Source organism: Schistocerca americana, chromosome 6, assembly GCF_021461395.2.
Source record: "Schistocerca americana isolate TAMUIC-IGC-003095 chromosome 6, iqSchAmer2.1, whole genome shotgun sequence".
Taxonomy (NCBI): domain Eukaryota; kingdom Metazoa; phylum Arthropoda; class Insecta; order Orthoptera; family Acrididae; genus Schistocerca; species Schistocerca americana.
The window spans coordinates 297,920,524-298,208,881 of NC_060124.1; the positions used below are offsets into that span (position 1 = coordinate 297,920,524).

Sequence of the window (288,358 nt, forward strand, 5' to 3'; positions counted from 1 at the left end):
CACATCGCAAGTTAACCAATTCTTGCCGAGGTCACTACTGTTATAGCAATGGATTTCGTTTTCCTCTATCTTCTCAGTCATTATTTTGTTGTTTGCTTTGGTTTCGTGACACACTGCAAAGAGTTCATAATGGTATGCTATTCCTCTAACTAGTGTTATACCGTAAGAGTGACGAAATATCTGGAAACAAAAACGTATTTACGTTTTAGAATACCCGGAGAAAGAAAATGCCTACACTAATTGAAAATAAGAGCGTAAATACGTGAAGTTTTATTGACAAAAATTATCTGAACAGCGAAAAAGTCACATGTGTTTAAGCAAAAAAGGAATTTCGTGTTGTATTTACCAAACAAGTTTGGCGTCGAATATGAAGATAACAGAAAGCGATCCCAATGCCACAGACAGTATCTGTTGTATTGAGATGAAATTCTTGCACACTGTAACGATCTGACCATAGAGCAGTGCTAAACTAAGACAAAAATAATGTTGGCAACACAATGAATATCAACTAATAATCACTTATTACAAGAATGTACATAATTCTAAACTTTAGTTCGATGAGCAGGAGTGGCACTAATGTAAAAGTTCTCGGACAGTTTCTATGTTCAGGCTGTTAGTACATATTCACACTCTGACACTTCGCAATGCTGTCCGACGATAATTCGTTGGTAACTGTTGGGCAATAACTGTGACAGCCGGTAACCACCGAGTAAAGCTGTGCAGCGGCTTAAATAAAATTGTAGGATTTGAGGTCCGCCAGTTACGCAAAACACCGTTTTTTTCAGTACCCAAACATGTTTCAGCACCACTGTGCTATCATCAGTGGGTTTCCTTTTTATTTATTCTGTAAAGTGAACATTTTTATTAAATGATTACAAAATCATGTGGATGTTTAGCTCAAACAATAGTCCGTTTCCTTTTTGATAATACCTTTACACTTGCTGTGCATGAATTTTCCGGACCACTTGTGTATTATGCTTCAGTCTGGAACCACACGCTGCTACGGTCGCAGGTTCGAATCCTGCCTCGGGTATGGATGTGTGTGATGTCCTTAGGTTGGTTAGGTTTAAGTAGTTCCAAGTCTAGGGGACTGATGACCTCAGATGTTAGGTCCCATAGTGCTTAGAGCCATTTGAATTTGAACTTGTGTATTATTTACTACAGGTAGCTTGTCATCTGCAACCAAACGATGTTGATGAGAAAATTTTGCTGGAAGCTAATCTATCATATAGAATGTAATTTGGTTTCTCACGATGTTTTCACGACTATATTCGTTTTTACTTACGCTTTCATGTGGCAAGCCCTTAAATAAATCTGCGGTCGGTAGATGAAATTTGTTTGCAAACCGTTCGCAGAATGAAAGAAGTTCACCAAGGCATCAGTGCCCTCTATGGGGTCAAATCTAACTATTGGCGCATGCATTGGACTGTTTGTAAATCGCGTGGTAGAAGCATAATGTGGTGACTAATCGTAACTACCTGACGCCATGCTGGAGACTACCCACGTGTTTGGCGCCCTCTGTGGGTATAGCTCTATACTGTATCTGTCTGCGGACACAGCATTTTCGATGTTATTTGGCACTTACAAGGAGACCACCTGACAATTGTATTTTATTACTTTTTTATATTTGTGATACGTGAAGCTCAGAACTCTAATATCAATCAACCGAAACAGTCCAATGCAACTCTCAAAAATTCTCGAGAAAATCGACTCTGAAGATTTCCGAGGAACTTGTATTCACTATGTTATGGCAACTTTTCAGGCTGGGAAAAGTACCTCGTTAGGTAGTGTATTACTTTTTCGGTTGTGTTCGTATAAATATATAATTTAAAAATAAAATTCAAACAAATTTAATGCTAATTAGCCCTTATACGATATTCATAATATTTGATGAAAAATGCACATCTTCTTGTTTCTAATTATGTATCGTATGAACTGCTAATATTTTATAAAACATTGTGAATACACATTGTTTCAATTTACAACACGTCATTACAGATTTATTAACAATCTTCTAAAAACTGTCGATATTCAAGAATTTATATTTTCATTGAAAACCGGCATTTTGTGTGTGATGTGTAATTAGATATAATATGACGCGAATTTTTCAAAAAAGTGGTGATTGGATATGCGTTAATTAGGATATATTTGATAAATGTTATATTTAAATGATGTAGGTATTTGAACTGAATGAGAAAATAAAACGAAAAAAAGACTACAGCAAGATTCGAACCAGAAAAACATTGATTACCAGATTACCTTTCTGCAACACTGTCTAGTGAGTAATGAGGTCAGTTTCGAAAAAATGTAGTGAGTTACCGTTCCTTTGTCTGCCCCCGGTAGCTGAGTGGTCGCCGCGCGGGATTAGCCGAGCGGTCTCGGCGCTGCAGTCATGGACAGTGCGGCTGATCACGGCGTAGGTTCGAGTCCTCCCTCGGGCATGGAGGTGTGTCTGTTTTAGGACAATTTAGGTTAAGTAGTGTGTAAGCTTAAGGACTGATGACCTTAGCAGGTAAGTCCAATAAGATTTCAAACACATTTGAACATTTTTGCCGGCACGGTAGCTCAGTGTGTTCGGTCAGAGGGTTAGCTGCCCTCTGTAATAAAAAAAACTGAGTTAATGGATCAACGATGAACTTAACGGGTGTCTTACGACGTCCACTCCGAGCAGATGCAACGAACGAAAACGAACAAAATGACATTAAAAAAAAAGAAGGTGGACAGCGCGACAGAATGTCAATCCTAAGGGCCCGGGTTCGATTCCCGGCTGGGTCGGAGATTTTCTCCGCTCAGGATTGGGTGTTATGTTGTCCTAATCATCATCGTTTCATCCCCATCGACGCGCAAGTCGCCGAAGTGGCTTCAAATCGAAACACTTGCACCCGGCGAACGGTCTACCCGACGGGAGGCCCTAGTCACACGACATTTACATTTATTTACCGTTCCTTGGAAAAATTCAAAGCCAATTTCCTCGAGAATTTTTTAAAGTTGTATGGAACTGTCTTGGTGTATGATATTTCAACTTCCCATACCATAAATATACAAACACACAAAAAAAATCCGTATGCTCTCCTTGTTAGAAATAATACGTGATACAGAGGGTAAAGTAAAACGGCACTGTTTACTGCCTTCTACATTTCTGAGAAAATAGGGTAAGATATAGAGAAAGACGGGTAATATACAGTATGTACAAGAGCCAAGAATAAGGTTAGCAGCAGTCTGCGAATGTTTGCTGACAACGCTGTAGTGTACGAGAAAATGTCGTCATTGAGCGACTGTAGGAGAATACAGCATGACTTTGTCATAATATTTCTCTTTGCTCTGAGAATGACAGTCTGCTTGAAATGTGGAAAAGTGTACTCGTAAGTTAATGCAGATGAGTATGAAATACAATTCTGCAATAAGTTTGAAAAACAATTCTACAATATTCGAATACAGCATTAGTTGTGTGTTGCCTGACACAGTCACATCGATTTAATATCCTGGCATAAATCTGTAAAGCGACAAGAGATAAAATAAACACGTATGGTGGGTGAAGGGAACACAAATGGTTTTACTTCGGTTTATTGAGAGAATTCAAGGACAGAGTATCCTACCTATAACCACTTTGTAATCCATTCTTGAGTATTACTCGAGTGTTTGGGATCACCAACGGGTTGGATTAAATAAAGACATCGGAGCAAACCAGGGCGTGCTGCTTAATTTGCTACCGGTAGGTTTGATCAGCACGCTAGTATTATGTAAATTCTCTGTGAACTCGTGTGGGAATTCTGGGAGGAAAATATGTTCTTTCCGAGAAACAATAGCGTGAAAATTTAGAGACCCGGTATTTGTGGCAGATTACAGGGTGATATTGCTGCCACCGACGTACATCTTACGTGAAGGCCAGGAAGATAAGATAAGGGAAATTAGGACTCTTGCAGATCCGTGTATACAGTCGATTTTCCCTCTGTTTGTGAGTGGAACATGAAACCGAATGACTAACTGTGGTACAAGATATCCTCTGCAGTGAACCGTATGGTAACTTAGGGAGTACATATTGTAACCACTCTACTAGCGCTAGAACTGTAAGAATTATAATTATAAATTCAGTGACAGTAGAAAGTTACGAAATTGTAGAATTTTACCTAGCTTGAATATCTGTTAGCACGTCGAGAGTGTGTGTACAAATATGTTTGCTGCACCTTCCATCGTCGTGGGTGTAAATCAGGAGGACATAAATTCAGGACTTTAAGAAGAGTAACATACTCAATACTCCCAATTTTGATTATAGTTTAATGAGATCCAAATATTTTCTTTACAAAACTGTTCACTGTCTCATGAATAACTGACTTTTGACCTACAGCCTGAACAATCACAATCTAGCTAACGTGACGGATGTAGCTGCCGTAGTATGTATACACTATGGATCAAAATTATCCGGACACCTGGCTGAAATTGACGTACAAGTCAGTGGCGCCCTCCATCGGTAATGCTGGAATTTAATATGGTGTTGGCCCACCCTTAGACTTGATGACAGCTTCCAGTCTCGCATGCATACGTTCAATCTGGCGCTGGAAGGTTTCTTGGGGAATGACAGCCCATTCTTTACGGAGTGCTGCACTGAGAACAGGTATCGATGTCGGTCGGTGAGGCCTGGCACGAAGTCGGCGTTCCAAAACATCCCAAAGGTGTTCTACAGGATTCAGGTCAGGACTCTGTGCAGGACAGTCCATTACAGGGATGTTATTGTCGTGTAACCACTCCGCCAGAGGCCGTGCATTATGAACAGGTGCTGCTCGATTGTGTTGAAAGATGCAATCGCCATCGGGGAATTGCTCTTCAACAGTGTGAATCAATAAGGTGCATGAAACATCAATGTAGATCTGTGCTGTGATAGTGCCACGCAAAACAACAAGGGGTGCAAGCCCCCTCCTTGAAAAACACGACCACACCATAATACCACCGCCTCCGAAGTTTACTGTTGGCACTACACGCGCTGGCAGACGACATTCAGCAGGCATTCACCATACACACACTGCCATCGAATCGCCACATTGTGTACCGTGATTCGTCACTCCACACAACGTTTTTCCAGTGTTCAATCGTCGAATGTTTACGCTCCTTACACCAAGGGAGGTGTCGTTTGGCATTTACCAGCGTGATGTGTGGTTTATGAGCAGCCGCTCGACCATGAAATCCAAGTTTTTTTCACCTCCCTCGTAACTGTCATACTACTTGCAGTGGATCCTGAAGCATTTTGGAATTCCTGTGTGATGGGGTGGATAGATGTGTGCCTATTACACATTACGACCCTCTTCAACTGTCGGCGGTCTCTGTCAGTCAACAGACGAGGTCAGCCTGTACGCTTTTGTGTTGCATACATCCATTCACGTTTCCACTTCACTATCACATCGGAAACAGTGGACCTATGGATGTTTAGGACTGTGAAAATCTCGCGTACAAACGTATGACACAAGCGACACCCAATCACCTGACCACGAAGTCCGTGAGTTCCGCGGAACGCCCCATTCTGCTCTCTCACGATGACTGCTGAGGTCGCTGATATGGCAGTATGTGGCAGCACAATGCACCTAATATGAAAAACGTATGTTTTGGGGGTGTCCGGATCCTTTTGATTACATAAGGTACAAATGTAAAATTTACCAAGCAATATTAAATTGATTTAATAAAAGACTTGTAATTAAAGTTTAGAGACTCTTAATAGATTTGATACGTCGCCATAAATTCCAGACATTACTGATATGTTTTATATATTTACAGTTTTCACAGGAATCTACTTTTATTACAAAAATTAGCAAAATAAATTTTATAGACGTTTACATTTAAATAAATATGAATTAAAATTTAATTATCTATTTTTCTTAATTACTAACATTTATAGCGCTATTTAACATTAGCTAGATTTATTTAGTATTCCGATTTTGGTTTTAAATGACGTAAGTATTGACAGTGTGACTGAAATTACACAGCAAACAAAAAGATCTTTTGCATAACCGAATAATAATAATAGTAATAATAATAAGATCTCTTGTATTTAAGGATAACATAATGATCAGCAGTTAACATTCGTGAATAAATAGACATGACGCTGAATATTTACGAACTCTTTTTTTTTTTTTTTTTTTTTAAACCTGCGGAACCCACCGGCTTGACAACTAAGGTGGGTTGCTAGCTTACTGAATTCAGTATTTATGCAGCAAGTCATGGTCTCTTAGCCGTTGCAGCCACTCGCAAATGGTTTGTTTGCGAGTAACTGCACCGTTTCCGTCCCTGGCCACGAGGAGGCGGACCAGATCTGTGCTATCACATGCTGCATGCGTGGTTTGGTGTTACATTTCAAAAGTATTACAATGTTAATAAACTTTAGCAAATGTATGAAAAAAGAACACAAAAGAAAAAATAAGAACATAGTGAATTAAAATCGATATCACTTTACAAAAATAAAGAATATAAATTTTGTAAGAGAAAGAAGGTATATAACGATAGATGGATAGGAGATTCTGCAAAGAAGAGTGAAGACAAAATTAATTTAGATATGAAGGGAGGATTGAAATTAACGGTGTAGAAATCTATTTGTAGTGGTTATGGGAAAGAGGTAGATAGAGATTTAGAATTATGTAGAGGAGTATAGAAAGTAACAGGTTCCCTTCCCCAAAAATGGTACGATAGCTCCGAAGGTGTGAGCGTATCGTACTCATGTGTTCATGCGACGTGCAGAAAGGTTTACATTGTACTCTGTGTGCCTTGCAAATCTGCTGCACTCTATTTTATATTATGTTTTTAGCATACTGACATACACATTTACTAAAGGGTTTACATTGGTGATATCTGCTGATGGGCACATATACTACACTTTTCCTATAATTGCATCTGTTCTTTACTACTAGGCTCTGTGTTGTACACCACAGCAAAGTTCTACTTTCTATTTACGAACTATTAAAACACCACCGAGCGGGATGGCGCAGTGGCTAGCACACTTGACTCGCATTCGGGAGGATGGCGGTTCAAACCCGCGTCCGGCCGTCCTGGTTTAGGTTTTCCGTGATTTCCCTAAATCGCTCCAGGCAAATGCCGGGATGGTTCATTTGAAAGGGCACGGCCGACTTCCTTCCCCGTCCTTCTCTAATCCGATGAGACGATGACCTCGCTGTCTGGTCTCCTCCCCAAAACAACCCAACCCACTAATAAAACATTGTCGATTACCACACTAAAACTCTGGGATCGAGTGCTGCAGTTGTCTGTCACATTATAGTATGTAGACGTGTTAGACATCTGAATACGCGTTTCGTGGTTCGCTCATCTTCTTTATTGACTACCAGACATGTGGACTAAGTCTTGAGCACGCCATCTTAGAAGGTGGTGGTCGCTGCTGAGAGCACCCTTTGCCCGACAGGAGTGCCTGGCGCTAGCGGACCGCGCGGAGGAGTGGGTGCGCCTGCAGCAGCGGCTGTCCGCACCACCGAGTGGCGAAGCGGGCCCCGTAGCGGAGAGGCGCAGGGTCGTGTACGAGGCACTGCCTGACGACGCCGAGGACGCAGAGGAGGCAGAGGCGAGGTACGGCGTGCCACGGGACACTTCATTCCGTCACTTCCAACGTTTTTTCGAGTGAAAGAAATTAACGGATGGTTATTTTAATCAGTGCCTTAGTCCGAAATAAAAATATGGGGAAAAATTGCCCCCATTACATTTTCCAATGCAGGGGGTGCTGAGACGTGGTGGGTTATTCCTAAGTATCACTCGGCTTTCAGAAGATCAGTGTTCAAAAACTGCGAGACATACACAAAACAGACACAGATCAGTGAGTAGAGTGTCTTCACAAATTTAAATCACATTACATGTGCTGACTATGGGCACTGCTTTTGGCACGACAAACGGAAATAAGTGACGTGATTGTCCTGTGAGCGAGGCAGCAGCCTGCTTTGCAACCCTGTTCGTTGAGTTGCCTACCTGCAGGTACCAACTAATTCAATGCAACTATACGACGCGGAGCGGGGCGAAAGGTTAACGCTGAAACTAGAAGGCAGCCTACCTACAGGTGCAAACTGTAATTGAAAAAAATTCTTCAAATCAGTAGCAGTCTTCTCTTTAGCAGTGGATCATTAATACATAGCAGTAAGATGCAGCAAATTCCCGCTGGTTCTATATTATCTATCGCAAGGGAGGTAAGTCCTAACGGTATCGAAAGCGTTAAGACGCACGTTTCACTGCTCAGTCCGTTGGATGTCCGTTCGGTTTTTATTTCTGATTTATATTTCGGAGCGAAAGTTATATCGTTAGGGTATCCTAGACTTTGAACTTTCCGTCATGGCCTGGTGAAGCAGTCGTACCTGAGAGATAATACATTGTTATATAAATGTTAGAGCACACGAAAGCTATTAAAAAATATACTACAGTCTGCCAAGCACCTGCATATTGTAAGAATCTACACTATCCAGTCACATTACTGTGACCACTTATCAAGAGCCTGAAATTTTTCTATGCGGACCGCAGCTAGACGTGCAGGAAGAATGTCAGTGGAGTTCTGGAAGGTACCGGCAGGGATGCTGAGCCATGACAACTCCACTGTCGCGGCCACATGCGCTAAATTTCACGGTTAAAAATGGTTCAAATGGCTCTGAGCACTATGCGACTTAACTTCTGAGGTCATCAGTCGCCTAGAGCTTAGAACTAATTAAACCTAACTAACCTAAGGACATCACACACATCCATGCCCGAGGCAGGATTCGAACCTGCGACCGCAGCGGTCGCTCGGTTCCAGACTGAAGCGCCTAGAACCACACGGCCACTCCGGCCGGTTCTCGGTTAAAGATCCATGGCGTGTACAGCCCGTTCATCGTGATGCCACACATTCTCGATTGATTTTAAATCCGGGGAGTTTGGCGGCCACGGGAATATCGCGAACTTATTTTGTTGCTCTTTGAACCACTCACACTGCGAACTGTGTGACACAGTGCATAATGCTGTTGGTAGATACCATCGTGCTGAGGAAAAAGAAGCTGCATGTAGAGGTGGACATGGTCCCCAAGCATAGATGCATACATGTGTTCATCTATTGTGCCATCCAAGATGACGAAATCACCCAGGGAATGCTAAGAAAACATTCCCCAGACCATAGCGGTCCCTCCTCTGGCCACGACCTATCCCACGACTGTTACAGGCTGCTTGCTTTCAGACGCTCTACGTTTGGTCATCTGTCCAATGGAGCACGAAAATTGATTCGTCTGAAAAGGCAACCTGTCGCCACTCAGGGAACGTCCAGTTGCGATACTGCCGTGCAAATTCTCGTCTTCGTCGCCGACGAACAATAGTAAGCAAGGGTGCATGAACCAGGCTCCAGCTGGCGTTGTTGAGGAGACACTATTGGTAGCCCCCTGATCTATCTGGGTGGTCAGCTCCTCAAGCGTTGCACAGCAGTCATTCGCCCCTGTCATCTGTGACCCGTGGTGCACCACAATTGCCCCAATTCCGGTTTGGGTTAGTTTCGTCATTCACCGTATACTTTAAACACGGCGGCACGCGAAGAGTTTCAAACTTAGTCGTTTTGGAAATGCTTCCACCTTTAACTCGAAAGCCAATGATCATGCTCTTTTGGACACAGATAAATCGCTCAGTTTCCGCATTATTACAACAACCGCACTGTTTTCCGCGTCTCCTGACAAGCTTTTTTTTAACCCCTACCTCTAATGCTGCCACCCGTCGTCTGTGATTGGTTATTGCACACTGATGTCGAACATAGATGGTGTTCACTTTAATGCGACTGAACCGCGTATAGCCGGCCGCGGTGGTCTAGCGGTTCTAGGCGCTCAGTCCGGAACCGCGCGGCAGCTACGGTCGCGGGTTCGAATCCTGCCTCGGGCATGGATGTTTGTGATGTCCTTAGGTTAGTTAGGTTTAAGTAGTTCTAAGTTCTAGGGGACTGATGACCACAGATGTTAAGTCCCATAGTGCTCAGAGCCATTTGAACCATTTTTGAACCGCGTATACAAGGCGAGTCGTCAATAAGGAAAAATATTTCTTAGAAAGCGTCACGTATTGGGCTACAAATTCATTTTCTTCACGTCCCTATGTCACTACATGGCAATGCTGTTCAATTTTATAAGATCGAGAAACGTGAAAAGACATTTTGGGTGTTCCTGTGCACCGACAGTGCACAAGGGCAAAGATCAGCAACACCGCACAACATGCAAGTGATGTAGGTAGTGGGTGCCGACGATTACATCTACATCTACATCCATACTCCGCAAGCCACCTGACGGTGTGTGGCGGAGGGTATCTTGAGTACCTCTATCGGTGCTTCCTTTTATTCCAGTCTCGTATTGTTCGTGGAAAGAAGGATTGTCGGTATCCTTCTGTGTGGGCTCTAATCTCTCTGATTTTATCCTCATGGTGTCTTCGCGAGATTTACGTAGGAGGGAGCAATATACTGCTTGACTCTTCGGTGAAGGTATGTTCTCGAAACTTTAACAAAAGCCCGTACCAAGCTACTGGGCGTCTCTCCTGGAGAGTCTTCCACTGGAGTTTATCTATCACCTCCGTAACGCTTTCGCGATTACTAAATGATCCTTTAACGAAGCGCGTTGCTCTCCGTTGGATCTTCTCTATCTCTTCCATCAACCCTATCTGGTACGCATCCCACACTGCTGAGCAGTATTCAAGCAGTGGGCGAACAAACGTACTGTAAGCTACTTCCTTTGTTTTCGGATTGCATTTCCTTAGGATTCTTCCAATGAATCTCAGTCTGGCATCTGCTTTATCGACGATCAACTTTATATGATCATTCCATTTTAAATCACTCCTAATGCGTACTCCCAGATAATTTATGGAATTAACTGCTTCCAGTTGCTGACCTGCTATATTGTAGCTAAATGATAAGAGATGTATCTTTCTATGTATTCGCAGCACATTACACTTGTCTACATCGAGATTCAATTGCCATTCCCTGCGCCATGCATCAATTCGTTGCAGATCCTCCTGCATTTCAGCACTATTTTCCAATGTTACAACCTCTCGATATACCACAGCATCATCCGCAAAAAGCCTCAGTGAACTTCCGATGTCGTCCACAAGGTCATTTATGTATATTGTAAATAGCAACGGTCCTATGAGACTCCCCTGCGGTACACCTGAAATCACTCTTACTTCGGAAGACTTCACTCCATTGAGAATGACATGCTGCGTTCTGTTATCTAGGAACTGTTCCATCCAATCACACAATTTGTCTGATAGTCCATATGCTCTTACTTTTTTCATCAAACGACTGTGGGGAACTGTATCGAACGCCTTGAGGAAATCAAGAAACATGACATCTACCTGTGAACCCGTGTCTATGTCCCTCTGAGTCTCGTGGACGAATAGCGCGAGCTGGGTTTCACACGACCGTCTTTTTCGAAACCCATGCTGATTTCTACAGAGTAGGTTTCTAGTCTCCAGAAAAGTCATTAAACTCGAACATAATACGTGTTCCAAAATTCTACAACTGATCGACGTTAGAGATATAGGTCTATAGTTTTTCACATCTGTTCGACGTCCCTTCTTGAAAACGGGGATGACCTGTGCCCTTTTCCAGTCCTTTGGAACGCTACGCTCTTCTAGAGACTTACGGTACACCGCTACAAGAAGGGGGGGCAAGTTCCTTCGCGTACTCTGTGTAAAATCGAACAGGTATCCCATCAGATCCAGCGGCCTTCCCTCTTTTGAGCGATTTTAATTGTTTCTCTATACCTCTGTCATCTATTTCGATATCTACCATTTTGTCATCTGTGCGACAATCTATAGAAGGAACTACAGTGCAGTCTTCCTCTGTGACACAGAAGACGAGGCATGCGAAGTCAAGTGACGGTCTTCGTAACAGTACTAGCAATGACAGCGTCCACATCTATCTCGTTGCGTTTTCGCCGGCCGGTATTATGTATCGTGACTCGTCGGAGTAGGGAAAAGTAAGTGAGGAGGAACTGCGTTGCTCTGTAAGCACGTGTTATTGTTTGGTTGTCGAGACCTGGATTTACTCCTATGGAACCAGTACGCAGTATCCGAATACAAAATATGGCCACTCAGTTCTGTCTCACTTAATCCAAACGAATACAATACAACTTTACAAGTCCAAACTAACATAGAAACACATGACTAGAAACTGCAGTGGTATTCCATAAGTACTGTTTGAAATGAGGGCCACGATGCGTGTGGTGAAATTCGACTCTTCGCAGAAAGGATTGCTGAATGCGATCCATGACGTCTGTATCTTTTCGCGTAATATCACAGGCACGTTCTATTCTGTGTCGGAAGTTGTTGACATCGATAGTTCTTCCTTCATAAAACACACATTTAAAATGGCCCCATAAAAAGAAATCCAGTGATCTAAGGTCTGGCGATCCAGCTGGCCGTGTGACAGGGCCTTCACGACCAATCTATTTGGAAGGGAAGGAATTGTCCAGGTGACCTCGCACAGCGCTGCTGAAGCGGGCGGGGGTTCCATCATGCATGTACTACAAGTTCATACGGGAGACCAAACTAACGTCTTCCAACAATTTCCGTAACGTAGCATCCGGGAAATGCAGATATCGCTCTCGTGTCAGCCTTAGTGCTGGCATATGTGCCCTTGTGGGGTGCCGGTCGGTAATACTGCACCAGATATTAACACCGCACCGCTATTGGTACTCTCGTACAACTGTGCTGTGAGTTTCCTTCTGCCCACTCGTGCGAATTGACTATTCCCTCCTTCGTGAAATAGGCTTTTTCGTGAAAAATGCTGGTTGTGCCTTTGACGCTGTAGAATGACTCTGCAGAAATCCGGCCTCCTGGCGACAATGCTTGTACCTTCTGCATGCGAAAGGGGTAGTAATGGTTTCTGTGCAATACTCGCATAACAGTACGTTATCAATACCGATACTCCGCAACAGTTTGTAACAAATTGTCATCCGCACTGTACGTCCACTAAATCCTGAAGGTTATAACATGCACCATATTCCCTCGATCCAAAGAGTAAAATGTTTTCGCGGATGGAAGGCGCTGATTAGGAAACCTCTCGTGATACAGTTGTCTTGCAGAGTCAGCTCTTCCATCGGTAAGTCCACAGGTGAGGTGGATGTCGGCGTACTCTTCGTTTGTGAAACTTGCCGTGGTAGTAACAGTGAACGCGTCCGTAAGCAGCTGTCAGCGCGGCTAGGGTGGACTACAGCGAACAGTGCAGTGCTGTTGTAAACAAGTTATGCACTTAGCAGTCTTAGCAGTCTTCCTTTCGGTTTATTATGTCCGCAGCTCGAGGTCTAGACGCTAGCGTTGCTGCCTTTGGATCACGGGGTCTCGGGTTCGATTCCCCGCCGGGTTGGAGAGTTTCTCTGCCCGGAGGCTGGGTGTTTGTATTGTCATCATCATCATCATTCGTGACAGCGTCTAAATTGGACTGTGTAAAAACTGGGACTTTGTACGGGCGCTGATGACCGAGCAGTTGAGCGCCCCACAAACCAAACATCATCCTTTCCGTTTATAATGGGAGGTTCCTACCCCATTCTGTGGCATCTAGTAGTCAGGCCTACTAGATAAGTGGCTTGTCAAGCGAGTGCTTTTAGTATTCGTACATCAGAAATATTTTCATGTTTATCATACTCACTGCAAGTATGCTTGAAATATGAGCCCTAGTGCCTATCAGTTAAGCTATAATTTATTCTCGTCCTAACTTTTTAATGCAACGGAATGGATAACGCATCTGACCAATAGCTAGTGCACATTTCTGATGGACCCCTCACCCTGGCAAGGCCACATTTCCTTCCTCTCGTAAATATTTTATCCAAAGCTTGGACAACCCAGCAAGGAAATGGAGGTTATTTTAAATACCTCAACAAAATGGCTACCCACAACTAAATAATCAAGATTACTATTTGTCTCACATATCTCCTCTTTTATTACAATAAATTCTTTCACGCTAATGATGCAAAATTTCTTGCATTACACTTAAACACAATAGTTAAACAAGGGATTCTCCATCCAATGGGCATGACATAACATAAGCATTCTACTATTCTGTGGTCTCGTAATGTTTCTGTCTATTGCTACTATGCACTTTCTGGATTGGTAAGGAATCTTTCGCGACTTCATTCTCTCCCACACTCTCTTAACCTCATTCATTAGCAACATGACGAATTTACTCACTTCCGTGCTCTACTGGGAAAAATCATGCTTGACCCACCGTATTTGAAACTAATTTGCTACTGTCTCATGCAAATCACACCGGCTGTATAAAACACATCTCAAAATGTTTGGTTATCTACTCGTTCTGCTTTCCCACGTCAAACAATAGTCATCCCAGATTCACACGTCACTGGCCCACGTAACAATTTTCCTACCACAAACTCTAGAGGATTTATGCACATCTCCCTGTGCAATGCAACCCTCATGGAGTTGCCGGTTAGATGACTGACTCACCTTAATTCGCTCTCAGAGTATCTGAATATCAAGCTGGCGTCACATGAATGTATCTCATAATGTAAGTTTTGGTATTTTATTTATCTCACACATGGATCCTCAACTGAATGCTAGGACAAGCACTTCTAATTCTTTTTATTGTCTCATAGGTTGAGACTCACACTGTACTCACCACGTGGAACTGCTTACCTCTAATTCAAGTTCTGCACGCGGAAATCTTAATTATTTTCAACTTAGATTTACAGACGTAAGTATTTCATCTTAATACTACCACACGTTAGTATTTTGTCTTATAATTACAACACGTGGTTTCTTTGTCACTTCCGAAGAATCCTATGTTCCCCATGAATTTTTTACCTGCCTATCTTTTTCCGAGTAATTTACATAAGCCTCCCACCAAAATGTTTCTGAAAAGAGAAATTATTAGTGCATCGACTCTTAAGTAATCCACATGTATACCATTTTAATTTAAATTCGTTTTTCTGGAGCACACATATTGCACGTCTTCACACCTCTGGAACCAGCGACAGAGTGCTGAAACATGGCCGTTCATCCGGTCATCCTGCGCTTCCGCAGAAGTGGGGGAGGACCTCGCCACCTTATTGGTTAACCACATTCCAGGCCCTCTGGTGCTCTGGTATACTTCCTCTCTTTAGTTCAGCCAAAGGTGACCAGAGAACTGTCTCAAAGATGATTATACAATCTGCCTTCACTACCTGTGGTCAGCAGACGACCAGCCATTCATTCAGTTCACAAACATTACCAAACTGGATTCAGGGATCTGTTTTTAAGGGAGTGCACATCTGAATAATTAAACATACAAATTGCCCTTCTTTCCTACATTGGTATCCGGCTTCGGTGTATTACATAAAATGGTGTTATTATACAAAAAACGCTGTTCTGACAAGAACGAAGAAGTATGTTGTACATCTTTTCTATGTCGGGCAGTGCTGTACCCTTTAAATATGGCAAAAACATGAGAGACTGTACACTCTGGCACCGCAGGCAACGTGTGGTTCGTAAATTCTGATACAATTCCACATGTACTACGATGCTATTTGTTCTTTCTCGTATCTTTCAACCGCTGGCAGATACAAGTCAGCTCATTAGTGTGTCATGTGATGCATCTGTGGGTGAATAATACGTCATGATCGTGGGTTTTGTGGGTTTCTCCTTAAATGGCTAACTGTTTCTTTTGTTTTATGTAAACAATACATAGAGAAGAAGAAAGTTAACAAACGTCCGTCACTTGTTGCGCGTAGGAGCACGTGGTCTTCGGAAGATTTTTCCTCATTTACGGTTCACCCTGCATGAAGTGTGCCTCAGAAGTGTTGCGACAAACTTCGATGGACTGTCCGTCACGTTTGCTGCGATAGGCGTGGCCTACTGGCAGGCGCCGGCGCCGGCGCTTTAACTTGGACGCTCTGTAGTATCGCTGTATGACCTTTCTGGACATGGGTTCCTGTCCTCAATTTGTTTCTCAAGATACCCTCTACAGCCCCTCGAAGACCGCCGCAACATTTCTGGGACACACCGTATATTGTCACTGTCATCATTATCACAACAGTAAACACAGCATATGAGTTTTCTATGCTGGATTTCTTATTTTATCAGTAGTCGGACACTTCCCATCCGCCTAGGGCTGCGTGGTGCATCGGCAGATAATTCGTATTGTAACACTCCGGTTTATTATTACTTTACTTATCCCGCTCGATCGGGATCTGATAGCAGCCCAAATAGATATTAATTAATGTGACCGTGTACCTAATGGGGCTGGCAATCGGATTGGACTGCTACGGAGTTGTTACATTCCATTTTGTCCTCCTCGAATGCTGTAATAATGAAATGTCTGGTGCCAAGAAGAACGACAACACAGCTTCATTAATCAACAACCTATATTCATCACAAAAACACAGGTCAAAGGAGACAGCCACTGCCTTCGTCGTACAGAATTAATAACGGCTAATATCAGCACAGGCCCTTTCGTTATTCATTATCGTCACACGCAATTTCAATCACTGTAATCCAACACTTCAATCCAACACTGCAATCCAACACTGCAATCCAAATAATGCCTGCGCGGTAGACGCGTAATTACAAATATCGGCACAGAAAATCACTGAATCACACTAGTAACTATACTTTTTCACTTTCCCGTATATTTCTAACACAAAGGGGTTAAACCACGGCGATGGCCACTCCCTTTGTCGGTACGGTCTTGCATTCCAGCAACAGACCTCCACCCGGCTCGGCCCACAGCCTGCGTACCACACTACTACTATCTCAACACTCGCTCTCGCTCTCGCAACCCGACACACACTATCGATTGTCTGTCCTGTCGACCTGTGCTGTCGCAAAACTTATAGTAAGGGCCTACGGACCCCTTACAGTATGTATCCCAGAAAAGTTGATTTTTTTTGTAGTTGGCAGATGGATATATGATCAATACCAATGGTTACCAAGATCTTTCGGCACTGCTCCCAGTGCGCTGAGAACCACTAGGACCACATTCACTGGTTTACGCCAATGTCACTGTAGTTCGATTACCATGTCGTCATATGTCAAAAATTTCTCAAGTTCTTTCTCGTCGTTTCTGCTTTCAACTGGGGTGGCAATAACAATGATCCACACTTCCCTTTTTCTGTACAATTGTGATGTCTGGAGTGTTGTATAACAACATTAGATGGTGGAAGTCTCACAGCAATATGACACGTTTGTTTTCGGCAGTTTTTTATGGTTCGTGGTCTCAGCAGTTCTTTGCCAACGGCAGATAGTAATTTTGGCCTAAGGTTCAGTAGATCATTTGGGCCATGTCATTGTGCGCCTACTTATAATCACTCTGAAAGATCTTTTTGCAAGAGCTCACTACTTCACTCAGCTTCTTTGTGAGTCTTCAGCTCTGGTCTTCTGCTGAATTCTCAACTACGGCTATGATAGCGTTAGTTCTGATGACTTGTTCTTGGGCAGAAAAATAATCTTTCACTCTCCTTCTTTTGGGTTGCGTTGTTCAGGCAACACCATGTCCTACCTTTACCTATAAGTGACGATAAAAAAGTTTCCATTTGAGGGGAGAGCTGCAGCGTTTATGCATCGTAGCGCGACTTTGTTGCAGGTATATAAGCACCGACATGTGAGAGAGGGGAGTGATGTGGCATTCGTGTCTTTATGACGTGCTTGCGGTAAATGCAGAAACGTGGACTGTGGCGACATTATTATCAAACAGTCCAAACAGTATCAACATGCTGTTATCCTTTTCTTGGCTGACAGCAGACATCCATCGGACAATGAAGGACGCATGTGGGGCAGCACATCTGTAGAAAACCACCGTTGTGAAATTGTGCACCAAGTTCCCTGCTGGTCGCGATTCAACACAAGACACAGGTCGATCGTAGCGCAGAAGTTACGCCATTTCGAATGGGAGACACTCGAGCACCTTCCCTCTAGATGTGATATCTCCACATGCGATTATCACACCTTTGGTCCCTTAAAGAAGGCCTTGAAGGGTAGACTATTCCTGTCAGACAAGCATGTGCAAGCAGACATTCACGGACTTCTCCTTGCAGCAGGACACGGTGTTGAATCTCACAGGTATCTTCAGTCTAGTACGTCGGTACCACAATGTTCACGGCGGTTTTGCCTGATGGGCATACCAGTTCGAGACTGTACGGCCTTCGAGCGGAAAATTTTTGATCGTCCTTTACATTTTATCTTCAGTCTTCTCCAAAAGCTTCCCACACAAGGCTTTGTTGCGCAGGCTGTCTATATGGCACTGGAGTACGTATTTACGGTATTGATCATGGTCTACTGTACTTCGAGTGACTTTCTGTTGTTAACTAGAATTAGGGCTGAATGTTGGACATCCTTTATACAGTCTGCCAATGCATCCTTCTCTTCTTCACTGGTTGTCCCACTTGCAGGAGCCCTCTTTCACCTGCTTTACTGGGCAAATACAGCCTGTCGACGTCACTGCGAAGGTGGAGTGCGTGGTGAAATGCCGTGAACTTTCTTGTTTTCCTGTCCAGATTACCCAGCTCTGCTTGTCCATTCCACAATGCCTGTGGCCTGTGCTTGTGTCCATTTCACAATGCATGCTGTGTATGTGATGACGAGTATGACCCAGGTATTGATTGCCTTGATGGTATAGCCATCATTCATTTCGCTTTTCAAAATTTTGTGACCATTTGGACGTACTTTTTGCTGGCCACAGTTTGTACATTCAGCACTAGTTGCGAAATGCCTACGTATCTGTAGGCTTCTGACTGATGACATTTGATGACTTGCCCATCTGGCATTTTGATTCTTTCTTTTCCTGTGATTTTGTCTTTTTAGGAATGCCAATGTGGCGTATTTGTTTATGCTGAGTTCCATACCTATTTCAGACTTTCTGTAGAGCTTCGTGACATGCATATATATCAGGTGGGATAGTTTCTGAGAACTTCTCGCTGTTTGATAGCCCAGGTTTTTTTTTTCTGTAATATAGTTGACAGTGGGATCAAGACGGCTATGAACATCGTGTTGATGTTGAATAGTCTGTAACTTTCCAACAGGTAGTTCTAGTCTTCAATGTTCCGTCGCATTTTCTGCGAATTGTCTCATGTTTTGCTGATCCCGATTGTATTCAGCCACTTTATGATTATACTGTGTGGCAGTGAGTCAAAAGCTTTTTGTAGTCAGTCCAGGTCATTTGTTGTCCGGCTTTGGCAGTTCTCCACAAATATTTTGACAGTTAGGAGCTGATCTACTGTGACCTGCTTCTTCGCTAGTTAATTTTTGTTCTGCTAGTATGACGTCGTATTCTTGCAGAAAGTCCCGAATTCTATCGGCTATGATGTGTGTCAGTATTGTGGACAGAAATGTTATTAGTCTGTAATTTTGAGATATCATTCTATATTATATATTAAATGCGTTTTCCGATTGTTAGCCATTCACTGATATTACCTGTCTGCAGCATTGTGTTAAACGGTTCTGCCATTTTCACATGCAGACTGGTCAGGCATTTGAGCCAGAAGCCCTGCACGACCGTTGCAAGGGGATGTCCAGTTCTTGACTACATTCATTCCTTGCTTAACGGTTTGAGGTGTTATCTCCATCTGTTGCATTCTATTATTAGAAAATTTATTTTCATCCACTCAGCAATTTAGTTCGAGCCTTTTCAGTTCCACAGGCATATTTATAGAACTAGGTCGTTGCCTCTGCCTCTGGTTTTTCAACTTTTATGTTGCCGATTCAGAGTCTGGTAGAACTGCCTCTGATTGAACTGGAAAGTTTGACTTTGCTGTTACTGGATGATCCTGGTCTTGCATGTTTCAATTTTCCAGGCTGATGCAGTTATTTGTTGCCTCAGACTTTCAAAAATTTTTCCATTTTCCTCATATTGAGTCAGTACATTTTATCAGGTACTCTTTGGTATTCTGCTTACTCAGTTTATGCTATTTCATGTTCTTCAAGTCACCTGCATCATATTTCAAGCATTTGATTTTCAGTTCAAGCTGAACTTTGCGCTTTGGTTTCCCAGTCGTTCTAACAGGCTTTGACTGCACTAACCCTTGCTCATCTGTTGCTGTTACTGCGGTACTGTAGGAGATATGGTTCATTTCTTCTATTGTTGTTATTTGGACAACGTCCTTCATCAGTGGAGCCAATTGTTTTCTGCGGACATAGAAGGGGATTGTGGCGAAAAGTAAGAGGACGACATCTGCAAAAGTCACTGCAGAACTGCATGTCGCATTCGCGCACCCTGTCAGCACCAAAACAGTATGACGGAAAGTCTACAAGTTGGGAATTACAGGAGAGGTGTAGTAAAAAAGACTGCTCATCACTGATACAGATGGCCGTAACAAGAAAACGTGGTGCCGAGGTGGCTGAGTTTACGTACAAAGAATGAAACGTGGCAGGGGTCCGGTGACGATTTGGGCAGCCATAACGTTGTATAGCATGGGATCCATGGATAATCTGCAAGGCTACATCACTGCCAAAGAATTATATTACATTTTGACTGTTAAAGTCCATCTCATGGTACCTGTTTGTTCCCCAGTAGTGACGCTGTGTTCCAAGACGGCAGGGCCACTGTTCACACAACTCACGTCGTCCAGGACTGGTTTGTGAGCACCAGGATGAACTGTCGTATCTCACCTGGCCACCACAGTTACTGGTTCAAATGGCTCTGAGCACTATGGGACTTAACATCTGCGGTTATCAGTCCCATAGACTTAGAACTACTTAAACCTAACTAACCTAAGGAGATCACACACATCCATGCCCGAGGCAGGATTCGAACCTGCGACCGTAGCGGTCGCGCGGTCTCAGACTAAAGAGCCTAGAACCGCTCGGCCACACTGGCCGGCACAGTCATTGGATATCCATACTATTGGGGCATCGTGGTCTACTTTGAAGAGTGCTCGTGACCGCTATCCACCTGCATCACCATTAGCCGGCCGTGCCAACGGTTCTCCTACACCGTGTTGGACATGGTAATGTGTTGCATTTTTAGTGTTTCCCTATTTTTGTCCGCCCCCTGTAGATATGAGAATGAGTATTTTGCTGGTGTTATAACATGAATAACCAGTTGCCTGTTTGTACACTACTCGTACTGTGTCAGTGTAGAAAGTTAAGTTTTCAACAATCATCTGATGTGAAATCGTTTTTGCGATTCTTTACGTTTTAGCTTTTCTAAATGTCAGTGCAGAAACACGTCTTCTGGGTTTCTCCTGTCTAACAGAAAGTTATCACTTCCACTATGACTCGGTGAAAATATATTACGTGGGGACGAAAAAAATTCGAATCTTAGAGGCTGCTAACCTCAGAGATGAATATGCCATCAGTAAAAATATACATGGGTTCAGAACATCTGAAATAAAACTAATGAAACTTCATGTGGTCGATTCCCATTATTTTGAGGACTTCGTGAAAACTGTTATAAGTAGCAATTATTTCACTATTCTTGACGTTTGTCTGATGGATACATTGCTCCACGGCAGATTGTTCAGTATACCCCATGTTAAATGTATTGCCATACAGGAATGGCACGTACCAACTAACAGAGCAGAAGCGCTGCTTTTGCCGATCGATGTCATGTTACAGCCGAGGGGCGACGGTATTGCACATAGCTATATATTGGCTGTGTAATGCAGTGTTGACCATGTTGACCAGCCTCTGTAGCCGAGGTCGATATCCCATGCTTGTACTGTGGCGCTCGAATCGGAAGTAATCAGGTTCGAATCCTGGTCGTGAATGATATTTTCAATGCTAGTATTTGTCTAGGAAGGTGAGCAGAGTTGGTGGCGTAAATTCCTTGGTCACCAGACTTTGCTTCAGGGTCCTAGATTGAATTCCGAACCTCTCCAAAGTCTTTCATGCATTGAGGGCATTGACACTGTTGATGGTGATCCGGCCAACGATGTTAAGCTCGGCGCCCTCCTTGGCGATATACGAGAGGAATAGGTTATGTGCCGGCATAGACTTTCACCCTCTCCCTTCCCTTCATCCATAACAACACAAACGCAACACTACACTGTACAAGCACTCGTCACAGTCATACACGCGACACAGATACGCGCTTGACCCTTCATAACAGGGAGGGGTCTACGGCAAACCACCTTCACTAGCACCTAGCCAAGAGGGGCGATCCACGATTCCAGCATCTGCTCCCCTCTACTCATTCCGTGAGCATAGCACCACTGTGAGTGCCATTGTGAGGAGTCGGTTGAGCACTTAGCACACCCCTGAGAAGCTACGAGATCTGAACCAGGTGACATATACAGTGAGCAGGTCGCTTCCCATGAGAGGTTGTGAAATGAAAAACCAAAATCACTCAGCTGATAACTAATTAAGTATCTGAATTAAACAAAGGTGTTTCATTTAAACATGAAATATGGGTACTACAACTCGTGTAGATATATTGGTAAAGATTTCCGTCAAGCTACTACATGAAACTGAAGATAACTGTAACAATCAAATTTATTGCTACATGCATAAATGTGATTCTTGACACTGGGTAAACTCTACAGATAATTACATAAGGGTACAAGGGTTCAAAAACAAGTACGAAAAACCTTGGCTTTGATGGGTGGATTTTAGATAGAACTGACGCAAACACGGCGCCCATGAAAATCGCCAATGATCTGCTGAATAAGTTGGTAGCCTAAAGGAATGATCCAGGAAAGCACGTACAGTACCGATTCTCTCGTCTAAGCGTTTATTGAGTGCAGCTAGCTAGCTGTAGGATTACTGCAGAAAACGAAACTTTGGCGTGAAACAGTATCTTCGTGTTCCCTTCGTCAGGACGTGAGCAGATGCGGCCTATGTTTACCACTCTGCCAATACTCAGATGTCGGGGATGGCTGCAGTAGTGGCTACCAATTTTTAAGTTCACGGCGGATTCTGTGATCAGCTTTACAGCAAAGACATCTCCTTCTCCAAATACTAACGTGTAGTCGTCTCTCTCTGAAGATTTGGGACGAGGTAGCTTACTGTATCACGCCCTGAAGCGAAATGTCCTTTCCTCTCCTCCACAAAATTTAGCTGGTTCTGCCAGCGCCAGAATATCAGCAGCCAGCAACAGTATACTTTCCGAGTGTCAACCAATGAAAAGTTTATAACAACTGCAATAATTTCCCTTCCCTTAACAAAACTGCCATGGTCAACCAGCATCGCTCAGTTATCTTTTAGAGTGGGGCACTAGAATGGAATTCTCTCCTATTGTATACAGAGTGTCCCAGTTACGTTAGGACTGCTTGCGTCAAATTCCAATCTGCAATACCATCTCATGGCGATTTGCGTCGTTACGATTCCTGAAGTTTCAATAACAGCTGTATAGATAATCTAAGTGCTAGCATTGCTCCAGCAGGCATCCTGACTGCTAATGTAACAGTACGTGTCTGATACTTGTAGGAGGATCGCAATGGGGTAGTGAGGCAGCATCGCGTTTTTTGAGTCCTCCAGCGTTTGTGGGCGAGAATTCGTCGAATTCGACCCGAATACCGAGAGGCATGTTCCTGGGTGCTCCTTCATGACGACACCTTAGCCCTCAAAGCGTAGACTGTGCACGAATTTTTGGCCAGCAGATTGATCACAGTCCTGGATCACCCACAGTATTCGCCGGATTTCGCCCTAACCGACCTCCGGTTGTTCCTCAAATTGAAGGTGGGAATGAAAGGACACCATTCTGACGCAGTTAAGAACGTTTAAGAAAATTGCACTGCAGTACTAAATGCAACTCCAATAAAGGATTACAGTGAATGTTTCAAAACACTTTTAAACGATTTCAGGTGTGTTTTGATTCAGGGGGAGACAATGCTGAATAAATACAGTGATTTTTTGAACATAATCCATGTGTTTTATTTTTCATAGACACAGTCCTAACGGACTGAGAGACACTGTGTATGTGTGTTTTCACGTTTTGTCCAATGGCTATGGCTGCATATGTGCAATCAAGAATCTCCAACACAGCCACAAAATTAACTGTCATGTACCAACCATGGGCCTCCTTACAAAATTTAAGCATCCACACTTTTGGCTGCTCTAGCTCACAACAGCAATGTTCCTTGATGAGTTGTCGGGTTTTTCTCTTCCCTTCACAGATCTTATCTTTTCTAAAAGGCATTCTTGAGTTCCTCGCAAACTGAAAGTGTACAATGTGGCCTGCAGGGGTGGCAGAGCGGCTCTAGACGCTACAGTCTGGAACCGCGCGATCGCTACGGTCGCAGGTTCGAATCCTGCCTCGGGCATGGATATGTGTGATGTCATTAGGTTAGTTAGATTTAAGAAGTTCTAAGTTCTAGGGGACTGATGACCTCAAAAGTTAAGTCCCATAGTGCTCAGAGCTGTTTGAACCATTTTTTTGTATAATGTGCTGGGCGCTTTTGATGTGCCATTCTTACAGCAACTGCTTGGTCTCGTTGCATCTGTCAAGGAATAGCACTCAGTTCCCAGCACTTACCTGACAGTATTCTGGCTTTCAGCACAAACATTTTTATGGTCTGCGCGCTGTGCTCCCCCTTGGAGCTCTTGCGTCTTCTCACAGACGGCTAGTCACTCCAAGTTGCAGTAAAGCAATACAATTTCTGATCACTGTACGAAATTTAAGGAAACAACACTATTTAGATTTTCAATCATTGGTGTCGTATTTAATTGTGTGGTTATTTTCACACAGTATTAAAAATTTACATGGATTGGGTTCCTCATCTGAAATATGGTTAATTTATAATGAGGTGACGAAAGTCATGGGACAATGATACGCAGATATACAGATGCTTGTAGTATCACATACACAAGGTACAAAAGAGCAGTGAAGGTGGAGCTGTCATTTGCACTCAGGTGACTGATTGAAAAGTTGTCTGATGTGATTATGTCCTCACGACAGAGATTAAAATACTTTGAACGTGGAATGATGGTTGGAGCTAGGCAAATGTTTATTCCATTCCGGAAATTGTTAGGGCATTCAATATTTCGAGGTCAAATTTGTCAAGAGTGTGCCGAGAATACCAAATTTCAGGCATTACCTCTCATCACGGACAATGCAGTGGCCGACGACCTTCAGTTAACTGTCGAGAGCAGTGGCGTTTACTATCGGTGCTAATAGACAAGAAACACTCTACGAAATAACCGCTGAAATAAACGTGGGACTCACAACGAACGTATCCCTTAGGATAGTGCGGCGAAATTTGGCGTAAATGGGCTATGACAGCAGACGATCGATCCAAGTGCCTTTGCTAACAGTGCGACGTCTCTCCTGGGCTCATGACCATAATGATTGGACACTAGACGACAGGAAAGCCGTGGCCTGGTCAGGGTCCTGATTTCAGTTGGTAAGAGCTGACTGTAAGTTTCGAATGTGGCGCAGACCCCACGAAGCCATGGACCCAAGTTGTCAAGAAGACACTGTCCAAGCTGGTGGTGGTCCCATGATCGTGTGGGTTGTGTTTATATGGATCATTGACAGGAAAGTGTTATGTTCGGCTACTTGGAGACCATTTGCAGTCATTCGTGGACTTCATGTTATTAAAAAATGATGTCACGTCACCGTTACACAATTGTTCGCGACTGGTTGGAAGAACATTCTGGACAATTCGAGGCCGGCCGGAGTGGCCGAGCGGTTCGAGGGACTACAATCTGGAACCGCGCGACCGCTACGGTCGCAGGTTCGAATCCTGCCTCGGGCATCGATGTGTGTGATGTCCTTAGGTTAGTTAGGTTTGGGTAGTTCTAAGTTCTAGGGGACTGATGACCTCAGAAGTTAAGTCCCATAGTGCTCAGAGGCATTTTGGACAATTCGAGAGAACGATTTGGTCACCCAGATCGCCCGACATGAATCCCATCGAACATTTATGAGACATAGTCAAGAGGACAGTTCGTGCACAAAATCCTGCACGGACAACACTTTCGCAATTATCGATGGCTATAGACGCAGACTTCAAGAAGAATATAATAATTCCAATCCCAAAGAAAGCAGGTGTTGACAGATGTGAAAATTACCGAACTATCAGTTTAATAAGTCACAGCTGCAAAATACTAACACGAATTCTTTACAGACAAATGGAAAAACTGGTAGAAGCCGACCGCGGGGAAGATCAGTTTGAATTCCGTAGAAATGTTGGAACACGTGAGGCAATACTGACCCTACGACTTATCTTAGAAGAAAGATTAAGGAAAGGCAAACGTACGTTTCTAGCATTCGTAGACTTAGAGAAAGATTTTGACAATGTTGACTGGAATACTCTCTTTCAAATTCTGAAGGTGGCAGGGGTAAAATGCAGGGAGAGAAAGGCTATTTACAATTTGTACTGAAAGCATATGGCAGTGATAAGAGTCGAGGGACATGAAAGGGAAGCAGTGGTTGGGAAGGGAGTGAGACAGGGTTGTAGCCTCTCCCCGATGCTATTCAATCTGTATATTGAAAAAGCAGTAAAGGGAACAAAAGAAAAGTTCGGAGTAGGTATTAAAATCCACGGAGAAGAAATAAATACTTTGAGGTTCGCCGATGACATTGTAGTATTGTCAGAGACAGCAAAGGACTTGGAAGAGCAGTTGAACGGAATGGACAGTGTCTTGAAAGGAGGGTATAGGATGAACATCAACAAAAGCAAAACGAGGATAATGGAGTGTAGTCGAATTAAGTCGGGTGATGCTGAGGGAATTAGATTAGGAAATGAGACACTTAAAGTAGTAAAGGAGTTTTGCTATTTGGGGAGCAAAATAACTGATGATGGTAGTAGAGAGGAAGTAAAATGTAGACAGCCAATAGCAAGGAAAGCGTTTCTGAAGAAGAGAAATTTGTTAACATCGAGTACAGATTTAAGTGTCAGGAAGTCGTTTCGGAAAGTATTTGTTGGAGTGTGGCCATGTATGGAAGTGAAACATGGACGATAAATAGTTTGGACAAGAAGAGAATAGAAGCTCTCGAAATGTGGTGTTACAGGAGAATGCTGAAGATTAGATGGGTAGATCACGTAACTAATGAGGAGGTATTGAATAGAATTGGGGAGAAGAGGAGTTTGTGGCACAACTTGACTAGAAGAAGGGATCGGTTGGTAGGACATGTTCTGAGGCATCAACGGATCACCCATTTAGTATTGGAGGGCAACGTGGAGAGTAAAAATCGTAGAGGGAGACCAAGAGATGAATACACTAAGCAGATTCAGAAGGATGTAGGTTGCAGTAGGTACTGGGAGATGAAGAAGCTTGCACAGGATAGAGGAGCATGGAGAGCTGCATCAAAGGAGTCTCAGGACTGAAGACCACAACAACAACAACAACAACAACATAGATGCAACGTGGCCCAGTATTTCTGCAGGGAACTTCCAACAACTTGTCGAGTCCATGCCATCGAGTTGCTGCACTATATTGGGCAGGGCGAGGTCCGACACAATATTAGGAGGTATTCCATAACCATTGGCACCTCCGTGTATGAGGTTACGCAGCTGTTTTGAAAAAAAATCTGTCCCATAACACCGTGTCATTTTGCACGTGCCTTGTGCTTACAGGGGATCACTGCAAGAAGGCGGCAGCGGGGAGCCGTCTGCCTCTGACGGCCAGGCCACTCCGGCATCGGCGACGGTCTCTGAGGTAGGCACGGAGTCGGCTGGCTCTTCCTCCTCCTCCGAGGTTTCAGAGGACGCCCTGGAGCCGGAGTGGCTGTGGAGGCGGCGCGCCCTGGAGCGCTTCCAGTGGGCGGCGCGCCGCGTCGTGCTGCGGGGGCGCCTGCTGCGCCGGCTCTCGGTGCTGTCTGCGCTGCTGGCCGCCGTCAAGGACCGCCGCCGCATCCTGGCCGTGGGGCCCAAGGAGGAGGTGGCGGAGGCTGCTCGTCCTTCATACAGCTCTCCCTCGATCCGGACCCGGGACACTGTGCTGAGTGGTTCACAAACAAACTAGTATACACCGCAGCTGCACTAGCAGGGATGTGGTTCGTAGTAACAGGCCGTTTCCATCTCCCCAGTATGCCACACAATTAAATGGTACTGTCATCCGATAAGTGTTCCCCCGCTAACCCCTACTCTCAGGTCATGATACATCACCGATAAAAATTCAGTCACTAACCCTTTCCATCACTTCCTGACAAGTTACCAGTCAAAGTTTACATCGAATAGCCTGACACCGTGGAAACTGGATAAACAGTAACGCTCAGCTGTCCTCTAACCTTCCATCCACACCCAAGCAAATGCCAGCAATTTCTCGGATGCCTCAAAACAATTAATTAATATATACCAGCAGGTACAGTATCAGCACCCTGCTGCTAGATGTGCTTTAAGCCAATATTTCTTAATATTTTCGAGAGGAACCTTTTTGAACGTCCAAATTTGTCGTAGAATCCGTGGTTTGTTTCCATAGGGTGTTTGTAATACAAAATTCTGTAACTGGATTGTTTTCAACAAAAATGGCAAATTATTACCAATATTATTATTTTCCTTCAGAAAGTAATTTCAAAATCAATCCATATGTTTTTAAAGTAATTACATTTAAAACACATAGTGAACCAGGATTTTTAAATTTAATTTTTATAGTGGCAAGTGGTTCTTAGCTTCTATGAATGAAAGCTGAATTTTCATGACAGGTTCGCCACCAAGCTGCTTGCAACGTTTATTTTTTGTCGACGCGTAAGCTGAGAACATTGTTTTGCAGATATATGTAGTTGCAAATGTTAGAAATTCTAACGTGGCCTTTTGCGCCGAAACGATAAACACAGGCTTATTCGCTGTCAGTGTCATATTCAAATGGACTTTTACTTTGAAATTTATACGCAGAATCGAAGAATAGTTGTTATTTCGTTCTTTTAAATTTCGGAGAGGCATTAATTATTTTCAGTTACTTTTTTGCGTGTTACGAAAAAAGGCATGTAACTATCGCGGAATCCTTGAGTGCTCATGGAACACAGAGTTCCTGCAAAACAGAGGTTAAGAAACTCTGGTTTAAGCTAACACGCACTTTGCTTCTCTGCACAGCTTAGGACAATTAAATGATACTGTGTTTTTCAAGGGTCTCTCACTAACTGCTAAGCTTATTTCGGGATAAGTCACACCAGTAACTTATAACGAGCCATTACGAGTGCTCTAAAATTGGAAAATTTACCACACTACTTCATTTAAATGCTGTAAACAGAGGTAGCTGTTCCCACAAACACCAATTCTAGTATCGTTAACTGCAGTGAATCACACTAGATCAGTTCTAAGAAGCCTCTGAACTTTATTTTCCACCCACACTTTGAATAAGTAACATTCTTTCCCTTCTTCCGTAATGTCCTCTGTAGGTCACGGTAACTCATTTATGGATTGCATATCCTACTTTTCCTCCCGGAAACTCTTCATACATTCTATTCTCTTGTCCCTCTCTGCTTCCGAGATTTTCATTATGTGTCTGCTTCACTGGTTACTCTTCATCCTTCTTCTGTCGTTGATCTCTGGCTTATTAGCGTGGTGCATTTAATTCTCCAGTTTTGCTTCGCTTTCCCAGTTTCAACAACTGGCTTGGTTACTGCCTTTCCTCTTATCGTTCCCGTTGTTTCCCAATTTCTTCTCGTTATTCTGTTGATATTCATCTTGAATCCATGTCCCGTGAATATTACCATTTGAGTCTAATCTCCCCTGATATGGTCCTCATGTTCCTGTACAGTTATTCCATAAGAAGGTTATAAACAACATTACGATAATGCATTAAAGGCCTCACTCAAATAAACTGCTGCTAAAGAACGGCTTCTTGTCCTATAAATTTCATTTTAAATTCTGGTAGTAGTACCTTTGGACTCTGTACTTACGATGGGCAACACTTGTATAAACTGGCATTGAAAATCAACTTGCGTTGTCAAATATACCCGAGACAAACGTCTAAACAGCTTTTGGTGACGATAAGTAAGACTTTACAGTGTACTACATGTAACTATAACCCAGTTGTAACTGTGTGAGCTACAGTTTCTCGTCAGCTATTCATTAGCGTCCACATTTGATAATTTAATAATGAAATATTGCAAATCGTGTGCTTGATATTCGTTATTTTGTGACAATTATATAAATTTTTGCTGCTTCACTTCTTTTCAATTTACTGTTTCAATGTTACATAAGTGGATAAACATATTGAAAAAAATTTTAGAAACTTTACACATGGTAATTTTGGTAATTTTATGTAGTGGTTTACAAACAGCCTGTTACTGTGAGATACATGTACAGCATTTTTTTCAGATTTTCTGCTGTACCTAAAATGCGCGTTAGTATTATATTTTGCTGAGAGAATAAAGTCACTACCGACATTATATTCTTAGTGTTGTTAACAATCGATTCTTGTTAGTGTCCATGCCTGAGAGAGCGTTCGTTGCGCGTGGTTGTTTTTGTGTGTGTGTGTTCAAAATGTTCAAATGTGTGCGAATTCCTGAGGGACCAAACAGCTAAGGTCATCGGTTCCTGGACTTACGCACTCCTTAAACTAACTTATGCTAATAACAACACACACACCTATGCCTGAAGGAGCGATCGAACTGTGTGTGTGTGTGTGTGTGTGTGTGTGTGTGTGTGAGAGAGAGAGAGAGAGAGAGAGAGAGAGAGAGAGAGACAGAGAGAGAGAGAGAGAGATAAGTGTGTACCAATCGAGTTTCTGTTTTAGGTAATCGTTCCTTGTCAACACTAACAGTAAGGGAATATAATATTGTATAGGATGCTATTACATTGTCTCTGTCTCTTAAACGTAAACACATATACGATATTTGACATAATGTAAAATCTTCATACCGTCAGAATTATAATGGCGTCCGGCAATATCGTCTTTGGTCTGATACTCTTGACTTAAAAGTGTTTCTCCGTCAGTAACCGAAAAATTAGCGTTAGGAAGTATTTTCTGAAAATATTCATGTGGAGTGTAATGCTGTGTGGGAGCTAAACGTTGATGATAAATAGCAGGGACTAGAATGGAGTAGAAGTTTGTGGAATGTGGCATTACAGGCGCTAATAAACAGGCCAAAGAAAAGCTTTATGGCACACTTGGCTAAAATACATAGTAGGTATCCTGAGGCATTAAGGAATAGTCAATATTGTAATGGGAGGGAAGAATCAGGTATAAAAACTGTAGAGTGTTTTCTACAATAAGCGGGTTGAAATGGATGTGGGCTGCATTAGTTTCAGAGAAAAGATATTTGGCACAAGATAGAAAAGTGTGAAGAGCAGTCCAGTCTTCGAAATTAGGACGAATACAAACAATAATTTTTCATAGTAGCCATAGAGGCTGTTCTTCGTAAAACCGAGATAGTGAAACGAATGGAAAACTTCAAAACAGCAAACAATGTGCATCTCGAAGCACAGCTTCAACATCGAGGCCCCAGACTATTATCAAAGGACCGTCCCTCTGACGTCAAAACGTCTAAAATGAATATAGGCAAATTTTGATGATTTCTGTTGTATATGTCGCCACACTGAAGCAATGTCCACATGTTTTCTACACTGTTATATGAATATAAACAATTTTCAAAGATGACGCCTACAAGAAACTTCGAAATGTACGCTGTCTGGCAAAATAAAATGAACCACACTGAAAGGGAGGAGGAAACCGAATGAAACTTAATAGGTTGAAAAGGTGTGTTATTCCAGTGATTAAAAAATCGAGTCAAATTTACAAACTACTTGACAGCATGAATCAACTTATCAGTATGATGTTGCACCCCACTTGGCCTGCGCACATGCACAGATTGGGCTGAAAGGGTGTCATAAAAACGTTCTATTCTCTCCTTTTGGAAATGGTCCTTGATATCTTGGTTACTGTCACTGGAATGGAATTAACATCTACATTTACATTTACACATATACTCCCCAAGCCAACGTACGGTGGGTGGCGGAGGGTACCCTGTACCACTACTATCATTTCCTTTCCTGTTGCACTCGCAAATAGGGCGAGGGAAAAAGGATTGTCTATATGCCTCCGTATGAGCGCTAATTACTCGTATCTTATCTTCGCGGTCCTTACGCTCAATGTATATTGGCGGCAGTAGAAATGTTCGGCAGTCAGTTTCAAATGTCGGTTCTCTAAAGTTTCTCGATAGTGTTTCTCGAAAATAACGTCGCCCTCCCTCCAGAGATTCCCATTTGCGTTCCCGAAGCATCTCCGTAGCTCTTACGTATTGTTCTAACTACGGGTAACAAATCTAACAGCCCGCCTCTGAACTGCTTCGATGTCTTCCTTCAATCCGACCTGGTACGGATCCCAAACACTCGACCAGTGCTCAAGAATAGGTCGCACCAGCGTCCTATACGCGGTTTTTTTACAGGTGAACCACTCTTTCCTAAAATTCTCCCAATGAACCGAAGTCGACCACTTGTTTTCCCTACCACAGTTCTCAAATGCTTGTTCCATCTCATATCGCTTTGCAACGTTACGTCTATATATTTAACCGACATGACTGTGTCAAGCAGGACACTAGCAATACTGATCCAAATGTTACAGGTTTGATCTTCCTACTCATCCGCATCAGCTTACATTTTTCCACATTTAGGGCTAGGTGCCATTCATAGCACCTACTGGAAAATTTGTCTAAGTCGTCTCGCATCTTCCTACACTCACTCAGCTTCGACACCTTACCGTACTCCACGGCATCATCAGCGAATAACCGCAGATTGCTGGCCAGCGTGCCCACCAAATTATTTATGTATGTAGAGAACAACAGCCGTCCTATCACACTTCCCTGGGGCACCCCTGACGGTACCCTTATCTCTGATGAACACTCGCCGTCGCGTTCTATTATTTCAGAAGTCTTCGAGCCACTCACGTATCTGTGAACTGATTCCATATTCTCGACGTTCGTTAACGGCCTGCAATGGGGCACCGTGTCAAATGCTTTCCGGAAGTCTAGAAATATGGAATCTGCCTGTTACCCTTCTTCGATAATTCGCAGTATATCATATGAGAAAAGGGCAAGCTGAGTTTCGCACGAGCGATGCTTTCTAAAACCATGCTAATTCGTGGACGTAAGCTTCTCAGTCTCAAGAAAGTTTATTATATTTGAGCTGAGAGTATGTTCAAGGAACATCCTGTCTGCTCCCGCACGTTTTCTAATGGGGACACGAGAGTACCTCAGCATCACGCAGACGGTTCGTAGAGGGAGGTGCCATTTCCGGATGAGCATTGTTATGTCAAAAAATGGCATCACGACACTCGCCTGAGAGGTAGCACGTGAGGACACAGGACAGCCGTGACGCACTATTATGTTGTTCCCTCTGTCACTATAGCCATGACTTGAAGTCGTGCCCGGTTACTCCCCACGCGACTGTGCCAGGATTAACACTGACTCTCCAAAACACTGGAAGGATAAAGGTCGGGACACACATGTCAGGACCGTGTCCGTGCCGAGACACGTCCGAGTATCGGCCGTCACCCGGACTACGAAATACAACATTAAAACAAATGCAGCGGGCCCCACTTGACCGGGCCGTGCACGAGGAACGTCAACGGGCCGGGGCCGGGCCGGGCGGTATTCGCCGTGTTTCAATTTTCACGTGACGGACACGGCCTGACGGTGGGGTTGTCTTGTGAGCTGTGCAACTGCGCAAAACTGTTCTGTGTACAAAACATGGATGTGGAACAACTAATAGAGGAAGTTCGTAAGTTTCCTGTTCTTTGCGATCAGGGAAGTGAAAATTACAGGAATATCGAGTACAAAGACAGAGTTTGGAAGACAATTGCAACAGATCTACAAGCCAAAGGTAAGATAAAAACTATACAAGTTTTAATACCCGAAAGATATTTATTTACTTTTTATTTTACAAACAGATGTTTGGTTTATGTCATCGTTATATCGCCAAGGCGACATGTTCTTGCCATTCCACAGTCCCTTGTGGAGAGTTCAGGAATTTTTTGAGTTGTTCTCGTACAGCAAATGCAGCATCTGTTGATCTCCCACGAATTCGAGGTAGGTTTCGAAGATATGATGAACTTCCGGATCCCTCAGCAGTTTCCGTTTGATCCATCCTCTGTTCGGGCACCCTATAACCTTCCATTTTTCGAATAAAGTTGTACAGTACACACGCAGCCGTCACAATCATTGTAAGGTTATTAGGATCTCCCTGAAGGATTCCTCTAAATATTCGAAATTTCTGTTGCAATATACAGAATGCATTTTCGGATATTCTTCTTGCCCGACTCAAACGATAATTAAATATAGCCTTGTCATTTGTTAAGTTCCTGCCAGGATATGGTCGCATCAAGTATGTTTTGAGAGGGAAAGCTTCATCGCCTACAATTACCATTGGAAGTTCAACATCAGTTCCGGGTAAAGTTTTACTCTTTGGGACGCTAAGCGTATTGTTTTCCAATGACTTTCCAAGATTTGAATTTACTAGAATGCCTCCATCAGAGTTTTTTCCGTACGCTCCCACGTCTATTGCAATAAAATTATAACATGGGTCAACCAGAGCAAGAAGCACAATGGAATATGTTTTTTTGTAATTCCAATAGAGACTTCCTGAGTTGTTTGGAGCCTGTATTGTTACGTGCTTTCCATCTAAAGATCCAATGCAGTTTGGAAACTGCCATTTTGTCCAAAACTCCTCAGCTATAGCATTCCATTTTTCTTCATTCGGCACAGGCATCACCTCTTCTAACAATAAATCGATAACTGTTCTAGAGGTGTCATGGACGATAGCTGCAACTGTGGATTTTCCCAACCTGTAGCTGAAGGAAATAGTTTTAAAGGAAAAAAATGGGCATCTGTTCGTGACCAACTAAGGAAGACCTTGCAGAAAAGGAAAACTGTTTCAGGACAAGCTGCTGTTCATCAACATAAATACAAGTATGAAGATCTCTTAACGTTCCTGCTACTTTACATGGTAGAACGAGAAACAGTTTCCAATGTTCCTTACACGCAAGACAATAATGAGCATAAACAAGAATCAAATACAGATTCCCAAGAGGAGCAGTCGATTGTTGAAAACGAAAAAGTGTCTACACAAGAAGACATTGCAGATGAAGAATGGATCATTAAAACCCAGGATAGTGAAACAGAGAATTTGATAGAGCGCACTCGGCATTCCCAGACGCCCTCAGCTCATTCGTCCGTCACTTCAAAGAAGAACACGTTTATGAAACCACCACTGAAACGAAAATTTCAGCGTGAGGTTAAACCACAAGAATCTGCATCAAGCCAGCTCATGGCTTACATTTTGGCAGAAAAAAAAGCTGAAAAACAGAGAGATATACAAAACCCAGTTGATGCTTTTTTGGCTGGTATAGCACCAGCCCTAAAATCATTGCATCCACTACTGTTTCATCAAGCTAAAAGTAGGATTTTTTCAATTGTACAAGACTTTGAACTGAAGCAACTCATGAATGACGTATCAGTCCATCAATTCACTCCATCATCCTCCAATTCCTCAGCAAAATCTGTTTCAACACCATATCCTTCACCTGTGGGAAACGAGTCAACAGAACCTACACAGCAGCTTTTGGACCTGCAAAGGGATTCCCACAATTCGTATATAAATAACCAAAGCCATCATCCTCCAAGTTCCCCTGCATCCTCATCAGCTTCAGAAACTAATTCACTGAATAGTCCTCATTTGTTTTTCTTAGGGCAGTAGAAATTTAACTGTATTATTTACTAACTTATGTATTTATCTTTCAATTACTAAAGTAATAAAATAAAAATGTTGTCCTTAAAACTTCTTATTTATTTGTGTTCTGTGTACTTTTCTTTAACCTACCGTAAAAAAACAGCCAGTCGTTCTTTGGGTGAAACCGATACTCTCCAGAACGTGTCATTTTTTCTCAGCCTTGGTTCTAGTTTCTTTAAAAGTTCACAGAAGGTGTACTGCGTCATCCTAAAATATTCATAAAACTTAGTCTCATCATCTACGAGGTGAGAAAATAGTGTTCGAAACTCTCCCTGTACTGGTCTTGTTTTCCAGGCACTGTGGATCCATAATTTTCTTCTTCTTGTTTGCCTTCGTTCGTTTTCCTCTTCGTCTAAAGCAAGTGCTATAAGTCCTAATTCACTATTACGAAAATTAGTGAACATGTTTTACAGCTTTCACAAACAGAAACACAGCTCACCGCGTCCGAGTCACTACAAGGAACAACAGAGACACGGACGCGCCCCGGTCATGTGTGGCACCTGCAGGAACGGACCGGAGTACGCCCGTCACTCGTCCGACGCTCGGCCCTGACACGGCCCGGACGTGTGTGTCCCGACCTTAAGACTCCTGCCCCGGTCGCCACCATTGTCGGCGACGATCGTCAGCCGGGGCAGCGCAGAACCGCGATTCGTCGCTGAACTGAATGCGACGCAGTTCATTAGCAGTCGACGCTTACCAGTGAAGGCACCATTTTAAAAGCAACCGTTTCTGTTGTCGTGTTAATGGTGCCATACGCATGGGGCAGTAATTACTAAGTCTGGCTTCACCAACCAGTCGTGCAGGATCACACAGTATACTGCAGGGAGTCCATTACTTGTTCTCGGATAGCGGACGCAGACGTGATGGGGTTACGGTGTGCGTCCCGCACAATGTGCCTATCCGCCCTTGTGATAGTCACACATATCCGGTTGGAACCTCGACGATGAGTATCCTTGCCCTCACGCTGCCATGCAGTCCAGCATCGGGCCACTGTCACATCCAAATGCCCCACTAATCTGAATATTGCACGATTAGAGCAGCCTCCAAATCGAGAGGCAGAATGAGCCCCCTTTCAGTCTCTGTCAGATGCTGATAACACTGTCTCGCACAAGTACGCGGCATCTCCTTGTTCTTCACACTGAACGTTAAATTTATGACGCTGTTCACAACCCTCACATGCCGCACTAGGCCTGGTACCAACACCAAACGCGAACGACACTGATGCACTCCGATGGCCGTTCTGTCACAGATAATTACAAACCTAATCACTTTTACATATCGCCGATGGTGTGTACCATTGATATCCAAGCGTGTCTTTTGAGTGCTTCACTTTTTTTGTCAGGCAGCGTACATCACCAATGTAAATATCCCGTTGTAAAGACAATAGAGGGAGGCGTTTTAAAATTAAGTTTCGCAGCAACACCAATACTTTGGTGCTCAAAAAGAATCGCTTCGAACCTACACCTTCAAAAGAAATTCATTAGTATAATTCACGATTTGTTGGGCACTTCGCTAGCTTATTTCATCAAGGTTAACCGTGTACTATCGGACTTCGGGAAGCGAACAAAGTACTTCTCAACATAACAAAGGTAATAAAAAAACAATGTGGTCACCTGGATACCGAGTACCAACAGAATTGTACCTGAAATCAACGTGCTGTCTCTATTAATGGAATTAAACCCGAAGAAATAGTAATGATATTAATACATGAAGAGGATAATGAAATGAGACACTCAAGTATAGAAACAAAATCGGGTGCCCACTTTTTGAGAGGAAGGTTCCACATGAACATTTGAGCAGAAGAACATTTTCTCTCCATAAAACTTCACAATATTCAGATTTCAGGAAAGCGTGTGGCTGCTCTGTTTTCACAGAAAACACACAATAAGCAAACTCCTTCCAGTAAATGACAATTTTTAAAAGAGTCTCGTAATTTGGAAATACGTAGTTGTAACTACTTTCTTGTAATGTCGTGTGACACACAATGAAATCTATGTATTTGCTTCGGTAGTCTCAGCCACAAACGGATTTTTTCCTCTAGCGAATGTCCTCGTAACGTCAGTTCGTTTCTAATACATTCTACATGAAAACACCATTTGAAATTCCATCAATACAGCTAACAAAATTATACACATTATGCCAAAAATTACTTTGTTAATTAGCAAAAAGTATCAAATCCCATTCAGGAGTACGAAAAAACGGCAAACCGCGTGAAATAATGTTACACAGCTTTTTTTACAGGAATGTAATTAAAATTATTCAAAACTTTATATCAATTTATTGACAATTTGTCCAAACATTTTCCATTGTATTACTTATAATATAGTCTTGGCGAAGATGTTAGATCGTTCTACATTGTAGCAATGATTTCACTAAATATTTTTTCTCTAATATAATTTCTGAATCTTTACATTAATTCTCTGTTTCCTAATAGTTCATTACACATAAAAACAATTTCTACAGAAGACACTTTACCCTTTCCATGTCCGAACAGAGAGGGGAGAGGCCAATTTGCTATCTGCAGCCCCAGATAACACAAACATCACATTACTGTAGTTATAAGATATTAATCGTTTCTCAAATGCTACATTACTTTTAGTTTTTTGACATTTATCTTCGTAAATTACCCCTATAGACATCAAAATTTTGTAAATACTACATAACTGACAGGAACACAATGTGGTGAATAATAAATGATTGTTATTATTGGACACCGCACCATTTAGTATAAGGTGAAACAAATGATTTCTGGTCAAAAGGTTGATGGATCACAGTACTGATCTACGCAGTAATTTGTTCTTGTATTATGAACTGATACAAATAAAAATATATTGAGAAGTCATTAGCCTTCAACATGACTTTTACATTCATGGGTAATGCTGTGTGTGTTGTCATCACCCCTTGTTGTAGTTCCTCTGTCTTTTGACACCTTCGTGAGCGATGAAGAAAAAGCTGATCAAATATCTTTATCCAAGTCCTACTCATAGGCACGCACAGTACTGTACTTGTAGCGGCTGCAGAGAAAAGATTAGTATTGCATATGCAAATATGTTGCATGTAGTCACAGTCAAAGTTAATGACGAAAATGTTAATTAAACTGGTTGAAATTTGCTTTCAAAAAGTCACATAGCGATGTACATACAATGTAACTAGCAATCACTATCCTCATCAAGGAATTCAGTTTCTTTAATGACAATGAATGCATGTGCGAGGAAAAAAGTTCTTCTCAGTGTTACCTTTAGTATCCTCTTTCGCAGCAATTCGTACATAGACAGCCACAAAGATTTTACTAAAGAATAACCTGACTTCAACACAGAAAATATGTTAATCACGATTGCATTTGTTATTGGATCCAGCTGCTCAATGAAGTAACACGAAACATAAATTTTACCTTGCTTTTTTAATTATTTCTTACCTCAGTCTGCTCTTTACAATATCTTTTTACTTAAACATTAAATTAAACAAGCGTGTAATTGCAATATAATGAGAGTCACACAGAGCAGTCGATAGCTGCGTGTCGTTCGCTTGCATGCTCACGCGGAAAAGAGTGAAGAAAGAGTTCAAGAAATCTGCACATCAAGTTAAAGCGGTAGAGGATCGAAATTCATTAAAGCAGCGATAAGTTAAACAGTCTCTCTTGCCTCTGAACTTCAGATAGCTTTCACAGAGTTAAAATTATATTAACATTTAGTAGAAGTAGTAGTAGCTTGCGTTGCAATTTAACAGATGTCTCAAGATTCTTTGTCTAATTTAATGGCTCTTTTGCTGCAAGAAATGCTAACGCTTTGGACTGCCACGCACTATTCTTCTTCTTCTGTAATATTTTCAGCTCCACGGTAAGTACTGGTGTTACCGTCTTCCGCTGAATGCAGTTCCACCAGAAGCTACAAACTCAGATCAGTTCTCTACTAAATTTCGTCGATATTATTATGCTTCAAAAAATTCTGTTCTAAGATACTTCGATTCGGATCGTACAAATCGTAAAGACATTGACACCCCACGAGCCTTCGTCTGTAAGATCGAACTCATTACACGAGCTTTGTAGAATTCCGTAATTAGGCTGATTAATCATTTTCATTCAGTAAGACACCAGTGAAACCCACGTTGCGCTTGCGAGAGTTTAACCATTTGTCGCTCATTCCGGTCAGGCAGCGTTATCACAAGCTTACCCATGTCTGAAAAAACGCACGTTAATTAGCTTCAAATTCGCTTTATAATTTCTGTTGAGTATTTTAGATAATGTTACAAGACAACGATTAGATTTCGGTTTGTATTTTGATGCTATGGGGATGCGCTAGGTGTTATTTTATCGCACTCTTAGTCTGTTCTGTACACGCTGCTTCCTTCACTGCGACGTCAACTCACTCATAACCTGGTATTCCACTATACGCTTTGACCCAAGATAAGACAGTGATTTTGTTTTGAACTTTTGTACTAGGTCGAGGATGTAATGCACGATAAGGTGTTGATCATTGTTCAAGCTGTTCGAAAATTAAACTCGCAGTTAATGTATAACTCTGGTAGGCGCATGCATATTCCGTTTCAGCCATACAGGCCAGGCTCAGTATTGATGCATTTCAGTGAAAAATAAAAACGAAGACGCACATTATTTCTCCTTCTTTAACTTCTACTTGGCCTAACGAGTAAAGTATTAATTTGTTCGTTGCAATTTCTTGTGTGTTTAGAAAATATCTGCATATACTAAATTAAAACATATGGTGCTTTCAATATTATTTCCTAGATTTTCCTCGAAAAGACCAGAGAAAAGTTTTGTCTTACAACGTGCATTCATAAAAATGAGATAGGACCTTTTTAAACAAAAATTTTGTAGTTCTATGACTAAATAATAATTTACCCTAAGTTTCTATCTTGACTTATGTAGACGATGTACTCTTGTGAAATGGGGTGAATCTTTCCGGAACAACCTGTATTTCTTCCAATGCATGGAGTATCGTGAGACAAAGGGAAGACAATAATAGTTAGTAACAGGTTATAACATCATTAAAAGATAGAATGAAATGTAATTCCAAAGAGGTAATAAAGAATGAAATGTAGTTCCAAAGAGATAATAAAAGTATAGAATTCCGAATGTATATTCCTTCTCTGAGAGTATTTGAGTGAATAAACCAGTAGACAAATGAATTGGAGGGATGTAATGGATGGAGATATCGTCATTTTTTCGTTTTCCGTCGTTCCTTAGTTGCTTCCGTCTATGCAACTAAATGAAAGGTAGTTTGTTCCTTGCCATAGGCGTTTCGCTTCTTTTATTTGTGAAACATCTTCAGTGACCTGGAATGCATGTTTCTTTTTATATGTATAATAAATGTATTATGTAGTTGTTACGATACGTTACTTTGTTACGTCTTGCCATGTTTTCCGCTTGTTTTTCAGGTTAGGAACAACTTCTGTAGTACAAATATCGTGATGTAAATTATCGTTTGGTGTTACTTACAATTTCCAGTATTGTTAGTCCAGATGTGTGTTCCAGGAGACGTGTTCATTTGGTCCCCAAGCTCCAGATGGCTGACTTCCGGCGTTTCTTCACCCACATTTGTTATAACACATTACTTGCTCTTTTCGTTTTGTGTTCAATATGAGTGTGTTTCCAGAGTGTAGTGTTGCCCACTGTTGTTGTGTTCTTATCTTTCGTCTTTTGTTTGTGTTGTCTCTGTGTAGTGTGATAGTTTTCATTTGTTTTGTGTGTGTGTGTGTGTGTGAGAGAGAGAGAGAGAGAGAGAGAGAGAGAGAGAGAGAGAGAGTGAAGGACTGGGAGAGAGGAGGGAACTAGATGGAAGGATTGGGAGAGGAAGATTCATCAGTTATATACTCCGGTTATGTTTCAGATTTTTGTTTGTTATTGTGTTTGTAGCTAATGTGATGAGAGAGTTATAGCTTGTATAGGTTTGGTCATAGTTACTTACTTTTTCGTTGCAAGGGGTCTTTGCATATGAAAGTTTTCTTGTTGGCAAGAATTTTTTGTTATGACTGTTCACGCTAATAATTTTCATGAAGATTGTTAAAAAAAAAAAGAAACCTCCTGCCACTATAATAAAACTTTCACATACAAAGAGCTGTTGCAATGAAAAATATGGTAATTAGTGACCAAATTAACATAAACAATAACTCGCTGATAATGTTAGCCACAAAAACAATAAGAAACAGAAATCTGAAACATAACTGCAGTACATAACTGATGAATTTTCCTCTCCCACTGCTTCCTTCTCATTCTCTCTCTCTCTCTCTTTATCCCTATTCCTCCCCCCCCCCCTTCTCTCTCTCTCACACACACACGCACAAACAAACAAAACAAATGAAAATTATCAATTAAACAGACACAACACAATCAGAAGACGAAAGATAAACACACAGCGACAGTTCGCAACACTACACTCCGTAAACACACACATATTGAACACAAAATGAAAAGTGCAAGTGACATGTTATAACAAATGTGGGCGAATAAACGGGAAATTGGCCAGCGGAACATGGGGACAAATGAACACATCTTCAGGATCACACATATGGACTAACAACATTGGAAATCGTGAGTTATACCGAACTATAATTTGGCATCACGATATTTGTGCTACAAAGCTTGTTTCTAGTCTGAATACCAAGAGAACAAATGGCAAGATGTATTATACAGGGTTATTACAAATGATTGAAGCGATTTCACAGCTCTACAATAATTTTATTATTTGAGATATTTTCACAATGCTTTGCACATACATACAAAAATTCAAAAAGTTTTTTTTAGGCATTCACAAATGTTCGATATGTGCCCCTTTAGTGATTCGGCAGACATCAAGCCGATAATCAAGTTCCTCCCACACTCGGCGCAGCATGTCCCCATCAATGAGTTCGAAAGCATCATTGATGCGAGCTCGCAGTTCTGGCACGTTTCTTGGTAGAGAAGGTTTAAACACTGAATCTTTCACATAACCCCACAGAAAGAAATCGCATGGGGTTAAGTCGGGAGAGCGTGGAGGCCATGACATGAATTGCTGATCATGATCTCCACCACGACCGATCCATCGGTTTTCCAATCTCCTGTTTAAGAAATGCCGAACATCATGATGGAAGTGCGGTGGAGCACCATCCTGTTGAAAGATGAAGTCGGCGCTGTCGGTCTCCAGTTCTGGCACGAGCCAATTTTCCGCGGGCTACGCGTGAAACTTGCCCGCAAGCGTTCAACTGTTTCTTCGCTCACTGCAGGCCGACCCGTTGATTTCCCCTTACAGAGGCATCCAGAAGCTTTAAACTGCGCATACCATCGCCGAATGGAGTTAGCAGTTGGTGGATCTTTCTTGAACTTCGTCCTGAAGTGTCGTTGCACTGTTATGACTGACTGATGTGAGTGCATTTCAAGCATGACATACGCTTTCTCGGCTCCTGTCGCCATTTTGTCTCACTGCGCTCTCGAGCGCTCTGGCGGCAGAAACCTGAAGTGCGGCTTCAGCCGAACAAAACTTTATGAGTTTTTCTACGTATCTGTAGTGTGTCGTGACCATATGTCAATGAATGGAGCTACAGTGAATTTATGAAATCGCTTCAGCCATTTGTAATAGCCCTGTATGTATAAAAAGAAACATGTATTACAGGCCACTGAAGATGCTTCAAAAATGAAAGAAGCGAAACGCGTACTGTAAAAAAACAAACGGCCTTTCATTTAATTTCATGGACGGAATACACGTCGATGAATAAACTACATGTTTAATACTGAAGTAATACCAAAAACGTGGTCGTAAAATGAACGTTCTTGGCGTCCATGCTTTCGCTACACGTCATTCACGACGTACTTTGACCCATTCGACAGGATTAGGGTCTATACACTCTCGCACTATTGAAAGTGAGCACCATTCTACATAATCGTTGAACAGTGTCGATGTCCTCCGTCAGTCCTATCTGTTAATAATCCCATACATTTCAAAAATACTTCAGAAGAGGACGGACAAGCTTAGTGAAGGCAGTTTCTGTAGTAGCTTTGTTGCGTCTTCTAAGTGATCTTCCAAAGACTCACAGTCATTTTTTGTCTTCTCAACATCATTTCCTATGTGATACTTTCAATTTAAGTCGTTTGTAATTGTAGTTCCTAGCCATTTCGTTGGATCTACCTTTGAATTTGTGTTATGTATCATCTAACCGAAATTTACGCTTGCATCCGTTTCTTCATAATATTTAGCATCGAACAAGAAATAAGTTAATATCAGATCATGCACACAACGTTCTCTGAAGCAATCGTCGAACGTTTCTGGGATGTGTTCCAAGAAACTAGGAAATGCAACTCTCGTGAAGAGGGAGACTACGTCGAAATTGACGATAAGAACCATATCCTGGAACCACAGTTGACTGACGCGATGTGCAAAGTAGCGAAAGTGATGTTCGCACTTCCTCACATATTCTCTGAGAATGCATTTCAGGTATTTTGCTGGCTGGAGTGTAGGTGCGCCAATACTAACTATGGGCTTGAAAGGAATTACTTCCTTGTGTACTTTACGAAGATCGTATAGTCATTATGGTACTGCTGCTCGTGTTTTAAGACCGTTAAATACTTTATGTGTCAAGCCTGACTCATTGAGGAGAGCCATCATCTTCCTCTCGATTTTATTTGTAGGATCGACATTTGTCTGGCTGTATGCAACTTCACTGAGAAGATAGAATATCTTCTTATTGGTAGCCCACACGTGGCATTATTACCGTAGCGTTGCCGTTATCAACTGGCAAAACTACAGTTTCCTTGTCCTCCCGCAGATTTTTCAGTACTACTCGTTCTTCCTTGGAGATGGATTTAGCATTAGCACCGGTGGGAAAGAAGCCACAATATGCTCCATGGAGTTCATGGAATCTGCTGTTGGTAGCATTTTTGAAATGGGCGCGAAATTTAACAATGATCTGGTTGGAGGTCAGGCAGCGACTACACTTAATAGCAAAATCACAGCAGCCGAAGAGGACAACTGGGTCGGGGACGTCGAAATATTGTGCAGAAAATGGAAACAATAACCCGGAAGAACACTCGTAAGCCCATTATTAAAGAGCTAATTCCGTTTCACAACAACGACATTTTGTGAATCCCTGCTCGTAAGGTGTCAATAGAACATTTTCCTTGAGGTATTTCATGTTGATGGAACACAGTATACATTATTTTATCAAAAGAGGTCAAAATGGAAGAACATAGTACCAGTAGAGTCACACGTTTCAGTGTTGGGTCATTACTTTTCTCGTTATATGTTCATGATGTGTCGACTTTTGTCTCTCATTATAAATATCATTTATACCCTGATGACTTTCAGTTATACCCAAGAGCAAGCCCAAAAAATCTGCATACAGCCTTCAAGAAATGTCAGTCGCTCACAAAAGACTTATCAGTCTGTAAAAAGGTATCACCATCACTTCATTCACTAGGTACATAAAATAAGAAACTGGTAGAACCACTTATACTCCCCAACCCTGATTATGATGATTCTATTCTCCAAGGTCTTTCGTATGAGAGCAGGAACTGGCGATCAATGCTTGTGTGCGGTACACTTTTCATGCTCGCTATTTCTACCATATCACTCTTGCTATGGGAAATTGTAATGGTTACGTCCACATAAGTGTACAGATTATCATACCCTGTGTTTGCTCTATCGTCTTTTCAATCGTTGCACTCCTTATTTATCTTCAACCATTACCCTACTATCTGAACAACATAGCGGAAATACTCGTTCTCAACAAAGTAAAATCCTCTTTGCACCACTACACTAAACTGCCATGATGTCTAAATAATATTCTGCACCAGCAAACCGTGTTGAAACAAACTTGCTCAAAATATTAGAGAAATTAAAATCGTTTCAAAGCACAAAAGACAGCTAAATGCCACCTTCTAGCACAGTAAAAATCTCTTCTCGTCAGCCCTCTCTTCCCCACCACTTTTCTCTTCCCTCGTCTGCAGAATTCCCTATTGAAATTCTCTTCTTTCCTAGCAGCCGTTGTCACTTTCTCAATTATCTCCTCTTTCATTATTCCTTCCACTTCTTGTGATACCAAACAAAGCTTAGAAGGTGCTAAACTAATCAATATAATTCTTAATTCCTACAATATATCATCATCGTTATTGGTGTTATCATTATTTTTGTTATTATTTCTTTATTAATAATGCAAATTATTATTATGTGATTATTATGTATTTTTTTTGTATGTGTTGTTCCTGGTCAGATGTAAGAAAGGGCTTTCAAGCCCTAACTGGTCAGATTAAATAAACGACAATGAAATAAGTATATACTAAGTATCCAGATACCTTTTCACTGACTTTAATATGGATGTGTCCACCCATCACATTCATAACGCCTTGAAGTGTCCCGGGAACACTTTCAGTGAGGTGTCTTAAGATCTTTGGACGAATGCCAGCCCATTCTTCGTAAAGAGCCGAGACCAAAGAAGGAAGTGATTTTAGACGTGTAGTGTGGAGCGACGTAGAGGTCCTGAGTCATCTCACAGGTGTTTCATTGGGTTCATGTCGAGAGTCAGAGCACTCCAGTCCGTTTCAGAAATGCTATTGAGGACAAAACATCAGCCCACAGACGCTGTTTTACGACAGGATACGTTGGTTGTCATGCTGATACAAGGAACTCGAAATGTTTCTCTGCTGTACGTACGTTACTGTCCTTTAAAATTGCTACACCAAGAAGAAATGCAGATGATAAACGGGTATTCATCGGACAAATATATTATACTAGAACTGACATGTGATTACATTTTCACGCAGTTTGCGTGCATAGACCCTGAGAAATCAGTACCCAGAACAACCACCTCTGGCCGTAATAACGGCCTCGATATGCCTGGGCATTGAGTCAAACAGAACTTGGATGACGTGTACAGGTACAGATGCCCATGCAGCTTCAACACGGTACCACAGTTCATCAAGAGTAGTGACTGGCGTATTGAGACGAGCCACTTGCTCGGCCACCATTGACCAGACATTTTCAGTTGGTGAAAGATTTGGAAAATGTGCTGGCCAGGGCAGCAGTCGAGCGTTTTCTGTATCCAGAAAGGCCCGTACAGGACCTGCAACATGCGGTCGTGCATTATCCTGCTGAAATGTAGGGTTTCACAGAATCGAATGAAGGGTAGAGCCACGGTTCGTAACACATCTGAAACGTATCGTCCACTGTTCAAAGTGCCGTCAATGCGAACACGAGGTGACCGAGACGTGTAACCAATGGCACCCCATACCATCACGCCGGCTGATACGCCAGTACGGCGATGACGAATACACGCTTCGAATGTGCGTTCAATGCGATGTCGCCAAACACGGATGCGACCATTATGATGCTGTAAACAGAACCTGGATTCATGCGAAAAAATGACGTTTTGCCATTCGTGCACCCAGGTTCGTCGTTGAGTACACCACCCCAGGCGCTCCTGTGTGTGTTGCAGCGTCAAGGGTAACCGCAGCCATGGTCTCCGAGCTGATAGTCCATGCTGCGGCAAACGTCGTAGAACTGCTCGTGCAGATGGTTGTTGTCTTTCAAACGTCCTCATCTGTTGACTCAGGGATCGAGACGTGGCTGCACGATCCGTTACAGCCATTCGGATAAGATGCCTGTCATCTCGACTGCTAGTTATACGAGGCCGTTGGGATCCAGCACGGCGTTCCGCATTACCCTCCTGAACCCACCGATTCCATATGCTGCTAACAGTCATTGGATCTCGGCCAACGGGAGCAGCAATGTCGCGATACGATAAACCGCAATCGCGATAGGCTACAATCCGACCTTTACCAAAGTCGGAAACGTGATGGTACGTATTTCTCCTCCTTACACGAGGCATCACAACAACGTTTCACCAGGCAACGCCGGTCAACTGCTGTTTGTGTATGAGAAATCGGTTGGAAACTTTCCTCATGTCAGCACGTTGTAGGTGTCGCCACCGGCGCCAACGTCGTATGAATGCTCTGAAAAGGTAATCATTTGCATATCACAGCATTTTCTTCCTGTCGGTTAAGTTTCGCGTCTGTAGCACGTCATCTTCGTGGTGTAGGAATTTTAATGGCCAGTAGTATAGTACACAACGCCGTAACCCTTCAGGCGTCGCTTAACACTGACTATAGAAATTTGTTGCTAATGATGAGCTTCTCGACTGCTATATCGCATTGTTTTTAACTTCCTACGTAGTCATTGTGCTAGGGGCACTTTTAACTCACGAGTGATTTCTTCCACTGGTTTCATATGACTTTCTACAACTCTACAGCTCTCCGCCCTCCTCCTTTTCTACAGGCGAGTCTGCCTCTCTTGATATCTAGTAGCAGTGAACTCGGCAGTGCATAGGAGTGTCCGAAAACTTTTGCTCAGTTAGTGTCTGCTCCAAAGTATTATTATAAACGGATATCAATGACGTTGGTCTGCAATTCAGTGAATTTGTCCTACTTCCTTTCTTGTGTATTGTTGTGACGTGGCTAGCTTTCCAGCCTTTCGGTTTGATCCTTTTTGCACTCAGCACTCCGGGCGCTGAAATGGGTAGTATACTCAGCTTCACTCAGTCATACACTGATTCCATTTAACGGCCTTGGACCTCTGGAGAGAAACGTCTCAATGTAATAGTAAAAACAGGAGCGTCATAAGGCACGCAATAGCAACCACCTATTTTCTATAGAAACAACATACACTGCTGTGCAAAATTTAAGGACGAAACTGATATTCGAATGATTTGTCACTGCTAAGTAACATAACATAATGGAAGTTGGACCATAAGTAGAAGAACTGCAGTAGTAGGGTACGAATAGTAACTGACAGAAAATACACTTTCATTCAAAGACAATCATTATATTGAGGTCATCGCGGTATGCGATGGTCCCTTGGACATAAAAGCAGGACTGGTTCTTAATAGTGTGTGTGATCACCTCGGACGGAATAACATGTTCTGCAACGTGCCCCATTCTGGCTGCAAGGTTGGTAAGACGTTCTTGTGACAGGGAGATCCATTCCTCCATCCGTGCGGTTGACGACGGCTTCAGTACGGATACGTCTCCCCAACACATCCCACACATGCTCGATGGGATTTAAGACGGGGAACGGCCTGCTCTGTTCGATGGGGTCGCCCACCGTCATCCATAAAAATGAAGTCAAGGACGAGTGAACGCGTGGAAAGACGCGCATGGAGAGGAGTGCAGTGTCATAATAACGTTGAGTGGTGAATGTACCGTGTTCAGACATTTCGAGAGCAGTACGCTCGTGCAACTCTATTGTCACCCCACACCATGATGTTTAGACCGCCAAAACGATTATGTTCGACGATTTTCCTGGATATGTTACGTGTTCCCAGCTCTCACCATACGAGGGTACGTCCAGAACCACTATTCTGACTGAATCTACTCTTATTCGAGAAGAGCAGACCCCACTCTTCGGTAGTTCACTTCTTATGTTCTTGGCTGCATCGCAAATTTTTCAAATTTACAAATCGCAAGACCATATATATCCATGAAAGCCACACCCGGAAAATAAACACAGAAGTAACGTGACTGAGCACTACGTGACAGCAAACACGAAATCAAACGGGTACCGAAGAACGAAGATCTTGCGTAACCTTGCCTGGGAGCTCGGAAGTTCAAAGCAGTTCATGCAATGTATTTCGGTTTTCCACGATGTTCGTAGTACACTCAGATAGCTCTAACTTTAGAGTAAAATATTAAGAAATAAAAGTTTTTGGCTCTGACTGCGTTATGGTAGGGGATACTATCAACGGTACTTGAGTCGTTTTCCTAAACAAAATAATAAATTGTTGCTGATATATGAATCAGATTAAACAATGCTAGGTTGAAAACAGGCGCAGAAGTCTAAATAGCGTTCCCCAAGTACAATTTCTGAAGTTCAATAGTAGTAGTTTATTCTGCTTAATCATGCACTGAATGCTGATGGGTGATAAATTTCATCAGCAAAGTTAAGCACAGTTAAACAGCTCGAGCCCAATGCAGTGGTTAGTAAAGCGACTATTCAATTAAAATGCCTGGTAACACATCATGTGCTCACAGATCAAAACATTTCAGATTTAGCATCGATGCTATACACAAAACACAAAGTCCGATAGTCACACAATGGAATGATCCTAACTGTTGATCATTATCCCTAAAGTTCCCACTAAAGAGAATGAGTTAGAGTTCGACTCGCTATAAGATCACTCTCAGTCTGAACCAACTTAAATTGCGCCAAATAGGTTCCACCGAACTACTGGCAGAATAAATCTGAGTGCTAACCGCCAAGGATTTTTTATGTCCCCACTGAACAACGGCAAAGAATATTTGTAAGTGTAGCGACTGTCGTCACGAAAAACCTTGTGTGTCCCAAAAGTATGGGACTCGATTACCACCCAAAACAGCATTGGTGTTGCCTCTTGAACTACTTCCAAGCAAGTGCGAACGAGGAAGGTGACTGCCACCTTTTTATAGGTTTCGTCCTCCTAACTTCGAAAATCCCAACTATGTACGTCACGTAACGACTCCGAGCAACCATCAATTTTTTTAAAAACTTTTTATAAAATATTTCAGTCTTAAAACTAGATACATCATCAGAAGTGGGCAAAGAATCTGAATCAAAGTACACATTACACTTGATTCTAAGTTAAGTAATTTGACCACAGATCAAAGCTGGATAAATACGTATTTAAACTGCAGCGATCAGTTTCAATGTTTGCTCTCTCTACCTTGAGTAATTATTGTACAGATATCCACTGTACATGTATTAGCTCTTTCTTTTCACTGCTTCAGTCAGAATTCATGTATCTCTAACAACATTTAAAGTACAGGCTAAACTAGGCAAATCATCAAATTATTAATTAAATTGACGATTTAACATACAGCTCTCATAACGGCAATCAAAATATTGTTTGGTGAAGAGTGTGTAGGATTGATAGCACATCCTGTCATGCTGATAGAGTAACTTTTTTGATTTATTAATTTTGATGCGGACTTAAATTCTGTGTCGAATTAAAGTGCTCCTCACTGGTCGATATCGTATGCAATTAAACATGTATACAGTTCAATCGATGCTTATTAATGAGCATTATAAACTGTTGGGTTGATCTGCTTTGTGAACATGAAGACGGTGCATCGCGCTTTCTTTTCAAACAGCACAGTACAGTACTCTATACACTGAAGCGCCAAAGAAACTGATATAGGCATGCGTATTCAAATACAGAGATAGGTAAACAAGCAGAATACGGCGCTTCGGTCGGCGACGCCTATATAAGACAAGTGACTCGTGCAGTTGTTACCTCGGTTACTTTTGCTACAATGGCAGGTTGTCAAGATTTAAGTGAGGTTGAACGTGGTGTTAATAGTCGGCGCTCGAGTAAGGGAACACAGCACCTCTTAGATAACGATAAAGTGAGGATTTTCCTGTACGACCATTAGACGAGTGTACCGTGAATATCAGGAATCCGGTAAAACATCAAATCTTCGACATCGCTGCGGCCGGAAAAAGATCCTGCAAGTACGGGACCAACGACGACTCAAGAGAATTTCAACGTGACAGAAGCGTATTCCTTCCCCAAATTGCAGCAGATTTCAATGCTGGGCCATCAACAAGTGTCAGCGTGCGAACCATTCAACGAAACATCATCGATTGGGATTTCGGAGCCGAAGGCCCACTCGTGTACCCTTGACATCTGCACCACACAAAGATTTACGCCTCGCCTCGGCCCGTCAACACCGACATTGGACTGTTGATGACCGGAAACATGTTGCCTGGTCGGACGAATCTCGTTTCAAATGGTAAAGAGCGGATGGACGTGTACGGGTATGGAGACAACCTCAAGAGTCCATGGACCCCGCATGTCAGCAGGGTACTGGTGGAGGCTCTGTAATGGTGTGGGGCGTGTGCAGTTGGAGTGATGTGGGACCCCTGATACATCTAGATAACAACTCTGACAGGTGAGACGTACGTAAGAATCCTGCCTGATCACCTGCATCAATTCATGTCCATTGTGCATTCCGACGGACTTGACAAATTCCAGCAGGACAATGCGACAGCCCCGCATGTCCAGAATTGCTACAGAATGGCTCCAGGAAGACTGTTTTGAGTTTAAACACTTCCGTCGCCCACCAGACTCCCCAGACATTAACTTTATTGAGCATATCTGTGCTACCTAACAACGTGCTGTTCAGAAGAGATCTCCACCACCTCGTACTCTTACGGATTTATGGATAGCCCTACAGTATTTATGGTGTCAGTTCCTTCCAGCACTACTTCAGACATCTGTCGAGTCCATGCCGCGTCGCGTTGCGCACTTCTGCGTGCTCGCCGGGGCCTCGCACGATATTAGGTAGGTATACCAGTTTCCTTGGCTCTTCATTGTAGTTCGGTGTGCGCGCTATCGGGCGGGCATGATGTCATGACAGGACAGCGTCCAGAGTGTGACAGTTCCACGTGCTCAGCGTCTCGCCACCAGATCCACCACGCCCCTCCTGCGTGCCGTCAGTGCAGTGTAATGCGCGTAAACCAAACGTCGCTCTGGACCAAAATCAGTGCCCAACATAGAGTGGACAGTTTCACGAATATGGATGTCTACGGCTGACTTATCGAAATTAGTAAGCAGAAAGCGCTCCTGTGTTCCTTGTACCTCCTCCTGAATGACCTACCTACTTGGCTGATGTAGTTCACATTACAAGTGTTACACTGAATTGTGTGGACACCCTATGTACTGTATTTGACAACCTCATCTTTTAAATTATTCCTTAACTTAAATCGTAGCTTGTTTTATATGCAGCTTACACTTAAAAAGGCTTTAAAATGTCAGCCACTTTCTGAGGTAAACTACCGAAATACGGAATCGTGACTCAGCATTCTGCTCGGAATTCTCATTTACAATCGTCCACAGTTACTTGTGTATTAATTTATACGCAGTGCTTTCATCATATCCGTTAGCTCTAGCTAGCTGTTTTGTGGTGCTCAGCTCAGTCATTCTGTTTTGTTTATTCATCGAGACTTCAAATTCTCTGTCTATTAAACAGTGAAAGACAGAAAGGTTCCGGTCGTTCAGATGACAACAGTTATTATATATCAAAATATCCGTTGTTGTCGGTTTCCAGTACACTTTGAAGGCTTCTGGCTTCACGATATCTAGATTAAGAAACTGCAGTTCACCATGCTTTTCCTTGTTGTACGTTGAATTCAATTTTATCATTCATATCATTAAATTTATTTAAAATCTCAGTAACTTCCCTTTCCCCTCGCATCGACCAAAAGCAGCGTATCGCCCACATAGCGCTTGTAGTATAAGATTTTATCCACGGGGTCTTACCTGTTGATGGAGATTCTTTTTTCTAGATGATTGATGAAAATCTTTGTTATGGTTCCAGATGTAAGGGAGCCAATAGCCAATCCGTCTCTTTCGTATAAAATTTATTAGCAAAATAAAAGTAAATATATTTAAGAACAAATTCTAAAAGTTCCATAAATTCGACAATTTCTAGCTGAGACCCTTCATAGTTTGGCAAATTTGCTTTGATTACCTCAACGGTCTCATTAGTGGTTTTTGTACTGTAAATAGGTAGTTGAGCCAACATTTTAACTTTAACTGTAACAACTACGACCTCATATTCATCATGGATAAAATCAAACTTCTGTTAACATACAGTATGTTACCGTATGTACTTCCCAAGTAGCAAACTTAATTTCCTTCCATCAATATTTTTTGTCTCCTATCTTAATGATTACCCTTATTTGTCCGTTCGATATATGTATTGTCGTATTATAATCTCGTTTGTGTTTATTTCTTTTGTGGCTAACGCTTCAGTCAAATTTTGCAAAATATATTTCATATTCTTTCCAGAATCTGCTGAAATTACTGTATCACCGGCAAATAGAATGTAATGTACTTGTTTTCCATTAATTTTGCCCCTTTTTGTGCCGCTTCTCGTTGTTTACGTTACATTTTCTGCAAATAAATTAAATAAAGATTGAGAGGGAGGACAGTTTTTCCGGACATCTCTTCTTATCCTAACCTCTTTCTTATCATCATTGACATCTATCTCTGTACACTCGCTTAAATTAGGCAGCAAATAATTGCAACCTTTCACAAAGTTGCATGTAAATACGGCTTAGGAACATTTGGCCTCTGTTAAAGGCAGTCGACGAGGGAAGATGCCTATGCTTGAATCATCTTCGAAACCAACAACCACAGTCAACAGAACTCAACAACTGACTTACTCCCAGCTAATGCTACCTGTTTCACCTGACTATATGATTGGAGAGAATGATGTCATATGAGATTCTAGTCTGGGGTAGATCTCTTTTTAAAAAAGATTGTCGTCATTACACAAAAGTTGCCATAACGATCTCGTATGTACCGAGAAATCATTCAAATTACAATCCTGATTAGATAATTGTTAGATAAAGAAGACCTCGTCCTGCATCTAGGTAAAGAAAAGTGAGCTAGAATAGTACACATATTTTAACTATATTGTGCATGCATTTAAAACATTTGAAATCGACATAAAAATCAATCCCAATCTGATTATATTACTTTCTGTATACAGGATGGACAAAGCAGCCTAAAAATCTTGTTAGGTGTTGCAGGGTAGTCTGTGCTGAGAAATAATTGCTAAGAAAAAAATTCGATACGTTGTGCCGTTTACGAGATACTTAGCATTGGCGTTAACCAGTCAGGCCGTTGCGCGGGCAATTTCAAGAGGCCCGCTAGAGACAGTGTCACCAAATATCTTTTTGTCTGGTTTCCTAATAACCAAAAAGGGTGCGATACAAGAATTGGTCATGGGGATTGAACCACAGCCAAAGGCTGACCAATCTCGTGTCCTATGATCTACGCTATGACAACTGACACTAATTGTACCCAGCAGGCAGTTTGAATCTGCGTGCACAACGGCCTGACTGGCTAAATTCAGTGTTAATTACGCGGAAACGGAACATATGGAATTTTTTTCTTAACAATTATTTCTCAGCAAAACCTACCTTGTAACATCCTTACAATATTTTCAAACTGTTTCTAATCACCCTGTATTTCTCCAGTATGCATTCAATACGCAACGTGTAACTAATAAACCTCTACACATTTTTTCCAGAGTTGAAAAAATTTATGAAATTGTAAAAATAATTAGTCATTTGTACTTTTCTCAAGCAAGCTCTTCTTAACAAGTTTTTTCGTTACTAATAATCATCACTCCTATAATACATTTGTGTTTTTTTATTTCAGCTTCTAATCTCATCACTCCCAAACGATTGATTGTGTACGTTTCTTGCCAGAATCTCTAGAATTTGACGCTAGCCTACTGAAACGCTACGTTTACGTCGCTAGCGGCGCACTAATCATTGCCGTTAGTCAGCAGAGTTATCTAATTACAATTTTTCACCTTAATTTCTAGTAGAATGTTACATTTGATCCTGCCAAATGTAGTGAACGAGAAATTTGCATAGCCAATAAATGAAAAGTAAGGTAGTTTCTATTTTGGGCAATGACGCCATCAGGAAACCAAACAAAAATATGTTTGGCAACACCGCCTCTAGTGGGCTTTTCGAAGATGCGCACGACGGCCTGATTGGCTAACTCCAATACTAAGTAACTCGTAAACGACGCAACGTATCGAATTTGTATCTTAACAATAATTTCTCAGTAAGCCAGAATGTTTCCTAAACTTGTAGGGACTCCAACATTTGGTATTAGAACTAGGAATTTTATAGTTTATAAGATTGCATAATAGACAGCCCCAACGGAATTTCATTGTCAAGGGCTGAGGATAATATTTGCTCTGGAGTAGACTACGAAAACTCCGAAAGCTGTTGCAGAGTCTTAATCGTATTACTCAAGAGAAATGGCTCTGAGACTATGCGACTTAACTTCTGAGGTCATCAGTCCCCTAGAACTTAGAACTAATTGAAGCTAACTAACCTAAGGACAGCACACACATCCATGCCCGAGGTAAGATTCGAACTTGCGACCGTAGCGGTCGCTCGGTTCCAGACTGTAGCGCCTAGAACCGCACGGCCACTTCGGCGGGCTATTCAAGAGACGAAATTCCTTAACGATACCAGTATCTAAATTAGCAAGCATTGACTCTTCGGCAGAGATTCAGCTCCACGCTACGTCTTCCAACGGATGTTTGCAAAATTTCATTCATAGATTGCTTAGTGCTCTCCGTACGCACTCAGTCCGTGTGTGAAAAAACCAATGAAATTTCGCGACATACGTGAAAAATCGGTTTTACTGAAGAATGAATGGGATACAACCCGCCGACTTTGGCCAATGACGTCAGAAGTTACCAGAGATGAGTATTGCACAGATTCAACAGCAGACGAATGTTGAGAAACAAAGGAATGCAGCACACAGAAAACAGATGGTAGACATCCATATTTAGAATATAATGTTAAGTATCTCGCTTCTTTGAGTCCTAATATCCTATTCTGTTGATTCTATGTAGCTCAGCTGAAGAATGGGATACTAGTGCAAAAAAGAAAAAAACGCAACGTTAGCATGGAATACCTCAGATGACATGTATGAGTTGTATCCCGAACTTCAGTTGATCTGTATAGGTTAACTGCAGTACGGCATACAAATTTAAGTATGTCGACTTTTTCAACTTCGCTATAGCACTAGTATCCTATTCTTTTGTTGACCTATATGAGTCAACTCAAGTACGGGATACAAATTTTATGGGTGTTGCATTTTTCGCCTCCGCTACTACTAGAATCCTATTCTTCAGCTGATACTAGTGCTAGCGAAGGCTAGAAGACAAACACATAAAATTTGTATCCCATACTTCAGCTGACCTATATGGGTCAACTGAAGAATAGGATACTAATGCTAACGAAGACGAAAAAAATCAGTGTACGTAACATTGACATCCTGTACTTGAGGTGAACTACCCGAAGACGAAAGAAAAGCGACATACATAAATTTTGTATCCCGTATTTCGGTTGACCTATACAGATCAACTGATGTACGGTATACAATTTTTTTTCGTCTTTGATACTAATAGTATCGACTAAAGATTATCATAGTGGTACTAATGACGGCGAAAAAGCCTAAAACAGTAAAATTTGTATACCCTACTTCAGTTGACCTGTGTAGGTCAACTGATGAATAGGATACTAGTGTTAGAGAAGACGAAAAAAATCGACATACGTAACATTTATGTTCCGAACTTCATTTGAACTATACAGGTCAAATGAAGAACGGTATACAACTTTCGTAGTTCAACTGAGGTACAGGATACAAATATTACGTATGCAGTAGCTTTTTCTATCTCTGATAACACTAGTATCCTATTCTTCTGCTGACCTATGTAGGTCAACTGAAGTACGGGACGCAAATTTGTCGATGTCGGTCTTTTCGCCTTCGATAGTACTAGTATCGACTGAAAAATATCGTAGTAATACTAGTGCTAACTAAGGCGAAAAAAAGCAACAACAGTAAAATTTGTATTTCATACTGCAGTTGACAAATCCTGCTTCAAGTGTTCCATTTTCGTAGGATTAGATAAAGCCGTACCTACAAACGAAAATCAAGTTGTCCAAGATGAAAAACGATTCTTCCAAAATGTCGCAAACTCACCAAGAATGAAAATAAGTACCGAATGAATTGGAACGAACAAATGATTTAAACTGATACAAGTGACAAATCATACACAATGTCTAGCCCTTTCTTTTAAAAACATGTTCATTTTTTCAATTTACAGTGATGACGCCCCGCCACAGAAGATAACCGATTTATTGTCTCTGGCTCAAAAATAAAGACATTAATATCTATGAGTAAACTATGACATCATTGGTCAAAGCCGAAAGGTTGTATCACATTCTTCGATTGACCCCGAAAAAGTAATGCAAATGGCACTAAGACATAAAATAGGTTTCTAGATATCGACAACGCTGCTTTCGGGCAAATAGAAATGGTTCGGTGTATTTATTCTGATGCCGAGAAGGCGTATATTTCCATTGTTCCTTCATTTATCCTCTAAGACCAACGAACTGTTGCGTGTAAAAACACAGTCTAACATGTGGTTGAACTGTGTTATGGGCACTCTGAAGAAACAAAAGAATTTTTGAGGAGTATGTTAATGAGCCAGCGATTGTCAAATGAAATTAGCAGTTCTTTGGCGAGGTGGGATTGATAACGTCTTTGCCTGGAGACCATAGACTATGATAAAACATAACACTTCCATGTTCAGAAACAAGATTACCGTACAGGGCCGATTTTAACGCCAAGAAATGCCTCCATTCAGGTCGTGGTTAAGATACAAGCAATTTCACCAATAATCGTGATGTACGCTGTCTGAAATTTAACTGGTAAGTCCGTCGTCATATATAACGTAGATCTATGTTAAGATCAAACGAAAATAGATCTTCTTTCCCCAGAAGGTATTCAGCAAGAACAGTTCCAAAGATCACTATGAAATATTTATGTGACAGTGATCAGTAACTGAATACTATGTAGGTATTGTTCAGTGATCCCTTTTATGTTCTTGATGTGGGTATGGTTGAGGTAGACAAACTGCTTTCATTCAGCGTAGCTGCAGTCTATCAAGTGTGCGTAGCTTCTTATCACATTGCTAAGGTACAACATCGGTACACTTTTCACTTTTTTTCATCTGTAGTGGAATGAAATCCTTTTCCATGCCAAGAATCTGACTGACATAAATTTTGATGCACTTGATACGTCCATATTGTGATCATGTTCACGTGAATTACTGATTCCGTAATACCCACAATACATATTTTTTTTTGAATACCACTTTTCTTGATGCGATCCAGCGTTATTCTGGAGGTGACATACTATGACAAAACGTATGGAACACTATAACAAAACTGATTTCACTAAATTTTTAGACCAAGTCACACGTGACATGTTTTTCAATGGGTTGTGGTGTCTTTCTTTATGACTCTCCATCTCATTTTACACTTATACCATGGCTGACAGAAATATGAAATTTATTTCTTTGCGGTTTACACATGTATGGATATCCTGACCTTTCTTTGTATCTGTTAAACGATAACTATAATTGCATATTAAAAACTAATTGCTGTAAAAATCGATGAACAACAGTTGTTCATTTTTTACTGTTCTAAAGTTGAGCAATCTATTTTTTCCCTTGTTAGTTTCATGTTTTCTACATTCCTTATGCGTTTTAAGATATTTTCAACTCCTTGCTGTTGAAAAAGTTAAACGACTCGCGGCTTTGACGGAATAATCCTTTATAAAAGAAAAAGACACCGCGCGTAATGACGTTTACAAGCCATATAAATCAATAATCCTTTGTTAAATTGGTCTAATAACAAACGCAGTGGCATGGGGAACGATTACATTAGTACAACTTTTACTGGTGTCCCATTTCTGTTCTCATGTTTGTGCTTTTCTTAAGGCTGATTTTGTGAGACTATTCATCTTTTCATGTTTTATGAGAAACATGTTTCAAAATATATTTCTTGATGCAACAAATATCTCATTGGCTTATTTGAGTTTGACCATTAGTAACACCGGTGCATTTTGTACTTAGCAGAAATTTGTTGCGGCCTGTAACGGCAAATAGGTTGTTTCTTTCCCCTCCGAGCAGCTTCTCAGTTTCTTCCGTGTATGGAAACTGCTTTTAAAACCGAAAAATGACTTCAGTTTGAAATGATGGTTAATGATAAGAGCCATACTTCGTCAACAACTTGGAAAATCCAGCAGAAAACATCACTCACATAATGGATGTAATTTAACTCCAGTAGCTTCTAACTCAGACAAGTGGAGGTTGAGTTCGAAGCGCAGAGTCATTTAAATATCATATGGAATACCTTAAACACAGCTGAACATTTAAAACTAAAGTAAGCGTTATCGATTTAGAAAGCATAAAGACTTTTCTGGTTGTACAAACTGCCCGAAATCAAATAATTAATTCTGTTTTGCCTGTTTCTGAATGAGAGTTCTGTTGGAAATATGTCGTGCCTTGAAGTCTTCTTTAATTTGAAATATTGGAATCTGCAGCAAAAGTGTATTACTATTGTATTCCATGGTAGCCACGTCTTCACTACATTCTTTTTATAAATAACTGCGTTTCATACTACGACAGCTTCGGTTAATTGAAGAATAATCGAACTTGTGTAACTAAAGAATAATCTATAACAAGTTTCAATTTTATAACTTCGTCATTTATTGGAAAATATTTTAAGCCCTTGTTTACACTATTTGATAATTGGTCTATACTTCCTAAAATCTCAGAACCTTTCGTGCAGTTGAAGTTACAGCCTGTGAAAAGTTATTTGGTGCTTTACTGATTTAAATCCCGTTCCAATGATGGACCATTATTGTCAACGCGTTGCACGTATATGTCTCTTCGCAGTGCCATCGAGTTGATCATCATTTTCATACCTGAACTCACGATAAATGCACACTTGAATTTTGTTGGATATTAAGGCGAAAATTTAGCTGGAACACGAGCTGCCAAGACTTTCACAACGTGTAACCTTGCTGTTGTAGTTTATGAAAGAAAAGTATTGATAATTATGATGATCGTCAGTGAATCCATCCAATTTGGATGCTAACTTGAACTTACTTTTCTTGCAGTTCCATTCTATGTACGGCTCAGCAAATTATCTCTCAATGTGACCGATACGATCCTTGTATCATTAAACAGGGGTACCATACAAGATTCACTCGTTTTCGGATATCTATATTTTCCAATGTATTACGTGTACAAATATGACTGATGTATAATAGAACCGTAAACTCACGAAATGTGCACTTTGCACTGTCCAGATGATCTATGAGTGGAATTTCGTTCCATATTTTATGTAGCAAGCATTGATGCGTTCCCTGCGCTGTTCCAGCGTTCTTGGCAGTAGCGGTACGTAGAAACGATCGTTAATGTATATACAAAGAAAAAAGTCGAAAGCCTTCATATCGGGCGACCTGGGGATCAAGGGAATAGAACCACATCATCTACACCATTAAGCCTAATCCAGCGTTGAGGAAGTTCGATGTTTAGGTAGCGACGAATATCGATGGTCAAATGAGGAAGTGCCCCATCTTGTAGGAAGACGGAATTCTCGGAATCAGCAGTCAGTAGTGGAAGCAACCACAACTCCAATATATCGAGGCAAGAGGTGTCTGTCATAGTCTTGACACAGAAGTAAAATGACCCTTCAGGTTCGTCTGTGAGATTGCACAGAAAACATCAACCTTCAGCGAATCTCGTGCATGCACCACAATTTTATGAGGCTATTCAGTGTCCTACACTTTCACATTGTGGTGATTAACCTTTCCAGATCGATGGAACGTTGGTTGGATGCGAAATGTTCATTCTAAAGTGCTCTCTGAATTACGACGCAAATTGAAAGCGCCGACATAGATTCCGGTTATAATTGTTGCACGATCTGCAGACGGCACGGTTTAAAATGTAACCTACGGTGCAAAATCTTCCATACAGTCTGCAGTGGTATTCGAAATTTGGGTCTTGCGCGGACCGTTGATTATTTTAGGACTATGTACGAAACTTTCTCTCATCCTCTCCGTGGTTGCATCTGGTGCACTTGGTCGACAGGTACTTTTCTGTTTACAGACACAACCGATGTCCCTAAATTGTCGGTACCAACGTACAGTACTCTGTTTACATGGTGATTTTTTCCATAATTTCTTCTGAATGCACTCTGCACCGTTGTAACCGATGTTTCTCACATATGAAATCACACAAAACCTCTTTTCTTGTTTATCGTCATTTTGTCTAAGCACTGCACTCGTAACGCCAATTGGTGGACATAATGCAAACACGGTGAGTTTACTCTTTTTGTTCCTGCATAAGTCATAGTTGTGCATGTATATCTTGGAAAACACAGAACTGTAAAAATGATTGAATCATTATTATTATATTATCTGTGAAGAATTTTTGTGTAGTGGAAATGGCTAGAGCCTAGAGAGAAATAAAACTATGAGCACATGAAAGACACTAACCTTCAGCTCGGAAAAGTTGAGATTTTCAAAATCTAATTAGTGCTTAGTTTCTGGTCCGTTTTCTGTGTCGATGTTCTATATGGATTTTGCAGTTACCGGTTAAACGTTTTATGCGTTTTATTACACCAGCTGGCACGAACCAGTTTTTAGCCTTGTCAACGAAGGAAAGTAAAGGAAAAAATTTCGTGTAATTACGAATTTTTGTACATTGGTAGGGGGAGCGAAACGAAAAACAAACCACAAATCCTGACCGGTGAGGTGGGAGCGTGGGAGGGGGCCGGGCATTTCAAGGTAATTCTTTTATTTTTTGTTTTACTATATCAAAAACTGAGGCTTCCAGTGAAAATGTTTCCCAGTACAAAAATAAACTGAATTAAGTGTCCTATAAAAAGAGCCCCTATTCATTTTTTCTCTAGGACTAATAGTTCCGTCATTGCAGGGGATGGAAAGATCGCTGATATTAAAAATAAAGTTTTCATTGTATAAAATTGATGTGCATTTTAAAATAACGTTATTTAAGAACAAACATTAAACGTTTGTATCACTTCTAAGTGCAGTAGAACCGTATTAAGAGATAAACTATGTTCTGGGCGTGTAAAAGGGTGGATAGGTGGGGGTGGAGGTAAGAAGCACGAGGTAGGTGGTCATGCGCTTCCCTCTTTCATAGATCTGCAAAACGAAGATCAATTCTCCATTCTCTCTACCGTACCATGACACAAATGCAGCTACAGCGTGTTTCACAAAATTATACCAACCTTTCCGCTGCTCTCTCATGGATCACTGGCGATGCAGTGTACAGACAAGCCTGCAGTTGTCTATTTTGCACAAAGTTCGTTAAGACTACATGGAATACAGGTATGAATTACTAATAATACTAACACAAGAATCCCATATGGCCAGAATCTACGAAAATCTCTGTGCACTTTTGTCCAATATAGAGGGAAATAGATTCTTAGTCATCCTGTACCGCAGTTGAAGTGTTCTTCCGGGAAAAGCAACTTCCTCCACCACAATTGCTGTTCGCTTTTCAGTTTATAAACAGACTATACCTCCACAGCATTCCCTGCCCCGTTCTCTCAGGTGAGCAGACAAAATAGCTTCACTTATCTCTTGTTTGTGCAGTTTGTTTCAAAATGAATGTCGGGGTTTTAAGGCTACCTAGCATTTTTGATATTTGACTTAGAATGATAGCCGGCCGTTGTGACCGAGCGGTTGTAGGCGCTTCAGTCCGGAACCGCGCTGCTGCTACGGTCGCAGGTTCTAATTCTGCCTCAGGCATGGATGTGTGTGATGTCCTTAGGTTAGTTAGGTTTAAGTAGTTCTAAGTCTAGGGGACTGATGACCTCAGATGTTAAGTCCCATAGTGCTCAGAGCCATTTGAACCATTTGAATTTACAATTATAAACAATACATCAAATGAAAGAGCAACTCAAACAGTTTTGTTTGTGGACATCTGTGTATGCACTATTTCCTGCGCTTTCTATTACAAAGCGGCGACTAGCGAACTCAAAGCTTTGTGTTTTGCGAGGACTCAGTCTGATGTTCCAGTGCAACGTGCGTCCAGTATTAAGTTCCTCTGTAATCCTTCAGGTGATAATAACAACTGTAGGTGGTATCATCATTTTGAAGACACCGGGTGTCTTTGCAAAGGGAATGAGTGAGAGAGTCGGTCACTCGTAGCCTTAAGAAATGAATTCGGAAGGCTAGTCGTGAATTGGCAGTTCAAATGACTTCCGTGTAGAGACTTTTAAGGAGACACAACTGCGCCCTTATCGTCTGCAATTATTAGAAGCTGTAAAGCCTACAGACTACGGTTTACATGCCAATGTTGTAAAGGGAATCTTGTTTGCATGACGATGAAGATATGCTGGATCGTGTCTTCAGTGACGATGAGTGGGTTCAAATGGCTCTGAGCACTATGGGACTTAACATCTGAGGTCATCAGTCCCCTAGAACTTAGAACTACTTAAACCTAACTAACCTAAGGACACCACACACATCCATACCCGAAGCAGGATTCGAACCTGTCCGGCTGTCGCACGGTTCCGGACTGAAGCGCCTAGAGCCTCTCGGTCACAGCGGCCGGCGACGATGAGTGGGCATTTCGGCTAAGTGGAAATGTGGACACACATAATGAGCGCATCAGGGGTGAGCAAATCCTCATGAGATGGTACAGTTCAACAGGACTCTCCTAAACTGAATGTTTCTAATGCCATATCCCGGAGGAAAGTTTATGGGCCTTTCTTTTTTAATGAAGCAAGTGTAACCGATGGTTCTTATTTTGATATGCTAGAACTATAGCTCTTTCCTCACTTGGAAGAAGCTGAATCACTGAACTTTATTTGGCAGAAAGATGGAGCGCCGCCTCACAGGCACAATTCAGTACTCCATTGGTTAAACGACGTTGTATCCGACAGCTCAACTGACCGCAAGGGGCCGGATGACAGAGCTTGCTTCACATGGCCTTCACGTTCACCCTACGGATAGCAAGCGATTTTTACCTTTGCGGGTTGATAAAAGATCATGCGTACGTTTGTCCGTTACCAGCTAATCTACCCGACTCATGAAACAGAATTGAAGCAATTTTTGCAAAAATTAGTCCAGACACACTGATAAAGATTTGGGAAGAAGTTGCCTATCGATTCGATGTCATAAATGCTACAAAACCTAAAAACCCCGATATTCAGTTTGAAACATCTGGTATAACGAAGTTATTTTTAGTTTATTAAGTGGGTATTTATTTGCGATTGTTACATGAGCTTTTATGTAAGAAAGCTCAACAACTGAAGGTGTCAGCTGTTTATCACACTGAAGAGACTGCTCAAGTGTAACATGCTGTCAGTATGTTTTCGACGATGGCGATTTCGTTGTGTCAAGGGTGTATTGCTGCAACTCTGTCTAGCTCCTTTTTTGTGATTCCAGACTGCGTTACATTAGGGGAGAGTGTTATGCCTTGAAACATTTGCTAGATTTTCGTCTCTAGCCATTCGTGTAATAGAAGTTTAATATTTTTTCTTATTACGTTTTGAATTGAGAGCATTCACTTAATGGGTGCGTCAGTCTTTTTCTGAAATTACATAAATTACTCGGTAAAAGTAAGGTTTTTCCAAATGTGAAAAACTGTTCCCAGGTAGAACATGGTCATGCACCTAGTAACAAATGTTCTACTCAAATTTAAAAGTACTTCAATAGAGAAAATCTGGCCAATACTGCATTTAATAGCCTATATGTTACATTATTACTCTACTGTACAGCAATAATCAGTAAGTGAAATCAAGTTAAGAAGGAGTATTATGAAAAACCAGTTACAAGTTAAAAACATTTTGAAACAGGCTATCGACAACTGACACAAATTGCTAATTTGGAGACAGGGAAAATTGTTCAGACATTGTAGGAACTCAACATATCGCGTGTTCCATGGAAGAAGACTTTCTGTTTGAAGGTGCAAATGGCGCGTGATTAACGAAGTATGGCTCAACTGTCCACACATTATGTATCTGTTTTTAAAAATAACAGAATTTTACGCACCATAAAACTGTAACTGACGAATTAACAGTATCCTCCAAACAGGAAATGTATAAATTACGACACTTAAATATGTAGTACTGGTAACATTCAAAAATGCTGCACAATATGCAACTACATGTCTCACAAGAATAAGAACAGTAGAAAACGTCAGAAACTGCTTATGGCGGTTTCTAGTGCGTATTCCTTCATGTGATTCTAACCCGCTATTTAGATTCAAACACCGACTAGAAAAAAACGCGTACCTAGATACACTATCCTCCAGGCACTGCGCTCTTCTCTACCGCTTATGCCTAATTACAGTAGCTGGTTGATAAAGACTCTTTAAAATTCTTGTTAGGCTTAACGAATATCGCCTTTTCTTCACAATTCTCTACTGATTCTCTCTATCAACACTATCGAATGGCTTAATAAAATCAATAAGTGGTCAATGTATTATAAACGTGTCCTGTGAAAAGAAGAAGTTCCTGTTCGCTGTACTCCGCGACTGGAATGACTTAAACCATTACCGAACAAAAAGTAATCAAAGTACATTATTGTTGGTATGTGTATTGCATGTGATGAATATTCAGTGCCTTAATATTTTAATCTTAGTTTCTTCACTCTCATTCAAAATTTGCAGATGCAGGTTCCATCGATAACATACAGAGAAAAACTGTGGCACCACGGAAGAAAACATCCTCCTTCCACAGAAATAAAAATTGTAGTGGGAGACAGCAGGAGGTGAGTGTAATTGTTGTTGAAACCTTCATGTGAGGAAGAAGACTGACTTGCATCTTCCACAGTCAATGCTCAATTTCGCAGGAAGGAAGTCCACGGCGAAGTTAGCAGCGCAAAGCTGACTCCACGATGCTGCCACAGTTGGCCAGGGCAGCACGCCGGATCCTCACTTCTGCCAGCATTCCACACAGGGTGTGGAGTGTCAGGAACGCGTCTTGTGACAAGCCGGAGAACCTGGCCGCTGTTCTCTGCGCTGTCAACGACTTACGCGTAGTGAGTTCATCTCATCCGTGTAATACACTGTTGCTGTACACAGGCGGTACTGGACGTTCTTTCAGCAAAGCAGATCTTCATAACCACTAATGTATAGCGTAACCACACATACTCGTAGCTAGCAAGATAACGCAATTTTAATGCTGCGCATTAATTTTTATTTTTATTTGCACATCCAGAACCGTTCAGCCTTTTTAACTAGGCATCTTCAGTGGATATATTACATGATTTCTCGTTTTCACATTTGGGTTCTTAAGTTTAAAAGAATTCACGTAAACATCTAAATAAGACCTTATCATAATCATCTGTTTGTTTGTTTGAACAAGCTAATCTCCAAAACTACTAGATGAAATTTTATTGAGTTTTCACGGAAAGCTTGGGTGTAGATTGTGGCTTTATTTCATCAAAATCGGATCACGGAAAGAAGATAGTGTAATATAAATTTTGTCCTAAACCGCCGTGTCCGTCTGTCTGAACATGCTAATAATAAAAACTACTAGGAGAAATTTAATGAGGTTTTCACAGATAGCTTGAGCGTAGCTTGGCACAAAATTTAGGCCTTATTTAATCAAAATCGGAATACAGAAAAAAATTATTGAAAGTTTTGTCTGAGATAGTCTTCTCAGCTTAGTAGTTCGAATGTTTACCTCACTGACGTTCGAATGTTTACCTCACTGACGTGATCAGCACCGCGTAGTACACCATATAACCACAGATGGCGTAGTTTTTAGTACATCAAATAACCAATAGATGACGTTATTAGTTTCTTAGTACACCAAAGACCCAATAGATGACACTGTCAGTTTTTTTTTAACTTAGTGACATATGTACTTTCTGAAGTTTATGTCATAGACAGAATTATGCTCTGTAATGTTGTCGTTGCAAATACAAACTAACATTGAATTTATTTGGCTAGAATATACAGATTTCACTTTGTGTATGAAAACCTTAGCAATGCTTTGATCCTTTCAAGAGGTTTTATGCAAATTCTTTGCTAGGAAAAATGAATTTATTGGCTTTGTTTGTGATTTGACTGCCTACCCATTACATTTTGATTTTGTTATGTTTACGACAAAAATGACTAGAGAAATGTAGAGTCTTTCTGAATACACCAGAAGATAACAGGAGTGACACTCATCGAATCATCGCGCCATTTTGGTGAACTGATGCAGGTGCAATTTTTTTTCTTTATTGTGATTTTGATCACCGTATACAAGGGCGGGCTGTCAGCAGCATAGTACGCCGCTCTCTAGCCTTGAGTTTTGCAATAAGTACTACATATAGGTGGCACAGAGAATACAATCAAAACGGCGGGCAAAAAATGTAGACACTAAAAAACAAAAAACATGGAGCCGTTCACGCTGGACGAGAAATATCACTAACACTAGTTGACACGGCGCACATAACATGGATGACGGCGACGGCACACGTGAACAGTGGTGGCGTGACGGCGAAAGAACACTAAACACAAACGAAGGCACACACACGAGACACTGATGGCGATGATCTCTGGCGCACAAATGTTCACTGAGCGTATGCGAGTCCGGGGACCTGCCAAGAGAGGAGGAGGAGGAAGGGGAGAGGGAGAGGGAGAGGGGAGAGCAGAGCTGCCATGGGTAGGATAGATAGGGGGAGGGAGGAAGGGGGAGGGGAAGCCCGGGGGAAGAGGGGCGGAGGAAGGGGGATGGGGGAAAAGGAAAGAGAAGGAAGGGAGGGCGCCTAAAGGAAAGGACACAGGAAGTGGGGGGGGAGGGTCAAAGTTGATAGGAGGGGTAGATGGAGGGAAGGAGGACATCATCAGGAAGGGGGAGCTGGCGGAAGCCACCTTGGAAGAGGGTAAGGAGGGTGGAGAGATGTAGACCGGGTGAGACGTGGGAATGCAGGCGTGGCACCTCCAGATGGGGATGTGCCTGAAGCTCTGCCAACACCTCCTCCTCCGTGATCGTCAGACTAAGCCGAGTGATCATGGCGGTGAGGGTCGGCGGGCGACGCGGAGGTTGGGGTTGGCGGGAGGGAAGTGGGGAAGGGGCAGGAGTGAGGGAGGCATGAGGGACAAAGCGGGTGACAGGGATGCGGGAAAGGAGATCCGTGTGAAGGGTAGGGCTGGTGGAGGAGATGATAACCGAATCACGGCAAGGAGTGAGGAGGGAGATGGGGGCACCGGGAAAATGCTGGTAAAGGAAGAGGGTGAGGTTCCGGGCCTCAAGAAGGGAGGGATCAGGACGGGAGAGGATGTAGCAGAAGGAGGAGGGGGAGGAGGAGGAGGAGGAGGGGGCAGGGACAGGCGGTGAGACATCCATGGCATCCTGGACAGGTGAAGGGGGACGAGACGGAGCCTTTTTGGATGCAGAAGAGGCAGGGGTGGCGCTAGGGCGTTAAACGGTGGCGGAGGAGGTGTGGTGGACGGGAGCAACTTGAAGGTGGTGTGGAGGGACAGGTCCCGGTGCTGGAGTCGGCGCCAGAGATGGTGAGGGCGATGGCGACGGTGACGATGAAGACGATGCAGGTGCAAATCCGAGAACTCTTTATTATTTCAAGTCGCCAGGAAAGTAAACGAGATCAAACCTCACATCAAACCGCACACTGAGTTTTGCAATGGAGAGATGTGACATTTACCATTCTAAATCACACCTAGGAGGTGCTCAAGTAGCTATTATATGCGAATTACGAATTAATTACCAAATTCAGATTAGCTTAGTAGTGACAAACAATAACACATTTAAACTACAGTAACTTCCTTGTGTCTTACATAAACTGTCATAACTAGTTCTGTTCAAACAAGAACATCTCAAGAAATGAAAAGGAAATTAGAAAACTTATTTTAAATTTAGTAATTGTTTACCGTTCTGTAAAACATTGCAAGGCCGGCCGGAGTGGCCGAGCGGTTCTAGGCACTACAGTCTGGAACCGCGCGACCGCTATGGTCACAGGTTCGAATCCTGCCTCGGGCATGGATGTGTGTGACGTCATTAGGTTAGTAAGGTTTAAGTAGTTCCAAGTTCTAGGGGACTGATGACCTTAGAAGTTAAGTCCCATAGTGCTCAGAGCAATTTTTTTGAAAACATTGCAACAAGCACATTACAACCTCACTGTGAATGCTGTTGTCGAATATGGGACTTCGCAAGCACCTGGGAATCGCCATGATTATTATCAAGCTATTGAAAGCTGCTGGGAATGAATATGTCGGAGGGGCTCCCAAAAGTCGTGTACCAGAAAACCAAACGTATCTCAAGTGCTATCCTCTCTGCTCTACAGGAAATAGGGGATCTATCATTACTCGGACACTTAACAGTGAGTGATACGTCAATCGTAGGGATAGGCGCCCTGCCCAGCGGAGGCCGAGACCAAGGAAAAGTCAGGGTGTCACACCCATCACCCCAACAAACAAGTTCGAAGTGCTGTCTTCCACTGGAACCGGAACTGAGCCATTGAAACTCACTGCACATGTTGGGAAACCTGCTGTGTTCCGTTTCAAGGGCAAGCAAATGCAAAAGGGTAGGGGCTATTAATCTTTGGCAGTTCAAACATACAGCTAATAATGGTGCCCAACTGGCAAATGGAAGTGTCGAATGGGAAAGAATACCAGGTGCACTCAGTGTGTATGTCTACCAGGTGCACTCAGTGTGTATGTCTGTGACCTTTTACAACGTGCCGAAGGGGCTATTACGGTTGACCAAGAGGGAACAGGATGCAACTAACTGCACACTGCAGCCCACATTGGAACAAACGATGCCTGTCGACTGGGCTTGACGATCATATTTTCATCACACCAAATATGGGGTGCGAGGACCAGTCTTGCTCATGAAGTTTCAAATGGTTCAAATGGCTCTGAGCACTGTGGGACTAAACAACTGAGGTTATCAGTCCCCTTAGAACTACTTAAACCTAACTAACCTAAGGACATCACACACATCCATGCCCGAGGCGGGATTCGAAACTGCGACCGTAGCAGTCACGCGGTTCCGGACTGAAGTGCCTAGAACCGCACGGCCACCGTGGCCTGCATGAAGTTTCATCGAAGCTTACAGTTTACAGCACTGTTCAGAGAACTGATCGTGTCCCCTGATTCTGGGTCAAGTGGAAGGACTGAACCACACATTTCATAGGTTCTATGATAAGCCAAGCCACGACTTCCTGGCCTTATGCCATAGGGTTGAGAACTGTAGGGTCTCTCTAACTCTGTCAGGTTGCACTACACAACAGAGGCTGGTACACTGGTAGCTGACTGTTTGTGGGGTGTACACAAGGTTTATTAAATTAGGTGAATCACCATCCAGTCCGTCCTTCTTGTTAGCTGTAGGTGACTCGGAAGTATCAGTGGTAAGATCCAAATAAACACCTAAGGATTAACTGCCGAAGCATTCACAACAAAGTGCTAGACTTCAATGCGCTCGTAAGAATCAGTAGAGCTCAAATAATGCTAGGTACTGAAAGCTGGTTTAAACACGAAACTGATAGATGTGCGATTTTTTGAGAAAATTTACGTGTAGGCTAAAGGAAAATGGAAGCGGTAGACAAGAATATTAAATCTACCGAGATATAAACTGAAGCTGCATGGGATGTTATTTGTGTGAGAATCAGTATCCATGGTGGGCATTAACTTATAAATGGACCTGTCTAAAAAGCAGCAATCTCACCATCATGTGTAATCGAAAACCTTAGACAATAACTCAGATCGCTTGTATGTAAGTCCCACAAACATACTGTAATCATAGAATAAGACTTTAATCATCCAACAATCAACTGAGAAAGCTACAATTTTGTAAGCGTTGGGCGTGACAAGACGTACTGCGAAACATTACTCAGTGCTTTCTCTGAAATGAAATGATCGTATGGCATTGTTGTCCGGGAGGCTCCATGCGGGGAAGTTCGGCCGACTTATTGCAAGTCCTTTTTAGTTGACGCCTTTTCGGTGACTTGCGAGTCAATGATGATGAAATGATGATGAAGAACACACAACACCCAGTCATCACGAGGTAGAGAAAATCCCTGAACCCGCCGGGAATCGAACCCTGACCCCGTGCGCAAGAAGCGAGAACGCTACCGCAAGACCACGAGCTGCGGAAAAGTATCTAGAACAGATAGTCCAGAAGCCCACTGATGGTGGAAACATATTGGATCCAGTGGCAGCAATTTGATCTGACCTCTTTGAGGATGTCCATACTGAAACAGCTATATATGACCATGGGCGATTGTAACAACAGTGTTCGCCAAATTACAAAGAGCGACTAAAACAACTAGGTAAAGAGCCTCCAGCGTCTGAAATAAGGAACTTTAAACATTTAACTCTGGAGAGAAGCGTGTAGAAGAACTGTGGTCAAGATTAAAGGAGTAGTAGACCATGGGCTTGTCAGAAATGTATCTAGTAGAATAGTTCGTGATGGGAAGGATCTCCAATGATATATAGTCACTGTAAGGACACGTCTAAGAAAGAGAGAGTACTGTGTGGTAGGTGTGAAACTGAGAGTAGAGTTACAGATAAAATGATTCTGAATGAAATGCTTTTGGCTGTCAAGATGGCAATGTGAAACAGAATATTATCGAAAGATCCTCCACAAAAAACAAAGGATTTCTGTGATATGAAGGTGCTGTTAATGACACCGAAGTTACTCTCCAGACGTTCATGGACATCATGGAACAGAAACGGAGGGTACCAAAGCAACAACAGAAGTGCTAAACTCCATTTTCAAATCTTTCTTTACAAAGGAAACTCCCGAAGCATGGACCCAGTTTAATTCTCGGACCCGCGGAAAGGTGAGTGAAATAGATATTAATGACAGTGGGGTTGATAAACAACCGAAATCTCTAAAGCTGAACAACGTTCGTGGTCCGATGGAATCCCTATCGGATTCTATATCAAATCTGCAGCTGAATCAGCCCCTGTTTTAACCGTCATCTATCGCAGATCACTTTAACAAAAAACAATGATCTTTAACTGCAAGAAAGTTAGCAGAAATGATCCACAAAACAACCGTTCATTATCCGTTTTTGTATAATCTTAGAACATGTTCTGAGCTCAAACGCAATGAGACATCTCCAAGAACATGACATCCTGCATCCCAGCCAGTACGTAGTGGATTTTGAAAACGTCATCATATGAAACCCAACTCGCACGTTTCTCACATGGCATCCTGAAAACCATGCATCAAGGCATTCGGGGTGATGCAGTATTTCTTGATATTCGAGAGGAATTTGACAGTAACAGACATGTTATCGGAAGTACCATCGAATGGTATACCAAGCGAAATTTGTGACTGAGTTGGCAGTTTCTTGGTAGGGAGGACGCAGCATGTTATCTTGGTTGTCGAGTCATCTACAGATGACGAAATATCAGGTGTGCGCCAAGGAAGTGTGTTGGGATCATTGTTGTTGCTTTTGCATATTAATTACTTGCAGATTTTTCGCAAGTGATGAAGTGATCTGTAACGAAGCACTGACATACGAAAACTAAACTTCATCCGAACAGGCCTCGGAAAGCCCGACGGTATCGACCGACCGCCGTGTCATCCTCTTCAGTCTATAGGCAACACTGTATGCGAATAGGGAGTGGCACCTGATCAGCATATCACTCTCTCATCCCGCTTTCGTGACCGGAACCTCTACTTCTCTGTCAAGCAGCTCCTCAATTGGTCTCACAGGGGCTGAGTGCAACGTTGTTACTAACAGCGTTGCGCAGATCCGAATAGTCACCCATCCAAGTGCTAGCCAAGCCTGACAGCCCTTAACTTCGGTGAACCGACGGAACCGGTGTCACCACTGCGGTAAGGCCGTTGGAACTGACTTATAGAAGCTGGAAAAATATTCTGTTAGATCTAGGTAAGATTTTAAAGTGGTACAGAGATTGGCAACTTGCTTTCATTGTCAAGGAAATGTAAAACTGTACATCTCACAAAATTAAAAAACGCTGTATCCTATGACTACAAGATCAATGAGTCACTGTTGGAATCGGTCAACTAATAAGTAACTGAAATTGAAAGATCGCACATACCCACTTGTTAGTCGTAAATAAAGCAGGTCTTCGACTTCGATTCATTTCTAGAGTACTAGGGAAATACAGAAAATCTTCAAAGCATACTGCTTACCCTAGAATATTACTCAGTTCTGTGGCATCCGTACCAAAAATGACCAACAGGCGATACTGAATATAAAGAAGGGCGCAGGAAAGATCACAGGTTTCTTTGACTCAGGGGGAAGTTTCACGAAGTTTGCGACTGTACCTAACGGTTTTCTACTGCTGAGTTGCTCTTCTAAATAGCATCCCATACGAGCAAACCAGATGGATATTTACTCGTACTTGGGTTACGCATGACTCTGTTGAAAGAGAGAAGCTCGATGTAGGGTAGAGCCGCGCATGTGTGCTTTCAATGGCCCATAGCTAATACGCTGCAAATAATAACCTGCAGCTGTGATCCTGCACTCAAATATTGTATGCGTTGGCTAGAACTGCGAGTAAATAAAATACACAGAAATACAAAATAAAAGTTAAATGAATAATTTAATAACCAGGGTTCTATTCTAACATCTGTAATTGATGTAGACGACAGAGAATTATGTTAAATAATGCTTATTCAAGAAAGGATGTCTAAAATAAACGGGAAGTGGTCCTACGATAGTCAGATAAAATACAGACAGAAAATAACCCTATCAAATGCAGTAACGTTACGTTGAGAGCTTTACGAGAATGATAGCAAAATGCCTAAACTAAATTGTAATCAAAGATACTTAAAAACTGCGTCCATTTCGTCACGACGATATGTGAAATATTCACCAGCTCAAAATAGTTTAGAGTTCAACATGATGATTTACAAATTGTCACATGTGATACAAAGAACAGTAACTCGTACTCTGTCTATCCTCAGTTCCCGTAATACAAGCAAAAAAAGTTAGGGTCCTAGGCTGGAACACGTTCAGACCTCTCGAAATATAAAGTCCCTTTAAAAGTTAAAGTATGATAGCGGCTGCTCACCGCCCAGGATCAAACACTTCAATGATCGAATACCAGTAATTACCACAGGCAAGTCTGTCTCCTTCGGAACTCCTGTAAAGTGCCCAGAATCTCCCCCTTGAGCTCATCGCTATTTCCTGCTTTTCCATTGGCTGAAGGCTGTCCCCATCAAAAATGCATTGTTGGTAAGTTATACAGACGTGATTTGACTTACCACTTACCGGACTAAACTAATGTATTACAACAATATTTAACTAAAGAAATGATATAAACACTTGCTCACACTCAAACCATTCACAATAAATATGAATAAAGATTTGTCCATAAATAAAGAAGTCAGTATTATTGTCCAAGTACGTTCTTGACAAATGACAACAGTTTGTTGTTAAATATTGTTTAAACAATTAGTTAGGTGCGGTTGTCAGAAGCGTCTACTAGTACTTTTTTACAACGGTTGTGTTAGCTAACTCTTGTGATTCTTCTTGAATTAACATGATCTTGTATCAACATTTGTAATTAATATATAATACAGTTCTGGTCATTAAATAAGTAAACAGGTATGACAAAATGTGAGGTATTCATGCTGTATTCAGTTGTTGTGTAATTGTGGAGTAGACGGTATTCTGACAAATATTTGCATAATGAGAATATTTAAAAAACGTAATAAATCAAGAAATAAAATAGATACAGATATGTAGCTTTTAGAAATGATAGGTACAGTGCAATGCTGAGATATTGTATGCTGAAATCCCATGAAGTATTTAAAAGTTGTTAATTCAGAGGCTGATTGTGGAAGTATTTATTCGCTTCTGCAGTTTTAAAAATATCGAAATATTGCTATGTCACTGGATGCGCCTCATTTTTCTGAGATCACAAATGTACTCAGATTTGATTTAATTCTGGACTGTGAATTATTATAGAATCTTGATGAGCTGTGACAAGCATCTTTCAGCTTGTTTGACACTCCTCCATTTATTGGAGCATTGTTTGTCATCTTAAAGTGTCAAAATACCCAGTACAGCGATTTACCCATTTCCGGCCACGCACTACAAGGAGCGCCTGAGCTCGCCTGGAGCGGCTGCGCGATATCCTCGTCCCACTGACTCGCACCCAGCCAAGCAAACGCATCTCTTCTCAGTCCCAGCCCTAGGGGGACGAATAGCTCGCCCACATACTCTTAGCGTTACTAGTTGCTGACGAAACTGAACTGGCAGACGCTTGAAGATAGACGCAAACTATCCTGGGAAAGCCTGTCAGCCGTCTAGAAAGACCAAGACGTTGATGAGTCAATGAATCACTTGTGCTTAGTAAAAGATATAACTACACTGCTTGACAATTGCTAGGGAATGGCTTACACTTGCTAAGGAACAACTGACAATTGCAATGGAACAACTGATGATAATCGCTACAGAATCCCCGGCCATGACAGTAAAAGCAAATGTAGAGGGTTAGAGATTAGATTAAGTTAGTACTTGTTCCGTAGATCATGAATACGACAATTCGTAATGATGTGGAACGTGTCAGGATAATAAAATGTATCTATACAAGATATTACATTACACGAAATATTACATGACACTTAATATTCTTAATTTTTTTAGTGTGTGTGTGGGGGGGGGGGGGGGGGGGGAATTACCCACTTACTATATCCAAAAATTCATCTAATGAGTGAAAGGAGTTGCCATTCAGAAATTCTTTTAATTTCCTTTTAAATGCTATATGGCTATCTGTCAGACTTTTGATGCTATTAGGTAAGTGACCAAAGACTTTTGTGACAGCATAATTTACCCCCTTCTGAGCCAAAGGTAGATTTAACCTTGAGTAGTGTTGTAGCCATGTACACTGCTATTACGTTTGAATTCGTTCGGATTGTTAATAACAAATGTCATAAGTGAATATATATATTGTGAGGCTACAGTGAAGATCCCTAGTTCTTTAAGTAAGTGTCTGCAGGGTGAGACGTATTAACTGCAGTCAGCCCTGTGCACGAACGCTCTGCATGCATTTGACAGTTCATGCAGCACAGTGTTTGACGAAGGATGTTGTGGAACCGATTAGCGTAACATTCCGTTTGGTACGGCAACAACTCTGCAAGACATAATTTGGGCGCTGAAGATCGTGGACGACCAGTTGGGCAACTAGAATCCGGGCCAAGTGTCACTACTGTGGCCACAGTAATGGGTGTGTCCAAAAGTGCCATCTTACGATTAAAAAAGGCCACTGAAGGTGGAAATGCTGTGCGAAACTATGCCAGAGGTCGTTGACGGACCACCATCCCAAAGGAGGATCGATACGTAGCCCTAGTGACGAAGAGAAGAAGACATCTCACGCCTACGCAGATAGCTGCAGACATTTCGGCTGCTACCGTTACACGTGTCTCTGTCAGAACCATTTCACGGCGATTAAATCAGGCTGGTCTGTATACTCGGAAGCCTGTTAAATGCATCCCACTTCAATCACGCAGTTGCCCAGAAAGAGTTCGTTGGTCTAGGGAGCACGCTGTTTGGGCTCATAACAGTGGTCCAGAGTGTTGTACTCCGACGAATCCCGCTTCATTGTGGCAAGTGATTCTGGCTATCAGTTAGTGTGGAGAGAAAGGGGAACACGTTACATATCACAGAATGTCCATAAATGTCACCTGTATGGCCTAGGCGTTATGCGCGATGGCCGAACATCGCTGCATAGCCTTGAGCGAGATGCCATTACAGCACAGCGGTATTGCAGGGAGATATTCTTCATTAGGTCTGAGTCATTTAGACTGCAGTACGCGCTAGCTTTCTGTTTATGGACAGCGATGCCCACCCACACAAGATCGTTGAGGTGCTGAACGCACTGCCAAGAGAAGATATTGAACGCATGGAATTGACTGCATACTCCCCGGAACTAAACCCTACAGATTATGCCTGGGATGCTTTTTTGGTAGACGTGTTATTCAATGAATGCTCCCTGCCCGATTGGTGCGAGACTGAAAACCGCCTTGATGGAGGAGTGAGACAATATCTTTCAAGGACTCCTCAACAGTTTGGTGGCCAGCATGAATAACAGCAAAATGTGCATTAGTGCCCGAGGAGGGCATATTTCTTACCGGGAGCCCGACACCGATCTTTATGTTGGGCCCACGCAGTGAAGTCTGTACCATTTTTTGTTGTACATATACCACTCCACCTCTATTATGTATGTACTGTGTTCCATATCGTCCATCATTGTCTGTGATCTTTCCCGTCTAACAATATTTTTGTTTCTTAGCCATTGTCAAGCAGTGTATATTTCACAATCATGGTGTTCTCGTATTTACGAAAACTGCATAGCAAGGGACTATTGCGCTCACCCCATGAGAAAGACGATTTAGTTTTGATTGTTCTGTACACCCTTGTCCACCTATTGTTGGCCACGAATGTGCCTTGAACTCTATCTGGGTTGAGCCACGAGACGTTGTAATGTATTTTCTCTACTTCTCCATTTCATAATAGGGTCATTCCACGTCAAATCAACAAATGAAACCATCGTTTTCAACCTTACCCTCTTAAATTTAAATGAAATTGAGTATGCCTATAGTACTCATAAATAGTACCAAAAATTAATTTTTTTCACATTTTTCTGATAAAAAGTTACCGCGTAATGGACTTTAAAAATTGGAAAAATGACAAATTTTTGACTCGCAGAACAATGTTGTTTTCTTTATAACTCGTGTTCTAACTAATGTAGAACAATAAAATTTACTTCATTGGAAAGCTCTTGTAAAGAGCTTTTATGTGATACCAAACATCATCAGTTTAATATATATATATATATATATATACATTGTTTACAAAAACAACATTGCACGAGTAGAAATTTGTAATACGTCTAGCACAGAAAATGATGATAATCTACTGTATTCTGTGGTGAAACAAGAAAGTGAAAAGGTTTCATGTGACAGTGACGTACAAGACATTGCAGCAAGTGAGGCCTTAGGAAGGTTGAATGCTTCTTTGCAGCCCGTTGGTGAATCTCCAATTAAGAACAAACGACTGTATGAAGCAAAATATCCTAAGGAAAAACTAATTGAATTAACTTCAACAATTCAAACAAAGGTATTATTGCTTCCTTCCGAAAAAGAAGAAGAGGTGCATGATCATGCAGAATCTGAGAAAAAGCTGGAGTGTTAAGAAGCTTCAAGATGAATTTAACGCAACAAATTACGTGGCTCGAAGAGTAAAAGATTTGGTGAAGGCCAAGGGAATTTTGTCTTCACCAAACCCAAAACCTGGCAAGACTCTTGATCAAACAAATGCTGACTTTGTTAGAAACTTTCATTGTTCTGATGAGATAAGCAGGGCAATGCCTGGGAAAAAAGATTTTGTGCTTGTGAGAGATAACGGAGAAAAACTGCAAGTACAAAAACGGCTAGTTTTAAGTAATTTGAAAGAAATTTACATGAACTTTAAAGACAAACATCCAGAGCTCCACATTGGATTTTCGAAGTTTGCAGACTTATGTCCCAAAAATTGTGTTTTAGCTGGAAGTAGTGGTACACACAGTGTCTGTGTGTGTACTACCCATCAAAACTTCAAACTCGAGAGATAACGGAGAAAAACTGCAAGTACAAAAACGGCTAGTTTTAAGTAATTTGAAAGAAATTTACATGAACTTTAAAGACAAACATCCAGAGCTCCACATTGGATTTTCGAAGTTTGCAGACTTATGTCCCAAAAATTGTGTTTTAGCTGGAAGTAGTGGTACACACAGTGTCTGTGTGTGCACTACCCATCAAAACTTCAAACTCTTGCTGACTGGATGTAACATTCCTCAGCTGACAAAGGATGAAGATAATCCAATAAAAACTTACAAAGACTGCATTGCAAGAGTTGTATGCAATCTGTCATTACCTGCTTGTCATTTTGGTGAATGTAAATTCTGCCCTGGCCAAGAAACATTTAAGACATATTTACAAGACTTGTTGAATTCGAATGATATTGATAATATATCTTATCAGCAATGGGTTTCCGTTGATCACACATCTCTAGAAAAATTATAAAATCATTTGACAACTTTATTGATGTTTTTTTTTGATAAATTAAAATCGCTTACACGACATTCATTTGTTGCTAGTCAACAATCAACCTTCAAAAAGAGACTGAGAAATGAACTTGAAGAAGGCGAGGTCTTAGCGATCTGTGGCTTTTCTGAGAATTACTCCTTTGTCATACAGGACGAAGTTCAAAGCTATCACTGGACAAAAATGCAAGCAACGATTCATCTCATTGTTGCTTATTACAAACTCGAGCACACAAGTCTTGTAATCATATCAAAATGCCTAACACATGACACTGCTGCTGTGCATTTGTTCCAATCGTACTTGATGGACTTCCTGACTGTTAAATCCGGTAGAAAACCAAGAAAAATATATTATTTCTCTGATGGAGCAGCAGCTCAGTATAAAAATAGGAAGAACTTTATCAACCTGTGCCATCATGAAGAAGATTTCCAAACTGAAGCTGAATGGCATTTTTCAGCCACCTCGCATGGGAAGGGAGCTAGTGATGGTGTTGGTGGAACAGTTAAACGACTTGCAGCTCGAGCAAGTCTGCAACGGCCATACAGTGATCAAATAATGACACCAAAACAACTTTATATGTTTGCCACGGATAACATAGAAGGAATGAACTTCAAGTATGCTACTAAAGAAAATCACCAAAATGAAAAAATGAAACTCACGGAGAGATTTGAGAAATCCTGCAAAATTGTAGGGACACAAGAACTTCACACTTTTATTCCTTTTAGCAAGGGAAAAATAATAACAAAAGTGTATTCAAACTCTGATGATAGTAAAATTGAATTGGTGACAGTTTCTGACAGTGATACAATACCGTTGAAAGACATAAAAGGATATATTGCTCGTGATTATAATGGACACTGGTGGTTAACCTGTGTACTTGAAAAAAATCGGGAGAAGGATGAAATCACAGTTAGTTTCTTACATCCACATGGAGCGTCACCATCTTTTACATTTCCGAGTCATCCAGAAATTCTTTCCATAAGCAGTAGGGAAGTAGTGGCAATCATGAACCCTCAAACTGCTACAGGGCGAACATATAAGTTATCCAGTGCAGAAATCTTGATGTGCAACAAACTGATAAGTTCGAAGTATGAAGAAGTGCACTAATAGGACGCCTATTTGCAAATAATAGTAATTACTAACTGAATTTAGGTCTGATCTCAGATATTCATCTTTCTGTGTTTTTTTATTTTTTTTTAAATTTTCATTTTGTATTTATTAATTACAGAAGCATAAAACATATGTTCTTTTGTGAATTATAAGTTATTTTTAATTTCCACATTTTACAACAACATACAGCTGGTGAGAAGTAGGCCTAATATCTAAAATAAATTAGTTTTTACGAATTTTTAAAGCACCACCTTTAACCTAAAATTGGTTTTGATAGTGATCCCATGCTCATCCCAAGTTGAAACTTTCAGAATATGTAGAAGTAAAGTGTATCTTTCACATATATTTTTTTGAGAATTTTAAAAATACAGTTTTTCAAAATTCGATAATACAACAATGTTGTTTTTATAAACAATGTATATATATATATATATATATATATATATATATATACATACATTGTTTATAAAAACAACAATGTTGTATTTATCGAATGTTGAAAAACATCATTAGTTTTATATATATATATATATATATATATATATATATATATATATATATATATATATATATATATATATATAAAACTAATGATGTTTGGTATCATATCAAAGCTCTTTATGAGTAATATACACATACTTAATTTCAAAAAAATCTGAGAGGGTCAGGTTGTAACACTTGTTGATTTGACATGGAGTTGACCAATATCCAAAATGTAATAGTTACATAAAATTCTCAGATAAATACAACTAAACTCAATCATGCTGCTGTGATGCAATACCAATATACAGGGCGCGTTTTTTATCTTGAGACAACGAAATATCTCGAAAACTACACATCGGTTTAAAAAGCGGAAAAATCCGGCGGTACCAATGTTGAACCCCCTACCGCAGTCCATCGGGATGGGCCAGGGAAAAAGCTTTGAAATCTTAATAGGAACATCTCAGGTTAATCGTAGATTCGGATTTTATGGGAAAGAATACGAAACTTTCCTATGCACCACTTTTTTCGTTGCGTGAAAGATGGCGCTATGATCGCCAAAACAATTGAGTTTAAAAACGATATTATGTTAATAAAATGCATTGGACAAAAAATGAAAGCCAGATGTGTTTGTATGAGGCGTCGCTCCCTACCTTTCGTCAATGGCGTGCTCGTTTGTTGGTGTGTCCTCTCGCCCATCACCAAATGCTTTTTTGTAAGTATTATTTCGCTTTTATGTACTCAAAAATGTCGAGTCCGCCTCTGTGCAATTATTTTGCCAGCCATGGAATGGTTCGACACAACTGAGAAGTGTTTCCGACGTAATATTCTGACATGAACTGCGGAGACGCTGAATCATATTATTGAGCGTTGTTGGCACTTCGTTAAAAACTTCACAACTAACCTCACAAACAAAAGTCAGGAGAAATAAGATCTGATGAGCTTGCAGACCAAGACAATGGACCGCCTCTTCCGAACTACCGACGATTGTACATGCGATATAATACTTCCCATGTTGCTACAGAATAAGTGTTAGATCGCATGTTGGGCAACAACCATATTGGAACCATATTGTTTTTCAAAGTCCAAGGGAAGGCCTGCAACCAATACTGGAAGATCGTCCTCCAAAAAAGTTCGATATTAATCACGATTTGGGGTGGCATCGACAGAGAATGGATCACCGAGTTTGTCAGCAATTATTCCACGCCAAACATTCACATGACACGGATCTGATGTTCAACTTGGGGTAATAAATGAGAGTTTTCCACATTCAAGCAGCGCATGCTGTAATTAAGTGTGCTGTTGTTCGTGAAGCTCGACTCGTCAGAGAACAACACTCCAGGAGAGAAATTTGGATCTCTGTTTATTTGTTGAAATGACCACTGGCGAAATGATATTTGATTCTGAAAATCATTGCCACGAATCCTTGACGGAGGGAAGGAACTTCGGCAAACGGTAGTCTGACTAATTCACGATTAATAGCCCAGTGCTAATGTGGGGATCATGATTCACTGCAGCTAATATCGCAGTCCATTTATTCTCTCCAGCAACTGCCCTTCGACGGTTCATTTTGCGTGCTTGTCTAGTTCTCTCAGTGGAGAAATGTCGACTAATTCGGCACCACGTGATCGCACTCTGTTTGGAAAACGTTGAGCATTGTACACATCCCTGACAATTTTCTCTTCTACCGTAATAGCTTGCATTCCAACTAACATCGCAGTAACGTTATGGATGAACGTACTTAAGAATGAGGGACGACATGCAACCAACGAGATCAAATAAAATAATTAATGAATGAGTATTTCAAAACAGCTACAGGAAGAAAACCAGAACACACTGAGTCATTTGCACACACGTCTGTCTTTATGTTTTTTATTCTATTCATTTTTTTCGTTTTGAAATTCAACTGTGTTATTTGTAGATTACAGAGCCATATATCACGCAACGACGTAAGTGCTATGTACAAAAATTACGCATTTTTTCCTAGAGTGTCCGATTCTAAAATAAAATGGGATGTTCCTATTTAAAATTTCAATGTTTTCCACCCCAATCCCATGTGGGTGGGTCAGGGGATCAACGTTGGTAATGCTGGGAAGCATTTTTAAAAATATTGAACATGTATTTTTCTGTTCTTCAATGAATAGTTTATGAGATATTTCGTTGTCTCAAGATAAAAAAACCTCACCCTGTATATCATTTTATATATGGACTCAAACATATAACACAGTGATAAAATGGCTGTTTCAAATTATGCACAATATTTCTCAATAAATATTTGATTTCAATATCACATAAAAATAATTTTGTTATTGTAGATTCATTGTAATTTATATTATATCCTTTTAGTTTGTTGTAAGCTGCTATTGTCAGAGACAGTTGCATTTCTCGAAGTTGTCAGTGTGACTCTATGTGGTTACATGAGCAAATTCCTCTATTGACTTAGAAATACTTTCTTATTGCCAGAGAATTGGTTGAAGACTTCAATTCTATTTGTGCATAAATTTGGCAGTAGCATATCAGAAAAAAATTATTTGCATCAGCTTATGATTATTCCAATATTTTGAAATTCGTTTACACATCTTATCACATAGTCAACATTATAATTATCATTTGCTAATGAATACACCTGAAATAATCAATATGTGTTGATGTGACTGTGTAATTCGGTATAGATATACTTGATGTCCTTTTTGCTTTTGAGTGAAAGGTGTCCATTACCTAAAATGCAGAGTAAATTTGCAATTTGGCAATTGCATGTCACTGTTGGGCAGATCATCAGCATTCAACTTTTGATACAGAGTCTGCTTTCCTTCTATATACGGTCTTGCACTTGATAAGAGATCTGAGGCTACACGGAATATTATTTCTATAATCATCTATTCCTGAAAGTGAGTTAGTTTTTGAACTTGAAATTCTTCTTCTTTCTTGTAGGAAAAGAGACCTATGCCACCAGATCCAAAGGAAAACCGTAAGTTATAGTGAACGTTCTCTATATTTTTAGTTGTAATTTTCATTTACTTTTTAGTACACACAATTAGGCAGTAGTCACAATGAATTATTTACAAAATAATTTTAATATTATCATAACTCGTTCTCTCCTCATTTGATACTTATTATGTTCAAATTTTTACTATGAACAAAAAAAGAGGAACATTCATCAAAAACTGTGCTATCATTTCATTTGAATCATAAAACTAACAGTTTCACTCCTTTGGTAGGCCTTCTATCACTGTATATGACAATATGTTTGTGTGAATAGCATTCAGAGAGACATTTCTGTATAACTACACAAGCCTGTATAGTGTATGGGCCAATATTTTGTTCTTGATATACCAAATAAAACACTTCTAGTATGACTTTCAGCCAACATTGACTTGTTCCTGACAGTTGATAAAATCAAACAGTAGTTGAACTGTCATCAAATAATGGTTTACTGTATCCTACAAAAACCAATAGCACTGGAAACCAGAGCAGTGTTTTATCCATACATCTCCTCCGTTAGAGAAAGAGAATTAGATAGGTAAAGATGGTGGGATGTATCGTCACAGGAGTCTTAGTAGGAGCCATTTAGGTAATCACTTACTTCATAACATCTTCTCAACTCCTCATTGATGTGATTACCTATGGTGTGTCAGTATCATTGCAACATTAAAGGTATTAAAATAATATTAGTATATCGTTGCACTAGCCACCAGTCGACAAGTTGGGAGAAAAGATGTGTGAACTTTCTCTATGTTTGAAGATAACAAGGCCTAAATTATTGAATAAATCTTGATAAGATGTAGGTAGCTTAGATTTCTTCCAATGTATCAAAAATTGTTCAAATGGTTCTGAGCACTATGCAACTTAACTTCTGAGGACATCAGTCGCCTAGAACTTAGAACTAATTAAAACTAACTAACCTAAGGGCATCACACACATCCATGCCCGAGGCAGGATTCGAACCTGCGACCGTAGCGGTCACGCGGTTCTAGACTGAAGCGTCTATAACCGCACGGCCACACCGGCTGGCTCCAATGTATCGAAAATTGTAGTGATTATGGTATTTTCTGGATAAAAATCATTTTGTTGCATCATCTGACTCATTTGAAATGACCATTTTGTCAAAATTTCAATAATATTCTATCCTGTAGATAAGGGCTATGATTACCTCTGCCAGAAGAAACGTGGCTTGCTATATCTTCCTATCATAATACTGTGGATGAGTAAAGTAAAGAAATATAAGTAAACAATATAAATTTACAGTGTATTGAACAGATGGCATCATTATCTCGAAAAATAATACTCATATTTCGTAAATATATTAAATTGAGCGTTGGAAGTGTGAGGTGTCGGTTGAGCAGTTTAGCATACCCTTATGCTGCTGTAGATTCGATCTCTGGTGACCTGCAGCTATGGGAAGCTCCCCATAAGATCATGCAAATTTAAGAGAAACGACGCCATGCAATGGATAACATCTTATTTAAAAGGAAACTACTAGTTGTGTCCCAGCGAAGCATGAAAATATGGGTACCTCACTTCACGTGAATATCTTAATGAAGGAATTCATCGAACCACAAAAGTAAATGAGTGGTCATTGTAACAGTCTGGTTTATTGCCATAAAATGTCAAGCAAAATGATTTGCTCGCTGAAGCAAGCATATATACATTTAATAAATACACAAGAGATTGCAAACACGAATTAAAGGGTTGGTGCAGGTGTATGGACACACAAAAACATAATATGATACTATATTGTAGACACGGCCAACGAGTGCCCAAAGGATAGTGATTTAAAAAAAGATCCCGGGACAACCAACGACGAACATAACACTTTCGCCAAAGTGAGTGATGGGTGCAACTAGCTATGTAATGAAAATCTGATGCAAATTAATTAGCTTTGCGTTCCCCTCGTCTCGATGGCTGCATTGGTGGCATATTCTTACCACCCTTAAACGGTGTGTGTATAGAAGACAGCTGCAGTAGTGGCTGCAAGTTCTGAGTCCAGCTCAACCTCGACTTTCCAGTGGCTGGTCCCACGGTCTGATACTCTATGAAAAGTTTTCATCTGACCTTCAGGTCTTATCTAGCCAAAAGGATTCCTTTTCGTGTCTCGCACAATGCTGTTTGTATGTAATTCATTCTGCCCTCGCCTATACTCCTGCTGTGGGGATATAGGAAACTGCCATTTCCCTGTACAATGCCTGCATAGAGAATGTTTCCAGCACCAAACAAGTTCCCCAACGAGCCAGCCAAAGAAAGCCACCAAGGCTGCAGAAATAACAAGTCTGCAACACCCTATTAAGAGGAAAGGAGAAGAAGAAGTTGTTGGCAGCACATCATTGACAATAGTGAATACTGACTGCAGTTTTCAGGTAACGTCAAAGAACTGACTGCACTGGCTACTGGGGTCAGCATATTACATTATGCCCAAACTGTCATGTAACACATTTTTAAAATTTAATAGTGGGTTACATGACAGTTTGGGCGTAACCTGCCACGTAACAGAAGTGGCAAAAAGTTCATTGTTGTTACACACACATCAAAAAACTTTTGCATCACCCTGGTTCCCAGAACTCCTGAAGATAGACGTTGACTGTGGATGTTGTATCACAGACACAGTCCCTCGGATTGTTCAGAGATGTCACTAAACCCGCCCAAAGATGTAAACAACCAAGCGTGAGCAGCGCCTATTAGACGGAGGGGGACCGACAGCCGACCAGTTCCAGTCATTCCACCAGGAAGGAGGTATACGGCTCAAGTTGTCTGTAGTTCAACCACGCCTAGGCGGTCAATACCGCGGTTCGATCGTATCCGCATTGTTACTTTATACCAGGAAGGGCTTTCAACACGGTATGGGTCCAGGCGTCTCGGACTGAACCATAGCGATATTGTTTGGACATGGAGGAGAGAGACGGGAACTGTTGCTGACATGCCTCGCTCAGGCCGCTCAAGGGCTATTACTGCAGTGGATGACCGCTACCTACGGATTATGACTCGGAGGAACCCTGACAGCAATGCCACCATCTTGAATAATGCTTTTCGTGCAGCCACAGGACGTCGCATTACGACTCAAACTGTGAGCAATAGGCTGCATGATGCACAACTTCATTACCGACGTCCATGGCGAGGTCCATCTTTGTAATCACGAGACCATGCAGCGCGGTACAGATGGGCCCAGCAACATGCCGAATGGACCACTCAGGATTGGCATCACTTTCTCTCCATCGATGAGTGTCGCATATACCTTCGACCAGACAATCTTCGGAGACGTGTTTGGAGGCAAGCCTGTCAGGCTGAAAGCCTTAGACACACTGTCCAGCGAGTGCAGCAAGGTGGAGGTTCCCTGCTGTTTTGGGGTGGCATTATGTGGGGGCGACGTACTCCGCTGGTGGTCATGGAAGGCACCGTAACGGCTGTACGATACGTGAATGCCATCCTACGATCGATAGTGCAACCATATCGGCAGCATATTGGCGAGGCATTCGTCTTCATGGACGACAATTCGCGCCCCCATCGTGCACTTCTTGTGAATGACTTCCTTCAGGATAACGACATCGCTCGACTAGAGTGGCCAGCATGTTCTCCAGATATGAGCCCTATCGAACATGCCTGGTATAGACTGAAAAGGGCTTTTTGTGGTCGACGTGACCCTCCAACCACTCTGAGGGATCTACCCCAATCTCCGTTGAGGAGTGGGACAATCTAGACCAACAATGCCTTGATGAACTTGTGGATAGTATGCCACGACGAATACAGGCATGCATGAATGCAAGAGGACGTGCTACTGGCTATTAGAGGTACCGGTGTGTGCTGCAATCTGGACCACCACCTCTGAAGGTCTCGCTGTATGGTAGTACAACATGCAAGGTGAGGTTTTCATGAGCAATAGAAAGGGCTGAAATGATGTTTACGTTGATCTATATTATAATTTTCTGTTCAGTTTCCGGAACTCTCGGAACGGAGGTGATGCAAAACTTTTTTTGATCTGTGTAGTACTTAAATATAAGTTTTCCATAGAAATGAGTTAAGCAAGGAAATGGCTAATTATAACATTATATCTCACCACCAGATGTTTCGTAATTGTATGCCTTACACATAAATGGTACAGTTTGTTAGTCGGTATCGAAATGGGATAAGTATTTCGGTCTGCTTTATATAATGACTCGAAAAAGAAAAAAAAAAGATAAACAATTCGGTCTATAGGTATATTAGTGTAACACTGCAGTAACCTGTAGTAACCTGTTACAGTTAAACGATGCAACTTGGCTTAAACAATATCGAAATTTTTGTATTTTGCAGAAGTGCTTATACGCATGGGCAGTGTTGGGATATGCGGCTCAGATGTACATTATCTGGTGCATGGTCAAATAGGCGACTTTGTGGTTAAGGGTCCCATGGTACTTGGCCATGAATCATCGGGCACAGTTGAAAAACTTGGGCCTTGTGTGAAAGACTTGAAAGAGGGTAAGTATGCATTTAATTTAGTATTACAGGACATAAGGAAACGCATTTCATGGTGCAAAACTGTACAGTAAAGAAAACAACTGAAGAATTTTGTCTTTGGATAATTACATAAGCGAACCTAATTTACATGGTAATCAGTACTATTCATAGCTATATTGGCAATAGATCATCAGTGTCCGCCTCTTCCTCTCCGAACACCTACATCTACGTTTATAATTTATAAGTCACCTCTAGACGTGTGGTGGAGAGTAGTCCTTGTACCAATATAATTTACTCCTTCTCCCGTTCCAATTGCAAATTGTGTGCGTGAAGAAAAACTATTAGTAAGCCTCCGTATCAACTCGAATTACCCTGATGTTCTCGTCAAAAGAATATTTATAAAATGAAATGAATTTGAACTTATGAGAGTATGTTATGGCGTTCGTTTGTTGAAGGATAAAATAGAAAACACTCTGATAATTTCCACAATTTTTGCATGCTAGAAGAGAACATTAGTGATATGAACAAACAGTTGTAACATCTAGTATGTATCCCAGTCGCACGCTTATCAGTAAGGAGGAATGTTGTAAAGTTCCTTAGCTGAATTGAATTTATGTCAATGGAGTAGATTTTTGCCGTATAAATATTTTATTCGTGTTTAACGCACTATTTTCAGAATTTTCTGCTTTCTACACGATGTTAGATGCACTGCAGTTCCAACAATGAAACACTAAACCTGATCACATAAGTTTATAGTCGTGTAGCAAATTTAAATTTTGTTTGCTGTAGGAGATTTTTAAATGTATTACCAAAATTTCCATTTTGGTTTTGTATTACAGAAGTGTAAAATGACTTCAGACGTTTCTAGACGTTTAGTAAATACTTCGTCCATGGTGCTCAAATTCACTGGATGTAGGCCCAAAGAAATTAACTTTATAATGCAAGGGACTTTTTTTACAACAATACGCAATAATAATTAATAATTGGCTTAGATCTCCTTCGTTATAAAAGCTACAGCGGTGAAATTTTAAAGAAAAGCAACTATCTCAAAAACACTTTCCTTGTTATTGCTAGTCTGCATTTCATATCTATTCTACATCTGCCATCGTCTGTTATTTTGCTGCTCAAGCAGCAAAACTTTATCTACTGCTTTCGGCACTCCACATGTTAATTTAATTCTCCAAGCATTTAGTGATTTTAATAGACTACATCTCATTCCCCGTGTTTTAATTTTGCCTATATTCATGTTATAGCTCTTACTAACCGTTCTATAGAGCTTGCAAGTCTTGGGGTCTTCACTTACAATATTTCCACAAAAACTCTGTACTCTAAACCACTGTTCAAAACTTTTTTTTCTTGCAAATGCCGTTTGTTTGTTTTAGGTGACCGCGTAGCCCTTGAACCTGGCACACCGTGCAGAATGTGTTCTTATTGCAAAGAAGGTCGCTACCACCTCTGCCCTGACGTTATTTTCTGTGCAACTCCGCCGGTTGACGGAACCATGTGCCGTTACTACGTGCACACAGCAGATTTCTGCCACAAGTAAGCGAGCCGCATTAGATACATGATTAGCTTCTGTCTTGTAATCCATTCTGATGGTCTGTGCAGCTGTAATTATGCGATGAAGAAATGGGTAAATGAGTTACTGGGCCTTACGGCAGAGCACTACATCTTCGTAGTTGACACGCAAGCTGTACGAGCGTAAATACAGTACTGTCTCAGCCCAAAGGATCAACAGTGCATTACTTTCATTATATTGAATTGTGTCAACGGTTATAAAACGGTGGACTGCATAGACATGATAAAGTTTTGTGGATTGGGAACGACAGAAAGTAACGCTTATCCCCATAAGGTCAATTTTGAAAAAAGCGCTGCTAATTTGTTCATGTGTAAGGATGCTACCAACAAGACAGTAATTATGACATTTCTTTCTAAACAGCTTACGCAGGTCATCTTTGTGTTTAAAGCGTTGGGGATGCTGACCAGAGAGTCGTAGTACATTTAATCACTCAAGTAATTTTTTGATGAAATGTCATGTTGCTGCAATGTGTCGATGACTTTCGTACTCATAATTTTCGCGAAGAGTCGGGCCCATGTCCAGTTCGTTCCTTTATATTCGCTGGATAGCAGACTCCATAGCCGTGAGCCCAACAGGTGATCCTATCGCGTCACTATAGATCCGAAAGAGACGGCGTGGCCGCTGGGGAAGGGGGGGGGGGAGGTATGGGGGGAAGAGTGGACACTGGACATGACGGGTAACGTCACATCCAATTTGGAGCTCAATTGGAAACCAGTATCCCGATTGACAAGGTCATCATGCATTCGTATTCCCACTGTCACTTTGATGACCAAGTCCCAGGACCCATTGCGGCTGCACGGCATCTTTGTTCAAAAACAAACAAGTTCACGGTTAATGCTGTGCTTAGCCACAGCAGACTTGTCGGATTGGTCAAGGCGAACGCTCTTCATATTTTCTGAACAGCACTGCGAGATGCATCACTTTGTCTGGCCGAGATTCTGCCTGCCACACTTGCAGCTGATGCAGTAGAGCTAGGTGTCCATAGCCCTAGTTGGTCCTGGGCTGAGCCAAACATATTCTTGATTTTAACTGTTGAGCGAAAAACTGTTTTTATCTTGTCCTTTCCCACTATTCTGGCAATCTAGCCTGCTGGTGGCCCTGTATACCGAACAAACACGGGGTGCTGGGTTTCTTCTTCTGTATTGTTTCTTTCTTGTTCCAGCTTGGCTGGAGATTCGTTCTGTTTGTGTTTCCGAGTAGCCATTGTTGCGAAAGGTTTTGCAGAACTGTGTAACTCGGTAGACAGACTTTCCTTGTAGCATATGGCTCACACTGTGTATGCCAGGGTTGTGAGCACTGGATGTTGGCAGTTACTGGTGTTTAGGTACAGTTCCATGTGTGTCTTCTTCCTGTAGACGGAATGTCCTATCATGTCATCACGATTCTTCTTTATTAGAATGGTAGCCATCTATTTTCTTCCATCTCCATGATGAACGTGATGTTGAGATGGCACAGAAATTCCTGTAGATTTTCTTCATCGTGCTGATAAATCATGAATATGTCGTCCACATACGTGCCTTTGGTTTCAGGCGAGCCGTTTTGAGAGCTGTTTCCATATACAGGCATTTCGTGAACGGTTACCCAAATCGATACACGGTTTGTGGCAAATGTTAGAGCGTCGAGGGACATGTATATTTTTGTTTGGTTAATGTTTTTATCGCTGGTGTCAATGGAGACAGTGAAGTAAGTACAAACAATGCAACAGTACACTTTTTATAAATGCATTCGATAGCTCTTAAGAAGGCAATTATAGTGATATAGCAATTGTTAATGTTGACGTTGAAATCTGGCGTAAAAAATTTGAGAAATGTCCTAGAATGTGAGAGCACGGTGGCCGGAAACGGCATTTGCAGTGCAAACACTGCCAAGCAGGCCTCTCGGACCAGGTTGTGTAGTCGTATACCATAGGTAGGCCTGCGCTATGAGAATAAAGCTTTATTTCCCCTTGAACCAACTTACGACCTAGATGCAGGTTCACCTATGAATGTTGTATATTGTAGTGGAAACTTCTGCCGTCAAATGTATCAGGATGTATTAAAACTCGGCTAGAACTTTCCAAATGATTCATTGATTTCCACTACAGTGCTCCGTTCACCTCAGTCCACGTCACAGGGCTCCAAAATGCTGAGGAAGCACCCCAGCGGCCAATGTAATGCAATGCTGTGTCAAGCCTGCCTTGTATGCCAGCTGCAGAGTTTCGATTATGTCAGGATGTCTGCGCCAGCAGCCGATTCAGCGGCCACTGTCCTTATTGTCTCTGTGCTGCTCCGCCAGGAGCCATAGGCCAGCTCCGCAATGCTTCTTCCTCGCTGGCATATCTGAGATAGCGGTGGCAACAAGTGCCCGCTATCCGGCGTTCCCTCGCCCCGGAAAATCTGTGGCGAGTGTTGAGAGCAGAGATGACTACCCATGGTAGCAAGTCGAAGAGTGGCCTGCCGCTGGCTGGCTGCAGACCCTGCATCGGCTTCAGAAGGTCGAACCAACGACCTGCCATGGACTGGAATGCTGGCGCCCCATCTGTTGCTGCGTGTAGCCCAGTGGTGTGACACGCGTCGCCGTCCGAGGGAGCTGAAACACTTGAATGAATCTCGTTAGTAAATAGCACCTATTTATATGCGGTTGTGTGCCTCTGTTTTGCTAACGTGCTGCTCCGAGTCCACCACACCCCAGTTGCGCCAGTTGGCCCCTTCTGCCTGTAAATTGCACCATGCGAACCGCTGCATTTACGCTTTTCAGTGGTTCGACGGTCCTGAGGCCTCCATTCTACTTCGCAACTATGGTATGCATAACTCACTGCAATCTGGCCCACACGTGGCGGTAACTTGTGCTCAGAATGTTGCACAAAACTAACTTTCCCTATCCTAAAGGGTGGTGCCGCTACATTATCCCCCTCTTCTGAAAGACCCGGTCCCCACGTCGCCCCTTAACTAACTCTTAACTTGTTTGAGTCGGCGCCTATGGCATATTTCCTTACTACTAGAAAACTTAAATGTGGTTTAGTGCCTCTTAAAACCATGACATGCAACAAAAGATAAAAATTCCGTACTGGACGACCACTGCTCGATCAGCCCCTTACCTATGCATCTCATGCAATCCACTGGGACTTGGACTACCCTTGGCTCTCCACGTGATCAGAATGAAAACAACACATAGCAAATTTAAGGCTGCGATGACACTTAGCACAGAGGTGTTCAAAATGATCGTTATTTGGTGTTGCCTTTCCCTATACTGAGCAAGATGTTGAACAAGCTGTTCGGCTTATATGCACCCCTCTTGCTATAAAATGAACTGGTTTGCGGATCTCAACAGACCTGGCTCCAGAGTTTGATTTAACAATGTCAGATTCTGCCTTGTCAAAAACTCTGAAGTGGTTTCTGGACAGTACAGCTGTGGCTGCGAAACATTCAATGGCGTGACTCCTGAAATTGACACTGGCAGTTGGAAGGTTGCTCCTATTATGTTACACTTAGTTTCAGTGATTAAAATTCCGCTCTCCTCGAGCTCTATACGTTTCGCTTCTGCAAATACTCCCCGCTCAAAACAACTTGCTACTACTACCAAATTCTCAAATGGTTCAAATGGCTCTGAACACTATGGGACTTAACATGTGAGGTCATCAGTCCCCTAGAACTTAGAACTACTTAAACCTAACTAACCTAAGGACTTCACACACATCCATGCCCGAGGCAGGATTCGAACCAAATTCTCGTAGGTGGAGAAGATCCAATGCATCCCGACTTGTTGCAAGCTCAATTTTGGCTCCACGATGTCCCTTCGATAGTCTATTCCTTTCCCCCTGGCTAAAAATAACTGCACCGTGCATGTGTCCCATATTTGTAGCTTCACAGATTTTCCTCCAATAGTCACTATTTTTGATTCAATCTCAACACCGATTGTGTGACTACGTTCATCCTTAAATTTACATTATATGAACTGGTGCAATAAACACGACTTTCGTGACCGAGCACTGTCGATAACAAAAAATTTAAACAGGAAATCGTACGACTCTGACATCGTTCAACGCATATTTATTACGGCTTTGCCACAAAATTTACTCAGACGAGTTTATTTCTCCAGAACAGCGTTTGATTTCTCCTCCAACAACACTCCATATACGTCAGACGCTAAACTTCCCTATTCAGTGACCTGAGGACAGGTATCACCATCACCTTTACTCCCTCTTCAAAAGGACTGCTATCCGCAGCAGGCTATATTCGAAAATACATACAACATGTGAAAATAGAATGCCTAATTACTCTACACAAACCCAGTGATACATGACACGAAAAATAAAAAATAAAAAACTACAAATACTCTACTACTTTCTGGATCACAAAGCATCCGGTACTTCATGCTGTACTCTATCTTCCTGGTTTTCTCTGTGCTTAGCAACTCTCTTCACTCTCTCTTTCTTCCTCTTTCCTTCCTGTGACACGCATGGAACCACATCCGGGCAACCCGTAAATGGCCGTAACTGCCCAATGTGTACTATCGTTGTTCTCGTTGGCAGCTGAATTTTAACATTAATGGGGGATGTGGCTTCAACAACTTGGTATGGCCCTTGATACCTCGTGAGGAACTTCTTCGTTTTCCCCTTTTGCGTGTAGGGGCTGGACAGCATTATCCATTGCCCCACTCTAAACTGTGGTAAACTTCCTTTCCGCTTCACTGCGTCTTCCTGCCTTTCCAAAGCCTTTGTATTCGCCTTTTGTACCCGTTTCCAAACATCCCGAATTGCTCTAGCGAATTGACGTACGGATTCACCGGCCCTTCCTTTCTGTAGCTTCACTAAATCAAACAGTGACGGCATTTTTCGCCCTTACACTACCTCATATGGACACAAACCGGTACTTGCATGGACTTTTGCATTGTATGCGCATACAATATGCTTCAAATACTCGTCCCACTGATGGTGATGAGAATCCACATAAAAACTCAGCATCTTCCCGATTGTTCTGTGTATCCATTCTGTCCTTCCGTTGGCCTGTGGATACAACGCGCTCGTCCTCAACTTCTTTACATTCAACAATTTACACAGTTCCTTCATTAAATCCTCCATGAAGTTGGTCCCTTGGTCAGTAATTATTGTCTCTGGTACACCAAACTTCAAAATCCAGTTGTTTATTAATGCTTGCGCCACCATTGATTTGGCATAGCCACCATCTCCACATACCTTGAAAAATTGTCTATTATTTGTCAGAACGAATCTGTTTCCCTATGGTGTTCGCCTAAAAGGTCCTAAGACATGGATTCTGAGCAAAGAGAATGGACATGTTGCTTCCGGTAATCGTTGTAGCTGTATCTGTTTCCGGCTCAAATCTGCTATCTGCGCGCATGGTATACAATTCGTGACATACTGATCCACATCTCCTTTCCTACCTCTCCACCAATACCTCTCCACCACACTCCGATTCGTCGCTGTACACCCTCCATGAACAGATAACACGTGATCATGTGCTTCTTTTAAAGCCTCATCCCTCAACTTCGCTGGCACTACTACTCTTGGCCCTAACTTCGTTTCCTTGCACAGAAGACCGTCGTACACATTAAACTGTGGCTGTGTCCGATACAATCGTTGTCCGCATCCTTTAATTCTTGCCATACTGCTAGGTCATAACCTATGACTTCGATTTTTGCCACCTTCCTACTTAGTGCATCCGCATTGCCGTGCTTCATGCGCACCATCTCGTAGACGAATTCACTAAGCCTCACAGCCCTTCGAGCGAGTCTAGTGGACGGATCCTTCAACCCCAACAACCACTTCAACGCAACATGATCTTTCACTACCCGAAATCTTGTCCCATATAAATAACATTTAAAATATGTGATTCCTTTGATTACGCTAATCATCCCCCTCTCTGTTGTTGAGTAATTACTCTCTGCTGTATTCAACTACCTAGACGCATAGGCTACAGAAAGTTCTTTCCCATCAGTTTCCTGACTAAGAGCACACCCCAATGCTTGATTCGATGCATCGCGTGCTAGTGTAAACTCCTTTTCAAAATCTGGAAACACAAGAACCAGACTTGATGTTAACATTTCTTTCAGTTTGTCAAACGCTTTCTGACACTGTTCTGTCTACTCAAATTTTTCACCCTTCCGTAACAATCACATCAACGGCTGTGCTAAATCTGCAAAACCCTTCATGAACTTTCGATAGAAATTGCAAATTCCGATGAATGACTGCACCTCCTTAAATGTTTTTGGTTCTCGAAAATCCCTTACAGCCTGTACCAACCTCGGATCTGTTCGCACTCCGTCCTTACTGATGATATGACCTAAATATTTTACTTCTTCTAATGCAAAATGACACTTCTCCAGGCTCAACGTCAAACTAGCTGCTCTTAACCTCATAAAGACTTCCCATAACCGCTATTTTGCTCCATACTACTTGAAAACACTATAATGTCATCCAAATAGACCAGACACTACCGCTGTTTCAAACCCCTCAACACAGTGTCTAGCGACCTCTGAAACGTTGCCGGAGCGTTTTCCGAACCGAATACCATTCTAATGTACTGGTAATGGCCTCCAGGTGTAGAGAAAGCATTTTTTGGACGATCCTCTGGAGCCACCTCTAACTGATGATAACCATTTATCAAATCCATCGTAGAAAAGTACTGGCACTGTCCTAAATGATCCAAAGTCTCCGATATGTTTGGAATGGGGTATGCGTCCATTACTGTCTTATTATTGAGGTATCGGTAGTCACAAGAGAACCCGTATTTCTTAGTTTCATCCATAGATTTTTTAGGCACAACGACAATGCCCGCTCCCCAGCAACTATTACTATGCTCTATAATACCGTCCGCAAGCTGCTGATCAATGAAATCCTCCACAATCGGCTGCAAATACCTCGGTATTCTCTATGGTTTACGGTAAACAGGTGCTTCATTCCCTGTTGGTATCCTATGTTGAACTAATGGAGTTGCTGGTAACGGCCCTTGTGAAAAAAAATCCTTAATTTCCCACAGTAATTCTTCCTCCTGTTCTCTTTCTCCTCCTTTCAAATGCTTAATTTTGTCACGCAATGCAGTTCTATCGGCAGTTAGTGGTTGATCGCTTCGCCTACCTCTCGAACACCAGTCTTCGTCATCTGGCACATACATATTTGATACTAAAACTCCTTTCCCAAATTCGCGTCTACAGCGCTAAATTATCCACGTTCACGGGAACTACTCGCCCGTCGTTCCCCTCCTGTACGTGTACAGCACTATGTTTCACAAAACAACCCAATGGGTCGAAAAATTCATTATCTTCCAATGGTTCAATAACACATACTGTACCCACAGGTAGATTTGACTCCACACTTATCCAAAGCGACTTCCCGGTGCCACTAGACGCACAATCATGCGAATTAAGCCTTAATGCTAATATACGTGGTTCAGTTGGTTTGTTCGTTATGTTGAACGCCCCTCGCGACAGTTCTGCATTGACAACAGTTTCCCCTAGCTGAAATAACATTCCATCAAGTTCCACAGTTCGTTGTCCAAGGTCAATTTTGGCATAATGTTGATGCAAGAAATCTACTCCTAGGATCATGTCGTAGCCCTCGCTTACCCATGGTACTACCTCAACGCGACCTTGGCGGGTTAATGCATGGTGCGGCATTATGGGAGGAAGGATAATTGCCCCCCATTTAACGATGGCAATCTAAATGGTGCACTGTATGCTGATTTCCTACGTAATGTTCTACCGATGTTACTACAAGATGTTTCACTGCATGACAGAATGTCGATGTACTTCCAACATAATGGATGTCTGGCACATACCTCGCGTGGGGTTGAAGTGGTATTGAATAGCGTATTTCATAACAGGTGGATTGGTTGTCGAAGCACCATACCATGGCCCGCACTTTCACTGGATCTGACGTCCCCGGATTTCTTTCTGTGGGGAAAGTTGAAGGATATTTGCTATCGTGATCCACCGACAACGCCTGACAACATGCGTCAGCGCATTGTCAATGCGTGTGCGAATATTACGGAAGGCGAACTACTCGCTGTTGAGAGGAATGTCGTTTCACTTATTGCCAAATGCATTGAGGTAGACGGACATCATTTTGAGCATTTATTGCATTAATGTGGTATTTACAGGTAATCACAGAGTAACAGCATGCGTTCTCAGAAATGATATGTTCACGAAGTACATGTATCACATTGGAACAACAGAAATAAAATGTTCAAACGTACCTACGTTCTATATTTTAATTTAAAAAACCTGCTTGTTACCAACTGTTTGTCTAAAATTGTGAGCCATATGTTTGTGACTATTACAGCACCATCTATAACAAAGCGAAAAAGTGATCCAACTAAAACATTCATATTTCTTTACGTACTACACGAATATGTAATAAAAATGGCGGTTCCTATTAAAAAAAAAAAGCGCAGTCGATATCCGTTTGACCTATGGCAGCGCCAACTAGCGGGCCAACCATAGCGCCATCTGGTTTCCCCCTTCAAGCTAGACAAGTTTCGATCTTTGTAGTGTTTTCGTTTGACGCTTATTTCGTGAGATATTTGGCCCGGTCACGATCAATGGACCACCCTCTATAGGGTGACTTTTCCACAATGTACAAACACTAGGGATTGATCTATGAGAAGATACGGAACAAAAAAAGTATAATGGACTTATGTCGGGAAACGCTTGGTTTCCATGCTATAAACCATTTATTCAATTATACTTTGTTACAGAGACTGCGGTCTCATGCGCGCTGTACCATGCACCCACAGTTACAGTACGCATGATTTCCTCCTACAGGGTCTTGATACGTCATGCCTTAGCACTCTCTCCTGCCATAGTAATTAGTAATTTTGTGTCCGATTCACTTCTATTGCTGACCTACCTTATAGTGGATATGATACAACGTTGTACACAATGGTTCCGTATTCTATTTGAGAGCTTGCCGACACGATGTTTACTTACGGAAAGGCAAATGGCAACAGGCGGCGGGTAGCAAGGTTGTATCACGAGACCTACCCCCGCCGACAGCCACCACAGAATTCAATGTTTGCAACAGTGTTTCGCCGTTTGTCTGAGACAGGATCGTTTCAGGAAGCAGGAAAACATGAAGGACGTACCCGAAATGTTCGGACACCAGACTTGGAGGAAAATGCGATTAACACTGTGGAAGGCGACCGCCGTATCAATACCAGGCAGTTGGCCCGCCAGTACAGAGTAAGCCAGACGACCGTGTGGAACATTCTACATGATAGTTGTTGCTACCCTTATCACTTACAGCGTGTGCAGGACTTACTACCGACAGATGTCCCACATCGGTTTCTTCATCAGGTAACCATGATTCCGGGATTTGTGTCATCCATCATATTCACAGATGAGGCTACCTTTACGCGGAGTGGTGTCTTCAACTTTCATAACAGTCATCTGTGGGATAATATGCAGAACCCGGGTTCGATTCCTGGCGGGGTCAGGGATTTTCTCTGCCTCGTGACGACTGGGTGTTGTGTGATGTCCTTAGGTCAGTTAGGTTTAAGTAGTTGTAAGTTCTAGGGGACTGATGACCATAGATGTTTAGTCCCATAGTGCTCAGAGCCATTTGAACTTTTTGATAATATGGTGTGGTGACAGTGAATCATCAGCATCGGTGCAGCTGGAATGTGTGGGCTGGGATAATTTGTGATCGTATTTTGGGACAAGTCTTCTTTCCACATCGCCTAACAGGTCGACACTATCTGAATTTCTTGTGAAGACTTTGCCTCTCTTGCTGGAAGACGTGCCATTGGTGGTTCAAAGGTTTAAGTGGTTGCTACATGATGGTGCTCCAGCCCACTTCGCCCTTAACATCCGGATACGTCTCAATCTGTGTTCCCTAGTTGCGGGATCGGGCGAGAGGGTCCAGTTGCATGGCCTACTCTTTCACCGGATCTCAACGCGTGCGATTTCTGGTTATGGAGGCATCTCAAAAGTATTGTGTATGTAGAGACAATTCCAGATATGGAGACAGTGGACAGCGTATTCATGCTGCCTTTGACACTGTTTGGCTGCAGCCTGGCCGATATGAGCATGTGAGACAGAACATGCTACAGTGTGTTCCGCATGCTTTGAGGCACATGGAAACCATTTGCAATACATATTGTAACTGTGGCCGCATGGTACAGCGCGTATTAGACACCAGTCTCTGTAACGATGTACGACTGAATAAATGGTCTCTAGGATGGAAACCACGCATTTCCGAACATAAGACCATTAGACTTTTTGTTCTGTATCCTCCCATCCACCAGTCCCTAGAGTTTGTACACGGTGGAAAAAAAATCACCCTTTTTACATGTGTTAAAATTATTAAAATATGAAACTGAATGAAAAGTCCAATAGTTCGCAGTTGATGTTTTTACTGAAGTCGACTAGAGACTCACTCAACCGATTTTGCAACTTTTAAGTTGCATTTTCTGGTATATATGTGTACAGAAATTTTATAAACAATTTACTCTGATAATGGGGAAATGAAGTTATCCGATATATCATAAATTCTGAGTGAATAAACTCAAAAAAGGAGGAAAATAATATACTTCTAGTCATGAAACTAGGTATGGATCACGTATGCCCCACAAAAAATGGACTAGATGTATTTAATAAATGAGATTTGTAATTTCATGCCTAAAGATGGTTGTTCACAATGCCATGTCATATGGTGTGGGGAGCTATTACAGAATTACCTGGTTAGGCAAAGTTCTCAGTTTCAATTGGTAAAACTATCATCAATGATGAATGTCCAGTCTATAAAAACGACGGGATGGAATTAGGAAGCTGAAAATGAACCTTGACTAAAAACCAGTGATACAACTAAACTCGGGACGATCCACATGGAACATGGAACAAGTGCCAAAACGGGGGCTAACCTGTGTTAAAATCACGAACTGTCGCCGCTTTACCGATTAAAGTACTGTGTTCCTGTGGGGCTACGTGAAGCAACGGACAATGTCCATCGTAAATGTTATCCAGGAAAATATTGGGACCTGGAGTAACTGAAGAATAAGAAAGTTAATGACGAAAACTAAAAAAATTAATGTATAGCAATACTCCGCAGAAATTGTTTTTAACATCTTCTGGGAGCCACCAGTGATCGAAAGTAAGAAGACTATGCTGAAGATCAAACTTACTGGAAGCCGACACGCTTATGTGTGTTCGTCACCAACATAATGGTTATCGTAGCAGCTGACAACACAAGCAGTGAGATGATCACATTGTGTTGCCGGAGTGTGAGCGGTTGCTGCCGTATGAGTACTGAGATTATTAAGTAAATAGAACTAACGCGGACAACACAGAAGATAAGAGAAGCGCGTTGCTCGTGCTGTGTTGAGGAACTGCGGTCGCCACACGAACTGTTAGACTCGACTCTCCATATAACATAAGAATAGGAAGTGGGTGATACAAATATAATGAGACTGCTAAGGTGAAAAACATTTTTTAAAGATTGCTATTCACTTTTGTTACATTAAAACACCGTACACATTGAATGGATCAGATGACATACTTGCGGACCGACAGTAAGAGTAAACTTGGATATTAACGTAAACTGTAATAAGCTAACCAACTACTTAGATACAGAGACCCCTTACTTGAAATTTTCAAATAGTCAATATTGATCAATGAAGCCCGGTGTCTTAATTCCGTTTGGTTGTTGGTTATTGGTCAGTATTACATGTATCTCCTCAAGCGCCTTTAAAACACCACCTTTGGCCTCTTTATGTAGTATCTCCAAGTGATTGTGGAGATCTGAAATAGAATGTTGATTGTCACTGAAGTGGGATGTTAGTTCGGATATCAAACTGCTTACATCGAGAAGTTCCTTAAGGCGATTTCTAAGCTTCTACCAGCTTGCACAATGTGCTTTTGAGTGCAGTCATTACCGGAATTGTAATAAACCCCTCTCTTCTTATATAGGTTTGCTGAGTGACTGTTGCCTATGTCTGTATTTTCCACCTACATTCTGTGGGTGCCCTAGTTTTAAAATTATCTGTTTTTAAAATTACAATAACAGCACGTTTGGCACTAATTTCAGTAGTTTTCTAATTTATTAAATGTGTGAACCTTCTTGGAAGAGTATTCAATGATCGCTACTAAACAATAGACACAGGAGAGCCAAAGAAACTGGTAACCTGCCTAATATGTGTACGGCCCCGCGAGCACGCAGAAGTACCACAATACGACGTGGCATGGTCTCAGCTAATGTCTGAAGTAGTGCTGGAAGGAACTGGCACCATCAATCCTGCAGGGCTGTCCATAAATCAGTAAGAGTACGAGATGGTGGAGATCTCTTCTGAACAGCACGTTGAAGGCATCGCAAATATGCTCAATAATATTCATGTCTGGGGAGTTTGGTGGCCAGTGGAAGTGTTTAAACTCAGAAGTGTGTTCCTGGAGCCCCTCTGTAGCAATTCTGGACGTGTGGGGTGTCCCATTATTCTGCTGGAATTACCTAAGTCCGTCCGAATACACAACGCACATGATTGGATGCTGGTAATCAGGCAGAATGCTTACGCACGTGTCACCTGTCAAGAGTCGTGTCTAGACGTATCAGGGGTCACAAATCACAACAACTGCACCCCCCCCCCCAAAAAAAAACCATTACAGAGCCTCCAGCAGCTTGAACAGTCCCCTGGTGACATACAGGGTCCATGGATTCATGAGGGTGCCTTCATACTCGTGCACGTCCATCCACTCGATACAATTTGAAACGAGTCTCGTCCGACCAGGAAACATGTTTCCATTCATCAACAGTCCAGGCCCAGGAGAGGCGTAAAGCTGTGATGTGCAATCATCAAGGGTACACGAGTGGGCCTTCGGCTCCGAAAGCCTATATCAATTATGTTTCGTTGATTGGTTAGCACGCTGACCCTTGTTGATGGCCCAGCATTGAAATCTACAACAATTTGCGGTAGAATTGCACTTCTGCCACGTTGAACCATTCTCTTCTGGTCCTGTTCTTGCAGGATCTTTTTTTCGGCCGCAACCATGCCGGGGATTTGATGTTTTACCGGGTTCCTGATGTTTACGGTACAGTAGCGAACTGGTCGTCATCGCGACCTCGGAGGTGATGTATCCCATCGCTCGCGCGCCGAATGTAACACCACGTTCAAAGTGTGGTGTCACCGCCAGACACCACACTTGCTAGGTGGTAGCTTTTAAATCGGCCGCGGTCTGCTAGTATACGTCGGACCCGCGTGTCGCCACTATCAGTGATTGCAGACCGAGCGCCGCCACACGGCAGGTCTAGAGAGACTTACTAGCACTCGCCCCAGTTGTACAGCCGACTTTGCTAGGAAAGGTTCACTGAGAATTACGCTCTCATTTGCCGAGACGATAGTTAGCATAGCCTTCAGCTAAGTCAATTGCTACGACCTAGCAAGGCGCCAATTATCCTTTGCTATGTATCTATTGAAGCATGTACAGTAACAAGACCAATGTTCACCAATTGTGGATTAAAGTTAAGTATTCCAGCAGCTACGTACTTTTCTTTATAGCATTCATTATGTATCCTGTTTCAGACCTCACGCCAGCCTGCGTCAGTTAAACGCGTGCCTTTCGGTTACCCGTCACTGTGGATTGGCTGTCTTGCCAGTCCACAACACAAAGTCACTTAAATCTTGATAACGGCCATTGTAGCGGCAGTAAGCGATCTAACAACTGCGCCAGACACTTGTTGTCTTATATAGGCGTTGTCGATCGCAGCGCCGTATTCTGCCTGTTTACATATCTCTGTTTTTGTATACCCATGCCTATATCAGTTTTTTTGGCGCTTCGGTACATCTCTTTAATTGAGTACGTTGTCGACTGTTATTAAGAAGATGTGTCCCCTCCTATCCTCAATTTCAGTTACACTTGGCCACCATCGCTGTGCTCAAGCGTTAAAAGACTGAAAGAGATTATCGTACTTAACAACGGTAAAAAACGGACCCGCAGAATTACAGACCAGTATCCTTAACGTCAATTTGGTGCAGGATACTTGAACATGTTCTCACTTCGAATATACACTAGAGTCCAAAATTAAAGCAACAAATCGTTATTTCTCCGTCTTGTGTCGAATCCGGGATATAATCGTACAAACTGTTAACAGATGTCCGTACAATCGTGTTCTGCACGGAAGGTGACATTTCGGTCAACGGACAACCACGCCAACGTTGATGTCAGTGCACCTATCAAACGGGGTAGTGTGTGGTGGGCTGTCCCACATCCACGGTTGCTGTGTATACTGTCACAGACGGGACGGAATGGCACAAAGAACATGCCTACCAGACTCTCTGCGGTGGAGGGCCATAAGAAGAATGGAAGCAGAACAGTCGCATACTGATGTGGCCCGATGGCTTAATGTGTACCGTTCTGTTGTTTATCGAATGTGGCGACAGTTTACAGAGACCGAAACTGTATCCCGAAGACCAGGACAGGGCCGATCATGTGTGATATCAGAAATAGAAGAGTGTTGTTGGGCTGTAAGGGCACGACGCTAACGCCTAGTACTGCATGGCAACTGGCATTTGACCTCGCAGCATCCACTGAACGTGTTGTATAGAGACAAACGGAGACAAAAGGCTTCGTCAGAGTGGCCTTTACTGTCGGAGACCTGCTGTAAGTGTACGTTTGATGCGCCTTCACAGAAGGGAACGTCTTAGTCGTCAACATCCCACCTGGACGCCGAACAATGGGCCAATGTTCTTTTCACAGATGAGTCCCGACTTTCTCTGGAGAGTGATTCCCCAAGCATTCGCATCGGGAAGGAACGCGGAACACGATTACGGAACATAAGCATTGTGGAAAAAGACCGATATCGAGGAGGATCCTTAATGATGTTTGCAAGGGTTATGTGGACCTCTCGAACAACTCTTCATGAAACTGTACTGGGAAATCGGCAAGGTTTAACTGCTGTTATGTATCACGAAGAGATCTTGGGACCTCATGAGCGGTTGCTGCGAAATGGTGTGGACCCAGAGTTCGTATTGATGGATGAGAGTGCTCGACCTCATAGAGAACGTGTGGTTGATGTTTAATAGGAAACGGAAAATATGGCAAGCATGACGTGGTCTGCTCGCTCTCAGGATTTGAATCCCATAGAACGTGTCTGGAATGCAATAGGAAGACAGGCTGCATCACGTCAGCATCCACCAACTACTCTCCAATGTATGCAGGAAGAATAAGCTTTATTACCTCAACATGAGATTGATGGAATCATTCTCAGCATGCTCCGTCGCTGTCCGGCCTGTATTGCTGCCAGAGGTGGTCACAGCCAGTACTGAGCACATTAACTAGTTGTCGGAATATGTGTGCAAATCTGTTAAGTTGGAAAAAATGGAGAAAAGGTTTTTCTACCATTATGCACAAAGCAGTTGCTTATGTTCTGCCTTCTTTACATGGTTTCTACTTTACTAGGTGGCTCTTTATACTGTTTCATGGCAATATAAACGCAATCTAGCAAAATTTCCGTTTGTTGCTTTAAATTTGGACTCCGGTGTAATGAATTACATTGAGGCAAAAAGCTTCTGTCCACAAATCAGATCGGATATAAAAACATCGCTTGTCCGAAACTCAGCTTCCCCTTCCCTCACATGATATTCTCCAAATGATTAATGAAGGGCGACAGGCAGATTCCATATTCCTAGATTTCCGGAAAGCATTTGATACAGTGCCTCATTTAGAGTGCTAACCAAGGTACGATAAAACGAAATACGTTCCCAGATATGACAGTGGCTCGAAGTGAAGGAACCCAGTACGCTGTTCGTGACTGCAAGTGTTCATCAGAGACAAGAGTGTGGTCAAGTGTGCCCCAGAGAATTGTGAAATGACTGATCTTACTCTCTATACACATAAGTGATCTGACGGACAGGGTCAGCAGCAATCTGCAGCTGTTTGCTGGTGATGCTGTGGTGTACAGGAGGATGTCACCGTTAAGTGACTGTAGGAGGATACGGGATGACTTAGACAAAATGAATGGGAACTTGTTCTAAGTGTAGAAAAATGCAAGTTAATGCGGATGAGTAGGTAAAACAATCCCGTAACCATCGCATACTGGCTTATTGGTGTCGATTAAATGTCGAGGCGCAACGATGCAAAGCGATATGAAATGGAATGAGTGCGTAAGAACGGTAGTAGGCAAGGTGAATGGTCGATTTTGGTCAGTTGGAAAAATTTTGGAAAGTGTCGTTCATCTATAAAGGAGACCGCGTTTAGAACAGTACTGTGATCCATTTTTAAGTACTTCTCGAGTGTTTGGGAACCCCGCCATGTCAGACTGAAGGAAGACGTCGCAGCATTTCAGAAGCGGGCTCCTAGATTCGTTATCCGTAGGTGTGAACAACATGCAGATATTATGGCGATACTTACGGAATTCAAATGAGATTCCCTGGAGGGAAGAAAGTCGTCCTTTTCGATGAAAAGTATTGAGTAAATTTAGAGAATCGGCATTTGAAGCCACCTGCAGAATGATTTACTGCCGCCAGCGTACATTCCGTTTAAGCACCGCCAAAGTAAGGTAAGAGAAATTAGGGATTATAGGATGGCATATAGTCAGTCTCTATTAGTGATTGGAACAGGAAAGGAAATGATTAATAGTGGCACAGATACCCTTTGCCATGCACCATATGCTGGATTTCGGAGTACGTATGTAGATGTTTTGGGCAACGGTCAAGACAGCGAGCTAGAATAATCGGGTGGTTGGTACTTTAACCACGTTGGCCAGCAACATCGGAACCAAGTCATGTCCTGCTCACCTAGTTGCTGTATGTTCTTGAAACTCCGATTATTCTGTTGGTCACCAAGTGTAAATACCGATATGTCTCTACAGACGTAACGTGTTTGTCCAATAAAGTCATGTGTTTGCAGGTTGCCAGACAGTCTGACCCTGGAGGATGGAGCGCTGCTGGAACCGCTATCTGTGGCCGTACACGCTTGCCGGAGAGCTAATCTGTCCTGTGGCACCAGAGTCTTAATTGTAGGGGCAGGACCCATTGGCCTGGCCACCATTTGTGCAGCCAGAGCGTACGGAGCGGTCAGGATTGTTATCACAGGTACGATGGTGTCAACAGCTCTTGTTTCCAATAGCCGTCTGAACAGAGCTTGTGACAGTATTCTTGTAGTAAGTGATCATAGAGACTAGGCGTACTGCCTCAGGAAAAGGCGGTGACCAGCGTAAAAACCTTTCTATTACACAGGTTGTTAGGGGTACAAGTGCATACATTTTTATTGATGACTGAGGACAGTGTACTGAATAGCATTACATTAGTATATACTTCATTTGCAGACTAATAATTATAGCTATTGGCATTAGTATGTTTTTAGGTTGGTCAGTTCTACCAAGTATGTGTGACAAGATGTACTAATGATCACAATATCTGCACGTAATCCCCTAAATCTGTGCGTTTCGGACTTAGATTGCTCAGATGCTATGATTAACGGTTTCGACTTATTACTGAACCACCATCAGATGATATGCAAGGGGTGTAGATACAGAACTCACATTCTCTGGCTTCGTAAATTTTTAGAAGGACAGGAAAACGTATATCACTCTAGATTTTTGCAGATCATGCTAATATTATTATGAACTCCATTAGAGAGAAAGAAACAGAAGGAATGATTAAAGACTTTTTTTGAAAGAATTATGAAGTTGTTCTCTGAAAATGGATTCTCCTTTAATTTTAAGGATACACACTATATTCAGTTCTGTACAACAAAGTGATAACAATAGTTGTCAGAGGCACATGAACAGGAGACAGTCAACTGGATAGAATTCTCCAATTTTTTGGGTGCACATTTTCATGAAAACTTGAGCTGGAAGATATTTGCTACTGAGCTGCTCAAAACATTAAGTTCAGCTACTTTTGCTCTTCTTGTAATTAGTAGTCTTGAAAACAAATGAGTCAAGATCCTAACATTTTTTGCGTATTTCCATTCAATAAACTGTTATTTAATTTTTTTTTTTTTTTTTTTTTTTTTTTTTTTTTTTTTTTTTTTTTTGGGGTAAGTCATGAGCTACACTACTGGCCATTAAAATTGCTACACCAAGAAGAAATGCAGATGATAAACGGGTATTCATTGGACAAATATATTATACTACAACTGACATGTGATTACATTTCCACGCAATTAGGGTGAATAGATCTTGAGAAATCAGTACCCAGAACAACCACCTCTGGCCGTAATAACGACATTGATACGCCTGGGCATTGAGTCAAACAGAGCTTGGATGGCGTGTACAGGTACAGCTGCCCATGCAGCTTCAACATCATACCACAGTTCATCAAAAGTAGTGACTGGCGTAGTGTGACGAGCCAGTTGCTCGGCCACCATTGACCAGACGTTATCAGTTGGTGAGAGATCTGGAGAATGTGCTGGCCAGGGCAGCAGTCGAACATTCTCTGTATCAAGAAAGGCCCGTACAGGACGAGCAACATGCGGTCGTGCATTATCCTGCTGAAATGTAGGGTTTCGCAGGGATTGAATGAAGGGTAGAGCCACGGGTCGTAACGCATCTGAAATGTAAAGTCCACTGTTCAAAGTGCCGTCAGTGCGAACAAGAGGTGACCGAAACGTGTAACCAATGGCACCCCATACCATCACGCCGGGTGATACGCCAGTAAGAACATGACGAATACACGCTTCCAATGTGCGTCACCGCGATGTCGTCAAACACGGGTGCGACCATCATGATGCTGTAAACAAAACCGGGATTCACCCGAAAAATGACGTTTTGCCATTCGTGCACCCAGGTTCGTCGTTGTATACATCATCGCAGGCGCTCCTGTCTGTGATGCGGCGTCAAGGGTAACCGCAGTCATGGTCTCCGAGCTGATAGTCCATGCTGCTGCAAACGTCGTCCAACTGTTCGTGCAGATAGTAGTTGTCTTGCAAACGTCCCCATCTGTTTACCCAGGGATCGAGATGTGGCTGTACGGTCCGTTACAGCCATGCGGATAATATTCCTTTCATCTCGACTGCTAGTGATACGAGGCCATTGTGATCCAGCACGGCGTTCCGTTCTACCCTCCTGAACCCACCGATTCCATATTCTGCTAACAGTCATTGGATCTCGACCAACGAGAGCAGCAATATCGCGATACGATAAACCGCAATCGCGATAGGCTACAATCCGACCTTTATCAAAGTCGGAAACGTGATGGTACGCGTTTCTCCTCCTTACACGAGGCATCACAACAACGTTTCACCAGGCAACGCCGGTCAACTGCTGTTTGTGTATGAGAAATCGGTTGGAAACTTTCCTCATGTCAGCACGTTGTAGGTGTCGTCCCCGGCGCCAACCTTGTGTGAATGCTCTGAAAAGCTAATCATTTGCATATCACAGCATCTTCTTCCTGTCGGTTAAATTTCGCGTCTGTAGCACGTCATCTTCGTGGTGTAGCAATTTTAAGGGCCACTAGTGTATTTTTAAACACACAATCGTGTCGATAATAATAAAAACAGTCATGATTCCACGAGAATAGATACAGTCGATTTCTGTTAGTTTTATGAGCGAAGTCGATGTAGTTTGAGAGCATTCCACATGTTCAGATTACAAATTGTCATACATGAGGGCACTACATTCACTGCAGATGTATGAAATACCAATACAATTAATCGTCTATACAGTCGTATAGTATGTTCGAAAGCACTCCTCGTCGTTATTTTGTAACATACATAGTAGGTAACAACTACAACCTGTCTGCATCCAAACTTTAACTAGTCATACAGCTCCTTGTAATAAACCTCCTATAAGATTTTACTGCATATTTATCTTCTGATATATCGAAAAACAAATACTGTCTGTGGGTTGACATCGGGCATATTACATATACATGTATTGCTTCATTGGAGCAGGTGGCCAGAGACCGAATTTGTTTGCACAGATCCGTGAAAAGTTCTGTTGCCTCTACTGGAGGAAGACCATAACCCACAGACTGTCAATCACAAGAGAAGGTTCCCGTGTTGTTCTTTCATAAGCAGTTTAATACATTTTCTTCAGCTGTAACACGTCCAGACATTGTTTGACTACAGCTTTGAACATCGCCATACACTTTGTTTTTCTACGATAACCTAGAGGTCTGTGTCAGGTGATAAACTGACATTAAAACATTTCGATCCATTGGTCTCACAGAAAGGTGAACATTGCATGGTGTTAACTATGCTGGTTCCACAACGCACAGGATGGTAGAAACAAAAACACAGAGGTGATGTTACTAATTGTCAAAAACGTGGAAGACATTGCAACACATGGAAAATGGAAGGGTTTGTGGCATTGTAGAGCATTTTCAAACAGCTATCCGAAGGTTATGACCTATACAGTTAATCTCATCTTCTACACTGATGGGGGTAGCAGATGTCTCAATGTTCTGTTTCGAAGAGCATTGCTTCCACATTTTGCAGTCATGTACATGATTACTGTTCCAGTGTTGACCATCAACATTCTGACACTAACTCGGGTCTACCCTGAGTCCTGCTATCCATCTGCAACACAGAAATAGACATAGACATTCAGAAAATAGAGCAAATGTAATGCATCTATAGAATATTTGGTTGTGTGTGTGACTGGGTGCATTCGAGTACAGTGCTATACCATACCACCCGACTAATATGCTGTCCTATCTCATACATGACAATAATACTTAAGAAGGACTGCCTCCCTCCTTCCAACAGACATCTAGCACACGAAATAGCGGAACTGGAATGATCATGTGCCATCATCACAGACCTTTAAGAGTATAAAAGAAGATGTGATAGGAGCAGCAGCATGTTTAGTTTGTTGTTACTACTGGAGAATCTAGAGAATATTGTTACAAAGTATCGGTAACATAACATGCATCAAAGAAGGTATGCTCTTTAGCAGGATGAATTTAAATGTGCTTACATCCCCTATAGAATCGTTTTGCTAAGAGTTTTTCCCTATTTGCAGGGCTGTAGCACTGTCGAAAATAACATACAAGGGGTTAAATTTCGCAATTGGTAATATGCATGTATAGTCTATATACATGTGTGTAGTGCTGTCAGCGGTGGATTTTTGCGGTTCAAATGCATAACTTGTTAACTGTTTGTAAATTATACTCCCGGGGAAGCGCACTTTGTAGGTACAGAGAAGGGAAACTGTCATGTTCCAGGATGCTAAGTGCAGTTGACATACTTTCAGCTAGTGAATAAATTATTACTAGGATAAAAAAGTACCTGAGATGTACATTTTGTAGACATCCTGACAGGGTTGTGGGAACGTATCGGAGTTGGAAGGTATGAGTATAAACAAAAGTAGTGAAACTTGTCTGGTAAGCAATAAGAGCATATACTTGTGGGAAAAAATATCAGAGGAGCAGCAGAAATCAATTCTGTACACATGTCAGCTCCCTGTTGCAGATCCCTACATGGTAGAGTGGAGATCAAGGGACCATGTAGAACTGTGCCGGACTTTGAGTTTCCATCAAGGGCATCGCTACATGAGTCTGCAGACAAGCTCTCTGATGCGTCTTAGCAGTACACGGATTTGTTACCAGCCTACGAGTTATCATCTGCACCATTCCCTGAGTCTCATCTAGGTACGAGGCGATTGTTACTATACTTTTCACTATATACCCAAATTCATGCATGTAGAGGAGAATTTTTCAGTAGACTGGTATATAGGACATGAAAATATCCCTGTATGAAATCGAACAACACATGGGTATGCCAGCAATATGACCATACACATACGGAAAACTATCGAAAAAAATGAAAAAATCCCATAAATCAGTAAAAATCGCGAAAAACCTGGTATAATTACAACAAATAATGGGAAAAACGTAAAATCGAGGGAAATTCCACGAAATATATAAAATCGCCAAAGACATGCAAAATTACGTAAATTGACTGAGAATCAGTAAAATTAGAGGAAAAGTACCATGAAATGTGGGGAATTGTGGTGGTTTGGGGTTCCCAACACTCAATACCGAGAAAAGCTTAAAAATTATGCTCTGCCTGCATTCAGTTTTAACCCTCCCCCTTCCCCCTGTAAACTACATTGGTTTTTGTAAGACATACTTCAACAAAGGCGATGTAAGTATTACACAGGGGCATTATATTACAGGAGGGGAAACATATGTATTCCAATCCAGAACTGTGTTCTTACACATGCTGTCGAATATAGATAAACCGAATTACGGTTGGTTCTAACAAACAATGTTATTCCTTGAGTATTAAGGAGAAGAATCAATGAGTTTATCAGACTTAAGCCATTCCATAGAGTGTTTTGTAGGATAGTGGATTGATGCCACCATATCGACCGCCCCTTTCTCCGAGTGCAGTCTTTTGGGACAACGATTTTCCCCAGCCCCCAGTACATGTGTTGCATTATGACCCATTGATAAGGAATGCTGGTTTTTTCCCCGACAATTTCGATGTTTAGTTAGGACAGTGAAGCATTTTCCATCAGTTGTGGTAGCGTGTTTTGGCTTTCCTGAATTTCGTTTACCTGAGCTGCAAGGTGATTGTGAAGCAATGCAGGGGGAGGTCTCTGTAGTGAAATCTTGACGTCAGATAGCCATAGATATAGTCCTCAGCTCTATGCTTGCAGGTAATACTCTTATTAAAACTCCTCTCTGTCCAACACCAGCATCTCAGTCAGCTGAACACAGTTCCTGACAAGAAATAAATATAGTACTTCGACTCCCGCCTTTATCCTGGCAGCTTGTAGGTGAAGGGTAGAGTTTGAGTATGCCTACCACTACTTTTGAGGAGTGTTGTGAAATTTTTTCTCGGCAGGATAACACCCTTTGTATGGCAGCATCAATTTTTGAGCTGTATTGCGATTTTATGTGCCCGTAGGAAAACCGCTTGAATTTAACTCTGGGTGTCACGACACTGACCTCCATCGTGTAGACGTCAAAAGAAGGGGCGCAATGTGGGCAGATTTGTGGTGAAATTTGGTGCAAACGTGACCTCACCTTACACTTCACATGAACTTCTGAGACCTGACATTTCTCTCGCGTGAGTCGACATCTTGGCCGAGGGTGACATCGCAGGGTGCCACGTTGTACAATTATAGAACAAGGCTGTAGGTTCGATTTAACCAAATTTCAAACTTCTGCGTCGCAGTGGGGGATAATGACAGGGTATATACATACTGCACGAAAGAAGTAAGGATTAGCGATGACCATAGCTACAACATTAGGAGCAAATTTGATCTTTATTACTCTAAAGCTTCTAGAGGCCCATAAAAACAGTTCCGTATGCGCCAGCAAAATGTTTTGATCATTCGAGTGACCAGCAGTAAATGAAACTTTCAATGTAATCTAAAATGTTTCTTTCTAGAAAAGTCGTTGTTTTCCATGGACGAATTGTTATTTAAAAATGGTATCCTGCAGAAAACGTCCCTAATTTTAAGTGTAGTTCCATGAGCAGGAAAAAAAAATATATAAAATTTAGTGTTAAATTTAGACAATTGTGTCATTTAAGACTCTGCGAACGGCCAGCATGTAACCACCACCGAAACTAATCATATAAACACGTCCTATAACCTGTCTCGTTGCACGTCATTCGATAGAAAAATAGTTAAAAGGATCTTTGGAACATATAACTAACTCACTAGCTTATTGTGTAGTTACTTGTGTTTAGAAATAATTAAGCAGTTTTTCAAACCTGTAACTTTAACAGAGGTACAAGTAAAAATTTTTAGTGTGGTCATTAGCATTTTCTCGCATAAATATGGAGACAGTGAGCTTTGATGCAAACATTAAAAGATGATACGATTTTTAAAACAAAGACGAATTTAAAATTTTGAATTGTCTGTTCTAGTATTGTGATTCTTAGAACACTTTACATTACCTTTTGGACTTAAAACATTATTTTATATAACACTTAGTTTCATGTTACATGCATAATTTAAATACTGAATGTAGTAGACTCAATTATTAAATTACATAATTTGTGGTTTTTCTTGAAGTACCGTTGTTTGACTTTGAGCTGTTGTATAATTCTAAAATTGTACATCATCCACAATTGTGAGGTTCAGGAGGAATGCAGCGCTATCCAGTACTTCATAATAAGACTCAGTACAACGAAACCAGTTTAAAAATTGCATGCTGTTGTTATTTTTGAGTTTATGCTCTTCACTTTTTCTGTCTTTTCCAAGCACTTCGTTTGGAAGATATCCACTTTGTCCTTAATTTTTTGTGAATAGGATCGAAACATAGGCGCATTTAATACTCACGGAAAAGGTGTTTAAACACTGTGGAATCCGCCCGTCTCTACGAGGAGGAATGAAATATTTCGCTCTTGCTGTCTCTGCATCGGGCTTTCCACTTTTCTACGCCGTTTTTTTGTTGGTCATGTCTTCATATTTTTCAAAATTAAATGCTCATAATCCATTTCATATTTCACTGCATAAAATTCGACTGAAATCTATGGATATCTTGAGGCGATAACGAATGTCATAATGCACTTTGGCCATTACCACATACCGGTAAGTTGAGCCGTCGCTTAGTAGAGTACCTATGAAAAACGAGAAGAATAGAGACGTAATTGCTGGTAAGAATACACTGGCGTCGTTGAATTTATTGTTATTCAGATGGAAGTGATAAGAAACGACATTATCAGGTAATAACACAAGTTCTCTGCGTTAACACGTAACAATAATAGAAAACAACACTAACTACAGAATCTTTGCTTGTGCAGCACAAAGTATCTACAGCTGGACGACTTGTCTGGCGTAGAGGTAATAGATGATGTACATTATGCAAACTTTCCTCGTGGAGCAATTGTTTATTAATAAAATACCTCCTGTAGTTCCTCAAACTAGCCTTCACATACGGACGGAAAAATGCGTCAAGGGAAGCTAATTTATTAATAGGCCTCTACGTACAGATAACAGGGAAAAATGTTCCTATGGAAGCATAAAAAATGTGAATATGTACCTGTTTATTTAAAAGACGCTAAGTGAAAGAAGCGGCGTTCCAGTTGCCTCATTCTGCCTTCCGCAGTACCTTTAAATATTTTTTTCAAATTTCGACATGCGAACATATTCGCCCTCTTTTTTAACATTCAACTCACCTTTCATTCGCATAAGTTGCCGTAATTGTTCCTCGCTCATACCAATTAATCCACCGCTATTAGTCGCTCATACCCATCCACTCCCACTTGTCCATTCTCTCACTGTCATTAACTCCCTGTTTCTCTCTATCAGTGCCTCCTGTCTCACTGCCACAGTCCCTTCGTTCTGTCCTACTGCTACTGTCCCCTCTCACTGCCACTGTCACCCTCGTGCTTCCTCTTACCGCTAATATCTCATTCGTTCTTCCTACTGCTGCTCTATTTTCTCACTATCACTTTATCTCTCTTCCTCGCTGTCGTTTTCGTGTACTCTGTTTCTCATTACCACAGACACTCACCCACATCCACTTTCTCTTTCTCTTTATTCCTCCCTCCTCGCTCCCCTCCCCTCTCCCCCACCCCCTCCCCGAGGCACTGTCACTTTCACTCTCTTCCTAGCACTGTTGTAACACTGTCAACTATGTGCCACTGCCACTGTCTCTCTCTGTTTCTCTCATTCTGCCATTGTCTCCTTTGCTCTTTCTATAAGACAGCCATAGTCCACTATCTTCCGGTACTTACCACTTTAACGTCTCATTATTACGGCCAGTGTCTTATTATCTCTCAGAATAAAAATGCGTGAATATGATTACGTGCCAATTTTTTGGGGAAATTTTTAAAGGCGCTGAGGAAGGTAGAATGGGACAGCTGTTATCCCACTTCCAGTCAGTGTCTTTTAAATAAACAGGAACATATTCGCATTTTTTGTGCTCCTCTGGTTCCCTTCTTTTCCCTGCTGCAGCAGGGCATGTAACTTATATGGAAATTGTTGTGACTTGACGGGACAGCCAAGCCACTAGGAGGAAGCCGAAAGGCACGCGTTTAAGCTCACGCAGGCTGGCGTGAGGTCTGGAACAGTTAAGGGAATTTATAGTAGCAAAGAACGTAAGTAACTACTGGAATACTTAACTTTAACTCATAATTGGTGAACATCGGTCTGACGGTACATGCATCACAAGATAAATAGCAAATGATAATGGCGCCTTGCTAGGTCGTAGCAAATGACGTAGCTGAAGGCTATGCTAACTATCGTCTCGGCAAATGAGAGCGTAATTTGTCAGTGAACCATCGCTAGCAAAGTCGGCTGTACAACTGGGGCGAGTGCTAGGACGTCTCTCTAGACCTGCTGTGTGGCGGCGCTCGGTCTGCAATCACTGACAGTGGTGACACGCGGGTCCGACGAATACTAACGGACCGCGGCCGATTTAAAGGCTACCACCTAGCAAGTGTGGTGTCTGGCGGTGACACCACAGAAATAAATGTATTGGTGAGTAAAATTTAGATATGTCACTTATCGGCAACTGAAACACCGAAAAACAAATTTTACACCTCAGCCATGTGATTTACGATTACCGCATGGTTTCCCAGATGATACCGGAGACACTTCACAGCATATTTCTCTGTGTTGCGATCACTTTTTCGCCTCACGCCGGATTTTAAGTGCGGGTTTTACACGTACACGAAGGGTAACTTTGAACTTCTGAATCTCGGAAAAGGATAAAGAAAATTTTCAAGGTTGTTCGAGTTCGGGATCTTAGGAATACTGAATATATTGTAAAAATTTCAGCCGTTTGCTGAGCATAGCCGTCTTAGAATACTAAGCTGGGTTTTGGTCCGCTGGTGACGGCGAAAATACAGAAAGAAGACAAAGTTTTAAACATGGCTGCTTAGTTCAGTGACCGTTTCTAAACTAAAGTTGAAACAAATGAGCCCTCGGTCACTATTATTTTTAGTCTTATTGACCAGGTTTCAACACTCCTAAGAGTGCCTTCATCAGAATTAAAACAATTAAAATGGCCTATAACGTAGCTATAAATTTATAGGAAAAGATATTTATATAAAAAGTGTAAGTACTGACTAACATAAAAGACAGAAGCAGTACTGTTTTAATTCTGATGAAGGCACTCTTAGAAGTGTTGAAACCAGTCAGTAAGACTAAAAATAGTAGTGACCGAGGGCTCATTTGTTTCAATTTTACAGTAAAGAGACCCTTTTTTATGTTTTCCGAGGAATTGCCCATGAACTAATGGTGCCTCCTCAAGTTCCATCAAGTCCACCGGAGACCACATCAAATGCAAAAAGGACTAACCGATTTTCTCCATTTGCCTAAGCAGGAGGAAGTGTGTAATATTCAAAGATAGTGACACCAAAACGATTTTTCTTTTGGATATATAAATGGTCCGTACTCCAACGGATATCCAAAACACTTGACCCTACCTTTTTGTCGGCAACACAACCCGAGTCATGAGCACCACAAAATCCCGTTTTATGCCCGGCATTTTGGAACTCACTAAGTACACGTGGTATCGTATACATACTCATACCAAATATCATAAGAAAACTCGATTATCAGATTAGTAAAAGGCTTTTATAAGTGCAGGATTTCTCATGAATATTATCAATCACCTTGTGGTAGCCTTTCATTGGTAAAAACGGATGATGTGTATTTTGTTAGACAAATTACAATGCGAGGATGTAAGTTATCCGACAACTGGGGAACTTCAGACATCTAAGAAAGCAATACTGTATAACTGTGTCTTTCGAACATGCTGTTACCGTACACAGACGCAAATTACCATAATTAACAGCATGATGTCCTTTTCACAATTCAAAACTTATGTGCATTCTCAAGAATGTAAGTTTTGCATGTAAAACAAAGGGAAACAAAAGTACAGCGTCAGACACTATGTCAGTCAGTAGAAAGTATGGTAGATATAAAATTAACGAGCTCCTTGAACAGACGAAGGCCCAGAGTATGTCGAACAGCCACTGTGAGATCTTCTGTCACACGGCGTCATGAGGATACAGTATGGGGTGACATGTGGTCAGCACACCAGTCTCTCAGCTGTTGTCACGTTTGCAACTTGGACGTTCGTCGGTTGGAGTCACGAATGCTGAGTGCAACCCGCACCAGTCGTCAGCGTGCAACAACCACTCACGAACGGCAGGTAGCAACACTAGACATGTCGGAGGGACACGGAAAACACTGCAGCAATTGTAATGTGGAAACAGAGCGATTAGTTTGCAAAAGGTTCGCGTGCTGCCCTCGTTAAAGTATACCGCACCTGACAGAGTGGCACTATCCAAACTGGCATCGAGGCAACCGTGTTGCATCATGAACCATAAATGATAGTGTGAACGACGGCTGCGGAGAGGTGTACAGGCGAGTAGACGTTCAATTGATGAGTAGTTTACTGGCCAGATGAACCAAGGGGCTACCAACAGTGTCTCATCAATGACCGTTCAGCGAACGTTGCTGCGTGTGGACCTCCGCAGCAGGCACCTGGTTAGCACATCAATGCTGACTGCTATTCATCGTCGACGAAGGCAGGGTTTTACACGCCAGTACCGCAGTTGGACGGCCACTGAGTGACGACAGCTGGCTTCTTTAGATGAATCAAGTTCTATGCTCCATCATACAAATGGCCGTTGGCTTATATGACCCTCCAACATTAGTCGGAAGGATCCAGGCCGGAGGGAGGAGCATTATGGTCTTGGGGACGTTTTCGTGATATTCCGTGTGTGATCTTGTTATTCTCGAAGGCACAATGGATCAATACAAGTATGCATCTGTTCTCGGGCACCACGTCCACCTCTATCGGTAGTTTGTTTGTTCATCTAAACGGTGGCACCTACGAGCAGCACAGTGGAACGTGTCACACAGCTCACAACGTAATTGCGTAGTTCGCAGAGCATCAGTATGAGTTTATCGTACTCCCCTGGCCACTGAACTCCCCGGATTTAAATCCAGTCGCAAATCTGTGGGACCACCTCGATCGGGCTGTACACGCCACGGAACCTAGCCCAGAAACCTAGCACAGCTGGCCGCTGCTCTGGAGTCAGGATGGCTCCACATACCTCTCAGTACCTTCCACAACTTCACTGACTCTCTTCTGCACGTCTCGTAGCGATTTGTGCCACAAAAGGTTCTTATTCAGGCTTTTGAACGGTGGTCACGTTAATGTGATTGAACAGTGCTTTTCTGGCGTGTTGAGGCCTGTGTTTGTATCAGTTTTTGTGGTCTCTGGGACTTAATCTTTCAACAAGATGATGCAAGGCCGCATGTTGTCCGTGTTGTCCTGACCTGCCCTCTTCAGTACATTCTCCGCATCTCCCAGCTATTGCAAACATCTGCTCATGAGTTGCTGAAACTCTGACACGCCACAGCCCCCCCCTCCCCCCCCCCCCCCAGCCATTACGCTTGATTAACTTTTTGTAAAGAGTGGAAGCAGCATGGAATGTCGTACCCGCATCTTTCTCCCAGCTCACTGTTCTGTCATGTTAGAACCGTTGTTGTTACTATACAGGGTGAGGCAGCTAAGTCATAATACCCATTGTATCTCCCCAACAGTAATAGATACAAAGATGCCGTTTGGACAGTGAATTGCAGGGCCAGGGGCTACTTGAATAGATCGCATTTCATGTTTGTGCTATTTTTTTATTACAGAGATATGAGGCCATCTTTGTTTTTTTTTAATGGAACCTTATGTTAAATTTTAGCGTAATATAATTGGATGGTTTCAAATATGTATCACAATATTTAGGCGAATAGTTTTTGAGACACAGATAAGTTCTCGTATGGTGTTTGTCCTTAATGTACAATGTCTTGACAGATTTTGCCCGTAATAACTGAAGGCACATCGGCGGATGAGGTAAATGCGTGTTCAAAGAAGTCAGCCATATGGCAACATTTTAAAAAATTTAATGTAAAAACAAATCTGTTCATGCAACTGTTCAGTGACGCAGAAGCTACACAATACGCGGGATGTCCTCCTCAAAATCGGTGAAGATCGTATTCATACAGATGCCAAGGCATGATTACATTACATCGTGAATTCTGTAGTATTGTACACAGTACATAAGACTTAGTGAGCAAAGTTTATCGTGAACTCCAAGAAGATATGAGAAATAACGGACGGTTGAGTGGGAGGGAAATTATGGAGCCGACTAATGAATTTGTGAGACAGATAACTCAAACAATTAGGTCGCAAGTAGGAGGAGATATTGTAGAGTACCTCTCTGTTGATAATATCACAGACACTGAGCAAGTCATATCTTACTCTATGAAGTTTCTTAACTTTTTGAAATTGTCAGCAGTGTCTTCTTATAAAGCGAGTTTAAAGTTTAGTGATCCAGTCCCCTTAGTGATAAATCTTGGTGCGACCGTAATGTGTTCAACCCGGGTGTAAGCCGGTTCGAATCCTGGTAGTGAAAAAGAAAAAAAAAACAGACTTTGCGTCAACGTCCTGGTTTAAATACGAAAACTCTCCGCAGTGTCTCATGAAGTGAGGGCATATGACATTGTTAGTTATCTGTCCGTCGGATGAGGACGTTTAGCTTGGCGGCACCCATGATGCTATTTACGAGGAGTAAGTTACGTGCTGGCTCCGGATTTCACCGTCTCCCTTCTCTCATTATCATCATAATCATCATCATACAACACAAACTTCACACTACAGTCCACGCAAAAACACACACACATACACACACACACACACACACACACACACACACTCGCATACACACGCATTACGTATATGCAGTCTTACAAATACTGCAATGGAGCTTGTTGTAAACAGTAAATAAAAGAATAAAAGACAGTGTGTGTAATGGTACCCGCTTCCAAATTACACATCTGGGGCCAAATATTTTAGGGCTATTACAATGAACTCAGCTAAAGGAAAAAGTGTTTCGATTCAACAAATCTCAATTATTCCGACGGATCTGTCTTTTGAATTTAAAAGATTACAAATGTCGCTGAACATTGTTTATGTAATGGCCATAAATAAAGCCGAAGGGCACACTCTCAAAGTTGCCGGTGTTCTTTTAGGTAAAAACTATTTTTTTCTCGTGGACAGTTGTATGTGGCATGCTGACTTGTGCCAAACTCATAAAATATCTATGTCCTTGAAAAAGATGGCAAGACGAAAAACATTGTTTATACAACTCTGTTAAAATCTTGCAATAAATAATTGATAACAAAGAAATTTTTTCGTAGTTTTTAATACTTTTAACTATGATTCGACATATGAAAAAAAATAAAAAGACTTTCATTATGTGCCTATGCACATTTATTCATACAAACATTTATGCATACACACACATGTACATATCTATACCACTATATACACAGATATTTTTAAATTACTAACATACTGCCTCACCATCACTTATCATAACAAAATTATTGATGTGCTAACGCAGCCACAGGTAAAAGCTATATAATCCTTGCCTCTTTATCTTACATACGCTTATATGGTGAGAAATAAAAATACTCGTAGCTCTAGAAGGACTGATGTAGAAACTATTGTGACACTGGACAACAAATTTGAAGTGAAATTGTCTAAATTGCATGATTTTGAGTTAGCTATATTTATTTCAGTATAAAATGATACAAAATCATCATCTTCGTGAATATTTAGCTCTAGTTTTTTTAAGTTATCTATGTTTTTGTATAAATAACTCACTAACTAAATATGCATTCATGTTCCAAGATCCAGCATAACAAACTTTAAGTGAATAATTACTTGAATTATATTATGTTTTATGCACTGATAAATTTTCAGTGCCACTCTGGAAGTCCAAAAGTAAAAAATTAAGAAAAAACGAAGATGATAATATTACATGAATGAAAATACTTTGTAAGTCTACTTTGTGCCAGCAGTATGTAAAGCACAAAAAATATAAATTAATTGGTCATAAATGTATACAAATGATTACAAATATTAAATGTCCATATGTACAATTACATATTTTGTTCAGAGATAAATTCAGAAGACGACCATTTTCGCTTAGCTTGACGTTTATATACATACTCGGGAACATCCCTTATGACAGTCCAGCAGTAATCTGCTAACATAGTAGGACTCCACTTTCCGGCATACCTCTTCTGAAATGTGACAATATCTTGATGAAATCGCTCTCCATGTTCATCACTTACTGCACAACAATCTTTGGGGAAGAAGTCAAGATGATTATGTAAGAAATCCCACTTCAGTGGCACGTTGCAACCAAGTTGTTCATAAGAGACAACATGTTATCTACAATCTCCTTGTAATTTATTGCTCGTTTGTTCCTTAAGAATCGTAAACAGACTGTCTTAAAACATTTCCATGCATGCTTCTCATCACCTTGTATGATTCCATCAAAAGTATGGGCTCCAAAAAGCTCTTGAATCTAAAAAGATGCCCTCGTTTACTTTGGTATCAATTAAGAAAGGGAATTTTTGCCTTAAGTACTTAACCGCATCACCATCTTTGTTCATTCCCTTAAAGTTTTTCATGAGGCCCAACTTGATGTGCAAGGGCCGGAGCAGAATCTTTTTAGGGTGTACTAGACGTTCACTCTTAATGTTCTTTATACCTGGTAGACGACATTTTATGGTGGGATATTCATGTTTACTGTAATGAGATGCACGAGCTCGCTAACTGCATACCTCATAGCAGTGCAAGCACTTTCAAGTAACCACAAATCTCTAATATGATCACTTAACTCATTTTGATACAATTTTTGTGGATCGTCAGTTGATGATATATTTGGAAGAAACTCTGGGTCTTGTGACGTACATGGTTCAGAACATTCAGAATCTCCATCAGAAGTAATCTCGTACTCTGTTGGTGGTTCAGGTATTGGCAATCCTACCCCATGTAGAACTGGACGTATGGCAGATGGAATGCTAGAATAGTTCACTGTCCGCTTCTTGCTCTTAGATATTCCATTCCTGATAGGAGGAACCATACAAAAGTAGCAGTCACTGATATGATTAGTTGGCTCACGCCAGATCATGGGCACTGCAAAGGGCATTGAACGTCCTCTGCCACGCATCCAGTTCCTGAGGTTGCTGGCACAAGTGATGCAGATCACATGTGGAGCCCAGGGTTTATTCTGATCGCCTATTTTGCACCCAAAATAACAACATTAAGCTTTTTTAATCAATGGTGTTATTTGCTGTTTTTGTGAAGCAAATGTCACTTCTCCACACACATAGCAAAACGTGTCAGCATTGTTAACACAAACTCGTGGCATTTTTGTTCACTTCAATAGCAGTCAACTTTAACAACTGGTAGTTAATCTGTAAACAAATGTGCAAAATTATTACAGGCATTAATAGAGTCACTGAAATTTAAAGAGGAGGAAGACAAAAAAATCACTGAAATTGATATAAAAATGAAACTTCCTGGCAGATTAAAAGTGTGTGCCGGACCGAGACTCGAACTCCCGAGTTCGAGTCTCGATCCGGCACACAGTTTTAATCTGCCATGAAGTTTCATATCAGCGCACACTCCGCTGGAGAGTGAATATCTCATTCTGGTGATATAAAAATGTTTATATCCAAAATCTTGCGCACAGCTAAGACCAAGGACAATAATATAATCCAGTGTTACTAGTTATTATGAATTTGACAAACCATTATAATTTTTTATTTTAAACTTAACATAAAAATCCGTACATAACTATTTCACCGGTGGAAAATGAAAACTAGAGCTAATTTTGAATTGTCTTTGTGCTGTTCGCGATCAACAAATTAGAACTGATAGGAATTGGCTATTTTCATTCGATATACATTTTCGTTGTTGCAAAGTGTAATTAAAGACACAGTATACTTGAATGCTTGTGGTGTTTTCAGATTATTATTCTGTCTGTGAATTAATGTAAAAGTATTAATAATTTATAATTATGGGTTTTCTTTTGAAATTATTTTGCAGATCTGAATACACATCGGCTAGAGATTGCCAAGAAACTGGGGGTGGATGCAACCGTCAGAGTCTGTGAAGGCATGGAAGAGACACAAATAGCGGCCGAGGTGCAGTGTCAGCTAGGGGGACCCGCCCATGTTACCATCGAGTGTTGTGGCACCGAATCTTCGATCAAGCAGGGCTTACTGGTAAGTTTACTTGTCTCTTTCATTCCGTCAGAATCAATTACAACAGAATGCAGCAGAGTATGGAGGAACTGCCTTGACGTACAATACTCCACTACAGAGTTACTACAAATTACAAATTACTGTTATCTTAAGATTATTTGAAGGAGTGATATAGATGTAAATGAGCCAAAATATTATGATCACCTGCTTCATAGCGTGTTGGTCCATCTTTGAAATACAATACAGCAGCGATTCTGCGTGACATGGATTCGACAAGTCATTGGTAACGATCACTCAGTTCGAGTAAATTAAGCAGCTGGTGGTTTGTTGACGCGGAGCTGGCACCTGATAGTGTCCCAAACGTAATTCATCGGACTAAAATGAGGCGAATTTGGTGGCCAAGGAATCAACTGGAGTTCACTATCATGCTCCTCAAACCATTGGATAAATTGTCACATCTTTCCTGCTCACAACAGTCAACGGATCTCTGTATTATTGAGCCTTTGTGGTCTTCTGGAGAGAAGGACGCGTGATCGGTATCCATCTCCAACGTCGTTACGTGAAGTTTCCACTATTTTGCAGGACGACTGGTATAAAATTCGCTTGAAAGCCATACAGGACCTTTATTACTCCATTTCAACAGGATTCTGGCCTTGTGGAATGGACAGTAATCCTTCTGGAAGATGCAGTTGGAAGGGGTTTATTTCAATAAATGATAATGAGGGATTCTAGACGGGTCCGCCAAATGTCGGGGTTTTTTAACAAGAATGCTTTTACTTGTTTACTTTCCCTGTTGGATCGGGTCGTTGGCTCTGACTGAAGGCCTGTTATGAGACCCAACCTCTTAATTAAAACTGTCCCTTTTCTAATTTTGATTAATATTTAATAACTAAATAGTGTTCAGGGAACTGATCACTACTAAACAAACAAGGATAGCACTGAACACATTTATTGAACAATAATCTTCCTAACATCAAACTGAACACTGACATACATTTATAAGTCATAAAATCAAGCTAGTAATGGCAATGGCCCTTAAATTCCAAAACTAACTCTTAAGGTCGGATAACGCATCTGTACTTCTTATTTTATACTCTCTCCCCTTGTCAGACGCCATAAAATACGTCAGACAAAGCTGCTTCAATTACCAAATTCTCAATAAGAGCGTGGCTGGAAAACTGAGCTCAGGTAATCACAGGCGTGCGTAATATCGGATTAAATGCCGAAGCCGAGCATCACGTTACCAAATGCAGCGTTGTGGACAGGTCAGCAAGCTGCCGATGGCGTCTGCGTCGTCGAGGAGCCTCAATTGTAGCAAAAATGAATTTATTTTCGAGAACAGGCTTCCTGTTCGTAAACTCCTATTCAAAAGCTAATTCTGCTTTCTTTCCAATCGTCTCGCACTCGGTAAGACGGGACTAACCAGCCCAAAGGCGGAATCCAGTAACGTCTTTGATAAAGTATGGCTCAAGGAAATTGCTCTGCTCCTGTCTGCTCCCTGTGACACAGTATTCCAAACCGTAATTAGCAGAATCAGCCTGTCTCTAACGGTAAAACATGACAGTTCCCCTAACTGAATACTAGTTTCATTTGCAGCTGGCAGACTTATTCAAAGTCCTGCGCAGCACACTGAAAAGAATTAACTCTCCTACAGCAGAGCCGAAAGCACGACGTCCGCTCGCTACAGGAGCTAAGACGCTTCTCCCCTGATAACAGCTCCAAAAGCTTCCCTCTGCAAAATCAGCACCCCCACGCTATTTTTCGAGCTGGCCAATCCCGTGGCTCTAGACCAGCACAGTTCGCTCCCACTATTATTTCCTGGCTTCTTCCAGCCAATCAAAACATTCCGCACCTGACTGCGCCTAGAATGTTCTGAAACAAACTGAAACTCCGTTCAAAATTGAACCCACCAATCGTGTCTCTCTGTTCGCCCTCGCGCGGGAAAAGGTCATTGCACTAGCTTAACCGCGTTTCTTAGAAAGCCCCAGAAAACGTTAAGACTCGTGGGAAGGCTCCCTTAGCCGGCAGCTCATCTCGACATAGTGGCGTCGGCGTAACGCCCAGCGCCAACGAGGCGCCGTCCCTCGAAGGCCTGCCTCTGTTGTCCGCGCTATGGGTGCCTACCTGCACTGGCGGCGCGTCTCCCCCAGTGGCACGCTTTCGCATGCCGACTCGTAATGGTCGGTTGTAGACTTCCGCACTCCTTTGCCCTGCCTTTGAGCAGTGCCGCTCGTCCGCGCCAGCCAAACTCCGTGAAAATATCACCTGAACCCCGACTTCATGCAACATGCGAATTTCTTAAAGTTAATACGCGTCTTATGCCTTCTGATACTCCCTATATTAATTTCAATAGGCTGATTGCCTGATAAATAACATAATAACCCATATCTCACTCGTCTTTGCAACGATTATTATATTACAGTAAGGTGCAAAATACTGCTACTTTACACAGTCAACGTAGGGAAGATCTCAAGTATGAAGGGATGCGTGCGCTCTGCAATAATGTTCACATGAACAACAACTGTCGTGGTACCTTCGATTATTACTACAGGTCCCAAGGAAGCCCAAATGACTGTTCCCCTTAGCAAAATACTGCCTCCACTGACCTGCGTCCGTGGCATGGTGCCGTTCGCCTGGATGATGAATTATCAGAATACGACCGTCGACCTGGTGTAAGAATAAAAGTAACTGATCCTACCAGGCGATGTATTTCCACTGATTCACTGTTCAATCTCGATGCCCATTGCATTGACGATTTCGTAGAGCCAACATGGGAACACGTATGAGTCATCTGCTGTGGAAGCACATGTTAAATAATATGCGCCGAATGGTGTGCTTCGAAACCCTTTTGCTTACTGCGATGTTATACTCTGTCATCAGATCTGCCACATATCGCCGCCGGGTAATTTTTCAACCTCCATGTTCTGTGAATGGCGTGGACGTCCAACACCGTGTATTCTCAGAATTTAATATTTGCAGCCATTCTTCCATAGTTGCTGCTTCAGTTATTTTTATTACGAAGATCAGAATAAATATTACCAGTGTTTTGCAACATACTATTTATTTTGCTTTAAACCAAACATGTTTCGCCCATTAGGTACTAGATATTATCAGTGGTTTATAAAATAAAAGATAATTGTTTCACCCTACCTATTTTGTTACAATAAATGCAGCGTTCACTGGCAGGCCATTTAGATTACCGATTTATCCCTCGCTTTAATGTTTTGTATTCTTTTCGTATCCGCATTGGCTTTTGTTTATGTACAGTATGAACACAATACAAGCTTCCAGTCAACCATAATTCTAAATAAGGCATTTCACTGGACGTAACTTTGCTGATACGCACTACACCTGACCTTAATGCAGACTTACACTGCTGGCCATTAAAATTGCTACATCAAGAAGAAATCCAAATGATAAACGGGTATTCACTGGACAAATATACTAGAACTGACATGTGATTACATTTTCACGCAATTTGGGTGCATAGATTCTGAGAAATCAGTACCCAGAACAACCACCTCTGGCCCTAATAACGACTTTGATACGCCTGGGCACTGAGTCAAACAGAGCTTCGATGGCGCGTACAGGTACAGCTGCCCATGCAGCTTCAACATCATACCACAGTTCATCAAGAGTAGTGACTGGCATATTGTGACGTCGGAAACGTGATGGTACCCATCACAACAACGTTTCACCAGGCAACGCCGGTCAACTGCTGTTTGTGTATGAGAAATCGGTTGGAAACTTTCCTCATGTCAGCACTTTGTAGGTGTCGCCACCAGCGTCAACTTTGTGTGAATGCTCTGAAAAGCTAATCAATTGCATATCACAGCATCTTCTTCCTGTCGGTTAAATTTCGCGTCTGTAGTACGTCATCTTCATGGTGTAGCAATTCTAATGGCCAATAGTGTAACTAACGGATCGTGGGAGCTGTAAAGGCTAGCTGTGGAGTGGGATACTGGATTGAGGAGGGAAACTGGATGGGTGGTACGATAGTGGACGCACATGTGTGAAAACAATAGGGTTCACATGTTATCGCTTTATTGATCATTAATTGCAAATGTTGTACTAATGTACAACAATGTATAATCAGTAAATATAACCCCAACATTAAGCACATTCCCAATGTGCGCCCCTATATAAAAGCCATCATTACACTGCGATGGCAAAAGTCGTGGGGTACCACCTAATATTGTGTCGACCTCATTTTACCTGGTGTAGTGGAGTAAGTCGACGTACCATGAGCTCAACAAGTCGTTGGAAGTCCGCTGTAGGAATATTGAGCCATGCTGGTCCTATGAAATGAAATGAAGTCCCATGCTTCTTTACAGAGCGTAGGGAAACGATGCGGGAGACCCGCACCGCCTTACTAGGCAAGTGCTGGTCCTATAGCCAGCCATAATTGCGAAAGTGTTTCCGGTGCAGGATTTTGTGCACGAGCTGACCTCTCGATTATGACCCATAAATGCTGGATGGAATTCATGTCGGGCGATCTGGGTGGCCAAACCATTCGCTCGAATTGTCCAGAACGTTCTTCAAACCAATTACGAACAATTGTGGCATGTTGATATGAGGCACTGTCATCCATAAAAATTTCATCGTTGTTTGTGAACATGACGTCCATGAACGGCTGCAACCGGTCTACAAGCAGCCGAACGTAATGATCGGTCCAGTTTGACCAGAGGACTCAGTCCATTCCATATCAACACAGCCCACGCCATTATGGAGCCACCACCAGCTTGCAGAGCGCCTTCTTGACAGCTTGGGTCTATGGCTTCATGGGGACTGCGCCACACTCGACCCTACGAGCAGCTTTTATCAGCTGAAATCGGGACTCACCTGAACAGTCGTCTAGGGTCCAGCCGATACGGTCAAGAGTCCACGAGAGGCGCTATCGAGCTGTTAGCCCATTAACCCCAAGTTTGGCCGCACTGCCCTAATGGATACGTTCGCCGCACGTCCCACTTTGATTTATGAGGCTATTTCGCGCACTGTTGCTTCTCTCTCAGCAATGACAACTATTCGCAAACGCCGCTGCTCTCGTTCGTTAAGTGAAGACCGTCGGCCACTGTGTTGTCTACGGTGAGAAGTAATGACTGAAACTTAGTATTTTCGACGCGCGCTTGACGCTGGATCTCGGAATATTGAATTTCCTAACGATTCCCGAACTGGAATGTCCCATGCATGTAACTGCAACTACCATTTCGCGTTAAAAGTCTGTTAATTCCCGTCGTGCTGCCGTAATGAGATGGGAAACCTTTTGACATGAATCACCTGACTACAAATGATAACTTCGCCGATGCACTCCCTTTCGTATCTTCTGTATGCGACACTCGCACCATTTGTAGGTGTGCATAGCGCTATCCCATGACTTTTGCAACCTCAGTGTGGTTAGTGTTAATGTGGATTTAAAATACACTGCTGCACTTAGAAATGGCAACGGCCTAGCCGCAGTGGGTACACCGGTTCCCGTGAGATCACCGAAGTTAAGCGCTGTTGGACGTGGCCGGCACTTGGATGGGTGACCATCCAGCCGCCATGCGCTGTTGCCATCTTCCGGGGTGCGCTCAGCCTCGTGATGTCAATTGAGGAGCTATTCGACCGAATAGTAGCCGCTTCGGTCAAGAATACCATCATAACGACTGGGGGAGCGATGTGCTGACCCCACGCCCCTCCTATCCGCATCCTCCTCTGAGGATGACACGGCGGTCGGATGGTCCCGGTAAGCCACTCGTGGTCTAACGACGGAGTGAGTGCACTTAGTAATACAGTTGATATCAGAAGCAGACTCACTGAGTTTAGCTCGTTGGAAGCAGAAGTGCCCTGATGGTTATGTATCTATTCAGCATGGCACAAAGTGCTTTTCTATGGATTTGCTTTTTGCTGAGAATGCTTTGGACTCTTCATCGTTGGGAGATTATTAGAAGAGTGCATTGCTTTTGCGTTAGTCACATCAGTTAAGATGTTTAATATAGCACCATTATAGTATTAGGCGGGGCGACCAAGGTTTCGGATCAAGAGCCACGGCTTTCATAGCGTTAAGCCTAGCTGCAGACTTTCCCCGCCGCCGCGCCACGCTGTCTGAGCGAGAGGAGGACGACGAGGGGAAAACTTCGAAAGTGCCACATTCAGATGGCAACGCAGTATCACTGTATACGACTTGGTTTTATCTTTCACATTTTTCAACAACGTAGATGACAAGGAACACATATTTCCTGTATTATTTATTTTTAACTCGCTGAAGACATAATTTTGATCTGGTAGAAACTGTCGGCATACGGACAGACGTAGACAATTTCAGAGGTTTGCGCATTCAGGTTGCCAGGTAATCGTCACTTACTTAGTTTCATAATCTAGAAGAGTTTTTCACACACATATGTTGATGAAAGTAAGACAGCACTTTTGCTAAATCATATGGGGACATGGGACCTCTACCTGAGGACGACAATGTAGACATGCTGGACAGTTTTAACGTAAAATAATTCCCTTTTAAATCGGGAATTGCACTGCAGAACAGTCAGTTCCATCTGATGATACACATGTATGCTTTCAACTGAAACGGCACTCGGTCCAGAAAACAGCTTGAAAACAAGTGTAAGATTTGCAGTGCCCTCAAAATGTTTACGAAACTGTCTTTGTAATTGTTTCAAGGTCAAAACGAATTTGTCAAAACTTGCATTTCAATTAACTCTAGTGAAATTATGGAACTAGATTGAGTTTGTCAGAAACTGCTCTTTCTGCAAAGGAATTTTCTATTTAAATGTATCCCTATCTAATCAGAAACCTTGCAGTGTATCACTGTGGACAGTGTGCAGTCAAGCCCACTTAAAATACGAGGTCAGCAATCCATCCGGATGTTTTAATTTTCGTTCCTGCACTCCTTTTTTCTTCATAAATTCAACAATAGCGGGTTTAAAATCGAAAAATCGTTCCAGGCTTGCCTCTTATCTTAACCAACTTACTTTGCATTAATATTTAAAGTCTCCATGCCCTTATTTCAGTTCCATCGAAAACTGTTTCAACTGACAGTGGAATAATACGTGTGTGTTCTAAAATTTTACTATTCGTCCCACCAATTTCTTAACGCCTTTCATGCCTAAAAATTTAGCACAAAATGATTATTGCTCTTTCATTGTCAACTAAATCTTTAAATTCTTGCTACATGATATTGTAATGTCGTTTCGTAGCAAATTTTCAGTACCTATCGATCATGCGACTACATAAAAGATACTGAGAATTCCGGTCCCTCACTTCTGTCAGTTTTAAAGGCTTGTGATGACAGATCACTAGACTGCCTCTTTTTGTGCAAACAGCCACTTGGTCTGTGAACGTCCTTCATACCACGGACAAATTGAGAAGGGTAAACGGAGTTGACACCACGATTCCGTTGAACTGATGAGAGTTGTGCCGACCGAAAACTGCCTTACTGCAGTATTAAATGGACTGTCACGCTGTACCGAATATTTCCGGAAAGAACCGAGCAAAGCCGGGAAAGGCTGAGCCACAGCTCACACGTAGCCTACACACCCGACTTGCCAGCTTTTTGGCACGCCGTGACCGGCCCTGGTGTATGAGGATGTCTTGTAAAATAAACTAATTTCTTGGGAACTGCTTATTGGAATTTACGAAAATAGAATCAAACACCCACTTGCCTATCGTTTGCTGCCCATCGACTCTTTGCACTGTACCAGTCGAATTCAGCAAACAAAAAAATCTCTTTAAATATCCGTCACAAAGTTGATGACGGTCATATCTTAGGGATTGGACCTCACCCTCTAAGGTGGGAAGACTGACGGACAACAATACAAATTTCGTTGTGGACACCGATTTTGGCCAAACTATGCAGTTGTTAACTAATTTTGCCTTCTAGTTTATATGAGGCTTGTAACTGCAGTAGTGGCAACTATTTATTTACAATTTACACAAAACAGATACAAGATGCAAAGTTTTACTGTTCTTCAAAGTAGTTATCAGCATGTGTAGAGCCTGTCTCCAGCAATATGGAAGTCGTAGGACATCCTTGGCAGCGCCGATGCTGACGAATCTCTGTAACAGTTCGAAGCGAATGCCATAAAATGCTTCCTTCAATTTAAGAATCAAACCGAAGCCACAAGGGGAGTGGGGTGGGTGATACAGGACTTCCCAGCCCCATCAATCGGACAAATCAGTCACAACTTGGGCCATATGTGTCCGAGCACTGTTCTGCAAAATGGTGGGCACCGGCTGTGTTCCAAACGTAAACAGAGGAGAGGCAGAGAGGCATAAGTGGCTACATTTTCTGAATGACCCGTCTACCATTTTCCACGACAATACTAGGGCGCATGTGGTGCAAGTGGTGACTGATTTGTTCGATCGATGCGGCTGGAAAGAGCTCTCCCACCACACTCTCCAGACTGAAGCTCTTGTTACTTCAGCTTGATTCCTAAGATGAAGAAAGCTCTTCATGGTATTCGCTTCAGAACTGTTAACGGTGATTCGTCTGTCGACAGACCTCTCTTCTCGAACTGTTAACACAACTGGCGCACTTAGGTTATCATACTACCTCCAAATCGCTGGTAATGGGCTGTATACAATGCTGGTGACTACTTTGGAGGACAGTAATACTTCGAAAGATGTATCTATTTTATACAAGTTCTAAATAAATAGTTGTCACTATTAATTTTCTAACCCTTGTTGTCTTCACTAGAGCAGATTTTTGTCCGATGTAAATTTCTAGCAATCTACACCCTACATTTACGTGATTACTTTGCTATTCACAATAAAGTGCCTGGTAGAGGGGTCAATGAACGACGCGCGGGAAAAACGAGCACTTAAATTTTTCTGTGCGATCCCTGATTTCTCTTACTTTATCGTGATGATCATTTCTCCCTATGTAGGTGGGTGCCAACAGAATGTTTTCGTAATCGGAGGAGAAAACTGGTGACGGAAATTTCATGAGAAGATCCCGTCGCAACGAAAAACGCCTTTGTTTTAATGACTGCCACTCCAATTCACGTGTCATGTCTGTGGCACTACCTCCCCTACTTCACGGTAATACAAAACGAGCTGCCCTTCTTTGTTATTTTTCGACGTTATCCATCAGTCCCATCTGATGCGGATCCCACACCGCACAGCAATACTCCAGAATAGAGCGGACAAGAGTGGCGTAAGCAGTCTCTTTAGTAGACTTGTTGCACCTTCTAAGTGTTCTGCCAATGAAACGCAGTCTTTGGTTTGCTCTACCCACAATATTACCTATGTGATCGTTCAAATTTAGGGTATTTGTAATTGTAAACCCTAAGTATTTAGTTGAATTTACAGCCATCAGATTTGTAATCGAAATTTAGCGGATTTCTTTTAGTACTCATGTGAATAACTTCACACTTTTCTTTATTCAGGGTTAATTGCCACTTTTCGCACCATACAATAAGCATAATATTGTAATTTTGCCCACAGGCTACGCGCTATGGAGGCACCTTCGTTCTTGTGGGTGTGGGCACTGACAACGCACGCTTGCCTCTCACTCCCATATTCCATGAAGTGAGATTTATTGGATCTTTCCGTTACTCCAATGCGTAAGTGCTTGTTTATTATAAAGTTGGAGACTTCAACAAACTACTGCATATAGTTAAGAGTTTTAATAACAGTGCTGTTATTCCTTAACAGTACCATGTCTGCTTCTTATTAGAACTATGACGTTTACTTCAGTAATGACATGCACCTCTTCCAGACATCTTATTCAGTTCATTACATTCACCCAGTTGCAACTGTATAAAGAATTAAATTCACAAAGTAAGAGTATCTATGGAGTGAGCATAGAAATTCTTCAACCACAAAGAGAAATGAAATTACAATTAAATTCAGACCATTAGCTGCTTAGAGGCGTTGATAAATATCAACAGGGACAGTTAAAAACGTGTGCCCCGACCGGGACTCGAACCCGGGATCTTCTACTTATAGAGCAAACTCCCTATCCCACTGAACCACGGAGGACAGAGGGGATAGTGCGACTGCAGGGACTTACTATCTCTGCCACGCTCCGTGTGAGACCCACATTTCCAACTCTCTGTCCACACACTACACTTGTAGTGTCCCTGCCCACTATACCCATTACCTGCGGTAGTCAATCTACCGATTCCCGTAAGAGTTCGGGCTATGTGAGTGCACCCACACTGAAGAAGATCATTGGCCGGTAAGTCTTATCTATATGAAGATGTTATCTGTTCTTTCGGACATGTCCAAGTTTCATTTTAGCATGGTAGGAAGCCATTTAGAAATGACTAGGCAGCATAATTTATTGAACCAGGGTTCGGCAGTACATAGCCTAAAAAATTTCTTTGGTTATCCGTTCTTTTCTGTAACAAAAAATAGCGATATCAGAGCTGTGACGCTTGTTGCAAACAAGTGAAATGACCTCTCGTGCATTTCTTCAAAGCTGTTCGCCAAATTCATTCCATGTACCGAATGCATATTAAGATATTTATAAAACGCACCTACAGAGTCCATGATACTTTTGAATGGGATTTGCCATTGTTAGAAATATAGTAACATTGAAAATCTACAGTGCACTTACGGACAGAAACCGTGAGCCTCACTATAGTCACGTGACTTTTCGAGTCAAAGAAACTGGCCGAGACTCCGTCTGGAGTTGGAGACTCCGTCTGGCGCATGTCCTTTAATTAAGATCACATCTGCAATTTCGGTGTTGATTCTGATGAGATCAAATGATTAGGACAACACAAACGCCAAGTCCCCGAAAGAAGAAGATTTTCGACCTAGCTGGAAATCCAGCTCGGGACCCTTCGCTAACCAGATACAAACTGCGGATTTTGGAGCCAACGTATGTTGCCGAGAAACACTCTGTTTTCCACATCTGAATGCTCACTCTATAGATATTCCTACTCTATACCTAAGTTCTGATTTGTAATTGTCAAGAAAAACTGGAGACATGCACCAAATGCTAAAGAAAATTCCAAAGAATAACACTTTTAAAATGATTTTTCACCTTTTAGTGTTCAATGAATTTAACTTATCTTTAGCATTTGCTGTTGCCCCGTCATTATTATTGTGAACACATGGTGGAATCAGCGCAGTGAAATCAGGACAGGAAGCAACACAAAGCAGTGCAATCGGTAGGGCTCATAAGCAGGTGGGCCGCGATGTGTAACGTCAGCATAAACTCTCTCGCCGTGCCTCACTTCATTAAAGCGAATGGACACACGATGCACACATGTTTAACTCATATGCGGGTATGAACTAACCGAGATTTACATGTTTTAGTGAATTATTATTAAGCTTCAAATTACTTAGACTATTTTTCTGTTGCTGGTGAAATACTAGTGTAAAGCCTCTGAAGGACATCAACTCTTTCACCATCTCGGAGGGCACTACTTTTTCTCTGGCGAAGAGGCTCACACAGGCTTAGATCACATGGACATGTAGTGCGGAGAAATCCTATTTCAAAGTCTTTAACTTTATTAACAGGTTTTCTTTCTCTATTCTGGAAAGTTATGTTACAACTTTTTTCAATTGTTCAGTTTTTTTCTTTGGTCACTCTCAGTTCTCTTACCACCTTTGCATTTTTTAAATAGCGATCATTCTGAGGAAAGTGCATGTACTCATGAAACAAATTACAGCAAAGTCCTCAATTCCTGGATACTTCTCGTTTATAATGTTACTTTACCTTACAGCTTTTGGGGTACGATCAATGACATTGCTGTGGAATCACTGAAATTCTCTTTCCATTTTCAAAGAGAATTTCATAAGACTTTCAGTTGGCTTCTTGCATTTCGAAAGAATATTCAACAGTTCACTTTTCAAATCAATTTCATAATCCAAATCCACTGAATTTATCGATCAGACAGGAGTATTATCGACTGAAAACGAATCTGCAAATTTACAAACATTTATCCAATTTCGTTTTGCCTCATTGTTTTTAGTAAATACATGAAATTTAGTTCCTGACTTACTCAGTTGTCTGCTGTGGTTAGTACAACTGGCGATCGCGCAGCAAACAGTTATTTTTCACTTAAAAACTTACACTAGGAAATCCCTCAATACACTGTCAATTACGACGTAACTCTGTACTCAATCTCCAGTCACTAATAAAACTTTGAACTGCCATAAAGAGCCCTATTTTTGCTCGTAAACGCAATTAGATCACAATACGATAGTAGTAGGACCAGGAGAGAGCTGGGCCATTTTGTTAGTGCGGGTTGCCTACTTCAAGGGCTGGTATGCACACAGGGGCAATCTGTTGTTCTCCTTTGATAGACAGGTACTTAATCTATTGTTCTCTTAAGTGCTTTTCCATGTCACTCCCATTACCTTTAGATTGACAGGCACTTAACCTATTGTTCACCTGCCCCCTCCCCCAACCCCCTCCCCCCTCACTGATACAGGTACACTTTCAGGTATGAGATATTGGAATAGGCCCCCTATCGCTATTATCAATTTGATTCACTACTTAATTAAATTGATCAATTAATTCACCTCTCTGGTGGGAAAGTGCCATGCTCTCCTGCCACGCTGCCCCTCCCCCCTCTCATTTGTGGGAAGTTCGAATTCCATCAGGACAAAGAACCTCTACTAACCTAAGAAAATGGCGGGAACATAGGTCACATAGACTACCTGATTAAATTGATCAATTAATTAACCTCTCTGGTGGGAAAGTGGCAAACCCCCTGCCATGCTCCCCTAGCAGGAAGTTCAGATTCCATCAGGACAATGCTACCTCTACTAACCTAAGAAAATAGCGGGGAAAAAGGGCACCTCCACTAACCTAATTCATCTGACCACTACCTCTTCCTAGGAACTGGTGGGAAAAAGACTCAGTTGATCGATCATTCGAAAGGTATGGAAGGGTGTGGAATATTGTTTAAACAATTTACACATTGTGTGGAATATTGTTTATTTAAACAATTTAGGGGATTCAAGGCATTGTATGGAATATATGGATATTGGTGGAGAGGAAGAATCTTATAACAGGAAATTCAAGGGTATATTGTTTATTTATAAAAAATACAGTTTTTGGGGGGTTGTATTTCTCTTGCTCATCATTTTCTGCTGTTTGGAAACATGTAGGACTTGCAAGAAGCAATTACATGGGGCAAACATGCTGCATAACCTAATGTTCAGCACTGTACTCTGGGTGTATTAACCTAATGTTTGGGTCTTTGTTGGCACTTAACCTATGGTTCCGTTAACTGTTTTTCCATGTCACCCTCATTTCCTTAAACTATTGTACAGCCTTTGATACCAAATTAAGTAATCAGTTATGTTTTCCCATCATTTTCTGGTACACTTTACGAATTTCACATGCTTTTCAATGCCATTTCTGGCGCATTTTTCTTTGTCACCCACCCCCTTAAACTATTGTACTGCGTTTCACATAAAAATTAAGCATATTAATGTAGTGTTCTGAACATAGCCTGCTGTTCTGCTCCATGTCACCCACTCACACACTCCCTCCCATTAACTACTGTATCCCTAAGACAACATTGATATAAAAAAATACTGCAAATTAATTAAATTGGTATTCTTCACATGTGTGGGATAGTTTTCCTTAATTCACAGCATCCTGTTGGCCAGTGAAATCGATGAAATATAGTTTAAACAAAAGATTGCTAATAAAAAACACATCCTGCCAATCGACACCAGACGCCGCCGTCGGCCCTGCCACAGCCACTGCCGCAGCCACGAGCCACCACCACACGCAAGCCTTTGTGAGCCATTGCTTTCACACCACTGCAGGTGAAAGTTGGGTCTATTTTCATGTATACAGTTAGAATTCTTAGAGTATTATACTGACGTCACAGAACTCCAAGTCACGATCACGCTGTTCCCATACGTGATAACGCATAGCTCTGGTACGGTCTAGCATCAAGAGAGATGCTACAATGCTTCCCAGAATAGCAGAGGGTGCATTGTTCCTAGCGATCCTTTCGCCATTCTTTCTGCAGACGAGACTTTCAGCGGTAAAATTATTTTGCACAGGTCGCTGAATTGCACTGACAGTGAAACACCACAAAAGTTATCTACAGATCATCAGATACATACAAGACTCACAAGAATATGGGAATCAAGGAACATATTTACCAGTGTTACTACAATTAAATATTGCTATTGCTCTTAGCGGACCAAACTCACTCTCAGAACTGTTCTACAAATTCAGACACATTTCCCATCGGCGCAAATGCGTTACTGTTTCTGGTCTGGACCTGCTTGCTTGCTCGCTTTTCTACACTCATCTCCAGGCTCGGGGATTACAAAAACACATGTAATTTCGCATGGTTTGCCATAATATTATACCATTTCCGCAGTACTTTTCGATATCAACCATACAGTAGTATCCTACTGATCGCTCGTGCAATATAATTCTGAAGCTATAGACTGGAAATTATTTCACTACAAACCTGAAACTTTAGCTAAGTGGGGAATGCTCTAAACCACTGACTAAGTAGAAACTTGTCACGTCTGCGAAGACATTTACGCGGAAACTCGAGAAACATAGAGAAAACTGATATTTCCACTTGTGAATACCAATGCCGGTGATGTAGCAGATTCCAAATTTCCCTGTAATTTACAAGGTCAACTAAAGTGTTTCTCTTGTCTAGAGATCCGGCAAAAGGTGTCTTCCAATTGCTAGATGCACACACCACAATCGATTTTCCCTCAACTAATGAAGGCGCGAAATGTGCAGAAGCAGTCAACCGGTCGATTTACATGGGAGGGAATAACAGTCCAGCACAAACACATCTCCTTATTGAATCTTCTCAAATTTCCTCATTATTACGAAAGCTGTCCAACACATACTAAGCATTAATTCGCTATTCGGCTGTCAAGAGCACAACAGTTAAGTCAGCTGCATTCCTACACTCCAACAGGCCTCTGCATTCGGACGGCTCCTACAGTTAACAGGAAACGTGATTAATTCCTGCCAGAAGTCACCGACGCTGCACACAAAGCAAGCATAGAACAATCGTCCTAGGAAAAAAACCGGCCTCATATATATTTAATCGCTATACTTACAATTAAATGTTACAATTGCGGTTTCAGTTGAACGACATTCGACAGTAGCAAAGTATCGAAAATACATCCTGCTGATGGCTGTGCCTCTGGAAATAGAAATATCTGTACCATTCTTATGACTTGACATACTCCTCCCTTTGCATTTTTTGGAACACTAACACATACTTTATAAGCCTGTTGCTCAAGGTGAACCTATCACGCAGCCCCTACCACTAATAAGTGTAATACTTCATCAGTAACTGATTGCCTACGATACGAAATAATACTGAGAGAAATTCAGCAATGGCTGGACATGTCTCATAAGTTTTTCTTACGAGTGCTAGCCAGCCAGATATTAAAAAACCCGACCACAACAACTACTGTATGTTGCTGTCACAAGCGGTCATGGTTCTACAGGTGCACACAAGTATCCATGTCAAAGGCTATACTGGCTTTATAAATCGAGGTACGACATTACCTCTGAATGAGGCGGTTTTTCTATCCGTACAAATGCCAAGACAGTGATCGCTGGAGCGTATATTATCAGACCAGCACTCTGGTTACATGTAGCCCAAGAGGCAACCTCGTAATAATATCGCTGAATTTTTAAAGTGATTCATGTAAGGGATGTGGTATGTGAGCGGTATTTGCGACCCCCTCACACCGCCCCCGCTAGATATTTCTATAGCACTTGCAACATATTCTGACTCAGTACCATGTCAGAGGTTCTGTGATATATCCACTGATGACTGATTGAGAAGGAACACAAACAGTAGTAGTAAATGATGTGCTGATTTAGGTCGTAAGAAAATGTACACTAGCTTTCCAGATCTCTAGTGATACACTATCTGCTACAAACGATGTCCATTATTTGAAATCAAGTCTTTCCATTCAACCACATACCTGCATGGATCACACCCACAAGTGAATCATACTTCTGGAAATCTCATATCTCGAAATGAGACACTTTTCTCGAACATGTCTGCTAAAGTAAAATTCCAATGTGGTTTTAGTCAGCCCCTACCCATCTTGCAACTGATCTCATTTCCACAGCTTAGCGCATGTGATCGTTCCAATTTAAGTTGGGACTGAGCAGAAGTCAGAGAAAGACATATCCACCACCTTCTGCAACCCATGTAGAAACAGGACGACCTGAGTTAGTGCAACAGGACCGCGTTTTGACCATTCAGTGGAAGTGCGCGCAATGTGGTACATTTCCAAAGTAGATACGGATACTTCTGTCTGAAGCAGATCTGCGACCATTCACATCTATCAGCCCAACATGCTATCATCGCTATTCTGTACCATCCAACAGAGAAAAATTACGAACTATAAAAGCTACACTAATTTCATTCAATATTGAACTCACCTAGGCTCTGTTGCAGGCACAATGACACATAGCTTCAATGTGGATCTGGCTGTTGCAGAGAGAGAGTTGTTGCAATGCTTCCCAGAATAGCATTCCTCCTAGCATTCCTAACAGCACACCCCGTGCTTCATCGAATTTACCTGTCAAGCTGCTGCTGCTGCCTATGCGGACGATCCTATTAAATATACAGCTTTTGATCCATTGCAGAGGGCAGTTACCCATGCTGTAGGATGACGACCATATCCCACAGACTATATTGTAACTCGCAAGAGACACTCCCTGTGACCCTGTGTCATTGTTTGACACATTGTTTTCTAACATGCTTTGTACAATGGCCATACATTTTAGTTTTCCGCCACGACTTCGAGGTCTGTGCCAGGTGCTAAAGTGACATTAAGACACTCTGATCCACGACCTTTCGCAGATAACTAGACATTGCACATTGTAAATCATTTAGTTACTGCAGCTACCATAACATGCGACATATGGTGGATGATTTTATATAAAATACAGTTAAAACATAAGGAAACTAGAAGAGTTTTACAGCATTGGTGTAGGTCTCCAAACTATCCAGTCCCCTCGCTGGTGGACCAAACTTCCCTATCGCAGATATAAGGTGTGGTGGATCCACCTCCAAACATCAGTCCAGGTATATAGTATGCAGGAGAATCACACTCGAATGCTAACTTGGATGTGGTATATTGTGGATCTGCATCCCAACACTGCTTAGTACATTGTGCGTGGCAGATCAACATTCAAACACTATCCCGTACGTGGCATGTTGTGGATCCACATCCCTACATCGCTCCAGATATAACGCATGGCGGATCCACCTGGGAAAACTAACTCGGGTCTACTATGGGTCCTGGTAGCTGCCAGGATCACATGCATGAAAACAATGTGACACTTTTCTCGAACATGTCTGCTAAAGTAAAATTCCAATGTGGTTTTAGTCAGCCCCTACCCATCTTGCAACTGATCTCATTTCCACAGCTTAGCGCATGTGATCGTTCCAATTTAAGTTGGGACTGAGCAGAAGTCAGAGAAAGACATATCCACCACCTTCTGCAACCCATGTAGAAACAGAACGACCTGAGTTAGTGCAACAGGACCGCGTTTTGACCATTCAGTGGAAGTGCGCGCAATGTGGTACATTTCCAAAGTAGATACGGATGTGGTATATTGTGGATCTGCATCCCAACACTGCTTAGTACATTGTGCGTGGCAGATCAACATTCAAACACTATCCCGTACGTGGCATGTTGTGGATCCACATCCCTACATCGCTCCAGATATAACGCATGGCGGATCCACCTGGGAAAACTAACTCGGGTCTACTATGGGTCCTGGTAGCTGCCCGCGACACATACAATTACACACACATACAGAAAACAGAGAAAACGCTCTCCAAATGTGGAGGTGACTGGACACACTCACGTACAGTGCTATAGTACACCCCCGATCAGTGCATTTCGACTAGGTGTTGGCAGCTGTGCTAGTTTTACAAGCAATTTTAGAACACAGAACAAGAGGTTACATCATGATTGTATGGATAGAACTGACATAGAAAAATCGATAGAATTGCGAAAAATGATGGGGGAATAGGTATAAATCGACCAAATTTACATCGAAATGCAGGGAAATTGAGGAAGTACTTGTGTATCTTGTGGTTCCCGCAGAACAATTTGTACATGGGGGTGAGTATGCAGCATCAAGAGGAATCCGAGAAAACGTCGACATGGGCTTGAAGGGAATCAGGGAAGCAGTCGATTTTTTCTCCATTGAGGCAGCATTATACTGTATGTCTATTAACGTACCAAAGATACACTGTATTTGACGCTTTTCAGGAAGACAGAGTACCATCTGCCTCTAAACTTACATGTCATGTATTAAAGGATAACAGAGAGTGGATGGGGTGATAGATTGAGATGGAGCTGTAACGAAGTACTGTTTAATGGTAGACTGATGATACATTCTAGAGAAGGAGAAGTTGTTGGAGCTCAATTTTTCCACTGTTTTGTTAGGATGCATCAGTCACGTGTCACAGTCTGTGTTCTACTCGTATACAGCCAAGTGTTCTGTGTGTGGTTTAAAGCACTGTCTACTTGCGATCATTAACGGTAAACCTGCCGGTCATCAGAGGACTTCCATCTCATATTTGATGAAACGTGGCTCATTCCTCTGAACGAAATTTGAATTATGGGATGTACTCCATCCCCCTGTTTCATCTTGGGTGTAAAGTCAAGACTTCAGCTTCATAACTAAGTAAGCGATAAGTGCTTGTGAGACATTACAATCACCATGTATACATTTGCGTGAGAGATGTGCTGTTTACAGAGTCAGTGATGGAATGACTTGTAATTTTCACATGTCGGGTGCTGTTTATGGAGTTAGTGACGGAATGACTTGTAATTTTCACATGTCCAACGCTGCTGCTATCCGTTTATCTGTTTCCTTGTAAGAGGTATTCGCTGTTACTAACGACCGTTTTATACAGGGCTGATGCAGACATAGTATAATTTCCGAACCATGATCGGATGTGAACAGTGGGCACTATACGTCTCCGGAAAGCTATATTGTACTCGTATCACAGCAAAATAGCTGATGATGGTCGAAGTAGAGAGGATATAAAATGTAGACTGGCAATGGCAAGGAAAGCGTTTCTGAAGAAGAGGAATTTGTTAATATCGAGTATAGACTTAAGTGTCAGGAAGTCGTTTCTGAAAGTATTTGTATGGAGTGTAGCCATGTATGGAAGTGAAACATGGACGATAAATAGTTTGGACAAGAAGATAATAGAAGCTTTCGGAATGTGGTGCTACAGAAGAATGCTGAAGATTACGTGTCTGGATCACATAACTAATGAGGAGGTATTGAATAGAATTGGGGAAAAGAGGAGTTTGTGGCACAACTTGACAATTGAAGGGACTGGTTGATAGGACATGTTCTGAGGCATCAAGGGATCGCAAATTTAGCATTGGAGGGCAGCGTGGAGAGTAAAAATCGTATAGGGAGACCAAGAAATGAATACATTAAGCAGATTCAGAAGAATGTAGGTTGCAGTAAGTACTGGGAGATGAAAAAGCTTGCACAGTATAGAGTAGCATGGAGAGCTGCATCAAACCAGTCTCAGGACTGAAGACCACAACAATAACAACGTCACACAGAGCCAACATTTTAGGGAAGTAGTTTTTTTCATTTTGAGGTTCGATAACATAGTCTATCGTAGAGAAACCGGGAAGAAGGATGTATGTGATCAGCTTGAAATATATTTCATACGTTGGAATATTAACAGTGGTACATTCAATACGACTGATAGGTCTGAAACGCAAGCGATCTAGCATTATAGCCTGTTTTAAGTGCAGAACGTTGTAGCCTTAGGAGTGCGTGTGCTTATGTTCTCTCTTACCAATACCTTTCAGCTACTGATCCTAGACTCTAGAACAATACTTTAGAGTTGATAGCTTGGTTGATTTACGTGAAAATGCGTCGATCTCCATCCATCTGGAGCTCTATCGCGCATAAAAATCATTTGACTCTTGTTCTTCTTAACCGTTTACTATTACATCACAACACTTTGAAATCTGTTACTATACATTCATAAAGAATACTAACCTCCTCGACATGGGTGCATCTCTAGAAATCGTGTGCTCTTGGATGGGTGAGAACCCAGAAAACTCCATTCATTCATGTGACATGGAATGTAGCGGTCTTCTTCTGGTCAGCTGCAGATTAAATCGGTAACGGTGTTGCAGGGCTGGTTGGTCAATGACAGTGTGAGGAGGATCTTTCGCTCTCTAATTTTACCCTAAGACAGTGAGAATGCTCTGTGACTCCCATATGCAGAGAGATAGATCGTCAATTAAGCACTATACTCGAGGTGTTAGAAATATGTAGAGCACTGTCTGATATACTTTGATTGTGTCTGTGTTCGAGAATTACCAATGAATAGACGTATTGCGCAGTCCTCTATCCACGTTCGCAATGATACTTGCAAAGTCGAGAAGGGCTAGTTTAGCTATGATACTGAAATTGGGAAACATGGTGTCACGTCATTGGTTGGTGTTGAAATTACTGTAAAATTGCTAAAATTGTTCGCACTATCAACTGTGGTGCTTGTTATTAGAGTACATCGATGGTGCCTTTTCATTCCCATCTGTACACTGGCGCACTGTTGGTTGCCACATAATAATTGTGGATAGCACCGAAACAGTGATTGCGTACATGACAGCAATATGATGAATCAATTGAAATGGAATGTAGAGTCATCAGCTATTCCATGACTATGACAGATGAGTTTAAATGTAGTCTGATGACCTACGCCAACGCCTTAATACTCTTCTACTTATCTTATGTTGTAACTGTCTTTTATTAAAATCATCCACCATGTGTTGCATGTTATGGTAGCTGCAGTAACTAAATGATTTACAATGTGCGATGTCTAGTTTTCTGCGAGAAGCCGTGGATTAGGGCATCTTAATGACACTTTAGGTCCTCACACAGACCCCAAAGTCGTGGCAGAAAAAGAAAATGTATGGCCAGTATACAAAGCATGTTAGAAAGCAATGTTTCAAACAACGACACAGGGTCACAGGGAGTGTCTCTTGCGAGTTACAATATAGTCTGTGGGATATGGTCATCATCCTACAGTATGGGTAACTGCCCTCTGCAATGGATCAAAAGCTGTATATTTAAAAGGATCGTCCCGCATAGGCAGCAGCAGCAGTTTGACAGGTAAATTCGATGATGCACGGGGTTTCCTGTTGGGAATGCTATTCTGGGGAGGATTGTGACAACTCTCTCTCTGCGACAGCCAGATCCACATTGCAGCTATGTTGGAGATCTGTTTCACGCTCTAATATTCATGCTCCTGTCCTCAGTGGGAGAGCAGTGTAATTGAGTAAGAGTCTTTGCATATTTGATGATATGCAGGGCACGTTAAAGGGTTTAATTGTCGATGCAACATAGTGACCTGTACAAAATACAATCATACTGCTCTATGCATTCACAAGACATCCATTGTCTAAAACTGATTCGAATAAGATGGAGGCAAGGTTTGTATGGAAAGTTCTGAGAAAGCAAGTGTTCAAAGACAAGTTGAAAGAGACCATCCATCTCTGGTGTGGATGGCGTCTTTCACCTGCCACTGTGGCATTAGGAGATCTCCAGACCTGTAGCTGTAGGATACCGAAAATCTGGCCATTTCTTTCTCTTCTGTAAGAAAGTGCTTCAAATTTTGTTTACCTGATTGTTCTGATTTCCCCCATCTGTGCTTAGAGAGTGCTCTTTTACCAAACAACAAGAATGCTTTTATGATTAACAGTGTTATCATGAGCATGCACAGGCTTTTAGCGGTGAGAACCTTTGTGTACGTTGAAAGCAGAAAGAGTGGCATATGATGGACGGTCTGCCATGTTAGGAGCGCGAGGAAGAATGCCCTTCGATATTATTCTGCGCTATTTTCATAAACAGGTTCTCTTAGGGAAAGAATTTTTATGCATACAATCCGAGATATCACGACAGCTCCTACAAAAGTGCACGTTAAGTATTTCTGAGGGTTCGCTATAGATACTGAGATTCGTTCCAGAACCACAGCCATCAAGAGGAGACATTACCTGTACACTGATCGGTGTTAGGCTATAGCAACAATCATAATATTTAATTGTAGTTACACTGGCAAATATGTTCCTGTCTTCCAATATTCTTTTGGGTCTTTTATGTATTTGATGATCGTAGACAACTTTTGCAGTGTTTAACTGTCAGTGCAATTTAGCAATCTGTGCAAAATAACTTTACCACTGACAGTCTCATCTGCAGAAAACAATGGCGAAAGGATCGCTATGAACAATGCACCCTCTGCTATTCTGGGAAGCATCAGAACATCTCTCTCACTACTGGACCATACTACAGCTATGCATCACCACACGTGGGACCAACGTGAGCGCGCCTTGGAGTGCTGTGACATCAGTATAACTCGAAGAATTCTAACTGTATACATGATAATAGACCCAACTTTCACCTGCAGTGGTGTGAGAGCAATGGCTCGCACTGGCTTGCGTGTGGCGGTGGCTTGTGGCTGGGGTGGCGGCTGCAGCGGGGTCGGCGGCGGCGTCGGGCATCGAGTGGCAGGATGTGTTTTTAGTTAGAAACCTTTTGTTTAAACTATATTTCATCGATTTCACTGTCCAATAGGATGCTGTGAATCCATCCCATACATGTGAAGAATACCGATTTAATTAATTTGCATAAATTTTTTATATCAATGTTGTGTTAGCGGTACAGTAGTTAATGGGAAGGAGTGCATGAGTGGGTGACATGGAGCAGAACAGCAGGTTATGTTCAGAACACTACGTTAATTTGCTTAATTTTTATGTGAAACGCAGTACAGTAGTTTAACAGGGTGGGTGACAAAGAAGAATGCGCCAGAAATGACGTTGAAAAGCATGTGAAATTCGTAAAGTGTACCAGAAAATGGTGGGAGAACATAACTAATTACTTGATTTGGTAACAAAGACTGTACAATACTTTAAGGAAATGAGTGCCGATAAAGGCTCAAACATTAGGTTAAGACACCCAGAGTACAGTACCGAACATTAGGTTATGCAGCATGTTTACCCCATGTAATTGCTTCTTGCGAGACCTACATGTTTCCAAACAGCAGAAAATGCCTCGAATCCCCTAAATTGTTTAAATAAACAATATTCCACACAATGTGTAAATTGTTTAAGCAATATTCCATACACTACAATTGAATACCTTTCAAATGATCGATCAACTGAGTCTTTTTCCCGCCAATTCCTAGGAAGAGGTGGCGGTCGGATGAATTAGGTTAGTGGAGGCGCCCTTTTTCCCCACCATTTTCTTAGGTTAGTGGAGGTAGCATTGTCCTGATGGAATTTGAACTTCCTGCTAGGGGGCATGGCAGGGGGTGTGCCACTTTCCCAGCAGATAGGTTAATTAACTGCTCAATTCAATCAGGTAGTCTATGTGACCCATTTTCCCGCCCTTTTCTTAGGTTATTAGAGGTTCATTGTCCTGATGGAGTTTGAACTTCCCACCAGGGGGGGGGGGGAGGAAGTGTGGCAGGAGGGCATGTCACTTTCCCACCAGACAGGTGAATTAATTGATCAATTTAATTAAGTAGTGAATCAAATTGATAATAGCGATAAGGAGCCTATTCCAATATCTCAGACCTGAAAGTGTACCTGTATCAGTGAGGGGGGAAGGGGTTGGGGGAGTGGGTTTTGGGAGGGGGAGGGGTGGAGGTAAAATACTTTAAGTGTCTGTCAATCAAAAGGAAATGGGGATGACATGTAATGGCACTTAACAGAACAATAGGTTAAGTACCTGTCAATCAAAGGAGAACAAAAGGTTTGCTTCTGAGTGCATACCTGTCCCTGATGTAGGCAACCCACACTAACAAAATGGCCGAACTCTCTCCTGGTCCTACTTCTTACGTTATGACAATTGCCGGCTACTGAGCACTCTGACGCCAGCAGCGGGGCTTGCTACAGCGTATACATCTAGTAATTCCTACCTTGTATTCTAGTATCCATAAGGGAGAAGGAACGAAATGTTAACAGGCACAAGCCTGTTGTTTTATATGTGTAGTTGCTTGACGTTTGCTCTCTAAAATGAATGAAAATGTTTGCAGTTAATACTTTGGAAAGCTACTGAAAATCTCATCATTGATCAGATGAAACTTCTGTCGTTCTTGGTTCACAATTTAAAAGATATAGCTCTGTTTTCAAATCTTACATATTTGGCCAAGGATTTTACTTCAATCAATAACTAAAAGTAATTATTTACAGCATCATTCTCCATAAGCATAGCCGCAATGCACACTGCATAATTTCTCTTGCCAAAAGCAGTTCCATTACATCATAAGCAGCAAATCCCAAGCACTTTCTACAGAAGTAGCTTAAATTGCAGTATCTGATCAAAAGTACCCCAACAGTCACCAGCGTCAAAGGTGTGGGGTGGTGTTGGAGGAGGGGTGGGGGTCGTGTAGCGTTGTCAGTTGAAAAGTTGTAACAGCAGAGTCAGTCGATCAGGAAAGCTCAGTGGCTTCGAATTTGGACATTGCCTGCGCAGGTAATCCATCAGGGACATTTCAACCTTTCTAAACCTGCTCAACTCGCCTTTTTGGTAATGTGAATGTGAAGTGGAAACGTGAGACAACAATCACAGCTATAAAAAAAATCCACGCGGCGAGGAAGAGCTCTGACAGTTGACGCGGCCTTGGCGCACGTGCTTCACGCGCCCACCATGGGTAATCAGATCGTGAGCTTTTCTTTATGTTACCATGCTGGGCGACCGCTGCTTTCAGTCAGCTGCGCCACGTGCTACATTCAGGTTTGTGTGTATTCATACGCATTCCGCTACTTCTGTGAGTTTCTTGCCAGGTATATAAGTGGAAAAATGTGTATAAGTGTGTACAAGTGGCAAATGGCTGCCTGTAGTGCAGAGAAGATGACTTTTGGAAAAGGAGCTACGCTGAAATTCCAAGCACGCGAATTTAAATACAGATTGCGTGTTTACTTTGTAAGGGAAAGGGAAAATGGTGGGCCTTTGACATCAGTGAGTAAAGTGGTTGACAGAGTGGCAGAAGCATTTAACGTCTCTATAGCGACAGTGAAGAGAGTCAAAAATGATAAAGAGGCTGCCAATTCAGCTGCGAGCCCTGTTATTGTGACGCCTGGAAAGTCAAGGAAGAGATCATGTCGTGTGACTGAAACAGACAACTTTGACGAAAGTGTTATCAGGTAACACATATACTACAGCAGGAAGGAGTTTCCGACACTTAAAAAGTTGATGGCATCACTGTCGGACACTGGTTTGTTCACAGGCATAACAACAAGTCCCTCCATTGTTTTAAAAAAAAATTAGCTTCCGTTGGAAAAAGTTCTCAGGGCGAAAGGTATTAATGGAATGCGGAGACATTGTAGCACGGAGATGTTTCCTGAGCGAATTGCTAGCAGCGAATCCGGAAAATGTAATATGGGTTGACGAAACATGGTCAACGTGCGTCATACACGTTCCATCGCATGGACAGACGACAAGAACTATGAGTGTGCCAACTGGTAAGGGAGGGCGACTAATTATAGTTCGTGTTGGCTCTATGAACGGTGCTATGATGATGTTTCAGTAAAAAAAAAAAAAAAAAAAAAAAAAAAAAAAAAAAAATAAAACCTGTCAACTACCGCGAGGAGATGAATGCAGAAACGTTCAAAGACTGGTTCGTTACTTGTTCTGGTAGTGTTTTTGTAATGGACAATGCGCCGTTGCATTGTGTACAATTAAATAAGGCACCAAGGGCTTCTGCAAGGAGAGACAAAATAGTCATCTGGTTGAAAGATAATAAAATAGGCTTTGAACAGAGTATGCGGAAAGCGAAAGTGAAACGATACAAGCCACAAAAGACGCATTATGTGATTGATACATTAGCAGAGAACCACAGTCACCAAGTTATACATCTGCTACTGTACCACTGCCATTGCAACGTAATCGAACTCACCTGGGCTCAAATAAAAGCAGATTTTGCGGAGCGAAACAAAACCTTTACGTTGCGAGACGCAGAGAGGCTGGTAAATGACGCTGTCGCACGAATAACGCCGGAAAATTGGAAGAACGTCGTGAACCACGTGTGGAATGAGATTATAAGGTCAAACATAGAAGAAGGTGTAAGAGAAGAAGCCGTTCATAATATTGTAATTTCTTTATTAGACGATGAGGTCAGCAGCAGCGAAGATACCGAAGACTGTGTGGTCGTGACGAGAGATGACCAGTCAGATGACGATCATCTTAGGGTTTCCGTTCCCCGTACGAAAAATAGAGGTAACGTCCTTACTCGATATTTAAGACGTAACGTTTGTACAATTTTCTTACCCTTGTTAATGTTGAAGATCTGATTGTGTATGATTTTTATTTTGGCTGGAACCATATTCATGGTTTTCTAATGATGTTACCGCCGTTTGGGGGTAATAATTTTTATTTTATTGTTATACAATCCAGAGTTCGGCCATAGGCCATTTTCAATTACAGTAACTTATTTATATGTCAGAAGGTATCAGACTGGTATGAAATGCAGCGAATTGTGAACCGTCTAACAGCAAAATAAAAATTGTTGCAGTCAAATGGCTGCAACATCATTAATGAAAATATGTATGTGTGTATTTGTGTAAGGTGACAAGCACTGGTAGCGCATGTAAAAAAATATTTTATCAAGGAGCACATCGGTCAGCAAAATGCTGCTCCTACAGGATTGCTGCAATGAATGACGCAGCATTGTTAGGTTCTAAAGGAGCTGAGTGTTGCCGGGGACCGAAGGGTGGACAGGAAGGCTTTGTCACCCCTATCCCCCCCCCCCCTCTCCCCCGGCTCGCTCGCTGACCGCCCGTGTCGAAGCTGTCAGAGCTCTTCTCCCGACGTACGGAGTAGAAGCAAACAAATAATGGTCCACACAGGACGAATACACCGGAAAAAATACAATATCAAAATTTTAGCTGCTAAGACGCACCACAGGTATTTTTTAAAAATGTTAAAGTTACTCATTTTTGTCACACGAAAGACTCGCTTTGTAGCTGATATTTGTATAGCCATTCCTGCCTACATGCGATTCTGCGAATAAGCAGACGCAGCTATGACAGGAGAACGTAGCGCCATAGAGCGTGAAGTCCAAAGTGCACACTCGCGAATTTTAAGCACATAAACCACAATGTCTCAGATCATTAACTTTTTGATTAACGTGCAGTTGATATCGACAGCTGAATTGTTGCAGCTGTATTTGTTGCACGAATGACTAGCAGAGGAATGAAAATCAAGGCAGTGTTTGATGTTACATTACAAACATCTTCCATCAATTGCGATTTTAATTTGTTGACATTATACATTCGATATCGATTTCTGTGGCACAGTTCTTATGATGATATTTGAATTATGTATATGTTACTAACAATGAACAGTTGTTGTGTATTCCCTATAGTCATCATAAAAAAGCGAAATATCTATTCGATGACAAAACAAACATTTTCGTTATACGAGGCACAACTGATAAAAGAAAAATTAACGCATTTACGCACTTCGCAATAATTACACTTTTATTCATATAGCGCTGCAACGGGGAAAGAAATGATCATGCCCATTGTTCTGCGTACAGTGCTGCGTACCAGGCAAACTCGATCAACTTCGGAAAATGTAGTGATGCAAACTGACAATGACTATAGTTTAGCAATACTGTTCCGCTGCTAAAACTGAAATGACAGAGCTATCGGAAATTATAAAGTCCGTCAGTTTTTTGAAAAGTGATTTATTCTATTGAAAAATGTTTTTGCCGTTAAGTTTAATCACACTATTAGTTCTGGATGGCATCCGATTTAGGTTAACAGTCTTTTCGTCGTCATCTTAAAGACAGAGATGTCGTTATGTATAGGCAAACAGCCCAACAAAAGCAATGAACTGTTTTCAGCAGATGGTAAGAAGACGTTTCGAATTTAACAATGCAAATTATTCTCTTCCATTTTTCCAGATTTTGCCTCTTCGATTACAAGATTTTTTTAACATTTGGTACTAATTTTCCTTGATGTTCCTGAAGACAGGTATAAAGCTACAGAAACATTGATACAGTGACAATTACCATTGGCATTGTTGTGTACAAATGCATTCATCGACTTCACAGGTGACTCTGTCTTTTTTTTCCACTCGAAATGGTAAAGTACGGTTTGCACCCAGTTCTTGCACGAAACACTACTGATTGGCTTTACAGACAGCATTTTAAGGGCCAACAAGAAGCTTCGTCGCTTCGCATCAGCTATAACAGTGGTATGTACAGGTTTACAAGTTTACCTGAAGTAAACTTAATAATTTTGGGACTCCCTTTTCCGTATAAATTCCTGAATCTGTTTAACCACGTCGAAGTTGCTTTGAAATAAGCAACGTGCATCTCACTCTCAATTCAGAGGCCCCAGTCTCGTGGATCACCGTTGGGAATGGTGCATTGACTCTCACGAACAGCTCTGAATCTCTGGAATAGCTTTTCTTTCACACTTCCGCGAGTTTCATCTTAGTGCTTATTTTGTAGTTTGTGTAAACTCCTTTTCCCGTTTACGCAAGTCATTTTCGTATTTTAAGAAACGAAATCGACTTTGCACATTGTTTAAGCTTACTCGTTTTCTACCTCTTTCACTTAACCGGAAAGTTTACAGCATTTTCGTTGTCACTGAAAGCTATTACTATACATGTAGGTACTGTATTTTTGTTCTCCACTTTAATTAGTTAACTATCATCATTCGAACTACAGTTCATAGAATAGTCCAAGTTATTTCCTATTTCTTCTAATATTTCCATAGTATCTAACAAAATGTCGACACTTTTGAATGAATGTCCAAATAATTCAAAAAAATGTTCAAATGTGTGTGAAATCTTATGGGACTTAACTGCTAAGGTCATCAGTCCCTAAGCTTACACACTACTTAACCTAAATTATCCTAACGACAAACACACACACCCATGCCCGAGGGAGGGCTCGAACCTCCGCCGGGACCATCCGGACTGTCCATGACTGCAGCGCCTAAGACCGCTTGGCTAATCCCGCGCGGCAAAGTCAAGGTCAAGGTCAAGATCACTCCCTCTCCCCAATTGGGTGAAGTATAAATGCCGGGAAATTCATAATGGGAAATGGGATTTGTTCTATTCACTAGTGGTACAAGGATAGCTTGCATGGTTGCCAGATTTTTCCAAGGTGGAGGATCGACTATGGCTGACACTATATTATCGCAATGAAACATTGTGCACGGTCAGGGGGTCATCAAGATGTTTGTTGTGTAAAGTGTTCTACGAGACTGCCCAAGGTTTTCCTCTGGCGCTACATTGTAAAAATAGTACGAAATTTAATGAATACATATTCAGAATCGTTTCTGACATCAATATATCAGTACCACTTTAAAAACAACACCACAGGTGACACACATTGTGTCTCAGGTGCTGTGATAAGTAAAACATGGCATGAAATTAAAAAAATTAAAGATAGTTTTTTTGTTAAAACAATTACCCAAGATATGTATAGTGTTGTATGACAACATATTTAAAAATTAAAACGATACCGTGGTCTGTCTGTTTCTGACATGTGGATGTTTCATCTTAATTATAAGCAATTCTGAAACGTAATGCCTCCTAATTTTTTTTATTCTGTTCTCAATACTGATTGAAGTATTACACGTCATGCAAATTATGGTCGACGTTCTCACTTTGCTGATGCAAGTTGCAAACCTCTGCTGCTAGACAGCTCTGAACTGTAGAATGTGACATGACGGTGTGTAAGGTAACTATGTCGGCGCATGAGAAACAGCCTGCTATAATCGAGTTTCTAGCTGCAGAAAACTTCGTCCACACATGGAGCAGCCTCTCCTTCAGCATGACAATGTCAAACCACACATAACAATGTGACATCTGCAACAATTCGATGCCTTCGGTTCACTCCCATCGATCATCCTCCAAACAGTCCCGACTTGGCCCCATTCGATTTTCATCTGTTTACAAAGCTTAAAGAACACTTTGGAGGACTTCACTCTGCTTATGATGAAGTAGTTCAAACAGAGGTGAGGTTGTGGCTCTGTCAACGAAGTCGAACATTCTACGGTGACGTTATTGATCTCTCGTTGTGTTCGTCACCTGGGTAACTACCTTGAAAAAGAGACATACCTCACTGATGCAACACATATGGTTCTCAAATAACTGCCACTGCCATATGCATGTAGGATAAGATAGGATGTTGTTGTTGTTGTTGTGGTCTTCAATCCGGAGACTGGTTTGATGCAGCTCTCCATGCTACTCTATACTGTGCAAGCTTCTTCATCTCCCAGTACCTACTGCAACCTACATCCTTCTGAATCTGCTTAGTGTATTCATCTCTTGGTCTCCCTCTACGATTTTTACCCTCCACGCTGCCCTCCAGTACCAAATTGGTGATCCCTTGATGCCTCAGAACATGTCCTACAAACCGATCCCTTCATCTAGTCAAGTTGTGCCACAAACTCCTCTTCTCCCCAATCCTATTCAATACCTCCTCATTGCTTACGTGATCTACCCACCTAATCTTCAACATTCTTCCGTAGCACCACATTTCGAAAGCTTCTATTCTCTTATTGTCCAAACTATTTATTGTCCATGTTTCACTCCATACAAATACTTTCAGAAACGACTTCCTGACACTTGTATCTATACTCGATGTCAACAAATTTCTCTTCTTCAGAACCGCTTTCCTTGCCATTGCCACTCTACATTTTATATCCTCTCTACTTCGACCATCATCAGTTATTTTGCTCCCCAAATAGCAAAATTCCTTTACTACTTTAAGTGTCTCATTTCCTAATCTAATTCCCTCAGCATCACGCGACTTAATTCGACTACATTCCATTATGCTCGTTTTGCTTTTGTTGATGTTCATCTTATATCCTCCTTTCAAGACACTGTCCATTCCGTTCAACTGCTCTTCCAAGTCCTTTGCTGTCTCTGACAGAATTACAATGTCATCGGCGAACCTCAAAGTTCTTTGTTTCTTCTCCATGGATTTTAATACCTACTCCAAACTTTTCTTTTTTTTCCTTTACTGCTTGCTCAGTATACATATTGAATAGCATCGGGGAGAGACTACAATCCTGTCTCACTCCCTTCCCAACCACTGCTTCCCTTTCATGTCCCTCGACTCTTATAACTGCCATCTGCTTTCTGTACAAATTTTGAATAGCCTTTCGCTCCCTGTATTTTACCTGTGGCACCTTCAGATATAGGATATTAAAGCGATATCCACTTGTGTTTTGTATTTGTTTAACCGTTGTCATTCCCACCGGTCGACTCGTGTAACACTCACTGTGCCACACTGTGTCCTGCATTACATCATCCAATGCAGCCGTTGTCTGACCGCCAGCAGCACACAGTGCAGATGTCAGTCTTGCGTGGGGAAAGATGTCGACAGGGTGGGCGGAATTCAAAGGGCTGTTCATACATTTCATGCAACTGTGGTCGTCCTGCCTGACTCTAGCCAGCATCCATTCATGTCTAATACCACCAGAGGCAGTGAACACTGATGCTTTGAAAACGATGTAGGACGTTTAAGAAAAATCTTTTCACTATGAAATTTATTCATTTGCCTGGTACACAGATGAGTTGTTCGGATATCACATGCAGAATTCCCTAGCTGGTTGTCATCTCTGCATGTGAATGGTATTACTTTGTTTTACTTTTTTATAAAGATCTAACAATTCAGTGAACAAGAGGAGTTTAAGCTATAAGTTAGATCAGCGGTAGCACCTTACAACCTGCATGTTGGAACTTAAGTGTGGTTCCATAGGTGAAGTACAAAGTAGTTCTTATGAAGCCATCTTAGGTAGATTTCGAGAACTAGCATTAGAAGATGATACTATGGTGGTGCATCACAGTCATCACCGACAGGTCGAAGCGCACACTGGATTTAAAATAGAAAATTATGAACTGGTAGCAGAAATAAAAGTTATTTTATAAAGAAACGCGTTACCACAGATCCGTAAATCTATACTTCTTGCATATTATTAATATACCCACCAAAAGGCAACCAATAAAATAGTTTCCTTTGCGTTTTTAGTTCAAAATGGCTCTAAGCACTATGGGACTTAACATCTGAGGTCATCAGTCCCCTAGACTTAGAACCACTTAAACCTTACTAACGTAAGGACACCACACACATCAATGCCCGAGGCAGGATTCTAACCTGCGACCGTAGCAGCAGCGTGGTCCCGGACTGAAGCGCCTAGAACCGCTCGGCCACTCCGGCCGGCTTGCGTTTTAAGTCTTTCGTTTCCTGCAACCGAAGCATAATATTCTACGCCTCTTGCTAACACATTTTCGTTACTATGTGCGATTGGATTACAAATAAGTAATGCAACACTTATTTTTTTGGTCGGCCGATTTCGGTTGAAAAAATGCGGAATTTGTTGTGGGACATCGTGGGTAATATTCCCGCTGCAGCCCCTATAGTTTCACGAAATTCCGATAGGTGGGGGCACTATACGTAGCCTTGAAAGTGGCGTCTGTAAGGAAGGTGCGTTTCGAGCAAAGAACTGTCATTCAGTTTCTTTTGGAGGATAATCAGTGCAACGCAGATAGTCATATGCGCTTGCAGAATGTCTAGGGAGGCCTGGCACTGAACAAAAACACGGGGAGTCGAATTAAAGCAGTAAGAACCCTCGGTCTTAAAAATGAAGTCCTTTTGACCTATGTTTCGGCTACTTCTAAGAACGCCTTCATCAGAAATAAAACATTTAAACTCGCCTATAGCATAAGTACAAAGTTTTGGGGAAACTATTTTTTAAGTGCAAGTACTGCTTAGCAGTACAAAAAGAAAAGGCATAGTACCTACATCACACGTGTAAAATAAATATCAAGCAATAAAGCTTTAGTCACAAAATTTTAAAATAGGATACATAGAAGGCAAGCCACTATGGACTGCTCACAACATGTCGAGCTGCGGTAGCATCAGACTGAGGCGCCCGCGTTAGCTATTGCGGGCAGGTGAACATTACACCAAAAGTGCAATCTAGTAGCCGCATATACAAACAGGCTAATTAACATTCAAAATACAGACAGACGAATATCGTGATGAACATTATTCAATACATGAAGTAAGTGGTAACATTTTCCCTGACGGCAGCAAACATGGTAAGAATTTGTCTACATAACAGCTTAGAAGTACAGTTTAAAGGCTCAAACCCCATTACAGAATCACAAAGGGAGCTGAATAACATAGCGAGTAGAAGAAGTACAGATATGGCCATTCAGTTTAATAAGCAATGTGAAAAAAGGGGGCTAGTCCCTAATTATGTGAAAACCTATATTAATTTCGCAAATTGTACGAAAGATCCCAAATTTTTTAGGCCTGTAGTTAAATAACTCATTTCTGATCATGTTAATAATTATATGTGAAACGTCCCCTTTTTGAAGAATTATACAAGACTGTGCTTAAACTGACACACAATCTTTTTAGCGCAACGCAATCTGACTTTCAAAAATCCCTACAAAAGAATGGCCCTGACTAACTTTAACCTAAACGTTTCACAAATCACTTACCTCACAAAAATCTTGGTTACTCGAGCTACTGCAATAGAGCGAGCGCCAATACTGCCAGCTAAATAAAAGATTCAAACTACGGAAGGCACTAACTACTGATAGGCATAGTTAGCAAATGAAAGATTTTAATAGAGAACAAACACTGTATTTACCTTAATAGTCATAATATATATAGCAGTTCATGACAGTCTTACAAATTTCAAAACTCCGCCATCTCTCTCCCCACATCCATCACTGCTGGCGGCTCACCTCCAACTGCGCAACGCTATGTGCTGTTAACAGCCAGCTGCCGCTGCCCAACACTACAATGGCAGACAACAATGCAAACTAGCCACAGACTGCACACAGCACAGCCAGTGATTTTCATACAGAGCGCTACGTAACGTTGCCAATAAGAAAACATAAACAGCCTACTTACACAGCCCCCATGCTACCCACAAAAAATTTTACAAATTGTTTTGGGCAGTGGCCAATAATGATTCGATAAAATTTTTCATAATTACAATAACAAAGATATCAAATGCACACACTTATTGATACACTGTTGGTCAAAAGCTAAAATTTTCTCACAGTCCATAAAGACAGTCCTGATCGTTCATCACAGTAAAATAGCAGTGTTTTTCTCAAATTCTGAGCAGTAAAAGAAAATGCACACAGAAGTAGTGGATTTCCATGCTGTCTTGAAGAAGTAGTGTTGTCCTTCCAATGGAAAGACAGTGCTGACTCTTAACATACAGACAAGTAGTGGGCCACAACAGAGCAAACCCACAGCAGAGTCAATCGAAGTTTTGAAGAGTATTGGTAGGTCATCACTGAGCAGACCCACTGTAGTCCTGGTAGAGATTACGGTATTGGTGGGCCACCAGAGGCGCAGACCCACTGCAGTCCTTCTAGAAATAATGGTACTGGTGAGTCAGCAAAGATGCAGACCCACTGTAGTCCTTGTAGAGACGGCCAGCAGCCATCTGTTGCAAATGTGCAGGTGCACAATCACCATAGAAGAGTCTTGCGTACAATATAGCAAGTCCATAAACCACCACTTGTGCACTCACAAAGTTTCTGGAATTGTCCTTAGAACCAGCAATGCTGTTATCCAGTCCCTTGCTGAATCATTAACACACGTGCAAACACTATCAGTCCCTACTTCTCACATATTGTCCATATACTATGACCAACAGAAACGTGTGCAGTGAAATGTAACTTAATTTGAAGAACTGGTGTCTATACAATTATAAATTTACAACATGAAAATACAATTACAAAGGTACAAAATACATCATTAAAGAACATAATAGTACAGATAACATTTGTAGTAATATGGGCTTTACAAAAGATTCGAAATAACATATACATCAGTGTTACAGGAATTATGACATAAGTACATACATAAAAGATCAGAATAATTATTGAAACATTGACTTCACACATGAGCATTAAAACAGAACAGAATTAATAATGTCTAACATCTTTACAAAGTAAATAACATATTATTAATGCAAATTATATTTGAGGATAACAGTATTCCTCATCATAGTTCATGTAGCTGAGTATTAGAAACATTCTACAACATAAGTCTTATCAGATAAACATGTTAAGACAGGAAGAACATAAATACACAAGGGTCCACAAACACTTTCTTTACTTCTCGGAGATCTCCCTTCGTTCTTCATTATTCCCAAAAGGTCCTATCTATACCTGCTTTCTGTACTTTTTTCGTATAACTTCTCAATGCGTTTCTTCCAGTTCATCGCAACTCATTCTCTTATATAGTATACCCCCTCTTAAGCTAACTTAAATCTACTGATCTCAGATGCTAAACTAAGGGGCGAGGCAATGCAGCAGCACAAAACAATTAACACAAACAGCAATGAGAAAAAAATGCAGATTTGCAAAGGAAGCAGCATTACAGAAATTAGCAAAGCAATTGCAATATTACAACTAATATAAGGCAATGTGCAACAAACAAGAAAAATAAATCTGGCTTAGCAGAGTAACACAAATTAAAATTCAGTAGCACTATACCTGGCAAACAGCAGCAGAAAATGAAGTAACTTGTACCTAAACATGACATAGCTCAAGCAGAAAAAATAGTACACTAAAGATAACACTGCAGATAAGGGAAATGTATAATCACATCTTATTGTCTAAGTAATTAAAGTGGTGCACCACAAGAAGTTATTCTACCTAAAAATTACCAAGTACTTGAAAAGAAAATTATGAATGCAGTTCCTGTGAAGGTAAATGTCTTTTTGTGCTCCCTCATTTTTTGAAAAAATTATTATTTACTCGATCTGTAGACAGAAAATATTTATATTAGTACATCTATAAAATTTTATTTTAACCAACGCTGCAGTGCCGTTAGAAACTAGATATTAAACAAAATGAGCAATCTCTCAACTAGAAAGACAATGGATGTAAAATGTTTCTCATCATTTCATTAGGCATTTTAGTAAATATCATAAATTAAGAACTCCACAGTGTAATCATATGTTTTCAAGTTCGAGCGTGTCGTATTTGCGATGCTTTCTACAAAGGAATGTCAATAGCGAGGATAATGGCCTCCTTTTTTTTTTTTTTTTTTTTTTTTTTTGCACCTAATGGCTTTCTTTTGTCAGACGTCTACCTCTCAGCTGGGTGCCCAAAACGCATTACGCTAAAGTCACTTACCTTTCTTGCTGAAATATTTACGACGGCAGTTTCCGCCACAGTGACAGTCTCATATAAAAATATTTCACAGGTCAAGAATTTGGGTTACACATCTGTAGAAACAAAATCCTATAAATATAACAGCGTCCAAAAAATTTTTGCCAGCATTGTGATACATTCACGCATATACACATATTTCATAACTCTTAAAGTACGATTCTTGGTTTCCAACAACCTTTTTCACAAACCAGAGTCCGTAACCACTACTCATTATTCCTTACCTTATTCGTCGACACTTCTTCAATATTTCATCATTACAGATATGTAGCATAATCAAATAACTCACATAGCATCAGCTTACTGATCATAAACATACCGCAACAGCGTAATACACATAGTCATCGTAATAATAACATCATAACACCTCAGTCAACTCTCAAAATCGTTGTAGCTTCCTCCAATAATTTCAAAACCTAAAAAAATTCACTGCTCATGTCAAAAGTGTCATCTGCCTCAAATGCACTTCAAAAATCATGATCCCATACCAAATACATCATTCAAAGCTCTCATAGTATCACAATGGTTCCGAAAAAATATGAACAGTTTACAAAGTACAGACAAAATACAGTTTCATAAGTGTGAAGTTATCCAACTGTGTAATTGCGTAAACATCTGTCACTGATGTAATAAAAAAATGTTTGTTTCTCTGTTAAATAATCAGATAGCTGTGTAATTTATGTGTTAGAGAAATATGGTACCGATGTGTAAAGTTGTATAAGCAAATACCATATTAGCTAGGGCTCCTAGTGCTTGCCAAACACATGGTACACAAAGTAAGTGTGTACCCCCCTGAGCACTAATGTAATTATACCCTCAGCTGTTACAGATTACAGCAATGGAATGAAATGTATCACGGAAAATCTTTGTATCATTGTACTTCAAATATCTTTAAAAATAAATGATTGAAGTACAAAATTAATCACTCAAATACGTGTACTGTAGCGCTAAATGTGCGTCTTGCTGTAAGATAATCTCTGTGGAAGTGTCGTAGTTATTTTCCTCCGAGAGCTAAGTTCTGCAAAAGCCAATGTACTTACCTCATGATAAATAAAAGTGAAATGCTTCGCGTATAGATATCGTAGTTATTACGTACAGTACCATGATCAAGAAAGTACTACACTGTAACGTATTGTTGTGCTAATAAAAAAAAGGCTGTCTTATTGTAGCTATACCACAAAGTCACTATTAAACATGTTTTACTTTCCAGAAGAATTCAGAAAAACTGTGCAGATATAAAGCAGATACAGCACAAAAGCAACAATGTAAATTGTGTCACACAGTAGTAGCATCGTGATATAATTGTGTAGCTGTCAAAGAAACCAAGTGCTATGTCATCTTTAATCCCACAGAAAGCACTTCAAATAAAGAATGTCTTTTCAAGTAAACCAAAATGTTGCATGAAAATCTCATTAGCAGTGCCGGTATATGTTCTAAGTATGTGAGCCTGATAGTTGTTACGTAATCGTGCAACTAACAAGCAAGAATGTACAAATACAACACTGTGTCGTCTGTTCACTATAACAATGCAATCGTAATTTCTGTTTAAAAATGTTCCCTAGGTTCTAGACTGGATATTTAACTTCAAACATTGTTGCATGTTAACAGTTTCTTAAGTCTGACAAAGCATACTAGAAATGTTAAGTGAAAAGTTTTATGGCAAAGACAAAGTTAAAAAGCAGATTATCTCTCAATAAATGGTTTTACATGTGAAATGTGGTGTAAACCTTTACTCTTCCTAGTATGCAGAGTTTCAACTTCAATGCAATTATCATGTGGTATACGTCGGGTTCTGTATGGTCCATTGTAAACTAGAAAGAATTTGTGACTCAAGTGTTTCTTCTTATGTGACAATGAATGAGCTTTAATGAGAACTTTCTGACCAATGTATAATTTCTTTGCATTTGCTTTACCGTGTAGTTTTCTCCTTTTGTCTGCTGCAGATTTTATATTTTTAATAGCCAAATCAATTATGTCTTTGTGTCGAAGTTTACGTGTATTCGGGAAAGGTACAAGCTCTCTGATTCTGTTCGGTGGTTTTTCATTCTTTAGTACAAGAGTAGGTGGTAAAGCAGTGGAGTCGTGAGGCATTTCATTCAGCACGTTTTGAAATAAGTGTAAATATCTGTCCCAATGCTGATGCTTTCTGTGACAATGAAGTCTGCAAAGCTTATTGATTTCTTTCATAATCCGTTCAGAGGGGTTACAATGTGGTGAGAACAATGAAATAAAAACAGGTTTCATTTTATGATTCCGAAGCGTCAGTGACCAAACAGCAGATCTGAATTGCGGTCCGTCATCTGAAATGACTTTACTAACATGTCCAACTTTACGTAAGAAATTTTTAACAAAGGCGTTGGATACAGACCGTCCAGTGGCTTTACGTAACAGAGTGAAAGAAACAAATTTTGAAGTAAGTTCAACAGCGACTAGAACGTACGAAAATCCATTAGATGTTCTGACAAGCGGTCCCAAGAGATCAACAGCAGCAAATTCTTTTAATTTAGAAGGAATAATAGGAAACAACGGAGAACGATGTGAGACAGTAGATGGTTTCGCCTTTTGACAAAGTTTACAAATAGACAAGACTCTTCGAATTCTTTTTTCCATATTGTTAAAATAAGAAGTTGTTCGAAGAATATGATAACATTTTCGTGGACCAAAATGTGCGTAGCTGAAATGAATGTACCAAATGAGCTTATTAACAAAATCGTCTGGAATGCAAAGTACCCATAGCTTTTCATCAACAGTGCAGCGTTTGAAGAGTATGTTGTTTCTAACCAGGTAATAATGCCGAATCTGTGTGTGTGTCTTTCCATGCCATTTGCTCTTGATGTCTTTCCAAATCGGATCTTTATCTTGTTCATGAGCAATGTCCTTTAAAAATGTGGTGATGAAGTTTTCAAAGGCGACTTTCTGAATGTAAAGAATACTGAAATTTTTCTCGAGGTTGCTTTCTGTGTTACTTTTCTCAAGCCCAGCCGGTGCGCGTGAAAGTGCGTCCGCAACAATGTTCTCCTTGCCGGGAATGTAGACTATTGTGAAGCGGAATTCTTGCAGAAACAATGCCCAACGTTTTAACCTGTCATAATTTAATTTTGAAGACATAAGAAATTGTAATGCACGATGATCACTGTATACTTTTACGTGCTTACCAGAAAGAAAGAAACGGAATTTGTTAAATGCCCAAACGATAGCTAAAGCTTCTAATTCAGTAACGGAATAATTTTTTTCAGATTTTGTGAGCACTCGGCTAGCAAAAGCAATGGTTTTCTGAACAGTAGTGTCATTTTCTATGGCTTCTTGAAATAAATGGGCACCAAGACCGACTTTAGAAGAATCCGTGCTAAGGCAGAAATCTTGCGACAGATCTGGATGAGCTAGTATTGGCGCGTTAAGTAACGCTTCTTTCAAAGAATTGAATTCCAACTGTGATTGTTCATCCCAGTTCCAAATAGTATTTTTTCCAGTGAGAGAACAAAGATTTGGTGTAACAAGAATTTGCATATTCAGAAAACGACGGTAAAAATTTACGAGACCTAGAAAACTGCGGACTTGTTTTTTTGTGGATGGAACTGGAATGGCTCTGATTGCTTCTAACTTTTCAGGATCCGGCTGAATGCCTTCAGAAGAAATAATAGGTCCCAAAAACCTCACCTTTGACCTACCGAATTCAGACTTTTCCAAGTTAACTGTAATTCCAGATTCTGCAAAAATACGTAACAGACTGTTGAGGATGCGATTATGTTGTTCCCATGAAGCTTCCGCTATTAGAATATCGTCCACATATAAGGTGATGTGACGTTTTAAGAGCTCAGGTAATATGGAATTTAGCCCGCGAATGAATGCTGCCGAAGAAATGTTCAAACGAAAAGGAAGTTTCCGAAACTGATAACAAACGCCGAAACAAAGGAAAGCTGTGAATTTTCTACATTCTGGATGAAGTTCGATCTGATAAAAGCTGGATCTGAGATCAATAGAAGACAACACTTTTATGCCATTAAAATTTTGAAGAAGATCTTCCAACTTTGCGGCCTGTCTGTTTCAGGAATGATGATAGTGTCGATTTGTCTCGAATCTAAGACAAGCCTGATCGATCCATTTTTCTTCTCGACAACATGTAATGGATTGTTGTATGAGCTTACTGCAGGCTCAATAATGCCCTCATTAAGCATAGATTGTATTTCTGTTCTAACATGGTCCCTACAATGTGCTGGAATTACGTATGGTCTAACACAAAATTTAGTATGCTCACGAACACGAAATTGGTATTGAAATCCCTTGATTGTTCCTGTTTTGTGAGTAAAAACTGTGGAATGTGCTAGTAAAATCTCAAAAAGGTCCTGCCTATCAATGTCATTACAGTTCTCAATTGTTTGAATTTTATTTTGAATTAACTCATTAGTATCAAATATGTCGTCGATATCATCCCTGTCAGTACTTGCAGAGTGATTGTTAGTGTCTAGTTCCGTATAAAACTCCCAACTGTTGTCTAACAGAAGGTAAAGCCGGTTAATTTCCTCATCATGGTTTGAGAGCCAATCTTCAAATTTCAAAGCTATTGACTTACCTTCTATCTCTAAACTTATTTCAGCATCGTGAAAGTTTAAGATTGCTTTGTATTAATTCAAAAAGTCTACTCCCAATATAATTTCCGTCGACAATAATGGAACAATAAGAAAGCTCATAGAGAAGCTGTGGCTTTGACAAAAGAATTCTAAGTTGGTTTGTTGGCGTACATCTACACTTTTTCTAAAGATTGCACCTTGTAATTTAATCTTACGTAACGGAAGTGTGGGGCAATCGTTCGATTTGTTACATTTGCTAAAGGCTGTTTCACTAATTACTGAATTGGGACTGCCAGAGTCAAGTACTGCCGTAAATTTTACGTCATTTACTGTAATGTGAATCACAGGATAAGCAATGTTGTTATGTTTTACGTCGTGTTCCTGGAGTAAGATGTCCCTAATGTCTTCCATTTTTACGTAATTACTAGCTACGGCAGCTGCGTCGTCAGTTTCATACTTACGTTTCGTGGCTGCCAGCGGTACGAGTCATTGCCTATTGTCTCTTTGTTGGTACGCGTCGTTATTATGATTCGGAGACCTAACTTCTACAAATTCACCTCCTCGAGAGGGCCCTGCTCTGTTTGAATCCCGCCAGTTCTGATGCAATTCAGGTCTGTCGTTACGATCATATCGTCTGTCGTCATGTCGGTAGTTCCTGTAGTTTCTTTCTTGTCGGTTAAATGGTGGAGAATTTCTCCCTGAATTATCACTGCACGGTGGACCGTTGCGTCTGAAGTTATTCTGTCTCCCGTGATAATAATAGTTCTGGTTGCCATATTGTCTGTTTCTATGATTGTCTCTGCCATAGTCATTACTGCAGAGAGGTGATCTTTCCCTGTAATTATTACTACTCTACCAACGGTTGTCATACGGGTGGTGTCTGTTTTGGTCACGATATGTGTTGTGAGAATAGCCTTGTTGTGTCCAGTTATTATTTCTTTCATCGCGGAATTGTGACAGATGTGACCTGTAATTGTTGTGTTCCTGTTTTCGCGTTCCGCGATTGTCAGTGTCAATTTCCAGTTCTTGTAACAGTCCCTGAAAAGCTTCAATGTCGTCTTTGCAACGTCCTGCTAAAATAATATGTCGTAAATGTTCAGGCAATTTGAGTAAGCAAATGCGGATGAGTTCTGAGGGGCTGTATGGGTTTGAAAGATACTGATTCTTACGCAACATGTCTTCAAAATATTTGACAAGACTGGAAAATTCAGATTGTTCAAAGTGTTTCATCATCATGATGCTATGTTTTACTCGGTCTTGTGTAGCTTGAGACCAATATGCTGAGAGGAAGGCATGGTAAAATTCTCCTTCACTGTGACAATCGTGAATGACCGATCGCATTCTTACAGCTGGTTCATTCTCTAAGTAGCCACACATAAATTCTAATGTGTTCTAACGACCAGTTGGGAGGAAAACAATGAGAGAATTGATGGAGCCATGCTTGTGGATGAATGTCGTTGCCAGAATTCTTAAATGTTTTGAATTTACGTGTAGTAATGAACAGCTTATAGTCAAAATCATCATGTCGGCGAGTCGCATATCGGTCATTGTTAGGTCGTGTCGGCCGTTCCATCTCAAAATTCGGTGCACATTGCCAATTTCTTTCATAACTTCCGAAATGCCCTGTGTTATTTTTTTGCGGCTTTTCCGTATTTCTAAGTCCCTCTTCCCGTGTTGGAATTGAAATTTGTAATTTTTGTATTACTTGTGCCAACTGATCTTGTACTTCCCGGATTTCTCTTTTGTGCTGTATATTGATTTGATTTTGATTGAATTTCCTAATTTGTTCGCACTCTTCTGTGTCATTAAAGACTGCCGGTTTTGTGTCATTCAGATTATCAACTACCTTCGTAGATAAATTAGTGAACTGATCCGAAAGTTCGGCTACTTTCTCCGATAGTGTACTTATTTCCTCAGTGTGTTTTTCTGAACCAAGTTTCAGAGTATCTACTCTGTCCTTTAAGTTTTCCTGAGTTTTTGCAAGTTGCGTAACCAAATCGGTAGATGCAACTGAGTCAAATTTAGCTTGCAAGGTCTCATGATTTTCATGGACAATAATTTGCAGTTCCTTTATGGCTGTTTCGTAATTCTGTAATGCATTTTCATGCCGCGAAAAAATAGGTTGAAAATGCTCACAAATTTGTGTTTTTACGTCATTACAGACTTTTTGACATTTCGATTCAATGTTATGTAACTCAGTAGTTAAATTTTCACATGTTTGTTCAAGAGTTTGTTCCAATGAGTCTAACTTTTGAAGCTGTTGCTGTGTTTGTCTCTGATTTTGTTCCATCGTGTCTAACTTTTGAAGCTTTGCTGTGTTTGTCCCATTTGTTGTATTAATTGTAATAAAACTGCATTGGTGTCTGAAACATGTTCCTCAGTGCTTTTCGGCAGTGAATTTGCACCGGCAACATTCACATTTTGACAAGCGGAAAATGTGTCTTGACTCATTTGAGAAAACGGTGAGAACCCAAAACCTGAGTCTACAGTATTTGCAATATTGTGTTCTGTCATTCCCGGTTCCTGAGGCGAGCTGTTGCCGACCGATCGATCGATAATGCTTTCCTGTTCACTACCTGTTTCACTGTCTACACCATTATTTGACGCCCGCTCCATTTCCCTATGCACAGTTACCAAATTACTACTTTGAACATTAGTAAATTCATTACTCGGCGGCGCTGATAAGCTGCGCCCGTCGTCACTATTATTTCTCAGTTTACTTTGGAGCCTAGTGTTACGTTTTTCACACGCCATTATTGTCACAATATTTCACACGATAACAAAGAAAAGCACAATTTATAGAGCAAAATAAGATAACACATTAACATAGAAATGGAAATAATGTCTACTTAAATACTTGGTGCAAATCTACATGCATGTCACAACTGTTTTACTGTACAACAATGAAAGACTGCAACTACAAAGGAGATTCTCTCTACAATTACGCGCTAGCAATAAACAAAATCAACGCTAATTACACAAACTACAAGGAAAAAATTAGAAGATTCCAGTGAGGTATCCTCGGCTAAGGGTCGACATATGAAACGTCCCCTTTTTGAAGAATTATACAAGACTGTGCTTAAACTGACACACAATATTTTTATCGCAATGCAATCTGACTTTCAAAAATCCCTACAAAAGAATGGCCCTGACTAACATTAACCTAAACGTTTCACAAATCACTTACCTCACAAAAATCTTGGTTACTCGAGCTACTGCAATAGAGCGAGCGCCAATACTGCCAGCTAAATAAAAGATTCAAACTACGGAAGGCACTAACTACTGATAGGCATAGTTAGCAAATGAAAGATTTTAATAGAGAACAAACACTGTATTTACCTTAATAGTCATAATATATATAGCAGTTCATGACAGTCTTACAAATTTCAAAACTCCGCCATCTCTCTCCCCACATCCATCACTGCTGGCGGCTCACCTCCAACTGCGCAACGCTACGCGCTGTTAACAGCCAGCTGCCGCTGCCCAACACTGCAATGGCAGACAACAATGCAAACTAGCCACAGACTGCACACAGCACAGCCAGTGATTTTCATACAGAGCGCTACGCAACGTTGCCAATAAGAAAACATAAACAGTCTACTTACATATGCTAAAAAAGATATTCTCAATGATGAGGCATATTATCTGTATTTAAAGCTCACAAATATCTTCTGTATTAATTATAATTTTAACGATGACGATTTCTGGATACAGATTAACGAACATTTAGAAATTTGTAAACAACGGATATTGCATAAGCACGAAAAGAAATTTAGGAAACTTATTTGTTTGTTTCCTGCTGAAAAATGTTCTTAAAGTACTTTTAAGAAAAGGAGTCACGTATTTTATAAAAGAATTTTACGTAAGACTGACATCACTTTTACACACAATGAAACTATCTTACTCGAAAAGGCCTAAAGTACAATGTCATGCCCAGCTCGGCAGACAAAAATGTAATAGAAAAGATGCTTGTCGACCTAAAAACTGGTCTTGCTTGTATAAAAATGGATAATTCATGTCAGACTAGAATTGCTTTTGACGTAGCTAACATTCTCAGTAAAAACACGGCCTGTTTTCAGAATGTTACGCATAACGATAGGAAATTGGCTAAATCTCTCAATAATAAACTTAAAGAAGCTGATGCTTTAATAACTAAGTCTGATAAAGGTTGCTCTTTGGTTATTGCCTACCATTCTGATATATTTCTAAAACCTTAGATTTTTTAACGAAAATAGTATTTCGGAACTGCATGAGGATCCGACTCCGAACTACAAATGAAGTCAGGTCAGCTATCAGTGAAGCAAAATTTTTACTCAATGCTTATCAACGTGAACCCTCAGCTCTCAAAACTTCGTTCTCAGTTCAAAATTCACGCCCGATTTCTAATAGCGCGTACCATGATTTAGCCAAATTTCTTCATGGAACTCTGAAAAAAATCATTTGTTTTAGAGAACAATTATTCCATCCCTAGTAGTAATGCCTTAGTCCATAAAATAAAAGATTCAGAATGCAGCCCAGATACCAAGTTATTTTCACTAGACATCAAAAATCTTTATACAAACGTTCCCGTAAAAGAAACGCTTACAATCGTACAAAAAAATTTACGTCATTTCAAAAAAGAACTTTCATATGAACAAATCACTGATTTTATGAATCTAATTACAGTTGTAGTCAAATACTACTATTTTGAATTTAATGAACAATTGTCTCAGCAATCCGATGGTCTCGCTATAGGAAAACCGTTAGTTGGTATCCTTTCTGACATTTTCATCAACTCTCTAGAAAAAGTTCTTCAACTGGTTCTCAGCTACAGCACTAGGTATTTTCTCCTATTTCAGATATGTCGATGACATTTTAGTCATCTACAAAAGACCTGTTGGTGGCATTGACCATATTTTCAATCTCTTCAATGACCTTCACGAGAAAATATCATTCACCAGCGAACTCGATAATGAGGCCCTTCAGTTGAATTTTCTTGACTTGATGCTTACAGTAGAAGAAAACAAAATCTGATTTAATGTTTTTCGTAAAGAAACATATACGGATCAGATCGTACCTGCGTCTTCTATGTACCCACTATCTCATAAGAACGCTTACTTTCACTCTGCAATTCACAGAGCTACTTCTATTCCACTCTCGAAATAAAAATTCGAGGAAGAAATTAATTTAATCAAAACGATAGCAGTTAATAACGAATACGAACGTACCATAGTGGATAACACCCTTAAAAAGAAAGCTGTTAAAAGAATTACTACACTCGGCACCTCTATCGTTGAGTCCAGCCTAAAGGAGAAGTTTCTTTCTATTCCTTTCTTGAAGCCCATCTTCTATCAGATTCAATGCCTTCTTCGTAATGAATACAACAGAAATGTCGCCTTTTCAACCAATGATAGTTTGAAAAAAAAATTCTTCATAATTTAAAATCGCCCCGTCCCCCATTGAAAAACTATAGTGTCTATAAGATTCTTTGCGACACCTGTTTTTCTTACTAAATATGACAAACTGGTCATGCCTTTACAGTCAGATACAAAGAACATATTTTAAGAAAAAATGGTACCAGCACCCTTCTGATTACAGGTCACACGCCAAAAGCTGCTCACGATATCAACATTTTGCTCACTGAGAAGAAAGGGCGTAGAGTAGATGTTCTCGAAGAATTAAAAATTCTTAAACATCTTTCTCGAAATGACAGCCTCATTCTTAATGAGCAGCTGCAATTACGTAAGCCGTTACTTGATATTTGATTTCGTGTTCCCTCGTGCAGTTACCAAAATATTTTCTCTGTCGTAAGTCGATTAATATTTTTTTGTTTATTAAATGGTTTATATTAACTATATTTCATGTTATATCGTTTTTCTACACGCTGAGTTATTCAGCTCCCTTTGTAATTCTGTAATCGCGTTTTCAGCCTTTAAACTGTACTTCTAAGCTCTTATGTAGACAAATTGTTACCATGACTGCTGCTGTCAGATAAAATATTATCTCTTACTTCATGTATTAAATAATGTTCATCACAATAGTCGTCTGCCTACTAGACGGTGTAATGTTCACCTGCCCGCAATTGCTCAGTGTGATGCTATCGCAGCTCGACATGTGTGAGCAGCCCATGGTGGCTTGCCTTTTATGTTTTCTGTTTTAAAATTTTGTGACTAAAGCTTTATTGCTTGATATTTATTTTACACGTGTGATGTAGGTACTATGCCTTTTCTTTTTGTACTGCTAGGCAGTACTTACACTTAAAAAATATTTTTCCTAAAACTTTGTACTTACGTTATAGGCCAGTTTTAATGTTTTATTTCTGATGAAGGCACTCTTAGTAGTGGCCGAAACCTAGGTAAAAAAGACGTCATTTTTGCGACCGAGGGCTGTTATTGCTTTAATTTTACTTTGTAACGCTCACTGACAACGTAGCCACGTTTAAAACTTCAACACGGTGAGTCGTTCGGCAAGGCGTCTCTCATCACCGCAACAAGGTCGAGTAAATCTGTTGGATCTCTCACGTACTGGCCGGCTGTACACAGTTCTCTCTCCTGCAGTGTTGGAATGTGCCAACACTCTTATTCGTTATGATCGACGGTTCACAACCAAACACATCTCTGCACAACTGGCCTCACGCGAGTCTGCGCACCCGACAGGAGCTCACAAAACTTCATTGGACACTTCCTCCTCATTCACCCTACAGTCTGGATCTCGCATCTTCAGACTTCCATCTGTTTGGCCAAATGAAGGATACACTCCACGGAGGTCAATACCTGGGTGATGGGGAGGTTATAAGACGTTGGGTGCGACGTCGACCAGCAGAGGGCATAGAGGACCTACCAGTGAGGTGTTTAAGGGTCTCACACTGAACGGAGATTATATTTAAAAACAGGGTTTTATATACAAAAGAGTGGGGAATAATGTAGTGTATTGCGATACTGAATGAAACCAACCTGCTTTCAGAAAAAAACGTTGCATTACTTATTGAACGTCCAACATAGGAGAAATGGTACTTTGACTTGACACCCTGTCTTACAGAGATGAACTTGGAGACTTTACCACGGAAATATTTGTTAAATGCAAAACAAATTTACTTGGCTGGACGATGTCAGTAGATGTGTAACACCTGCATGCAATCTTACGGTGTGTGGTGGAGAGTACTTCCATCATTTCAGCCCCCTGTTTCTACTCCATTCATTGAACAAAAAATAAAAAGAGAAAAAAATTATTTAAGAATTAGCCGGGAGAGGTACGTGAGTTCTCTTACCCCTCGTGTTCCTGCCTTCTGGCCCCGAGAAGAATACTTTCCCTCGGTCCAAGACTAACACTCACTACTGTCACAGAGCCATTTCATCGAAGCAAGATCATAAAGAAATTACAACTACCGAGCAGCTGTCACGTAGTCTGTGCGACAGTAGTGCGCTCCGTTCATAGAGCTACTGCCTACACAGCTAGCTCATGTTCAAAAACGAATTACTGCAGCAACTTCGCTACGGCAGGAGTTTCTAAACATGTCATCTAACGGAATATTTTGAGAGTCCTAGTACTTTGATGGCACACCTTGTTTATTTTGAAGTTTAATAAAAATTTTAAAAACGAGAAAAACTTGTTTTATTTGGAGATTATTCGCAATTCTAAAGCATAATCAATAACACAGAACACATTGAAAAAACTATAAAATAAGACAAGAATGTTGAAACAAACGCACTGTTATTAATAGTTTTTCGTGGAGCACTTATTCAACTCCTACGGAATTCCTGTGTTCCACGGAACACAGTCTGAGAAACCCTGTGCTGTGATATTGTAGGATTTCAAAGCTTGGCGAGTGGGTGCAGAAGCAAAAGTATTACCCGACCGAAGACTTACGATTTTGCTAGTTTTTGCCAAATAATGGTTGGATTGAAACTGTTTAAGCCTGAGTGCTTCAAATTATTTGATACAATTATAGGCCCAAAGTGAAATGGGTAACAGATATCACATAATATAACATTTATTTCACTTTAATCGTCTATAAGAACTGCCTTCAATGGCAGCTTTGTATCTTATTTTGGAAAATATACAGCAGTTTTTGCACCAAATACAGCAGATATATCGATACAGCTGAGCTAGTTAAGAAAAAAGCGGCTTTCCAATTGCATTAGAAAGACCTGATGAAGTGCACGACACTGTTTCCAATTTTGACATTTTAAATTATGGGTTACGAAACGTTTGTCTTAACATCGAAACAGCTTTGAGACTGGAGTATCTTATCAATGAAGTTTCAGAAAACTAGAAATGATAAAAAACCTACCTAAGGTCAAATGTAGGTGAAGCAGACTATCAAATTTAGTTGTCACATCTGTAGAATAGGACACAGCTGCAAAATTTGGTTTAACCAATGAATTTCTTTCGCTCAAAGCAAACTAAAATTGTAATAAATACATAATGCCTGGAAAGGAATATATTCTCAACACTTAATTGTAGCCCTTCTACTTTTATTACCAGTTAATAATTTATGCACTATTAATAATTTATGAAGAGCCAATAAAATCTGTTCTTTACAACACACAGTACTAAAATTAATGTGCAGTACCTGAGATAAGAAAATAAGATATAGATTTTCTTTTTCTTTCAGTTTCTATAGGAACTATAAACAATTTTTAATTTATTTACAACAGTGATACATTTAATTGATTCTGTGCAACATTTTTCATTTGTTGTTGTGGTCTTCAGTCCGAAGACTGGTTTGATGCAGCTTCCATGCTACTCCATCCTAGGCAACCGATATTTCACAAACTTCTATTTTTTTCTTGTCTTAATTGCCTACTGTCCATGTTTCACTTCCATACAAGGCTACACATAAATTTTTATTGGATGTTAACAAATTGATTTCTTTCTGAAATGCTTTGCCTGTCTTTTGTATTCTGCCTACTTTGTCACCATCAGGTGTTTTGTATTCAAAATGGCAAAATTCATCTACTGCTTTCTATGTATCATTTACTAATCTAATTTCCTTAGCATGTCTGATTTACTTCCACTACATGCCATTGCCCTTGTTTTACTTTTATTGATGATCTTTGCGTAATCTCTTTGCAGGATAGTAAACATCCCCTTCAAATGCTCTTACAAATCCTTAGCCATCTCTGTCAGGATTATGTCATCAGAAAATTGCAAAGCTCTTATTTCTGTTTCTTATCTTAAATTCCCTTCCAAATTTCTCCTTGCTTCTTTCACGGCTCATTCAGAGTACAGATTGAATAACATCTGGGACAGGCTACAACACTGCTTCACTCCCTCCTTCTGCTGCCATGCAATTTTCGATTCTTTTCTTAATCCTGGTTTGCTCTCTGTGGTCTTGATATTCTACGGTTGCTTCTCTTTCCACCAAAAGTCTTTTCAATTTTTCGATATGTAGCATTTGTCTTTCCTCTAGTTATATGTACTTCGACAGACTTGTATATGTCCTCATCACATTCCCGGGTAATTTTTTTGCCCTTTCTGTAAGTCTAATTTTGTACACATATTTTCCCTGTTACATTTTCTGCATTTAAAAAAAAATTGTTTTTGTGTCTGTTAAACTAAGTATCTCCTGAGTTATCCAAAGATTTCTACTAAGTCTTGTATTTTTACCTTTGCGATCCTCTGCTGCCCTCACTGTGTCTCAAAGTAACCAGTTCGTTTTATATTGTACTCCTTTCACCTGTTTCAGTACTGTCGTGTCCTGGCACAGGTTATCTACCCTTGCGTGGTCTAACATGATGTTAACGACATTCTGGGTTTAATTTGCTTTATGGTAGAGATGTGATGGAGGAAATCTCCTTGGTTGGGGGTGGATTAGGTTTCAGAAGACTGATAAGTCTCGGGGTGTTGGCAGGAATAGTTTGCTGAAGTAGCAAGTTATTATTTACTTAGTGAGGTGTCGGACCAATACCCCTTATCAGAATGTCAGATGATTACTACAAAGGATCTGTATCAGAGACGAGTGCTTGACTGTCACTCAGTCTGTTAATTACCAGCCACTTGGCCTAATTAATCAATGATCAGCACTGTGAACTGCTTCACTAGCACTCACAGCCCACTTCGCCTGCTGTTCAAAAGACAAGTACCAGGTAGTAACTTATTCCTGCTATTCACTAAAATTCCGCTTTTCAGACTGTTTCAGGCAGAGATAGACAGTATGTTCAGAACTATTATAATAAATATTGTAAAATGCTACTTAGCTTGCAGAAACTGTATGTTCACCAGAGCCTATTGCCGTCTTTTCGTAGTTGAAGTGTTTACTGCTCCATAACATGCCGCTGCGGAATGTCACTGCCCTTTGAACGCTCGCTGTCGTAACTGAACACTGACCCTACTCACTGCTACATGAGTCTTCTATATCTTTCCTAATTGACTCTGGTTGCACACTGCCCTCGTCAGTCTTTTTCTGGAACATTCCCTTGGACTCTTCCCGCGACATGTGATCGTCTAAATGTCCGATTACCCTCTACATCGCATTTCTTCCAATACGCGCTTTGGGATGTTTCCTATTATTCTATAAACCTTCATTATCGGCGCCGTTGTGCTGCTTTATAACATGTTTGTCGAGTCTCTAAGCAGCAAGTAGCGTCACGCTGCTTTGGAAACATTGTCTGCCCCCGGTATCCTCCGTCATAAATGCGGGCCGTCTTGCATACGAAACCCAGATCACTTCTCTCGATGTGATCCGACACGTATTAAAATATATTAAACTTTTCTAAGGTCACGACAGTGCAACTTGCCTAATGGTAGCTCTGAAACTCTCGACAACCTCTGGTTGCTTCAATTTATCTAGGTCCCTTCTTCTTTGTTTCCTATCTTTCTACAATTTCTTCAGTTTTAGTTTTCAATAAATAATGGTCAGAGACCACATTTGCCCTTGGAAATGTCCTGTAGTACAAAATCTGGTTTGGAAACCTCACTCTTAACACTGTATAATTTGACTGAGACCTTCCAGTGTCTGAAGGTTCTTGTGAATACACTGCCTTCTTTCACGATTCTTGAACCAAGTGTTGGCAATGATTAAATTACTCTAGCAGGCGCATTCCTCTTTCATTTCTCCTTGCTCCCCCCGCCCCCCCTCCATCTCACATTCTTCTACTGTTTTTCTCTCTGTTCCTTTTCCTACTACCTGTTTCCAGTAACTCACTGCAGTTACATTTTCATCTCCTTTAACTGCCGCAACGACTGCCCTTATCCCATCATCCTTTACTGTTATCCCTTCATCACCTGCGGAGCTAGATGGTCTATAAAGTTGTATTGCTGTGGTGGCTGTTGGCATTTTGTCTGTCTTGGCTTCGATAATGCGTTCAACACGCTGTTCATAGTAACTCACCTGCATCCCTGTTTTCTTATTCGTTATTAGACATGCTCCTGCTGGAACTGACCCGAAAGAAACTCCCAATCTTCATGCTACCACATTTCACTAATTTCCACTATATAGACCTTCAACCTATGCATTTTCTATTTAAATCGTCTGACTTAACTACTCAATTAAAGGATCCAGCATTCCAGGCTAAAACCCACCGATTGCGGGTTTCATTTTCCCTGATGATGGCATCTTCCTGAGTAGTCCCAGGCCAGAGATCCAAATGGAGAACTATTTTAGCTCTGAGATTTAATACCTGAGAGCATGCTATAATGATTTCACCATACAGCAGAGCAGCAAGCCCTCGGGAAAAAAAGTCAGAATGTAGCTTTCGTTGCTTTCAGCCATTCACAGTACACATTTCCAGGACAGAAAGGCCATTTTGGCTAATGTTACAGGGCCAGATCATTCAGTCATCCACACTGTCGCTCCTGCAACTACTGAGAAGGCTGTGCTGCCCTCTACAGGAACCGCTGTTGAACTGGCCTCTTCGCAGATATTCCTACATTCTGATTTTATCTACGGAACAGCAATCTGTATCCTTCCATCTACATCCCATTTAAGTAACATTTTTCCGTAACACTTCATTTTTATTAAACCCACCTAACAAATTACAAAATTTCCTAATTTGGTAGTTTTCAGGGTAAGGGGAGGGGGGGGGTCGCAGCCTTGTAAATTCTTTGAAGAGTGCAGAATCACCTTAGCCCATCTCTGCCAAAAGGTAACAAAGAACTAATCAACCATGCTTGTGTTTTGTTTGCCTGCTGTTATGTTCTACCTCAAAAACAGCCACTTAAGGGCAAATTGAGGATTGTATATTTATAAAGAGAACATGTATACATTGTATTTAAAGTGATTTGTAAGCCACGTTGCATATCAGCAGTGACGTGTTCTTTTTTGAGTAACAGTTTATAGTCTCCATTTGTGGAAACTGTTCTCGTCAAATACTACAGTTTGTTTAGTATTTTTGACTTTGATCTCTTCCATTTCCTGTTTCCACAATAACTGCAATTAAAGATGAAATTTCTTAAATAGGGACTAACTTTACAGTGTTTGATGCATTGGTTATTTTTGTTAAGATATGTGGAATAATATTATTTTCAACGATTTATTTGTAGGAAATCGCAGTAGCAGTTTATAGTCTTTCTTGGCAGCGATTACTTTCGCTAAATAACCCAGTTTTCGTTTACTTGACTTCGATCTCCTCCATTTCCAGTTTTGCACATTAACTGTACTTAAAATATTAATTTCTTTAATGGAGATACATTGGTTCTTTTCTTTAAGACATATGGAATAACATTATTTGTGTGAACAGGAGTAGTTTATAATTGTTTTTCTTACGATCTACAGATAAACATCATTTGTAGGAAACCACTTTTAGAAAATAAATGGGTTAGACAGCATTTTTTGCTAACTCCGCCAAAAGATCTGTGACTGCATATCTCTAATGCAGTGCAAACTATGCACAATATCCAAAAACGTGTACTTATCTTCTGTCTCTGTTATGTACAAAGTATATTGTTAACTAATATGTATTGCTATCTGTGACATTAGTACCATATTTTATTACCAGAGCACCTAGAAAATGTAACAAATTTACTAATAAGACAGCACATATTAAACATGCCAGTAACCAAGAAGATTTTGAGGATTTTAAATTTGGCTTTTATTTGCTGCATTTTTTAAGCAGATCCAAGGGGGAATGGAGGCTTATAAACAGATTTTTGGCATATCTCCTGATACAATAACCGTCCTTGAAACCATTATTTTCGACAGTTAACCCACGAATGATCACTCTCCATTAGTATTCACTGTGAATGCAAATATCAGGTATTCCCTGTTTGTATGCAGTTCTTTTCCTAATACTATGTTTAACGTTATTTGTAAGCCATACTTGAGCATTGGTAATGGCTGCTCTTTTCCTAGTAGCAGTTTACAGTTTTCCTTTGAGGCAATTGTTTTTGCCAAATGCATCAGTTTTTCGTGTTTTTGACCTTGATCTCCTCTCTTTCCAGTTTTCTGCATAAACTGCACTTAGAGAACTAATTTCCTTAAGTCTATTCGATACCTTTTTCCTTTCTCTTAAGACCTGTGGAATAACAGGATGCACAATGTCCAGTTCATCATACTTTGAAGTAACATAACCCCTTTTCTAAGGAAATCTGATTGGAATGGAGATTTAGAAGCAAATTTTGTCTCGTAGCTCCTAGTGTAGTAAACGTCCATGAATTCATCATTTTTCTGCCAGTATATTAATGTGTGGCCACTTTCCATTGATATTTACAGGATATAGTGAAGGTAGATGTCTTATTTACGATTATGGATCCAGATTTTTCCATATAATGTGTTTAAAGTAATTTGTAAATTTTGTTTACACATTGGCAGTGTCCTGTTCATGTTCAAGTGGCAAGTTATAGTTTCAAGGACAATCAAACAATTTAAATCATAGATGGTTAAAATTCTTTATACTAAAATTGAGTGAAAGTCCTAATTCGCAGTTATTGTTTGAACATGTATTGCAAGTATGGACCTCCACTCCGTTTTCATAAAGACTATTTTACTATCTCTGATTTTAAATTATTTGATTGTCCTTCACATTATGTACAATTTTTTTAGATGTAGAGGCCTGACCTATAAGGTTATTTGTAATTTATTGTTTTCCTTCATGGTAAAGGTTTCCACATTAACTGCACTTGAACGAGTAATTTATTTAATAGAGACTGGCCTTAATCTATTCGACACTTGCTTGCTTTTCTGAAGATCTGTGGGAAAATAACTTGTATGAACAATAGCAATTTATAGTACTTTTCTCTTAAATTCTGTGGAATAACAAGAAGTACAGTGTCCAGTCCACCACATTTGATACAACATAACCTCCCCTTCTTAAGCACATCCAAATGCGATTGGGGGTTTACAAATGAATTTTTTCACAAATCTCCTAATGTTGTAAACACCATGGAATCCACCAGTATGTAAATATATGACCGTTTCCCATTACTATTTACAGTAAATGCAGGTATCTTGCATGCTTTTCTGAATACAGATTTTTTCCCATATAGACTGTTTAAAATAAATAGTTGCATTGATTACATATCAGTAATGACCTTTCTTGTTAGAGTAGCAGTTAATAGTTTCTCCCTCGTGCAAAAGTGTGAGGTGCTGGGGCTAGCAGTGTCTTTAACTCTAAATTCGTCTAGAATCTCCATATGGAAATGATGCTCTAAGCTCCCCCTTTTCTAACTCCGACTTTTGCTGTTGTAGATGGATTAAGAAGAAATGCGAACTGACTGTAATCGACCCTGCAAGCGGAGTAGAAAAGAGTTTGGCACCTGCAATAATTTAATTTGATAGAAATTAATTTGATAAAGGAAAGTTTCATTAATGTGGTGAGAAATGAAATGGTTGCTCTACTGATCTACAAAACGAAAGTTCTGTCCAAAATAACATTTTGATTTATTATGACTAAACTCAAAATAATAAACAAAACACATGAAACATTTACAATATGTCAAACTGGATACTCAAATAAATCCTGTGAAGGTGAAGTTGTCCATAAACTAGCTTGTGACATTCATGACATGTGGTGTGTGGAGCCAATTCCGTGCAACTCAAATCTTAAGAGAAACACGCAGCCAACCCAACATTAATTGCTGCTACAGTAGTGAGAACTCAAGACAGTGAACACCCAATACAGAACCACATTAGAAAAGACGGGAACAGGCGCGCTCTGCTGAGCTCTGATTATCACATAGCAAAATTCTCTAATCTGCCGGTGCCGCAGACATACGTTACCAAGCTGTCTTCTTAACTGCACGGACCCGATCTGACGTACGGGAGGCGATGGCTGGTTGCCCTTCGTGGTGATGATAATGTTGCGAGTATAGCCCGAAACAAATTATCCTGGTCTGGTTGTTCCAGACTAAAGACTTCCTAGCAATACAAATGCGCCTCTGATGGAGACGAAGAAGGCTCGCCACACAATCACTGACGGTAAGGTGATTGATTTTAACAAGTGAAGTCACACAGTAACTCCGATACGGTCAACTTTAGCCAAAACTGCTCAAGACGGACAACATAGGCCGCTTGTATGCAGAACGCTTAATTGCCAAGTGCACTCGGAAAGTTATGTTGAACTCGAAACTTCAGAAACTTCGTCAAACAGTTACAATTAAATAAAAGTATATTAGACAGCCAATGGAAGGCAGGTTGTCCAGAGCAGCGAGAGCTCAATCTTGTAACGTACTCCGACCGAAAGGCGAGAGCCGACTCCTTTAAGAGCACACGTACAGGCCGCGCTCAGAACATTACCGCCCCCACCACCATGGCCGTGGTAAAACGTGCCAATCAGCAACTCGAAAACCGGCGGAAAATTCCCCTCTACTGCCGAAGCACTACTATTCCACCAATACAGATACTTGACGCCAATTTCTGCGCCGATTTTGCTACATCAAGGTGCTATCCCCTGAGCAAGCCAATCACAGTCATGATTTTGCAGAAAACATGGGAATTTGCCAGCCAAGATAGCCTGGGAACACAAGCATTTCATGCCTCGGTGGTAGCCCATCAGAAAGTGTTTTCACTAAGTTTCTGCGAAGTAACGGAATCTCTAGCCCCAGCCGCTCCTTCAGGCCCCTGTAGGCGTGTCGCCCACGCTCTTATGACAATGTCGATGTTTGGACAGCAGCCACTCGACTCCCTCACACCCATCGGCATAACCTTTTCAAGATCAACGGGACCAGCCTGTCACCGGACCACGCAGTGACGAGAGACACTGCGTGGAGAGTCCGTGTGTGAAGCAATATCAACTTTTCACCACATGCAATTAGAAAGGAAAATATTCGTATCTTCTAAGAGTTCTCAATACTATCCTTGTAATGACAATACTTGGCCTTACTTTCCTAAATCGAATTACTCAGAGTAAGATAGAAATATGAGAGGGGACAAGTTACTGTGTGCATCGTAAAGGCATGCCACCTCTCAAAATCTTCTCAAAATCTTCAATATTAACTACATGTAAAAGAGTAATTTCTTTAATAGGGACCAGACTTAGTCTTTTTGATACATTGCTTTTTTCTCTTAAGACATGTGGAAAAAACATTACTCGTCAGAACAGCAGTATTTTAAGGTACTTAGGACCTGTGGAATATCATTTGTAGGCAACCACTTTTAGAAAACAAATAAATTGTACAGCATTTTTTGCCAATTCCATTATAGGATCTGTGGCTAACACTCTCACAGCAAACATCATTCTGCAAGTATACCAACATATGACCACTTTCCATCAGTATTGCCCATAAATACAGTTATCGCATATTCCCCAATCATATCTGGAATCTTTCCATATTCTCTGTAAATGTATATGCATGAATTAATTAAGGTTTTATACAAGAATGTTTGATATATTATTCACCAGGTGTGGCTGTGTGACTTAGTTTCTTTAGCATCTAATGGTAACTTAGTCTCCCCCATTCAGCTAGAGTATCTACAAAGTGTTTGCAGGGTCACTTCCTCCAAATGACTACCCAGATGTTAGCAGTCAAAATCATCCATTATATAAAATAAAACACATAGATTGTAATGGAGGTTCAGTGTGCTACATTGTTAGGACTCTGCAGATGAATGTGTCGACATTAGATGTCTTAAATACAGCTTTATGATACTGAATCTTACAAAATCTCGCTCCATGCCAATCTAAAAAGGTGATACATATTTATTTTTGTTTTGTAGAACGTTGATTACACAGAATATCTATCAACTGTAGGTATAAAGTTTCTTATATATTCTAAATATCCAAGGTGTATGTAAGAGACGAAAATAATGTTCAATGAAATTACTTTATCCAGATCTGAAACTCCTAGTACAGACTAATATTCACAAATTGAGTACACTGCTTACATCCACTGTAAATTATATTGACAGCCCAGGTTACCTGCTTAACCAAAACTTAAACCACATTATCACTAAAATCTGTATCTTGGAGAGTTATATGATTAAAAATACTAATGACATGATTTTTATACAGAAGACATTCAGATTCTGGATAATGCTACACTCAGTGCGTTTGATGTGGTGACTTATACACTAATGTTCCTCTCAAAGAATCTATTAAGCTTGTTAAGAAACATATCATAAAGTATTTAAGAAAATCAGTATTCCATAAATTATGAAGCTTTTGGAACTATTTACCTTAGTGTTGCCCAACAATTACTTTACTTTCAGTGGAGAACTTCATAAACCACCAGATGGCTCGGTGCTGATATGTTGTTTAGGTGGGACCCTTTCCAACATGTTAATGGATAGTATTGGACATACAATCTTAAATAACAAATCTCCAATTGTTAATAAAACTATCTATTACAAACAACATGTTGATGATACCATATTTTTTTAAATGGGGATACTAAGGTCATATACAGGTTATAGTAATTGTTTAACAGTATACACCCATGTATCAAATTTACTGTTGAAATGAAAGGAAATAGAAATATTTATTTCCTTGCTCCAAAAATATTTAAAAATTAGAGTAGAAAACACTTTAATATTTGCAGAAAACTAACAAATGCTGATATGTTTATAAACAGGTATTTTTGGCACACTATTATGCCTTTTCCCATTTAACACTGAATAGAATAATTAAGTTGCCACTTTCAAATGTTAATGTTAGTACTGAGAACATTTTAGCACATAACAGTACAAAATGCTTATGAACCATTGATAACAGGCAGGTTGTACAGTAAGAAAATAAAATAAAAGAAGAAATAACCAGAGATGAAATTACACTGTAAAAAGCAAATGACAAGGAGAAAATAGGCATTTTGTCGTTCCTTATCATGGCATGGTTTCAGAGAGAATCAAACAGATATTTAGGATAAAGTAATGTCATTATCTACTTTGATACTAGTAATAGCATTGACATTAAGTTACAGTATAGTACAGGGAATGAATCCATGTATGTTCGTTCTAGTGTGTAAAATGAAATGGTAGAGATCTGAAAAATTCTGCACAATTCACACACAGAGGAGGCCAAAAACTAGGTCCACAAAACACTCACACCCAAGTTGCTCATCAACTCACAAACACTCTCTTAGTAATATAAATTACCAAATGAAAATCTACACAAATCCAGCATGGAAGAATGTATGAATTTACTGGAAGAAACAGAAATATTTTCACATGTGATGACAATCTCAGATAAAATTCTGAATAAGTAGGGTGATGTAAAAATAAAAATTACTTAAATGATTTTACTGAAATTATTAAAATCTTGTGAGTGACATCCTCATTTACATGCTCACTGTTCAGTGCTTTACCATGGCTCTGTAGTTTTTTGGGTGTAAGCCTTGTGATTTCACATCTTTGTTATTCTAGTTTATATTGTGTGTTTAAACAACCTTCACTCCACACTCTTACTGTGTTACACATTCTTCTTAAGGTTCCAGTAAGTTTCGCTTCTTGATTAACTTTTTTAAGCTGACTTCATATAACATGCACTATTAGATTATGTACCCCTGCTCGTTCCTTTCATAACAAGGACAGCTTTCTTTACTATTTCTGGATGCTGATATCTCTTTTAAATTGCTCATTTTTCATGATTAACTTTTTTAAGCTGACTTCATATAACATGCACTATTAGATTATGTACCCCTGCACGTTCCTTTCATAACAAGGACAGCTTTCTTTACTATTATCTGGATGCTGATATCTCTTTTAAATTGTTCATTTTCTTTATTATTCTTATCGAAAATGTTCATAACTTTAGATACTAAGTTTTATTTGAGTTTCAATTCCTGTTTTATGTACCCTGTGTTTTCTTACATGTTTTCATCTGGTTTGGTTCCCCTGGTAAGTTACTGGTTCATGACCCTGTATTAATGCCAGAATTATGACTTGTGATGTTGCGAGATACCCTGCAGTTTGTTTTGCTTATTTTTTTGCTGATGGATATTTCCCATCGCTCCCATATATTTCCTAGGTCAAATGATGTTTATATACATGAATTTATGCAGTTTGAGGGTAGTATGTTAAGGTTTATCTAAAATGAACTCCTCAGTTTTTTCCTCACTTTTATTAGTATGTACTACTTACATATATTCTGTTTCTGTGCATTGACAAGGCTAATAATCTGCTTTTGTTATTGACTGAATACGCATTGTTTGTGTGTCTGCCTCTAATTGATTTGCCATTTACGTCTTTTTCACTTCTTTTTAGTAAATGATGTGACACTGTATTTCGCATGTCATACATTATCCAGATATGCAGAATATTATTAAAGTAGTACTCAGTCTCCTTGATAGTAGCTTTTCCATGTAAGATACTGATTTTTGTTCCTGTATTACCGCCAGGATTATGGCTTGTGATGTTACTATATACTTATGTATGTTAGTTGTTTTTACTTATTTTTCGCTGTTAGATATTTTCCATCACTCTCACATATGGCAACATTAAAGGATGCTTATATGCTTCATTTTACACAGTTTGACAGTAGTAGGTTAAGGTTTATATCCGCTTTATTGACATGCATTTTTATAAATTGAATTCCTCAATTTGTTTCATGACTTTACATTAGTGTTTAATGTTTCTTTACATTTTTAAATTATAATCAAATTGATAATCTGCTTTTAATACTGATAGAATAAACATTATTCAGGTATTTTTCATGAATTACTTGTCATTTTCGTCTACCAGCCTCTTTCAGCAAATTATAAGACACTATATTTATGCATGTTAAATGACAATATCATGATACTGAGAGGATGGTAATTGTTGTTCACAGTGTGTTTGACAGTAACTTTTCCATGTCAAAAAATGCTTTTTGATAACTATTACTAATTTTATTTATTTGGTTTTTCTTACTTGACCAAATGTGCAAGTTTCACACTTAATTTGCAATTATACAAAAACTACAATAATTTTCTAATTCTATAGTAATATGGCATTGCTTATATCGAGTATTAGTGAACCCACCAAAGGTTCACGACTGCTAAACATGTATTGGCTTTAGAAATATGTCCTAATCTTTTTCCTTCCACTCTTTGTCCAACTCCTATTCCCCATCTCCTCATCCATCTCCTCCTCCTCCCCATCTCTTCGTCCATCTCCACCTTCTCCCACTCACTGTCACCTCCTCCCCCTATCTGGTTAACTGCTCCTCCTGCCTCTCACAATCTCCACCTTCCACCTCTCTGTCCATCAACTCCCCACTCCTCTCTATGCCACACACGGGATAGGGTTTGAAGGTGGATCCGCCACATGCAATGTATGAATTGGTGTTGGGATGCAGATCCACAGCATATCCCATCCGAGTTAGCATTCGAGTGTGAATCTGCCGTGACCTATGTTCGGAGGCAGATGCACCACATGTCAAGTATTATATTTAGTAGTAGTGGGGGGAGCGTGATATGTTCACATTTGAGTATCAGGCTTAAAATCCATGTGTTTGTCATCCGACATGTGGAAAGGAGATGACTATGTTTTAAGGAAGGTACAGATATTTCCATTTCCAGAGTCACAGCCTTCAGCAGGGTGTAGCTCCTATACTTCGCTCAATGTCGACTGCCGTTCAATTGAGACTGTGATTGTAACATTTAGTTGTAAGGACAGGGATAAAATATATATGTGACTGATTAGGATGATTGATTCTACCTGTGCATGCTTGGCCTGCAGCACTGGTGATATGTGCAGGTATGATTCACGTTTCCCCTTAACGGCAGCAGCCATCCGAATGCAGAGTCCTCTTGGAGTTTAGGAATGTATCTGACTTAACTTTGCCCTCCTCTAGACGACTATATAGCGAACTAATACCTAGTATGTGTTGCACTGCTTTCGTGATCAAGTGGAAATTTGAGAACATTGTGTACGGAAATGCATTTGCACTGGACCGTTATTCCCTCCCATTGTTCAGTTGACTGCTTCTGCACATTTCGCACCTTCCTTTAGTTGAGAGAAGATCGGTTGTGGGTGTGCATCTAGCATGTGGAAGACACATTTGCTGGTTCTCTAGACATGAGAAACACCTTAGTCACCTTGTAAATTATAAGGATGTTTTTAAATTTGCTAAATCACCGGCATCGATATTCGAGAGTGGAAATATTAGTTTCCTCTGTTTGTCTCTAGTTACTCAGTGGTTTACAGCATGCTGCACATCGCTAAAGTTTTGGGTTTGTAGAGAAATAATTTCCAGTCTGTATATTGGGAATTATGTTGCGCTAGCGGTCGGTAGGATGGGGCCTAGTGCTAGGTATCGAGAAGTATCGCAAAAATGGTATAATATTATGGCAAACCATGCAAAAATATTTGTGTTCTTGTAATCCCCGAGTCTGGAGGTGTGTGTAGAAAAGTGGGCGAGCCAGCAAGCAGGTTCAGAGCAGAAACAGTGACGCCTTTGTGCCGAGGGGAAACGATCTCGAATTTGTAGAACAGTTCAGAGGACGACTTCGGTGAGCTGGCTCTGATGTAAAAGGGATGATTTTGTATGGCAGAGGATACGAATTGTGTGTTTACTACATCGACACGGTACATGTTGATATATTGCTGGGTTGGAGATCGGTTTCATGCTCTAATATTCAAACTCCTGTCCTCAGTGGGAGAGCAGTGTAATTGAGTGAGAGTCTTTCTGTATTTGATGATATGTGCGGCACTTTGTGAAGTTTAGTTGTCGGTGCAATATGGTGTTTATTTATTGCCACTGAATATCGCGTCTGTAGAAAGAAAGAAAGAAAAGGTTCAAATGGCTCTGAGCACTATGAGACTTAACATCTGAGGTCATCAGTCCCCTAGAACTTAGAACTACTTAAACCTAACTAACCTAAGGACATCACACACATCCATGCCCGAGGCAGGATTCGAACCTGCGACTGGAGCAAACTGAAGCCCTTAGAACCGCTCGGCCACACCGGCCAGCAGAAGGAAAAGGCTGACGGTGCTTCCCTAGGACTGAGGAGCATCTTGACATACAGCCAGTGTGAGTGTAGGCACACCATAATTTTTTCGGATGCTGTACAGATATAAAAGATAACTGCACTGTTTGTGTAAAATGTGTATATATAGTATTGTAAAGTTACTGTGGCTCATATTGTAGCATAACGAAGATGAGTGTGTGTCCTATCGTGAGGGATGTGTAGATTCAGCATATAGATAACCATGAGGGTATGAGAGAGGTTTTTTAAAGGGAAAATATATGCACCATAGATATGAAAATTCGTTCCCAAACCACAACCGTCAATAGTAGAAATTACATGTACATCAATCGGTGTCAGACTGCTGCAGCAATCAAAATAATGTTTAATTGTAGTTAGACTAGTAAATATGTTCCTGGCTTCTGATATTCTTGTGAGCCTAGTGTGTATGTATTTGATGATCAGTAGACAAGTTTTGTGCGTTTAACTGTGAGTGCAATTTAGCGATCTGTAGAAAATAATTTTAGTGCTGAAAGTCTCCTCTTCAGAAAATAAGGGTGAAAGGTCCTCCGACTTGACCCGTACCACAGCAATAGCGTGATCATGCAAGCAATGTTAATAAACACACAAGCATACGGTCCGGATCAGGTGTGACCACACTCTGAAATAATAGGTATTCACTCTCGTCTGGTTGTATCACCAACTGTACCCAGTTGAACACGTATTTTGAGAGGATTTTCTGAGGTACAAGTATGAATGGGATCTCACTGCCTCATGATTGTGGGCAGCTGTGTGTGACTTGGCAGCTGATGGTCACGTCACTTCACTGGTAGCCTCCAGTGCGGTACAGTGTACAGGGGGCTGTGGGCGGTGCTATCGTATGTCTTTTGGATTGTTTTGCAAGCAGGTCTGTAGGCAGTGCTACGCATTATTTGGACAGTTTACAAGTTGATTTCGTGTCCACAAATCAGTGTACTCAATTACTTAGGAGCGATGGAACAGTTTTGGATAGCACGATCTGTGACACCCCTTCCTCTCTCCACCAGCCCAGTGCAGGCTCAGTTCTTCTCCCATGGATTCCTAGGAGGAGGTGGCGCTTGGGTGACGTAGGTTAGTGTAGGTAGTCCAAGTGGCCTTTCTTTCTCGTCATTTTCTTAAGGTAGCACAGGTAGCTCAATTGGACTATCTTCCCACCAAAATTAAAACTAGTCACCAGTTCCTAGGATGAGGTGGCGGTCAGATGAATTAGGTTAGTGGATGTAGCCCAAGTGACATATGACATATGTTCCCTCAATTTTCTTAGGTTAGTAGAGATAACCATGGAGTGATGCATTAGCCTGTTGGAATTTGAACTTCCCACACATTTTCTGGGGGCGGGGAGGGAAGGGGGTTAGGTTAGTGGAGGTAGCCCAATTGACCTATCTTCCCACCAAAATTCTATCTTCCCGACAGTGGGTGTGGCACTTGCATCATTAACTGACATCATGGTCGCCATGACGTCATGCGCTGTACACGTTAGTAGACATTAGTGCACGTTAATACACATTAGTGTACATTAGTACACATTTGTACATGTTAGCCCGCCAAAATTGGTTGGTAAGGGGACGTGGCGGTCGGTTGAGGATCGTGGTGGAGAGTTTGACTATTTCCTTCCAAGTCCAGGAGGGCATGGTACTTGCGAAAATCTGACAAAATTTGAATTTCCTGCCTGGGAGGGGGCATAGCACTTTTTGAATTCCCCACGGCCGCCATCTTGGATTTGGGGTGGGAACACTATCAGTGTGTCTGTGACATCACAGGTTTAACAGTAGTTGTGTCATCACCTGACATCATGATATCCATCTTAGATGACAGTGCCCTCTGGTGGTGGCGCTGTGAAGTAGGTAAGTTTGAGTCCAGACCTCTTGGTGAACACACTGTTGCCTGCTATCTTGGGTTACATCACAGAAGAGAGCATCCTCTGGTAGTAGCACTGTATACTTATTCAGTTGGAGTCCAGACCTCGTGGTGAACACACCAGATAGCCATACTGCATGACATTGTTTAAATAAAGACTTATGTACAAGTCCTTTTCATGCGAATCCTTAGGAGTAGGTGACAGTCAGGTGACTGAGGTTAGTCCAAGTGTCCTTTCTATCACGCCATTTTCTTAGTTTACTAGAGATACGCGAATTGACCTTTGCTTAGCACCAAAATTCAAACTTGGCGCCTCTTCATAGGAAGAAGTGGCGGTCGGATGACTTAGGTTTCTGTGGGTAGCTCAAGTGACCTATCTTCCTGGGATTGTTCTTAGGTTAGTAGATCTAACCGCAGTGTGAGGCATTATCCTGTTGGAATATAAACTTCCTGCCATTTTTCTGAGGGAGGGGGGCAGGGCACTTTCCCGCCAAAACCCGCCATCTTGGATAACAGCACTTGTGTCATCAGCTGACGTCATGGCCGCCATATTGAATGACGTCATCGTCGCCATCTTGGATGACGTCATCGTCCCCATCTTGGATAACAGTACTTTGGGCAAGAAAGCGTTTTGTTCCAATACTCGTGTGTTCCATCGCTCGTGTGCCGCCTATAACAAAATGTTCAAACTGACATAAATCTTGATAACCTGCCACTGTAACAGCAGTAATGCATCTAACAACTGCACTAGACACTTATTGTCTTATATAGGCATTGCCGACCGCAGCGCCGTATTCTGCCTATTTACGGATCTTTGTATTTGAATATGCATGCCTATACCAGTTTCTTTAGTTCATCACTGTAGTATTGAGTGGCTGTTAAGCGTTTTGTAATAGATTACTCTCAAATATGAGGACTTGCAAACATTTCGGCCAACTGTGCCGTAGTACTCAGAGAACCACATGATGCTATTGTACCTTTTCCTAGTTGATGTCATCACATCTAAGTAAGCCAAATTCTTATCGTATTTTGCTGCATCTGATTCAGTGTTGCTGTGATTATCGCTCTGCTTCCCTTTGCAGTGAGTGAGTTATGAATCTTGGCTATCCTCGTTAATATTGTCACCCACAATGCCGGTTTTAGGGAGAATGCCCAAAACTACTTAGGGAAGTTATTTGAAAATGTTTTCTCGTCCTTTTGTTATTTTGAACTGTATCGAAATTCCTTGTGCCTTCTTGTCTTTTTGATTTCTTGTAGCTGTGCTTTTTGGCAGAGACAACTGGCATGATTATTGGGAGCAAACTTTCATGTATATGTTCTCACTGTCATTACAAGATTGTACTTCGTGCTCTGGCCGGTTTGCAGTCAATTGATTTTTGAATCAAGTATATGTTTTTAAACTGTTCTCATTCTGTGGGTTAACCAAGTGTAGGTTTTTCCTTTTTTTAATATTACGATTCATACCTTTGAAGTCTCTTACTTCACTTTGTTTCTATTGATTGGTATGGTTCTTATAGTTTGCCTTGATTGAGAGTGCAATAGTCTGTTATTGAATACTTGCTGTTACTCAGCCACTCGTTGTTGCATTTTAATGTATAGCTCTTATAAATGTATTAAGATTAGTTGTAATGCAAAATCTCTGCCTTATTGTGAAATAAGAGATTTAAGATAATGATCACTCACCACTCAACCCTGCCCTCTCACTTTGTAATATATCAGAATACATTGCATTAAAATAGCCTGTGTCAGTCGAATGTTTATTAGTATATCATGTAAAAATCTGAAGTAAATCGATCAAGAACATTCGAGATGAGGCCTGATGAAGCCTTGACTCTCTGCGCACATTGTAGACGTACGCAGTGTAGAGAGCACGGAAGGTGTTTTTATTTGGTTTATGAATCACAGATGTGAAAATGTAACTGTGACAAGTGATTTTACTTTATATTATCATCAATAAAGTTGAACGTGAACACCATGATTTTAAAAAAAACACACAGATTTTGCCAAATTCCGAGAAGCGATTCTTTTTGGTTTTGTAGCTCTCTGGACTGAACTGGATAGTTACAGTGCATCTCTGGGTGACTTAGTAGCTCCATGCATGAAACACTGAGCTGCAATAACGTAGTGTAGCTCCTTGCAGGTTACTACATAGGGTTTGATAAGGCCTTGACTCTCATTGCAGGTAGTGGAATAGGGTAGAGAACACAGAAGGTATTGTTATTTGGTTTAAGGGTCATGGATGTTGTGAAAATGTAACTGATTATACCGTATATTATAATTATAAAGATGACCTTGAACAACATGATTTAAAAAAAAAACACTTTAAACTTGTCACAAGTCGAGAAGCGTTTCTTCTTGGTGTAGCTCATTGTTGGCCGCCCTGTGACAGTCACAGTATGTCGCTGGGTGACTCAGTAGCTCCATGCAGCTGGAGTGTATGCTAGCACAACACAGAGCTGTGTGGCTGCTAGTGGGTTGCCTTCGTATTCACACATTATAACAGTATGTAGCCTATATTTCACCAAATTTTTAATAGAGCATTGCGTAAAAATTGGAATAAATTGATGTAGAATATATATATAGTTATACACCACATATATTAAAAATATGAAGCCAATATCCATCTGGATGTTTCTTAGAGTATCATGTTAAGCTCTGAAGTAAATTGGTGAAGAACTTTCTGAGATATTTGGTAACAATATTTATATATTGTAACAACATGATTTAAAAAGAACCATATTGATCTTGTCGCAATCCGAGAAGCGTTTCTTCTTGGTGTGGCTCTCTCTGGGCCATCCCGGGACAGTAACTGTATATCACTGGGTGACTGAGGTATATACGTAGCCTATGTCCATCTGAGTGTTAATTAGAGCATCATGTTTCCAAGTAGAGAAGGCATTAGCATATTTCATCAAACTCTAAGAGGTATTAGAAATAAAGCTAGTGAACTACTTATAGATGTTGACTCTGCAATTGTTGGTATGTTGGAGCACCACTTAAACAATTTGGCAATTCAGAGGCTTCCTTCACCAGGATACATAGATTAGCTGGCTGTTTTTCAAGGAGTTCCTTCTGGGGTGGGGGAGTGGCTATGTACACAAAAAAAGTATTCCATAGACATATCACAGCACTGCCCTGAACAGATGTTTGAAAGTTGTGTGAATTTAGTGAAACTAAGCTTCTAATTGTTGTTGTTTATAGGTCCCCTAATTCTGACTTTATAGCATTTTTCCTCTAGTTAGAGAGTTCTCGATTCACTTTGTAGGAAGTACCAAAAATTAGTTATATCTGGTGATTTCAATACAAAATTTAGTATGTTATGGAGTAAGGAAAAGGATGTTAGTAAATCTCCTAAACTCCCATAGTGCTTAGAGCCATTTGAAAAATATTAGGAAGGCAAAGAGTATGTGGTATGCAAATAGAATAGCTAATTCACACGATTAAATTAGAACCATATGGACAGCTGTGAAGGAAGGGTCTGGTCAGCAGCACAAGGTCGACAATATTAAAGTGAGTTTGTAGGAAAAATATTTCTATTACTGACAAATCAGATATATGTACAGAATTCAACAATCATTTTCTGAGCATTTCTGGTGAATTAAATAAAAATTTAGTTTCTACAGGGAACCGTATAGCTTTCTTAGCAAATGCCTTCCGAGACTGATGTTTGAAATACTCCTCTGTGATACAGACAGGGGGGAGATTGAGTCAATAAATTAAATCACTGAATACTAAGGACTCCCATAGGATATGATGGAGTGCCTAACAGAGTATTAAAGTACTGTGCTGCAGATGTTAGCCCTGTATTTAGCCATATTTGTGATTTTTCCTTTAGGAATGGTCAGTGTCCTGAACAATTAAAGTATTCAGTAGTAAAGCCACTTTATAAAAAAGTGGAAAGGGGTAATGTAGATAATTTTATGTCTATCTCTATACCATCAGTAATTGCTAAAGTTATTGAAAAGGCTGTGTATCTAAGAATAATTGATCATTTTATGTCACACGATTTGCTATTAAATGTACAGTTCGGCTTTAGAAGCCGTTTAACAACTGCAAATGCTATATTCTCTTTTCTCTGTGAGGTACCGGACGGGTTAACAAAAGGTTTCGAACGCTAGGCATATTTTTTAAATTTAACTAAGGCGTTTGATTGTGCTGATCACAAAATATTGCTCTTGAAGTTGGACTATTACGGAATGCAAGGAGTAGCTCACAATTGGTTCACCTCTTACCCGGCAGAAATCAAACCTGCATTTGGATCGGACTTCCTTAACTCGTGTGCAGAAAGGTGTGCAATATAGTTCTCCATTCATTTTCAATAATTTACCATTTGAATTGAAAAATCTTAGCAGCAATCCACGTGCTTTCAAATCGAAACTGTAGAGCTTCCTCATGGGTCACTCCTTCTATTCTGTTGAGCAAAATTAAGCTGATCCCTGTTGTATTGTTCACTGCGTTTACTTAAACTTATGGGTTGACTTTTTTCGGATTCATAGACATTTTATTTTTATCTGTAATTAGTTTTCTGTTGTAATTTCATGTACTGACATGTTCTATGACCTCAGAGATTTGCTCCTCAATTTCGTTCTACGGAACTTTATGTGTAAATAAAATAAAATGATGTAAAAATATGAAGTAAATCGGTCAGGAACTTATCAAGATTTTTGATAACAACATTAAAGAACATTTTGTCTTGATATAGTAGTCTAGATGTTAACTAATTTCTTGGTCTTTGTGAAGGGTTTTCGCTCTGCTAGATGGGTACAACTGTAATGAACATACCAGTGTATATGTTACCATGTCCAATTCGCTTGAAATGTACTGTATTGTGACTGCACTCTGCTTTTAGTTTGATGTGTATTGCGACTCAACTACACTTCAGATGGGGGATGCCCACTGGACAAATATTTTAAATATGGCTGGTGGTGTCGATTTGACTTGCCACCTGTAATCTGAACTTTTCATATAAAGTGATTTTGATACTGTGCTGACACTGGTTGTATCTCCAAAATGAGTTGTTAGCATGTCATTTCAGTTTAGATATTGTATGCCTCCCTTCATCATACTGTAAAGTGAACACATTATTGGCTAGTTTGGAACAGTCATGGGTGAGCAGATTATTTAGCAAAGAAGGAAATCTCTTAGGGTGGTTTTAGGTGAACGACTATATGTTTCGTGAAATGGATTATTAATTTAACTGAGCTTACTTGATAAGATGTTATTGTGTCACAGCAGTTGTGTGTCTTGCAAGCTGCTTCTTGTGATGATTAACGTTATGATTCTTTATATATTAACACGAGTTCTGTTTCAGATTCCATTTAAAATTAATTTGGTTTGTATTGGGTTCAGACAGGCACTAAGTGAGCAACATTCTGGGCAAGGTGGAAATTTGTTTAAATAGTTAAGTATTGAGCCCAAAGCTGAGATGAAGAACTGTCTATAAATCCAATCTTTTTATATTTTGATAAAATTGTTTTTTTAATCCAAATAATCTGTTTGCTTTAATATTGTATTCAAAAGAAATTTTGCCTTCTAAAGAGTTTTTATACATAGTAAAAAGTTACGGAAGTGGAATATTCTTAAATGTGTAACATAAGTCCAACTTGTCTGCGATTTGGCCCAGTCCACTATGTTATAATAGTTAACTGCCTTGTGTTCTCTTTTTGTTAAGTTGTTTTAATGCCAGGTTATTATCCTGGTAGCAGAGTGTGGTGCACTTAGTGCACATCTTATCCTAAAGCAAACCATATTATGCTTAGATGGAATTTGCAACAGAGTCCATGTTAATATTACATAATTGTAACATTAACCATCACGAGGAGCAACCTGCAATACACACAGCTACTGTGACATGTTAATAAATTATCAGATAAATTCAATTAAATTAATAATTTATGAAGTGAAACATATACTAGCTCAGCTAAATCCACTGTAAGGAGCTTTCCTTCTTTGCTAAACAAGCCGCTCACTCACAGGCATTCCATACTAGCCTATAACGCATTTATTTTACAGCAAACTCAAGGAAGGCATGCAGTTCATAAACTGAAATGACATGCTAACAGACGTCCTTCATACGATCAGCAGAGCAGCAAATGCAAAAATTTGTGGGCAATGAACACACAAAGTTTCTCCTTTCTATATTATACATATATATTAACATATTATACATATCAAATAGCCTATTTCAATCTGTTAATTAGAGCATTGAGTAAAAATTTGGAGTAAATCGGTCATAAACTGTTTGGGATTTCTGGTAACAACTTTAAACAACATTTTGTGTTCGTTTAGTAATCTAGATGTTAACTACTTTGCTTCTTTGTGACTGTGGCTGCTTTGGTCACTCATCTCTCATATCTGAGCTGTTTACATCTTTCATTATATAATTTACGCCCAGTTACTCTGCTGCTATTGAACAGGCTCCAGCTTCATCTTTATAAATTTCAACTCCGCTAGATGTACACAATTCTAATGAATATATCGTTATATCTGTTTCCATATCTCATTTTCTGTGACATGTGAGTAATACGTTTTATTCTTTCATAAGTATCGCTGTATATTTTGTTATTTATGTGATGATTGGTGTCTTTTGTTCTTTCTGTGGTTGGCTTCTTTTTTTGCATTGCTATAGATACAAAGACGATGGTTTATGAAGAAAACCGGTCATAACAGTAGAAAGTACAATAAACTGCCACTGTTCCCATAAAAAAATGTAATTCCCATGTTGTATGAAAAAGAAGTAATGTGTCATTAGACTTTAGCCACTCCCTGTTAAAGAAATTATTCTTTTAAGTGCAGTAATGCAGGAAATGGGAAAAATGGAAATGAAATAAACGAAAACTGGGGTATTTGGTGAAAACAATTTGGGCAAAGGAAGACTATAAAATGTTATTGTGGTCTCCTATAATGTTTTTCCATGTGTCTTACGAAAATGTACAATATGCTGTTGCTGTTACCCAAAAAAATTTTATTCTATAGTTCTTACTGAAAAGAATCTATGTATCAAATGAACGTATGACAGTCCAACAAAGAAATTATTCCTCTAAGTGCAGTTGTGGTGGAAAACTTGAAATGTAAGAGATTGGAGTAAAAAATACTAAGCCAACTCCAATATCTCAAGAAACAACTGCTACGCAGGAAAACTGTAAGAACATGGTGTTGCTGATGTGCAGCAGGGCCTACAAATTACTTTAGATACAGTATATGTGCGTACTTTAATAAATATATAATCCTAATTTCCCTTTAGGTATATTTTTTTGGGTAGTGTTTAACAGTATGCATACAAAATACACGCAGATTGCTTATCGTAATGCCCAAGTCTGATTAAAGATCTCTCATTGTGAATGACAAAAAAATTAATTTGATCTTTGTAGCATAGTCTAAATTGTGCATATTGTTTTGTCAAAGACGATTCTTAGTTCTGGTAAATCCCATATCGAAGTCATTCATGTATTTTTTGAAAACCAAAACTAGGGACTATAAGTTAACACAGGGTTACTTTGGTAGTTCTACACATTACTTGGATGAGATTACCTGTTTGATGTGTAGAGTAACACTATGCATACAAAGATACATGCTTATTGCTTGTCCTTACATGTACTGTAGGTCTGATTACAGATGTTTGTTATCGTTCAAACCAAAAATTATCTGTATTACTGATCGAAACACATAATATTTTCAGTGTAAAGCATACATGTAGCATTACTATTGTAACTTAATTGTTCTATAGCAGAAAAAATACACACGGCTTACATATTGATTGATACTGCTGGTGCAGGGAGTGACAGTGTGCCTACAATGGCAAGCGTGGTGTACGCAGCCTCTTTAGCAGATTTGTTACATCTTCTAAGTATTCCAGTAACAAAACACGCTACTAATGTCACGTATAGCAATACACATTAGTTTACATCATACTTCAAACATGAGAGACATTCAAGATGAGTAAACGTTTTGGATATTCCCACTTAAGTAATATTACACTAAGTTATATATGTACTTAGAAAAGCAGTACACAGGGGAAGTAATCAGAATCTACACCAGACGCTGTGGGGCTTTAATGTAAGTACTCTATGTAAGAGAGAGATGAGATCACTTTAATAAACATATCACACTAAAAATTTTCTCCACTTTCTATAAAAGCGCCAAATTATTTCTATAAAAGCACCAAATTATTAAGATGTCGACATTAAGTGTTAAAAATATTTCTGATTGGGTTGAACTCAAAATCAGCGACTTTGTGCCAAAAGCAAATAATTCTGTGTCAAAAACAATTCGTATAACATTTCTGTTAGGACCTTTTATCGTATTCTCAGTTCCAGAATTGCGACAATTTACTCCACACATCGCTATGTTACAGTACACTTAGCAATTTACTATGCTGGCAGCAGAGTCTTAATTTGAACACCTTAGGGTTACATACTCCCATCAAAAATAACAAATGCTTTCATTGCTGCTGAAGGTTGCAGTGTAGCTGTAAAGTTACACTGTAAGTGTCAGTGTAATACATGCTCTCGTACACTGCTAAATTTCCTCTCTAACACCGTAACCTCCAGATGTAAGACATTCATATGATATCAAACGTTTAATGAAGACAGAGTATCAATCAAAACACTGATTTAGTTCGTGCTACGTGCTATCGTCCAGTAGCACCTGCAGAAAAGGTAATTAAAACTAGCACCAGAACTGTGGAGCACAGAAAAGGCTTATCTGTGAGTGATAGTTTCTTAGATCTCGCGTGGGTGAGTTGATGGAGAGTAAGGTCGTCGTGCCACAGGTCCTCTGATCAAACCCCACTAATGACGGTTTGTTTTAACTGTTTACGCGTGAAACTGTTATATGTGAAAACATTTTCCTGGCATATAAAAGACTTTGCGGAGTTTGTAGCAATGTTCTTTTGGCAGTCTGCTTTTGCTTCGTTAGCTGAAAGTAGCAAATCTGTGTTGTACATTTGTATAGGTAGGTATAGTGTTCTGTGGAACATGTACGACAGAACAGACACCACTTGTGATGAAGCAACTAATGCATCTGCAGTTTCACAGAATGCATTTGTAGTTACACAGAATAAATATAAACAATCGGAACAGTAGAATATAGAAACAATTGCATCACATGTGTGGAAGTATTAATAGTCCCATATAACACTTCAACACATCACCAGAAAAAAAAAATTTCCTCATTGGGAAATTAACCCAGGACTCTTGGTACGACGATCAACGCTCTACCAACTTTCCGAAGGAAGCTATACTTATTAATTACTCACTGTTACGCTTTTCACGTTCTTTAAAGTTCTGGTGTTACTTTTAATTAATATTGACGCCCGTTTTGCTGGACGGCAGTACATAATACGAAGTAAGTCGGAGTTTTGGTTGATACTCCATCGACATACAACTTTTGGTACCGATCTGAGTGTCTGACATCTAGAGGTTTGGGCGTAAGAAGTTGTTTTAGGGTGGAGCGTAGCAGTATATATACAAAATAGAAGAATTAACAGTCGTAAAATATCTAGATTTAAGCATACGGAGCAACCTAAAATGGATTACCTATATAAAAAGAAAATGTATATAAAAGCATTGCTATAAGAGAGGTGTTGTGCATCACATCAAGGTTTACTGCTGAAAAAAGTCTGGGACATTATGTTCTAGGCAACATAGTACTATATCCCACAACTGTCTCATGAAATGACAAAAATGACAAAATCCGAGAAATTAGACCTAATTGAGAGGTTTCTTTCCTTACATGGTCATTTGAAAATGGAGCAAAGATGAGGCTTGAGTGATGGAAGTTCACTCCCTAAAACACCATGAGGCGGCATCATCTGGGATAGGAAATTTGCAGTCATTTAACCATTATCTACACGTTACATCCTCGAAGGTCAAGGTCATCTCTGCATCTCAAGGGTATCATTTCTCCTATACATGATGGGAAGAGGGATAGAATATTACACTACATTTAGTCGAAATGAAACACTTAAAATGCACATAATACCACTTTTTTGATCAGTTGTCTGTTGGTGTGTATATTAATAATATGTAAAAAGAACAGTTTTGTGGATATGTGGTAATATGATTCTTTATAACATAACTTTTTTCTACTACCAGTCATGATTTTCTTTTTGAAACATGGTGTCTGTCTTGACTGGTTAGAGATGACTGTGATGCATTCTACACTGTCTTCTTTGCACACAAGTTCTTGAAATTTAACATTGTTGACAAGACCTACATCATCTTCCTCCTATGGAATCCTATTAAAGTTGCTACAAAACAGGTGAAGGGTCCATAGAACTACCGCTGACGTCATCCTTAGCCTAAATTGCACTTGCAGACAAAAAGGGTTTGATCTTTGTAGCAAAGTAAGACATCGTAATACCATTTATAATGTTAATAGGAGAAACCAGATCAGGAATTCCAGATGTGCACGCCAACAACTCTCACTCTGATCTCTGCACCAGACAAATGGTCACCATCCTATGCACATATCACCTAGAGACTGTAAATTTGTCAACTAGCTAGACTTTGTTCCATGGTCTTGGAAAAAACGTATGGCAGCCATCAGCCCACTACAAGCAGCCAAGAGGGAAGCAAGTTCGGATATGTGCGCTATTCGAATTAATTTTGTAATTGGACATTGTTTTTTGTGTTATCCACAGTTTTCAAAGCATCAGCTTTCGTTGCCACTGTTTGGCAGATGGCGAAAGCATGCACAAATGGGAGTGGTGACTATGAGTCAGATTACACCCCCAGAGTTGCATGTGAAACATCAACATCTCGCTGGATTCTTCCTACACCTGTTGGCATCCTTCCTCACGCTTGAGGGACGTGGGATGGACGTCCACTGTGTACCTCTTGGCAGCCAGACTATGGCTACTCTGGACGAACACTGTAGAACCCAGTGCAGCATGGTGTGTCTCCTGTGAGCAGACAGCATGAGTGGCAATGTTTTAAACAACTAAAAATATGCAAGTGCATACTGCTCCCATTTCCTGCCTTAAATACAAACAGCAATGTTAATTATCTGAGAGCCACACAGATTTCAGGAATCAACTGTACAGTTTTTAATGTAGATCAAGTGGGCTAGTTATGACAACTACATAAGTCATATCAGAGGGCATCTCATCATTTGAACTTAGAATAAGCGGATTTTTAAAATTTCCCACTATTTTTACCCTGGGGTTTGTGTCATAATGTTGGGTTTACATTGGACAGCTGTATTCGATAATGACATCATAGTGGGTCATAAATTATACTAATTAAGGAAAGACAAAGACATTCTACAACCATATTGCATCATGAAGCATTGTAATAAAGACAAGGGTGAAATAAACACAGAGGCACCCATGTTTGATTGACAGACCGTGTCATACACTTGCATGTCAGAAACTAGTATACTATGTTATCTTTGTTAGACCTCATAATTTTTAAATGTGGTGCCATACCACACTATGTATCTGGGGTAGTTGTTTTAACATTCAAGATATCTTATATTTTTTGAATTTCACGCCGTTTTATACTTAGCACTGTGTCTGGGATACCTTGTGTGCGGTTTTCAATGTGATACTGGTATACATGTTACCTGTTTTCAGTTAAAAATCATTCTTACTAGTTAAAAGTACATTACTGAATACATTTGTTACAATTCAGCAGGGTATGCCGGTTGACTGGCCACCCATCTGCATGTCCCACTCAGTTAGTCTGCCACTAGGCATGTTTAGATCGACTTGTATGCATTTCTCACGGCTGATGTAAGCAAATAAATGTGATGGAAATAAAATTTTTATATTACAGATACATATTACATATACATAAATAGGAAACTGTTAACAATGTGGTGACAAAAGAAACTGACGATAAATTAGATGAAAAAATTAAAGAAGTACAGTTAGCTGCAAAAAAGACACGTTTATAGTGCAGAAGATTGTATCAGTTCAATGTAATTAACATTTGTGAGACATGAAAGTTAGTGACAAAAAAGGGCCTATGAGATACTACTTATATGTAGACGAAATTATCGATAGTATTGATGAATCAGCTTATGTGGCCATTGGTCATTCAGATCAAGACAGATTTAAAACTAAAAGTTCATGAAAATATGGAAACGTAACAGTAGAGATGGCAAATATTAATTTTTTATGTGGGGAACTTGTCCATATAAAAAGAATATGAAAAGAACAGGTCTTGGTTTGAAACCTTTACTTCATTCAGAAATGAACATTCATTGTCAAACTGATCTGATAAACATGGAAACATAAGAAGATCTTGGATTTTATAATGGTGTATCAGGACCACTTGACAAAATATGTATGACTATATTGTATTAAACAATATAATTGCTTTTAATTTCATTCAATACTTAATTCCTTTGGATTAAATTATTACCTCCAACAAGTTGCCCCTAGATAAAAATTGCTTTATCTAATGTTCAAAGTTAAATCTAGTTGATTTAAAATTCAAACATTGTATATATATAAATTCTAGTTATAACCAGAAAAGCCTAGTTGTAAAAAGGTGTTCAGTATAGACTAGTTTTAACTAGAGAATACGTGTTCCAATGAAACACCAGTTTTGACTGCAACATATGTATGTTTTCTTTTAATTTATCACAATATTTACACTTTAGCATCATAGGGATGACCTTGGGTTGACTCATACAACTCTTTATACATCCAACATCTTGGTGACCCTTTGACCTACCACTAGTTTTTATTATAATGCAATAGTATTGGCCATATTGGATCCACAATCTTACAAAAATCTGATAAACATCAGGCAGTCCTTGTTACCTCCTAAAGCCAATAGAACAAGCCACAATTTCCATTTTTCATTTTCCTACCAATTATGTCTCATCCAATTGGCCTAGAAGGGACAAGAACAGGAATGAGCTGACCTTGAGCTAGGAGGATATCTGGCACCAATGCAGACTTTCCTCAGAGTGGTGCAGCTACACTATTAATGCTTTTTGGTTGAAATGGGGTCAACTTCTTTGATTGCTATGTGACAAAAATGTATCTTACCAGAAAGCTATATTCACTAACATTATATTTGCAGGTTATTCCATTCAATCTTCATATGTATGATTCCCATATTTAAATTATCTCAGCAATTTTGCAATTATAAGCCTACTTCTTCGGATTTTAGTTAACCAAAGTATCCATATCAGTGTCTAGGTAAAGAGTTGCACAGGTTGTGTTATAATTAACAGGGAAAACCACAACTGATGAGATACTATAACAGAAGAAGGGACATTGCACTTAACGGGAAAATGCAGACAACACATTTGAGGAGTAATTGAGTTCAATGTGAAATACTGTCCTAGTGGGTACAAATCTATTAGAAATGTAAAAATCGGAGTTCTGACCCCGTCAGTTAGTTTCAAACTTCACCCAAGGTCCGTTTTTGGTGAATTTGATACATCGAAACACATTTCAGAGTGTTACTTTACAGGAATTATAGAGGGAGTGCCAATCAATATTGAACGAACTAAATATTTAACGGAAAACTAAATCCTCATCTTCCTCTTATACTGATTTCTTAGAAAAGAAGTACAGTTCTGTAATCGTAGTCACATGTGTAATGTTTCATACTTAATCTGTGATATGGAGCTAATTTGTCATCTTCCTGATGTCGCAATTTTCACTCAGATCAATGTACGTATTTTACGAGGCAAGTTAATTTAATATCGTAATTCTGAAATTTCTTTTTTTCAGCTATCCCATAGCACTAGCCATAATGTCTTCTGGGCAAGCAGATTTGAAACCAATGATATCACACTGCTTTAAATTAGAAGACGCTAAAAGAGCATTTGATACTGTCCAGTGCCCGAAAGAGAACCCTGTAAAAGTCATCGTCCAGTGTAATGAGAAAAAATAAACAAAGCAACGCACAATTCACTATCTTAAAATTCCATGTGCTTTGTGGCAGTTTCAAATTAGTTTAAATTTTAGTGAAAGAAGGCACTGAAAACAATAAAAGTATATGTACAGATGTAGAGTTTCTGTTTCATTTCGTGTCTTTCATCTGAACAGTATTAAATTGTGCATCACCGAGAAAACGTAAAACATCTGTGCAATTTTCTTCAGTGGATCTTATCATTCATTTTGTGCATTCAACAATGTGCAGGTGCTTGCCTATTTGCACATCTGTGTAGCTAAACATTTCAGACAAGAAGAGCGTTTATTACTGATGCAAACATAAAGCCAGGAGAAAACCTGAACTTCCTTACGGACAGTGCAGCTATTTATACAAACATCGAACATTGCAGAACTGTGGATTTTATACAAACATCGAATTTTCTAGAATGTACAAACAGTACAAATATAAAATATTTGAAGAACATTTCAGAGGTAGGCTTTGAACTGGTGACCTACAGTACGGCAACCAGCAGTGCTAATCACTCTACCGCCCTGTGCGCTTGGTAGCTTGCGACAGTATACAGGGTGAACTATAACTACATGGACACCTTCTAAGTATTTTGGTATGAGGGACCTACGATCTCTGGCGTCTCGTTAAAAATTATTGCATTTCGTTTGGTTTCTCGCTCCAGTTGGCCTTGCGTCTGTATTGCATTGAAAGTTGCGCACAACAGAGCAAATGTCGACGGTATGCGCTGTGTACCTTGTTTGGAAACAAAGTTGTTCCATTCACAAACGTTACTAGCTCTTCATAACGGTAATTCCCGCTTTGGTCTACGCCCTCAAGCTTACATGTAGCACTACTTTGTCGTGTCTCGGGTTTCTTTTTCCAGCGACGTCGTGTGTTGACAGTGATACACAGCAACAGGTATAGATTTAGTGACGAACAGTAGGCCTCGTGTATGGGTTCACAGAATGGGGGGCGGCACTACGGTGCGATGCTGAGATATTCCTGCAGAAACGGGAACCTCATTACAGTATTTTTGCATCCGAATATAGGCGCCTATGAGAAAGCGGGTCCTTGCCTTTTAGAATGATTGCAGGAACAAAGCTGATTGGGGTAACAAACAGAGTACACTATTACTCTGTAACGAGTTGCCGGAGACAGTGTGTCCCCTACGCCAAAGTGCACAGAAGGTATCTCTGAACAACCTATGAAAGTTTGTCTGTGCTTAGGTTTATTATTTACGTACTTACAGATCTACTTGGACAAGCATAAGACAAGTCATCGGCCGTGGCCTTATAGTAGTACCTGCTTGATGTGATTTGGGAAGCTACGGAAAATATAAATCAGGGTAACCAGACGGAGGACGGAGCCTCTATGCTTCAAAATACGAGGTGAGTCTACTTACAATAGCGGAACCTTAGTTTATCTGAAATGTAGAGCACGGTTACGCGTAGAAGTTACTTAATAACACAAAAAACTAGTGCTACACCGTTCTTTTTTCACTACTAATCACTGCACGCACTATGCACACGCCAATTTGTAATGTAACAATGCTACACAAACTATGAGCTGACATCATAACCACAACCACAATGTTTGCTTCCCGTTTGTTTGCTGGTAAACTGAGTCAGCATCCCTTCACAATGAGCTCAGGAAGAGTAAACGTGTTAGCATTATACATATCAGAGCTTTGAGACTAAGTTTATCGAGAAAAAATAGTATTATAGCGTAAAAGTGGTAGGAGAAACAACAGAAATGTTACGTTATTATTATTATTTACTTGTTTTATATTGCCAAGCGAGGTGGCGCAATGGTTAGCACATTGGACTCGCATTCGGGAGGACTACAAAACCCGCGTCCGATAAACCATATTTAGATATTCCGTGAGTTCCATTTATCGCTAAAGACAAATAACGGGATGATTTCGCCTCCCCCCCCCTCCCCAAAAAAAAAAGCACAGCCGATTTCCTTCCACATTCTTTCGTAATCTGGGTTTTGGCTCTGTCTCTAATTACTGCGCTGTCGATGGGACAGTTATCTCGAAGCTTTCTCCTTTCCTTCCTTCCTTGTGCTACCTTTTTACCAAACTTCTACTTTGCTGATGGGATTTTTTAGGACTTCTGACGTTAGTTACAGATTTCTTATACACTTCCAAAAACGGAGAATAGTTGCTGTCGATTTAATTCTTGCATCCATGAAATCAGTCCCCAAATCCATTATGGTTATCTCTATGCCTACATGTCATGTCATCAGTGCCATATTTATGATATAAAGACCCCTAGGCTGACTCTTCCATGTAGAAATTTAATGATAAGGAACTCATAAAAAACAGGATTTTTGGACAATTTTCGTATTAAAAACCTATAACGTTACTTTAAACATATATTATTTAATTGTGTAAAACTTTTGATTTAATGTACTGAGAGACTAAAATAACAAAAAACTGTAGTCATTACTGAAGTGGCCCACACTGGCCTCAGTAGTGAAGAACTTACAGGTAGACGACAAACAGTAAGTTTACTAATAACAACATTAATTTACCTCTCTCCATCCTTGATGATTTACCAACAAGAACAAAAAACAGGTTACCAGTCAAAGTGTCTCTCTCAATTCACACTTCCAGTAGGCTATGCAAAAAGTTCAACAGTTCGCCTAGAAGGGCTAGTTCACTGTCTATCTGATGAAGTCTATGTCTCAAAGACCACAAGGTGAGATGACTGTCTCTGAACGAACATACTAAATGCAGGATGGCCGAGTGTCAAGAGGACAAGTCTCAGCGTAGCAAGGACGAACCCTGGTGGCAGCTCCAAGTCGCACAGGTGGTGGCATTCCCAGGCTGGCGAGCTGGTTTCCAACTGCCAGACACTGACCGAGTGACAGCTTAAATACTGGGGACGGGGGCGGATTAGTTGGTCGCTAATTATTTGCAGCCACTTGATATGGCAGAAGCAAATAGGTACAAGCTAGCTGGTCCTCCTTGGAGCGATGGCGTCCTGAGTTGCCTTCCATAACACGCCTTGTATTACTGTAATTGTCATATGGCTGTCCACTGTTTGGGCTCTCTTTGTAGCCTTTTGCTCTCGTGTGAAGGCAATGTTACGTTGGTGGGCTATCTGCCCAGACATAGCAGTTAATGTATTAAATGCAAATTATTAACGGTATTATGAAGTATATTTAAAAATAATTGAGATCCTTTCAATACAAAATTCAGTATTTCAGCGTAAAAATAATATTTGAGCTATAAGTGAACATGATTTTTTAGGCATATGCAAGATAACTAAAGGATTGTAACACCAAAAGAATTAGTTACGTTAATTTCAAATACAAATCATTCCTACACAATAAGCCTTAAACTAGTCCGCCCCCAGTAGCTGAGGGACGCTGGCACGGTAGCTCAGCGTGTTCGGTCAGATAGCCGGTTGGCCTCTGTAATAAAAAACTGAGTGAAAGGATCAACATCGAACTTGAAAGGATGTCATGTGACGTCCGCAACGACCAAACATAATGATCAAATACGAAAAAACTGAAAAGAAAGTGGTCAGTGAGACAGAATGTCAATCCTAAGAGCCCAGGTTCGATTCCCGGTTGGGTCGGAGATTTTCTCCGCTCAGGGACTGGGTGTTGTGTTGTCCTAATCATCATCATTTCATCCCCATCGAAGCGCAAGTCGCCGAAGTGACGTCAAATCGGAAGACTTGCGCTTGGCGAATGGTCTACCCGACGGGAGGCCCTAGTCACACGACATTATTATTATTATTATTATAGCCTTAAACTGAAAGTTTTATATAATCTAAGTGGCTAATTGCCTTGCATCTATACTTCGAACTACTGAAGCTAGTTGTAAAATCCGCATAATGGATTCAGCTCTCACAATGATGTCAGTGTGATGTTGACCAATTTTTGAAATGTTTTCAGTCGGTTTTAATGTAACTGTTTTGAACAATAAATGTTTTTTTATTTAAATACGTTCGTATGTGGATTTTTAATTACACTTTCTCGCTGGAACACTCGTGGGGGTTATCTTTTCTACAGAACTGTCCAGTAACTAATATAGAATCAGAATATAAAGACCCCTCAGACCAGAATAATTAATCAACACCGAGAAATGAATGCGTATCAGTACCAGTAGCCGTCGACTTACGAGCAGGATCCCCATGAGACCAAACTCAGTTATATGCACTTGGAAGATTACACAGAGAGTAGTGGTTAGTCCACGAGTCAAGCTGCGTAGTGGCTGTACCTGTAGAGCAGGATCCCCATGAGACCAAACTCAGTTATATGCACTTGGAAGATTACACAGAGAGTAGTGGTTAGTCCACGAGTCAAGCTGCGTAGTGGCTGTACCTGTAGAGCAGGATCCCCATGAGACCAAACTCAGTTATATGCACTTGGAAGATTACACAGAGAGTAGTGGTTAGTCCACGAGTCAAGCTGCGTAGTGGCTGTACCTGTAGAGCGTCCTGCACGCTCCGGCTGTTCTGTAATCTTTCTAACACAATTTTAAAGAGACTGTTCGCTTAAGAAGTTTGATTAGTTTGCATTTTATAGCACCGATCACCAGCTTCACGATGAACTATCATTTTGTTAATGGTCGCAGTTATTGTGCTATTTTGAAATTAAGTAACACAGTGCACGAAATTCGAATAGATTGCAGTGAGAAATAGAAGCTACCATGAGTTTATGTTCGGTGCAGGTCAGAGCATATCTGTACATTGCTGAATATGAAACGCAGCTAATATATTGAATTTTTGTGTATGCTTGTGAGGTTATCTGTGTGTACCTCCAGTCTCGCAAAAACAGACTACATGTGCACACTCACATCCACTCGCATGTGGAAACAATACCACAGAAGTGAAATATTCATAAAGCCCTGGCATCTCGCGAATGGTTCGAGATATAGCAACGAGTTTCTGGAAAATGATAGCACGCAAAGAGGACAGTACTTTTCCATGTGACTCCTATGTGGAAACTTCTTATTTACCTCGATATACAAGTAAAGATTTTTTCGACGGAGTAATATAATTTTTAAGAATTTTTTTTAGATGATGATATTTTTTTGCACATTACTATTCTTCACACTGCTTCAAGCCACATCGTGCTGGCCTCTGCTAGGTAGGTAACCTGCTTGCTTTGTGTGCAAACCCTCAGGGTAGGTGGACACAGTCCTGCATCGCCGTCATTTGTCAGCTATTATTTTCCTTTCAGCTTAGTTACTGCATTCTATGTCGTTCATGGCTTACATCGGTACTTATGCGGGTATATAGGCTGGTTTCTGCAATTATTCCCTTCCAACATTCAATATTATCTACTCTTCATATTCATTTGGCATTTATGTCCTTTGAGCATCGCAGGACATCTTCATTCCTTATTCTATCTGTACATTCCTAATTTCAGAGGCTTCTGACAGTTTAGTTTCTATTTTCCTAAAGGTCCATGATTCGTGCCCAAAATGCACTCTCAAGATTTATATTTTTCTGGTTTAGCGTATGTGTTTTTTTAAATTTTTATTAAGTAATCCTTGCTACTACGCCTTTTTCATACCCTTCTTCTTTATCTGTTGTACTTCAGATATAGCAGAAGGTATCAACCTCTCCAAGACTGTATTGCTCAAGTCCAAGATTTTACATCCAGTACATCCACCAGCTATGCATAACATGATTTTTGCTATTTTGTTAGTATTTATGTTATAAAGCACTGCGGTATCAAAACCTAAAGTTTCTGCTGGAAACAGAAGTGAATTAATCAAAACTGTCACTTCTAACTTTTTCAGTCCCGAGGTATCATACATGATATCTCCAGGTTTTATTTTTTTTCTCCGGCACATACACAGCTAAAGCGTTTGTCACCTGTGCTGTCATATGTAATACACATCCCACTTGTTCATCCAACTGCCGAGTACCACAAGGTATCAGCACTGATATAAAACTTAGTATTCTGCAGCTGCATAGCGATTCTCGGCGAAATAACGTAAAGGTATATCTTTTTCTAATTACAAATGTTTTCGATTGCCATAACCACTTATTAGAACTGTTCAGCCATCCCTCAGATAACAGCTAACTATAAAATAATGTTACAAAGGATTTATAAGATTTAAACTTTGCCAACTTTTTTTACGTCCTGAGAAGCGGGCTATATTTTTTTTAGCTTCGTTATCAGGTTTGACTGTCATATTCAAAACAACAAGTCAAAATGTCGCACAGAAGACTGCAAAAGGCCTTTCCTTTGTACGGTGTGAGCAGGGCTAGGCGGTCCTTTCTTTCGCCAGTGTCAGAAATTGCTTTACATATTCCCCAAAAAATTGAATTAAAATAGGTAAGTAATATTGACTAATACTGATCCACATGGTTACACCACAAAAAGCAAAAAAACTTCGAAAGATTTTTCTGAGGTAAAGCTTTAAGTATTTCGAACTGTTTTCTTACAACTATTGAAAATTTTGATACCAAGTGTGTATTTTCACTTACGTGAAACCTGCAGCAAAAATGAGAAATATCTGTAATGTATATGACTGATTTTGTTTGTAATAAAGCAACAAAAAACAGCAAACTTTTGTGTTCAACTGTCCTGCTTAATACCTGAGGTATAAATGACACCATCTATAAAAAATTCGCTATGGCTTTCAAAAAGGTTTCGAAGGTAATTCATTGATAACTAGCATAACTAGCATAACCGGAGCCCACTTGTGCTTTTAATATGTGCTCAGTACTGAAGAGGCTAATATGTAGATTACTTCCAGAAAAATCTCCTGTTTCATATGTTTCTTAGAGAAGACCGCGTCAAAGTAAACATTGTTACCAGTGTGGCCATCGAGAGAAGATTATGCAAGAGGAGGCAAGAGTCTAAAATAGTTATTTTTCACATGACTGATTAGCTAAGTTCGAAAATGTTTCGTGCTTTGAGAACTTAATTGGAGACGAAGTAAACAAAACGTATCGTATCACAAATTTTTGATATAGTTAGAATATTTTTACGACCAGGATTCTTATCCCCCGTTATATGGCAGTGAGTGGGCCATCATTCCTTGTAGACATGGTGGACCGTATGCTGAGATACACCAGTCGGGCAAAATCATACGGAGTGTAGTCATGGGTATGTCAAAATATATTCCTGTCATTCTGTCATCTTCACATCGATCCACATTTTTGCGCTAGTTCCCTACAAACTCTGGCGCATACGCACACTACTTCACTGCGATGTCTTACGCCAATGGTGGAGTGCGAAATTATCACACGCTGGCAATTCTTTACCATATACAGCACCCCCAAGCTAACAGTGCGCCCTTTTAAGGGCAGTAGTGGCCGCAACACTTACGTAGACCATATATTAGGCAAAAGACAGATGGGAAAAAGTTGAATTTCATAAATGCGGACGTGTTGATTCTGGAGTGCTATTCTGACAGTCATATCTTTGAACTCTCATGTCATACAAGAACCTTTTTACAGTACCTAGCAAAAAAAAGTGAAACTACCAGAAAGGTAGGAGGAAATGAACAGAAAAACCTTGGATTGAGAGCATATGTGGTGCTACTTGAGTGATTACAAAATCGATTTAAAATTACAAAAAAAAAAAATCTTGGCAGCGTGTGATATACTGCGCCGCTAGAGGCGCCCATGGTAAAAAACAGTGTATTAATAAACCAAGAACCTAAAGTCTCCTTCCTGGAGTTAATATTACGAAGGGCGTCTTATAAGTAACACAAGGCATTTTTTTCTGAAAGCGGGTTGGTTTTATTCAGGATTCCAATAAACCATATTATTCCCCACGATATTTTTTAATTTAATCTCTGTTCAGTGCGAAGGACTTACGGCACCTTACTGAAAGGGGCTGTACTCGACTCGGCGACAACACAGACAACGTCTTGCTGCATCAATAACCTCCGCATCATCCACTTTCTGCGTCCTGCGGAGTGCATCCCCATTGGACCAAACAGATGGAAGTCGGAAGGTGGGAGATCTGTGCTGTAGAGTAGACGAGGAAGAAGAATCCCTTGAAGTTTTTTTGAGATCCTCTCATGTGCGCAGACTTGTATGATGCCTTGTATTGTCATGGAGAAGGAGAAGTTCGTTTGCATTTCTTTAGCTTCCTGAGGGTAGTGCAATACACTTCAGAGCTGCTCATTGCACCACAAGAGAGGACATCAAACAGAACAACCCCCTCTGAATCCCAGAAGACCGTCGTCATGACCTTACCGATTGAGGGCGGGACTTTGAAACTTTCATTCAGAGGTGAGGTGGTGTGGCACCACTCCATGGATTGCCGTTTTGTTTTCGTTGCGAAGTGACCAAACCATGTTGCATCGCCTGAGATGATGCTCGACAAAAATTGTCACGATCAACCTCGTAACGCGCAATCAGTTCCGCACGGAAGGTTGTTTGTCATTCTTTACTGTCTTGCGTTAGGTGGCGAGGAATCTAGCGGACACACAGCTTTGAGTACACCAATTGGTGGACGAGTGTGTTAGCGCTACCAACAGAGACGTCCAGTTGAAAAGCGAGGTGTTTGATTGTCATTCGTTGACCACCTCAAATGAGAGTGTCTGCACATTCCTACGTTGTAGGAGTCACAGCTGTATGCAGCTGGCCGGGGGTGGAATATTGGACAGGTTTGTGTGACTTTGTTGTGATGATGACAAACGTCTCGCCCAACATTTCACTATGCTTGTGTCCACTGTCACGTCTGCACAGACATTGTTAAAGCGCCTACGAATACCTTCTATGCTCCGGTTTTCCGTCAAATGAAACTCAACCATAGCTCTCTACTTTTAATCCACCTGCGTTATAGGCGCCATTTTGCAGGCTACATATAGCGCTGCCACCTATCGGAACTTCATGAAACTATAGGGCCTGAGGCGGGAATAAGTGATGATGTCCCGCAAGAAATTCCGCATTTTTTCAACCCAATGTGGCCGAAAAAAACGTTGCATTACTTATTGAACGCCCCTCGTAAATATAAAAATGAACAGTGCGTCATTTAACCTGGTTATCACCAAAAGCCACAATATGAGCTACTTTTGCTAAAGTACAGCCGAATTACAAAGTTTAATTTCTTGATTCACTAATGAATAGAAAATTCACTAAAACATAAGAGCGACAGCACTGTGCCAATGTCCACTCAAGTCAATGCCGAAGAGGCCATGTCTCAGCGAGGTCAGACAATGACTCTGGCTGCTCCATGTAGCGGAGGCTTCTGGTCTGATTATAGGCATCTAAGAACTGGAGACTCAGTGGTTCCTATGTTAGACTCTGATTAATGAACTGCTACTATAGTCGGCGCAAGGCACAGAGCTCTTGCTAGGACTGAACTGGTCTCGCACTACTGCGCACTGGCATATTTTCAGCCACGTGATCCCTCTGACGCAAGCAGGTTCTTGATGTCAACGACCTCTCATGTTGCTCCTCCTGCTACCTGCTGGCCAGGTGTATGTGTGAAACTTTCTGGCTAACGACTACTACTGCACCTTATGTGGCTTTCTACACAGACTACCCCTGGCCACTGGTGTACGACTGGTTGCTATGTGAGGGGGAACAGGGCCCCAATGTAGGATTCCTCCTTCCTCTCCCCCTCCCCCCCCCCATGGATGAGAGGTTTCAGCTTATCCTGGACTCCCATTAGGTGATTCTCTCTCTGACCTACGGAATTGGTGACCAGGAGAGCCCCATCTACCAGGAGCCACATGGTTGGCTGTGGTGCTCCCTGGTTATTGCTGTCAATGGTTCTGGGTTTTGAGGCATTCGACTCTAGAACAAAAAATTGTGGAACATGTCCAGTCTGGGAGGATAGCATCCTGTGAGAGTGCAGGTGATTTATGTGTTATGGATATCTGGAGCCATCCGAGAGTTCCGCTTTGACCACAGCCCTACCAAATAGGTGCGTAACACGAGCTGGCGCCCAATGGTGGCGGCCCTTGGAGCAGATAAGGACTTAGACTACATCCAGTAGAGATTTTCCGTGATGGTTGGTATGCTGAGAGGGGGGGGGGGGGAAGATGGTAGGACGGATAATAGAAAGTTTCGAATGATATGGAATGCCATGCAGTTCTTCGGCTGGTCTAGAGCCCTCTTGCGGAGAAGAGTGGTAGTAGGCCAAGAATAATGTAAGCGCTTCATCGGCCACCATATGTGGTGCTGGTGCAACATAGCCAATTGCGTTTTGAATGTGCGCACAGACCTCTCTGTGAGACCATTAGGAGTATGATGTAACTTTGGTGTATGAATTAGTGTGATGCCGTTCTCTGTACGGAAGGTGCCACATTCTGCAGAAATAAGTTGGTGGTCATTGTCTTTAGCGACCGTTGCAGGGAGCCCTCTGAGGAAAAAAGAATGCGAGAAAGTGCTTGAACTGTCTTCACCGACGACGTCGAAGACATTTGTGGTATGTAGAGAAAACCACTACCTGCAACAATGACGACTAGCCACTTGTACATCAAGTGGTGGCACGCGAAATACAGATGGAAGTGGCACCTTGTGTCCAGCTAAGGAAAATATTGACGAGTGGGGGCTGCCTGTTCGCTTTGCAACACACTTATGATACTTCCGTATTATGCAATATCATTACCAGTACCTCGCCAATGGACGTTTGAAGAGTCAGTCGTTTGGTGTGAACTATTCTCCAATAACCTTCATTAAGAAGCTTCAGTACGTGCTGTTGAAGGGCTTGTAGAATGAGTACTTACGCGCGACCATTGTCTCCTTGAAGCAAGAGAAGGATATTGATGATGGCTAATTCATTCCAATTATATCGGTATGCTCAAATGTCCAAGTGTCCTAGAGCTTTGTAGTCTGTCCACTTCAGGATGTGCTGCTTGAGGGCTTGTGGAACGACCACTAGGTGAGACCATGGTTTCCTTGAAGCAAGAGGGCGCTGTTGACAATTCCAATGATACCGGTATGCTTGTATGTTCAGGTGTCCTAGAGATTTGTGCTCTTTTGGTCAACCCTGGCCCACTAACTTCATTACTTCCCAGATGACTGGGTTATCTGAAGACCAGGAGGCACTGACTGCTGAATTCAATGAGAACCTGGCCACCACCTCTGTTGCTATGGGGTCAGTACGAAAACAGACTGCCCCTGCTGAGTCGAACTACAGGTCTTGTCCATGAGGCGGCGTTGATAAGATATCGGTATTGGCATGTTGTGCTGTGGGTTAGTATTGAATGGATTAGTGGTATCCTGAAAGGATCAGTGCCCAATGCTGGTGGTGGCTTGCTGTCTTGTCTTATCACATACAGTTCCACTTGACATTTTTGTGCATATGCTGATGAAATGGTTCTGCTGTGTCTGCTGCATGAGAAATGAATTTTCAATAATAGTCAAGGTGACCAAACAATTACTACTTGAGTTATGTAATATCCTTGGGGATTGCTAATTTCTGAACCGCCTTGATGTAGTGTGAGGTGAGTTGTAGTCCTGAGTCACTGAACACATGGCCTATATCTTCCACAGATGACACGAAGAAATCGTATTTATCGTCGTTACACTTCAAACTCGCCTGCTGGAGCACAACGAATACAGAGTCTAAATTGGTGGCCATATCTTGTGCATTTTTTCCTACAATAATAACATTGTCCAAGTAGCATCCCTAACACGTACCAGATAAGGTGTTATAAGTAACTTTGAAACGTAACAGACGTGCTAGCAATTCCAAAGTAGGGCCTTTTATACTGGAAAAGACCAAATCACCGGATATCCACCGTAATACTGATTTTGTGGATAAATGGCTACACCAATGCGCATATCCCTGGATGTATCTGCCGCTATCCACAGTAATAACTGAATTGTGGTCAAAAGTTTGAAACGTTTCTTTTCTCCTTTCTTTGGAGCTTCCGTAGCGTCGCAACGAGTCCCAAAGGCGGCCGCAGCCGCAAGTCACACGCTTAGCAACGTACGAAATACCGAAATACTGTTCCACGAATTTACTTGGAAGCGTTAATTGGCAAACGCAGATTCTTTTTCTCCACTGCTACACTATCAAAACAGTCTAAGCCAGTAACCCACCATCCCTGTTGTTTAACGAATCGATCTCCCACATACGAGACAGCTAGTCTTCTCGCAACTCAATGTTTATGAAGTCACATTTCCTTAACTATATTTCGTACAATGATAAAATTTTGCAGGTACGTTCAATGATGTTTAAGGGTACTGTCTACAAAATGCCTTGCGGATAGAGCTACTAATAAAGAAGTAATAAACTAAAACATTTTTGAGCCGGTACTCGCAGACAAGTATCCTCGTCGTTATTTTGCTGTGACGGCAGTCAACGAATGCAGTCAATGGACCGCTACTCTCAGGGGCTACATGATTACCAACAATAATCTCACTAAGGCCAACACCGTTATCAGAATCACATTGTGCACACCATAAAGACAAGCCCGTCAATTATCTCGGGACTCATAGTCCAAACAACAGCTTCTAGTGATCAATTTTTACACAAGTCCAAAGAATAGTGTCTGATGATCCTTTTTTACTGAAGCCCAAACAAGAATTATAATGACTGCCTTTTTACACAAGTTCAAACAAATGGACTTAATGATTGTTCCGACGCAAAGTCAAAACTGAGAAAGTTAAAGAATCTTTTGAAAACAAAGTCCAGGACGAGAAAATTAATGACTGTTACAGCACAAAACCCAGCCGAAGAGAAAATACGAGGCCTGTTCAGAAAGTAAGCTCCGATTGATTGCCAAATTGAAACCACAGTGAACATCAGAAATGTTTTACTTGTAACAATTAGCTACACCTTTCAGCTACTTCTCTACGTAGTCGCCGTTCTGACTTAGACTTTTGTCATAGCGTTGTACCAACTTTTCAATTGCCTCATCATAGAAGGCAGCCGCCAGTCCTTTCCGCCAATTCTCCACGCTGGCCTACACCTCGTTGTCTGTGTCAAAATGTTGTCTTCAAAGACAGCGGTTCACGTGACCAGAGATGAAACTCAGGGGGAGACAATTGCGGACTGTATTGTGGGTAATCTCACATTTCCATTTGAAAACGATGCAGGAGCATCTTCATTGCCCCTGCAGAATGCGGCTGAGAATTGTCTTGAAGAAGAAACAGCACGACAGTTATGTAATGTTAGCTGCATAGCTTCAGGCGAAATTTCTCACCAGGCCCTCGTACTTGGCGGCAGACACTGTTTTCTAGACGTCTTTACGCACTCACTGCGAGCTCAGAAATGAGAAGAGCGACGTGATGCTAACTGGGGTTATACTAGAGACACTACCCAACACATCTGTGCAAAGCTTTATCGGATTTTCATAGTCGTTTCCATTTCGCGACCGATCGGAGCTTACTTTCTGAACGCCCCTCGTATATGTTTACTTGCATGCCAAGTCTAAATTATGAAATTTAAGTGCTCGCTTGAAGGCTATGTCCAAATTAAGAAGTTGCTTGATCACTTGGAGGAATATGACCCGACTGAGATACATAAATGTTCTCTTGGAGGCAAAGTCCAAGACAACACTGGTCAATGACGAGAGTGATGGTTCCACAATGACCACTGCTCGGCAGCGACTATACAGTGCCCGATAGCGGGAAATCGCTGCACTCACTCTTGTACTTGAACATTGCAGTGGGTTGAACCCGAAACTGGGTTCACGAACGGAAATGCTGATCTGGAGCCGTGTGGCCTCTTAGTAAGTCTGTACACCCCTCATTTACGGGCTGTTGACGCCTGTCGGTCTGAGCAACCCAACTGGCCTGGCTGTAGTGCAGTGCGGCCTAAACCGTAGGCTACAGCAACCGTCATGGCTAATGCAAACGTTTTACTGCATGAATAGCGAATATGTTGTATGCGATTAACTTCTTTCCTTTTATTATTTGACGAGACTATCAGCGCGACAAGGTTTCAGAAAGGTTTGAAATCATGTGTAGTGTTTATTGGAAGTCGCTCTCATACATAAGGATGAATATAATTCGTGTATAATAATAAGTGTAATCGCCTCAAGACGTGTACACAGTTTCTAACATTAATATTTCACTCATTGAGTTAAACCTTTAGCGTAAGATCATACCTCTTAAAACTAAACTCTGGCCACGAGGCCATGAAGGCCCAACGGTACCGACCGGCCGCCGTGTCATTCTCAGGCAACATACGTCACTGGATGCGGATGTGAGGGGCATGCGGTCAGCACACCGTTCTCTCGGCCGTATGTCAGTTTATGAGACAGGAGCCGCTACTTCTCACTCAAGTAGCTTCTCAGTTTGCCTCACAAGGGCTGAGTGCACCCCGCTGGCCAACAGTGATCGGCAGACCGGATGGTCACCCATCCAAATGCTAGCCCAGCCCGACAGCGCGTACATTATGAAAGCCTTTTAAATTTTAAAATTCGGTCAGTAATTACAATAAGGTGACAAAGCTCATGGGGTAGCATATTCACATATATACATGGCGATAATATCACGTACACAAGGTATAAAAGGGCAATGCACTGGCGGAGCTGTAATTCTTACTAAGGTGAATCGTGCGAAAAGATTTCCAACTTGATGATGGCCTCATGACAGGAATTAACAGACTTTGAACACGGAATTGTGTTTGGAGATACACGCTTGGGACATTTCATTTCGAAAATCCTTAGGGAATTTCATATTCCGAGATCCACAGTGTCAAGAAAACCACATTTCAGGCATTACCTCTCACCACGAACAACGCAATGGACAACGGCTTTCGCTTCACGACCGACAGCAGCGGCGTTTACGTAATATTGTCACTGCTAACAGACAAGCAACACTGCGTGAAATAACTGCAGAAATAAATTTTCGGGGTACGACGAATGTATACGTTAGCACAGTGCGGCAAAATTTGGCGTTGATCGGCTATGCCAGCAGAAAACTGTGGGCTGGTCAGATGAGTGCCGATTTCAGTTGGTAAGAGCTGATCACACGGCTTGAGTGTGGCGCAGACCCTGCGAAGCCACGGACCCCAGTTGTCTACAAGGAACTGTGCAAACTGGTGGTGGCTCCTTAATGGGTTGGCTGTGTTTACGTGGAATGGACAGGCTCTTCTGGTCCAACTGAACCGATCACTGGCTAGAAACAGTCATGTTCGCCTACTTGGAGATCATTTGCAGTCATTCATTGACTTCGTGTTCCCTAAAAATGATGCCACGTCACTTTGCCACTATTGTTCGCGACTGGTTTGAAGAAGATTCTGGACAATTCGAACGAATGATCTGGCCACCCATATCGCCTGATACGAATCCCATCGAACATTTATGGGACGTAATCGACAGGTCAGTTCGTGCACAAGAGTCGATGTGACGTAGAGTTACAGCACTACACCATTCAAAAGGAGGTCCGACACAATAGTAGAAGGTATCCACGACTTTTGTCACCTCAGTGTATGTGAAATACTGGAAATCAAATTTTTGTTACCCCAGGAAGATTATAGACATACTTCAACCGGTGCAGGGGGATCAGGTCGATAAGATTATTTTAGCCTTTCAGTAATATAGATAAGTGTCGTCAGCTTCGCTTTGATCCGCAAGACAGGGTATAATTCACATTACTCCTGCAGCAGTCCAACCACTCACAGAAATATTCCAAGATCCGAGCACTCTACTGGAGTATGTGCTCTACCAATAGTACATATACTGCCTCCAGCTGGCACCTATCAATTTCTACCGATAATATTCAAAGAAATATAATATCCCTTATCAGCCAAAGCAAGAGTTGAATAAAAATTATTGTTCCCAGATACTGAAGAATAAAATAACCGGAAAGAATATGAAGCTATTAAACTAGTAGAAAAAAAGTATAAAAAGTACTAAACCACTTCAATCTAATAAACTTTTAATATTAACTTTGGATTAATAATTAAACCCCTATTGAAAGAATAAACGTTAAAACACTAATAATAATACGATTTATATTATTTTCACCCGACGTATAACACAACGAAGAAACAGGAAAGAATTTCAATGTCAATAAAGAAAGAGTGACACAAAGCTCATGGCGAATAGTGTAGTTTTTTCTAGAGATTCACTGGAATATGGCTACATAAAATTGCTAAAATAAGTAACAAATTAATTGTCATACGGGACCGCACTTTCCTTACGATGAATGTTTGTGTGAAAAATCCATTTTTCTCCCTGTACGAGCAGAGAGACTGTCAATGAAGCATTCATTAGATCTATGATACTTCGTGCAAAGTCTTTCTCGATGGTCAGTGTTGCTACCGCTACTGGCAGCTCTTCACACATAGTACTTCGTGGAAAAGCTTTTATCCTCTGCAGGGTAGGAAAGACTACTCCATCTCCGACGTTGTCGCCGGTATGACAACAATCACTTTTAGGAGTTCGATTGTATCACGAAAAGGCTCCTGTAAATTACTTTGGCATAGGAACTGCAGAAATGTAACAGCATCTCATAACAGCTTGCACTAGGAAATAACTTTATTTGAATTATCTACAATTCCAGTAAGGTTTCTTTCTGCGGTCCTGCTAACGTTTTTGATAACAAAATCAAAACAATTTGGAATATTATTACAAGGGAGACAGGACAACTAAGAGTACAGGATGACGGCATCACCATCAAAGCGAATGGAAACTTGATAAACAACAAGCCAGAAGTCGAAAACATTTTGAATAATCATTTTTTAAATCTTCTATAGAAAATAGGATCTAAATGTTCATTAGAAGAAGCAAGGCAGTTAATGGAAGAAGCCTTACCTACATCATTTGATACAATAGAAATTCCACCCACCTCTACTTCTGAAATTAAGAAGATAATAAACTCTCTAAAGAATAAAAGCTCACGTGGAATTGATGGCATTTCCATCAGGATAATAAAAGCTTGTTCCCAAGAAATAAGTGGGATTGTTAGCCACATATGTAATAGCTCTCTGAAGCAGGGTATTTTCCCAGATAGACTGAAGTATACCATTGTTAAACCACTGCATAAAAAAGGGGATACGTCTCATGTCAACAACTACCGCCCAATATCTCTTCTGATTGCCTTATCCAAAATTCTTGAAAAAGTAATGTATTGTAGAGTAGCTTCACACCTTTGTAAAAATAAAGTTTTAACAAAATGTCAGTTTTGTTTCCAGAAGGGGTTTTCAACTGAAAATGCTATATACACTCTCACTAATGAAATATTAAATGCTCTGAGTAACCAGAAGTCACCTGTTGGGTTTTTTTGTGATCTATCAAAGGCTTTTGACTGTGTAAAACATGGAATACTTCTAGATAAGCTCAAGTACTGTGGTATGAATGGGACAGTGATCAAATGGTTTAAATCATACCTAACTGGAAGAGTGCAGAAAGTTGAAATAAACAGTTCACATAATACGCAAAAAACTGATGATTTCTCAAATGGGGGAACAATCAAGGATGAGGCGCCGCAAGGTTCGGTCTTGGGTCCTCTACTGTTCTTAATATACAGGGTTATTACAAATGATTGAAGCGATTTCACAGCTCTACAATAACTTTATTATTTGAGATATTTTCACAATGCTTTGCACACACATAAAAAAACTCAAAATGTTTTTTTAGGCATTCAAAAATGTTCGATATGTGCCCCTTTAGTGATTCGGCAGACATCAAGCCGATAATCAAGTTCCTCCCACACTCGGCGCAGCATGTCCCCATCAATGAGTTCGAAAGCATCGTTGATGCGAGCTCGCAGTTCTGGCACGTTTCTTGGTAGAGGAGGTTTAAACACTGAATCTTTCACATAACCCCACAGAAAGAAATCGCATGGGGTTAAGTCGGGAGAGCGTGGAGGCCATGACATGAATTGCTGATCATGATCTCCACCACGACCGATCCATCGGTTTTCCAATCTCCTGTTTAAGAAATGCTGAACATCGTGATGGAAGTGTGGTGGAGCACCATCCTGTTGTAAGATGAAGTCGGCGCTGTCGGTCTCCAGTTGTGGCATGAGCCAATTTTCCAGCATGTCCAGATACACGTGTCCTGTAACGTTTTTTTCGCAGAAGAAAAAGGGGCTGTAAACTTTAAACCGTGAGATTGCACAAAACACGTTCATTTCTGGTGAATTGCGAATTTGCTGCACGAATGCGTGAGGATTCTCTACCACCCAGATTCGCACATTGTGTCTGTTCACTTCACCATTAAGAAAAAATGTTGCTTCATCACTGAAAACAAGTTTCGTACTGAACGCATCCTCTTCCATGAGCTGTTGCAACCGCGCCGAAAATTCAAAGCGTTTGACTTTGTCATCGGGTGTCAGGGCTTGTAGCAATTGTAAACGGTAAGGCTTATGCTTTAGCCTTTTCCGAAAGATTTTCCAAACCGTCGGCTGTGGTACGTTTAGCTCCTTGCTTGCTTTATTCGTCGACTTCCGCGGCCTACGCGTGTAACTTGCCCGCACGCGTCCAACCGTTTCTTCGCTCACTGCAGGCCGACCCGTTGATTTCCCCTTACAGAGGCACCCAGAAGCTTTAAACTGCGCATACCATCGCCGAATGGAGTTAGCAGTTGGTGGATCTTTGTTGAACTTCGTCCTGAAGTATCGTTGCACTGTTATGACTGACTGATGTGAGTGCATTTCAAGCATGACATACGCTTTCTCGGCTCCTGTCGCCATTTTGTCTCACTGCGCTCTCGAGCGCTCTGGCGGCAGAAACCTGAAGTGCGGCTTCAGCCGAACAAAACTTTATGAGTTTTTCTACGTATCTGTAGTGTGTCGTGACCATATGTCAATGAATGGAGCTACAGTGAATTTATGAAATCGCTTCAATCATTTGTAATAGCCCTGTATATTAATGACTTGCCATTCTATATTCACGAAGATGCAAAGCTGGTACTTTTTGCCGATGATACAAGTATAGCTATCACACCCGACAGACAAGAATTAACTGGTGAAATTGTAAACGATGTTTTTCAGAAAATCATTAAGTGGTTCTCTGCAAACAGGCTCTCATTAAACTTTGACAAAACACAGCATATTCAGTTCCACACAGTAAATGGAATGACACCATTAATAAATATAGACTTCGATCAGAAATCGGTAGCTAAGGTAGAATATTCAAAATTTCTAGGTGTATGCGTTGATGAGGGCTTGAACTGGAAGAAACACACTGAGGATCTGCTGAAACGTTTGAGTTCAGCTACTTATGCTATTAGGGTCATTGCAAATTTTGACGCTAGTTCAGCTACTTATGCTATTAGGGTCATTGCAAATTTTGACGATATACATCTGAGTAAATTAGCTTACCAAGCTTATTTTCATTCTCTGCTTTCATATGGCATCATATTCTGGGGTAACTCATCATTGAGTGTTCATTGCACAAAAGCGTGTAATCAGAATAATTGCTAGAGCTCATCCAAGATCATCATGCAGACCCTTATTTAGAGAGCTAGAAATCTTCACTATAGCCTCACAATATATATATATTCACCTTTGAAATTTGTTATTAACAATCCGAACGAATTCAAAAGTAATAGCAGTATGCATGGCTACAACACTAGGAGAAAGGATGATCTTCACTACTCAAGGTTAAATCTAAGTTTGGCTCCGAAGGAGGTAAATTATGTTGCCACAGAAGTCTTTGGTAACCTACCTAATAGCATCAAAAGACTGACAGATAGCCATATAGCATTTACAAGGAAATTAAAAGAATTTCTTAATGGCAACTCCTTCTACTCATTAGATGAATTTTTGGATATAGTAAGTGGGTAATTTCCCAACACAAAAAAAAAAAATTAAAAAATTAAAAATATTGAGTGTCATGTAATATTTTGTCTAATGTAATATCTTGTATAGACACCTTTTATTAACCTGAAACGTTCCACATCATTACGAAGTGTTGTATTCATGATTTGTGGACACAAGTATTAATCTAATCTAATCAAATCATGTTGAAGAAGAACGAGGTTAGCCTACAAGTTTACTCTCAGGCAAAACTTATGAGATAAACATGACAAACTGTGAAGTTGTTGACCTGTCAATTGTCATTGCTCGTGTACAGTCTCTGAAATTATATTCTTAGACTATTGCATTCAATGGAGGGATATATTTTGCAAGCCCTCGGAAGTAACGTTAACGGAAGTTAGCTTGCATACGACACAAACTTTTCAGAATGAAATAAATTTACACAGGCGAGGTACCCTGTAAAGTCAAACCGTTCAGTAACCTGAGCGATAATTGTATGTCACAAGAGTTTTTGAGATCCTTTTCCGTCACGTTCTCTTCGCACGATGCAGCAGTTCCCTGCAAGTGATGGTCCTGTCAGTGATGCTAGCTCCGATATATTTTTGAATCATTTTACCCCTTGTTGTATAGTCAATGGCTGAATTCCTTATTTTTTTAATTGTCTGTACAAAATATCAATGTGTGGCATAGTATGATTAAATATGGACAACCAAAATTGGAAGGGTGAGTGCCTTAGTTTCTGACAGAGTCATGTTGCTTGAACAATTATAGTAGTTTGTCGAGATGTACGCTCAGTTTGATCCAGGCATGCTACAAGTGACACTGTATTTTCGCACACAACTTGCACAGTTCTTGGTTCATATTCCATCTTGTGTTAGAAACGCGAGGGACTTCCCTGTTCACAATGTCAGTTATCATTAAGGTCATCAAAAATCAGTTCTAACGGTCGTATTCTGACTCTTTGCTTACGTTAAAATCAGATTCAACATAACAATGAACAAAATAGGCGTGTTTAAAATGCTCTTGCAGAAGAGTCCATACATCTCAACGACGACGACTCATAACAGCACGCACTGACAAATAACTTTAATCGAATTTCTACAATACCTGGTAATGTTTCTTCCAACGGATCTGTGAACATTTTTGTATCACGTTCAAGAGGAGTGAGGAAAGCCTACAGGTTTAGCTTCAGGCAAAACTTACGTGTTAAGCACGACAAACTGTGAAGTTGTTGAAATGTCAGTTGTGTTATCTGCGATAACTGATGCAGAATCAGTGGCAGCAATTTCCTTCCTTACCCAGCCATGATAAACCTCCAATCAAGCAGGAAAGTAAATCATTTTGAATATGTGTACATATCTCTTTGAAAACAGTAGCCTTCGACTGGTGATAGGCGATCACAAAGCGCAGCATCAAATTCAGCAGCGAAATGTAAAAGAACACGGAAAATGACTGCATTTAGCGAGTCATTGCATTTGTTATGCCCACGTAGTGCGAGCTTATAAACTTTAATACAATACACAATTTAAGAGAGTACGTAACGATATTTGCTAACCTGATCGTTGTGCTATAGCTAGGCAGTCAAGTGTGATTTGGACCGCTCACGTTCTTTTAATCTTCTGTGATCAATGTGCGAGATCATCAACGCCTCTTAGCATCCAGCAAACACAATTTTATTTTACAAGCAACAAACATGAAAAACAGTTCAATTTGTTTGCGATATTACTACCAGATAAGCTATACACTTTCTCGTAAATGCCTGGTCCGAAAATTCATGCAATTTCTTTAAGTTTATTTCTAGTTTTCTTAACCAAATTGATTTCAGCCGTTGGTCTTTTTAAATCATTGATATAGAGCTTACCTTCACACGGCAGAGAAACAAATTAGTTTGCCTAATCCTCTGCATTGAAATATTACACACATTGACCTCTTATTATAGACACTGCACATCTGACAACTCACTTCTTCAGACTCACAACTGCATTACTGCACATCGAGTCCATCCACGTGACAAGCAGTAAATTCTGGTGACACTACTGGTAAATTAACTGCGAGAAACAAAACAAAAACTGCCTCCTGTTGTTGCTGACTAGACCCTTGTAGTTATTTCAGTTTCAGAAATCCGCCGCGGTCGGATTAAGCGTCGCAAGTGTCCACACCATCATGAAGGAACGACTGCACATACGCGAAGTGTGTGCCCAATGGGTGTCCCACAGTCTTCAACCACACAAGGATACATGTCGATTGGCCCACTGTCTTGCTCATCTGCAACGCTATGCTCGGGAAGGGAATGCGTTCCTGGGACGAGTGGTGGCTGAAGATGGGTCATGGTGTCATCACTTCGAACCAGAGTCAAAACGACAAAGTCTCCTGTAGAAGCATCCAGAGTCACCACCACCACCAAACGTCAAGGCCATCCACACGAGTGCAGGAAAGATTATGCTGACGTTCTTCTTTGACCAAGGTGGCCCCCTTCTGATTCACTTCCTGCAGCACAGGACAACAGTGAATGTCCAGCGTTACTCGCACACCTTGACCGCCCTGCGCCAAGCGATCAAATCAGAACGACCAGGCAATCTCACCTGTGGTGTTATTCTGCTCCACGACAATGGAAAGCCATATACGGCCAACACAGTCGCGGCACTCCTGGAGAAAATCAAATGGGAGGTTTTCAGCACCCTTCCATTCCGTCCGGACCTCTCTCTCTGTGATTATGCCATTTTTGGTCTCCTTAAAAAGACTTTGAGGGGCAAACGATTCAGCACGGACGACGACGTCCAGATGTATTTGCGGAACTGGTGTACATTGCAGCCCCGGGAGTTTTATGAGACAGCCATTCACCGCATTGTGTCACAGTGGGACAAGTGTCTCAACAGCCAGGGTCAATACTTCTAACAGACAGGTACTGGTTTATGTATATATGCCTCCGGCTCGTTTCTTTTTGAACGCCCCTTATATTTTACCGAGGTGAATGGTTCAAGAAAGAGACCAAATAAAAAAATTTAACGTACTTACAAGCTAGATACTAAATACTCAAAATTAAATTTTTTGTTTATACAAGTTTTAATACGCAATCAGATCCTAAGTAAACATTATCGTACAAAGATAGAAAATACATTAAGGAAAGAAAAAAATGTAGGATTACAAACAAATAACTAAATAAGAAAAGAAAAGAAAAATAAATAGGACAAAAAGAAATTTTGCAATATATCAACGATATCACTCAAGCTGACAGTTCTCTTATTCATAATATGTTTGACAAGAGGTTAAGCAGATATTTACTGTATTAATATTTCACCAGTAACGAAAAATAGAGCCAACGGCCTTGCCGCAGTGTTAAAACCGGTTCCCGCCAGATCACCGAAGTTAAGCGCTGTCGGGCTGGTGTAGCACTTGGATGGGTCACCATCCGGTCTGCCGAGCGCTGTTGGCCAGCGGGGTGCACTCAGTCCTTGTGAGGCAAACTGAGGAGGCCTGCATATCCTCATCCAGTGAAGCCTGCGGGCAGAGGACGCCACGGCGGCCGGTCGGATCCGTTGGGCCCTCCAAGGCCTGTTCGGACGGAGTTAAGTTAACGAAAAATAGGATGAATGACCAGATTTCACGAACTATAAACCTTGAGGAAAAGTTAAAAAGTTAATACCGCCGTATCAGACATCACAGTACTTTATCGTGGAAGTTTACAATCGGAATACTTAATAATTAAAGTAGAGATACTAATTGTGCAATACAATACTCAATCCTAATTTTAAAAAAACCATGATGACTCTCCTTTCGGGCAGTGAGAATGTTGAGGATTTTTGTCAGCAAAAGGGCAATGATATATTGATGCAAATATTGCGGCTTTCATATTCTATAAATAATAAATTAGTTGGTATTATTGTAGCTGTAGAATGCCTACCATATCAAAAAGTATGTTTATACGTACCTTGCGTCATCTGTATTTCTATATATCACTTTTTTATAATAGTCTGGAAGTCTTTTTTATATCGCAATATCCTGCAGTTGTCCATGGCCCTTGCCGCGCAACATAAATTCTCTGCTTCTTTCTTCTTTCACAATTAGTGTTATAGCTACATAGATCATATGAAAAATGGTTAAAATGGCTCTGAGCACTACGGGACTTAACTTCTGAGGTCAATAGTCCCCTAGAACTTAGAACTACTTAAACCTAACTAATCTAAGGACATCACACACACCCATGCCCGAGGCAGGATTCGAACCTGCGACCGTAGCGGTCGCGCGGTTTCAGACTGAAGCGCGTAGAACCGCTCGGCCACTAGATCCTATAAAAAATATGAGTTGTAAATATACCTTATCCGAATTTTGCGACATAAATATTGAAAACAAAATAGTTGTGAAGGAGGTATTGATACACATCTGTGTGTTTACAAGAGATTTTGTGTAGACATACTAACACAGAATGTCCATAAGGACGGGGCACTACTGGCCATATAAAAATTTATTGTAAAACGTCGCTCGTACATACTTCAATCCCGTCAAAATACTTCCTCCTCTCTCCTCCCCCTCTTTACAATGTAATGTAGTTTCTCCATCTGCTTTGCCATTCCTGGAAGACATGCAGGAAGTCTCTAATAGTTTAAGTTTCCACTGCCTTGGTCTCATTGTGGAACCTACTTCCCTTAAGTTCCTGTTTGGCCATCTGGTTAAGAAAATAGTCACACGGACCAAGGTCGGAAACTATAAAAGCCAATTCACACTGGCTGCCACGGCACCGTCATGTCAAGGTGTATTCACACTGTCCGGGATATCACTCGTTTTACAGTTCTCGCAAACGTGACGCCATAAGAGGCCCTCGAGAAAGACCGGCTGTGACGAGTGCCAGGAGCGAGTAATTATTTCAGAATAGTTTAACAATTCTTGACTAAGCGTTTAAATGCATGTAAGTTCTCGATAGCACACGACATAAATAAGACCTGTAGCGCATATCTTTTCGGTTAAATGTAATATTGATTTCCTGTGGGCACAGCACGAAGGCGAGCGTTCGCGAAGTGTGACAGACAAGCCGACCGACTAGTGTGACGTCACTAGTTCGGTGCCCGTATATCTCGTTGGCCCCGGATGTCACACACAAGATTGACGAGCGCATGATCCGCTATCGACTTTCGTTAGCTTGTCACAAGATTTCATGAACGCTTACCACAGATTTACAAAAACACGTCATTCTTAGGGTGACTTATTAAAATTATTGCTATAATAAAGTGTCACGTAATGATTTATAGACGGGTTAATGCCTTCATACACGAGTGCTTTCTTAGTAGAGAGTTATTTCTGCCAAAATTTACAAATTAAGAATGAAACATACTTGTTTTATAATTTGCAGTATGCGTTTCTGTAAAAATTTATCGCAAATACATCACCATTACCATTAAATGTCACTTAACGACACATCGACAATACGAGCCTTCAAGATAGAACATGATAACCAAGACCGTAGTTAAACATCGCATGGTTAAGTGCTATCATAATGAATAAACGTCATGGTTTCTGCTGTCGAAAGTTGTTGTTTCGCATCCCATTACACGCAATTTTTTTCTTGTTAATGTGGTTAACACGTTCTGTTACTTTCTTATGAATGTAATACAAGTGCGTTCTGCAATATTGGATGTTATTTACATTCAGTCCGATCTGAGAACAAGAAATAAATAAGTATCTAGCGATTTCAGAGTACGTGGTTAGGCAGGAACCTAAGACGACAGCTTAAATTGCTGCGACTGAAACGAGCACCAATAAAATTCATATTCTTCCTTCTCAGAAATATTTGGCTCTTTCTTTCCAAATGTGTTCCGCCTTTCGAGTGTGTGGGTAGGCAGCAACATAAGACGACGGTTTAAATTGCTGAGACTGAAACGAGCATCAATACAATTCACATTCCGCCTTCTGACTAATATTTGGCTCTATCTCCGAACATGTGGCGGTTTCCGAGTGTGTGGTTAGGCAGGAACCCGAGAGAACAGCTTAAATAGCTGCGAGTCCTGTCCGTCAAGTCACGGAGCGTGAAGTCAATTCAGGTCACACGATCTCAACTCGTGTGGCTCTCCTCAATTGTTTATTCGAGGGAGTTGCAATCTTCACAAGATGATTTTCAACTATTTTACGAGCAAAATGCAGCTTACAGGAACAGCTTGTATATTAGATGAGTAGGACCGAAGTGCAAAGCAACACAAAAGGGATGTCGGTCCAAAAAATGTCGCTACGTGTACAGGAGAGGAATTTCACATATTATGCATGGAGCTCAAGAAAGAGGAATCTGCATTTTATGAGCGTTTTATGAACTCGAAGCACCAGTTGTTTCTTTTTTTACGTCAAATAGCACCCAAAATTATTCTAAAGAACGCAGTGTACGAGTTGCCATCACATCCAGTGAAAAGTTGGTTTGTGTAAGGTTAAGTTTAGTTGCCAGTCCAATGCAAATTTTTTTTGCAACAGTCATATCTCCCACAATACCTTTCCCTTCAAGATTTATAGGGTTTTTTATGTCTTGTATTTGGCTTTTAATAGTTCAAGTGCCTTATTTGTATAGGGATTAGCTAGTGGAAAGACATTAATAGCGACCACTCATTCTTGCAAAACTGTTTCACAAAAAATCCAGAGAGCTACTTAATAATATAAAAGCAAGCCACATATTTAAACAAATAACTTTAATATACATTATTATATATATATTATTTGATGTATATTTCACAAAAAAGCATTATACTACTGTTGTAGTGCCTGAAGGTTTCAGTCCATTTCCTTCTGAAACATCAGAAACACCTGACAACATTCAAATAAATTACACTTATAATCAATCTGCTTCTACCCACAGTACTTTTTTCACTTCAGGTTGCAGCCATACTGCAATCTATCTCATCGTAAAATACTAAATATGGTACCAGTATGTATAAAAATGAACTTTATAAATACAGTAGAAGGCAAAAGATTTAGTACGCTCACGTCATACAGTTCAGATTCATTGCTTCAGTTAATCTCTCGTCATTTATTACAAAATTATAACTTTTAAGAAAATAAATAACGAAACAATACAGTTTATAACAAATAACAAGCAACGAACAACTGATATCAACCACGAAAACCACGATGAAACGATATATGGAGTTGTGCATATGGCCGTATATCGGGTGGAAATGAACTTCGGGGTCAGGTGATCAACGAATGGTTGATGTCAGCCGTCAAAACTTTGTTCACGAGAACCTGGACGATGCCGTGACGCGACGTGACAGGATGCGACTACCAGTTAGGATGCCAACAAGTTGAAATGCATTTCAGAATGTTTTGATGGGAGGTGCGTGACGTGACGGACAATGTGAATTGACCTAACACGGGTGGGGTACCATACAGATGCGTTTTTGGACCAGGAACTCGATAACAGGATTAACAAGCTTTGCAGATTAAGTGAATACTGACGTAGTGTGCTTCAGTACAGTGTCCTCTGTCACCAATAGAAATATCCGCCCTTATATCCATGACACCCTGACACCTTTGACGTGAAACATGTGGAAATTATTTTTCTTGTTCTGTAACTTTATGTAACCAAAGTTAATTTTAAACGTTCTTTTTAAAATTATCTTCTCCCATAGCAGAAGTACGCTAAATTAATATATGTCTAATTGTTTCATTTGCTGACACACCAGTTCGGGAAGATCAGTTTGGATTCTAGAGAAACGTAAGAACACGCGAGGTACTATGACCCTACGACTTATCTTAGAAGATAGGTTTATAGCATTTGTAGACTTAGAGAACACTTTTGACAGTGTTGACTGGAATATTCTATTTGAAGTTCTCAAGGTAGCACGGATAAAAAAAAGGGGGGGGGGGGGGGAAGGGCTACTTACAAATTGTACAGAAACCAGACTGTAGTTATAAGAGCGAGGGGCATGAAAGGGAAGCATTGTTTGAGAAGGGAGCGAGACAGGAATGTAGCCTGCCCTCGATGTAATTCAATTTGTACAATTAACAAAATAGAAAAGGAAACCAAGGAAAAATTATGAGTAGGAATTAGAGTTCTGAGAGAAGAAATAAAAAGTTTCAGCTTTGCCGATAACATTGTAATTTTGTCAGAGACAGCTTCGGAGTTGGCAACGTCGTGATTGAGTTTCCATTGTCCAATGAGGTTCCTTCGTTTTTCTTTTTTTTTCTTTTTGGAAATGTTATCCTTTACCAGTTGGTTTAGGACGTTCTTATGGTAACCTGCAGTGGCTGTAGCATGTTGTGGAATTATGTGTGTCTACACAGTCCCCTGACAATAAAATTTAAAAAAAAAATTAAGACCGTTCCCTTATTGGCTGACATTTGCGCTCGTGCCTTGGATGTTGCACCCAGGCTTCATTCTGTATCATAACAGTACACGCATGTTTCGCCAGCAGTGAAGATGTTTTGCCACCAAACACCACTCTCGTTCTGAACACATTATTTCCAGTAGTGGCACACATCGACGCGAAGCTGCATTTGTTGCGGAGTACGGAGTCGCGGTATCCGTCGTGTACACACACTAGACATCTGAAAATGTTCTTTTAAACTTGTGTGAGTGGTTCCAACTGATGTCACAAGAATGTGTGTCTTACAGTTAGATGTGAGTCATCACAAATAATGGCACCTTGGACATGCTGTGTTGATTGTTGTTTCTGTTACGGCAGTAACAGGGTACACCTGCTCCTCCCTGCAATTCACCACTTAACCCATAACTTCCCAGCATGTCCATATGGACACAAATGTTGACTAGTTTTGTTTTTACTTCATTGTTGGCTTACAATTATTTTCAGCGTTGGCGGTCACATATTGTTTTCAGGGAGGGTTTGAATTTTACATACATTGTGTTAACACTTCATTGTTACCATTTACACTGCGATTGTGACAGCCTGTATTTCAGGGAGTGCTTTGACGTCCGCAATGGAGCATGTTGATGTAAAGTAAGTAATGTTTCGTTAAAAAACTTCTTCATTCTGGCAAGTGAAACTATTTGCAGTATATCTAAATATGTTTATAGAGATTTTCATTTGAGGAAAGTTGTTGTCCATCGATTCACTTTCTGTTTATGAAGTGATTATTTCAGCCGTGTCCATATGGACACGCTGGGCAGTTTCAGGGTCAAAAATGATTTCATTTCTTTTTCTCTTTTCATGTCATAACAGAGGTCTGGCAGAATCTTTAGAGCCTGGCTTGACTGTGCAGGATGTTTTAGACATCCTGTTTGAGGATTCAAACGTTCCTCAGGTTGATGGAATTTACACCACGCCTCCTGATCCTGCAGTCCTCACGGATGAGTATTCGGGTGATGAGGATGAAGGAGGATGTCCGCCTTCAAATCCGCCATGGCGGAAGAGAGGGCGGCCATGCTGGCGGAACTGGGCGAGGCTCGTCGTCAGATTGCTGAGCTGACGCAGGAGCTTCGCTCAGCCAAAGCAGCTTCCGCCACAGCGGTCGACACCGCCAGCCAGACGACTCCTCCACGAGAGAAGAAGTTCGCGACGGTGGCCACGCAGACCGACGTGCCTGCCGAAGGGGAGGCAACACAGCCCAAGACGGACACCGAAGCAGCAGCGCAAGAAGAAGAGTAGGAGGAAGTCCCATTCCTCCCGCTTCCAGACATGTACAGCGCAAGCGCTGTGACGCAGAAGATAGCTGCATCGCTTCGCGATGGTACGTACCCCCACCACGATAACCCTTATCCTTTCGTTCCGCCTAACCATCCTAAACCACAACTCCCACATCGCCCACTCGGGTATCCAGAAGGCCTTCTTGGTCTTTCTAGGGAGGAGTTCAATCTGATTGACTCCTACCCTATCTTCACAGAGTGGCAAATGCGCTGTATCATCATCGCTCTGGTCAACGGAGAGTATGATAAAGCGGGATGCATTTTGCACCACATCCCAACCGAGGAAGGGCCCTCAGCAACAGCCAAGAAGAAGAAGAAAAGTCGTCATACCGACAAGTACAGAAAATAGGTCATCGGCACTCCTTGCCAATCCAGAAAAACCTACAAGTAAAGAAAGAAGATTCCTGAAGATTCCCAGGGGAGTAAAGGCCAACAGGCCACAAACTTCCACCCGAACCTCCTCACAGTGAGGAAGTCAGAAAAGGAGCAGCAGGCAGCTGAAGGAGGAATTGCAGATAATCTCAATCCTAGACAACTTCAGGCTGAAGCTGAAATAAGATTAACAGACACACACACAGAAACAGATTTCAGCAATATAGATTACAGGAACAGAAATAACAAAAATCTGGGATCATGTGCACTAATTTCAAATTTGAAGTCTTTTCCTGATCCATGCTTTGACACGTATGTTGATAAGTATGCAGTGGAAATTTTCGAATTATTCTTTGATGACGATCTGATACAATTCCTAGTTGATGAGTCAAACAACTACACACTTTTCAAGAACTTTCCAAATCCTAATATAACTTGTGAAGAAATGAGGTGTTTTCTGGGGATCCTCATTCTAAGTAGTTATAACTCTCTCCCTAATAAGAAGTTACACTGGGATTCCAATTTAGACACACGAAACGATTCTGTATGCAATGGCATGAGGAGAAATCGTTTTGAACAAATTCTTAGATTTCTGCACTGTAGCGACAATAACAAATTTGATGAAAAGGACAAGATGCGGAAAATTAGACCCGTTATTGAAATAGTAAGAGACAAATGTAATAAGCTGTTTGTTACTCAGCAACATCTGTCTTACGATAAATCAATGATAAAATATTTTGGGAGACACTCTTACAAGCAATTTATCAGGGGGACACCGATACGATTTGGATATGAAGCATGGAGTGATTCTTGAGTTCCTCCCGGCGTATTTGATAATCAAAATATCCACGGGTGTGCTGCCGGTCTATAGTGTCCAACGGGCACAATATTTCGGCGATCATACATGTCGCCATCATCAGGTGAACTGACGGAATGAGCTCCTGTGAACGTGAGGGCACGGAGATCCGTACGCTATGGCTGCTCAGAGGGAACTGGGTTCGGTCGCGGCGGCGGCGAATTTAAATACCCTCCGCCCGCGGCGCGCTCCCTCCGCCGTCCGCGCCCCGCGCCACGGTCGCGCGGTGGAACAGATTGCGACGGCTTCTGAGGTGACGTCGGTGTGATGGCTCTGTCCGCCGTGATCGTCACAACTATACGTTTGCTCGATTTACTCTTGATTAACCCAATCGCTGGTTCCCAAGCCTTGCTAAGATTATAGCCACAGTCACGGTTTATGAGGTCGTCATTGGTGCGAATTTCGATGGCCTCTCTAACAACGCTGTCCCAGTATCTCGACGTCTGTACCAGAATCCTCGTGCGGTCATACTCCATGGCGTGATTTTCCGACAAACAATGTTCAGCGACCGCCGACTTGCTCGGATACATCAGTCGAAAAAATGGGTACTCATAGTGGCAGATTCAACGTGCTCTCCGCCCAACTACTGCAGCACAACCTGTTGAGATGGATGAAGTCACGAGGGAGGAGGTAGGCACTGCATTTATTCCATACACAGGCGCACTCTCGGGAAAATCGCCCGCATTCTGAAGAAACACCAGGTCGGAACTGTGTTTTGTCCTCCAAATAAAACTCGTGCACTAGTGGGGAGCGCCAAAGATGACCTCGGTTTGAGGAAGGCCGGCGTGTACCAGATTCCGTGTCAATGTGGCAAGTCGTATATTGGTCAGACGATGCGTACCGTCGAGGATCGATGCCGTGAACACCAGAGGCACACTCGACTGATGTATCCGAGCAAGTCGGCGGTCGCTGAACATTGTTTGTCGGAAAATCACGCCATGGAGTATGACCGCACGAGGATTCTGGTACAGACGTCGAGATACTGGGACAGCGTTGTTAGAGAGGCCATCGAAATTCGCACCAATGACGACCTCATAAACCGTGACTGTGGCTATAATCTTAGCAAGGCTTGGGAACCAGCGATTGGGTTAATCAAGAGTAAATCGAGCAAACGTATAGTTGTGACGACCACGGCGGACAGAGCCATCACACCGACGTCATCTCAGACGCCGTCGCAATCTGTCCCACCGCGCGACCGTGGCCCGGGGCGCGGACGGCGGAGGGAGCGCGCCGCGGGCGGAGGGTATTTAAATCGGCTGCCGCCGCGACCGAACCCAGTTCCCTCTGAGCAGCCATAGCGTACGGATCTCCGTGCCGGCACGTTCACAGGAGCTCAGTCCGTCAGTTCACCTGATGATGGCAACATGTATGGTCGCCGAAATATTGTGCCCGTTGGACACTATAGACCGGCAGCACACCCGTGGATATTTTGATTATGAAGCATGGTGTTTATGCACTACTTCTGGATATCTGGTAAATTTTTCCTTTTATCAAGGAAAATCACCCAATCCAAATACAGTATATGAAGCACAGTTTGATGAGGCTACTGCCCCACTAGTTCAGATGATAGATGATTTGACACTGGATGTAAAGCTACTGCCATGCCACTTTTTCTTTGACAACCTATTTACAGGTTTTTCTGTTCTGTCATACCTGTGAGAAAAGGGCTATCAGAGAAAACATAGTTTCCAAATCGTGCGCAATTTCCTCAAAGAAAGCGCTAGTTAAAAAGGGAAGGGGCTATTTTGAATCCTCACTTTGCAAGGATGATGGTTTTATAGTCATAAAATGGGTGGACAATTCAGTGGTTACTGTAGCATCTACCTGTGAAGGAGTTAAGCCTGTATCATGTGTAAAAAGATATTCCGCAAAGGAGAAGAAGACAGTTCAAGTACAACGTCCTCAAATTATCACAGGCTATAATAAACACATGGGAGGAGTTGATAGGATGGATGAAAACATTTCCATGTGTCAGAATCTTGGTTGATTGACGTATCTGTACATAATGTGTAGCAGCTGAAGAAAGGAACGTGAGCTAGGACTACTCAACCTGAATTCAGGAGAGAAATTGTACAAGTTTACCTAAAAAGATATACGAATCCCATAAAAGGAGCAGGCAGGCCGTCTATCAGTCCCATGTGTGGATACAAATCGCGTGTTCCAAGTGATATTAGATATGATGGTATAAAGCACTGTATCAAGGAAACTGAGAAGAAGAGAAGATGTGTAGCTTTGTACTGCAAACAGAAGTCATGAGCTGTTCTCTCAAAATGTGGGAAATGTGATGTAAGACTGTGTTTAGAACGCTTTGAAGTGTACCGGGAAAGTCAGTAAAATAAATGATTGTGAATTATTTTGTGTATGGTCTTATAAATTGGTTTGTAAGAATTATTTTGTTCAAATTTTGCCTTACTTGTATTAAAAATCTGATTAGTAAAACATATCTTCAAATGTATTTCAATATCACATAAAATATTTCAAATATGCATCTGAGTGCCCAGCGTGTCCATATGGACACGTCATGTTCCAGACAAACTAAGACAGAGAAGAGTCAAATAATAGCTTATATCCACTACTTAGATGCACAAGAAGTCAAAAAATTGAAAAAATTTAAGTATACAATTTTGAAAAATTCGGGCAGTTAAGGGTTAACCCGGTCATTTTTGAAACCATAATGCCATGGGAACATGCTCGAAAAGATATTGCAGAATTGCCATTGATTCTCTTCAGATCTTTATAGATTTCAGTAACGTTTTTCTTCAAGAGAATACAGAACTTTATTGCGATGTTTAGAGCCGATTATGGAACACAGTTAGTCTCACAGGCTGCCAACACTCAACTGTCAGAGCTGTCGCTGTGACATTAGCAGTGACTAGCGACTGGAGTACGTAGTTCAACGGCGCGTGGAAAGATTTCGCAAGCAGTCACTTAACGGAAAGGGAAAGTTCGGTACTCTTCTTCATTGGACATCACTCGTAGGGGAGTCGCAAGTTAAACAAGCTCTGACACTTAAGAATTTCTTCGCCGACAATATTGTTCAGCTACCACCAGTAGCGGGACAGTATCTTTGGCAAAGTCTCGTAGCGCGTAGATCCAGGAATAAAAAAAATTGAAATGAAAAGTTTTAGATTGTATTACATTAGCAAAAGACACAACGACCCTAGCACTCCGTCGCGCCAATTCCCGATGACATCCCGTCAAGAATTAGGCATTTCTGTTGGCGAAATCACAAAGACTTGTATGGCAATTGTTAACGGAATTTTGACGTTTTGGCCTGAGTTTGATTTCTGGAAAAGCCGTCTTCTCCCGTACCTCAACGCGTCCACACCAGAGCCCATAAAACGTCATAATATTGAGATCAGTTGCTAGTGCACGGAATGACCGCGTGCATCGGACTTCGTCCGTGAAGTGATTGTAGTATTTTAAACGTATGTATATATTTAAATTCGATCACCAAGATACTGAGCTAGTACCAGTATCTAAAGTAAATAAAAGAGGGTTTGCTACTATAACATAACATGAAAGATAAGACTTGAATTTCATTGTATAAATGGTTTTTAGTTTTCACAATTGCGATGGCGGCTTTTTTATGTGGTAGGCTGCAGTCGTTACATAGCAGATAAAAATATACGAGGGTTGGAACTTTAATAGTGGTAACTACTTATTTACAGCAAGTACAAAATAGATACGTGTTTCTAAGTTTTACTGACCTTCAAAGCAGTCACTAGCATTGTGTATAGCCCGTTGCCAGCGATGTGGAAGTCGTTGGATACTCTTAGCAGTGCCAATTGTGTTGACAGTTCATGCGGCGCGGTCTATTGGCCGACGAATTTGTAGCAGTTCTGAAGCGAATTCCGTGAAGTGTTTCCTTCAGTTTGCAAATCGAGTTGAACTCACGAGGGCTTAAGTCAGAGTAGTGCAGTAGTCGGTACAGCACTTAGCAGCCCATCAGTCAAACAAATCAGTAACAGCTTGCACTGTACGTGCTTGAGCATTGTCCTGCAAAATGATGGTCAGGTCCTGCAGAAAATGTCATCACTTCTGTCTCTAAGCTGATCGTAGGTTGTGTTCCGAGAATGATAGCATAGAGACACACGTGATGACACTTTCTGCAGGACCTGACTATCATTTTGCAGGACTACTTTAAAGGTCAGTAAAACTTTCAAACACGTATCTGTTCTGTACGAGCTGTAAATACACTATTACAGTTCCAACCCTCGTATATCCCAATTATTTGATAACATGCTGTTGCTGTTCCCCTCCTTATCCGCTGGTAGGCTAAAGTGAATATGTGTATTCAAAACCATCCACTTAACACACTCTCTGGCTGTTGTAATCGTGCAGGTAAAAGATTACCCCATGTGCTATAACGTGAATTATTCTTGTGTAATGAGTTTTCGGTGGTGTTCAGCCACTACCATGCAATACTTTTTAAACGAGGAAACTTGCCATTTGAACGTATGTTATTCTATTTATCTTTTGTACTATCCAGATTTCGGCTTTTATGCCATTTTCAAGTACAATGTAAAACTTGTTAGACCATTATTGCTACCATTATTATAACGGTTTAATAGATTTTAACATTGTACTTGATAGTGGTATGAAAGCCGAAATCTGGATAACACAAAAGATAAACATAATAATACACAGTCAAACGGCATTTTACTCTTTTAAAAATCTTGTTACCTACTCGGTATTCATGTAGATGTGCTGTGCTTCTTTCTGAAAATAAAGATGTAATCGGTACCACGGTTGTGCAGTGTGGGTCCGATTCACAACAGCTTACCTACGTCAGCAGAATAACTCTCTTGCACTGATTTTTTAAAACAAAAGTAGCTGTAATACAGTGCGCACAAGAAAAGGAACAGTCTGCAATCTGGTTAATGAAAGGAAATAAATGTTTACTTATATTTTAACATTCCAATTAATTAGCATACATTCGTTATTTACAGTCACTAGAAAGTTTCTCAAAGTTCAGTGCTCTTTTTTACTTAAAATCTGACAACAATACCCTTTTCCATGTTCACATCCAGAACATTATCATTTCAGAAGGAGACAGCACATTTCCTTTCTTCATCCAAGAAGCAAGAATAATTAATACATCGCAATATCAAAGACCAATTATCATTATTACAATTAGATTTATGCTGCTCATTAAAAAAATTCTCTGGCACTGTTTAGGTTTCCTCACTCGGTCACAGATGTCACTGTCATCGACAGTACATACCGAGTTGACTTGCCCTTAATACCAACGGGTGGCAATACTCTCGTCTGTGGCTGATCATCTCTCTCGCTTTATCCATCGTAAGTGTTATTAAAAACGAAATTAAACCCGTTTTAACTACTAATTCCTTTTTACCTACATCAGGGGTAAAGGAGGCCATGCACGGGCCCGAGTGCCAAAACGCTTAGCCTCGCTTCACATTTCCCCCACTGTCACACCGCGGTGAACGCGTGTAGGGGAAGAGGGGAAAACAGCGGATGTGCCACATTTAAATGGCAGGGCAGTCGCACTGCATGCGATTTGGTATTGTATTTAACATTTCTCAAGAAGATAGGTCACAAACAATACAAGTTTTCAGTATTAAGCAATTATTTTTCGGGCACTGAGGACATAATGTAATTATTATCTGGTACAGACTGTCGGCATACCGACAGGCTCAGACTATTTCACAGTGCTTCGCACTTAAGTCGCCACGTAACCGTAACGAACTTAGTTTCATAATGGAAGTAAGGTCTTTCACACAACTATGTCGATCGAAATATTGTGGTACTTCTGCAACCTCATCGTGGAGACTTGGAAAATCTACCTGAGGAAAGCCATGTAGACTTCCTGGACAGTTTTAAAGTGAAAAGATTTGTCATTGAAACTGGAATTATATCACATGTCAGTCAGTTACATCTGCACATGCATAGGGATGCTTTCAACTGAAACCGCGAACGGTCTCGAAAAAAGATGTAAAATTGAGAGTGCCCTCAAAACCTTTATGAAACTATCCTTTTAATTCTTGCGAGCCTACAATGAGTTCTTCAAACCTCGCACTTTCCAAAACACCAGTGTGCTTAGGGAACTGGAAAGTCGTTGTCATAATCTGTCCTTTCTACAACGCGATTTTATTTTTAAATGCATCCCCATCAAATCAGACATAAGTTACCTTACAGTGTTTTATTATGGGCAGCGTGCAGTCAAGTCCTCTTAAAATGCGAAATCTGGAATCCATTCCGGATGTTCTAATTTTCGTTCCTGCACTCCTTTTTCCTTCATAAATTGTAGAATAGCGAGTTTTAAATCGGCAAATCGTGCCCCTTGCCTCCGTACTTTGCGGTAGTATATGAAGTCTCCTTACTCTTCGTTCATTTCCATTGCAAACTGTTGCAACTGACGGTGGAATAAGTGGGTGCGGCTTCTGGAATTTTACTATTCATACCACCAATTTCTTCACGTGCACCATGCCTGTAAATTTAACACAAAGTTCTTTCTGGTGTACAGAACAATGAATCCCGCCTGCTGCTCGTTGTAACTTTTTGCTCTTTCATTGTCATCTAAATGTTTAAATTCTCTCTGTATGGTGCTGTAATTCGTGTCATAGCACGTAAGCAGTACCCATCGCTTATGCAAATTGAGAATACTCATCCGCCCACTGGCGGCCCGCACACGCTGGGCGTGTGAGGTTTGGCACGCCGTAGCCGGCAATGGCATGCACAGTATAAAACGTTTTCCTTAAATTATATTCCATTTGTGCGAGAAACTACCTGCAGTTCATGGATTACAAAAAACACAGTGCTTGTGAACTAAATTTGCTTGAAAGTATATACGCCAAAAAGTGTTACCTCACACACACACACTAAGAACGTACCTGCCAGTTATGATCACAAAGATCAGTGGGGAAAGGTCAGTTTCGAAACTGAAGTTAATCTTTCAACCTACATTTTACAAGACGGGCTCAGTATTTTGGTTTCACTCAATATTCAAAGTCATACTTCAGGAGAGTAAGTGATGGAGCTATTCAAAGTAACTTCATTAGTATGAACCTGTAGGTGCAAACCTGTTAATGAATAAGATTGTTTAAAATTTTCAGTTTAAGGCTGATTATTTGGGAAAATATAGTATTTGAATTAAATACAGGCTCCAGTTTGCTTAATGGAACAGTCATTCGGTATTTTACATTTTGCATAATAAGTCTGTTTGCTCATAGTTGTAAACGTTATTTTGAAAATTAAAATACTGATTTTTGTGTGTACATGAATGTCAACTTCTTGATCCTTTTTTTAAAAGAAAAAAAATTTAGTCCATAGCAAGGTTCATACATTTTGTTGGATCTCTTAATGATTTGAATTATTTTCACTTTTTTGAAACATTTCATCTGTAGTGACTAACACTATATACACTACTGGCCATTAAAATTGCTACACCACGAAGATGACGTACTGCAGACGCGAAATTTAACCGACAGGAAGAAGATGCTGTGATATATAAATGATTAGCTTTTCAGAGCATTCACACAAGGTTGGCGGCGGTGGCGACACCTACAACATGCCAATATGAGGAAAGTTTCCAACCGATTTCTCATACACAAACAGCAGCTGACCGGCGTTGCCTGGTGAAACGTTGTTGTGATGCCTCGTGTAAGGAGGAGAAATGCGTACCATCACGTTTCCGACTTTGATAAAGGTCGGATTGTAGCCTATCGCGATTGCGGTATATCGTATGTCGACATTGCTGCTCGCGTTGGTCGAGATCCAATGACTGTTAGCAGAATATGGAATCGGTGGGTTCAGGAGGGTAATAGGGAACGCCGTGCTGGATCCCAACGGCCTCATATCGCTAGCAGTCGAGATGACAGGCATCTTATCCGCATCGCTGTAACTGGTCGTGCAGCCACATCTCGATTCCTGAGTCAACAGATTGGGACGTTTGCAAGAGAACAACCATCTGCACGAACATTTCGACGACGTTTGCAGCAGCTTGGACTATCAGCTCGAAGACCATGGCTGCGGTTACCCTTGACGCTGGAGCGCCTGCGATGGTGTACTCAACGACGAACCTGGGTGCACGAATGGCAAAACGTCATTTTTTTGAATGAATCCAGGTTCTGTTTGCAGCATCATGATGGTCGCATCCGTGTTTGGCGGTATCGCGGTGAACGCACATTGGAAGCGTGTATTCGTCATCGCCATACTGGCGTTTCACCCGGCGTGATGGTATGGGGTGCCATTGCTTACACGTCTCGGTCACCTCTTGTTCCCATTGACGGCACTTTGAACAGTGGACGGTACATTTCAGATGTGCTACGACCCGTGGCTCTACCCTTCATTCGATCCCTGTGAAACCCTACATTTCAGCATGATAATGCACGACCGCATGTTGCAGGTCCTGTACGGGCCTTTCAGGATGCAGAAAATTTTCGGCTGCTGCCCTGGCCAGCACATTCTCCAGATCTCTCACCAATTGAAAACGTTTGGTCAATGGTGGCCGAGCAACTTGCTCGTCACAATACGCCAGTCACTACTCTTAATGAACTGTGGTATCGTGTTGAAGCTGCATGGGCAGCTGTACCCCTGAACACGACATCCAAGCTCTGTTTGACTCAATGTCCAGACGTATCAAGGCCATTATTACGGCCACAGGTGGTTGTTCTGGGTACTGATTTCTCAGGACCTACGCACTCAAATTGCGTGAAAATGTAATCACATGTCAGTTCTAGTATAATATATTTGTCCAACGAATACCCATTTACCGCCGGCCGCGGTGGCCGATCGGTTCTAGGCGCTCCAGTCCGGAGCCGCGCTGCTGCTACGGTCGCAGGTTCGAATCCTGCCTCGGGCATGGGTGTGTGTCATGTCCTTAGGTTAGTTAGGTTTAAGTAGTTCTAAGTTCTAGGGGACTAATGACCACAGCAGTTGAGTCCCATAGTGCTCAGAGCAAAAATTTTTTACCCATTTACCATCTGCATTTCTTCTTGGTGTAGCAAGTTTAATGGAATGTAGTGTACGTTCCACTGCACATTTTTTGTAGCCCCATGGTTCAGTGCCGCATTATGTTTATTCTTTGTTTTTAATTATACAGTCATTCCTTGTTTTGTCTCGTTTGGACACTGAATGTTATGCAGACCGTATACTTCTGTGTTATTAAATAAATCTTTCCTCCAGTGAACCACATACAATTAGTGCCGCCCGACGTAACTAGCATAACAGTACTTCAGAGTCGGCTTCCACGTTCAGCGCCGCGCCAAAGTTGCGGCTGATGCTCCCGCGCCATGCGGGTCGCTTTTTCATTCAGCACAGAGCTGAATTCCGCGTCAGTGCCCACGGAGCCAGCCTCAAGTAAAGAAGCTACAGCGAGGTTCCGATCAAATCACCGCCTTTTTGGCAGCATAACCCCTTGCTTTGGTTCATGGAACTAGAGACTCAGTTCATCTTAGCACAGATTGCGGCAGATGAAAGTAAATGAATGGCTGATTTTTAGAAGGTACCTAAGCCCCTTTTTTCATAGTTTCGGGAAAAATAAAAATAAACTTGTTTTCTCTTTCGTGTTGTTAAATGCTGCACTGATAAAATTGCATATTAAAACACACACATAGCTCTTCAATTAGGTACATTTTTGACGCATTATACCTAATATGCCTTTTAACAATCCATAATATTTAAAACCTACTTTTACTTGAAAATAATGCAGGTTTTTATTAAATAAAGAGCAATATCTGTTAGCTCATAAGACACAATTCTTTAATAGCCAAAGAATATTATTACATTAGAGAGACTGGTTTTTCTGAACGTTATTCATTATCATAGAGAGAAACATCAGCTACTGGCGACTGTGAAAGTCGATCGTAAAAGCTTTTGTGTTCTTCTACAGTATGTGGCATAATGTTTTTCAAGTCTTAAATTTTGTCTTTTACGATAGGTATTTTTCCTTCCGGATACGCTTCTTTACAAGGTAAAGATACTTCACTACTTCTTTTCTTTTGAGGATAAAGGTATTCAGGCTTTGAAAACCAGATGATCTTATGTACACACTTGTTTCAACGATACCTTTGTGTTCATGTGAGTATTCAAAATAATGATATTTGGAAATATAAAACTGCACCCTTTCATTTCTTGGAAGGTATCAGATTCCAGAAGAGACTGTCGACTTCTTATAATAAGTAGGCCACCAAGTAGAACACCCAACGATCATGTGTGTTTCGACCGGCGTAATTGTTCCTGGATATTTTTTCTCAGCATTAGCTATAAGCTCAGAAACTTCACGTGGGGTACAGATACGGTGACACTCCCTAATGGGACGTTTTATTAGGCTGAACTTGCAGTCACGTGGATTATAGGAGTGTTCACTTTAAGGAAAAATCTGTTTAATCCTTTTAAACCTGCATATATTGGTTAGGGCAAGACAAACTATTGACATCGTGTGATTCTTGTTTTGCCCAGGGCAATTATCCGAAAATAGGTGTAGCTCGATAACTGTCTCGGTCACATGATGTATAATGTTGCCCAACAGGAACGAAGCAACTTCATCGGGTCCTTTGGGGACCTGTTCTTCATGGTAGATGTAGTAATGGGGTAAATCTGTATTCGTGTTGAAAATACAAAAAACGTTCACTGTGAGTTGCCTGAAGTAATAAATTTCTTGAGCAAGGATCTTCAGTAAACTTACACATTGCATATAGTCAAATACAAGGCCTAAAATGTTTCCGTTTTTTTCTTGTCGTTTCATTAATGGCAGATGTGAACTTTATAGCTCGCCTCTTGTGCACCATTAATTCTGCAGCCTTTTGCAGTATAATGTAAACGAGGACTATGTATGCACACCTTTTTCTCCTCTCAAAAGCAACAGGTGTCAGTTTGTGGCTTTGCGAACTTAGGCTAAAATATTCTTTCAAATACGCATTAAAAACTCATACTTGGCATTTGTTTCTTGAAGGACAGTTCAGATGACAAACACGTAAAGTTTGCAGCAGATGAATAGTGCGGTTTGTACAAAGGAAATGAGCTTATATGTTTGTTGTTGTTGTTGTTGTGGTTTTCAGTCCTGAGACTGGTTTGATGCATCTCTCCATCCTACTCTAACCTGTGCAAGCTTCTACGTCTCTCAGTACCTACTGCAACCTACATCCTTCTGAATCTGCTTGGTGTATTCATCTCTTGGTCTCTCTCTACGATTTTTACCCTCCACGCTGCCCTCCAATACTAAATTGGTGATCCCTTGATGCCTCAGAACATGTCCTACCAACCGATCCCTTCTTCTAGTCAAGTTGTGCCACAAACTTCTCTTCTCCCCAATCCTATTCAACACCTCCTCATTAGTTATGTGATCTACCCATCTAATCTTCAGCATTTTTCTGTAGCACCACATTTCGAAAGCTTCTATTCTCTTCTTGTCTAAACTATTTATTGTCCATGTTTCACTTCCATACATGGCTACACCCCATACAAATACTTTCAGAAATGACTTCCTAACACTTAAATCAATACTCGATGTTAACAAATTTCTCTTCTTCAGAAACGCTTTCCTTCCCATTGCCAGTCTACATTTTATATCCTCTCTACTTCGACCATCATCAGTTATTTTGCTCCCCAAATAGCAAAATTCCTTTACTACTTTAAGTGTCTCATTTCCTAATTTAATACCCTCAACATCACCCGACTTAATACGACTACATTCCATGATCCTCGTTTTGCTTTTGTTGATGTTCATCTTATATCCTCCCTTCAAGACACCATCCATTCCGTTCAACTGTTCTTCCAAGTCCTTTACTGTCTCTGACAGAATTACAATGTCATCGGCGGACCTCAAAGTTTTTATTTCTTCTCCATGGATTTTAATACCTACACCGAATTTTTCTTTTGTTTCTTTCACTGCTTGCTCAATATACAGATTGAATAACATCGGGGAGAGGCTACAACCCTGTCTCACTCCCTTCCGAACCACTGCTTCCCTTTCATAACTGCAATCTGGTTTCTGTACGGATTGTAAATAGCCTTTCGCTCCCTGTATTTCACCCCTGCCACCTTCAGAATTTGAAAGAGAGTATTCCAGTCAACATTGTCAAAAGCTTTCTCTAAGTCTACAAATACTAGAAACATAGGTTTGCCTTTCCTTAATCTATCTTCTAAGATAAGCCGTAGGGTCAGTATTGCCTCACGTGTTCCAATATTTCTACGGAATCCAAACTGATCTTCCCCGAGGTCGGCTTCTACTAGTTTTTCCATTCCTCTGTAAAGAATTCGCGTAAGTATTTTGCAGCCGTGACATATTAAACTGATAGTACGGTAATTTTCACATCTGTCAACACCTGCTTTCTTTGGGATTGGGATTATTATATTCTTCTTGAAGTCTGAGGGTATTTCGCCTGTCTCATACATCTTGCTCACCAGATGGTAGAGTTTTGTCAGGACTGGCTCTCCCAAGGCCGTCAGTAGCTCTAATGGAATGTTGTCTACTCCGGGGGCCTTGTTTCGACTCAGGTCTTTCAGTGCTCTGTCGAACTCTTCACGCAGTATCATATCTCCCATTTCACCTTCATCTACATCCTCTTCCATTTCCATAATATTGCCCTCAAGTACATCGCCCTTGTATAGACCCTCTATATACTCCTTCCACATTTCTGCTTTCCCTTCTTTGATTAGAACTGGGTTTCCATGTGAGCTCTTGATATTCATACAAGTGGCTCTCTTTTCTCCAAAGGTCTGTTTAATTTTCCTGTAGGCAGTATCTATCTTACCCCTAGTGAGGTAAGCCTCTACATCCTTACATTTGTCCTCTAGCCATCCCTGCTTAGCTATTTTGCACTTCCTGTCGATCTCATTTTTGAGACGTTTGTATTCCTTTTTGCCTGCGTCATTTAGTGCATTTTTATATTTTCTCCTTTCATCAACTAAATTCAATATTTCTTCTGTTACCCAAGGATTTCTACTAGCCCTCGTCTTTTTACTTAGTTGATCCTCTGCTGCCTTCACTACTTCATCCCTCAGAGCTACCCATTCGTCTTCTGCTGTATTTCTTTCACCCATTCCTGTCAATTGTTCCCTTATGCAGTCCCTAAAACTCTGTACAACCTCTGGTTTATTCAGTTAATCAGGTCCCATCTCCTTAAATTCCCATCTTTTTGCAATTTCTTCAGTTTTAATCTACAGTTCATAACCAATAGATTGTGGTCAGAGTCCACATCTGCCCCTGGGAAAGTCTTACAGTTTAAAACCTGGTTCCTAAATCTCTGTCTTACCATTATATAATCTATCTGATACCTTTTAGTATCTCCAGGGTTCTTCCATGTATACAACCTTCTTTCATGATTCTTGAACCAAGTGTTAGCTATGATTAAGTTATGCTCTGCACGAAATTCTACCAGGTGGCTTCCTCTTTCATTTCTTACCCCCAATCCATATTCACCTACTACGTTTCCTTCTCTCCCTTTTCCTACTACCGAATCCCAGTCACCCATGACTATTAAATTTTCGTCTACCTTCACTATCTGAATAATTTCTTTTATTTCATCATACATTTCTTCAATTTCTTCGTCATCTGCAGAGCTAGTTGGCATATAAACTTGTACTACTGTAGTAGGCGTGGGCTTCGTGTCTATCTTGGCCACAATAATGCGTTCACTATGCTATATGTAGTAGCTTACCCGCATTCCTATTTTTTTTATTCATTATTAAAGCTACTCCTGCATTTCTCCTATTTGACTTTGTATTTATAACCCTGTATTCGCCTGACCAAAAGTCTTGTTCCTCCTGCCACCGAACTTCACTAATTCCCACTATATCTAACTTTAAGCTATCCATTTCCCTTTTTAAATTTTCTAACCTACCTGCCGATTAAGGGACCTGACATTCCACGCTCCGATCCGTAGAAAGCCAGTTTTCTTTCTCCTGATAACGACGTCCTCTTGGGTAGTCCCCGCCCGGAGATCCGAATGGGGGACTACTTTACCTCCGGAATATTTTACCCAAGAGGACGCCATCATCATTAACCATACAGTAAAGCTGCATGCCCTCGGGAAAAATTACGGCTGTAGTTTCCCCTTGCTTTCAACCGTTCGCAGTACCAGCACAGCAAGTCCGTTTTGGTTAGTGTTACAAGACCAGATCAGTCAATCATCCAGACTGTTGCCCCTGCAACTACTGAAAAGGCTGCTGCCCCTCTTCAGCAACCACGCGTTTGTCTGGCCTCTCAACAGATACCCCTCCGTTGTGATTGCACCTACGGTACGGCTATCTGTATCGCTGAGGCACGCAAGCCTCCCCACCAACGGCAAGGTCCATGGTTCATGGGGGGAGGCTTATATGTTTATGTATGGTAAAAAGTACGTTAGGGCCAATTTTTCTTGCACAAGGATGTCTCCAAGCTTGTCACGTAACATTTTCCATCCAGAAGTAACTGTCTAATACGTTTAATTCTCATCTCGGCCACATCATAGAGCCTAAAAAAAGCCTCCCAACAAACTTCTACCTTAGTTCCACAGAAAACACATGGTATTTATATGACTGCATTCTCAAAGAGGTATCAACATCATTTTGGACGGTGTTGCTAAACATTAGTCAGCTCTATTGTCCGTCGGAAATGCAAATCTTGCTCATCTTTATATTGCAAATCAGCAAAAAAGAGTTGTATATCAAGGCTTTTTCTGTATCAGCAAACATGGTAAAACCATTTTTCTTGCACCTAAAATCAAATAAAAAGAGATTTGTTGTTTTTGTTGTTGTGGGTTTCAGTCCTGAGACTGGTTTGATGCAGCTCTCCATGCTAATCTATCCTGTGTAAGCTCCTTCATCTCCCAGTACCTACTGCAACCTACATCCTTCTGAATCTGCTTAGTGTATTCATCTCTTGGTCTCCCTCTACGATTTTTACCCTCCACGCTGCCCTCCAATGCTAAATTTGTGATCCCTTGATGCATCTGAACATGTCCTACCAAACGATCCCTTCTTCTAGTCAAGTTGTGCCACAAACTTCTCTTCTCCCCAATCCTATTCAATACCCCCTCATTAGTTACGTGATCTACCCACCTAATCTTCAACATTCTTCTGTAGCGCCACATTTCGAAAGCTTCTATTCTCTTCTTGTCCAAACTATTTATTGTCCATGTTTCACTTCCATACATGGCTACACTCCATACAAATACTTTCAGAAACGACGTCCTGACACTTAAATCTATACTCGATATTAACAAATTTCTCTTCTTCAGAAACGCTTTCCTTCCCATTGCCAGTCTACATTTTATATCCTCTCTACTTCGACCATCGTCAGTTATTTTGCTCCCCAAATAGCAAAATTCCTTTACTACTTTAAGTGTCTCATTTCCTAATCTAATTCCCTCAGCATCACCCGACTTAATTCGACTACACTCCATTATCCTCGTTTTGCTTTTGTTGATGTTCATCTTATATCCTCCTTTCAAGACACTGTCCATTCCGTTCAACTGCTCTTCCAGGTCCGTTGCTGTCTCTGACAGAATTACAATATCATCGGCGAACCTCAAAGTTTTTATTTCTTCTCCATGGATTTTAATACCTACACCGAATTTTTTTTTTCATTTACTGCTTGCTCAATATACAGATTGAATAACATCGGGGAGAGGCTACAACCCTGTCTCACTCCCTTCCGAACCACTGCTTCCCTTTCATGTCGCTCTACTCTTATAACTGCAATCTGGTTTCTGTACGGATTGTAAATAGCCTTTCGCTCCCTGTATTTCACCCCTGCCACCTTCAGAATTTGAAAGAGAGTATTCCAGTCAGCATTGTCAAAAGCTTTCTCTAAGTCTAGAAATGCCAGAAACATAGGTTTGCCTTTCCTTAATCTTTCTTCTAAGATACGTCGTAAGGTCAGTATTGCCTCACGTGTTCCAACATTTCGACGGAATCCAAACTGATCTTCCCCGAGGTCGGCTTCTACCAGTTTTTCCATTCGTCTGTAAATAATTCGTGTTAGTATTTTGCAGCTATGACTTATTAAACTGATAGTTCGGTAATTTTCACATCTGTCAAGACCTGCTTTCTTTGGGATTGGAATTATTATATTCTTCTTGAAGTGTGAGGGTATTTCGCCTGTCTCGTACATCACGCTCACCAGATGGTAGAGTTTTGTCAGGACTGGCTCTCCCAAGGCCGTCAGTAGTTCTAATGGAATGTTGTCTACTCCCGGGGCCTTGTTTCGACTCAGGTCTTTCAGTGCTCTGTTAAACTCTTCACGCAGTATCGTATCTCCCATTTCTTCTTCATCTACATCATCTTCCATTTCCATAATACTGTCCTCAAGTACATCGCCCTTGTACAGACTATCTATATACTCCTTCCACCTTTCTGCTTTCCCTTCTTTGCTTAGAACTGGGTTTCCATCTGAGCTCTTGATATTCATACAAGTGGCTCTCTTTTCTCCAAAGGTCTCTTTAATTTTCCCGTAGGCAGTATCTATCTTACCCCTAGTGAGATAAGCCTCTACATCCTTACATTTGTCCTCTAGCCATCCCTGCTTAGCCATTTTACACTTCTTTCGATCTCATTTTTGAGACGTTTGTATTCCTTTTTGCCTGCTTCATTTACTGCATTTTTATATTTTCTTCTTTCATCAATTAAATTCAATGTTACTTCTGTTACCCAAGGATTTCTACTAGCCCTCGTCTTTTTACTTAGTTGATCCTCTGCTGCCTTCACTGTTTCATCCCTCAGAGCTACCCATTCGTCTTCTGCTGTACTTCTTTCCCCCATTCCTGTCAATTGTTCCCTTATGCAGTCCCTAAAACTCTGTACAACCTCTGGTTTATTGTTTATCCAGGTCCCATCTCCTTAAATTCCCACCTTTTTGCAATTTCTTCAGTTTTAATCTACAGTTCATAACCAATGGATTGTGGTCAGAGTCCACATCTGCCCCTGGAAATGTCCTACAATTTAAAACCTGGTTCCTAAATCTTCGTCTTACCATTATATAATCTATCTGATACCTTTTAGTATCTCCAGGATTCTTCCATGTTTAATACGATTGACAGGAGCAATAATTATGTTTGTTCCCATTACTAACGTTAATTTTTTTCTTCTTTTAGAAAAAAAGCCATATAGCTATAAACATTTACCATTAGAGGCAAATGTACAAACTAATCTGTGTATTGGGATAAACCGTCAATCTATATCTTTAAATATCTATATCAGTATGTTTCCGAAAACTGTAACAGTACGTTTTACAGCAATTACTTCTTACATGCAAGGCGAATGGGCTGATATTGAACCTGAGGCTTTCCTCCGTGTCCAACAAATTCTCTACTCTGTAATTTCATCTTCTTAAAGACATTCCTTTTCTAGGCTTCTGGATGGGCCTTTCTCTTTCACGCTTTTAATGAACTGTCATTTAAATAGCTACATTCACTCATTTTGTAATAATTACCATAAGTTAGCAGCACTAAAATAACGTTACCTCCACTATTTAACAATCAGCACAATACACGCAAAACAACAAACAAAGAAAAGGGGCAAAGAGATTCAATCGCTGAAAATAATTTGCAGTGTTACGAACAGTTGAGTGTTAAAAGGGGCGAGATCCGTGTCTTACTCAACAAAAGTGACTGAGGCACTTTTTGACACTCAAACGTGTGTAAATCCCTATAGATACCATGCAGTCATCTCAAAGAGTGAAAAGACTGACTTACGTACCTTTTAAAAATCACCCATTCAAATATAGTTACATGGTAACTGCGTTAACAGAAATCTTACCGCAGAAGTCCAAGACATTCTCTCTACGCCTCCGGAAACCGAATAATATGCTGCCATAAGGAATAAATTGGCCCAGTCAGAAGCTAACCGTCTAGAAAAACTTTTACGAACAGAGGAATTAGACGACAGAACTCCGTCGCAACTGCTTCGTCGCCTGCATACTCTTGCAAGTAATACTGTCGGTGACGATGTATTAGGCAATATGTGGCTATCCCGACTACCGGCGGATGCATAGAAGATGTTAACGCTATGTCCCAGAGATTTGAACGCGTTTGCACAAGATAACACAATCTCAGTGACTTTGTAATCACTACAGTCTCAACTAGCTGAGCTTACAGCACAAGCGACCTCGCTACGAAAACCACACAGAAGGTAACGCACACGTCGACGATCAAGAAGTCGAAATCGTTCGCCAGCGACACACAACATATGTTGGTACCACAGAATATTTGGTAAAGAAGCACGGAAGTGTATATCACCGTGTAGAGCAAATCGTGATGCCGATATAGTAGCAGCTACGACCACGTCCACCGGCAATACACGACGTTTGTTTATTACGTACTACCGCAACATACACCTGATCGGTACCGGAGTAGAAACATACGGGGTGTTCAAAAAGTTTCTCCGTAGTGCCGTATGATTGTTAGCCGCGCTTGCCGTATAATTGTTGAATAAATTAATACCTTGCATTTCACTGAGTTTCATTTCGGTATATTCACTGCGGAATACGGCACGCGCGGCTAACAATCATACGGCAGTGCGGAGAGACTTTTTGAACATCCCGTAGTATCAGTGTATCCCGCGACCAAGTTAGCACGTCGCAGTTGCGATGGTGCTTGCCTGTATGTAGCAAATGGTACAAGGATTACGACAAACGGACACGCCACTTTACTTCTCGACCACGGCCTCCGTCGTACCTCTGAGTGGCGGTTTACTGTCACTGATGTATCACTCCCCGAGGAGCAGACTTCGTGGCGTTCTATGATCTGCTACCCGACCTACCTCGCCAGCGATTAAGCGACGCAACAACATGACTTTGCAGGGTAAGGTGAACTCTACTGCTACGAAGACAGTCAGAGTGATGGCCGGGGACAAGAAATGTACACGAATACTGGAGAAAAAAAAAACGGAAGTCACGAGGCAATTAGTCTGTCAAACATTCGACGGTTCATCATATCCTCACTACCCCATGGCCACCAGCTTATACACGCCCTCGGCGTCTCGCTTCGGATAGATTACAAATTATCACACGAGAGTTTCGTAGCATGTTAACCCGCCAGGGTAGCCGAGAGCTCTAACGCGCTGCTTCCTGGACTAGGGTAGGCGCGCCGGCCACAGATCGAATCCGCCCAGATTATCGACGAGGGCCGGTGTGCCAGCCAGCCTGGATGTCGTTTTTAGGCGGTTTTCCACATCCCACTAGGTGAATACCGGGCTGGTCCCCACGTTCCGCCTCAGTTACACGCGCCGCAGACATACACTGGACGCAGACAGTTGGGGTACACTGATTCCGTCCTGGGGGGGTATGGGGTGGAGGCAGGAAGGGCATCCAGCCATCCCTGACACTAACACTGCCAAATCTGTTGTAACCACGCCGACCCTGCGATCGCTGCGGGACTATGGCGTAAGCAAAAGAAAGAAAGAAAGTTTCGTAGCATGTTAGTGAGGGTTTTGACACAGTTCAAGCAGCAGCTGGACACCGCCTCTTCTTATGGTACCACCCCTCCCCCTTCAAAAATAAGCATGGTTGGCACTCCTGCGGTGATTATCGGGAATTAATTGCCAGAAGCATTCCAGACAGAAATCCCGTGCCGCATATAGAAAATTTCTCTACCGGAATCCGAGACAAAATGTTTTTTTCCTACAATAGATTTGGTCAGAGCATACGATCAGATTCCGATTGCTCCTGAAACCGTTCCTAAGGTAGCTGTTACATCTCCGTTTCGTTTATTCAACTTCATACGAATGCGCTTCGGGCTCTGTAATGCAGCGCAGACTTTTCAGCGATTCATGGACGAGATAACGCGTGATCTAGCATTTCTTTTTTTGTATATATATGTAGATGACGTGCTCGTTATGTCTGCATCTGAAGAGGAACGTATGCAGCATTTGACGAAGCTGTTTGAAAGTTTGCACGCACGAAGACTTATAGTGAGCCCATCGAAATGTATTAGACGTCATGGGAGCCCAGTTTCTTGGCTACACATTGGATGCATGTGGCACCCGACTACCGCAAGACAAGGGGGAAGACATACTTGTGTACCCACGGCCACTTAAAATTCGGCAGTTGCACCATCATCTTGGTGTAAAAATCGGCTTGGATTTAGGAATGGTAAAGGTATCAGAGAGGCAATTCGAACGTTGCGGTTGATAATGGAGGCAAGGCTGAAGAAAAATCAAGATACGTTCATAGGATCTGTCCACCTGGAAAAAGCGTTCACAAAGTAAAATGGTGCAAGATGGTAGAAATTCTAAGAAATATAGGGGTAACCTATACGGAGAGACGGATAATATACAATATATGCCGGAGTCAAGAGGAAATAATAAGAGTGGACGACCAAGGACGAAGTGCTCGGATTAAGGTCGCACGGGATTAGCCGAGCGGTCTGAGGCGCTGCAGTCATGGACTGTGCGGCTGGTCCCGGCGGAGGTTCGAGTCCTCCCTTGGGCATGGGTGTGTGTGTTTGTCCTTAGGATAATTTAGGTTAAGTAGTGTGCAAGCTTAGGGACTGATGATCTTAGCAGTTAAGTCCCATAAGAATTCACACGCATTTGAACATTTTGCCGGCCGGTGTGGCCAAGCGGTTCTAAGCGCGTCAGTCTGGAACCGCGAGACCGCTACGGTCGCAGGTTCGAATCCTGCCTCGGGCGTGGATGTGTGTGATGTCTTTAGGCTAGTTAGGTTTAAGTAGTTCTAAGTTCTAGGGGACTGATGACCTCAGATGTTAAGTCCCATAGTGCTCAGAGCCATTTGAACCATTTGCTCGGATTAAGAAGGGTGCAAGACAGGGATGTAGTTTTTCATCCCTACTGTTCAATATGTATATCCTAAAAGCAATGATGGAATTAAAGAAAAGGCTACGGAGTGGGATTAAAATTCAAGGTGAAAGGATATCAGTGATACGATTCGCAAGTGAAGAATTGCAGGATCAGCTGAATGGAATGAACAGTCTAATGAATACAGAATATGGATTGAGAGTAAATCGAAGAAAGACGACACTAATGAGAAGCAGTAGAAATGAGAACTGCGAGAAACTTAACATCAGAATTGATGGACACGAAGTAGATGAAGTTAAGTAATTCTGCTACCTAGGCAGCAAACTAACCAATGTCAGACGGAGCAAGGAGGGCATCAAAAGTAGACTAACACAGGCAAAAAGGTCACTCCTCGCCAAGGAAGGGTACAGGAATCAAACGAATAGCTTAATTTGAGGAATCAGTTCCTGAGAATGAACGGTTGGAGTACGGCATTGTATGGTAGTGAAACGTGGACTGTGGGAAAACCGGAACAGAAGAGATGCATGTGATGCTACGGACGAATGTTGAAAGTAGGGTGGATTGATAGGGTAAGGAATGAGGAGATTCTGTGCAGAGTCGGAGAGGAAAAGAATATGTGGAAAACACTGACAAGAAGAAGATGATAGCACATCTGTTAAGACATCAGGGAATGATTTCCATGATACTAGAGGGAGCTGTGGAGGGGAAAACTGTAGAGGAAGACAGAGATTGGAATACATCCAGCAAATAATTGAGGACGTAGGTTGCAGATGCTACTCTGCGATGAAGAGGATGGCACAGGAGATGATTCGCGGCGGGCCGCATCAAGCCAGTCTTCTGGCTGAAAAAAAATAAAAATAAAAAATAAACTAGAATAAAATTCTGTCAGCGGTTTGTGTCGCATCATGCGTAGATAATAACACCATTGGATAAAACTCTTGACGGGCGCGCATATACCAAACGACAGACTGCAATGGACACGTGTGGCTGACTCCGCTGTCAATGCTGTCTAAACAGTAATAGCGGATGCAGCTCTACTAGCACATCCTGCAGTAAACGGGCCAATAGCATTAATGCTCGATGATTCTGCCAACGAAGTTGGAGCAGTGTTCCAGCAGAGTACAAATCAGTGTTGGCAACGGCTCGTTTTCTTTAGCCGAAAGCTGTCACCCTCACAACAGAAGCAGGTGACTTAAAACCGTGAGCTGTACGCAGTCTACGCTGCCATAAAAAAATTCGAGCATTCTTTGGAAGGCCACCATTTCAGTATCTTTACGGACCACAAGTCGTTAACTTACGCCATCAAAGTGAAGCCAAGTAAGGCATCGCCATGACAACTGAGGCTTACTGACTACATTGGCCAAATCACGACGAACATCATATACATGCAAGGCAAATTTAATGTACCAGCTGACGCACTCTCTCGGATTGAGGCAATGGATGTAATCGAGCACACGTGACCGCACGTTGAGGCTATAGCTGCAGCTATTGATTTTGATGCCATGGCACGGGCGCTGCATACATTGCTTGTGCAACAATCAGGTTTTCAACTACGAGGAGTGACAATATCGTACACGAACAAGGAGTTATACTGGGATGTCAACAAGCTGAAGTCTCCTCGGCCACAGTCTAGCACATCCAGGAGTCCGAGAACCACGAACCAGGAGCCTGCATGACCGTCGATTGTAAATTGTATGTCCGACAATGTATGGCCTGTCAAAAGAACAAAATCGCACGACATGTCGGGGCACCGCAAGGTACATTTATACCGTCAATCAATGATTTGGCCATGTCCACATGGATATCGTAGATCAACTATCAACGTCTGAAGGTTGCAGTTACTGTCTTACAATCGTGGACAGATGCTCGAGATGGATGGAAGCATTACCTACAGCAGGCAACACTTTGGAGACTATGACGAAAGGGGAATTCCACTGTCAATTGTGGAACAGTTATACGGTATTTTTTTTCTTGTTCATAAGACACTACTATGTGTTGCTGACTGTTAAAAATATCAGAACAGTGCTGAATATACAAAGTATGGAACATTCATTATTTTTCTTGCTATAAATTACCATCTTGTACTTCTACATATTCTTGAAGATGTTACGTGCAGGACATTTCACGGAACACAAGAAGCGCACGTCAAGAGTTAATCAAAAAATTTTGCTAATTGAAAGATGTTACTGTAATAAGACAACTTTTGCTTGAGGATGTGGAGTGTCTCACATCGTATAAGCAAAACATCGCTAAATTTTGTGAGTCCTGGAAAACAGAAAAAAAATTATTTCTGTGACGTGTGGGACAGAGGTGTCACGTGCAGGACTCTGTACGGATATCTCGTAAGACACAAGTATGTGAAGGGATGTGTTAACTATATTCCAAGACTACAAATATATAGCTTATGCAACATGCGTGGTCTAGTTGCTAAGAAAGTCACAGAGTACGGTTTCGAAAGCAATGTCATCTCTCTGACGGATTAGTTTTATAAATATTCCAACATAAACATAATGCAATATTTAAAATTATTACTTTTTCATGTTGTTAGGTTCAGTTTAACATAATGCGAAAATAGATAATATAGCCAGTGGCAGTTACATATATTACACGAAGCGGAAGCGTCCACGTTTGTCTACAATTTCTGACTTTGCAGTCTTCTTCACAATTTCGTAATCATTGTGGAACTGGCCACTTGAAAATATCTGGGCCAGCTTTGTGAATAACTGGCATCTTGATCCCATCAGAGTCAATTTTACAAATCTCTCAAGGATATCTTTGTCCATTGTATGACACAATTACTCAATCTCCAACTGACCAACTGTCATATTGATTGTACTTGCAGGAGTAAATTACATCGCAATCTAAGGCACTCTTTTTACAGATTATTCCTTCTTCATTTATTTCAATCACATGGCTCTGTGATATTCCTGCAATTTCAGGGACGTTTTTCCAAAGTTTCTCTTGTTCAATGTTTTGCTTAATTGTCTCTTGTTCCACATAGTGTACGGCACTATTTTTTAAAACTTCGGATTCCACTTTGTAGAAGTCCTTGATAGACTTGACAGTTGTTGCTTCCTTTCCTTGGGTCGCGCTCTTCTTGCATTTCGACCCACTCCACCCGCAGCACCTTTCCCATGTAAAGTGGCAAAATAATTCCAAGTAAATTTCTTGGAAGGCTTTGCAAACAAAAAATCAAGAAGTATAACAATGAATCGATTTTTTAAATTCTGGGTTTAGGTCATCACTCCAAATTACCACCTCTTCAGAAACAGGTTCATGTTCATTTTGGCATATTGTCTCCTACAGTGTATTCATAAAGACAAATATTGAGTCTTTGTCCTTCTGTGCAGTATTTGAACAAATCAAATAACTTTTACATTTTCCCTTGTAGAATGTAGCTGCAGTACATGAAAGAACACGTCTTCGAGACCACAGTGCACTCTGAATCTCATTTTGATACTCGCGGGAGTATGACATCGTAAAATCTACCTGAAGGACTATCTTCCTATTTTGTATTATTTTATCTCTTTCAAAATCCGCACGCTGTATGCATTTAATGTACACGTGATGCCGGCTTTTACGGAATTATTCTATGAGCAATTCAAACAGTTCCCCCAAACATCCTTCCTCTAAGCTGAAACCTCCCAGTAGCATCTTTTTCCCATTCTTTGCAAGCTATTGCTTTTTCAGGCTCACTTGGAGCCACAAGTATACTACTGGTACTATTTGTGGAACATTTATTTTGTCAACAATTAGAATTTGAAGTGGAATTACACAATTGGGATTTCCAAAATCCATCACTGTAGTAGTATTGCAGACCCTCCAACTTCAGAATGAATTTCTCATGAATTTTGCACTTGCGTTGATCAGTATGAGTAAAGTATTCTGTGGTCTCAAGGAGCAAAACTTTGGAGAGCCTATACGTAAATCCATACTACGTTCTTCCTGAAAGATATGGAAGGCCTCTTGTAAAAACATTGTCAGATAATACTTCTGCAAAATTTGTTCCTTTCCATTCACCCAAACACACATACTATCTTTCGCCCCTGAACATGTGTATACAATATCAGGGCGAAAGAAGAACTCGGCAACTTGGGAATAATCTTTATTTGGGGTTAAAGGACATTTTCTTGAGCATTTCATTTGTAAGGGCAAGGCCAACTTTCTTTGCCAGTCTTTTAACTACAGCTACCTTTTTCCGAGGGGATGTGAGAAGTGGCCGGACAGATTTTGATAAGGCCTTGTCGAATGTCTGAGGACATCGATATAGTGATACAGTTGGCGTTGGGATGGTCAGAAGAATATCATTCTTCTTTTAAGCCTTCTGAAAGTGCTTTCGATCACTCTCCTTCTTTCGAAGCTTCTGGAGTTCCAGTTCTGTCATACTTTCTTTTTATGTTTTTTAATTTCATTTATCCTTTTATTTTCTTCTTTCTGAAACCGTTGATTTTCTTATTTGCGGCGATTTTTCATTTTTTTTCCATCCTGGCTGCACTTGTGGACATCTGTTTTGGATGATCTTCCATTTCTTTGAAAACACAAACCAAATTAAATCTACGAACGTCTTAAAATTAAATTATTTAAGTAAAATTATCTTCCTTTACATACGTTCATATGCATATGGTGTCACCCGTGGGACAAAAGTGAAATTAAGATGTATAGGGCTGTAGTGAACACATAATTGAACTATTGCTATCGTATGTCAGTGCTTCCAATGCTATCGTAGGAAAGAGGGCAATTCTCATTTTAAACGTTTTTTCTCTGGAAGTAATTTGAATCATAACATTATTTTGGTCAAGTGCAGGACAACTGATTTTGCATGAATGAACTCAAAACTATGTCGTTATAAGCTATAGATATGTTAACAAAATATACATGCTGTGTATATTAATACTTACTATATTCAGAAAATAAAATCACTTTCAGTGTAATCACATCCCAGGCATGCAGTTGTAGCACTTGAAGATATAGTAATTCAGCATACAGAAATCAGCTGATGGGTAGCCATCTTTAACCTAATGCTACCAACAGATGAAATGCACATTTCCTTAAGTATCATGTAGGACACTACTTTTTATATACACTCCTGGAAATGGAAAAAAGAACACATTGACACCGGTGTGTCAGACCCACCATACTTGCTCCGGACACTGCGAGAGGGCTGTACAAGCAATGATCACACGCACGGCACAGCGGACACACCAGGAACCGCGGCGTTGGCCGTCGAATGGCGCTAGCCAGTTTCCCGTGGCATACGGAGCTCCATCGCAGTCTTTAACACTGGTAGCATGCCGCGACAGCGTGGACGTCAACCATATGTGCAGTTGACGGACGTTGAGCGAGGGCGTATAGTGGGCATGCGGGAGGCCGGGTGGACGTACCGCCGAATTGCTCAACACGTGGGGCGTGAGGTCGCCACAGTACATCGACGTTGTCGCCAGTGGTCGGCGGAAGGTGCACGTGCCCGTCGACCTGGGACCGGACCACAGCGACGCACGGATGCACGCCAAGACCGTAGGATCCTACGCAGTGCCGTAGGGGACCGTACCGCCACTTCCCAGCAAATTAGGGACACTGTTGCTCCTGGGGTATCGGCGAGGACCATTCGCAACCGTCTCCATGAAGCTGGGCTACGGTCCCGCACACCGTTAGGCCGTCTTCCGCTCACGCCCCAACATCGTGCAGCCCGCCTCCAGTGGTGTCGCGACAGGCGTGAATGGAGGGACGAATGGAGACGTGTCGTCTTCAGCGATGAGAGTCGCTTCTGCCTTGGTGCCAATGATGGTCGTATGCGTGTTTGGCGCCGTGCAGGTGAGCGCCACAATCAGGACTGCATACGACCGAGGCACACAGGGCCAACACCCGGCATCATGGTGTGGGGAGCGATCTCCTACACTGGCCGTACACCACTGGTGATCGTCGAGGGGACACTGAATAGTGCACGGTACATCCAAACCGTCATCGAACCCATCGTTCTGCCATTCCTAGACCGGCAAGGGAACTTGCTGTTCCAACAGGACAATGCACGTCCGCATGTATCCCGTGCCACCCAACGTGCTCTAGAAGGTGTAAGTCAACTACCCTGGCCAGCAAGATCTCCGGATCTGTCCCCCATCGAGCATGTTTGACACTGGATGAAGCGTCGTCTCACGCGGTCTGCACGTCCAGCACGAACACTGGTCCAACTGAGGCGCCAGGTGGAAATGGCATGGCAAGCTGTTCCACAGGACTACATCCAGCATCTCTACGATCGTCTCCATGGGAGAATAGCAGCCTGCATTGCTGCGAAAGGTGGATATACACTGTACTAGTGCCGACATTGTGCATGCTCTGTTGCCTGTGTCTATGTGCCTGTGGTTCTGTCAGTGTGATCATGTGATGTATCTGACCCCAGGAATGTGTCAATAAAGTTTCCCCTTCCTGGGACCATGAATTCACGGTGTTCTTATTTCAATTTCCAGGAGTGTATTTCATTATCTTTTAATACAGCTTTTAGCACTGAAAAATATTTTTTTAATACACATATGGTTACTGTTTCTCACGTTATCCCCCGTTTTGGCTTACCGTTGATAATAACGACAGTTAAAGGACGTCAATTTGAGGCGTACCTCTTTAAAGCTCATCATCCCACAGCGAACGGCGTGGTGGAACAGCTACACCGACATTTTAAGTCAACCCTTCGATGTCACGCAATAGAAAAATGAACAGAAACACTACCAATTGTCTTACTAGGATTGCGAACAGCCTTCAAGCCTTACCTCCGAGCCACAGTAGCAGAGTTGGTGTACGGCCAGTCGTTACGTCTGCTCGGGATTTCATACATGATATGGGAGATGAAACCGCCGCAGCGCCAGACTTCGCCACTCATTCACACATTGAATCATAATTTGTAACGCAAAATACTCTGAAAGTAAACAATAAAGCAAAATTTTACATTACAAGCTTTTAATTTGAAAATTGTTGTAAAATGCTATTTTTCCTGGTTAGCCATCACACGTTATCACCGGTAAGGGGTCCGCCTGTGGACGGCGGCAAAGCTTTGCTTCAACATCGTGCAGATGCCAAAGAGGAGAAGAATTTCCATTCCATGCCGTGATTTCCTAGCAGCGCAGCCGTGTTAACTGCGAGGTAGTGCAGGCTTTCGCTACGCACTTGGTCACGGGCGTGTTTTCCGGTTACGCTTGGTTACCCGACCTCGCACTACAGTACATGGCTCGCCTCCATGAACCTGTGCGAGGAGCCCAGCAGCCTCCAGCCACGCGCAAGATCCTTCGTCGGCTTTATTCCTCTGGTTATTTATTTGCTCCTCAAAAAGCCTTATTACGAAGTTTGTGTGACAGGATGCTTCATCATTGTTCGAATTGACAACTGTTCCGACAATCGACGTTCGAGTACTTGCAAATTTGTGAATCAGGTAATAATTAGACTAGTACTATTACTGCAATCAATCACATTCGTCACCATCACCATCTCCACTGTAGCTTTCCTTGATGATGCAATTCTGCTATTTTAACTATGTTCTGCAGCGCGGTGTAGCCGCTCGCCCCGTCGGAGGTTCGAGTCCCCCCTTGGGCAAGGGTGTGTGTGTTGTCCTTATCGTAATTTAGTTTAAGTTAGATTAAGTAGTGTGTAAGCCTAGGGACCGATGACCTCAGCAGTTTGGTCCCATAGAACTTACCACAAATTTCCAATTTTGTCTATGTTCTCAAGGTTTCTTCTATGTTCATGCGCAGTTAATTAGTTAGTTCGTGTTCCACAGGTGACATTCACGATAAACATTTGGATGCAGAACCTGTGAAATGTACAAATATATGAGACTTGTTTTTATAAAATGAAAAGAAAACATACTGACAACCCTACGCGCTGCTTTTGATTTTCGCCAATATGCACATCTGATACACTGCTGTCCAAAATTAAAGCAACGAAACACCTGTTTTCCCGTGTTGTCGTTCTCGCTTCCCACGCCCGGGTTCCCGGGTTCGATTCCCGGCGGGGTCAGGGATTTTCTCTGCCTCGTGATGGCTGGATGTTGTGTGCTGTCCTTAGGTTAGTTAGGTTTAAGTAGTTCTAAGTTCTAGGGGACTGATGACCATAGATGTGAACTCCCATAGTGCTCAAAGCCATTTTTTTTGGAGGATTATAGGAAGAATGGAAGCAGGGAAGTCGCAGACTCAAGTGACCCGACGGCTTAACCTGAATCGATGTGTTGTTTCTCGGATGTGGCGACATTTTATAGAGACAGAAATTGTATCCCGAAGCCCAGAGCAGGGCCGACCACGTGTGACATGAGATAGAGAGGACCGTCATTTGGCTGTAAGGGTACAACGGTACCGCCTTAGTACTGCATAGCAACTGGCATCGGACCTCGCAGCATCCACCGGACATGTTGTATCGAGGCAAACGCTGTGCAGAAGGTTTCGACAGAGTGGCCTTTATTGTTGGACACCTGCTGTATGTGTACTTCTGACGCGTCTTCACAGAAGGGAACGTCTAGAGTGGAATCGTCAACATCCCACCTGGACAGTCGAACAGTGGGCCAATGTTCTTTGCTCAGATGAGTCCTGATTGAAGTCTGGAGAGCGATTCTGGCAGTAGTAGTAGTAGTAGTAGTAATAGTAGTAGTTGCTGTTGTTGTTGTGGTAGCTTCTTTATTCATGTGTAGATCTCTTTTTACAAGGATATAGGACATGTCAAAGTACTTACAAATTTAGACAAATTTAAAATAAGCTAATTCGTATATGCATATATTTACAGACTTATAGTTAGAAACAATCATTAGATTTACTCCTGGTACACAACACTTTTTTTACAAATAACTCATTAAATAATGTAATGTCACACTGTCCACTCATATCTCACTATCAGTCACTGCACACACTATACACACATTGTTTCACAACACTTCACTCACTACACACACAAACACAAACACACACACACACACACACACACACACACACACACACACACACACACACACTGGTGATCTCTGGGCCATTTTCTGTACCGTAACTTCCCATTTGCTATCCTGAAAAACTGAGTCAACATCCATCCATAATGAGTGAGATGTTGAGCTCAGAAAGACGAAGAGGTGTTAGTATTGTGCTATGTAAGTAAGTATTTCTAGAAAGGAAAAAAAGAAGGAAAAAACATAGTGTGAAGGTTTATGTGTTATGTTGGATGTTTTATAATCATTATTATTATTATTTATTTGTATAACATTTTTATTCAAACCCCTACTCTGTTTTATCTAAATAATCCTTCAATGTATAAACTGTATTGCAGAATAGGTACTTTTTAGCTGCCTTTTTAAATACGTGCATTTTTGCAATTTCTTTAATCTCTTTCCGTAATTTATTGTACAGTTTTATTCCTTGGTAGAAAATTCTGATCTGAGTTTTACGTAAGTTGAGTCTACCTCTTGTTGCATGGTCAAGGACAGAGCTGTTTGTGCAGTAATTACAAATGTTAATTTTGGTATGCACAACAGACTGGTAAATTTATTCAAATGGAGCAGTTAAAATCCCTAGTGTTTTGAACAACTCTTTACAATGAGCTCGACTGGTATTTTTGGTTATTATTCTAATGGCCTTTTCCTGGAGTCTGAAAACTGTGTTCATATTTTCTGTGTTTGTTCTCCAAGAAAGAATGCCATAGCTAAGAAATGAGTGTACATATGAATAATATGTAACTAAAAGATAGTGCATATTACACACTGATGATCGGATTCTAAGGGCATAAAATGCTGACGGTATTCTGTTTCCAAGTACCTTTGTGTGTTCACACCTCTTCAACTGACAATCGCCGGCCGGGTGGCCGAGCGGTTCTAGGCGCTACAGTTTGGAACCGCGCGACCGCTACAGTCGCAGGTTCGAATCCTGCCTCGGGCATGGATGTGTGTGATGTCCTTAGGTTAGTTAGGTTTAAGTAGTTCTAAGTTCTAGGGGACTGATGACCTCAGAAGTTAAGTCCCATAGTGCTCAGAGCCAACTGACAATCAATATTCATTCCAAGACATTTTGGATTTGTTACACAGTCCATAGACGTGCCGTCTACATTTAATTTAACATTGTCATTTTTGCTCTTCAAACTGAAATTCATGGCACTAGTTTTCTTTAAGTTCAGTGTCAGTTTGTTCCTTATTGACCAATCATAAACTTCCTTGAGAGTTTCATTTGCTTTTTCTGCAAGGAGTTCTCTTGTTTTCTCAGTGACTATAATATTGCTTTCAACAGCGAAAAGAATTTTTTCAGCATGAGTAACACTAGTGGCAAAGTTATTGATGTATATCAGGAATAGTATTGGTCCTAATATGCTACCGTGCAGAACCCCTATGTTAATGTATGTTGGTTCTGATAAGTGTTTTACTAAATGTTTAGGTCTATTTGAGGTATGTGTTATCACATCTCTTTGTACCCTATCTGCTAGATATGATCGAAACCAGTCATTAGCTACCCCTCTTATTCTTAATACTTCTAATTTATTTCATAGAATCAAGTAGTATCAAAGGCCTTAGAAAGATCCAAAAATGTGCCTGTGACACACTCATTTTTGTCAAGGGCATAGTATAACCATTATGGCTGACTCCATTTTTTTGACACTTCATAAAGCCAAACTGTGATTCACTTAAAAGACTGTATTTATTCAGGTAATTCATTAATCTGTCTTTCATAATTGCTTCTATTATTTTTGAGAATGGTGACAGCAGGGAATTGGGCCAGTAATTTTCTATGTCTTCTGCATTAACTTTCTTATACAAAGGTACAACTCTTGCCTGTTTTAACAGCTCTGGAAATGTCCCTGATGTGAAAGATTCATTTATTATATTTGTTAAGGGGCCTTGCATAATTTCGAAGCACTGTTTCAGTACGCACATTGGTATTTCATCTAAGCCTACTGACTTTTTATTTTTTAGTTACTGAACAATTTGTTGACTTCATTCTCTGTGTTTGGAAGTAACATCGTTGTATTTAGTGCAACATTATTTACAGGTGTTATATTTGGTTTGGGGACTTTTTGCTGTAACTTCTCTGCAATACTTGAAAAATGCTCATTTATGCAGTTTGCTAAGTGTTGTGGATCATTTACTACCTTATCCCCCTCCCTTAGCAGTATGTTATTCTGTGTTTCTTTGCCTCTCCACGTTACCTTTCTTATAACATCCGAGACTGCTTTGCTTTTGTTCTCTGGATTATACATTTTTTGTCATTAAATGGCTTTTTTGCAGCAATTGGCACCTTCCTATAGATCTTTCTGCATCTATGACAGAAATTTAAAAATTCTGGATCATTGGGACTCTTTTTCAAGGAACTGAGATATTTAAGTGTTTGTGAGGACTTCTTAATACCTGCTCTTGTCCGTCTGTTTTTGTGAGATGTTGATACAGACATGCATACTTTTGGAAATGCCTTTTCAAAGTTCAATTTAAATAATGTGGAGGGTTTAGAGAATCTCGTATTTACATTGGTTTCCTTATACACTTCATCCCAGCTTTGTTTTGCTAGTTCCTTTGAAAAATCTTTTATTTTGATTTCTGATATATGTCATTTGTAGGCTTGTAGTTTAGGGAAGGATTCTATACCTGATTTTACTGTTGTTATTTGACAGAGATGATCCGATAGTCTGAGATTTTTTACAGCTGCATCACATTTTTCCCTGTCCATATTTGTGGCCATATGGTCAATTAATGATGCAGTCACTGTAGTAACCCTTGTTTCGCTATTGACCAACAGGGACTTGCCAAAACTGAAGGATATTTATGAGGGTGCTGCTGGATTCATTCATGATATTAGTGTTGATGTCCCCACACAGTATTATGTTGACTTTTGTACTTGAGACTATATCTAGAACTTCTGTTAATTTACTGAAAAAAGTGTCCACACTACCACTGGGAGATCTGTACACACATAAAACGATTAATTTCCTGGTGATATCAAGCCCTGGTAATTCAGTAGCAGATATTTCAAAGTTTTGTCTTCAGTTACTGTACTGCGGTCCTGTCTTGATTTGAACTGTGTTCCTTTTCTGATATAAATACATGATCCTCCACCCCTTGAAGCAGTTCTGAAGTAAGAGTTTGCCCTTTCATGTGATGATACACTACATGCTGGGTTTCTGTGTCTCTATGCCAGAGCTCAGTAACACAAACTACTTTGCAGTTCAAAGATTGGAGCTCAGCGTCTAATAGTTGTATTTTATTTTTTGTTGATTGCATGTTTTGATGGAGGATTGTAAGGTCTGTGAAATTCTCCGTGTTACTCTTTCCAATGGTTTGTTTTTCTTTGTGAAATCTGGTAAGTGTGATATTTGGAGGGTTAAAATCTGTCTTGTGAATATTTGCTTCAGTACTTTTTAAAGTGCTGGAGATATTCTTTTGGTAGGGGGACCTGTTGTCTGGATTTATCCTAAAGAAGACTTACTTTCCTACCCAAAACAATAGGTATTTGACCATGTGTGGCCGGAGATCCACTGCCTGTACTTTCATGAATCAGCTGTACCAAACTTCCCTTCCTAGTCCTGTTTAGGTGTAGGCCATGCCTAGTAAAACCTCATCTGTTGATAGGCCCGACAGGCACCAGAGAAACACGAGAAAAGTTGGCTGCCCTCATAGTCATCCCTATCCCCACATCGATTCAGCTCACAGCTCCATGAAGGTGTAGCTGATCACGACACTGGAACAGCTCAACAAAGTGTATGTTGGTGCCATGAGTCAGGGAAGCTATCCTGTCCAGGTCACCACCTATTTCATATGTCCCATCCCTGTCAAAACTGTTTCCTGCCCCTACCACTATCCCTACAGGGTCCTCTTCTGTAAAGTCCTTACATAAAGACCCTCGGTCCACTACCACATGACTTAGCCCTGCATTTGGCTTGAAGATACTGGTGGCCCGGTACGCTGCCCCTAAACTTTCTAGTAACTGAGGGCCTAGACCTCGCCCATGGCTACTACCTAGCAGCAGCACTTTCTTCTTCCTAGCACTTTGTACACTCCTAGGCTTCTTGGTCTCAGCTGAAGTGTGCTGCATGTTTTCTGCTCCACATTCTACTTGAGGCTCTTCTCCACTTAACCCTGGCAGTGGTAGATACCTGTTTATTGTTTTGATGATAAAACTGTCACATCATGTTCTCTTTTTTCCTATCCTCCTATCAGCTGCCAGTTCCCAACCACCCGCCTGCCCCCTCCCTTGATCCTTATAAGTTGCTTCCTTGCTTCCTCCAACCCTGCCTGAAGGGCACAGATTTTCCTTTCCTGTTCCCCAATCAAAATATTCCTACTGCATACTCTGCAGTTCCAGGAGAGAGCCTCTTCTGTTCTCCCAACATTCTCCCCATTGCTTCCCCCTCAGTGAATATATTTCCTAAAAGATGGGCAACAAATCCCTCTACTCAGTACCCTATAACTGCTCTCACATACTCACTCATGGTCAGTTTAGAAAGAGTAATTAAGTTTAAAGAATGTTTGAAATTTGTCAGGGACGCGAGATTGCCTGTATGTAAACAAAAAACGACACAAAGGTGTCATGTGCAGTTGTTGTTGTTTTGGTACTAATTTAGAGATACAATGACAAAAAAATGAATTAGTAATTACTTTGGTTTTAGAGAATTTACGTATCAAGCATGTTTTGTCAGGTTTTTAAATGTTTAAAACTTGGAAAATTTAGGCCTAGATTGTGTATCTAATTGGCAAACAATACGAAATCTGTTAGTTAAATACGATTTAGAAACGTTGAATTACACTTTTAGTGTGACAATAGACACTGGTGAAATTAGCAGTTGTCTTTTTTTCAATGAATATTGCACTATCAAGAAAACGTGAACAGAATTTATTGTGTTTATGTCACACAGATAAGTAGGACTCTCAGCCACATATGTAGTAGCTCACTGAAACAGGGTATTTTTCCAGATAGACTGAAATATGCTATTGTTAAACCATTGCATAAAAAAGGGGATAGATCTGATGCTAACAACTACCGCCCAGTCTCACTTCTGACAACTTTATCCAAAATTCTTGAAAAAGTAATGTATTCAAGAGTAGCATCATATATTTGTAAAAATGAAGTACTAACAAAATGTCAATTTGGTTTTCAGAAAGACTTTTCAACAGAAAATAATATTTTTCCTTTCACTGATCAAATATTAAATGCAATGAATGATTAAACATCACCCATTGGGATATTTTGTGACCTTTCAAAGGCTTGTGATTGTGTGAATCATGACATTGTTCTAGTTAAGCTTAAGTATTGTGGTATGAGTGGGACAGTGCACAAATGGTTTAGTTCATACTTACCAGGAAGAATGCAAAAGGTTGAAATTAACAGTACAGATAGTCAACAAAAACCATCAGAGTCCTCTAACTGGGGAGGTATCATGAATGGTGTCCCACAGGGTTCAGTCTTGGGTCCCTTATTGTTCTTAATACATATTAACGACTTGCCACTCTGTATTCATGAAGATGCAAAGTTAGTTCTTTTTGCTGATGAAACAAGCTGATGAATCAGCTGAGGAAATTGTAAATAATGTCTTTCAGAAGATTATTTAGTGGTTCTCTGCAAATGGACTCTCAATAAATTTTGAGAAAACACAGTTTAAACAATTCTGTACAGTAAATGGCGTAAATATAGACTATGAACGGAAGTCTGTTGCTAAGATAGAATATTCAAAATTTCTGGGTGTGTGCATTGATGAGAAATTGAATTGGAAGAAACACATCGATGATCTGCTGAAACAGTTAGGTTCAGCTACTTATGCTATGAAGGTTATTGCAAATTTTGGTGATAAACATGTCAGTAAATTAGCCTACTATGCCTATTTCCATTCACTGCTTTCATATGGCATCATATTTTGAGGCACTTCGTCATTGAGAGAGAAAGTATTCATTGCACAAAAGCGTGTAATCAGAATAATAGCTGGAGCCCACCCAAGATCACCCTGCAGACATTTATTTAAGGACCTCAGGATATTCACAGTACCTTCGCAAAACATATATTCACTTATGAAATTTGTCATTAATAACGCATCCCAATTCAAAAATAACAGTGAAGTGCATAGCTACACACTAGAAGAAAGGATGATATCCACTATTCTGGATTAAATCTCACTTAAGCACAGAAAGGGGTGAATTATGCTGCCACAAAAATCTTTGGTCATTGGCAAATAGTATTAAAAGTCTGACAGATAGCCAACCAACATTTAAAAGCAAATTAAAAGAATTTCTGAATGACAACTTCTTATACTCAATAGATGAATTCTTAGATATGAAGTAGTAAATGTAAAAAAATTAATTAATTAATTTGTGTAAAGAAAACTTGTGTCAAAGTGACACTTTCCACATCATTACGAAATGTCGTACTCACGATCTATGAATCAAGGATTAATGTATGTATGTATGTATTTACAAAAAATTTGGGTTATGTTGCGATTATCGGGACTTAAGATAACGCGAAGTTTTCTCAAGAACAGTCTCTGCTGGGACGCTAATACTCAGTTGTGCGACAAGAACCGACACTACAGCAAGTATACGAAACAAAGAAAGTTTAAATTTGGCACTAATTCCTCTTAATTAAGTTACTTTAGCGGACGAAGAAAATACCTGTGATCTCACTCGGCAGCCGTCTTCTCGATGGATTCGCATCTGAAGGGAATACGGAACACGATTTCGAGATCCGAACGTTGTGGAACGAGATCAGTATCGAGGAGGACCACTAATGGCGTAGACAAGGGTTATGCTGATCACTCAAACACCTGTTCATGAAATTGTAAGGGTGAATCTGAAGGGTTTAACTGCTATCAGGTATCGTGTCGAGGTCTTGGAACCTCATGTAGGTTGTTGTGAGGCGCCCTGTGCCCAGATTTCGTATTGATGGACGATAGCATTCGACCTCATAGAAAACGAGAGGCTGATGTGTTCTTGGAAACGGAAGATAGTGCTCGCATGGCGCGGCGTGCTCGCTCCCCCGACTTAAATCCAGTAGAACATGTCTGTGATGCACTAGGGAGATGGGTTGCATCATGTCAACGTCCACCAACCACTCTCCAAGATTTGCAAGCATCTCCGCAGATAGAATGGGCATTTTTGCCTCAACATGACACTGATGACGTTATTTTCAGCATTCTCTATCGTTGTCAGGCCTGTATTACTGCCAGACTTGATCACGCCCATAGTGAGCATATTACTCAGTTGTTGTAATGTGTGTGGGCAAATCTGCAAGCTGGAAAAAATGAGGAACATTTTCGTCTGCTGTTATGTATGTCTCAGTTGTTTACGTTTTGTATTCCTTACGTTGTTTCTACTTGGCTATCATCTGTTTACACTGTTTTGTGACAAAATAAAGGCAACCTTGCAAAATTTCGTTTTGTTGCTTTAAGGGAAGTTAGCAAGGAAAAATTTTTTTTCACGTTTTCGGATTTTTATCTCATTATAAAATTTGCAATTTTCCGAATAAAATGATATATATATATATCACTTATAAACTCACATAGGAAGTATTGTATGTTTTTTAAATATAATCTACACCGATTGAAATATTGAAATTTTTACTTGCGTTACTTCAAGATCTAATATAATCGGAATTTTTTTTACATAGAAGGCTGTGGATTACTATGTTATAAAGGTTAAATTACGTGATTGTATTGGCAGCACTGTCAAAAACAATAACGCATCTTTTCATACTATAAACATGCGTTGTATGTCGAAGTGCTAACGCTTTTCCGAGGAAAAGTGATGAATAAATTGGTAAATGCCTCAAAAAGTAAAGTATGACGACAAAACGAAGTGTTTGTAAGAAATGTGGGTTTCATGGTAATAGATTTTCGAATAAAGGGAAACATTGTGTTCAACATGTGGCATATGAAGTTACAGACAGTGAAATACAGGCAAACTCGTCAGTATCTAGATAAACGCCCATTAGTGCTTTGAAGATTAAAATAAAATATTGTGATACACAGTTTTCTCAAACGAAAGTGATGTAAATGATAGATTAGGGTAGAATCTGATAGATTTACACATCATAACAAGGGTGTTAAGTGAATGTGTGTGTTGTAAACTATGTAGAGGGCCAGTTAATTTACATGAAGACAGTAAGGTATCAACTGGACTAGCCAGGAAATTTATCATTAATTGTGCCAGTTGTAAATATACTCAACCATTTTGGAATTTTGATAAGTGTAAAGATAATTATTTTGAGGAAAATATTAAGTGGTTTTATGGATTGAGAGCTATTGGCAAAGGACACACTGCAGCAGAAACAATGCATGCCGTTATGATTATGCATCACCCGCCTTGTAAAATCGACAAGTATGTAGGATTTATTGTAGCTGCTGTGGAATCTGTTGCATGTGAGTCATTGAAGGGTGCTGCAAAATAAATGATGGTATGACTGACATACCAGCGGCATTTGATTGCACTTGGCAGAAGTGTGACTACAGTTCTAAGAATTCTGTTGCTATGGTGGCCAGTGTGGATACTGGAAAGGTAACAGATTTCCAGATTTTAACCAAACATTATTATAAGTGTAAATCAGGGAATGAAGAAGGGCAAAACTGTGACAGAAAATGTGATGGAACAAGTGGTGGTATGAAGGCCTAAGCAGCTATTGAAACTTTTAGTCGAGCTGTGAATGAAAGGGGAGTGTGTTACACTAAGTTCTTAGGTGATGGAGACTGAAAAGCATATAACTGTGTAGCAGGAGCTGAGTTACACGGTGAGAAGATTATCGCAAAACTGGAATGTCTTGGTCATGTCCAGAAGGGGATAGGCACCAGGTTGAGAAAGTTGAAGCAAAGTTTCAGAGACAAGAAACTTTCTGATGGTAAAACCATAGGAGGCAGGCTGACAGACAAAATGATTGATGAACTACAGCAGTATTATGGGATGTACATTAGAAATAATATTGAGTATTTGTTGAGAATGAAGCAGTCAGCATGGGCTACCTTCTTCCACAGACTGTCAACTGATGAAAAACCAGTACACCACATTTGCCCCTCTGGACCTGGTTCAAGGTGCAATTACCGCAACGCTCAATAATCAAACAGTTCATACAGCCATAAACATTTCATCCCAGCAGCAGTCATAGATATGATAAAACCTGTGTACATAGACCTGGAAAATCCTGAATTACTGAAGAATTGTGTGCGTCGTCAGACTCAAAATCATGATGAGTCGTTCAATAAACTTATACGGACTTGCATACCAAAAAATGTTTTTGTTGGAATGAAGACACTAAAGTAGGGAGTCAGTGATGCTGCTATTGCGTTTAATTATGCCAACATTGCTAGGGTGAAAGTGCTACAGCATATGAGAACTAACCCTGGAGCAAACTGCATCAGAGAACTTGCACAGATGGACAAGGTTCACAATGATAAAGCAGATTATGCAGCACAGTTGGCCACTAAGAAGCCCAGAAAGAAGAAAATAAGAAACAACTTGGAGAAAAAGATCAAAATGATGATATACAGTATGGTGCAGAGTGCTTCTGAGTGATAAAAAATAGAAAATGTAGCATATATTAAATAAGTTAGAGTCTTTTGAAACTTTAGGAGCCGTTCCTGAAAATTTAAATTTTCTGCCGCATTTTTCCCTAAATCTCAGAAACTACTTCGAGTAGAGTATTAAAATTTTCAGGCAGTAATAACATTCATATCCTGAGTCTACTGAACTTAAAGAAGAACATAATGTCATGTACATTTAAAATTATTTAGGATAACGTACAAAAAAGGTACACAAAATTTTAACAGTTTAATTAAAAAATTGTATTTCCTAAAGCAGTGGCTGAACTGCAATTATTGCGTTTCAGTAGACTCATAACATACAGTTTAATGTCCTGTAAAACTTTCATGTCAATGGCTGCAGTGGTTTCTGAAATACAGGGAAGCCAAGTCACTAAATTTAACATGTCGGAATAGGGCGTCCCAACTCCCATTGATTCTGGACACCAGTGTGATAGTTTCCACCCTGTTCAATATTTTTTGTTGATACGCTAGGTTAATAGAAAATGAAATATTTTTGACATTACAAAATTGTATGAGCAGGGTTTTTTAATGTTTAAAGGTAGCCAATTTGTGCGAAGAAAGCCTGTAACATTCACAAAAGCCTCTTCTATTTCTAGCTCTGTTGATGATTCTTTGCTTGGTTTCTCAACAACATTAGTATCATGTGTAGAAAGGACTGATAGTGTACAGAAAATGTGTGGAATCTTCTCAGACGGAGTCTACTGCATGTCAGAGGTGTTTTCACAAATAACTGGAAACGGATTTTTTTCGATATTATGCTACAAAAACAGTTAATTTTTCGTTTTTGTTTCCAATAGCAAATTGACACAGATGAATACTCAGGTATTGCCAGGTTTGTCAGATAGTATTTTTATATCCAAATACGCGCAATGTAAGCAAGCGTTAAACTGTGTTGTAAACATTATTTTCTTTTAAAGACTGGACTGATGGGCATAAATTCAGTTGCGTACTAGTCCGCTGACCTTCCTGACATTCACTGTTAAGGCCCCTATAAACGAAGAAATATTTTGAAGCGCGGAACTCTAATAAAGGAAATACTACTCTCAGAACGTGACGATTACAGCAACTTTTTCCGAGTGATTGTCAAACCTTTAAATACGTGTTAGAATTACCTTTGCTCTCACAATGAAAAGTGTATCACAGTTATGCGAAAATTTATTTCAGTTTCTCAGCGATCATCTATGACTAAGAGATATCTTTCAGTTGGAACACATTTGGAAGATTTGATGTTTGTGTCCCGCATTATCGTGGAGACATATTAAGTAATAAATGAAGCACAAGAATGCAATGTTATTTTGTGGCACTTCCACTAACATGTGCATAGAATATTGTCTTCAACCATATTTACAACCATATAATCCTTTGAACTTAGTATTAAATTTGTCAAAGCTGACGATACAAATAGATAAAATGCAATAAAGCCCATTTTTCGCTCAAACATTGCGGCAGATCCTCACATTCGTATGGTCCATCACCTGCAAAATCTGGCTAGCTGCTGGCTTATGTTTGACAAAGTGTAAATGGTATTTCTTTTTTTTTTTTGTCTTGATTATCACCTATGTAATTTTTGACTGTAACCCAAATGCGCCAGTTTGAATGGTTATGTACCACGAAAGTTCTGTTTTATTTTACTGTATTTTAATTTTTAATCTATTGATTTAGCAACTAATTGTGGTTTTGCTATTTGTCTTTTAGCGATGTCACATCTGGTATTTAAGGCAGCTGTAATTGGCTACACAGCCTTAAATGTGCAGTAATGAAAAACGAAAAATGAAAGGCCACACTGATTAAAAATTGGGCAGAATATTGTCATTTGAAAAATTTATTTCGGCTGCTGACACCATTCCAACGAAAACTATAAGTTTATGAATTTTATTGTTGAAAAATAAGAAAACTATAAGTAGAGATCTAGGACAACACAAAATAGTGCGAAATATACGACAAGGTAGAGGAAAATTGATGTACAAGAGGTAGCCAAAGTTTGAGTTACTATCTGAAAAACATCAAGATATGGCCACGAAACTTGTTGATGGTGTTAGTCCTCCCCTGTAAAGGTGTCACAGGAGGAATGGTCAGTATTCAGGGATTCACAGGACGATCATTTGAAACAAAACTCTTCATATGGAGATAACACCAACTCTGAATGGTTTCCGAGAGAGAACACACCTAATGTACATTGTTATTATTCAAAACATCCTCAGGTTTGCACATGTAGAACAGTAAAAATTATGACATGCATTTTACAAAGTATCGATTGAGAAATATGTATTTTTAATACATTCACCTCTAAGCATGATCGTACATGTCACATTGTACAGTTCACAATAAATGTTCGAATATTCACTGTCAACATCAATGCATTTATGCATGCTGTTTTGTTTGAGCGCCTCAGTAGTGCAGTAGTGGGACAAAGAAAGCGTTGTCCCATATTGTATTGTTGTCAGATTTATACAAGATGGCGGATCCAAGATGGCGGCCATAGATGTGGTAACATCGCAATGACGCTATGGCAGGAAGTTCAAATTTTGGCAGTAAGATACGACAATTAGGCTACTCCCATTAACGTATGAAAATGGTGGGAGAATTTTGGTGGGAAAAATTGTGGGAAAAAGATCACTTGGGCTACCTCCTCTAACCTAAGAAAATGGCGGGAAAATTTAGGTGGCAAAATAGGTAAATTTTGCTACCACTACTGACCTAAATCATGCAGCCACCATCTGTTTCTTGGAATTGGCAGTTAATGGTCAGCCTCTGTCCACCTGCTCGAGAGGAAGGAGTGTATTTTATTTATTTTCAGTTGGGGAGCTACAACAGTTTATTTAGGTGGTGGATTTCACATTGTTTATTTATACGCTGATACAAAACTTTCGCCCTGACGTGCTTGGGGTCACAATTCTGAACCTACAGACCTGCAAACTGCTCGTAAATTATCGAAATACACCGATGTACAAACACACAAAGAACTTGTAAACTATCGAAATAATGCATGTTAAATGCGCTGGAAACACACTCACTAATTGTAAACTTTCAAAATTAGAGCACTGCACAGCCTACAGACACGTTCACAAAATAATGCAGTACACTGATGTACAGACGTGTTCGCTACGTGTAAAACAGTATGTATAACCCTTTGTAAACACACTCACAACGCTTAAATAGCCGAAATAATACAGTGCACAAATGCCTTCGAACTATCGTTTGGAAGTTCAACCGCGACTTATCAGCGATCTGTTCCCTACAGAGGTTCAAGGTGGGCACACCAGCGCAGCGCATGCACGCCTGAAGAGAGTAGTAAGGTGTTTACCTGGCCATCGTGGCTGATGTACTGACGCGTCGCCTTTATATCTGTGCAGCGCAGGTCTCATTGTCAACTGAGATGTTTTCCTGGCGACCCACTCTAGCAGGAGCAGCTAAAGGGTTGTCAGTGTTATACTGACGTTTCATTTCAATGTAAATGACAGCAAAGTCTTCCTCTGAACATGCTACAGAAATATTTTCCACTCCTTTCAGAAATAAAGTTTTCCAGAAGCAGTCTTGGTATGCACTTTGATGGATCGCGCGAAGCATCGTCTGCGAATTTTCTTTTATTTCGTCTATAGTTGTATATCTTCGTCCTTTCAACATCTCAACAACATAACCATAGACCCTCGATTCATCATCAGTTATGATTCTTTTGAGGAACATCTCGTTCTCATATGAACGATTCAAAATCTCTTTACAGAGTGCAAAGCGAAGGTCTTTCTGGTCTTGACTCATGAGGAGTGAGACCGAATTGGCGGCAACACGATGAGTTCCAAGAGGCTGTGTCAGGATTTCATGACATGATCCAACTGAAATGTTAAAGTCTTCTGCAGTTTCTCGAATAGTCAGTCTTCGATTGGCTCGCACAGTTACGTTGATATTCGTGATGTAAGCATCTTCGATAGACATCGAAGGGCGTCCTAATTGATGGTCGTCTTCAACTTCGGTCTGGTCATGTTTAAACCGTGTGAACTATTAGTAACACAGAGTACGACTTGAGCACTCACCACCGTACGCTTCCTGCATCATTTTTTGTGTCTCTGTAAGGCTTTTCTTGAGTTTCAAGCAAAATTTAATACAGACACATTGCTCCTCTAACTCGCGAAATTCGCAAACTGTGTGACACGTCGTTCTCTTCAGTACAGCACTAAACAATAACTAACTGACGTACAACAATGAAACTACCGGCAGTTACACATTAAACACAGGCGTGTGTAGGGATGCCAACCGCATTTCGCGACAACACACCATTGGCGCAAAATTACGAATGTTCCAGAATTTTTTGAACAGGTGTATGGCAAATATCAGCCTGCAAAATAAACACCAGTATGTGATATTATAGATTACAAGGGTGTTCATTTTAACTGAAGACGTTTAAATATTTTGTAAATTACACATCAGATCAAAAAATGTTACAGTTGCAATTTGTTTGTCCTGGAGGGGAGATCCAATGATGCCACACTCGAGCCGCCACCCCAGCCCGTGTATCAGTGGCGTGGGGAAACATTGAAATCTTCAATGGGAAGTCTCTTTTTTATTCAAGATTGTAATTATACAGCAAAATCTACATCCATTTTGCCTGAAGCATTATCTTCGTTTCTACATTTACATCTGTACTCTGCAAACCACAGTGAGGTGGATTGCAGAGGGTACGTCCCTTTGTACCAGTTATTAGGGTTTCTTCCTGCCCATTCACGTATGCAGCACGAGAAGAATTACTGAATCCTTCTGTGCGTGCAGTAATTATTCGAATCTTATCTTCACGATCCCTATGTGAGCGGCATATAGGAGCGTTGTAGCACATTCTTAGAGCAATCATTTTAAACCAGATCTTGAAACTTTGTTAATAGACTTTCTCAGGATAGTTCACATCAGATCTTCAAGAGTGTTCCAGTTCAGTTCCTTCAGTATCTCTGTGACACTCTCTCATGGGTTAAACAAACCTGTGACTATTCGTGGTGCCGTTCTCTGTATATAGTCAATACCCCCTGTTTGTCCTATCTGATATGCATTCCACACACTTGAGCAATATTCTAGAATCGGTCGCAGAGAGATTTGTTAGCAATTTCATTCGTATGTCGATTGCACTTCCCCAGTATTCTACCAATAATCCGAAGTCTACCACCTGTTTTACCCACAACTGAACCTATATGATCATTCCATTTCATATCCCCACAAAGTGTTACACCCAGATATTTGTATGAGTTGGCCTATTCCAATAGTGACTCATTGATATTATAGTCATAGGATACTACGTTTTTCTCTGCCCCTCTTTGAAATCTTATCAAAATCTGACCGAATATCTATGCAGCTTCTTTCAGATAGTACTTCATTATAGACAACTGCATCATCTGCAAAAAGCCTGATTTTACTCGTATTAATATTGTCTAAGAGGTTATTAACATACAACATGAACAGCAAGGGTCCCAACACACATTTCCCTGGGGCACACCCACTTCTATAGCTGAAAATGACTCTCCATCCAAATTAATATCCTCCTACCAAAAACTTCTCAATCTCTTCACAGATTTCACTTGATACCGCACGTGATCGTACTTTTGACAATAAGCGTAGGTATGGTACTGAGTCACCGCCACAGATGGCTCTGTAATCAGAGGAATAGAAATAACTACTCAATGGCCCTTGAGTATCCAATGCACAGTGGTTTGCAGAGTATACATGTAGAAACGAAGGAAATGCTTCAACAAAACGTATGTTGATTTTGCTGCAGAACTGCAGTCTCCAATAAAAAACGGGAGTTCCCATTGAAGATTTCAATGCTCCCCACGCCACTCACGCACGGGCTGGGGTTGCCGATCGAATGTGATATCATTGGATCTCCCCCTCTGACACAAACAAATTGGGACTATAACATTTTCTGATCTGATGTGCAGTTTTCAAAATATTTTAACGTCTTCAGTTAAAATGAAGACCCTTTTATTCCTTAATATCACATACTGATGTTTATGTGGCAGGCTGATATTTGCCCTACAGCTGTTCAAAAAATTTTGGAACATTCATAATTTCGCGCCAATGGTGTGTTGGAGCGAAATGCGGTTGGCATCCCTGCACACACCTGTGTTTCGTGTGTAACTGCCGGAAAAGGCGTTGGGAACGGCGTATCAACTGTGGAGAACAGTATTTCGGAGCAGACCAAGCACAATAAGTAAAAGGTAAGCGAAGAAAATTTTTTTGGACTGTTCTGGAATTTTTTCAACAGATGTCGAATATTGCTTCAGTTTGTTATCTGCAAGTAACCAGGATTATTCTCTATACGTGTAGTTACCAACATGTCAGGCTTAAAATGAAACTATTTCTTTTTTCCTCTTTGCTAATGTTAAGTTGTAGCACTGTCATTACCTTATATTCTGTCAAACAATGATTTGTTATTTTGTTCTTTAACAATCATTTGTTAGGTTACAGAAATGTTTTCCGATAATTGTTGGGGGGATATATTGATTCCGCATGAGTTTTGTAAAATAGCGAGTCGAGGGGTGAAGAGAGTGGGGCTGTGTGTGTAAATTGGGCATACTTACTTTCTATTGATTTCGCTTTTTCTTGTCTCTACAGAGTACTGATTCCGGATTACGAACTTACGCAAAATATCAGCTGCACGTTAAATGTCGGACAATCACATAAACATCAGCATGTGAGACTAACGTGTACGTTTTTTCTGCTAATAATTTTATAAATGTAAATACCGTAATCTCAAAATTGTATAAATTACCACGCAATTTTTTACATGTTGTTTGACAGAAAATAAATAAACTCGCTGACTATTGTGAAACGTCACCAAAACACGTTTGGATGCTAAACAGAAGACAGTTTTTCCATAATTCTATACAGTAAAGTTGGAAAGTTGACAGTGGCTGGAGCGTCGAACCATTAATAAATGGCGTACGTAAATGAACGAACGGTATGTAACCAATTTCTGCTCGACCCGAACCACAGTGAAGTTTGCATCATAATGCACAATACGGTACACGCTTCGGACATCGATGCCACATTCTTGCGCCCAGGCGTAGCGCTCTAGTCGGACTGTTATCGGGTGATACGGGATGACGCATCCATGAGTACAAAGACCACGTGAATAAAGTTAGGTCCAGTCAGTTTGATGTAGTTCTTCCGTTTCTTTCCTAAATCACTTATCCCGGGAACAGTGAAAAGCCGCTGTTGACTTCTTCATTGCAAATCTCGTGACATATTGATCTACTAAAGGAAATTTTTATTACTACCAAGAAATGTTTATAATATTTGCGCTTTAACTGCACACATTATTTGCATATACTAACAATCACCATAATCATTAACACTTTCAACATTATCATCATCCATCTGACATATTTTTATGATAGCAGTCTGCTGTTTTCAGGAAATAAGGAATTTTTCATTTCCTACAACAGTGAGCCATTCTTCTGTTTCTGTAACATCGTCCACAAATTCGTTTACCTTACGTAAACTCACAATATATTCCGTTGACTTTTCAGCTTTCTCTTCTTTGCTTAGCACTGACTTGCCATCTGAGCTCTTGTTGCTGCAGTTTTGCTTTTTTGTTCTAGCCATTCCTGCTTAGTCATTTTACATTGTCTGTCAATATCATGTTTTAGACAACTATATCCTCATTTGCCTTGTTCAGCGATAGCAACTAATAAATTAATTCCGATAATGCACATTTCAGATAGCTAACATACATACACACACACACACACACACCCCTACACGTATGTTCTCATGGTTTTATAGGAAACAAACATTTGTTTTTATTTACTGTGAAATGACTAAATATGCGCGGTGGTTATAATTAAACTTTCGCTGCCTGAGAGGGCCCCATGGAAAATGAGTGATCGCAGGAGAATGAATCTTTGTTGATACCTTTGTAAGGATACGCGGAAGAGAAACAATGAATAAATCATTGAAAGTAACCCTTTTAATTTCCACATGACGGTATAACATTAGTTAATGCGTACCATGTTTAGTTCCTGGGTTACAAAAGTTGCTCAACGTCACACGTCTGCATCCTGACAACCTGGAACCACACTAGAGATATCATTTGACAACTCCTCGCAGCACTTTTCGAACGGTGGAAAATGGAATGTTCAGCTGTCGTGCACTGCTTGAAGACCACACATTGCGTCAAGCATTCTCAGCCATGGCAACAGTAACTTCTTCAACAATTTGTGGCGCAGCTGGCCGTCAGCCACTCCCAGAAGCAATAGTCAGTTAATTCGAATTTCCGAATCATGTTCTTCAAACCCGATGCAGAAAGAAGATATCATTGCATTCGTTCAACGTGTCGATACAAAGGCTACTAAGAAAGTGTTTCAATACAGCTTTATTTATTTAATTTTTTCGAAGTAATTTCCGCCACATTGAATATAGCTCTCCTTCTTCCGAATCACTCCCTAAACCAGTTCGCCCAAGTGTCTACAGGAAGTAAGGCAAACTCGTTTTCCAAAGTCCTCAGGAGACTCTCACGAGATGAAAACTGCATTCCTGGCAGCTTCATTTTCACCTGCGGGAACAGTGCAAAGTCGCAAGGAGCAAGTTCTGGACTGTAAGGAGGGCGCTCAAGAAGTTTCAGTCTTGTACCCCGCAAATAATTCTGTGCATGCTTTGGCGCGGTGAGCTGGAGTGTTGTCGTGATGGAGGAATCAAGTGTCCATTCTTGACTTCAGCCACAGGTTCTTCAAAGACTGGATGACTTTGGGCAGGCACTGCTCAGTGAACCACTTAGCTGTGACCGTCTTCTGTGTGTCCACAACAACACACTCCACAACTCCACTCTGTTTGATAAAAATATATATAATTTTCTTCTTTACTGATCGGGATTTTCAGACAGCTACGGATGTGCTGTCATCTTCAAAGACCCAAACTTCGTTTTAAGTCTTGGTTGGCACGTCATAATAGAGCAGCGAAGTCTCATCATCTGTCACGATGTTATTCACATAATGAGATTGTCCCTTAGACAGCGTGTTTAACATCTACTGGCACCAAGTGACACGTCATGTCATCTGCTCTTCCGTCAGTCTATGAGGCATCCAGAGACAACGAAGTTTCTTTATTCTCAAATGATCATACAGAGTCGAACGAATTACATGTGCATTTAGCCCTAAGGCATCCTCTGACTGCTTGTAGGTCACTCGGCTGTCTTCGTCTAGCATTTTCCTCACAACATCAATGTTTTATTCCATAACTGATGATCGTGGCATTTCTGTCCTCTCAGTGTCCTCAAGAGTGAAATTTCCTCTTTGGAATTCTCTGTACCACCTGAATATAGTTGTACGATGTGGACACACATCACAGAGTGCAAGAATCATTTTTTCAAAGCACTGGTCTACGTTTAAACCACGCGCGAAGTTGTGCCACAAAACTGCCCGAATCTCGCTCGCTTCATGACCACGATGCCATAGCAAACAGTTCAAACTAACCCTGCTAGTAAACGACTGCGCCCACAGACTTGGCACAGTGGCTACATTGCAAGTATGAAGTATTCACAGAACACAGCAACAATCAGCCTTCTCCGACTTATTGTTGCATCGTATTGTAAAACTTTTCCTAGTGCCATTTGTACTGGCGAAGAGTAGCAGCACTATTGCTGTCGTTACGATAAAACAGCTTTACGAGTGAAGACCTGCTCTACTTGTCCAGACCCATGTTGACTGCCTGCAGCTGTAATGCGCACTGCTGCTTGTGTTCCAGCCCAACGTCGCCGTGCCAGTACTGGACACTAACGCTACTAACAACGCATAATTCTGCAGCGCACAATCTGAACATCTTTCTATACAGTTGGGTGGCTATACGGTAAATAGTTTTACATCTACACTAGCCGGCCGGTGTGGCCGTGCGGTTCTAGGCGCCTCAGTCTGGAACCGCGTGACCGCTACGGTCGCAGGTTCGAATCCTGCCTCGGGCATGGATGTGTGTGTTGTCCTTAGGTTAGTTAGGTTTAATTAGTTCTAAGTTCTAGGCGACTGATGACCTCAGCAGTTAAGTCGCATAGTGATCAGAGCCATTTTTACATCTACACTAGCTCAGGCAGTTTAATTATAACCACCTTGTACATTGACATAAACGTGATCTCCGTCTACAGGCCCGGGGGACACAAAGGTAGTGACAGACTGCCATGTCATACTCTGCCAGTGACGTCATAGGATGCGTAATTGGAGAGGGGGGGGGGGATGTCAACACGCCGCTACTATTCTATCAAGTAGCTCCTCAATTGGCCACAAGGCGCTGAATGCATCCCGTTCGAATCTCCCAGCAATACAGAAATAGGAACGAATTGTTTGCACATGGTGATGAAAAATTATAACCCTAGCTGAACTCTTAACTATACGTGTTGTGGGCTTTCTGAACGGCAGGTTGAATTTGAGCTGCTTCAAACAGAACATTTTTTTGTTTATTTGCGGATTCTATTCTTTACAATTACGTGATATCAGTACAGTCCGTCTGCTGCACCTCATCCTTAGTACTTGATGATACCCACTTCCGCCACCCAATTCAGAGTTACTGCCAACCTTAGCTCAGTGACGTACACGACTCCCCTGCCCAGTGACTGTGTGTGCAAAACAGAACTGGCTGAACATTACTACATACTTTGGAACTCCGTGAACCATTTTAGTTACGGGAGCCGATTTACAGTTACTATCTTGACATAGGAAAAACAGGAAAAGCTTTCACTTAATTGGACAAAACATGGGCCATTTCTCGGATCTAATTGATCCACGTCACTTCTTTAGCGTATGACATGATGTGGATGAAATTATGAAACCAGTTGGTATTATTGAAGTCAATGTGTTTCACGCCTGTGGACAATATTATCCTTGTCAGCACTATACACACACTCCGTCCGAACAGGGCTTGGAAGGCCCAACGGTACTTACCGACCGCCGTGTCATCCTCATCGACAGTCGTCACTGGATGCGGGTATGGAGGGGCATGTGGTCAGCACACCACTCTCCCGGCCGTATGTCAGTTTACGCGAATTCAAGTCAAGGCCAGAGGAAAATAATGATTTAAGTTCACGTGAATGAATTTTATGAGAGAGCAACTTCAAAAAAATGTTGTTGTTGTGCTACTCGGCCCGAAGACTGGTTTGATGCACCTCTCCACAGGCGTATATCCTCTGCAGGCCTGTTCATCTCTGCATAATTACTGCGACATGCATCCATCTGAACCTGCGTACTGCAATGAAGCCATTCTCGTCTTTTATGTTTTATCCTCGGGATGTTGGTAATTGAATGATCCCTTCTTCAGAGCTGCATTTCCTCTCGAAATATAACCACTTTAGGTATTCCTTGCTTACAGCTGCTCGTTTATGGCAGTAAATACTAATTTTTAAGTTGTTTACGAGTATTTTTATAATAAATATAAAATACAGTTGTACTCGCTCAGACTCAAAAGAGGTAACACAAAATCACAGGCACAAAAGCACATTTGGTCCGCTCTTGTGTTTTACATGGGTACAAAAACATTAAAAAATTAATTTTCCTTCCTATTGCAAACTGCTCAATATTAAGTGTTTTGTAAGCACTAATACATAATTTACGTGGTACGGAAGAGTCTTGAGTTTGAGCTAAGGAAAAATAAAGGAATTAACGTATTTTTGACCACTTCCGGTGCCTGCATATGTTTTGTACGAGGTGCATTCAAGTTCTAAGGCCTCCGATTTTTTTTCTCCGGACTGGGAAGAGATAGAAACATGCGCATTGTTTTAAAATGAGGCCGCATTCATTGTCAATATGTCCCAGAGATGGCAGCACCGTACGGCAGATGGAATTTGACCACCAGCGGCGAGAATGAGAACTGTTTTAAATACTTAAAATTGCGACGTTTCCCTTACTTGAACAGCGTGCAATCATTCGTTTTCTGAATTTGCGTAGTGTGAAACCAATTGAAATTCATCGACAGTTGACGGATACTGTGGTGATGGAGTTATGGATGTGTCGAAAGTGCGTTCGTGGGTGCGACAGTTTAATGAAGGCAAGAACATCGTGTGACAACAAACCGAAACAACCTCGGGCTCGCACAAGCCGGTCTGACGACATGATCGAGAAAGTGGAGAGAATTGTTTTGGGGGATCGCCGAATGACTGTTGAACAGATCGCCTCCAGAGTTGGCATTTCTGTGGGTTCTGTGCACACAATCCTGCATGACGACCTGAAAATGCAAAAAGTGTCATCCAGGTGGGTGCCACGAATGCTGACGGACGACCACACGGCTGCCCGTGTGGCATGTTGCCAAGCAATGTTGATGCGCAACGACAGCACGAATGGGACTTTCTTTTCGTCGGTTGTGACAATGGATGAGACGTGGATGCCATTTTTCAATCCAGAAACAAAGCGCCAGTCAGCTCAATGGAAGCACACAGATTCACCGCCACCAAAAAAATTTCGGGTAACCGCCAGTGCTGAAAAAATGATGGTGTCCATGTTCTGGGACAGCGAGGGCGTAATCCTTACCCATTGTGTTCCAAAGAGCACTACGGTAACAGGTGCATCCTACGAAAATGTTTTGAAGAACAAATTCCTTCCTGCACTGCAACAAAAACGTCCGGGAAAGGCTGCGCGTGTGCTGTTTCACTAAGACAACGCACCCGCACATCGAGCTAACGTTACGCAACAGTTTCTTCGTGATAACAACTTTGAAGTGATTCCTCATGCTCCTAGTGACTTTTGGCTTTTTCCAACAACGAAAGACACTCTCCGTGGCCGCACATTCACCAGCCGTGCTGCTACTGCCTCAGCGATTTTCCAGTGGTCAAAACAGACTCCTAAAGAAGCCTTCGCCGCTGCCATGGAATCATGGCGTCAGCGTTGTGAAAAATGTGTACGTCTGCAGGGCGATTACGTCGAGAAGTAACGCCAGTTTCATCGATTTCGGGTGAGTAGTTAATTAGTAAAAAAATCGGAGGCCTTAGAACTTGAATGCACCTCGTAGCTCAAGGCCTACGCTGATCGTATGACAGTGCCCAGAGCCTTTGGTTTGCATATTTTGACGTTCCACATGACTTACGTTTTTTACTGCGATGATGGTACCGGTATGTCAACATTTTCATCGTTCGGAGATTATTATTATCGTATGCATCAATTACAGTAATAAACTGCAGGAAAAAAGAAATAAAAGAAAAATCCACAATCGGTCACCGAGACTCAGAAATACCTATATACCACCAACAAACATATCGCTGCAAATATAACGACAAACACAATAATAATGCTTCATCACTAAGACAGAAAGAGAGAATGAAACTGCCGTATGTGTGATTGAGTGTAGGTTGTCCAACACAAAAGCAAAATAGATTCCTGTAGTGTCGACTACAGAACGAGGTCTGTATGTCGCAACGCAACCACATGAGGAGACACATTAAATATACTCACAGTGGCGAATAATGACAACGTTTAGCTGTAGAATGGATTGACGATAGTGGAAAATCTATATCCGCCCGGGACTCGAATCCGAATTTCCCGCTTATCGCGAGCGGTCGCCCTTCTATTTGGCTATCCGTGCACGGCTCACGGCCGAGCCCAAACTTCCACATGTTGTCAACCATGCGTCTCCGACCTGGACTCGTAAATCCAACATGTGTATTCCAGTAAAGTTAGACGTTGTACTTGAAAGTCGCTTGTGTGTTATTCTGATTACGATGCAAAGTTTCTTTTGACATGTATGCAACGTTTCGCTATACCGCCGCAACTGCTGTTCTACTTGCGGCCAAGCACAGTACCCCCCAGCCCATCCCGCGATTGAGACGGCAGCATTGTATTCTACAAGACCAGTTGCGTGATCAACGTAAAAAGTAGAACACTACTTACGAGTTATTGTTAAATGTACGCTGAGTGGGAGACTTGTACTTTGTATCAAGTGATACGTCAAAGTTATCATACAGTAGTAAATATTCATGACATTCCTGCGGAAAAGGATTGTACAAAGTTAAGTAATTTTTCTTATCTATGTTATAATAAAGTGAACTAATATTTTACGTGTTATAGTATACACTCCATCTCCTCCAGGAGCAAAGAACGTACCATTGTATCGACGAATGTACGTGTTTCTGTTCGGTAAAACAATTCCACTGTTTGTGTAGGGCAGCGCACCATTCGGGATATGCCGATGAGACCCACGATAACAACACTGCACTGACAAACACGTCTATACTACTAAATGGATAAAATGGGAACACGGGGTCAGTTGCGCATTGCCTATTTAACAGCTTCCAGGGGCAACAAAAATTTCGTTTTCACTATTCCATTTAATTGCTGACTGAATTCAAAAATTAAAAACGCTGTCAATATGTAACTATTAAGTCGTATAACAGTTAACTTGCAGTTAGAAACTGTGTATACAGCGTGAAGAAAAATTCGCGCACTCGGACAACGCAGCGCGATTTCTCGCATACTAGCAAAACAAAAATGTCCCTCACAAAAGTTCGCCCTGCGCATATTTCCGGCAGTAAATGAACATTGAAGATTGGCAATCTGGCCACACTATAATCACACGTACAGTATCTACCTCTATTAGTAGATACGACTAGTACTGCGCAGTTGATGCAGTGGATAGCATATACAGGAGGCCGAGGGTTCGACTCCAGGCGTATTTGTATTTATTTCCCAATTTCATTCTGCCATATAATACTGTAGTATACACCGTTTCTTAAGCCACGTGTATCCGACATTACGTAGTATGTGTTTGGAAATTATTCGGAAAGCACATTGATACTCCTACTAGGGACGTAAGGCTATAGCGAAATGTAATATACCTCAACGTGGCAAGAATAACAGTTGGTACTAATCGATGGGACCATTGCGGAAGGGTACACGGAAAACGGGTTTGGAATGTAGTAGATGCAGTGGCGTGAAACAATTCACGTTCACAATGTGCAAAAGGCTTGTTTAAAAGCTGACCAGTGAAAACAATTATACTTCCATGTCTGTGTACGTATTACGTAAATGCAAATGTTTTGCAGAATACCCGCTGTAATCGCTTTAAGATGATTAAAACACCAGATATCGTACCACGCAGACTACATTTAGCAAATAAAAACAACCATACCTCGACCTAGAATCGAAAACTCGACTTGCTGCATGCTAACCAAAAACGCTATCACTTGCATCAACTGCACAACACTACTCGTACCTGCTGACTGAGGTAGTTACCTTACATGTGATTGCCAGATTGCCAATCTTGAATGTCCATTTACTGCTAGAAATACACTATGTGATAAAAAGTATCCGGCCACCTGGCTGAAAATGACTTACGAGTTCGTGGCCCCCTCCATCGGTAATGCTGGAATTCAATATGGCGTTGGCCCACTCTTAGCCTAGATGACAACTTCCACTCTCGTAGGCATACGTTCAATCAGGTGCTGGAGGGTTTCTTGGGGAATGGCAGCCCACTGTTCACGGAGTGCTGCACTGAGGAGAGGTATCGATGTCGGTCGGTGATGCCTGGCACGAAGTCGGCGTTCCAAAACATCGCAGAGGTGTTCTATAAGATTCAGGCCAGGACTCTGTGCAGGCCAGTCCATTACCCGGATGTTATTTTTGTGTAACCACTCCACCACAGGCCGTGCATTATGAACAGATGGTTCAAAATGGCTCTGAGCACTATGGGACTTAACTTCTGAGGTCATCAGCCCCCTAGAACTTAGAACTACTTAAACCTAACTAACCTAAGGACACCACACACATCCATGCCCGAGGCAGGATTCGAACCTGCGACCGTAGCGTATGAACAGATGCTCGGTCGTGTTGAAAGATGCAATAGCTATCCCCGAATTGCTTTTCAACAGTGGGAAGCAAGAAAGTGCTTAAAACATCAACTTAGGCCTGTACTGTGACAGTGCCACGCAAAACAACAAGGGGTGCATGCCCCCTCCATGAACAACACTACCATACCGTAACACCACCGCCTCCGAATTTTCCTGTTGGCACTACAGACACTGGCAGATAACGTTCACCGGGCATTCGCCATATCCCTGCCACCGGATCGCCACATTGTGTACCGTGATTCGCCACTTCACACAACGTTTTTCCGCTATTCAATCGTCAAATGTTTACGCTCCTTACACCAAGCAAGGTGTCGTTTCTCATTTACCGGCATGATGTGTGGCTTATGAGCAGCCGCTCGCCCATGAAATCCAAGTTTTCTCACCTCCCGCCTGACTCTCATAGTACTTGCAGTGGATTCTGATGCAGTTTGGAATTCCTGTCTGATGGTGTGGATAGATGTCTGCCTACTACACATTACGACCGTCTTCAACTGTCAGCAGTCTCTGTCAGTCAGCAGACGAGATCGGCCTGTACGCTTTTATGCTGTACGTGTCCCTTCACGTTTCCACTTCACTATCACAATCGAAACAGAGGAGCTAGGGATGTTTAGGAGTGTGGAAATCTCGCGTGCAGACGTATGACGCAAGTGACACTCACCTGACCACTTTCGAAGGCTTCTCATTCAGTTTTCACAATCCCTTCAGTGGTGTGACGACTGGTCCGCGGTCTTGCATTGTCATGCAAAAGAAGAACATCTGCTATAGCCTTTGATCGGTGAAATCTCTGAAGACGCGCTT

General features: G+C 41.0%; 1 protein-coding gene and 1 pseudogene across 1 annotated transcript; both read left to right on the forward strand.

The window, feature by feature from the left end:
• Positions 1-79,397: 79,397 nt before the first annotated feature.
• LOC124620105 (sorbitol dehydrogenase-like) lies at positions 79,398-231,297 on the forward strand (the record flags this gene model as incomplete). Its single annotated transcript, XM_047146774.1, has 10 exons — positions 79,398-79,427; positions 83,429-83,459; positions 87,773-87,937; positions 89,299-89,458; positions 106,323-106,507; positions 123,242-123,420; positions 132,838-132,956; positions 213,012-213,152; positions 230,872-231,032; positions 231,146-231,297. Coding segments are annotated over 10 exons (1,323 nt in total), but the record flags the coding sequence as incomplete, so codon positions are not given.
• LOC124620780 lies at positions 225,035-225,152 on the forward strand (annotated as a pseudogene).
• Positions 231,298-288,358: the final 57,061 nt, after the last annotated feature.